The sequence below is a fragment of the Equus przewalskii genome, chromosome 13, assembly GCF_037783145.1.
Source record: "Equus przewalskii isolate Varuska chromosome 13, EquPr2, whole genome shotgun sequence".
Lineage (NCBI taxonomy): Eukaryota > Metazoa > Chordata > Mammalia > Perissodactyla > Equidae > Equus > Equus przewalskii.
The window spans coordinates 85596997-85877104 of record NC_091843.1 but is presented as its reverse complement, the minus strand read 5'-3'; the positions used below and the strand labels follow the sequence as shown (position 1 = coordinate 85877104).

Below are 280108 nucleotides of genomic sequence, written 5' to 3'. Positions count from 1 at the left end.
AAATGGCCACGAGTTAAGGTGACAATATTCCTTGTGATTTAAATGTTGGCATATGGCACGTAGCCAAGTAAACCCTTCTTGTCTTTTTTTCTTGTCAGATTTGCTCCTGTCCCCCCAGCTTCTCAGCCTCTTGTCTGGGATGCCTGTATCCATCAGTGGCCTGAACTCAGACCCTAGCAGTCAAGTTGGGGCCTCTCCCCTCCCTCGCCAATAGGGGCTCCCATTGATTTTTCACTTTCAAGGTCTGTTCCGTTGCCGGCTCCTTTCCAGGCCCACTGCCACCTTTCTGGTTCTTGCTGTCGGCGACTTCATGGCTTCGGTGGCCTCCTCCCCTGTTCCCTGCTCTGGCCTTCTTTGCCCTGGCATCCGTCTGCACAGGCCTACAGGTTAATGGTTCTAGAACATTGCTTCAGCAGGCCACTTCCTGTTCCAGAAGCTCTCGGAGGCACTTTGCCACAGAAAATTCTGAATTACTTAAAACTCTTCTGTTCAAAACCTGCCCACTCCTAGGAGCCTGGCACCCTTGCCAGTCGGGGCTCCCAGCCCTCCAGCCCCACAAGGTTCCATACTGTATCTACATGGGAGTTGCTCATGCTCTTGCCAGAACTGGAATGCTCTCTGTCATCATCTGGCACAGCCAAATCCCATTTTCATTTCATTGAAAATGAAGTTTGTAGTAGAGTATTTCTTCTATAAAAGTATGGCTGCGTTCTTCCCATTTTGTGAAATCACACACTAGAAATGACGAGGCTTATGGGGAAATAGGCTTAGGAAAAATGACTCAAAACCTATGGAACATTGCAGCCAGAGCACTAACGAAACCAGTGGCCACTCCAAAACATCCTAGCAGAGCTTATGAGCCATGTTAAATTCCTCATAAGTGTTACAGTAAATATAGAGAACTGCGCCTGTATGAAAAGATGGAGGTAACTGATGAAGAGATTGTAAGGAGAGTTGTTTGAGGCTGCTGTGTTAAGAAGAAAAGCACAAAATGTACAATATAGGGCGAACTCCCTCATCCCAATAAACCCTTCCAAGTTTGAGCTCATGGCCCAACCAACGCAAGAGCGAGAGCACAGTGTGAACCAGCCTTGGGAACAACACTGTGTGTTCTCCTCAGCTTGCGTCTTGCTGTGTTTTCCTGAAACTGCTGTTACTTGGTGCTGCAAGTTATTAAGGTGCTGGGAACAACTGCGTGTGAACCAGCACAACTCCTCCATTTTACTAATACTTTTCCCCAACATATAAATCATGGATGAGTTAATTTGTGTTCAATATGCGCTCATTACAGAAACACGCTGAGTCGACCGTACTTCCTTCCATACATCTGTTGAGCTCTGATTATATGCCAGGGACTGTTCTAGGCGCTGGGGATGCATCAGTGAACAAAGAGGAGCACAGAAATGCCTGCCTTCATAGACTGTGCGTCCTTGAACGTGGCATCACAGGATGGTCTGTATTATCTGGCACTATTGCCTGTTTCATATGTCTGTAGTTTGGATTGATGCCTCGTCTGCATTTTAATCTCTTTGAGGGCTAGAGTTGAGCCTTACGTCTTTGTATCTTTCACGACATCTAACATGGTAAATACCTACTGGGACATGCAAATTAGGGAGTTTACGCCCATTTTACACTTTGTGTCATTGAATTCACAGGAGAACCACCTGGGAAACCTAAAACTAAAGTTTGTTTGCTCTTTGGGCTAAAATCGAAGCAAGTATCCCCAGACAGTATAATTTGGATCTGAAGGGTAGATAAATTACACTTAAGAGGAAGCAAGAAATTAGGGATGGGAAGGGGAGGGAGAATAGAGAAGGAGAGAGATGCTAAGAGGTATAGTTCAAGAAGAACATACCTGCTAAGTTCTCTGGAAAGGCAAGGCTGGAGAAAGAAGGACAATTACAGAACTCTGGGATATTGTGAATGCTGCTTCTATCGTGTGCTTCAGCCCAATTTTCAAGAAACACTTACTATGAAGCATAAGCATAAGTGAGGAGGAAATTATAAGAAATTAGAGGGTACCTGCAAAGTTTGGTCAAATGACAAGGAGGCCTTGGAAGAAAATAATTATGAGCTGCTGGATAGGTCATAAGATAACACTACAGTGGTGCCTGCTAGCATGTGGGGTTCTGAACTTACCTGCCTGTGCAGATCACTCATTTCTCTCAACAGTCTACCCCACCTAGTGTTACCTGCATCAGCAGGGCTAGATACTTTTCATGTGGGAACACTTTGTATCCTATTCTGAGTGTGAATATGACTGGAATTTAAACAAAATATGCATTTATAACAGACACATTTGATATATTTTCATGATTGTCAGCATACTGAATACTGATTAACTTTAAATTTGCCTATTCGTCTTCATAAAGACCCACCTCTCCCCCAACCCTTTTCACCTCCCCATTTTGAGAGATTGATATTTTCTGAAACTGTGATCCATAGAATTTCAGCTCTGGACACAAACTTGGAAATCAATGTCTTTTGAAGATCACATAAAAAATTAAATGATTTAATCTCTTTCAAGGAAACTGGCAAAATTGTAGTTCACCAACTTAGGGTCCTGTGAAAAATCAGTCTCTTAAAAATTATCATTCTGCCTTTTTATTCCATGGATCTAATTATACAAAAAAGCCGTCTGAAATTCTAAGAATGCATTTTCCTTGACAAGTATGGGTTGAGGAAAGGCAATTTTGAGCCTAAAGATTTGAAGAGCTCTGCTGATTAAAATCAGTGCTCTGATCTATGTGAGACAGACGTCATCTTTTTGGCCACAGAAATGGCCTGGCCAGAGTCTCCAATGGGCTTAGTAATGGCATTTTCAATTTCTACTTCCAACTGGCGGTTTTTAAGTCAAGGGTGAAAATGAAGCCTGTAAATACAAAAGAAATTTCCCGATTTTTATTGAAATCCCATTACCAAGGTGTTGGCTGTCTGTTGAACGAGGATAGCAAAATGTTTGCAACTGAGAACAAACATCACAAGGGCACGGGCACATAGGGTTTTCCAGTAACCAAAGAACAGGAGGGCAGGAGGACCGAGTCAGGCATTAAAGGTCCATGGGCTCCTGATACAGAAAATCTCCATGAGCTGTAGAAAAGAATTCCTTTTTCCTCATGGATCTGTTAGGGACACTGTTCACATTTGAGCCAAGGAGAGACATGGCGCTCAAAATATACTCTGGCTGAGTCTTGAAAGAAATAAGCACACAGAACTTTGGGCATTCTTTCTCTTCTGGTAAAAACTGAGGACTGTTGACCACCTTTATCTTCCGGCCACAGACTCTACCACCAGGCCTTCCTTTCTCCTATAAATGAAGCAATAGTCTTAATTTGCCACTGACTTCTAAAGAAGTAGTCTGCTTTCCTGCCCCTAGTTCCAAAACTGGACTCCATGTGACTCTGGCAAAACTCAACTCAAGAAGGTGCCCCATTCATTTCCTCCTATTATGTCACCACTACCATAAACAAAGCCACCTGGCCCTCATCCAACGGAGCTTATCCCTGAAGTGGGGTGGAAATTTCCATACAGTGAGAATGCTTTACTGCAATGTTCCTTTATAAGTTGCGTGCAAATTTTGCAACAGTCTTAGCTGCTCAATAACATGTAACTGGCAAGTTCAATTCACTAAATCTTTATTCTTTTCAAATCTTCACCTGCAGACATTTTCCTAGATTACAGATCTTTCTCAGAAGAGGTACGAAATACAAAGAAGCATGGGGGATTAGCTGTTTTCCAATATTCACGACAGGCATCAAACCACCCAGTTGTTTTTGGTAACAACAGTGCTGTGCGTCTGGTCCCTGACTAGTGCTTTCCGGAGCTTTATCTTTTCTATTATGAATTATGTGTGGCTCTCAATACCCCTAAGAGGTAAAGTTTTCCTCTTACCCTCTCTAAGACCTACAATGAAATTTGGAAAATGCTCACTCAGCGTGATTCAGTCGCAATGCAAAGATGGGAATTTGAGGAAACTACTGCTGTTCTTTGCATTGTGAAGAGGATCTTTGTCCCTAATCTGGCTCAGACTGAAAAACCTAATCTGAAAGTCTGTCCTGTAAGAAACTTTTTTTCTTTTACTTTCTCTTCCAATCCTCTTCTTGGAAACAAGAAGCACAAACACGTCTCTGTGAAATTAGCAATTGTTGGGCAGCCTATCTTCATGTAGCACTCGAGTTAGAAGATATAGTATTTTCTACTGATAATAACAGTATTGTGTATTCTGCCTACTTCCTATTCTGAGTGACTTGTTATTAATATAACAGAAGAGGGGCTGGCTCTGTGGCTGAGTGCTTAAGTTCATGTGCTCCGCTTGGGTGGCCCAGGGTTTCTCAGGTTTGGATCCTGGTCACAAACCTAGCACAGATCATCAAGCCGTGCTGAGGCAGCATCCCACACAGCACAATCAGAAGAACCTACAACTAGAATATACAACTATGTACTGAGGGGCTTTGGGGAGAAGAAGAAAAAAAAAGATTGGCAACAGATGTTAGCTCAGGTGCCGATCTTAGAAAAAATGAAAAATAACACAGGAAGGTAAGAGATCCTCTTTCTGGGGTCCTGGTTTACCATAGCTGAGCATTAAATCTAGCTCTGTGCTTCCCAGAGCCAAGCAAGAATGATGTACAATGAATATGTAGTTCTCACGGTCTGGTAAAAGAATCATAGTGGTTCCTCAAGTTAGGAAAACTTTTTCCTGGCACAAATTTCTAAGAGGAGTTGAATTATGAGAATCCTTACATAAGAGACACTGGACAATCTAAATATCTAGGTGCAACATCTTCACCGAGAAAAAGCAATAGACTCTTGCCCTGCAGGGTAGAGAGGCTAAAAAGTTAACAAGAGATGACAGAATTGTCTAGACTGTGTTTCTGTCGTCGCTGGAACTGCATTATCTAAGCTTAACCTCTATCCAGACTCTGGGACCCAGAGGGTACTCTCTGTGTCCTCAATTAAGAAAAGAAAAAAACGGAGCCTTGTATTAACCAAATTATGCAAAAAATAACACCATTTCTTCGTTTAACTTCACAAATCTTTCTCACTTCTAAATCTTCTTTTATTTCACATAGAACTCATTCAACAACTGTGACCTATATTCATTTCAGAACAACCTTGGGAAGGTTTTCAATGGAAACAAGAATTAAGGACAAGGCCAATCCATGCAACTGAGATTAGTTCTAACTTTTCTTCCAACAAAATGCATTGTACTATGCGAATTATACAAAATAATGTTCAATCACTTTTGAGGTCATATAAATGAGAATAACATAAGCTCTGAAATTAAAATGAACTATAAAACTCATTTTTTACAGTTGAAGAGTGATTTCTTTAAATATCTTGTGAAATATTCTGTTAGACAACTGTCTCAAAATAGTTGTAAGTGCCTCTTTAATATTCTAGAGTGTCATGAGAAAAATGATGTTAATGAATTCAAGTCCCTCCACTGCCCTCAGATGCGGTTTGTGTTCACTAGATCTGCCTAGGAAAAGCTCTTTGTTATGAAAAGACCATGGGCTATGGGTTCCTAGGGACTGCGCACAAATCCCACTTCCTCCACCAGTTACTAAATGGCTTTAGGCAAGTTAACCTCGCCAACCTTTGGTTTCATTGCCTTGAAATGAGTATAATATGACCTAAGGCGTGAAGTTATTATGGCCATGACATGATTATTGTTACAATGTATGTGAAGGTGTCTACTATGATGCCTAACATATAACAGATGCTCAATAGTTGTTTATTGCCTGCCCTTGACATCCATATTCCTGCAAACAAAATTGTCTCCCAGTTCCAGGAGACCACTCTCCCCAACTTGCCAATTACATAGCTTTCCTATACTGTTCTTTAAAAGTTATATGAGCAGGCCTGCCCCATGGCCTTGTCATCAAGTCTGGCATGCTCTGCTTCGGCAGCCCAGGTTCGTGGGTTCAGAGCCTGAGTGCAGACTTACATCACTTGTCAGTCATGCTGTGGTGGTGACCCATATATAAAATAGAAGAAGATTGGCATAGATGTTAGCTCAGGCCTAATCTTCCTCAAAAAAAAAAAGGAAGTTTGGTCGCAGATGTTATGTCAGGGCGAATCTTTCTCAGGAAAAAAATAAAATAAAAATGATGTGAGACTTAAAACACTGTGGTACTGGCATAAAGACAGACATATATACTGGTGGAGTAAAATTGAAAGTCCAGAAATAAACTCTGACATTTACGGTCAATTGATTTTCAACAATGGTGTCAAGACAGTTCAATGTTGAAAGAATAGTCTTTGCAACAAATGGTGCCGAGACAACTAGATATACACATGCAAAAGAATGAATATGAACTCCTACCTTTCACCATATTAAAAAATTCAAAATGGTTCATAAACCTAAATGTAAGAGCTAAAATTATAAAACTCATAGAAGAACACTTAGGAGTAAATCTTCATGACCTTGGGTGAGGCAATACTTTTTTAGATAAGCCACCAAAATCACAAGTAACAAAAGAAAAAATACATAAATTGTACGTCATAAAAACTAAAAACTTCTGTGTGACAAGAGGACAACATCAAGAAAGTGAAAAAAGAAGACAGAATGAGTTAAAATATTTGCAAAACATGTATCTGACAAGGGACTTGTATCCAGAATATACAAAGAACTCTTGCAAGTCAGTAATAAAAAGACAACCCAATTAAAAATGGGCAAAGGATCTGAATAAATATTTTTCCAATGAATATATACAAATAGCCAATAAGCACCTGAAAAGATGCTCAAAATCATTAGTAATCAGGAAAATGCAAATGAAAACCACACTACACATACCAGTATGACTAAAATAAAGAAGACAGGTAATAATCACCAGTGTTGGTAAGGATGTGGAGAAAGTGGAACCCTTATACACTGAGGGGGGAATTAAAATGGTGCAGCTTATTTGCAAAACAGCCTGGCAGTTCCTCCAAAGGTTAAACATAGACTTACCATATGATCCGGAAATTCCTCTCCGATATATACCAAAGAGGAGAAAAACATCCACACAAAAGCCTATCCACAAGGGTTTAAGGAGTACTATTCATAGTAGCCAAAAAGTGGAAACCCAAATATCTGTCAACTGATGAAGGGACAAACAAAAAGTGGTATATTTTGCAAGATGCATTCGTTTCATGATTCAGCCATAAAAATATATGAAGTACTGACACATGCTACAACATGGATGAACTTTAAAAACATTAGGCTAAATGAAAAAAGCCAGTCACAAAAGACTGCATATTGTATGATTCTATTTATATGAAATATATAAAATGTGCAAATCTGTAGAGACAACAAATAGATGAGTGGTTGCCTGGGGCTGGGGTGGAGGACGGGGGCAGAGGGAAGTGAGCGGCGACTGCTAACCGGCAGGGATTTCTTTTTGGGGCAACAAAAATGTTCTAAAATTAGATTGTGGTGATGGTTAGACAACTGCGTGAATATACCAAAAACCACTGAATTATACGCTTGAAATGAATGAATTTTATGGTATGTGAAATATATCTCAATTTAAAAAAAGAAATTAAGAAAAAAAATGGTGGGAGAAATGGTTATGCTGTCAACAACCAGGGATAATTTTGGTAAATATTTGCTAAACAATTGCTCTGTGTAAGGGGGATACAAAGATGACTAAGCGTGGACTCCATCCTCAAAGAGCCTAAAATCTAGGGAGGGGATGCTGTTCAATGATGATCAATGCATATCTTGATTGCCAATGGGACAAGAATAAATGAATGCCTGTAATACCCAGTATTCGCCCAGTACACAATGCTGAGCTCTGGGCTAAGCCCCGGGATCAAGTTTGCTTGTCCCAGTCCTCTAGAGGCACCCAGGCTTTTGGGGTGAGAAAGAAGGATTTGGGTAAAAGCGCTGTGCTACAGGTGAGTGTAGGGCCAAGGGAGGCCGTCACCTCTGAAGACAGGTAGTGGGAGGGGAAGGTGTTAGATGAGGTTCTCTGGGGGTTGTGACATTGTTTTCAGGGTGAGCAGGAATTCACAGTGTGAAAGGTAGAGGGGTTGGTTCAGACAAAGGAGACTGAATGCACAGAGGTCCTGAGGCCGCGGAGAGTGCGTGACAGGAGAACATAGACAGAGGAAAAAGGAGAGAGGAGAGGAAATTAACCTGGGGGGAAAGGGGATGGATGTTCGTGGGACCACCAACGGTCCTATGAGTCATTGAGAAGTTCATCTGGGGTCCCTGGGAAACCACTGAAGACTTTAAATCCTGGGAATGATTAGATCTTGCTTTAGAAAGATTGCTCTGGTTGCCATGTGAGGAGATGGATTGGATGAGAGCAAGACCAGGAATAGAGAGACCTATCTTCCAGGAGAGTGGGGATGAGGACCTAGATGGGTGGTGGCAGTGGGCTTGCACCAACAATTGTGTGGTTGGTGAGGGGAAAGGAAGTCAAGGATGACGTCCAGGTTTCCAGGCTGGTGATTCCAGGTGACGCGTGGCAAGTTGCACCAGCCACGGAGGCAGCAAACATGGGACAAATAGCCAGATTCCGGTGGGGGCATGGTGAATGTGACCTCCCCTTCATGTGAGTGGAAAGGGTCATGGGCAAAACTGATATGCAAAACTGGAGCTTCCCACCTGGAAACTTTAAAGATCAGTGTCAAATGCTTCCCCTTGCCACTAGATTGTGGAGTTGGGCCCAGCTATACTTTCCTTAGTACCCAAGCCAAGGACAGGTCTTCAGGCACTAGAAGATACCAACTTCTGCGTCAATTACTCAGACTACACCAACATTAGACAGTGCTGATAAATCTTGGCATACTGAACGCTTTCCAGCCAAATGAAAAGTGTCAGCTGACAGGCTACGAGAAAGGCTCTCCCAGGGGATTTCATGATCCAGGTTCTGATGGAGGCTGGGAGACTCTGTCTTCAGAAGTTTATCCAGGTTGGGTTCAATTAAATATCGTTGTCATTTATTATGGGGACATGTGAAATGCACCAGAGGTGTAAATCAATGTTCCTCATGGGCATCACCTCATCGATTAGTTCAACATCTTAACAACAAGTATAAGAAATTTTCCCGTCTTTTGAGTTGTTCTTTTGCAGTTATACAAAATGCTACTCTAGAAACCTTCAGAACTTTGTAAACCAGATAAGGCCCTCAGATCCTGATGGAATTATTGATTCTCAAGTCAAAATAAGGTTTCAGTGTAACCCTTAATGCATTTATTGATTGCTGATGCAATCAAAATTAACATGAAAAAATAATCAATAAACACCTCCTAAAAATAAAGTCACATCAGAAGCCATCTCTGTGTCTTCTAATGTGGGATTCTATCTGTCAGTGCAAAGTTCCCTTAGAAACCTGAACTTTCTTTGACCTGATAGAAAGTAGCCACTTCAGAGTGGGATGAAAGACAATATGATATGCCTGTTCAAAAATAAACAATTTCTTAAAGTGCATTTTAACCTCAGAGACCTCAAAAGAGAAAGCAACTACAGTGTTTACTGATAACACAAAAGGAATTCAGGAGAAACATTTCAAACTTAGAAAACAAATTGTTAAATCTTTCTTATTCTTTGTCTGAAACTGGCTGTGGTCCAGAGGCATAGCTTCCCTTTCTCTCAGCCCAGAACACTTCTGAGGCTTCCAGACTCAGGACATCGTAAGTAAGGAAATTTGTCAATGCCCCAGGGTAGCAATGCCAGCAGCCTGCAGACATTTTCATGTAAGAGATTGTGCATTTGCTGTGCTCTTCAAGGAGCTAGCTTGTGAAATCACCTTGAGAAAATGTATTAAGTTCCCTCATTTCTCAACATGGTAAAATAAAGCCGTTTTATAATGCTTCTTTATATGCATAAATTGAATTTTAATGAATTCACAGTTATATTTCTTAAACCCCAAATCTCACAGATCTTCGTGGAAATTGTTAGCAATAGTTTATAGCGTGTTACAAGGTACAAATAGCAGCCCTGGTGGTTCCCTTATCATCTTGGGCCACTCCAGGTAGTAGTGGAGTGGGAGAACCCAACGTTGGTTTCTTGTCTCAGTTTACTGTCCAAGCTCTAGGCAGGACCATGATTTAATTATAGGTCATTTTTCTAATAAAATAACCTACCCCAGCATTCTGTATGGCAGTCAGATCGTAAGAAAATTATTTTAAAAGACTCATTTCTAGGTTTCATTTTTATTTATTTATATCTTGAGAGAACTTATGTTAGAATATCTCCCCCACTGAGACAAACTCATGATGAAATAATTTGCTGAGTGGGAAGTTCCAGCAGAGACCAAGTGTCTATTGGCCCATGTCTTTCTCTTCAGTAACTAGCTCATGACAAATTTATAGGAACTTCTCAAGTGCAAGGGTAATGTGGACCCTTACTTCACACTATATAAAACAATGAACTCAAAATGAATCAAAGGCCTAAATGTAAGAGCTAAAACTGAAAAACATGGGAGCAAATCTTCATGAGCTCGGATTTGGCAATGGATTCTTGGGTATGACGCTCAAAACACGAGAAACAAAAGAAAAATAGATTCATTGCACTTCATCAAAATTTAAAACTTCTGTGCATCAAAGGACACTATCAAGAAAGTAAAAAGACAACCCACAGGATAGGAGAAAATATTTTCAAATTGTGCATCTGTTAAGGTTCCAGTATCCAGAAGACACAAAGAGTTCTTATAACTCAATAACAGAAAGACAAACAACCCAATTAAAAATGAGCAAAGGATCTGAATAGACATTTCTCCAAAGAAGATATACAAATGGTTAAGTGCATAAAATGATTCCCAACATTATTAGTCATTAGGAAAATGCAAATCAAAACCATAATGAGATACCACTTCACACCCACTAGGAGGGCTATAATAATAATAAAAAAAAGAGAGCCAGCCCTAATGGCCTAGTGGTTAAAGATGGGCATGCTCCACTTTGATGGCCTGTTCCCAGGTCCAGAACCACCCACTGCTGGTAGCCGTGCTGCAGTGGCAGCTCACAGAGAAGAACTAGAAGGACCTACAACTAGAATATACAACTATGTACTGGGGCTTTGGGGAGGAAAAATAAAAGAGAGGAAGATTGGCAGCAGATGTTAGCTCAGGGTGACTCTTTCCCAGCCAAAAATAAAGTGGGGGGGGGGGGGGGAATAACAAGTGTTCATGAGGATATGGAGAAACTGGAACCCTCACACATTGCTGGTAGGAATGTAAAATGACTCAGTTGCTTGGGAAGACAGTTTGGCACTTCCTTAAAAAGTTAAACACAGGGTTAAAACATGAGTCAACAATTCCACTCCCATGTCTCTACCCAAGAGAACTGAAAACAGGTGTTTAAAAAAACCTTGTATCTGAATGTTTATAGCAGCTTTATTTATTACTCAAAAAGTGGAAACAGAGGGCTGGCCCCGGGGCCGAGTGGTTAAGTTCACACGCTCTGCTTGGGTGGCCCAGGGTTTCACAGGTTTGGATCCTGGGTGCGGACACGGCACCACTCATCAAGCCATGCTGAGGCGGCGTCCCACATGCTACAACTAGAAGGACCCACAACTAAAAAAATACACAACTATGTACTGGGGGTCTTTGGGAGAAAAAGGAAAAAGTAAAATCTTTAAAAAAAAAAAATTGGAAACAAACCAAACAAACCAAATGTCCAAGCCAAATGTGGTATATCCATACAATAGAATATTATCAAGCCATAGAAAGGAATGAAGTACTGATACATGCTACACTATAGATGTTGAAAACATTATACTAAGTGAAAGAAGCCAGACACAAAAGGCCACATATTATGTGAGTCCATTTATATGAGATATCCAGAATAGGTAAATCTACAGAGATAGAAAAAAGCAGATAAGCGGTCACCAGAGGCCAGGGTCGGGGAAAAGGTGAGTGACTGCTAATGGGTTTGGGGTTTCTTTTTGCAATGATGAGAAAGTGTTCTGAAATTAGATAGCAGTGATGGTTGTACAACCTTGTGAATGTTCTGGAAGCCATGGAATTATACACTTTAAAATAGCTAAAATGAATTTTGTTATGTGAATTATTAATTTCTCAATCAAAAAAACGTTTTCCAAAACCAAAAAGGAATTAGTGAGAAGAAAGGCATTGTTTTCTGTTTTTGCAAATCTCCTCTACATATGACTTAGTAGAAGAGAGTTGGTTGCTGATACTTGCTTGTGCCTTCAAACTGTTGCAGTGTTGTTTGGTTGAAGTAGATGAAGAAAATCCATCCTCATACAGAGATGTAGTTGGGAAAAGTAGATTTAATAGCTTGTCTAGATAATTGTAGATATTATTCTTTGATACGACACCAAAACTCAAATGGTAGTTTTTTAGAGCTCACTTGCAATGTGGAATCTGAAGCCGAATCAATTAGCATTTCATGTTCTATTATATTAAAATCCATTGGTTTATCTTCCAAGAGTAGAAGAGTGACAGATGAGATGGAAAGGTGGTACATACGTACCTTTGTACACATGTAACACTGATTTAATTCCTATAATGAAAACATGGAAAAGAGTAAACATTGTGTTCAAGGTTCTTAGGTAATGACTAGCAATGGAGTTGTTTGACTTTAAGAAACCTTTCTGTTGAGTGACAGAGTGAGATGTACTTTTAGTCCAGAAATATTAAGCCCCTTCTATAGGCCAGGAGCTTGGCTGGGTGATAGGAGCCGGATGCAGAAAGGAGATGGTAGGAAGGACACAACACAAACCTTTGCCTACTTCAAAAGGGTGCTGCCTTCCTGGGACCTGGGCGGTGGCGCAGAGAAGATGTCACAGGCCAGCCAGCCTGCAGCACAATGCAGACTTCTCAGGGTAAGGCTGAGTCACCTGTGACATTGAGCCACCCGCATAGTAGGTGCTTGAAAATCCTTGTTGAACTATACTGAATTAGGAAAAACATACACCAGTGGAAAGATTTTTCTTTATTGTTGCTCGACTTAAAAAATTGGAAAGTCCTTTTTAAAGAAATCCTAAGTTTGTTTCTGTCATCAATTTGATGCATCTTTTTATATCACTGAGATTGTAACTTTCTTTTTTCACTTAATACCATCACCTGAGCATTTCCCCATGTTGGTAAAAATTCTGTCTGCTCCAATTCTGAACCCCTCCCTCTAAGCAAGGCCTGTTTCTGACCCACCCAGCGTGCAGGTGCCCCTGGAGAATCCTCTTGTTTTTCATACATCTCTGTTAAGACCCCAAATATTTCAATAATCATTTTTTTTAAAAACCTCAGTTTTCTATCACACCGCAAGTCCTGCGTTGCTGTTTCACGGTAGCTTCTATCACCGGCCTGAGAAGGTCAAGGCAGGCCAAGCAGAGTAAGGAAGACGTGGGACGCCTGTGGTGAAGCCCCCAGACCACTCGTCTGGGTCCCAAGCCAGCCACGCCACATAATGTGTGCCCTGAGACAAGTTACTTAACCTCTCTGTGCTTCAGTTTCCTCATAAATAAAAGGAAGAAAATGATAACGATAGTTCCTACCTTGCAGGTTTGTTGTGAGGGGGTACACATAGAGTGCTTATAACAAGGCTTGGTACGTAAAAAATGCTGACAGCATGTTGGCTGTTACCATTATGACTAATTAGAATCAGGTGGCCTGGGGTTGGAAGCCCCTATTTTCCACTTTCCCCAAACATCAGTGGCACCCAGTTTGACCTCTCGGTGCTTTGGTTCGGTGTTATGACACTGTCTCCCAGGGGTGTTGGAAGGACTGACATGTCAATGAGCTCAGTGAAGAGCAGCTAAACGGCTGGCTCACAGCAGACACACAGGAAATGCTTGTTATGTCTCAGGTGCCTTTTATAAGCCCCTACCCCCAACACCACAGAGCAGGTGTTGAGAGACCAGAGCAAGGAGGTTTGGGGACAGAGGATTTTCAGGGCAGGAAGGAGGCATTTGGGTGGTTTTTGGGTGATTTCCTTCATAGGGCCCACAGACCACTGAGCGGAGAGGCCGCAGGAGTCCCCACTACCCCAATTCCCACCCATCAGGGCGAGAGGGACCCCTGGGCCAGCAGACTGAGTTTTCTTAACTTGTTTCCAGTCAAATGTTTTGGCTGGAGGACTTTTGCAGCTGTGGTAGGGTGGGGATGTTTCAATGAAAGTGTTATCAGAAGGATCTAGTTCCCCTGTTTAAAAAATATCTGTCCTTGTGGAATCACAGAAATGGAAGGGTTTGTGATGAAACAGGCACCCCAGGCAGTTCCCACACAGAAGGCCGCTTTGTCAAGTTTTCTTTGGGGGACTTTTCAAAGGCTCCTGCCTGGCTGGCCTGCCCCAGGCTGGTCCTCAGAGTGTGGGACTCTGGCTGGAGAATAGGTTCCCAACACACAGGGCCCCTGGCAGTGGGTCCTTTTCTTTGCCCCTTTTTCTGCAGCGCATGTTGGGCCATTTTAAAGTGCCTAAATACCTTGGGAATTAGGTCAGGGAATACAAGGAATCAATCAATATGTAAGTCTGGTACTCAAATAATTCATGAATGACTCAAGAAGTTTATCTGTCTCTCTGAGGAGGACCTGCTTCCTTCCCCTCCAACCTGCCAACTCCTCCTCCACCTCCGTCTTGGAGCAGCTCCTTTTCTGTATTTACCTTGGGTCCTGCCCCCTATCCAAGTCTGGGATTTCTCCTTTAATACCCTTGGACCTTGGAGACTTGAGTTATCTGCTTGGGCCAGAGGGCAGCCTCTCTCTGGATGAAAACTGTCTCAAAACCCCTGAGATGCAGCTCGTAGCCGCTCTGCATCATCACGGACTTTCCCTCTACCCCGCCCCACTTCTGACGACCGTGCTCTCCTGGACCGTCTGAGCTCCTTGGCAGTTCTGCTCCCTGCTCATGCAGCTTGCCCTTGCCTGTGGACGTAAGGTGTTAGAGAATTCACTGTTGTCCCCACATCCCACCCTGGATCCCCAGCGTGGGTTTTCTTCCATCGCATGCTCCATATCTATTTCTGGTCACACCTGTCCCTCAGCCTGGGGCCAATAATTGGTAAATACTTATGAAGATTGCTGTGGGCAAGGCTCTGTGCTGGCGGCCTGAGAATAGAAAGTCCTAAGGCTTGGCTTCCTTGTCAAAGAGCTTCTGAGCTACCTGAGGGCCACGTAAGGCTGTAAGTGTCAGGTGCCATTAAGTGCACTCACAATGACAAGCAGGAAGGACTCTCTCCCCCGGCATGGTCAGGGTCCAGAAGAGGTGGAATTTGAACTGAGTATTAAAAGATTAGGCAGGCCGGTGGTTCTCAATGCATTTTAAAGAAATACATGTGCTGGGCTCTACCCCCAGAAATGTGGTACTTAGGCCTGGAGTGGAGTCTGGTTGCTGAATTCTTCTTCCTTTTTTTAAGTTTCACAGGTGACTGAGTTAAGTGATCAGTGTCGAGAATTGTTGGTTTGGGCCAGTCAGAGAGAAGAAGGAAGGCATGTCACATGGAGGAAACAGCTGTAATCAAAGAGGAGCTGCGGGAAAGTACAGAGCTTGTATCTGGGGAGGACAGGCAAGAAATAGACTAAATTAGCTGGTATATGTTAGTGCTTGAAAGGAAGTTTAGATTCTATACTCTATGCCTTTGGGAACCTTTGATGGTTTTCGAGGAGGGGTGAGGTTCTAAGAGATATGAAAGTGTTTCTATAGCAGGCACTTGCTCCCTAGTCTCTTCTCAGACTTGGAGAAGCTACACTGCTCTCCTGGGTCCAAAAGTGTGAGTCCTAGTCTCTTTTGCAAACTGCAGGTGAAGCTGAAACTAGATGTCTCATTGAATCCTGCCCCAGAGTGACTGACAGTGATGATAACCACTGTTTTATTTCCATGTCCTCCAAAGGACAATCATAAAAATGAGTCTGATGCACTCACACAGCTTAACAACAAAAAAACAAACAACCCGATCAAAAAATGGGCAGAGGACATGAACAGATGTTTCTCCAAAGAAGATATAAGTATGGCCAAGAGACACATGAAAAGATGTTCATCATCCCTAATCATCAGGGAAATGCAAATCAAAACTACACTAAGATATCACCTTACACCCATTAGATGGGCAAAAATGTCCAAAACCAAAAGTGACAAATGTTGGAGAGGTTGTGGAGAAAAAGGAACCCTCATACACTGTTGGTGGGAATGCAAACTAGTGCAGCCACTATGGAAAACAGTATGGAGATTTCTCAAAAAGTTAAAAATAGAAATACCCTATGACCCAGCCATCCCACTACTGGGTATCTATCCTAAGAATCTGAAATCAGCAATTCCAAGAATCCCATGCACCCCTATGTTCATCGCAGCACTATTTACAATAGCCAAGACATGGAACCAACCTAAGTGCCCAGAACCTGACGACTGGATAAAGAAGATATGGTATATATACACAATGGAATACTACTCAGCCATAAAAAAGGACCAAATTGTTCCATTCGCATCAACATGGATGGACCTGGAGGGTATTATGTTAAGCGAAATAAGTCAGACAGAGAAAGACGAACTCTATATGACCCCACTTATACGTGGAAGTTAACATATAGACATGGAGAACCGATCGGTGGTTACCAGGGAAAAGGGGGGGGAGGTGGGGGAGGGCAGAAAGGGTGAAGTGATGTGCCCACAACATTACTAACAATAATGTACAACTGAAATCTCACAAGGTTGTAATCTATCATAATCTTAATTAATAATAAAAAAAATGAGTCTGATGTTAGTCCATTTCCCAAGATTTTGACCATCTGATCACATCTGTGGAGAGGTAGTTTTCGTGTAAATGTGATACCGGTTAACAGAAGGTTGACATAAGGGAAGCCATATTGTAGAAAAGAAACCATATTGTAACTTTGAATGACCTCTGATTAACAAACCCTGACAAGCTCTGTAGATTTTCTGGACCCTCCCAGCTGCTATAAGAACCAGGTTGTTCTTCTGAGCTCCTTAGGAGTGTGATGACCCCGGGCAGAGAGTCTGTGCTGATAGCCATCATCAATGACAACTGAAAGATCAGGGTATAGGCCGTTGCTCTGGTCTCTGATGCATATGCAGTAAAACAAAGGACCTTCAGGAACTGGGACCAGAATTCTGCCCCCACCTGGAGATCAGATAGTGGCCCCATGGGAGTAGGTCTATTTTTTCAGGGACTGTTAAAATTTGGGTTTTCTATACTTCTTATCCTTCTGGTTGTACACATGATTATAAAATGTGCTTTTTAGATGTTTTAGGTGTTGAGCAAGATACAAAATCCTAATAATACAAAAAGTCAACATGAAGCCAGGAACAAGAGAATATTTCCAAATGAATGTTAAACAGTTTCATTCCTCTAACCCAGATCTAGGCCCCAATTCAGCAGGAAGTATCTAGATAGGTTGTCACCCCGAATCCCTCAAGATGAGGAATACCAAAGAATAGGAGGATTGAAACCGGGCAGAGTTCGCCATTGATGATTAAGTAGCTAGGAACTGAAGTTTTTTTTTTTTCCTTTTTGCAACTATTGATTATAGCTTTTAGCTGTTTAACTCACCCATTGTTAACTGTGCTGTTTAGGCAATATGCTGTCTGACTTCCACTAGACTCCTATAGATAACATCTCCCTGGAGCCCAGGTCACCATGGTAATGGGTGTGTGAACTATTTTTCAGGAATTAGAACTCCTTGTCCACCTCAGGCTGGTGGAGACCACCAACTCATCAACTGGAAACCCCCTAGGGACAAGTTAATGCTTGAGGACATTCATGAGCTCTGCAAGAACTCCTGACCAATAGGATCTTCAAGAGATAAATGGTATAATAGGAAAGCAGGAGAGGGCAGCTTGATAGCTACTCTACAAATATATGTAGAGTTCTCATTAGAAGAATGCTGAGAAAAAGGTCTCCATCATTGCTGAGAATAAGAAGATATACTCAAATTTAACAATAATGTCAAGAATGAACTGCAGGAGGATGTAATAAAATATTTTCTATGTAAATCTCTGAATAATGCAGTCCTCTTCTTTGAGGCTGGTGTTAAACTGGGCCCCTAGGGGTTGCACCTTGGCCCTATAAATTGCTCTCTTAATGATACATGTGCTAGACCGTGAGCACCGTGAGAGCAGGTGCGCTGTTGTCACTGTTTCTATGATTGTCATCACAGCACTCCCAGGATCAAGCACAGTGCCTGGCTCATGGTAGGCACTCACTGAGCATTTGATTAAAGAAAAGATGGATAGATCTGATTACCCACTGCCTGAGAGTATTGCATAGCTTATTTTCTATTGATGAAAGTAAAGATGTAGCCAAAAACAAAACCAGCAACACCACCAATCTCCCCACATAATATATAGTTTGGCAAGCAAAGAAGAACCATGGATCACAGTGAGAGCTATGAGGAGGCAATCACTGGAAATTGTGCAGACTTGGAAAAGGACCAGAAATGTTCAGGCAGATCCTGAGTTCAGCCTGTACAAGATTAGAGCAATAAATTGAGTATATTTATCATTTAAATGAACAACAAATGGGAATTTGAGATAAGCTGATATTCAAACTCACTTAAACTTTGTACTTACAGAATGAACACCATGGAAATGGCCTCAGGGTTACAGATCTTTTCACGTTATTACTCTAAGATGTGGTGGGCCTGACATACCACAATGATGTGATGTAGTGTCAAAAAGCAAGCAATGTAGAGACACGGGAAAGGAGAAGATTACCTTCTTTCTCCCTGGTTGCAGGTTTCAGAGGACCAGCTACTTTTTATAATGGAAAAAAATCTAAAAAGGAAATTTTTTAAGAAGCAAAATGGAGGTTGGTAGAAAGACAAGTAGAAGTGAAAAAACAACGTAATACATGGAAAAAGAAGAAAAAAAGATTAAGGACAAGTAAAGGAAAAGAAAGTGTGAGTATGAATAAGGATTCTAGGACCTTATGAGTATGAGAGGAGGACCTCTGAAGCTCTGTCTGCAAAAATGGTAAAAACGTGACCATAGAGCAGAGGTCTTCAGAAGGGCTTGAAATCTCATGCTATGTCATCCCCAAGTCTTGTAAGTAGGACACAGTGTTTTGTGTTTACATGGTGACAGGGGTCCACGTTTCCTATGAATCTCTCCTTCTCTTGAGGAGAAATACTATCTCCAAACAGGCACAGCCCAGTTATGAATAGGACCTAGAAAGCTGTCCGTGGGTGACACGGTCACAGCCAACTCACCCCTGGCCCCATCAAAATCTTGCTTCCCACCAACTCCAGACGGCAGCCTAACTAAATGGCACAGACGACAAGCTCAGGTAATAACTTTTCCTCTGGTCCTTTCTCACCTCAGTTTTAATCTTGCCCATGAGTCCTTTTTTCCTCCATTTTCCACCGTTCACAGGACATTGACATTTACCTCAGGCATTTTATTTTTCACAAAAACTTACTAAACACAATAAGATGCCAGCATTGTCACTCTCTAAAGAACTTGAGGGGCCGGTCCCATGGCCAAGTGGTTAAGTTCGCCCGCTCCACTTCGGTGGCCCAGGGTTTCACTGGTTCGGATCCTGGGCGCAGACACGGCGCCACTCATCAAGCCATGCTGAGGCGGCATCCCACATGCCACAACTTGAAGGACTCACAACTAAAAATACACAACTATGTACCGGGGGGCCTTGGGAGAAAAAGGAAAAATAAAATCTTTAGAAAAAAAAAAGAGAACTTGAACTAATGCAGAAAGTCCCTCCAGAATTTCCAAAAAAATCTCTGTTGGTTCCATGTTGCGTGCTCCAGCATTTACCATAAATGAACACCACTACTTTTGCTATTTATTTTTTTCTGTCTTGTTTAAATACAGGTCTGTTACTTTCCAATTCTCTTGAGTCCTGTTACATTTCATCTACCTTTTAAGTGAAATACCCTTTCCGAGAGTTGACCATGGCATAGTGAAGACCATGCCTGGTGAAATGGCGGGTTGCGGCCGCGGCACCTCACTGGGCTCTCTTTGCTGCGGTGTGCACCGGGTGCTTCAAGCCTGGCCCACCATGGCCCCCCTCTTTCTCAGTGTCTGTTCAAACTCTTGACACTGCAAATGGCACAGCCCTGTCATGGCTTTACTTCTTTGAGGTGAGAAGGCTTGAACTACAGCTCTCCATCCCTGTCCAAACAGCTGTGGACAGACAGGGCTGGGAGGGGAGGCAGGTTCTCTAAGGAGGGGACGTGAGTGGGGAGGAAGCGATTGGCATCTCCTCTCAAATTCCTTACCATCTCTCGCTTTAGCCTGGTCCTCAGATGGTTAATGAGTAAATTCCTATTTCTTTTTGCCTCAGGCTCTTAACCTTAATAATTAATGCAATTATCCACCAATCTAGTTATCAAATAGATTCTTTGAGAATTATGTCTGATTTTCTAGCCTCTGGTTATTCTACAAAAAGACAAACTCTGGGAACATCTTTGGGGTTAAGTCCTTTCAGGTTTACGCAGGGCAAAGGATCTCGGTATAAAGCAGAGTCCTGTGTGCAGTGACTTCTAACTGTAATCAGAACTGGCCCCAGGAAAACATTCAGAGTGGGAAGGTTTGTGTGTCCCTCTTTGGGGGCTTCTCTCCCATCTCCTGACAAGTTATTATAATGGCTTCCATTTGCACAATTCTTCACAGTTTGCAAGATTTTGACATGGATTATCTCATAGCATACTCTCAAACATGCTGCATCGTCATCCCTATTTTAAAGTTGAAGATCCTGGGGCTCATTTTGCTACTATTTATAGAGTAAAGACTATGTGTCAGGCCCAGTGGAGACACAACGATGAACAACACACAGTTCCCACCTTCACAAAGGCCGGTGGAGACACAAACCACCAACAGGGAGTGACCACTCAGCGCTAGAGTATGAGGGTCCATAGAATGGCCACTGACCCAGGAATGGAAAAGCTTTCTCCAGGAGGTGTTACCTGATTTTAATAGGACCAGGTTAGTAAGGGAGCAAGAGCTACAGGGAGATTCATTCTTATTTCACCTTGTAAAGAGGAGGACTGTCAACTCAAGGGAATTTCCAACAGTTGCATTTCAGACCTTATAAGAAAGTCAGAAGAGGAGCAGGCAATGTGTGGTGAAGTTTGGGCTCAGAGCTATCATTCTGGAGTCCCCAGATAGGATGTTCCTCCTTCCGGGGAGCCCAGATCTGCTCCCTGGACACTTTCCTGAACAGGCCTATCTGCAAACTGTAGCCTCCTCTCCAGAGGCAAGGCACAGAGTCACTTTTCCTTACTCCTCTCCTCAGTAGGAAAATATATACATAGACCACATATTCCACGTAGAGAGGGGCCTCCGGAAGCGACAACCAGGAAAACGATGTCAGGGCTTTCCAACCACAAAGATGGAGTCTAATGAATTCAAGCACCAGGAAGTGTTACTATCAATTTTTGGTGGCCAGAGGTTCAATCAACAATGACTTTTCCCACTTATTCGATCTCCCTGGAAAAGAAGAGGTAGAGTCTGAGTCCCCCTAACAGAGGCAGGACGGCAGCTGATCCCCCAAGGCGGCATGCAGAGCTCCAGAATGTCACCCCAAGAGACAAGTCCAGCGTCTCCCGGGACTGTCAGGCATCCTCACCACGGCACACCTTTAATTTTTCTCGCAGTTGTACACAATAGAAGATTTAAATTATTTTGTGGACAACTAAAACATCGCTTTTGGCCATGCTAACCCCCCTTTTTAAAAACATCTGGGATAGCAAAATGGGTGAGATCAGTGTAAAATAATTTTAAAAGACGCCATTCCTGGAAATAGTACAGAACTGCTTCCTTATGTGGCCTGTGTGGTGGCCAGGGGTCTGCAGGCATCCAGGCCCAGGAAGTGACTCAGACGTGGCGAAGAAGCCATGCTGTTGAAGGAGATCCTGGGGCTGGATTTGGGAATGGCATGTATTCGATGATGATATAAATGCTGGTCTTGTGCACATATTGTTCTGCAAAATCCAGGCATGAGATCATTTGGCCTGAATGTTTTCTCTGAGGGTTTCTCACAGACAAACACAGTTATCTGAATTGAGTTAGACCAGGGGAAAGGCATTCTGGGGATTATCTGATTGCACATGTGGACATTTAAACACTTCCCAGGCAGAGCAAAACCCGGAGCTTTTCTATTTGTTTGCTAGAGGGTCCGTCGAGGAGGAGCCCACAGACCTCCAATCTTATCATCTTTTTCTACTGCTTTATGGACAACTAAAACACGTTCTCCAAATCGTGGACAAGAAGATAGAACAGCTGTTGCTATTTTTTCAGGCAGCGTTTTTTTAATTAGATGGGTGGATGTTTTTGTTTGTTTTGTTTTAGACTATTCAAGAGAAGAGCCTCTAAGATCGCTCACAGTGTTACGTAGGATCTTCTATCACAAGGGAGAGGTCACCAACAACATCAGCTTTAGATCAGTGGCCCTGCATCTTTCCGGAGGAGAATGGTTTATCATATAATTGCAGTGTTTCTGACCACTTGCCTCAGAGTCATCCTGGGGAAGCCAGTTAAATCAAAGATTCCTGGACTCCACGCCAGAGAGCCTCATTCACTGGGTCTGGGTTGAGCCCAGGAATCTGCCGGTGTTTCTGATGCCCACTACACTTGTGACCACAGAATATAATTACCAAATAAAGTGGTCATTTTCTCACTCTCCCACATCCTTTGCTTGATTTTTCTCAGGATTTTCTTTAATATGACAACTTTCTAAGACTAAAATGTTAGCGCTCATCAGAAAGGTGGGGCGTATTTTGACCTATTAACAGTGTGAAATCCCGAAGGGCAAGAAAGAATCTGAAGTCTAGTTGGTCATCAGTTTCTTGAGTGGGAAGAGAGAGAGGAGCAGGTGTCGTCAGGCAGACCTGCAGGGCAGAGGGGAGGCGACCATGTCCAACAAGGGTGTGGCCTGAAGCAGAGCCCAGGCAGAGTGGGGTTTATCTTTTCTTTGATCTGCAGAAGGTCCAGAGTCAACTTCTGCAGTGAAGAGGCCTGCAGAATGTACGCGGGCAGACTCACACGGACTCAGAAATTGAGTATTTTCAATTAAGGAGGAAGATATGACCAAATTTTATGAAATTCTGAAAGTATGGACGGGAAAAGAATGTGCGCCCCAAAATTCAGAATACTAGAAATGAAGAACACCCATTGAAGTTTGAAAAATGTTCTAGGTGTATGTGAAAGCAATATTGACATCACAACTTGGAGTCAACTTAGGGTACTTGTTATTCCAAGAGCTATCACAGGTTGGAACTGTAAATAAACTTAAGAAATATCGAGAAATTTAGGGATTACTGACCCATATCAGGTTATCAAGGAAATTGGTGATATTTGAGATGCATGCCCCACTTTTGAGGTTGATTTCCTTGGAGAAAATTGAACAATTTTCCTTGGGGTCACACGTCAAAATATGACATTTCTAGAATTTTCACGTCCTTGGTTCTTTGGGGGTATACATCTATTATTTGGCAGCAGCCATATAGTGGAACCTAAATTTCAATTCTATTTCTCCTGCTTGCTAGCTGTGAGAAGTGGGGTAAATTATTTTACCTTTCTGATCTTCAGTTTCCTCATCTGCAAAATTAAATATATATGTATATAGAACACTTATGACAGAATTATCATGAGAATAATGTTTGTGAAAGTGACTGTCATAAGATGGATGGGTGCCCGATGAATGCTTCTGGTACATGACATTGCAGGCTGCCTTCTGAGGAAACCACGTGTTCTATATGTCTGACCACACACAATAATTTCAGTCCACAGTAAATATTAGAATGTCCACATGAAAAACAGTTGGAAAAAATAATAGATGAATACATTTATCCATTAGCAAATTAAAAACACAACTTCATTTGTTTCTGAGTTTTAAAAACAATTTATGATAAATGCTCTGACTTTCTTTAGTAGAAAAGTGACTTATTAAGTGAGAAATGCTACGTATCTACATTTGAGAATCCACATCAACTAGACGCATCTGGGCGGCAGCTGTTTCGAAGCTTTCCTTGTCCACCTCCTCTTCCTGTTGGGTTGTTGAGGTGGACTTGGACTTCCTTCACAGGACAAGTAGGAGCAAACCCTGAGGGTCCAGGTCCTGAGGAAAAGAACATGCATGACCTAGAAGCTTAGGCTGCCTGCCCGGCAGTGTTCATAAATTATGGAAGGCACAGTTAATTCTTTTCCATGCTGAATACACATCACTTCTCTGCTCCCAAATGCAACACTGCAGTTTATATTTTGTTCCCCAACATGGTTCCAATGGAGAGTTAAATAATTTATATTTCTATTAAAACTTTCCTGTGCTGTGAAAAATTCCATTGCGTAAACAGCTTTTTTCATACAATTAATAGGGTCCCCAAAAGGATTTCAAGTGGCTTGTTCAAACTCATGCATCGTCTAAGTAAGCAACTGAAAGCAGCTGTTGGGATGCGTACACTGACAAGCCGCTCTCCTGTAGCTACTAAAATACTGCGGTGGAGTCTACATGTTGACTTCCCATAGTGGGTGAAAGGTGCCCAGTGTGTGGCTTTTTACTCTGGATGTACGATAGTGCTCGTTTGGGACCTAGATGGTAGCTTCGTCTTCTTGGTGCCAATTTCTTACATTTTTTTATTTGAATAGCATTTTGTTGCAATTTTCCCCAACTATCAGTTTATTTTTCCCTACATAACATTAGGAAAAGGAAGTTTTTAAAAGGACAGCATTATCTGATAATTTCTAACTAAAACATTTCTTATGAACATGGCAAATATTTACGTAACACCTCACAGTTTCTAGCATTCATTTTTTCCTTTGATCTTCACATCAAACCTGTGAAAGGAGAGGCCAAGAATTATCAGCCCTGTTTTACAGATTAGGAAACTGAGGTCAGAAAGTTTAGAGAGGACGTGAAAAGACCCCTGGTTGTTCATTCCAAATAACCACAGATATCTTCTGTCAATGACGAAGCGTCCTTTCCAGCTTCCTCTGGCTCTCTTGCATTCTAGATTATTACCCAAAAGAATCCCCACTGAAGGCAAGTCCATGGTACATCTTCTCATATGGTTAAAACCTACGGCAACATGCTGTTCCAAAGAAGCTGTTTAGAATAATAAGAGTAATTTATATTAATTGTTTATTACATACGAGGTTCTGTATTGAGTGATTTATATATTTTATCTCATTTAATCCACACAACATCCCTAAGCAGAGAGGCACCATTATTACTGCCATTTTACGAAGGAGAGAAATAGGCTTCGAGAGATCTAGAGAGTTTTCCAGAATTACAGAAGCGACATTGACGAACCCAGTGATAAACCCAGCTGACCCTGACTCCAGGTCCAGCACTCTCAGGCAATGCTTTATATAAGGCTAATTCTCTGTCCCAGCTGATGACACAAAATAAAGGTGTTTGTAGATCTGAGAAGAATTGTCATTGTCAAAAAAAATCTATTACCACATTGCTGGTGCAGATGCAAAATGGGACAGCTGCTTTGAAAAATAGTTGGTCAACTTCTTATAAAGGTAAACATATACTCAGCATATGAGGCAACAACCCCACTCCTAGGTATTTACCCCAAAGAAATGAAAATATGTGTTTGCACCAAGACCTGAATGGGAATATTCGTGGCAGCATCATTTATAATAGCCCCAAACTAGAAACAACCCAAATGTCTATTGACTGGTGAACAGATAAACTGTGGTACATCCATACACTGGAATGCTACTCAGCAATAGAAAGGAAAACCTGCTGATAGATTCAACAGCATTAAATAAATCTTAGGAGCGTTGTGCAAAGTAAAAGAAGCCAGACACAAAAGCTACATTCCGCGTAATTCCATTTGCATGGAATTCTAGAAAATTCAAAACTGTACTGACAGAAATCAGATCAGTGGTTGCTGGGGGCTGGGAATGGCAGAGGGAATAGACTAGAAAGGGGTTCAGGGAACTTTTGAGGTAGTGGAAATATTCTGCATCTGGATCGTTGTAGTGATTATGTGAGTTCATACGTTCATCAAAATTCATCCAATGTTCTACTTAAAAAGGGTGGTTTTATTGCATGTAAATTACACTTCAGTTAGTCTGACTTCAACACAAATCTAGTATGAAAGACAGCGGGCTGGCCCGATGGCATAGTTTGGTTGAGTTTGCTCTCTCTGCTTCAGTGGCCTGGGGTTTGCAGGTTCGGATCCCGGGCATGGACCTAGCACTGCTCATCAAACCATGCTGTGGCGGCATCCCACATAAAATAGAGGAAGATTGGCACCAATGTTAGCTCAGCGACAGTCTTCCTCAAGCAAAAGGAGGATGATTGGCAACAGATGTTAGCTCAGGGCCAACTTTCCTCATCAAAAAAAAAAAGGGGGGGGCTCAGTTTCTGCCCCTGCTGCTTTCCTAAAGTGTGTGATTATGGGCTGTTGTCACATCAAGGTCACAGCAAGGTTGTCACAGCACTTTTGTTTACTCATAAAGCAGCAATTGCCTTTCAACTCTCCTCATCCCTTCAGAAGGATACAACAACTCTCTTCATTTCTTCTCTTCTCAAATATTCTGTCCACTCCCCTCAAAGAAAAGCCAATGATGTAGTTCAAGTCCAAAGGCCATCTGCTGCAGAATTCCTTGTTGCCCAGGGGAGGTCAACCTTTTTGTTCTATTCAGGACTTCAACTGATTGGATGAGGCTCACCAACCTTGTTCAGGGCAATCTGCGTTACTAAGTCCACTAATTTAGATGTTAACTTCATCCAAAAACACTCTCACAGAAACATCCAGAATAATGTGGGGCTACATATCTGGGCACTGTGACCCAGACAAGTTGACACATAAAAATTAACCATCACCATCCTCATTCAGCTCTGTTTCTCCTCTAATTTTTGAAGACATGAAATGGAATTTCAGGCAATGAACTCCCCAAAACAGTGTTTTCCAAACTTGAGTGATGATGGGAATCCCTTGGAGAGGCTTATTAAAACTGTAGGTCCCTCCCCTGCAGATTCTGACTTTGCAGGTCTGGGGTGGGGTCCAGGGCTCTGCAGTTTAAGTCAGTTCCCCAAGGGATTATGATCGGGCAAATTTGGGCAATCGCACCACAAAACAAACCTTCCTGCCACCCAGGCACCAGGCTATCTGATGGAATTTCTGTGGCTTTTGCTCAATGTGAATCCTATCATTTGAAGCCGCTCTAATGGCACACAACAAAGTCTATTTAAGAACCCACCTGTTAAGCAATTAATCCCGCCCAGGATTCAGCTGGGTCTCCTCCTGAACGAATTCCATTAAGAGTGCTGTAACCTCAGAGGCTGAAATACCAGTTGCTCCCAGCTTATACAGCCCGTCCCGGCCCTTCACAAAGGTGGGTTTGGGGCAGAGTCGTAGCTGGTCTCTGGGCAGCAGCTTCTGGCCTCACACTGGAGAGATCCAGTATATGGCTCCTTATGAGGCTGAACCAGGGGTCCTACGGTGCCTCAGGTAGGAAAAGAACCTAGAAACCGACAGAGAAGTACAGTTCATACCTTTAAAACAGATAGTGATCTTTTTTTTAAAGAAAGCTTTAGCCTGGAGTGCAAAGGACATCGGATGAATATCTTGACATAGCTCAGGTGGAAGAGCAGTTTGGCTTTTCCCTCTATGATCCCTAGAGACAGAAATAGCCACAGTGGGTGGAAGCTCCAGAGAGGGGCAATGATGGGCTTGACAAGAGGAAGAACGAGCAGAAAAAACGAGGAGTCACAACAGATAGAAGGCTCTTGCCTGCTGGCCCCGCCACTCGCTAGCCGTGGGATCTCGGGCAAGCAGTTAATCCCTCTGAGTTTTCTGAATTGCAAAATGGGAATAATAACACTTGCAGGGCTGTGGGAGGATTAAACAAGAGACATTTGTAAGCTCTTAGCAGGGAGCTGGGCCCAGAATTGGTGCCCAATAAGCTGTAGATCATAAAAACAAGAACAGTTAAGGCTAAAGAGGTTGCTAAAGAAGGAGCAAATTCCATCACCAGAGGTGTCAAGCACAGTCTGATGCTCCTTTCTGGGGGGCTCTATGCATTTGTGAGTGGCCGGCTTGGGCACTTTTGAAGTCCTTTTCACCCTGAACAATTTTATGGCCTTAGAAGAGGTAGGACACACAGATTTGTGCTTGCAAAAGACTGTTCTTTTGCTTTCAGTGAAAACATTTACTCTCTCCAGGCAGCCAACCCTTAGCCTTTGTGTGTAAAAATCTGAGAGCTGATGACTTAGATTTCTACTGCGAAGTTATGACATTACACAATACTCACTCTGATTCCACCCTTAATACCAAAACTTGCAAAGTGAGTCACAAAACAGAGTGACGACAGAGTACATTCCACATGAGCAAGAAAAATAACTGAACCAGAGTCTTTTTAAAAATTAATTAATTAATTCTTGTGTATCTTGTAACATATTTTGAATTCTGTGTAGATTACATCATGTTCACCACCCAAAGACTAATTGTAACCCATCACCACACATGTGTGCTTACTCACCCCTTTTGCCCTCCTCCCTCCGCACTTCCCCTCTGGTAAGCACCAATCCAATCTCTGTTGCTATGTGTGTGTTTGTCATTGTTTTTATCTTCTACTTATGAGTGAAATCATCTGGTATTTGACTTTCTCCCTCTGATTTATTTCACTTAGCATAATACCCTCAAGATCCATCCATGTTGTCACAAATGCCTGTATTTCATCATTTCTTATGGCTGAGTAGTATTCCATTGTGTATATATACCACATCTTCTTTATCCATTTGCCCCTTAATGGGCACCTAGGTTGCTTCCAAGTCTTGGTTATTGTGAATAAGGTTGCAGTGAACATAGGGGTGCATGTATCTTTATGCATTTGTGTTTTCAAGTTCTTTGGATAAATACCCAGCAGTGGAATTGCTGGGTCATATGGTAGATCTATTCTTAATTTTCTCAGGAAACTCCATACTGCTTTCCATAGTGGCTGCACCAGTTTGCACTCCCACCAGCAGGGTACAAGGTGAACTAGAGTCTTGATTGACATGCACACTGCATAAAGAACAGTGTTACATCCAGGATAATTAAGAAAACAGCATTATCAGAGAGTCATGGGATGCTGGGATGCCTATTAAAAATAGGAACCTGAAGTGCAATTTTCCCTAAATGTGTCACAAGGATACCCAAATGTTTGCAAGAATTGGAATGAAGGGAAAGGGAAATTACTATGATCTTCCTGTAAACCCACCGGAAATTCATATCAGGGATTTCCAGTTAAACATGGTACATTAAAAACATGCATTTTTCTCTCTTCTGTCTGAAAGAGGACCAGGAATGTTAAAATATGTATACACAGTCCAAAGAAAAAGGGGACAATAGCCACTTAGAGGTATAAAAGTTCCGGAAGAAGCGGATGCAGGAGCAGTGACTGGTATAGCAGAGCTGAGAAAGCTGATGTCTAAGGACTGGCAGAGAGAAGCACCAGTGAGTGAGAAGAAAGACAGTCCACAGCAACCAACCCTGGGAAGTACTGGGAATTGGAGTGTTAGGTGTTACGGAAGACAAAGGTTAATTACAGAAATGACAACAGAGGACTAGTTGAAAGTTGTATAAAGAGAGCTTAAAATCTCGTATCTTTCCCCCTCCCCCACTCAGCAGGCAACTATCTCCTACCCCCATCACCCAGTTTGCAACTTCGATGTTTATTCTCCAGGAAATTTGAACATAAAACAAATTCCCCATTCTGGGATATCAGCACGTCCTAGATCTTAGGCGACAGAGGGAGATGCCCTGTTGAAAACAGGAAGGCTGAGTACACATCTGTGTACTAAACGGACAGTCCCTCAGCCCCTTCCCTCCCAGCTTTCAGAACAATGGAAGCCAAGACTGCAGCACACAGACAGAATACTGGAGTTTTCTTCTTGGAAAGAAACTTAAAGATCCCAAAGAAAAAGTGAAGCCAGGTACCTGAGGGTTACTGTAGATATTAAACCAATTTACTGTTTTCCTGTTTAACTTGAGGGGTGACTCAGGGGTCTTAAGGATTTGTGAACTTGTTTTGCAGAAGAAAGAAAGTGCCTTCCAGAAGGTTGGGCCGATCACCAGATGCCTGGCCCTCAGCAGCCATTGAAGCCCAGAAGTCAGATTGCCCAGGGGCTCATCAAGAGTGATCCCTTTGTTTCCCCAGAGCTCCTCCTGCCAAGCCCCTTAGCTCCACAAAGCCCTCGTGCTTTCTGTTCTTGGGGAGATGGATTCGAGAGAACCTATCATCCCACCTTCTCGCTTTGGCCAATTCAAATAAACCTTTCTCCATCTCAAGCACAATGTCTCAGTGTTTGGCTTGCTGTGCATCAGGCACATGAACTTGAGATTAAGAGCTTTGGTATCAAAGGTCCACAGATCCTGACCTCTTAGGACCCCCAACTAAAAGGCCAGCTTACCACCCCACCTCCCTAAAGTAGAGCCTACCATTTAACAAGCCCCACCTGCAATACCTCCCTCTTAAATTTGATCAGACAACTAAAGATCACCAGATATTTGAGGAAAACCTCCAACCTGAAAGACAGAGAACAAAACACACAAGAAAAGAAAAGAAAAATCAAGATAATACAGGGAACAGAAATACAGAGAAGAAAAAAACCACAAAAAACTTCTAATATCCTCAAAGAAATGGGAGACGATATTGTGCCAATGAAATTAGAACCAGATGTCGTGAAGGAACAATTAGAAAATAGAAAAAAGTGCCCTTGGAAATTTAAGCCAAAACATTTAAGCCAAAGTTTCCAGAGAGAGAAAAAAAGTAGAGAAAAAAGTGAGAATACAAGAAATAGGAAGCAGAGTGGCATCAGATTTATCAACAGCAACATCAGAATCCAGAAGACAATAGAGTAGAGCCATCAAAATTGTAAGTCAACAGGATGTGGAATTCTATACCCAAACTATCAAGTATGTGGGTAGAATAATGACATTTTAAGACATTCTAGGTCTCAAAAACTTTACATTCTAAGTGGTCTAAGGAACTACTGAGAATGTGTTCCACCAAAATGAAGGAGTAAATCAAGAAAGAAGAAGACAGGGGATTCAGAAAACGGGGTCTGTGCAGACCTAGAAATGTGCTGCTCGGACCCCCTTTGAAAAATGACGTTGCCCAACTGAAAGGAGTGTGGTAGCTCCTTTGGGATATGCCTCAGCTTTTGAGCCAAAGTCACATTCTTCTTGGAGTAACCCATAGTCAACAAGTGAGCAAGGCAGTAATTTAAAAAATCTAGTAATTTCTATCATCATGGGGCCTCTTGAAAGGACACAGTTTGCACTGGCACTCCTCATTGGGCTGGCGGAGTGGCTGTCAGGTTTGCAACACAGTCTGACAACTCTCTTGTCCAATCCTGCTCTTCCCTTTCCTTGCATAGGTAATACTCCTCAACGAATCTCTGCCACTCTTAACTCCATCTTAGTGTCTCCTCCTCAAAGAATCCACCGGCCCAGGACCTCACATAGGAGAGCAGTAAAGAGGAGCCTGGACGGATGGTTGCTCTGCAGGCTTGAGGGTAACCAGCCCTGATGAGGACAGAAAGCCTTCAGGCTGCCAGAGGGGAACTTCCAGGCTTAAAAAAACCAAACTGATTAGATAACCTGATAGAATTTACCATGTGGAAAATTGTTTTAAGAAGCATTTTACAGTTCTGTGGGAAACTCTAGAAAGACTCAGGGACAAGTATGTATAAGACCAAGAGAAAGGAAAGTCAAATAACTACAGATAAGACAAAAGCTGTAAAAGAGATAGAATAGATAGAATAGAGAGTCCTAGATACCCTTCATCCAGGTTCTCTCCATGAAATGTCATCACCCTACCCTACTTGGCTCGGCTGAGAACATAAAAATATAAAAACTAAATACAACTTAGTTTTAAAAACTTATGATTCTGTGTTGGGGGAGTGGATGTAGGGATGGCAGTGAAAGAAAGTTAAATCCCCATTCTACATTGGTTAGAAAGTTAACAGATAATGTTGATAGGTCTAAAATGGATACATCTGTAATAGCAGTGTAAGTGTGGCAAATATCAGGAAACCACTGAAAGTTTAAAAATGTTGCCTCTGGGGAATGCGACTGAAGTGGAAGGTGGAGGAGCGCTGGTTTCCTTCACAGGTCTTGGAACACAATCTGACTTCCACTTTGCTCATGAACAGAAAAAATAAATGAATTTACAAAAAGAAAGAAAATTCATATGCAGGAAGTGGAAACGTCATAAGCAGGCACTGGTTCCCAGCAGGAATCTGTAGAAATACGAGGGAAGAACGGAGGGAGAAGTGTCAGCCTGAAATTGCCCTTGTCACAGGAGCCAGCCCTAGCGTAGTGTGACGGCTGCAAGGTGCTCTCCACTAAGCGTCTGTGATTCTAGTTATAAGGTGAGAGTCCCTGATCAGTGAGTCCTTCCTCCATTTACTCCACCCCCTGGTTTATTGAAGGTGGAACTTCCTGGCCTCTTCAGGGTGTGTTACTGATCCTGGCCGGAATTTGCTTATTGGAAGAGAAGAGAAAAACACAGAATTATTATTGAGCAGCTGGCTAGAGAAAATCCAAATGTGATAATAAAAAGAGAGGAAATACATAACATTTAGTGGGCTGATGTTGTCAGGAAATGTTTTTAACCTGCTGCCCAATGGTCAGTGTCTGTGCTAGAGAGCGGCAAGGCAGGCTTGGACAGAGATTTAAAGGCAGGTTGAAGAGGAGGAAAGTTCCAGCAGGTCGGGATAAGGAAGAAATGCCGTGCTTGCTCCCCATACTGATGAACAGATTGTCACAGGAAGATTAGGTGGATGCTTGCTCAAGATAAGGCAGGATGAAGGGAGCCAGATAGAGGTTACGTAAACACAGCAGACGGGGAGAAAGGAGGGAAAGACATCTGAAATGATGGCTCTCAGAAGAAATAGATTACACAGGGCGGTGGGGTGCGTGGTGAGGATGCTGAACAACTGCGAGCGCTCTGATTTGGAACTTACTCTATTTTCAAGGGTGATTTGCAGAAAACAAAAGAGACAATAGCACAGAAATTAGGTTTTGTGCTGAGTTTGTGGGAGAAAGTAAAAGCAGTTGGCAGCTTTTCATTTATTTTTTCTTTTGAAAATTTGAACTTTCTTTTGCCTTTAATTTTTGTGACTATAATTATAGGTTCATAGGAAGTTGCAAAGATAGACTAGAGGGGTCCTGTGTACCCTTCACCTATGACCCCCCAATAGCTACATCTTACGTAACGATAGTATAATATCAGAACCCTGAAAATTACATTGCTACAATGTGTGTATATAGTTCTATTTCATTTTATCACATGCACGGATTCATGAAACCACCACCAAGATCAAGCCACCAATATCGCCTCACCACAAAGACTTCCTTCTTGCTACCTGTTTATAGTCACACCTACCACCCCTCTTCCCCCCACCATCCCTAAGCCTTCACAAACACTAATATGTTCTCCATCTCTACAATTTTGTCATTTTGAGAATATGATATAAACAGATTCATAAAACGTGACCTTTTACGATTGGCTTTTTTCACTCAGCATGATGCCTTTGGGGTCCATCTAACTCTTTGTGTGTATCAATAATTCAGTGAGTTCAAATCATAATATTAAGACTGCTGCCTTCCCTTTTTTCTTTTTAAATAAAAAAATTCAATATTCTATAAGGGGTGTGTGTGTGTGTAATCTATTTAAGTTCAAATCATATCATAAAACAAACATCTGTTAACACACCACCCAATTTAAAAACTAGAGCATGACCTGCCCAATTTCACCCCTCTGCCCCCCTAATCATGAGAGTAACCACACTCCTAACAGTGTCAGCCCGTTTTCCAGGGAAAGAAGCTCTGATTTACAGTGCCTGTCAATTTCTGTGGTGTGAAGACTCCCACATGACTGATTTGAGGATACCAACCTCAAGTCACCAAGTGTAGAGCTGTGAGAGATGTGCAGAATCGCCTCTTGCAAGGCTGTACGAGCCGGTGCCATCACCACTTACCCTGAATTGAGTATTTATCATTCAAGGAAGAATATACATGTACAGCGGTAGGCTGAATAACAGACCCACAAGATGTCCTAAGCTCTGGCACCTTTGAATGCTACCTTACATGGCAAAGACTTTACAGATGGGATTCAGTTAAGGATCTTGAGACGGGGAGATCATCTTGGATTGCTCAGATGGGCCATAACTACAATCACAAGTGTCCTTATAAAATGGAAGCAGAGAGAGGTTTGACTACAGAAGAGGAGAAAGCAGCATGAGCATGGAGGCAGACATTGGGGTGACGTGGCCAAGGAATGTCGGCAGCCACAAGAAGCTGGAAGAATCAAGGGACGAATTCTTCCCTGGGGCCTCCGGAGGAAGCACAGCCCTGCCTATACCTTGATTTTCACCCAGTGAGACTGACTTCAGACACTGCCTCCAGAACTGTGAGAGAAGGGTAATATGCTATTTTAAGCCAACAAGTTTGTGGTAATTTGTTACAACAAATTGCAGGATTTGTAATCTGTAAATTTGTTACAGGAAATGAATCCATATACACAATGTTTGACACATGCATACTACTGAAGTATCTATCTACCTAGTTCTTTTAGGTAGATGTTGTCTTTATAAAATTGCTATAATATTATATATATATAGATAGATTCTGGGAATCACTTTTTTCACTCAACATTGTTTCTAAGACTTATCCATTTTCCTGCAGCACTGTAATTCATGTATTTTCACTGCTGGGTAATATTCCATTATGTACTTCATTCTCAGTAGGATTTTGGTAGGTATCCTTTAACAGATTCCAGATAACTGGTTTTTTCCCTGAACTGAGTTTATAGCCAGGACAAGTGAGATAACAATCGTGGAAGATGACGAGCTGAAATCAATGTTCTAAGATTATGGGATTGCAGATACTCCACCAAGAGTAAATGTGAGTCACATGCCTCACCCATAGGGAAGGGCAGCTGGGTAAGGTGAACTCGGGTGTGGTGTGGGCAGGTCTCTCCTCAGTCACCTGCAGATGAGCTCAACCACGCAAGAGAGAATGCCTGCTCTGCCCCATGCCCTACCCCACCCCTCGCTCCCCACTACCATGATTAGCGAGGAGTCAGGGCCGCTCTGGCTAAGGAAAAGGCTGGGCGGAGACACAGTGACTCACCAACATGAGAATGACCCATTAGATGAAAATCGATAGATGACCTCAAAATGATTTCTGACGTCTAGCTGGACACAGAACCCCTGCTTCCCCTGAATATCCAGGAAGATAAAAGGCTTGAAGGAATCTGAACAAACCAAGGATGACTCAGCCTGGGATGAAATGGGGGAGTGTCCAGGAGACATTTCTTCATTCTCCCATCGAAGGTTTGCCCTGAACAGAGTCTTGCTTGACTGGCAGGTGAGTCAGCTCACAAACCTTTGAGTCCTCATCCCAGCTCTCACTATTCAGCCAACTGTTTCTTCACCCTTTCATCATCTATATGAGCTCTTTCCTCAGTCACCATAAAAATTACCCCCGTCATGAGAATCATAAAATTTATTGATGATTTCAGAGGGACATATTTTGCACCACAGCCCAAGTGACCAAAAATTCCATGTTTCAAATTAATCCTCTCTCAGATTTTTACCTAGGAATTGCTGAGTCGAAGGGCAGGTGCATTTCTTATTTTGATATAGCCCCTTTTCCTTGGAGCATCACTGTACTTTATTTAGCCCATGAGTCCTTAAGCACTTTAAATGGAGGAGCAGATCCTAACTTCTCCAGAGGCAGAGCCACTGAGAGGGATAACCTCAGTAATGGGGGACACTTGTCTGGGCAAGTCAGCCTGGCAGGATCCAGATGGGTCAATAGCAAGCACCTTAGACAGCTCCTGGGCAAAGGCTTTCTGATGGTCATCCTCATGGCACCATCTCTGGCCTAGGGAGCTGGCTGAGCGTCTCCCACCACCATCCTTCCTATATCTCTATGGGCAGTGCTCAACTGTTCAGCATCTAAGTCCTCCAGCCACTTTTTTGTTTCCTCTTCCACTGCTTGCCGTTTGGCCATTAATTTCTCATGTGTTATATCCTAGAGACTGGGTGAAAATCTGGGGGATGATTTGTGAAGAAGAAAGGTAAAAAGATAAGGTAGCCTTCATGATCCACGTTACCCCCAGCCCTTATCATTTAGGGACCATCTAGAATAGTCTGTATGCTATAACCTCCTCTGCATAAGTCATTCAGCAGCTTTTCTCTCCAGAGCCTGGTGAGGAATACCACCCAGCCAGAGCACATCGAGGTTATATTCAGATCTCCTGATTCTCCACCCATGGCTCTCTTTCCATGACACCATATCGTACTCTTTAGTGCTGAAGCCGAAGACACATTTGCCATCAGTGGTTCAGTAGGACATTCAACAGGTCACTCCTGGCTCTTGATGTCACGACTAGGCAGGTGATAACTTTACAGGTCTTTGCCTACAGCTGTCAGCAGTCTCTATTTCCATAATCACGGACTGACACAATAAACTCTCTTGCAAGTCAAAGTCTATTGCCTTTAGGAGCAACACTAAGATTGGCTATGTCACCAAAAACTCCCAACATTTCTAGATCTATTCAAAATCAATGGCTCTCTTTGCAAAGCACAAAGGCAAACACCAAACCATCCAAAATCAATAGAGAAGAGTGATAGACAGGGAAATAGGACTGGGTAGCATGAAGCATAAAGAAATAACAAAGCCAAAGGTTACAGAGTGATTGCTTCCTAATTGTCTTTACAAAAGGGAAAAAGAATCATGAAAATTGGCAAGTCACAGAGTGAAAATGTCAGGAACGTTTGACGTTCTAAGTCTTTGCCACACACTGTCTTGCACAACATTAGAGGAAGTGAGGTTGAAATTGAGAATATTTTCACAAGTCTGAGCCAGCCAGGAAGCCAGGGGAAAATATTCTTAAATTTAGGAAAATTACAGGCCTGCTATTTGACATTAGTTGGAGGAAAACATCAAACCTCAGAACTTATTCTGAGAACTTGGACAAGAGAAGTACTTCAAGCCCTGTGTTTGATCCAGGGGAGGGTGGATCCCTCTAGCACTTGGGAACACTACTGGTGGAGGCCTTTAGGGGAGCCCCTGCCACAGGGGGATGGATAATGGGGACTCACATTTCTGCCAAACTGTCTTCCAAATGCGACAGAGAACAACAGCAGGGAGAACCTGACTCAGGTGTGGGGCCTGGGACGAGGATAGAGCTGGGCTGCAGAGCTGGGTTCCCCTAGGGACGGGCCCAGCATCAGTTAAATCAAAAATAAACAAACTTACTATTTTGAAAAAGACAAGTGATGAGGGCACAAGCTTTGTCTGATAGTAAAACATGTTATCAAAATATAATAAGCATAACTTTATGGTACGGACACACGCATAGTCATAATCTTCAGTGAAGCAGACCTGAAGGTCGATAAATAGACCCAAATACAAACAAATTTTTAGAGTCAGTTGGCATTTCGAGTCAGCAGAGGAAAATAGATCACTTAAAAAATGATATTGAAATAACTGGGTGGTCATCCAAACAAAGACAAAGTACATAACTGAAGGATGTAAAAGGACCATACAGTTACCAGGAGAAACATGGGAGGCTTTTGCTCTTTGTCACCTAGGAGAACCGAAGGCCTAAGTGTGACACAAGGCTTTGAAACCACAGAAGAGAAGATTCACAAACTCAACTACATGAAAAGAAAAAATGTCTGCATGGCAACTCCTCTCCGTGAACAAAGTCAAAAAAGAAACAAAAAGGCAAACTGGGAAAAAAATTACAGTTTAAATTACAAACAGAAGGATAAAATCCTTTTATATATAAAAGCTCCTACAAATCATTAAAAAAAAAAAAAAGACCAGCAAACCACGCTCACTTTTATTCATAACATGAGAAAGGCAAGTCAAAGCTATAATAAAATACTGTTTTATTAGATTGGCAAGGATAAAAAATTCTGATAAGAGTCTGGAAAATCAGGCACTCTCCTACTGTTGGTGGTAGTGTAAATTTGTCCAGCTTGCTGAAAGGCAGTTTGGAAAATACTGTTACCGCGCCAGGTTCATTTCTGCCCACCACCTGGAAAGCCAAACACCGAGATGATGAGATTGTAGTAGAGAGAGAGTTTGATCACAAGACAGCCACGTGAGGAAGTGAGAGCATGAGTCTCAAATACGCCTCCCTGAAAATGGGGACTCAGGGATACTTATGGGGTAGGGAGGCAAGGTGGTCTGAAATGTGGAGAGAGGTGGTTGGAGGTGAGGAGAGGTGAGGTAATTGATGATCTGTGCAAGTGTAGTCAGACTCCACGCCTCTTCATAGCACCCACGTTCACAAAATGGCAGCCTTAGCACGATCTGAAGGCGGAGTTTTTAGCCTCTTGACTCAAAAAGTCGCTTATCAGACATCTGCGCGGCCCAGTTGATGGGTTGGTCTCAACTGGCCTGAAGTAGACAAGGGAGTTCTAATTCCTGAAAAACAGCTCAAACACCCATTGCCATGGTGACCCAGGCCCCAGGGAGATGTTATCTATAGGAGCCTAGTGGGAGTCAGATAGCATATTGTCTAAACAGCACAGTTAACAATGGTTGGGTTAAACAGATAAAGGCTATAATCAGTAATTGCAAAAAGGAAAAAAAACCTTAGTTCCTAGCTACTTAATCATCAATGGCTAACCATTTGCTGGTTTCAACACCTGTCCAAATTATAATTGTACAAACTCTTAGATACAGAAATTTCACTCTTAGGAACCTAATGTACAGATATTCTTGCACATATGTGAAATAAAGTACATGTAAAGATGTTCTTTATAGCATTATTTGTAATAGGAAAAAACAGAAAACCTTAACGGCTATCAATGGGGGGCAGGTTAAATAAATTTTATTACACTCAGTCAATGGAAAGCAATGTAGGCGTTAAATAAGGCAGCTGTATAAATGCTAATATGGAATAGCCTCTAACATGTATTTTTAAGTAAAAAAATCAAGGTGCAGAATAGCATGTGTGTGTGTGTGTAGACTATACACACACAGACACTTGTAATTCCGTAGTTTATTTTTAGAAGGCACATAAGAGACTGGCGACAGTGGGATGGGGTGGGATGGAGACTTGCTCTTCACTGTGCACTCTTGTACTTTTGACCTTTGTACCGTGAACATGAATTACCTGTTCAAAAATACATAAAGTAATTTTGTTTTCTTTTTTTTGTTTTGTTAAAAGTTTTTTTTTAAAGGTTAGTCCTGAGCTAACATCTGTTGCCAAACGTCCTCTTTTTTTTTCTCCTCCCCAAAGCCCCCCAGTACACAGTTGTCTATTCCAGTTGTGAGTCCTTCTAACTGAGCTGTGTGGGACACCACCTCAGCTATGTGGCCTGATGAACAGTGCCATGTCCGTGCCCAGGATCCCAAGCCGTAAAACCCTGGGCTGCTGAAGCAGAGCGCATGAACTTAACCACTCGGTCACAGGCCAGCCCCCTATAAAGTAATTTTGAAATCAAACTATTTTGAATGATATAAGATTTGAACGCCAAGGCTGGCCCAGTGGCATAGTGGTTAAGTTTGCACACTCTGCTTTCGCAGCCCGGGGTTTGCGGGTTTGAATCCCGAATGTGGACCTACCTACTGCTTGTCAAGCCATGCTATGGCGGCATCCCACATACAAAATAGAGGAAGATTGGCACAGATGTTAGCTCAGGGCCAGTCTTCCTCACCAAAATAAATGAATAAATAAATAAATATTTTTTTAAAAAAGACTTGAATGCCATGATCACGCATAGGAAGAGTAAATGACAGTAAAAGATAGTTAACTTTTTTCAAATTAATTTATACATTTGAGGATATACAACCAAAATATCAAATACACTTTTGTCTATTCAGAACATGACTGTATGATTTTGTTAGTTGAACTAGAAGAATAAACAAGTGAAATAAATGTTCTTTTTTTAAAGAAGAGACAGAATGTTACAGTAGTTGAAAGAACAGCCTTTGGAATCCTACAGATCTGGTTTTGAATCCTGATTCTGCCACTTACTGGCTTGTGATTCTGAGTAGGTGCCCAATTTCTCTGAATCTCTCACTCCTCATCTGTAAAATGGGAATAATAATAGAACCTACTTCATATGAGTATTAGGAGGACTAAGTGACATAACCCATGTCAAGATCTTAGCCCTCTGTCTGAGTCTAAGGACTCAGAAAACACTGGTTTCTTCTACCCTCCTCCACCTCTTTATTATTATTAAGAGCAATAGAGAATCACCAGTGTTATCAGTTATTGAAGCACGTTATAAAGTGATAACAATTAAATTAGTGTGACACTGGCACAAGATCAAGAATAGACAGAACAATCGAGCCAGGTAACCTAGACAGAGATCCCAGAATTTTTGAGAGTGTAATGAACACCACAGGAAATTCCACAAATTAGAGGGGGCAGGGAAGTGTTAGTCAAACTATAACACTGGGGTCTTGGCTAACCATGTGGATATAAATCAATTCAGATTCCACCTCGTACTATATACAAAATAAACTTCAGCTTAATCGAAGAGTTAAATGTTTTTTAAAACCTTTTATTTGGAAATGATTATAGAATCACAGGAAGTTACAAAAGTAATGGAGTCCTGTGTGACCTTCACCCAGCTTCCCCCAATGATGACATCTTCCACAGCTGTAGTACAAAACCAGGAAACTGACAACGAAAAGTCACTGCTATACTAGACTACAAACCCTACTCAGTTTCCGCCATTTTTAGCCTGCATTTGTGTGTATGTGTATGTAGTTCTACGTAATTGTATCCCATGAATAGATTTGTGTAAAACAAGGTACAGAACTGTTCCACCACCACAAAAGAACTCCTTTGTGCTGCCTCTGTCTGTTCTTACTCCTCCCCAACCGTTCTGCTCCTCCATGCTGCTCAGCCCTCTCTACCCCCCACCATCATTCCTGACCCTGACAGCCACTAATCTCTTCTCCATATTATGTTTTGTCATTTTGGAAATGTTGCGTATAATTGGGATCACACAGTACGAAATCCCCTGAGATTGTCCTTTTCCACCAAGAATGACGCCCTTGAGGTCCACCTCGTTGTACGCATCAATAGTTTGTTCCTTTTTATGGCTGAGTCGTCGTTGTTCTGTTGCGTGGATGTACCCTAATTTGTTCAGCTATCCACCAAGTGAATGGCATTTGAGCTGTTTTTGCTATTTTGCTATCATGAATAAATCTGCTATGCACGTTTGCATATAGGTTTTTGTGTTAATGTAGATTTTCCTTTCTCTGGGATAAAGCCTAAGAGTGCAATGGCTGGGTTGTATGGTAATGTTTAGTTATGTAAGAAACTACCAAACTGTCTTCCAGAGTGGCTGTACCATTTTTCATTCCCACCAGCAATGTGTGAGAGATCCAGTTTCTCCACGTCTTCTCCAGTACTTGGTATTATGATATTTTTTATGTTAGTGGTTCTGTAGGTGTGTAGGAGTTAAATGTTTTAAAATAGCAAATCTTTGGGAAAAAACTAGAAGAAAATATGGGTGAAAATTTTCTGACTTTTGGTGGGGAGTGACTTTCTAAAGTCAGCAGGTTTCACCAAACATAAGCTTAAAATTTCTAATGCCCTGAAACATCATTAACAATAACAACAACAACAACAACAACAAACAACAAATTGGGGGAAGTGGCCATGAAAAGTCAATCCTGCGTTACCCAGACTCCAGGCCAGGCTCCCTGAAACCTGCCGTGTTCCAGCGCCGCAGGTCCAGCAGGGATTTCAGTAAGTGAAAACATGTTTAAAGTTCTGGATACACACCACAAAAGCTTTCCAGAAATGTTGTACCGATGTTTAGCTCGCCAGTAATGTACACAAGTGACTATGAAAATGGTTGGTTGAAGATATTTTTTAAAAATCAACCCCAGATCTTAACACATTAATGAGGTGAGGACAGAAAGAAAAAAATCGCAAACAGAATAATGACTTAAAAACATAGAAAAAGATTGCAACCTAATTAAAAATAAAAATTCAAAATTACCCAGAAAGGACATACTTAGAATATTAAAACATAGCCAGTGCATGACACTCAGTGTCAGTAGGAGTGGAGGCAGCAGCCTTTGTGAAACATTGTATCCTTCTATTGGCTTCGTCGGTGTCTCTTTTATCGCTCTGGGTCCTCACTCCTGCTCCTGGAGAGCACTCCCAAGTAAACCAGCTGACACAGTCTTTGTCTCAGATTCTGCTTTCAGAGAACCAAGGCTAGGGGAGCGGGTGGCGGTGGTCCTAGAAAGCAGGCTCTCTGGATGGGCCTTTCCAGTGTGGTGGGGATAACCCCCCGCATGCAGTAGCATCACACTTACTAAGACTCTCACCCTTCCAGGTACAAGTAGAAGGTGAGACACTGGGTTATGTGGCATCTATGACCCTGGAATGGAATGGAGGGTAACGGCAATTACAAAGATTGGGGAGCTGATCCGATTTTAACTCTCTGAAAGCTTTGAAAAACAAATGATTCGGGGTAGCTGACTCTCATCTGACGGCATGGTATGGCAGCCAGAAGGCCTCCAGCAGTTGCAGGGTAGAACGTGCTCAAAACTGGTCCCAGGATCTAATTGTGAGGGTGGCAGAGCTGCAAAGGAAATTAATTCATGGCTTCAATAAATCTCTAATGTCAAAGTCAGGGTGAAAAAGAAGGTAAGACCCTGAGATTTGTTTTGGGGATATTTGGACTGATGAGAAAAGCAGCGCCCCTCATGCTCTTCTGAATCCTCTCCCCTGCTGGAGGAGAGCAGACGCCCCTCGCCTGGAGATTGTGCTAAGCCTCACTTGATGTCGGTGTTCCTCAAGATTACCCCACCTCCATTTATTGTCTCCAGATAGCAACAAAGATTAGGTACCAGCACAGCCCAAGTAGAGAAACATAGCTGCTTCTCCAGGAGTAAAACTCTTACACACCTGGGGGTGGCCCCGTGGCCGAGTGATTAAGTCCAGTGATTAAGTCCGCGCGCTCCACTTCCACCGCCCAGAGTTTCGCTAGTTTGGATCCCGGGCACAGACATGGCACCACTCATCAGGCCATGCTGAGGCGGCGTCCCACATAGCACAACCAGAGGCACTCACAACTAGAATATACAACTATGTACTGGGGGACTTTGGGGGGAAGAATAAAAAAAAAGAGATTGGCAACAGTTGTTAGGTAAGGTGCCAATCTTTAAAAAAAAAATAAAATCTTACACACCAAAGACATCGTGGAACTTGGTTAGTAAGTACCAGTAGGAATGAAAGCTATCACGAGGGTGTAGATCTTAAAGGAATCAAGTGAGGGGGAGGTGGAATTGCTGGAAAGAGCAGAACATAAGTCTAGTGGGGAGAAGCTATTGATATAGAAGCCCTCTCCCATGATTTGAACATCAGGGAAAGGACACCTGGGACTGGTCTTAATGTGCTGCTGGGATGGCTTCTTGAAATTTGGATCAAATAATGGCCACAGGAAGTGAGTTGGAAAAGTATCAAGTTGATGAAGGGGTCAGAAATCTCAGATATGCGGGAGACCATAGGAGCCCCCAATGTACTCTATTCCTCAGATAGGCAGAGAGAATGTTCCCTTCACTAAGGTGATGAGGGGTAAAGGTGAGGGAGGCACCGACATCCTAGAGAAGTTTGATGGTGGTTGTCCTTGGTAGGGACCAGGGTTGACAGTAGAAGATGTTGTCATGAAAACAGGCTCCCTGCTATCAATGGAAATGACAGAATCCTGAGATGACAGAGACTAGATGGCAGCAGTTCGCCATCAGAGTAGAGGAGGCAGACTCACCGTAATGGGCAGCAAGGTCAGGGCAGCAGTCAAGGTCTCTTGACCAATAGGGAGGGATCTATGGTGGGATGGCTAATAGAGCATAGCATTCCTAGGAGCAAGATATATGGAGAGTCTGCCAGGATGTTGTCAAGAATCATGAAGGATCTGAGATTTTGCCCTAATTGCAGACTAACAAGGCAGCCTGCCATAGTTTCATGGATGTTGGCAGAAGGCATGAGACCCCTGAGTCAGAGACAAGAATGTTATTGTTCACGGCATAGCAAGCAGCATGAATTTCATATCTGCAGTGGTGCCCTTTGCCCCCCAAGTCACATAGGGGCAATGCTGAAGGACACAGATGAATGTTGCACATACAGTGGCTTTGTGTCACCACGGAGAAATCTGGAACTCGGGGAATTTGAATATTTCATGATGGGCAGTAAGCAAACCTGCCTGACTTCTGCTCTGGAGGACGACACCTGCTCTCTGTCCTCTGCTCCACAGGGAGCCACTGTCTCTATCGTCCAAGGCTATTTGCTACACAAACAAATATACACGAAAATACAATTAGGAACAAATGGCAGTTAGTGCCTCTGCTCACGAGACACGAAGAAACAGAAGAGACCCCTGAGAATTATCTCCCAACACTTGCCTAAAAAAACAAAAACAAAGAAAAAACATTCTGGTAAACGCTTTTTGTTATAAACACTCCAACAAACAGATCTTTCTCTAGGTCATTCCTGGGGACAAAGATTTGTCTTTGTTAGTTGTATCTCATCACTATGTTGGGGTTGCCATCAGGGAGTTTAGCTTCTCTATGGAGTGAGCCCAGCACCAGCTGGGACCAGGATGAGGGTGGTATTTGCAATGCTCCCTGTATCCAACATCCTTTGCCATGTCACTCTGTGGTTCCTCTCACTGAAGAATCAGTCTATTTCCCTGCTCCTTGAATCAGGGCTTGGCTATGGGACTTACTTTGGCCAACGGGATGGTAGTTAGCAACATCTCACACTTGGAAGGTTGAATAGCCTGCATGATTCCACTTCCTCTGTAGTGTCTCTCCACCGTGCCATGAGAACATGCCTGGGCTAGCCTGCTGAGGGATGAGAGACGTGGACCTGAGCTGAGTCACCTCCATCACCCAGCCAACAGTCAGCCAACCCACAGAGGTGTGAGGCACCCCAGCAGAGCTGCCTAGCTGATCACCCCAGACACCCAAGCAAAAAAATAAAATGGTTACCATTGTATGTCACTGAAGTTTTGTGGTTATTTATTATGCAGGATTATTACAGTAAGGGATAAATGGTACCGTGAGGCTGACATATGAGGATGAAAACGGCTTTTAATAGGAAGGAAGAAAGTGTGATTACCTTAAGGAGTCTGTTGTTCTTGTCTTTTCTAGAATAGCACAGTCGGAACCTGGACAGAAAGAAGAGAGGTGGAGTTTAACAATGACAATAAGAACAATGTGTACTGACGCCATAGGTCTACCCTAGGAGGACCAGGCTGGAACAGAGCTGCGTCTCATCTACTGCCTGAGGGTTGACTGTACTGATAGGAAGGGAGTGGTGGTATGGAGCCCCGATAACAGGGAACCAGGAAGCAGGATGACACCAGCTTTATTCGGGGCTGTTCTAGGAAGAACCTGGCCTGAGGTGGGCATTCTGGGGGCCAAAGGCTTCTCCAGCCCTGGGTGAGACTTCTCAGGGGGCTGGGCCTGAGCCCTGTGGCCTCCTTCCCTCCTGCCTAGTGGAAAATGCCCACTCTTTCCTTGGAGTTGCTGCTTCTGGCTGGTGGGCGAGTGCCTCATCTGGTTCTTCCTGACCCAGAAACTTCTACACACTGGACGCAAGTCCTGTGGCCGGGGGCCTGCTGGGTTTGTCATGACCCCTCTCCAGGTCTCTTTGTTGAGGTTCTGCATCATCAAGCAGCTTCCAATGATTAATTCAGCCTCAGGCACCCCACCCCACCCCACCCCCCAACTAGGAAAGAGATCCCTGGTTGGAGACACAAGTTTGCTGGCACCCCGAGTGGCAATTATTCCACAGGAATAGCTTTAGACGGGGAGCATTTCATACAGGGTGGGGCTTAGACCCTCAAGGGGGCGGGGGAGGGGAGTAGAAAACTTTAAGCCCCTGCAGAACTGCTCCTATCTGTGACTAGAGTCACACTACAGTAGGAACAGGTTATGACCCCCTCCAGACCCTGGTGGACACTGAAGGGATTTGGCAAAGGCCAGATATCCTGTAAACACTATTAGAATGGACAGGAGGTACAGACAAATCTATCTGGCAGCCACAATCGTGGGAACTCAGTCCTCGGTTTTGATCCCTTGGCCTGGGGACCTAGAAGAGGGTGCCTTTTCTTCTTCCAGCGCCAAGACCCCGTGGGGCTCATGCAGCCCTGCTGGGAGCCTGACATGGGTGCACACTTCTCCATTGCAGCACCAAATCCATCTCCCGCTCTAGCTGGATGCTTTCTCACACTTTCTGGCAGAGACATGGCAGCTATGCAAGCACTTGCTTTTAGGTCTCTGTCGCAGATCCTCTTGGGTCCCACTTGGAGCCTTCAGCAAAGCTCAGGAGCTGCCCGCACCAGCAGTTCAGCCCGGCTGTGCCCTATGTATAAACAGCAACGCTCAAGGTTCCAGGAGGCACTTCTTCAAGCAATAAAGGCTCTTAACAAGCTCTGCAGTAAAAGACGCTGAACCAGAAAAGTAAACGGTCACAGAGGGGAGACGGCCTTAATGGAGTTGACCAGTCGTTAGTACCAACCTTTAACTTTAATGACTTGCACAGATGACCTGGACAGGAAAAATAAAAGCAGGCCTTCGAAGAGGGGCAGAGCGTCAGCATTTGGGAAGTGTCGTCGCCACGTAGGAAACTCCAAGTAGTTCTGGAAGGGAGGGAAAGAGAAGAGAATCTCCTAAAACTCTAGGAGTTGAGGGAAACCAAATTTGGAAGGAAAAGTGAAGAGAATAAAAGGAAAGTAAACAAAAGAAAAGAGAAATAAGTTCATCTCTGATAGGGAAGCTGAAGGGGTGTCATCAGTGGGTGGTTCCCAGTGCCACACGGACTGACAGCTGCAGGGGGGAGCAAACCGGGCGCTGGCATGAACTGGAGGATGGTAAAATGTTACAGGAAGTGCTGTTACCCTGTAGAAGGTTTAGATTAAAGTCATGTTTATGTTCACCGTTTTATTATCTTGAAAAAAGCTGACACATTCTCAGTCTTTCTCCCATGTAGAGAATTCATAAAATGCCCCTTTAAAAAAGTCACATCTGTGACATTTGAAAATGAACCACAAAAAAGAAGAAGATACCTACATGGAAACAAATATCGTTACGATTTGGAAATATGGAGTTGCATTCTCTCCAATGCCAGGTTTTCTGTTTGATGATAAATTGGAAACTTCGGGAGGAATATTCATTCTTTTAGGCTACAACAATAACAGACACAATGGTAACAGTGGTTATTCTTATTTTTTCATACATCTTAGAAGGAGAGAAAACCCAAAAATAACACAGAGAGGAGTTTTTAGGTGGCATTTCCCGTCTGCTGAGCACTATTCTTGGTGGTTTATGCCCATTGACTGTTTTAATCCTAACACCAGTGGTAGGAGGCAGCTACTAGTGTTACTTCCTCTTTACAGATGTGGAAAACCAAAGCAGAGAGAGGGTAAGTGATTTGCTCAAGGTCACACAAGTAGTCAGTAGTGAAGTGGGATTTGAACCCGGGTAGTCTGGTTCCAGAGTCTGGTGTTTTGGATGCTGACCTGCGCTGCTAGGAACAACGCCCCTGAAACATCCAGAAGAATTTGTGTCCAGTGTAGAGAATTGACTTTAAGTGACTGTTTGGGTGAACTACAAGGTCACAGGCTGGAATGTAACGGTATGTTCATATAAAGTTAACTTCAGAGGATCCCAAACGTTTCTACCGAAAGGCTCAAGGCTCAAGGCTCAACCTTTCCAAGTTTCATTTTCTCTGAAGTCGTCTTCCTTCTGAGGTGAGAGGGATCCCCAGCGCCTCCTTCCTGCTGGGAACAAGAGTCACCTCAAAGTGTGTGCACTTCAGTCAGTTATTTCTGTAGCAACGGTAAAAGGGCCATCATTATATAAGACTAAGTAAGAGTTTTGGGGGAAAAAAAACTGGATCAGAAAATCGTATCTTGGGCAATAATTTTAATCCTTTCAATCCTCCCCTCTTCACTTTGGTTTTAAAATATTTATTTTGGTTACACTAAAGAGCACTTTCCAGACCAAAGACTGTCACTGAACTGCCAACGAGTCAAATTTACTCCTGACCCTGTTTTGTGGATCTTCCTTGATGCCTCGGTCTCCAAGGAGACCCGTCCCACCCCGGGCCCATCTGGAAACATGTGTCTCAAGGGAGCCAGTCTTCAAACCGGGTAAGGGGGAGCATTTTCACCCTGTAACCTTAAACCCAGTGGTGAAATAGAAAACAGCATGTTTGTATGATTTCCATCATGTTAGAAAGAAACAAAATCTGGTGACCACCCAGCCAACAGAGCTAAGGAAAATGGAATTTACAGTTTTGAAAACATTAAGACGCTTACTGGAAATCTTGTCTCATGCATTAAATAATCACTGGTCACGAAATATAAGTTAGTTACTATTTCCCTTAGTCCTGTAAGTACGACCCGAGTTCTCTCCGTGGCCATTTTGACGTGTGTGAAAGTCTTTGACCAGTTTTGTAAATCTCTTAAACATCTGAAAAGCAATTTTAGCTGAACGTGATTGTGTGTTAGGAAGCAGTGCTTAACTGCTCCAGAAATTTCGCCCTAACGCCCTTGTGTCCGGCCTTCTCTGAGAGATCCTTTGCAGTCTTTTAGGGGAAATGGATTTCTATTGGTGGTTACTTTTATTTTTTCAAAGTATACAGATGCTAATGAAGATTTTCTGGTTGCTTGTTTAAAGAAAGTCATACGTCATTTTCCAGTGTCTTTATGGGCTTGGTGCCAGTGCTTTTCTTTCAAACACTGGAGAGAGAGGGGGCTGATACCAACAAATAACTCGGGAATTATTCTGTAATGCATATTTCCGCCTATTAACAGCGTTTTCTAAATGCTGTTTATTATGTAAGCAAGTGCCTTTGTTCTACAGTGAAAAGGAGCAGATAAGTCAATCCCTCTGGAAAATTAGTTTCTAAGTAATTTTTAAAATAAAATTTTATTCTATTAACATGTTTTATACATTCATTGTTGAAAATATTAAAAACACAAAAAAGTATAAAGCATTAAAATCACTCATAACCCCCCCCTCAGAAAAAAAAAAAAATCAACATTTTCTCTCGCTCCTTTTCCATACATATACACACACACGTATTTTTAAAATCTGTTTTGGGACTCAGAGCTCAGCTCAGGTTTGTCCCTCTCTCCAACGATCAAGGCTTGGCAAAGGGTCAAGCTGGTCACCTCCGTCTTCCTCTCCCTGGATGAATTCATTCCTAACAGGATCTTCAGTCTCATGCAGACAGACCTCTGGGGGATACGCGCCAGCAGTTTCCAGAGAAGCCCAGGCACTTCTGCACTTTAGCTTGGACTCCCTCTGGGCCATCCTCCCACACCTTTGTCCCTACATTTAGTGTGAAGAACAACAGAAACATGGCACTGCCTGCAGTGTTGGAAGAGTGACCGTGGGGAAGAAAGAGCGTGGAGGTTCTGTGTAGTTCTGGGGACAAAGCAGGGCCTGATGGGAAGAACAGTCTTACTGGAGAAGCAGTGAGTTCTCCACCATCAGCCATATTCATTTGTGAGGATGGTTGTGGGATGGAGAGTGGAGGGAAGACACGGTGATGACAGTGTCCTTGCCATAAGGTTCTGAGACTCTATCTTTCTCTCCAGGGTTGACCTTGAATCTCTACGGTATGATTTATGGATGTCCTGAACCTTGTACCTCCACATCAATGTCTTGACCATGGCTGTAGCCACAGGGCTTAGAACAGCGTTTGGCACATGGTAAGTACTCAGTAATTGTTTGCTGGAATGAATGAATGAATGAATGAATGAACTTGGCTGCTGTGGTTGCTCCTTTGTCCTCCACTTCTAGAGACTATGGAAAAGCAAACATGTGGGAATTTGAGCAGGCTTTGGCGGGAAGGATGAAGCACTGCTGGCTTCTTGGCTCAGAGAATTATCCATCTTCTGTTGTTTCTCGGGAGGACCCTTGGTCTTGGCTTTCACACGGTGGTATGTAGAATGGACTGGGAGACAGCCAAATTGGGCTTTTTCATCTACCAAACAAAACAAACCCAAACATTGGACTTGATGGATGTAATCCCCAAGTGGATGATTCCACTCAGTCCTTTAAACAATGGAATGAATCCGCTGGCCTCCTGCAGGCTCTCTCTTGGTTGGGGGTGAGGGAGGAGTGGTGGGCTGGAACGGGGAGATAATGAGTGTTAAAGGATGAAAAAGGCAGAGCATTGCTTTAAACTAGCAAACACCCTTTTCAGGGATCAAATGCCGCCTATGACCCGAAGTTACAATATAGAGACCTAAAATCAAGTATTGCTATATTTTTGTAGCATGAGGAAACAATATCTTTTTAACTTTTCTTGCAAATGACATTTTAGGAGTTTATAATATTAAAATCTTCTGGCCTGCTTAAATGAAGACAAGCGGCAGTTCCATGAGCAGAGACCAACGCACATATAGAGAGGGCAGATTTGAAGCAATAGCTTTAGAATATTACGTGCCTGAGTTAATCTTATGTCTGAGATCTGGAGGTGAAACCACCAGGCTGGGAGTGAATGTCTGTTTTTCGCTTTGTCATGTTCGAGTGGGCTGTGCCTGGGCATCTCCCCAGAGCCGAGGTCAGCTGAGGTTTCAGTTTGAAAGAGTGGTAGCAGATGGTGGCGTTCCTCAGAGAGGTGGCCTCAGAGGTGAACCAGGTTGCTGGAAATACCTTTCCCCACCCTACACAAGAACGCCAAACATCAGCCATGGCATCCCCCTTCATTCACACCAGTGTCGTCTAGGGAAACCGAACAACGTCAGGGTTTTTAGGGGACATATTGTATCTTGAGGCATTTCATCTGCAGAACCTGTCTAGGTGGGACACTGTTGGACACTTTCTTAGGACAAATGAAAACTTCTGTGTGCTACTTGAAAGAGAAAGTACGCCCAGCGTTCCTTTCCAGAACTGGCAGTTACCACCACTCGCACTTTGGCTTCCGACCAGCTTTGACTGCAGGTGAGTTCAACCAGACAAACTCACAGCCCACCAACTACAGTGATATAGAGACAGCGCTATCTAGACTAAAATGTCAATAACTAGTGTTTATTGACTTGGAAAATAAAGTTATACCCATCAGCAAAATGTCCAGGAATGTAACAGGGCAGGAATTTTGAATCTGGTTAGGGTTAAAGCTCAAAGCTATCCAGGCAGGAGGAATACAAATTGTGTGACTTTAGCCCAGGGACTCTCAGGGTCTTATCTGCTGTCAGCCACGAAGGGGCCTGAGGCTTCGATACTCTTCCCTGACTCCTCTCTGGCCTCCAGAACTAAACCGCCAGCAGTCCTGCACCCCTCCTCCAGCCCCAGTCACTGGACCCACCCCAACCAGACTGTGCCTACCAACCTTTTTGTCTTTTTCTCATGATTTTTCCAGGCTAAAGGACTAAATGAAAATGCACAACTGTTGTCACCATGATTTTTCTGAGGCTGCTTAGCTCAGCTACCTCCTTCATTTTAGTGAGTTCTGCGGAAGCTTACTTCTTCCCCGTTTCAACAAGGCTGAGAGATGCTAACCCTGCCCCCATCCTCTGCTCTAACACTTGACTAAACACTTCTCTTCATCCCCCTCAGAGGAAGTTCCCTCCACATATTCCCGAGAAATGGTTCTTTGGCCAAAGCTTTGCTGGGGTGACGGGTGGGAGGGGGTGGGGGGGCACATCACCCATACACAGAATTTCACTTAGAAAGGTCCTCTAGACGTTTCTCTTTTCCCTGAAGTCTCTGCCCTTGGACCCTTCTCCTGTAAGCTCCCTCAGCATCAGTACCCTAACCATCCCCCTCACCCCAAGTTCCCGGATCCCAGCCCCCTCACCCCTTTGCTTATGCAAAGTAATTTAGCTCCTCGGCCTGCAGAGGCAAGATGACTTCAGAGTCCCAAAACAAGAGTCCCCCAGGCCACCAGGAGGCGTCCTGGTGGAGGAATTTTAAATACCTGTCATTTTTCTCTCACCTACACCAGCTCACCTGGGCGGGCTGGGTGTCAGCTCCCTTGAAGTCCCCTGACAAGCCCAGACCTTTGACGGTGGCAGCTTTTCTTTGTGCCACACTGATTTCTGGATCAAGATCAAGTCCACAAATAGACACTCATTGACCCAAGTTAACACAGCTCCTCAGTTCCAACTCAAAGCTTTTGGCAACCCCCACAAGGGCCAGCTTCACGGGTATGCAACATTTGCGGTGGCACAGCGCCCCAAGTTTAGAAGGGCCTGGCAAGGTTTCAGGCTCTGCTGTCGCCATCATGGAATTCTTAATAAGTTTGAACAAGGCGCCCCACATTTTCATTTTGTACTGGGCCCTGAAAATTATGTAGCCAGTTCTGCCTCCATATGACCCTCGTAGATATTCTCCCTTCCTTCAAAGCAGTTTCTCCACAGCTCCCGCCTGGTCCCCACTCATTGCAGGGCGCTGGGCCTGGAAAGGGCAGGTGTGCAGATGGAGAGGGTGGGGTCCTGCCTTTGCGCTAATGAAGCCATGGAAATCAGGGCCCAGGGGAAGAGGTGAGGGGGAGAAGGCAGGAGGTTTGAGGGTGGGGGAAGAGCCCCTGCAAAATTCCCCACCCTACCCACACGCCAATTCCAGAGAGACCACCAGCAGAGAGAATTCCTTTGTGGTAAAGCCCTTTCCAACTGTTTCGAAAATAAGAATATTCCTGTCAGGGTCAACACCCCACGTTATTGGTCTCCACCATGCTGTGAACAAGTTCGTAAGATGCTGTAAGCTGATCGCTGGTGGAGGTCTTGGCGCAGGGGGAAATGTGAAGCTGGAATGAGGATACTTTCAGAGCTGAGAGGAGAGTGAGTCACAAAGGAGAAATCCGAGTGTGGCACCGCGGAGTGGGCGCTGGGGCGAGGGAGGGAGGAAGGAAGCCACTGAAGCAGTGTTTCTTCTAGGTCACAATTTTGCTGGACTCACAGAACAAAAGCTTTCTGCTCAGCCTCTCTCGATGGCTAAAGGGCCTGTCTAAGTTCCCTGTGGCTGCCTTTTTCAAGGTGTCGGCAGGGCTGGTCCTTTCTGGAGGTTCTGATGGGGAAGCCATTCCATGCCTAGCTCTTGCTTTTGGTCAATGCCTGGCAAGCTTTAGTGTTCCTTGGCTTGTAAACACACCATTCTAGACTCTGCCTCCATCTTCACAACGTCTTCTCCCCTGTGTCTCTGTGTGTCAAATCTCCCTCTCCTTTCTCTTATAAGGACAGCAGTCATTAGATTTAGTGCCCACTCTAAATGCAAGATGATCTTATCTCGAGAACCTTAACTACATCTGCAAAGACCCTATTTCCAATAGTTCACGATACTGAATTATATACTTAACGATTGCTAAGAGGCTAGATCTTAAATGTTCTCACCACTAAAAAGAAATGATAATTATGTGAGGTGATGGAGGTGTTAGCTAAAGCAACTGTGGTAATCATATTGCATATATAAATGTATCAAATCAACACGTTGTACACCTTAAACTTACACAATGTTATGTGTCAATTATATCTCATTTTAAAAAATAACTTAAAAAAAAGACCTTATTTTCCAATGTGGTCACAGTCACAGGTACAAAGGTTAGGACTTGGCATATCTTTTTGGAGCCACAGTTGAAAATACTACAGGGTCTTCACATTTTTAGTTTCTGTTTGCTGTCTATTCATGCTCTCCTTGAACTTTTGAGCTTTGGTTTTTTTCCCCTTGATAGAAATCTTGAAATCCTGAGACCCATTATTAAATAATAATAGCAAAACCTCTGCAAATCCAAGGCATTTTACAATATGTACCACCAGAGACTCCAGATCTCCCAGTATCCCCGGAGAATGGGAAGGAACAATAGCAAAATGCTTTTGATCCCCTCAATAGGAAAGTTTCCACGAGAGCCAAGTCCTATGCTTTAAACATTGTCGTACATTAGTCAGAGGACAGAAATGTGTGTTTATAGCCCTGAAACCGAAATGGAAAAGTAACAAAAATGTGCTTCTCGAACATTTTCATTAGATTCATTGGTTTGCTGAAAAATGTGGAAAAGCCTAACACAATATTTGTGAATAAAACCTCTCATGACAGAATCCCATCCACCACTCCCTTACCACGCTTTTAGGAAAAATTCGCCTTTGGGCAAATTGTACCCAAACAGTACCACAGATGAGCAACCAGGAACTATGCGTGATTCCTGCTCATTAAGGAAAGACTCAATTACCGTGAGAGATTAGGCATACTAAAATTGTTAAAAGAGGAAAATGATCTTATAACAAGTTAGGGGTTGTTTTTTCCCTCATTAATCTTCACCACTCTGGGTCATTTCTATTCAAGTGTCATCATGGCTTGGATCAAGGCCACAGAATATTCTGCAGATCTGAGATTGAAATTTGTCCCTCCAAGGGCCAGCTTTCTTTCTAGGATGTCAGGTTACCTCCCATTTCCTTCTTTTATGTGCAGAAAAATCCCAAACACCCCACTGAGGCTCACTCATCCTAATCACGTTTCATGACCAGTAACACCACCATGCAGTTAACTTAAGAAATTGTTTCCATGGAAAAATAAACTAGAAAGAATAGCCCAGAAAATTATGAAAATGATAAATAAGGGGAAGTAGACCTAGCAGATCGTAAAATATGTTGTGTGGCTGATATACTTAAAACAGTGTGGAGCTATCACATAAAGACCCATGTGAGCAAGTGGGACAGAAGAAGGAGATGTGTAGACCTCATGACTGTGATGCAGGCAACATTTCAAGTCCTTGGATAGCCATGGGAGAAAAGGACATCTGAATCCATATGTCACCTCTTATAGTAAAAATACTAAATGCGTTGAAGGTAAAAATGTAAAATACCAAACCAAACACACACACACAGTGGAAGAAAACGTGGAAAAACTTCTACAGTTTCAGGGGGACAAAGGCCTTTCCAAGTATGACAAAAAATCCAAAAGGCCAAAAGAAAAGAGAAATTTAATACACAAAATTAAAAAAAAAATTTTAAGGCAAAGCCACCACAAGTAAAGTCAAAAGGTAAACAGTAAACTGGAAAAAATGTTTATAACTCACAGCACAGGCAAAAGACTAATGCTTTCTTTCCCCTCACACACATATGTCGGTTTAATCAATAGAAAAATGGGCAAAGGCTGTAAAGACAGTTAGCCAAAGACGAAGCAAACACTCAAAAGATATTTGCCTCACTCATAATAAGCGAAATGCAAATTTAAAGGTACAACTCAATTATGTTCAGAAACAAGTTTATTTTATGAAACAAACAGCTGTGTTCCACTCATCAGCGGGGAGAGGTACAAAGCTGGAGCATATATCCAGTGCGGTCTTTGCACAATGTGACTGACGCTATTCCCATCTGGATGGCATTGCCTTCTCTGAGTTCCCTCCCCTTGCTTCTGGGTGGCTTGTAACTCCTCTGCAGAACCGAGTGTGTGGAAGGGATGCTATGTGACAGATAAGCAGGGCCGGGACAAAGGTGAGGCAAGAGTGGTGCCAGGACACAAAACGTGAGAAAGCACTCTTTCTCGGGGGTCAAGCAAGTGCAGGGTCAGCCTTGAAAAAGAATGCCTCCTTAAACTGTGTGCCCTGGGCCCCTCTCTTGCGTCTCGCTTCCAACAAAGTCTGGCTACCTTGATGCCACCAGGCTGGAGAAACTATGTGGAGAGAAAGACAGAAAGAGACACCTGAGTGGTCCCAGAGATTCCATCGCCTGGCGATCCGGCTCTTCCCAGTCCTGCACCAGACACGTGAGGGAGGGAGTCTTCAAAAGGAGCCCAGCCCCAGCCGCCATGTGAATGCAGCCTCCTGAGAGATCCCAAACCAGAGCAACCCAGCCACAGCACTCCTCATCGGACTCGCAGAAACGATGAAAGATAAGAAATGAATATTGTTATTTGAAGCCACTAAGTTTTGGGGTGATTTGTCATGCAGCAATAGTTACAGATTTTATAGCTAACTAATATAGGCACTCTCCTACCTAGCTGGTGGTAGATTAAATTGGTGCATCCTCCTTGGAGTGCGCAGTTTACTAATGCCTAACTGAAATAATACCTACACAGGCCCTTTGCCCAGATAGTCCACTTTTAGAAGTTTCCCAACAAATATACCCACACCTATGCAAAGTGATATATGTATATATATTTATCACGGTATTGTTTAAATAGAAACAATCAGAAATAACCTAAAAGGCAATTCATATTATAAATTATATATTATAAATTATAACATTCAATGGAATATTGTTCAGTCCAACAAAGAATGAGGGTATTCTTCACACGATGCCATGAAAAAAAATCTCCAACATAATTTCCAAGCAAAACAATAATAGAAAAGGACGTGCAAGGCAGCGTGGACAGTGCAGTGGCAGCTATGTAGGAGGAGGAGAAGCCTGTCCTTGTTCCTAACTGCGTGAATATGCATAGATTATCTTTGCAATGTACGCGAGGAACCTTCACGTCCATTGCCTGGAGAAGAGAACTAATGGCTGACAGACAAGAGGGCGACGGTGGGGCTTTACACTTCAAGACTTCTTAATTTTATACCAAGTGAATATATTACCTAATCAGGAATAAAAAAATAAAAATTAACTTAAAAAAAAAGAAATTTCTATCAGCTGTTTTTGCTTTAACTTAACACTGTCTGGACTTTTAGATCTTAGAGCTGGGTCTTCAAACCAAGGCAATTCTGAGGGTCAAGCAGAGTTTCTTCCAGGGTGTACATCCTGGAGGGTAAGGGAACCAGTTTCTAGACAGAGAATGAATACCAGTGCTCTTGCTTACAGTTCAGCTGTCTGGGAAAGTACCTTGCTGGGCTGGTTCTCCCTGCTTCTCTCCCAGGTTTCTTTCTCTCACTTGACAAAAGACAGGCAGACCTCTCGCCTGTCCTGCTTTTCACTCTGGGTGTTGCCTCAGAATGGAAAGACCCCTTGGAGGCCAAACAAAGGAACAATTCAAGATATTGGCATTGGTTTTGAGAAAGTGAACAACTTTAAAGGTTGAGAAATAAATCCTTTTGCAGATCTAATTCTTGCAAAAGGTAGTTTCCAAGATTTTGCTTTCAAAATAATTGAAAGAGGACCTATTGAGTTGTCAGCTGATAGAACATTAAAAATTACGTTTGATAATGGATCACAGGGCAGTTTTTTACATATAACTCAGAACTTCAAAGAAATGAGTGATGTTGCTATAAGAAAACTCCTTCCATGGCCATCTGCTTATTTATATAAAGAACGTTCCTCAGCACTATTTTTAAAAACAAAAAAGAATAAAATTGATGCTATAAATTATACTCAGCCCTAAAAACTGAACTTGCTTAAAAACTAAAGCAGCTCTTTTCATCTTACTAAGAGATACATTTCCAATAAAATTTCACTTTTATGTTTAATGATTATAGGTGGTCAAACCATTAGAGTGATAACACCGTCAAAAGTTGTTTTTTTTTACCCTTAGAGAATAACAGTCACAGGAAATCTTCTAAAATTTAAATTTGTTCCCATACTTTTATTGCCTTGAAGTATGATAGAATGATTTTTAAAAAAAGACTTTCAAGCATACAGATAGATTACATCAAGAGTAAAATTCTTTGGGGGAAGCAGAATGAAATGAGCTGAAATTGAAAAGGGAACAATGTAAAATTTCCTTGTGTTAAACACTATTTTTTTGATATATTTTTTAAACGACGATGGCAGGTATAAAATGGCTGTGATATTTGGATACATTTTAAAGAATAATATAACAAGGCTTCAAAAGTGTCCATATTTATTATGATGGAAATTACATCTTTTGTTGAAGAAACATTTTAAATAACGTAAAACTGCATAAGGGAGAAAGTTCTTCGAATTCTTTAAGCAAAACACAGACAAATAATTCGAACCATTGCCTTAGGGACCATCTGATCCAGCTCTCTTTACTTTGCAGATGAAAAACTTGTCCATCAAAGTGAAGTAACTTCCTCAAGGTCAAGTGACAAATAAGACCAGATCCTGGTCTCCTGCCTCCTGGTCCAGGCAGCCAGATCTAATCCAGGCAGCCTGCCTGGTAGGGGTGAGTTTTCTGTGGTCCTTGCAGGAACCCCTGAGTCGTAAGGGGCAAAGGAAATCAGCCCCATCCCAGTGTTGTGCGTTCCACCAGCCCCTCGGGAATGGAGATACAACCTAAGCAACGAAGTACCCTCTTCCCACATCCTCAAGGGATGTGTGCAACCTTTTGATGTCTTCTTAAGACCGTCCTTCATTGTCTTTCCCATCTTTTTCACCTCTAATTTCTGTGAATCTCTTGCTTTCAGTTTGCTCATCAGGCACATCTGCCAGGAACCAGCCTCATCCCCACTGCCTGCGACACCAGCAAGTGCTTGGCTGGGCTCAGGGAGTGGGCGAACAGGGCTGCAGGAGAGACAAAGTCGGTGCCTTCTTCACTTTGCTGTGACGGCGCTGCTTTTTCCCTTTTCTCACCCTAGAGCTGCTCAAATTCTCTCAGCTACAGGTAGGGTTACCATACAATTTATTGTCCAAATTAGCACACCTTTGAAAGGGGGTAAATATATTAATAATTACGCTAAAAACACAGGTAGACACCAGGACCATCCTGGGATAGAAGGTCACCTTAGCTATTGGGCTCCTGGTGAGGGAGGAAGGAGGGAGAAAACCACTCAAAACATTGGATTAGGCATGGGGAGTGTTAGAGCAGCAGAGAAATCAAGGCAATCTGGCCTGGAATTGGGTGATAATAACCAAATGAGGGGGGAAATGTCCAGACAATGAATGTATTGTTGTTTTTCACTAACATTCTGGTGAAAGCCAACACTACCGATGGGCAGAATCGACAGCTATGCACAGAATTTGCAAGTCCAGAAAAGTCCAGAATTTTATATAAATATACACATATGTACATATATATATATTAAGTTACCTCTATGATGCCTAGTATTGCCCAAATTAGAGTTATTGCTCAGGTCTTCTAGAAACTAATGCCTTTTACCTGGGTGGTATAACTTGGAGGGAATACCATAAATGCATCCTTCTCTACCTTACAGGGAAGAGTCGTGAGAACATGGCTCACAAGACAGGCAAGTTTTGGAGGGGGGACCAGAGATGACACAGTAAATGATCAGAACAGAAGGTGCTGAACCAAGCTCACTGGGAGGAGGAGACCCCGCCCAGGCCACAGCCTGTGGGACAGGCATTCTGTGTGGCATGTTCACACACGAAGCCCCATCTAACCCTTCCTACAACCATGCAGGTTGACTTGCTTTACCCACATGTAAGGCCCAGATGGCGGGTTACTCCTCTGAAATGCCTTTGAAAGATCATTACAGGAGATAGACTGTGCCAGAAGTCAAAAGAATGACGGATTGGACTCGTGCAATTCTCCTTGTTGACAAGTGCTTGACCCATTATTTCATCCAGAATGGATAAGAGCCCTGTGGAACTGGGCAGGTGTCATTAATGACCCCTTTAGGATGAGCACCACTGAGGCCCATACTCCAAGCGTCCTGCCTTTGGGGTTAGTGATTTGGTGCATTTCTACAGGTTATAGACCTCCATGCAGTTTATGAGAGGTCAATCCTGACAAATGTCCCTTGACCTAATAGGGAGGATAATTGTGACACTCCAGTCATGCACATTGAGGAAATATTCGTTTACAATTAGATTCCCATGCAACCTCTGCCAAGGTCTCTAGGTCCCTAAAAACTTGATTCCTGCCCACCTTTCCAACCTCTCATTTTTTCCTGTTCTCTTTTTATTCTAGAGTGGCCTCCTTTCTGGTCCTAGACTATAGCAAATCATTTCCCATTGGTTGTTCCCTCTGCCTGGACTTCTTTCCCCCAGATCTTTATGTGGCTGGCTTATTCTCAGGCCTCAGACCAAGGTTGACTTCCTTAGTTTCTCCCTTACTGCCTTATCTAAAGCAGCCTCCCTGGTTACTCTCACGTCATCCTGCTTATTTCCTTGATAACACAGCCCATCTGCAATTCTCTTGGTTATCTGTTATAAACTTTTATTATGTTTTCTCCATTAGAACAGAAGTCCCATGAGGCAAGGACCAAGTCTGAGTTTTTATTGCTCTATTTCCAGTGCCGGTACATAGGAGGTACTCAATATGTGCTTTTTACAAATAAAATGAATAAGCAACTTCAACTGGGAATGCTTGATCTGGGTCTATGGCCAGCTAGCATTTCTACCACAGATGGCTATCTCTATCTGTAATTCCAACAAGAGTTCATCCAGGAAGCTACAGTCAGTCCATCACTCGCTCACCTCACTAGAGGTACCCACTGTGATGGAAGGAAACCACCATCTACTTGAAAGTGTCCTCTGCTCTGCATGCCTCAGGATGGGAGCATCAAGCTCGTGCTGGGCAAACCTCTCAGGGCTAAGTCCTCCAATCTGTATATAAACTGCTTGCTTTTTTTTTTTTTTTTTAAAGCAAATCCCATGTGCTCTAATCCAATTTTAATGGTGCAGTTATGAGGAAGCATACTATACAGAGTTACTTAATTGGAAAATACGTCAAGGAAAAAACACTCTTCAATCTGCTTTGACAAGATGCTTCAGGCATTATTCAATCCCAAGAGATTTCAGAGGCTCCAGCACATGTTAATCTCAGAACAATTTCATTGGCCTCTGGCCATCTTAAACTCAGATAGTGTTGCCTGTTTTATTTATTTATTTATTTATTTATTTTTTTTAAAGATTTTATTTTTTTCCTTTTTCTCCCCAAAGTCCCCCCAGTACATAGTTGTATATTCTTCATTGTGGGTCCTTCTAGTTGTGGCATGTGGGACGCTGCCTCAGCATGGTTTGATGAGCAGTGCCATGTCCGCGCCCAGGATTAGAACCAACGAAACACTGGGCAGCCTGCAACGGAGCACGCGAACTTAACCACTCGGTCACGGGGCCAGCCCCTATTTATTTGTTTTTTTAATTCCACTTTTACTGCTGTCTTATGACCATGATGCTGCTTCCTTTAAAGTGAGAACCCTGGGATTCTGGTAGGAGACAGCAATCAAAGTGAAAGGAGTTACAAACTCTATGGGAAGGTAGAGGAGAAATTTTAGAAATAGAGAATAGGAAAAAAAAAAATGCGAAGGGCTGGCCCAGTGGCGTAGTGGTTAAGTTCATGTGCTCTGCTTCAGCAGCCTGGGGTTTGCAGGTTCGGATCCTGGGCATGGACCTACACACTGCTCATCAAACCATGCTGTCGTGGCATCCCTTATACAAAATAGAGGAAGATGAGCACAAATGTTAGCTCAGGGACAATCTTCCTCAAGCAAAAAGAAGAAAATTGGCAACAGATATTAGCTCAGGGCCCATCTTCCTCACCAAAATAAATAAATAAAGCCTACTGAAGGCAGACAAGAGCTTATTATGATAGTAAAGAATTCCCAGGCTGGATGATAGAGGTCCAGGGAGGTGGCCCAGCACGTGGAGATGTTTTGTTCATGGGGATTTTTGCCAACTCTGAAGGAAGTAGCTGAGAGGCTGAAAGGCTGAAGGGTACTTTGGACAGCCATATTGGGCTAGGGGGCCCAAGCTAGTGCCCACCAAGAGTACCTCTAGTGAACAGTTAGTTGAGACCCCAAAGGGATCACCCTAGGAATAAGCGTGAACTAGAGTTAGAAAATCCTTGTAAAGATTAAAGCTCAACCTCAAATGATCTCATCTCTGAACTTGGATTGAAGTAATCCAGATTGGTGGTGTTTCTCTCTGGAGGAAAATGTCACCTTAGATCTAAAATTAATTCTACACACAATGTTGCAAATACAACATTGGGCACGTGATAAAAAATAACCAAGTACATGATGAGATAAGGCAACATGAAAAACAAACAAAGAAACAAAACCAGAAACAACCATCCACAGAAACAGACCCATGGGAGCTTCAGCTATAAGAATTATCAGTAAAGTCTTATATTAACTGTTTCCTATGTTCAAGAAGATAAATGAAAAGACTGGAAATTTTGACAAGAACTGGAAATTATAAGAAAGAAACAAGTGGAAATTTTAAAGATTTTATTTTTTCTTTTTCTTCCCAAAGCCCCCTGGTACATAGTTGTGTATTTTTAGTTGTGGATCCTTCTAATTGTGGCATGTGGGATGCCACCTCAGCATGGCTTGATGAGCGGTGCCATGTCTGTGCCCAGGATTTGAACCGGTGAAACCCTGGGCCACCAAAGCAGAGTGCACAAACTTAACCACTCAGGCACGGGGCTGGCCCCACAAATGGAAATTTTAGAACTGAAAAACATAACAACTGAAATTAAGTACTCAATGGATGAGTTTAACACAGATGAAGGGAGAACTGGCAAAATGGCAGAAAGTCCAGAGGAAATAATTCGGAATGAATCATGAAGAGATAAATTAATGGACAATATATAGGCAAGGATAAGTAAAAGAGAATACGATAAGAAGATATCACCTACTTGAGAGAGAGAGAGAATGAGGAAAAAGTAATATCTGAAGAAATAATGGTGAGAATATTCCAAAGCTGATGAAAAGATATTAAGCCATATATTCAACAAATCTTTCCAATCCCAAACAGATTTTTAATAAGGAGAAAACCACATCTAGTCACATTATAGTAAAACTTCTAAAACTAGGGGGCTGGCCCCGTGGCCGAGTGGTTAAGTTCGCGTGCTCCGTTGCAGGCAGTCCAGTGTTTCGTCAGTTCGAATCCTGGGCGCGGACATGGCACTGCTCATCAGACCACGCTGAGGCAGCGTCCCACATGCCACAACTAGAAGAACCCACAACGAAGAATACACAACTATGTACCGGGGGGCTTTGGGGAGAAAAAGGAAAAAATAAAATCTTTAAAAAAAAAAAAAAAACAAACTTCTAAAACTAAAGACAAAGAGAGAAAAATCTGAAACATATCCTGATTATAACACAAACAACATTCAACGAAGCAACAGACAGACAGCCTACTTCAACAGAAGCACTGTAAAACACAAGACAACGTGACTGTAAATGCATCAGAATGAGTGGGAAATACATCTTTAGGTAAACAAAAGCTGGTAGAGTTTGTTACTAGCAGATCTGAACCAAAGGATACTATTCAGGCAGAAGGGAAATGAGTCCAGATGAAAGCTTGAAGATGCAGGAAGGAATCCGAAAAAATAAAAAAAGGTTAATTTAACTCGATATTGACATCAAACAATAACAGGAATTAGAATACACAAGTACAATGGCATATAAGGGAGGGGGGAGTAAATGGAATTAAAGTACTCTAAGACCCTTACTTAGTTCAGGAAGAAGATAACAACAACAATCAAATTAGACTTGTGAAGAATGCAGTTGTTGTCTATATGCAAAAGAGGCTATAGCTTCCAAGCTACAAGAAAGAAATAAAATAGTAATAATTTTAAAAATTCAAAATAAAAACAAAGGTGAGAAAAAAAGAATGTAGACCAAAACAGAGTAACAATAAGTTACATAATTAAATAAGATTATAAACCTGATTATAGCAGTAATTATACATAATGCATTGAGACAGTCAAAGATCTTCAAACTGATATAAAAGACTATGTTTATGAGAATTATCTGTATCTATATGAATACAGTAATGTTAAAAGTAACAAGAGAGATAAAGAAATAACAATATAAATAGCAATGAAAGGAAAGTGAGTATAGCTATATTAATATCAGATACAGTAACCTGTATCTGTAAAGAGGAACACAATAATGGTAAAAATATACATTTTATCAGGAAGATATGAAAATTTAAAATTTGTATCCACCTAAAAAATATGGCTTCAAAATAATATAAAGCAGAAAAAGAACAGAACTAAATAGGAAAATAGACAAAAATATTCGAGTAGAAGTTTTGGGGGTTTTTTTGTTGGTTTTTCTTTCTTTCTTTCTTTTAGTGAGGAAGATTGGCCCTGAGCTAACATCTGTGACCATCTTCCTCCATTTTGTAAGTGGGATGCCGCCACAGCATGGCTTGATGAGCAGCGTGTAGGTCTGCCCCTGGGATCCGAACCCGGGAACCCTGGTCTGCTGAAGTAGAGTGCACAAACTTAACCACTACACCACCGGACCAGCCCCAGAGTGGAAGTTTTTTAAACATACTTTGTAACTGATAGAACGAGCAAACAAAGATCAGAAGAACGTGGAGGACTGGAGCAACATGATTAAGAAATCACCTGATTCATAACATGGAGTGTTCAACGGCAGGGTACATACTCTTTTAAAGCATATATGGAAAAACTGACCATATACTGTGTCATAAAGCAAGTCTCAACACATTCCCGAGGACTGAAGTCATACAGCGTAGGCTCTCTGACCACACTGCAGCCGAAAAGAAATCAGTAACAAAGAGATACCAGGAAACCCTCATTTATAGGGAAATTAAGAAATACGCCTCTAAGTAATCCCTGTGTCAAAAAAGAAAACACAATGCAAATTAGAAAATATTTTGGGTGGCATGAAATGAATGAAAATGTTATATATTAAAATAGGGAGAAATTTCTTGATGTTAAAATGTTGGACATCATATATCAACTTTTGACCATAGAAAAGCTGGATTTAACTCTTTGAAACCTCCTCATGCCCCCCCCCCCCAAATATTTCCCTTCTCCCCACTCCCCACCCTCTCAAATGGTTATAGCACATATTGGTTAAATTAATATTCACTATTTATATTATTTTGGTTATGTAAGTATTTTTCAGAAAATATATATGGACTAGATGTTGCCTTCAAGGCAGACCAGTCTTCCCCTCCTATCTATCCTATTTACTTTCTTATGCCTTTGCCATCTCTGAACCTCCTCACCCAGCTGTCAATGACATCAGCTAACAGTTAAGCAGCTAACAACCTCCAGAATCCAGACTGCCAGGGCCGAAGCTTCCCCGGAGCTGATGGCAACTCAAGATGGAAAGAGACGCGTTTGCAGATTCCAAGATGGCCAGAGCAAAGCTGAGGATGCACAAGGGAAATAGTGCTAAAAAAAAATAAAGTAGATGCTTTCACAGCAGATGGGAATAGCTGTTTCTTTTTGGCTAACTGTGAGAGCACAGAGCGAGAATAGACTGAGAGTTGAGCATGCTTAATGATTTTATTACAGGGGAAAAACAAAAGTTCAAACTTTTTAATTTTCCTTTTCAATACCAAAAAAAAAAAAAAAAAAGGGAAAGAAAGAGAGGAAGGAGAAAGAGGCTGTTCCCAGGATACAAATCTATTGCTTAAGGAATGTTCCCCAGGATACAAGCATGTGCTTATGAATGAGAGCAGGTGGCGTTCTTCTGCTGTGACCCCCTAGGAGGCAGCCTCTTTATCCACTAAGTGCAGGGGGTGGTGTATAAAGAAAAGAAAGGGAGGGGAGCTTCTCTCACAGCCAGAGCAGGTGGGGAGGCAGAAAGCAAGTGTCTTCATTACGGGCAGTGAAGCAGGATGAACAGTTTGTTGTCCCAGCTTCCTGGTTAGAAGCCAAAGTGCATTTTCAACTGAAGCAGGAAATCTCTAGCACTATCAGGAATGGTTAGGTATGGGGTATACTCTTGTATCAGCATGGAAGAAGACAACAACAAATATTATCTATAAAAAAAGAGCTGGGGTTTTATTTTTCTCCTATTGAAATATAAAGATTCCTACAGAAGAGCTGGAAACTTCACCACCATTCATTTTTTTCATTCGTCCGACAGGTATTTCTGGAACACTTACTGAGTACCCTGCACTGAGCTAAAGCTAGACTTTTCTCAGAATGAACTGAGAGTCTGTGAGGGGATGCAGATACCAAAAGGCAGTCACGACAGCGTAATAAGGTGAAACGAGGTGGATTCAGGTGCTACCTGCGCCCAGGAGAGGTCGTGCTCCGTGCAGGCTGGGTGGAGGACGGGCTGCTTTTACGGAAACTGTCATCTAAGGTGACACCTGAAACATAAGGATCTGTGGCACTGCAACTATGGGAAAATGTTATAAATCCAAGCTTAGGCCTTACGACAGACCTAACAGGCATGGAAATTTAAGTTTGCTCGTATATAATTTCTTTCTAAAGCAAAGAAAGAAGTCACTCATACTCGTTGCTAAGACTTCTGATTTTTACCAATTATCTTGAGGCTGAAACCCTTTCTGTTGTTTCGCTTTCCACACGACCACCTAAAAAGGTCCCAGTCCACTCATGTGCTTTGCTCCACTGCTTTCTGACCCGTTATGCAGGGTTGCCTCAAAATATTTCTTGGGAATTCAGGGAGAGTTCACGATGGGGAAGGCTGGCGACTGCGTCTCAGAACTCGCTCTCAGCAAGCCCTCCAAAGGTAACCGGCCGAGCCCTGCTTTTGATCAAATTTTAATGATCACGCTGATATAAACTACTTTCTGTTCCTGATCTATTTCCCAGGATCTTTCCTGCAGTTAATCACCAGCTGAATGGATCCTGGGGCTCCAGGCCAAAGTGAAAATGCTGCTCAGCTTGCAAGCATCATTACAGAGCACTTTGATTAGCTCTGACTCACCCTGCGCCGTCTCCACAGCCTGCAAGAAGGCTGCCTGTTACCTTTGTTTCCTCCAGTTCCCATGGATACCACCTGAAGGGGCTTCGAAAGCTTCTAATACCGGCTTCCTCTGTCTTTTGGTACTTCCCTTGGAAATCCATGGTGGGGCCCATCTGGCTCTTAGTTTGCAGATGACTCAGCATTCTCTTGGTCACCTCCCCTAGTGTGGCACCAATTCCCCTCAGTTATCGGGAAGGTGACACCGGGCTGACCAGAACACTGGGGCTACCTCCAGAAGCAGCCTCTTGGACGGGGGATTTGAACCTTGTCCGAAGCAAGGCAATTAACCGAGTTCCCTGAAGGTTGGTGGGACAAGTGAAGTCAAGCAGAAAGCTGAGATAATTCTTTGGGAAAGGCAGGTTAGAAATAAATAAATAAAAGCAAACTAGCTTCAAATTTCCAGACCTTTCAGTAAAAGAATTTTAGCCCAAAGGATCAGGAGAATTGCCTCCGCTTCACGCTGTCCTTGTGGACACGGCCTTGGGCAGTCCATCCCCGGTCGCCCCACCTCGCCCCCACCCAGACATCTCCACCCTGCACACACTTTCTTTTTTTTTTTTTTTTAAAGATTTTATTTTTTTCCTTTTTCTCCCCAAAGCCCCCGGGTACATAGTTGTGTATTCTTCGTTGTGGGTTCTTCTAGTTGTGGCATGTGGGACGCTGCCTCAGCGTGGTCTGACGAGCAGTGCCATGTCCGTGCCCAGAATTCGAACCAACGAAACACTGGGCCGCCTGCAGTGGAGCGCGCGAACTTAACCAGTCGGCCACGGGGCCAGCCCCCCTACACACACTGTCTTAAGAGCCCTTTACTGCCGAAGTGCTTCTTGGTTCCCCCGTTCTTCTTTATAGTCCGTGTAGGGGAGAGAATCATTTCTACTCTTTCTCTTCCAAGCAATGCTTGCGCTTGGTCACAGCTGGAAACTAACAAGCAGGCTGGAAGAAATGAGGTCCTATTCACAGCTGATAGGGGAACCTGCAAATTAGTTACTCATGGAGATACTCAAAACAAGTTGCCAGGAGCCGGGTAACATTTGTGGAGTTGCTTAGTGCGGGTGGGCTGTCCTAGGCAAGGGGACCCAATTCCTCCCGCGGGTCAGGGCAGTCCAGAGGATGGAGCAAGGGGCAGGGAAGACAGCAGTGGGGAACTGTGTTTCCATGTCAGGCCCTCTGCTGAGGTCATGAACAAGCCGCACTCCCGCCTCCCTGCCATCCCAGCCTTGTTGGGTGGTCTGTCATGCTCACACCCGGCCGGCAACACAACACAATATAAGCCCTGCTTATAGCCTCTGCCAGAGTCTTTATTAGGAACGCTCCTCCTTCGAAGACTAAACAGCTAGGACTTTGTAATTAAAGACTTCATTAGTTTTCTACTGCAAATTTCCACGGCTAATGGGATTTAGGCCTGCATTATTTATGGCATTGGAAGGCGCACCATCAATCAATCTTAGCTATCCTCTTACACCCAGGTGCCCACCACACTCCTTCCCCCGTGAGTCTGCCAGCAGAGCGAGAGGTGGTCAGTGCCAGAGTTAACAAGTAAAAGACTCCCAGGGTCTCCACACTGGTCTGCATGAATTTACAGTGTGGCCAAAACTAGGCTGGGAAATGTAGCAAGTCTAACACCCATTTGTCATCTTTTAATTGTCTTCTGTTCTGAGCTCATCCCATAAGTAAGTGGGGCATTCCAGCAGACGATGCTGGACTTTCTCCATGGCTTGTCTTTCACGATTGTCACTAGGGAGTATTTTAGAAGCTCTTTGGGGCAGAGGAATGGAGGCCCTTAGAGAAAAGGGGCTGAGAGATGTGCTCAGAGCTGCCAAGGGAACCTGGCAGAATATGACCATGAGATCAGTACATTTTTCCTAGAAAGAGTCATTCTGTGGCCTGCTTTGATGAAAAGCTTTCTTTCCTAATTCCTTTTGCATGAGAGAATTAATGATACTGAAACAGCTAATATTTGAGCACTGCCTTGTGTCAGGGAATATTCTAAGCACTTTATATGCATTATCTCATCTACTCCTTGTGCAGTGACTCTCCACCGAAATTTCTTCTTCCCCTCATCCCCGGCAAGAGTTGTAGCCAGAACATGCTGTCCAGCCTGGGACTACGTTTCTCAGCCTCCCTTGAGCCACTTGAGGTTATGTGTCTACACCTTCACCAATGGAACTTGAGCAAGAGGGTGCCACACTCAAGCTGGAGCCCACTGCCTCCATGATCTTTTCCTATTCCCTTTTGGTCTTGTTGGTGAAAACATGTAATGGTCTTAAAATCCATGAGTTGCTATCAGACTTGGTGCCTAAGCCACGCATCAACCCAGAGCCCTTGTCTGGATGGCTTCACGACAGAGAAAGAAACAGCTTGTTCCTCAGCTCACCACATTTTAGAGATCTTTATTAGAAAGCTTATGTTGCCCTAGCAAACTTGGCCACAACGCTCCAAGGTAAGTTTTTTTTTTTACTAACCCCATTTTACTAATGATAAAAATGCAGCTCAGAGAAGTCAGGTAATTTGTCTAAAGTCATACCTTTAGTAATTAGCAGGTTTGGGATCCAAATCTAGGTTTCCTGCCAATTAGTGATGCTAGAGGTCGGAGGAGTGGGTCCCTAGGGTGGAGGAGTGACGGCAAGGGTGCATGAGGGGGACTCCCTTTGTCTTCTTAGGAGAAACGGGATTCGGTTGGTAATTATCTTTAACATTTAGACAACATGTTGTCATTATACAAAGCTCTGTCACACAATTAACTCATTTAAGCCTCACGAATACCTTGAACAGATGAGGAGACCGAGGTTTGCACAAGTTAGATATCTTGAACACAGTTAATAAAAACTGGCTCTAGGCTCTGAACACAGATCTTCCCTTTACATCCCGTACCCAGTGCGTTCCAGTATGCTGAAGCAACTCTCTCAGGTGTAAGTTACAACGACCAACTCTTACTAGCTTAAACAACAAACAAACCAACCCCACCCCCACCCCATACACCCCTATCCGCACAACTAGGCTGGGGACAAAGTAGAACTAGCCAAAGTAGCATGGCTGTCATCAGATTTCTAGTTCTCTCACTCTGCCACTAATCTTCCTCCATGGAGAGGAAAATGGGGCCAGAGTCAGCTGCAACTTACAGCTTCCAAGCTTAGCAACCACGTAGGAAAAACTGAGCTCTGGCCAACCGGTTTACTATTTACAAGTCCTAGGCAAAGACCCTGACTGGCCCAGCTTGGATCTGTTGCCTTCTCCATGGACCAATCATTGAAGCCAGGGGATGGGGCCAGACACTTATTGGTAGTCCCCTAGAACCACACGGCATGGGTGGCAGGACAGGAACAGTTATCTATAGGAAGTGGAGGAAGGTGGATGCTGATGTCAGAATAGGAAAGGGAAGTTGGACAGACGAAAACAGATCCATTATACGTACCCTGCATTGTAGAAAGGTTTCGCCATAGAAATTGCGGCAGCATCCATTCCTTTTGAAAACACTGCATGTGCGTGTGTGTCTATATAAATGTATGTATTATATATATAATTGTCTCTTGGTCTTACTATAGACATCCTCTCGCATAGTGTGGTCCAAAAAGTTGCACTCCGTGACTTGCCTGTTCCTTCAGAACCCTCTCTAGAACTTCTTAGCAGCTCCCTTTTAATTACAGGCCCCAGGGGAGTCTGACCAGTGTATGTGCACAGCGTCCTGTCCCAGGGAGACCAAAGCCCCTGATTTAAGGGATGAGGGAGGAAATAATTGCACGGAGGTGTGGATATCTGTGCTCTGTGTGAGGAGTGGGAGAGAAAAGTTTACATATACCCTTAGTTTTCTGTCTCCAGGGTTACTCTGAGGATCAAAATTCATTTTCACCACAGTCCCTCAGTGTGAAGAGAAGACTTTAACAAAAAGTCAGGTACACCGTTCTGCCTGCCCCTCACGTGTGCAGAGGTTTTGGCTGCTCCCAGCCAAGTCGCTGCACTTGGTTACCCCATGAGTCCAACTGCTGGCCACAGGAGCTCCACGTGTACTGGGCCAAGAAAGCAGGCAGTCAGAGCTGCCAGAGCCGGTGGAGACATCTCTCTGTTCTGGCACGTGAATCTCCCTACTCTGGTATGTGACCTCTCTAACAACTTGTCACACATTTCTAAGACTCCAGACATTTTTTTTTCAAACTTTGTCTTAAATAGTGGCTTTTAAACTTTTAAATTAAAAAATTAAACCCACAGTAAAATATAAATTTAACATTGACCTGTACACACACTAACACACACACATACACACACACAATATAAGCAAAAATATTTCTTGAGAAACATGTAATATTTACCCTTACCCTGTGTGTTGCACTCTGATACATCCTATTCAATTTTATTTCATTTTTGAAAAATTGCGAGACATAAATGACTACCTTGTTTTCACGACAGGTCGTGACCTACAGTTTGGGGAGCACATTGTCCAATTGTTCTAAGCACTGCCCCGAGCACATCATCCCCTTAGACTGGGGCTCCAACCCATCAAATGCTTCGAAAGCCCTCGGTTTCAGGACCCCAGCCCAGGAGTGCGTGAGCTGTGCTAGGTTGGGGAGGCAGGTCCCGGGCCCCAGTCCCTCAGGAGGTGTCTTGGAGTTAGAAGGGACACCTTCTCAGCTGCATAAATCTCTTCCACATCACCCCAGAACAGGTGGCCCAGGCTCTGCTCCACGTCCCCGGCTGTCAGGAGCTCACTGCCTGCTGCTTTAACTGACTGAGATATTAAAGAGTTCTTCAACGTTCCCAGTAGAAATAACCATGCTGCCACGTGCATCCTCCATGCTGGTCCTGCCCTTGGAAGCCAGGTGAGTTGACTCTCTTTTCCACACTACACTTTAAAACCTTCAAAGACAACACCTTAACTGTCCTGAATCCTCCGTCACTAATTCCTTCTGTCTATAAGGGACACAGGTCCCAGGTCCCTCACCATCCTGTCTGCTGTTTGCCGACATCCTTCCAAAAGTGTGGCTCCCCAAACAAGCAACTGAGTTCTTGGTGAACATATATATATATTTTTTAAATCATATTTTAAGAAATCAGCTGGCATAAGGGACAGAGCCCTTGATTCCAAGATTGTAGACTCATGTCCTAGTTGCACAACACTGGGCCAGCCCCTCTCCTCTTCGGCTGATTTCTTCCTTGTTAAAAAGAGAGGGCTGTGCTGTTTAATGGGTACCAAGTGTCAGTTTGGGATGGTGAACAAGTTCTGAAAGTGGGGAGTAGTGATGGGTGTACAACAATGCAAATGTACTCAATGGGACTAAATCGTACACTTAAAAATGGTGAAAATGATGTTATGTATATTTTACCGCAATTTAAAAAAAGAGAGAGAGGGTTGGACGTGAAGATCTCTAAGATTCCTTCCAACATTTCCAAAGCCTTTACCGTCTGACCTTGCGTTACTTTGACTTTGAAGGCCCCAGGAGCCAGGCCCAGCCCTGGGCCTTCCATGGAAGAGGGTGGGGAGGTGCTGACAGAGGTTCCCAGTCCACTGTGAGGGAGGCTGGCATTCCGCCCCCGGTGCACACCCCCTCACCCCCACTGTCCTGGAATCGTGTGGTCTAGTAAAGCCTAAACACTAAACACATCCCCAGCGAAATTAGAACAGATCCTGGCCAGAACCCCCAGGTTCAGAGTCTCAGCAAATGCTCCCCCTGAGAGCCCGACCTCCGGGTTATCTGAGGGCCAACTGGAAGAAGACCCAGAGGCCCAGCCTGAGGAATTCTTTCCCTGCTCCCTGGCTCTGGTTTTTAAAATCGTTTTTTCTCCTGCTTTCCATCCCAGGGCAGTGGTGGGCTCAGAGACTGTTGGGGCGCAGTTGGGGGCCAACCGGCTGGGAGTTAATTCCTTCCCTCTAGTTTTGGGGAGCAGCCTCCCTGCTTCCGTTTAAAAGGTAGAGGGAAGGGGAAATAAACAGAAACCCCGAACGAGCCAAATCTGAGGACTACACAGATGGCCTGCGTGGGCTGGCCCAGGGCCATCGTGGAGCTGTTTGACACGAGCCTCCGCGCCTTGACCATCTTGATGAGCAGCTCCCATGGGCTGCCCCCACCTGGGCGGCGTTGGATTCCAGGCCCTCCTGAGAAAGAACTCCAGGTCCCACAGCCAAGATCCCTGGGATGCTGTGAAAGGCTCCGAACCTCAATCAAGAGATATTTAGGGTCGTTAAAGTAGGAAAGGAGGGGTTAGAATACTTGATTTTCGATGATTTTTTTATTCACTTTTTACAAACTATGGGAGAAAGCCCAGGTGTCTGAAAACTATCTCAAGGAGCTGATTTTGGGAATGTTATCATATTTCATATATTCAGCAAATAGCTGGAAGCAACTTCACGGGGACTATAGGGGGCAAAATGAGACGAAACTCATTCACGGCGGATGTGTACCTCTTTGGAGAAGTAGCCGCTGAGGAGACCCTGGCACTTGCCGTGGCTGAGAAACAGCCAAGGAAGGAGTGGAGCCTGAGAAGACACTGAGGTTAACCTGAAGGTGGCAGGGGAGGCTGGTTCTGTGGTGAGTTTAAGATGAAGAGGCATTTGGCTACCCCCTGGTAAACAAATGGAAGCCTGTTTGTAAACAACAGCATTTGTCAATGTGGCAGATCAGATTCCCATTTAACGGGCAGCCAATCAATGAAACAGACACACCTACATGGGCGGAAATGGAGGATGGAATTACAGGTGATGTGCTCCAGCCACAGACAGGAGAGGCCCACTACAAAGGAGCCTGCTACCTTACTCCAGAACCCTGTTCCAACACACCACAAGCACATTCTCAACTGAAAAACCGCATGTGGTTCCACCACAGCCTGACGCCTACAGTATAGTTTTCTCTGTTCTTTCATTTTCTCCTTCCCCATCCCTTTATCGTACATCGTGTAACTGGGGTACGTGCACAAATATGCTGCATTTTAAAAAAAATGAAATAGCCAGTCGTATGCTTTGATTGACATCAAGTGGAGCTGGGACGTGAGAAATGACTGGTTTGTCAAAAGCCCCCTCTCTCCACTGGTGGCTTCCTCGCGCAGTGCCTGTCTTTACATTCAGGGCGTTATTTTACTCTCACGGTTTAACAGCAACAACAAAACAACACTAAAAAATCTTTACATACCTTGTTTCATTGTAGAATTTTAGTGTTTTTCATTTATCATTGAGAAACCAAGGACAATTTTATCACTTTTTTGTACGTAGCCGTTACAGTAAGGAAAATTTGTCTTTAAGTAGGGATAAATTACCCTAGAAGGAATGAGCCCTAGACAGTTTTCCCTTCAAGTCAAGCATCTTGTTGTTTAAATAAACTTCTTTTTTTAAATGAAAAAATAAAAAAAGAGAAATGAAACCAGACCAAAACCCCCAGCTTGTGGTCTGAGTGTCTGTCTATTAACAATTAAAGAACCAAACCCTCGGAAACCGGTTAGTGGAGGCGGGAAGGGCTAGCATGCGGCCAGCCCTCCCACTTTCCGCCACACAGCAAATGCTTCCCACCCAACACCAGGCACCAGGCCAGGCGTCCACAGCTGGGTTCCAACTGCGATGCATTAGCCATGGCCTCAGGCTCTGGAGCCAGTCAGACGTGGGTTCAAATCCTGAATCTGACACTTAACCGCCTGTGTGACTCTGGGCAAACATTTCATGCTCTCTGTGCCTCAGTAGTCCCATCTACAAAGTGAGGATGATGGGACTTACTCCATAGGTGGTTGTGAGAGTAAATGAGATAGTACATAAAAAGTGCTTAGTGAGCAGAGAGAACTCAATAAACCCACGTGATTATATTCTGTGGTATTCCAAGTCTGTGAAAGCTCAAAGCTGTTTGCTCTCTTCAACAGTCAGAGCTACATGGATTTTTCTCCCCAACATTTTATTGTAAAAAATTTCAAACATACAGAAAGTTGAAAATTGTACAGTGAACACATACATATGCCTACCACCTATATTCTATAATTAGCGTTATGGTGTATGTTTTATCACATACCTATTTATCTCTTATCCAGTCATCAATTCGTCTGTTTTTTAAAATGCACGTTAAAGTAAGTTGGAGACATCAGTACTTTCCACACTGCATATCATTATCTAGTTTTTTCAAGGGTAAAATTTACTTTCAGCGAATTACACAAACTTTGTGTGCCATGAATGCACACATCTTGGATCCTTAGCTCTGTGTCCCCGGCCTCAGTTGTCACGGAGACTGCTTTGCTCTCCCTGGGAACAGGTAGTGGGTGGTGGGTGTTATGGGAACACAGGGGAGGGGAGGGTCCGCCTATCTAGAGGCCATTCATCCTTTGAGGCCCAGCACAGCTCCTGCTCCCCTGGGAGAGCCACGTTGAGTTTATGCTCCAGCCAATATTTCATTTGTCCAAGACAATCTTAGAGGTCATTGAATTTATTCAGTGTAGAAAATCCTTTTGCAGCATCCCTAAGAGCTGATCATTCAATCTCTGTACGCCTCTGGCAACCTCGCTAGCTTGGCTTTCCCAACTTAGTTCTTTTTGTTGATGAGCTGAAATTCTTCTTCCTGTAACTTCCAAGTTCTTCCTTCTGGAGACAGATTCAATATCCCTGTAAAAACAGGAAGCCTGGTCTCTCATGTGTCTTTCATTTTCTTTCCATTTCTCCAGTTCTTTCCATCCTTCCTTATTTGGCACTTTATCACATCCTGCTTTGAATTGTTCATTACATTTCACTCAGTTCTGTGTCTGCTTAATGAAGTTTCCTGAGGGTGCGGACCATATAGAAGGCTTCCATATGCCAGCCTGAAAGACACTGCCCTCCCTCAGGATGCTCAAGGCATATGTGTTGACTGACTTAGGTGGAGAAAAATAAGGATATTACATGTGTTCGATATAAATGTCTTTGAGTCCAAACACCTTAATGAGCTTTAGTCTTTTGTGACACACTTTGGGCCGTGTATCATGAGTAGGATAGTTTGTGTGTCACTCAGGCTATATTCTGTAGAGGAAATAGCCATAGAATATAACACCTTAATGAAGAGCCCTGATTAATAAAGTGATAAATAAAAACAGTGTTCTGCTAACTCCAGGTTGTCCAGGTGGGGCTCCCTGAGCCGCCATGGCTGTCTACTTTGGATTATCAGCATCACAGTTTTGGAGAAGAAAACTTTGCTGTCCAAGAACCTTCTCTGAAATGTCAGCCCAGTCTTAATGTCCACCCCAAGGCGGAGGGCTGGGGAAATCATATTTCAATCCAGGGCACATCAAAGAGCTTTCCGGTGTGAGGGTTCTTCCAAGCCCCCAGACCCACTTTCCATACGAAGCCCCCCATTTTCCAGAAGGGGCAGTGGTTTCTAGTGGACGGTGTGAATGAGGAAGGTCCATTTCCACCCAGGCCCTAGCCATTCACTTTCCTGCCCATTCGTTCACAGGAAACCCCAGCTGAAATGTCCCTAAGTAAACTTTCTTTGGTACCATAAACTCCTCCATTTGGGGCAGGCAAAGACTCTGCCGACTCAGCTGGTTTACATTTTTTCAGGTTGTGTTTACAGAAAGGAAAAACTACTTCTTACCAAGGCTTCTCCTCTCTGCTTCCCATGAGACCAAGAGTTAGCAGAAGCCAAATAATCACTCTGACAACGTAATTGTGTCCTTACCCTGCGTGTTTTCCTTTTCTTCCAAAATTAAGGAAAAACCCTATGGTCATGTATGGTTTTCAAGAGAGGAAAGAGTTGTTGACTCCATCCAGATGGGGACTGCGAGGGACTGGTCTGCCCTGGAGCCGGGGAAGGCTTCCAGTGGGTGCAGAGAACCAGAGCAGGAGCCTCTGATAGACTTGCGATGATGCATGTCCACTGGGAGCTCAGGAAGCATAAAAGGAGCATGTGCAGGTTTCTCCTGCAAAAGCCCGGGTCAGAGGCACATCTCCAGCAGGACTGGCATTCAGAAGGGCTACTTTGGGGAGACAGCTTCTTAAAAAAGGAGCAATTTACGATCTCAACATTTTTGGAGAGAACGTGTTTTATTCATTCCCTGCCACAACCCACCTGTTGCATATGGCGCTGTGGGCAGCGCAGGAGTTACAGACTTACAGTTACTGGTTGTTCTTCAGACAGGCTGTGCCTTGTCTGGGGGAGGCGCGGAGAGATGTTTCCTCAAACAGCCAAGAGCAAGAAGGCTAGAGGGAGTGTATCCGTCATGCTGGGGGTGCACCAAGGGTCAAGCGTAGGCAAACACATTTCTGTGCACTCAATGTGGCATATGGAACATGTACAGAGAACCCGCCAGGATGGCCGCCAAAATGGATGGAAAATGGGAGAATGGAGAGGAGACGATGGGGAGAGGCCAGGACAATTTCCTGCACCAATTGTCCTGGGTAATCAGGACAGTCTCCCTGAGCAGACTGCTGTCCCGGCTTATGTTTTATTGCTTGGCCAGTGCACGGCAAGTCTGCTAGGTTTACATTAAGGCGCAACACTCAGGAAAACAGCTGCCTTCAAAACAGTGATTTTTGCTTTCTGGAGCTGCCCTATCCTTTAGCAGTCTCACCTTCACTCTGCCGTCAAGAAGATCTGCCTTTTGAATGTACAAGTCAGAGTAAAACTGTGTCAAAGTTTTTAAACCTATAACGTTTAACCACACTGTGGATTCACAATGGCGAAAAGCCTCAATCGTCTTCCAAACTGGAAAGTTTAAAGATACTTAGCACAAAGTTGGATCATGGATCCACTTTTGAAAAAGAAACTTTCCATTTCAGCTAGAAGAGCATCACTTTAAGTAGGAGCACTGCCTGAAAGACTGTGTAAACTATGACCACGAAATAAGGAACTTTTTAAACAAACACATTAGAATGTCTAACCCAAATAAGTGTCAGTCTTGGGAGCATCTTTTTCGTCAAATGATGCCATTATTGCTCAAAGCTTTTTCAAAATTCTTCTTTCCGAGGAGCCTTCAAAACGACTTGCACAAAAGCAGAAGGATGTCACCTGACTTGATAGTCACAGGTTTGCTTTCTTGATGCAATGCAATTTTCTTCTTTTCACACTTTTTGCAACTTTAACCCTGCCCTGCTTCCCTCTTTCACGTCATGAACTAATAACCAAGGGATCCCAAGAGACGTGTTGTAATGGTGCTACCTGAGAAAGGAAAGGTCTGGGAGAAAGAGCATGGGGCTAGTTATAGCTCAGAATAGGAGAGACCAAAGGAGCATGGCCACTGCCTCAATCCCTTTGGATATTGAGTGACTATAAGAAATGTAATTGGATAACTGGCCAAGTGTCCTCAACACAAATCATCTCAAGTTGAACCCCCATTAAGTCAGGGGATATTCCTTGGCTATAGCCAAGAGGTAGCATCATGCATCTAACAGAGATCTGGATTTGGTCAAAGTCTTTTTTTGCAACAGACCAGAACATGACCGGCCAGCCATGCTGGAGCTGGTTGCCACTGGATGGCAGGGAATTTTGAGGCAGAGATAATGTAGCAAAGAACCAGTTGTTGTTTGGATTCCCTCAATGGCAGCAGCTGTAAGAGAGTCTTCTAAGTGTTGGCTTGGACCAATGTTTGGGGAAAGATTAGTTTGAGAGAGTTCTAGTTGTGTGGAGCTACAAGAGGAGAAAGAACCAGCTCAGGGTAGGCAAGAATAACAGAGAACCTGAGGTGTGTACCCAGATTTGGAAGACCTAGTTGGCTTGCTGTAAGGATTAAATGAGATATTTATGCAAATACTTTGAAACTATAAAATGCTTTTGTTGATGTGTTATTCGCCACCTCTATTTACCTCCCAGGAAAGCAAACGAATTTCAACCTTCCTGCCCCTCCAGTTATCACTTATCTACATCCACCTCCATCTCCTTTGCTCTTCCTATAGCTAGTGAAAGACACTTCCTGTTTTTATCCAATGCTAATTCCTACACCTGTGCAATGCCTGTGCTCTTCTGATCCATCCCTTCCTGCTTCCTGACTTCTTGTTCCATCAGTTATGCTTCATTTGTTCACCTCGTCAACCTCTCCCTCCCTCTTCCCCATCATAATTCAAACATGATCTAAGATCTCCCAACTTAAAAAAGGAGAAAAATCCTTCCTCACACCATGATTTTCCTCCCCCTAGGGCACCTCTTGTTTCTCATACTGTTGCCTTTTCTTCATAGTCAGCCTTCTGGCAAGGGCAATCTCTACTCATTACCTCCAGCTGCTTATGTCCCATCCATATGTGACCTCCCTGCAGAGGGCTCCTGGATCTGTCACTGCACTGGACCTGGTTTTGTCAAGGTGACCAGTGACCACCCTCCACCAAATCCAATGGCCACGTGTTTGTTCTATTAATTAACTTTCTAAACCCTCTTCCCTCCGCTGCTATGGGAACACACTCTCCTGCGGTTTCTCTCACTTTTCCAACTGTTCTGTCCCATTCTTCTTCCTCCATCTGTTCCTTAAACAGTGGGGATCCCTCTTGGACTCTAGGGGCACTGATGGTTCTTCAGCTCTTAGGAGGAAACTGGTTGGCACATCGTTGGTTCACAGTCAATGCCTTTTCTTGAACCAAAGGGTTTGGAGTCGGTGCTTTCTCCCTCTGGGACCCTTCTTTGGGTTCTTATCTTCCCAGAGGTCTGGTGTAGTGAGTCAGCCTGTGGCCACCTGCTGCTGGGAAAGCACATGACCTAAAGGTGAGGCTTCCATCAGCAACGCTCCGGGCTCCAGAACAAACCCGTCTTTGTTCCTTCTGCTTTTTTGCTGTGCCTTTTCTAGGGTTCACCTTGCCTCTCTGTAAAAGGGGTAAGGCACAGCGGAGACTTGCATCTGGGCTTATGAGGACAGGTGGCCACTCGGTCCATTGTATCTAAGTCTTGGATCTGCTTCCCGCAAGCCAGAGAGAGATCCTGTGTGGCTCCATTAGCCACACCCGGCACACCAGCCTAGGGCTCCTCGCTGAGGTCGGCGGCTAAGGCCCTCATATATCTACTTCTTGGGGGCTTCCTCTGCCTGGCTACCTTCTTTATGAACTTATCTGCCCCAGGGTCCTAGAACAGGATGTAGGTGTTGAGGTCTCCGGGGCGGGTATTCTCCACTGCGTCGCAATCTGACCAACTTGTATCCATAGCCTCTTTCTTCTCTATGTGCAATTGTTCTGAGAGATCTGGTCCACCCACAGGGCTCCAAAAACTGTGTGTGGGTGGTGGTGCCAATCATGTTCTCTGGCACACAGACAGGGCTCCTGACTGCCAGGCCCATCTCTACATACATGATCAACACATCTAAAAGTCAGTTCACCAACGCTCCATGTCCTCTCCCTTCTTTCCCCCTCCTCATCTATCTTTGCCCTACCTCCCACCTCCCCTGTTGTCTGATCAGCTCTTACTTCTCCATAAAAATCTGGCTAGATGTCACCTCATTGCAAGCCTTCCCAGCCCCCAAGATTGGGCTGATGGCCCTCTTCTGTGTCTGCATAGTACTTCCCCCAAATGACACTGTATTATAATCACCACCCCCTTTCCAGTTTCCCCACAAGACTGTGCATCCTTCCAGGGCAGCAGCACTGTCTTGGGTATGAAAGTCTAAGAATAAGTGCACGGGTAAAATGGAAAAACTCTCCTGTTGCAAATTGGGTTAGTACTCTTCCTCAAACACACGTCAGTGTGTGAGCGCAAGCTGCGCTTGGTAAGATTCCACTTATTTTTGTTCTCCCACCATTACCTTCAAATCGGCTCTCTCTGCACCTCCTTTCTTGCTCTTTGGTGATTTCGCCAGACAGATCTCAAGACTTTGATCACTTTCAGATGTCAGAACAGTCCTGTTTTGGGATAGTTAAAGCTACAAACTAAACTCAAACTTGAATCTCACATCCAATTTAAAGTTTCTTCCTTCTGTCCAGCTCAGGTCTGACACCAGGTTTAGGAACCTTCAGTGAGGAAGGGGGCGTGGTTTGTTCTTGCATTCTTCTTGATGCGCCTTCTACATTCCTCCCCGTCTCTCCTCTCTAGCCTTCTTCAGGGGTCTCTAGGGCTGAGCAGATGAAGAAAAATGAGAGGAAATGGTCAGAGGCCATTATGTTCAACATGCGGAGTTTGTGGCCTTTGCCTGAGTGTCTGGAGTCCTCCGCATTCTAAGTCCAGCCCTTCAGCGGGGCAATGGGACTGTTAAGATACCCCCTCCTACTCCCACTACAGGGACTTCCCACACTGCACCCTGTGCGATGCTCTCTCCAGCTGATCTCTCAGTCTCTCTTTGCTGGGACCCCCTGCTCCAGAAGGTAGCCCTCTGGTCACCACTTGGCACATGGGAATCTATTTACTCTTAGCCTTTCAAATGGCAAAAGTGCATCTTGCTATTCCTGCTGCCCTTGCTCCCCTTACCCCGCCATCCAGCTCCAGCTAGCCTCCTGCTTTCAGAAATCCCAGTCTTCATGCCTCCGTACTCCAGGAGACACATGCTGAGCTCTCCCAAGACCCCTGGTATTCTCACTCTGGCAGCAGCGCTATGCAGGCAGAAGTGCTTTCCCCACTCAGCACACTTCTATCTACGAAATGAGAGACCAGTTTGTGTCCCCTTCTTGCAAGACCCCTCCAAACTTGAGGTTCTGTTGTCCCCCTCTTTGCTGGTCGTAGGTGGCTGGATCCCTTTCCCCATGGGGAGGGAAGGAAAAAGCAAAGCTTTCTCCTTTTACAAATTCCCTTCAAAGAAGCCTCTCATGAACCTCTAGCCTGTCCTAGCAAGTCCTGTGGGATTTCTCTAGCACCTCTCTTTAGAATGCGGGGTCCTTATCACCCATTGACTTCAGTGTTGAAGCTTCAGCCAACACCTGAGACAACAAGGAAAGTTCCATTCACATCCTGTTAGCTGTTGCTTCTGCTTAAAATATTCTTTCTCCTTCCTTACACCTGCCTTCAACCTCACGTCACTGCCCCCACCGACTTTAGCTAACACACCACAGTAAAAAGTGAGGAAAAACGGGGCCTGATTGGAACTTTATCTTCAACGGAACTAAAAATCATAAAAATATATTTTATCTATTTTATAAAATGGATTTGTAAGCCTGATTGTGCACTACTTCTTACACTAAAAAAAAAAAGACTGGGTGGATGTTTTTTGGCATTAGCTGTTCGATAAATTTCTATGATAGCACAGTGTGTCTGCCTTCATTTTACACTCAAGGACAGGAAGATAAAGAGGAATATCTTTGCAAAAATATTCCAGAGTTTCATCAGTTTCCTGAGGGCCTCTCCTCCACATTTGATATTCAAATCACCTTCTTTTGAAGGGCCTGTGTCAGTGTCTTTGTCAGTTTTCTCTTCTTCCCTGTTATCTAATTCTGCCAAATCCTTCTTTGTTAATGAGTTCATCTGTGAATGAGCAGTTCTCCAGTTTCACTGCCCACTTCATGAAAGTGCATTTGATTTTCATCTTATTTCTGCATATGTACAACATTGGGGAAATCAGCTGGGGGATGGCTGACACGGAGGGCGAGGCGGGTGGCTAGGAAGGAGGCCGGCTTCATTAGGATGGCGGTACTTGCATATGGGCGCCTTTCATGAGAGGTGAGTAAGTTCATCAGTCACCATTGTGGTATGACCACTTTTGCTTCCCCAGGCCACCTTATAAGTTGGGGTCTTAGATACTGAACCCTGGATAACCAGGGGCTTCTGTCAGCCCCTGGGAACGAGTTGTTCTATAAGTGCTTCTCCACTAGGATGGAGGCAAGGACTGACTGGAGCCAGCAGAGAGCTGACAGGAGACAAGGATGACAGGAGGCTGAGGGTGACTATGCTGAGTCACCGAGCCAGGAAGGTGGGGGAGGTCCAAGACCAGTTTGGTATCTGTGACCATATGGGCAAGGCTGAGCCCTGAGGTGGCTCAGAAACTGTCCTCTTCTGCAAGACAGCTATTCAGCTCTGTGCCTTCAAGCACAGGGGACTATAAGCATCTTTAAAGCATGGTGGACCACGTCGCTGCATCAAGGGAGGGGCCAGAGCTTCAAGTCGTATTTTGCAAAATGGCTCCCCTCTAGTCAAACACTTCCAGAAACGACCTCATCCTAAAACCACCTCCTCCTACCGGTACTTGGCCTCTTTAGAGGGAGGTTCTGCCAGTGCCGCCAAGGCCTTTTGCCTCTCCTACCTGTGTAAGCAGAACATCCAACTTAATGTCCTGTTATGAATTAAGGCCATTCCCACTCTTGGTGACACAGGAAAGAGGGAAGCAATCACCAGTCATTTTCATAAGCACATCCTGAACTAGAGAGGAAGCAATGAGATAGAGACAAGAGTGGGACCAGAGTGGGGCACAGGGACAGCCCCTAAGATGGCCCAGGAGCCCCTGCCCCCTGGTATCCACACCCTTGAGTGATCCCCTCCCCTTGAGTAGGGGCTGGATTTGGTGACTGGCTTCTAACAAATAGAACATGACAAAAATAATGGCTGTCATTTCTGAGAGGTTAGGTTATAAATGACTGTGGCTTCCATCAGGGGTACTCCTGCTCTCTCTTGAATTCCCCCCCCCACTAAGTCAAGCCTTCAGTTAAGATGGCCACCCCATGAGAGCCCTTAGCTAGAATCACCCGGCTAAGATGCACTTGGCTTCTTGACCTCAGAGACTGGAGGAGATAATAAACATTGTTTGTCTCCAGACATGATTTTGTGATAATTTGTTACACAGCAACAGATAATTAATATACAAGGCAGGGGGTATGGTGTGGGGGTCGTTTTCCTGGTTTCTGAGTCCAGCAGAGAGAGAAATATCAGAATCTCCAAACAATCTTGATGATCATGGGAGACTTTTGTGATCTGGGGCCCCAGGGTTTGAGGCTTTTGGAAAAAAATTGCTTTCTAGGCCTCACTGCCGCAGTCAGTACCAGCACTGCCAGGCCAGGGGACATGCGTGTGACCCAAATGGTTCTGCTCTCCCTGTCCCCGGCCCCCACCCTCCCACGCGTACGTGCGTTCACCATTCTACTGTGTCATTGTCCTAACAGACCATGAGCTCCTGGAGGGTAAAAGCCATGTCTTATTTATCATTGTTACCTGCCATGCCAGATACCAGTGTACATTGCAGGTGCTCAACAAATGCACATGTGTGTGGTCTTACATACACTTCGGCCTTGCACTTTCCACCAAGCTTCATGCTATCCTAGCCTGCATCTAGGTGACTTGGCTTGTATCTCTATTAACTCCAACCCCCACCTTTAAAAAAATTTCCAACTCCAGTTTCCTTAGGGAAACCACTAGATTATCTCCACTGTATCTACACAAAAAAACCCACCCACTCCCACCCTGTGGAAGGAGAAAAGCCTCTGTAAATATAGATTGATAACTAAAGAGCGTCAGGAGGCATGCCACGTGCCCTTTGCACTAGTCCTTGGCATCTGCAAGATTTATCTCAGCACTAGGTGTAAGCTATGAGGCCAGTTTTGTGCAGGGAAAGTTGCACATGGAAAAGCATTCTGTAACAAGGCTTGAACAAACGAAGAGGGAACAAATCTTAGGGAAGGATTGGAAGATGAAGGGGGAAAATCTGAGTCTGTCCAAGTCTGAGGCCATAAAAAGCGTTTGAAGCCATCAGCTGATATCTTGGAGGAGATCCCAGGGTAAACAAACCTGCCTGAAAAGTCTGGAGAGTGTAACGTTCACCCTGACTTGGCAAAGGCACTGAAGTCCTTCCAGCTGATCCAGACAAAGCCCTTTGAAGATGGCCAGAGCTCCAGACACACACTTCCCCAGAGCAGGCAACAGGGTGGGGCTGCCATCAGGCTGAGTAGACATGCTTTGCAGGTAAGATGGAAGAGTCGAGAACAAGGGCCAGACTTTGAAATCAGGGACTACAATGTCATCCTGAAATCAGAAGGTGGGTAGGTCCTTTGAATTCAACAAATGGAACGTTCATTCAACTAGTGTTGTCTAAGTGCCAAGCACTGCTCTATGAGACAGAGACCTTCCGCTAAACAAACAGACATGAGACTTCCGCCTGGTGGGAAAGATGGACATTTATACACGAATAAGCAGACAGTGTGATGTCCACTCTCATAGGAGACGTGCAAGTCAGGAGCACCATTGCAGTTCAGCAGGCCCAGGGGAAGGGACCTGAGACCTGAAGGATGAGCTAGTCCAGCAAAGAGGGAAGAGAAGAAGGAACTACACGGCCTGTGTTAAGGGCCGGCATCACCAGGGTGCTGGCAGATCGGAAGAGCTGGAAGAAGCGCAGGAAGTCAGATGAAAGGCACTGGGATTATTCATACTGGAAAAGGAAAGGCTAAAAGTTGGATGCAAGTTTATGGTCATAGTAAGTTGTTTATAAGGAGGGCAAGGAGCCCCTCCACGGAGGCTTGCTCAGAGGAAAAGGGCCCGGCCCACATCAGAGTAAATCCAGACTCAGGATGGGCCAGCCACTATCTGAGGGCCTCAGAGTGGGAAAGCCCTGTCACCAGGGAGAGACAGTTGTTGTTGTCAGAACTCCTCTCACGCAGGTGGGGTTGGGTGGGATGCGGCCCTGGGGGTGAGATCCCCCAGGGGTATACTTGGTAAGAAACAAATGGTTGTTGACCTGCGTCTAAGAAAGGTGAGTCAGCTACCTGAAAGGCTTTTGTTTGCCAAGTGGGGTGTGCCGGTTGGGACCAGACTTGCTGAGTTTGGGATCTTGGGGCAGTGACTGGGCAGCTGCCAGAGGCCTTCCCTCTCCAGCTTTCCCCCTGCCCTGAGTGCTCCTATTGCAACATTAATATCCCAATATTAAAAGAACATCACTTTGAAGGAGCACCGAATTATTAGCCTTCCCAGAGGCCTCACAAGTGTCAATTTGGCTCTGTCCATAAGAAAGGAAAAGCATTGTGCCCATTCCCTCCCCACCTCTTTACTTTTCTGCTTCCTGACATGGTTCCAAAGACTGGATATAAAGCAGAGGCCGTTGACCACTCCAAATGCACCACCTGGACTCTGAGGACGAGCAGCCCCAGCTGAGAGGATGGTTCAGGGCCAAACAAAGCCTGGCTTCTCCTGGCACCACCCTCTCAGCTGCGGCTCCGTTCCATTCCCTCCCACTCCCTCTAGACGGCCGGTGAGACTGGGGAGGGCTGATCAGGCCACTCAAAAAAGAGCCATAGGGGCCAGTAACTATGGAAATGTCCACTCTCCTGGCGCTGAAAGAAATGCAAATAATGGAACATTTCAAAGCCTGTCAACCAGCGAGAATTTTTAAACTGTATGATAATAAGTTCTGGTAAAAGTGAGGTCAAGTTCTGTTCACTGATGGCGTTATGCATAAAACCTGGTGGTAAGAGGGGAGAGGCTAGTGGCCCCACCTGCTCACTTCTTTCTGCCATCCCTGCCCCGAGAGACCGGCTATTTCTCCCCGTCTGGGGATGGATTAGCTCGACCTTGGCATGACTCTGCTTGGTAACTAGGGATAATCACTGCGATGACTTCATCTAAAAGCCAGCCCCACAGCAGCTCAGCCCTCCTGCGGCACCAGATACCCCTAGACTGTTGCGTGAAAAGCAGGAAATTACCCCTCATGGATGTTTTTCCTTCTCAACCAGTTAGAGGAGTTGTGGGTGTAATTACTATGGCTCAGCCACTTAACTTTTTACTTAAGGCAACAACATTTAGCTAACATAGAAATCAAAGCTTTTCTCTAACCAGGTCCTGTCGACCAACACAGAGCGCTGTAATTTATATAACATTTTAAACCAAAACATACTATCTGAACCTAAGCATAGTCATTAATTATTCCTTTTCAAGGAGTGACCCTCACAAAGCAATACTCCTTATAAGAAAGTCCACATACACAGGCTAGCCTCTGCATTACCTTCTTTCATCCCAATCCCCAAAGATCGATCACTACAAACAGAAATTTAAGAAATCCCTGTGTAGGGGGCCGGTCCCAAGGCCGAGTGGTTAAGTTCGCGCGCTCCGCTTCAGCGGCCCCGGGTTTCGCTGGTTCGGATCCTGGGCGCGGACATGGCACCGCTCGTCAGGCCATGTTGAGGTGGCATCCCACATGCCACAATTGGAAGGACCCACAACTAAAATATACAACTATGTACTGGGGGCATTTGGGGGGAAAAAGCAGAAAAAAAAAGGAAATATCTGTGTGTCCGAAGTGTCTGATATTCTTTATCTCAGAGGGGGACTGAGGTCGGATTGACCTTGTCTAAGAGAGTAGTCGAGGTTGCGAGGAGGAACCGTCTCCCTCTCCTCCAGTTCAGCAAGAGGGTAACTGATTGTAACTGAAGGTTAAAGACTGGCTGATGCCAATTGGTGACAGAGCAAGATAGGACGTGAAAGGCCATTTTGGAGCCAGTCCGTGGGCAGAAGCTGCAGTGAGCTCTAAGATCCCACCTGTCAGTCTCCCTGCCCTCCTGCTTTCAGCATTGTGCTGTCGGGTTTGTCCCTGGGATGACGGTCACGGGTCTCTGTGACCTCTCTGTGGGAAGGCAATTTTCCTGTGAAATATATGAAAAACATTCATAAACTTCCTTTCCAGGCTGAGTAATTCCAACTCCTTTCGAATGTTTCTTTTTGGTTTGTTTTCTAAGCCTCCAATTAGCTTTTGATCCTCCTACTTTCATTCCGTGCTAGTTGTCATACTTCTCGGCTAAACCCTTGCCCTGGTCTCCTCCCTGGCTCCCTGCACCCCACCCACCCCAGGCCCTCTGCCAGGCGATGTTCTTAACTCGCGCTTTGAACATCACTCTCCAGAGGCTCCCTGAGTCCTCAGATGTAAGAACAGGACTTCCTACAAATGATCCTCTGTGCTTAAAGGCACAGGACAAAGGGAAGGGAAGGAAGCTGAAGACTGGAGGTTGCGGGGGAGCACAGCAGAGAGTGGGGCTTTTTAAGAGCAATCTGGGCTCCAACTCCAACTCTACTGGCTGTGTGACTTTATGCGAGATAATCTCTAAAATGCTAAAACCATTCACCTAACGATTAGATATTATTGGGAGGAGTTTGGTAGCCATTGTAAAAGGCAAATGGTGTCTGGCATATAGCATGTCTTCAATAAAGGTTAATTCCTTGCCTTGCCCCTATGATTGGCAAAATATGGCATATCTGATGGGCTAACTTACAGCATCCAAAGAGGGTGTGGTGAATGTGGGCCAGAGGGGGCCAGGTGGGCACCTAGCAGGTGTGAGCTGGCTGCTGAGGCCGAGCAGGAGCAATTTCGAGGCCTTAGTGACACTGAGCCTGAGAGGGCAGCTTTATGATCTGGGGGACCAGAGATTACGTTCCTGGAAAATAAGGCTCAGGGAACTTCTTAACCCAAGAAACTTCCCTATTGTTTCTTTTCTCCTCCTTTCATTTTATTTCTTCCAAACATTTCATCTCTGTATGTCGCCTTCTCCACTAACTTGTTTATTGACTTTCCTGGCTTCTGCCTTTGGTTGGGCCCTCTGTGATTTCTCTGCTGTACTGCAGAGGATGTGTGTGTTGGTTTCTTCTTGTGTTTATACATTTAACGCATTTCGAATGCTCCCCTTCCTTGGGGTCTCCAGGCACACGAGCAAAGCAAACTGTTAGAGGAAAAGCGCAGCTGTGACTCTTCGAGGAAACGGCAGATGGAGGGGACAGGAGTGAAATCACCAGCCAGCATGGAGTCCCTCCCAGAACCGCTGTGGGGCCTGGGCACACCCCAAAGACGGGCAGGCCTGGCCTCAGGGAGTTTACGTGTTGCCAAGTCATAGCCCTGGCATTGGTGACGTTGAATCATTTAGTGAAAAAGTTATTCACTCGTCAATACTCTTTCTTTCCTTCCAGGCCAGAAACAGTCTCTAGCTCAAATTTAAAAGCAATTTGTATTGATTATCTGTATGTTTATGATTACCAGTGACATTAGTTTTCCCTTTACCATGGTGATAAAAAGGCATCTCTTTAAATTACTTATTCTAGTAAAGAGTGTAAATTCAATGAAAAGGACCGTGTTAAGACTCCAGCAGTGAAAGGGCCTCTATGAGCCATAGAGGTCTGGTGGGGCCACAAGGTGCTGCCGTGGCCCCTCCTGGCCCTGGCTGCCTGGGGCGCTCGAGCTGCTTTTTTGGTGGGAAGGAGTATCTGTGGACCTCAGGGACAGAACACATGCAGGTCCCATTGGGAAGGGCATTCCTCCTCGTCCCGGAGTCCCGGATGTGGGGACCTCGTATTTCCACCACCTGTATGTGTTAAACCCAACACTTTCATTCAAGCTCTGACTTTAGAACCAAGAAAAGCCAGCCGCCCTCTTGTGAAGCCACAACAAGTAACATTTCATGCCAACCCAGCTGCTTCCCTAACAGATTCAGAGGATCCTCTAGTCGAATTTAAAAACAGTTCACACAGAAAGGACTCACTGCTCTCAGGGGTGTAAAAAGACAGGAGGCAAACATTAAGGTGAAATGAATTTCCTTGCCAGCGTAGGGAAGGAAGACATTTCCTCTATCCAAAGTAGGTTTGTCTGGCCAGAGAACGAATTAAATTCACATGAGACAGAATAGCAGGAGAAAATTAAACAAAGCTTTATGAGGAACCATGGCCTGGGGCCTTTCTTCCGGAAGGAAGAAAGGGCACCGAAGAAGTGGGGTGCACAGAGTGGTTATATACCCCCAAACAGGATATTTCACATATGATTGAAATGTCCCTCCCACAGTAGTCACAAGATTGCCCTGTTGGCACAGCACTTGATGGACACAGCAGGTAGTGGGTCTGCTATCTCGGAGGGCGTAGCAGGAGGCAAGTCTGCTGTGTCTAGCTGGGTGGTCACAGGTGAGCACAGCAATCAGTTCCTAGCCTAAGGAAAGGTGCTTAATCCTTAAAGAAAGGCCAACATTGGGAGGGGGAGGGAAGTCAGTTACAGGAGGTTGCCAGACAAGCACAATAAAATGCAGATTTAAGTCCTTGCCTTTGGCATTGATTAAGAGTTTCTAGAGAGAAGGTCGTCTCCTTTCTTCTTCTTGGTACAGAGAGGGAGGCAACTTTTACAGATAGAGATTTACCTTACAAATGTAAATGTTTGCTAACAAAGGGCAAGTTCCATTCCTCAGAGCCTCCTTCCCTGTCCCAGTTTATCAAAAGCAATCAGCCTCAAATACTCCTGATGCCAAAGAGACATATCATGGGGTGGCCAATTTCAGGTCCCCACACAAGACATTAAGCTGCATTTCCTCTGACTCCGAGCCCCCTGGACCTCACCTCTCTTCTGTCCCGGGACCTCCTCCTCCTGTCTGCTGGGCCTCCCGTTTGTGTTCCGTGCTGGGTGAGCTTCCTGGGAGCAGGTCTGATCCGATGTGCCCTCCTGCCTTGCTGCCATCAGCTGCCCCTGTCCTCGCCCCAATGCGTATCAGAGTGTGCACCTGAATGATCCCAGCTACAAGATGCTGGCACAAAGGGCAAGCCAAGCTTTGATTCATTTAATGTAAATAAAACTCGTGTTTACCTGAGGAGGGAGCAGTGTGTGTGTTTATCCCACTGCCCGCCTCTGGTGTGAAGCAGGGCCGGCGCCTGCTTGCTGGTTTGATTGATCACACGCTGGGTCCTCTGTGCCCAGGTCCCCGCTTGAGGCCCGTGGGGCAGATGGTGAGAGAATGCGTGTGTGAAATCACGCCCCTTTGGGGCAAAAATCCTGGGAACATCTACACTTCATTAATGGGATTAAAATGAAGATTTCCAAAAGAGGTAACATTTTATTTATCTACCACCTTGAGTCTCCAATGAGGGCTCAGCCAGGCACAGCAGGATTTGAAAACCAATGTGGGGAGTGGGCCACTTAATTACTCTTAAAGGGGTATAAAAGAAGGTGAGTGGTGGCTCTCTCTGGGTGGGTGGCTTATGGATTGCTTAATTTTCTATGTATTTTCTATATTTTCTAAAATTGTTATAGTGATATCTATTATCTCCATTGTCAGAAAAGTAGTACAAGTTATCAAATGAATAGCTTAAGCTCAACATTGGTTACTTGGGTGAATTAGTTTGAGAATAGAATTGTCTCTCCAGCTTCCTAAAGGTCACAAAGCCCTGAGGCTAGGCCCAGGGCAGCGGGAGTCTCCGCCTTCCTCCTCTGTTTTGTGCCACCTGGTGGGTGGCTCCCATGGCAACAGGGCAAAGGTGAAAGAGATGTGGCGGGTACCTCTCAGCAGGTCAAATCTACCTATTCTGGGAGGGGAGGAGTGGTGGCCAGGGTGCGCAGGCTGGTCTTTCTACAGCCGGAAAATGAACAATTGACACAAGCCATGACTGTTCTCTGCTTGGACAAAAAATAGATTTTCAAGTTGCAGTGGCGACTGGGAAGGAACATTACTACTTCAACATATTTAGTATTGGCTGCAATATTCTGAAAACCTGTTAAGCTGGAAAGAACTTGGTACCTAAGCCTCTGAGGGGCAGAGGCCAGCCCCTCGGTTTTGTTTGTATCACTTTCTGGTCTCTACACCCCTCCCCCAGCACCCATACCTGGGTGTAAATCCTACAGGAAAACCGGGGTAAAAAATCTTAGCGTAAGAAACCTAACTCGATGTATTCAGCTTTTGTAAATAAAAAAACCCTAAATTTGTGTTTACAAAGGGATTCAATGAAAGGTTTCTTCAAACAGTGAATTTCCTGGCAGCATTTAAAATGTTTTATTTACAAATGTTTGCTTGTGTGTTTCCAAGCACGTTTTGGGAACATAAGAGATAAATATGTAATGCTTTTTGCTCTAAGCACAGGTGTTTTCTTGTTTTAACATACTTTTTAAATTAGGTGTGACATACAAACCGTAAAGTGCATAACTTAAGTGTACCTCTCTGTGAATTTTTACACATGGATACATCCATGTAAATACCACCCAGATCAAGATATAGAGCATTTTCTGAACCCCCAAGGGTTTCATCCTACCCCTCCCCAGACGGTACCTCTCCCCCCAAGGAAAGCACTAGGTCAGCTTCTGTCACCATCAGTTAGTTGTCTTCCATGGAAGGCCAATCTATAAAATGAGCTCCTTTGGTTGAAGTAGGTTGGGGGACTAGACCCCACCTAGCTAGTCCTCTGCTGGCTCCTACGTTTCCCCCCACTTCCCAATTCAGAATGTCTCAGACGCACTTGCCCCTCATTTGTTTGTTTATTTATATTGTGGTAAAATACATATGTACTGTATATATAGAACATAAAATTTACCATTTTAACCAGCTGTAAGTGTACCACATAGTGGCACTGAGCACATTCACAGTGTTACGCAGCCATCACCACTATCTATTTCCGAAGCTTTCTCATCACCCTGAAAGGAACTCTACCCGTTGAGTATACTCCCCATTCTCACCTCCCCTCAGCCCTCACAGCCTCTAATCTACTTTCTGTCTCTAGAATCTGCCTATTTGTGATATTTCATATAACTGGAATTACATAATATTTGTCCTTTCATGTCTAGCTTCTTTCACTTAGCATAATGTCCTCAAGGTTCACTCACGTTACAGGATGTGTCAGAATCTCTTTCCCTTTGACGGCTGAGTAACATTCCATCGTGTGGATATACCACATTTTGTTTATTCATTTGTTTGTTCTTGGACACTTGGGCTATTTCTCCGATGCGCTTTTTAAAAAAGATGTAATTCTTCCTTTTTACTTTCTTGATTTAGGTAATTTTATGTTTGGACAAAGACTGCATTTTTTAAAAATGGAAGGGGTTGAAACCAAGTAAGCCTTTAACAATTAGCATTGAATAGATTTAATAATACTGTTAAAAATGATTTTTCTCAAGATTGAGCACAGTCTCAGGCTATTTTTAGCATGGTATTATTTCACATCCTTACGTTGGAGTTCAGTCAGTTAAGAGTCAATCAACCAACATTTATTGAACATCGACTATGTACCAGGCATTGTTCTGGACACTAGGCATATAAGAGACTTTAGAGTTTAACTAATTCAACCCATCACTTCACAGGAAAAAAACTGAGGCACAGAGAGGGTTAAAAGATTCTTCTATGGTCATTCTACCACTAAATAGTAAAGCTGGATGCTTTCTAATCTCTCTCTTCGAATAGCAGCATTTGATAAATGCAAGTAGACTTGAATGGACATTCTATTCCCCAGGAGGCCACATCTGCCCTTTCTCCTCTGTTGTCTGTGGTGGTGTCAAACACGTCCACAAATCTGACACTTCCTTCAAAAGGTGGAGCCTAATTCGCCTCCCCTTGTATGGGCCGGACCTAATAACTCCTCCTTAAGGAAGTGAAAAAAGTTGGAGGTGACAGTGTATGATTTTGGAGACCAGGTCACAAAAGGCACTGTAGCTCCCTCTTGCTCTCTTTCTCTAGATTACTTGCTCTGCTGGAAGGTAACTGTCACCTGTGAGGATGCAAGCAGCTCATGGAGAGGCCCTCAGGGCAAGCAACTGAGGCCACTAGCCAAGAGCCTTATGAGTGAATCATCTTGGATGTGGGTCCTCCAACCCCAGGCAAGCCTTCAGATGACTCAGCTCAGGCCCACTGCTTGACTACAACCTCATGAGAGTCAGAACCACCCAACTAAACCAGTCCTAGAGTCCTGAGCCTCATATAATGGGTGAAATAACAAATGTTTGTTTTAAGATGCTGAATTTTGGGGCAATTTGTTATGTAGCAATAGAGAACTAATACACTCTCTTATTATCACTTTATATTCACTGCTACCCTCTCTGGACCTCCCTCCAGTATCCTATATTATAGTTTGTATTCTTGGGGCAATGACTGGCACATTTTTTTTAGCTCTGAAACTTTTGCTATGTTTATTCATTTAATAGCTTTATTGAGATATAATTCACATACCGTAAAATGAGCTGACACATTTTAAAAATTGCGGTAAAAACTTAAAGTTTATCATTTTAACCATTTTAAAGTGTACAATTCAGAGGCATTAAGCACATTCATGATGTTATGCAACCATCACCACTATCTAGTTCCAGAACTTTTTCACCACCCAAATGGAAACCCCATGCTCATGGCTGACACATTTTTAAAAGATAAATTTTTTTGTCCCCCAAATGTGGAACAATTATATAGTAACAATGAAAAACAATTGAGTAAACGAAACCCTTCTTTAAAGGTAATCAAATTTGGAAAGAGAGAACATTAAAACTCCTAACAACAACATATGAATCTGTTCATATTCTTGTACAGAATAAGACAATCTAATGAGATACCTTCTATGATGGATAAAAATCCCAAAAGTTTTACAAAAAGTTAGTCTAAAATTCCTTTTAAATCCATTGAGTGCAGAACATCCACAGTGAATGCAGCAATCAAGGGACTGGAATTGGGGACAGCTGCTGGGAGCACAGCAGGAAGCACAAATAGGCGTCATGGACTGATGGCCTCCAATCTTACAGCGTTAATGGTTACCTACAGCCCTGGCATTAGAAGGATCCAGAAGGAGCATGTGGGCTCAGTCCATAATATCTGCCACAAGCTTGGGAGTGAGAGGTAACAGCATTTTGGCCAGCTGTTTGCCAACCCAGGAGTAGGGTACAGGTTAGTAACAGGTGTCATTAGTTCTAGCACCACTTCCTACCAATCACCATAACTTCATACCAGTTAGTAGTGAACAGAAAATCCTGCTCTTGAACTGCAGGATGGCTCTACCAGAACCTATATCCTATTATCTGGTGGGTTTAGTTTTTAGTGTCCCATGAAGAATACAATTGAGGATTATTGGCAAAAGAATACCTTTGGTAGGCATATCCCCTCTCCCCCCGCCAAGAGGACGTTATGACTTTACTATGGCACATCCTATGACTGCCCAGATACACAGACCATGCTCCCACCCCAGGAGGGCAGCTCAGGACAGAAAAGCAGTGGTTGGAAGATATTTATATTACCCCTGAATCCAGCTCATTGGAGTAGCACCTTTCATGGTGTGAGACTTTCTTATTTACCCATTTGTCCATTCATTCACTTATGTTTAAAAAGTATATTGAGTGCCTTCTATGTACCAGGCACTAGTGATAAGCAGTGAATGAACAAGTGGAGCTAGTGCAAAAAAAGTTAAGTTTTTGCACATATTTCTCTGAGTTTGACACTCTTTGGAGCTAGTTTGGACTGATCTGCATTAGCAGGACGTTAGTGGGACTGAGAAAGGGCTGGCAGGTCCTTCTGTGCATCTTCTTTCCCCAACCCCAGAACCTCAACACAAGCAGTAAAACTGAGAGAATAAGAGAAATGTGCATGTGCCTCCTTTGCTTCACCCGGGCCCAGTATCCCAGATGCAGGCCACTTTATTTTTCAAACTGCCACTTTCATGATCCCAGGACAAGGTCATCCTTCCCAGGGCTTCTCCCCACTGCCAGGGAACAGCAGTGCAACTCAGTACATTATGAGACAAAGGTCGTGATAACAAACTCCACGCAACTAGAAAACACCTCCCCAAACAGACGACACAGATGCACGCATCGCCACCCAGGCCTCTTCATGTCCACCGTGAGCACGCTCACAGAGTCACCCTCCTCCACCTTCTCTGGGCAGGGCTCCAGCTTCAGCGTTAGGGGCAAAGGGCAGGCAGGGCTCAGCAGTGTCCCAAAAATTAGTGGTGCTCATGGCGGAGAGCAAAGCAGCGTTCCCAGGCACAGGACGCCTGAGTCAAAAGGAAGGGAAGGAAAAGAGCCACGGGGGTGGGGGGAGCAGGAGGGCTAGCCAAAATGAGCAATGGCTGGGAAGAAACTTGGGGATAAAATCACATTTCTTTATTTTAAAAACCAAAACCAAGAAGTAGGCATATTGCCATGCTGACCTTAACAATGAAATGGGCCTTATGCTCCGTGATGGGATGAGTGACGAGGTGAGGATGAAATGAGTGAGTGAGGGGTGAACCAAGGCGGGTTATTCACATGGAATGCCTGAACACGATCTCTCACAGACAGGGAGAACCCGTGGCCAACAGAACCATTAACAATTGTCTGCTCCCTTCATTGTTACAAAAAATGTGAGTGAGTCACTCCAATAAAACCCGGCTATTGGCAGAGGGAAATCTAACATCTGACTTGTGAGGCAAAAAGAGCCAGCTGCTCCAGCCTCCCGGACTCAATAACTTCCTATTTCAAGTCAAGTTCCAGCTGTCCCACAGCTCAGGAAAAAGGGGATGAACCCAGTCACCCTGTCCTCTAGACACATGCCCCAGCCAAGAGCAGGAGCGTTCCAGATTTTATCAGCTTCTTACATGCACTAGGGGCTGAAATTAGACACCCCGTGTGGTTTAGGAGCGAGAGAAGGGCCAGGTGAACCCAGGTTGGGAGAAGAAATATGACAAGAGTCACACAAGGAAAGGCCTGATGTCCAGCTTGCAACAGAGAGGTTTTCTCCTCCTGCAGGCTGCCTGAAATCCTACATCCAAGGGCCCCAGGCCCCAGTGCTCTTGGGGTCACAGCGGGGGTCCTGTGCCGGGAAGTACACGGGCACCGAGTGTTTGTGGTAGAACTGCAGACGGGAGAGGAGCTGCCGGACGACATGAGGATGTTCTCTTGACACGTCATGTCTTTCTTCTGGGTCCCGATCAATGTCAAAGAGCCATAAGGTCTTGGTCGGTGGGTCTGATGGGGGAATTGCAGAACCATTGTACTGAGATGGTGGAGGGAACCAGTAACCACACCCTGGCAAAGAGATACAACAGTTTACTGGGGGAGAAGCATTGTAGGCAGGTTCTGACTTTGAGGAAGGAGTCCGGGAGACAAGGCTGAGCCGGGTTGCGGGCAAAGACACATAAGAAAGATGCGGCCCTTGATGCCATGTCTAGATCTGTCTCAGACTCCGACTTCTGGAGCTTTAACTAGACTTGTCTCACTGCTTTCAACTGGGGGCATCCAGGAATGTGCATGCATGTATGCGGGGGTAAGGATTTTTAGCTGTCACAATGACTTGGGGGGTGCTACTAGCATTCAGTGGTCATGGGCCAGGGATGCTAAAATGTCTTGCAACACATGGGACAGCCCCAACCAACAAAGAATTGTCTTGCTGCAGATGCCAAGAACGTCCTCATTATAAACATTAACTGCATTGTAGTCTTAACCGTCATACAACATACTTAAAAAGTATTTAAAAGATGTTACTTTTAGAGAATGTGTTCAGAGGAAGCAACTCCTCCCCCAGTGGCACCATTGGTTGAGGACGTAGCTTTCACAGATTCTCTTCACTAGCTAGACGTGCCGTGCTGATAGCCACACATATCTGAAATCCTTAGTTTCCATGAAGCATTAGAGTGGCATTGCTTCCGGTCACCCCTCCCTACCATTAATTCTCAATTTTTGTTTGGTCAGGACCAGTAGATTACACGACTCCTCCTCATTCAGCTGCCTCAATCCGCAGCCCTGGGGATACGCTTTGCAAAAGGTAGCTGGTGTTTGCTATGTTCTCCTTGCTGTTCTGTAGGAAATGCTAGGCAGCCTACCTGGGTAGCCAGTGAGGAGTTTCCAGTTCTTGTGTCTGATTGCAGCATGGATAGATGTGTTGAAGGTCGAATATTCTGGAAGAAAAGAATCATGCTTTGCCGGAGCCATGCTTCTCCCAGGACCTGGGAAGAAATGGTTTGGAAGAATTAGATCACTATTATTGGCATGTGTTGTTATAAATTAATATCTTATATCCTTCTTGCAGAATAGTAGCTTTTATTCAATGCTGGAGAGTAAATGTGTATCCTGCCACAGAAATGAATCTTCTATTAAATATTAATCGTAAGCTACAGTTACACTAAAGGTCAGCCATAAACCACCACAAATATACAGGAAATCCCAGAGAAATTGGAACATTAATTTATCCTTAAAAATCACTATGTTCTGCCAACGTACAGCTGGCCACATACAGATCAGTGTTGTGTCACAGCACAGTGGGTTGTTTTTTGTGTGTTTTGTTTTTGCTGTTAAATGATTTAATTAAATAAGTACATATTCTGTGTATATGTACACCTATGTAGATAATATAATACATTATAAAATGTCTGTTTTAATGGAGTCTATCTCTAGCTATGAGAGTTCAAGCATGCCATGATAAATAGTACATATATTTATTTTTTTTAACTATACTTATGAAATCTAAAAGTAAGTGAACAATGCTCACTTAACTATTCAGACAGGATAATTATGGGTGTAAGAATGAATTTGCTATACAAATTATGGGTTGGTATCATGGATTACATTAATTTATCACCTTGAGGTCTTATATTAATTGATCATCAGGTTTTTGATGGCAGCAATTAATAAAACCTGCCCCTCTTCCCCTCTTGAGTCTGGAACCAGTTGAGAGGTGAGGCCAGACAGATGGAGCTGAAAATATTGCTTCTGTTACTGATAAAGTTGATTGGAGAGAGCATAGCTTCAGATCTAAGGCAGAGGCCTTGCTCATAACCGACCCTTGACTTAGAAAGACTAAGCCACCGATCCCTGACCTTGCTGGACACCCCCTGGGCTCCCTCAGAGCGCATAGCTGAGAGCAGACCAGAGGCTTACACATATCCTGAGGACAGGCTGGCTCCGAAATCAGACAGACGAAAGGGTCTGAGTATGCTCATTTCTGTCTTTTGGATGCCTTCCTCCCTCGCCTGCTCATGGGGAGGAGTGAATAAGGCGCAGCGAGAGAGACCTGAGTTCTGCTCTAGATGAAGACCCTGGGGGATCCATGAGGGCAAGGAATGGAGGTCCCCCACCACACTCCTCCCTGTGCCAGTTTAAAAGCCTCAACTTTCGGCCTAACTGTATGATATTTAGTCTAAGTCCACATTTTTCAAGTATGGTCACAGCAACCACCTTGCGTGCACTCCCAAAGGCTGCCAGACTCCCTGCCCAATAACCAACAGCCATAGCGAGCGACAGTCTGTAAAAGTGTTCTCCACCACGTGCTTAGCCCATCCGCTGTCTTCTCTTTACAAAGGACTCGCAGAATGCCCTTTCCCCGCCAGAGGGGACTTCCGTGCTGCTTAGGGATTAATGCAGGAAGCACTGTCAGTGGTGGAAAAGGCAGCGTCCCATTCTTTTGTCACTCTTGTGGAAATGACCCTGGAGAGACAGACTGGAGACTGAGCCAATAAACACTGATGGTTTCAGACTTTCGGTCTTAACAATCATGTACCAACAAATCATTAGCACCAAAGAGGAAATCTTTTCGGTTCTTGTTTTTCTGTTTGCTGGTGGCCATTTTGGCTCCAGTACAAACGGACGCTCCTAGTGATTGACGGACAGGAGGACGTCTCTCACAGGACGTACGTGCTCCATCTACAGCCTGGTAGGACTGTCACTTAATCCTCACAAGTCTGTAGAAAGGCCACGTTTTGATACCAAACAATGTTACACAAAACAAGGATGCTTTGTGAACATAAAAAATGGAAATTTAGCTATCTCAACTAAACTTATATTTACATAAATTTTTTCTTAAAACAAACAGGAACATAAAATACCTAAATAATAAATAGGTTGAAGACTAAAGGATGATACTGTTATCTCAACACTCTTTTTTTCATGTTGAGGAATTAAACAAAGAGAAATTTACAGAGAATAACGACTGACACTCTGTGAACTGTCACCCAGAATGAACAGATGGTAACGTTTTGTCCTATTCACTTTCTTAAAAAAATAAAAGAAACAGGACAATGAGGATGAAGTGACAGTCTCCTTTGTCCCCATCCTCAATCCAGTCCCTTCACCCACTTCCCCTCGAGGCTGCCACCATCATGGCTTCAGTGTACGGAGTTTCCTTCAGCCATTTTAAAATACAGTAACATATATATGTGTCAAGGAATAATACACAGTACTGTTTTATACTTTAAAAATGTGCACGTGTGTGTTATGCTACACATATTCTGCAAGCTGCTTTTCCATCCACTACAGTATTTTTAGAGCTCTGTGATAATAAATGTATAGATGTTTCTTTTAAGCGTTTAATATTTCACTACATAAAAATACCTCATTATATTTATCCATTCCCCTACTGATGGGCATTTAGGCTGTTTTAATGTTTTTTTGCTATTATAAGCTATGCTGCAGTGAACGTGGTTGTGCGCATCTCCTTGTGCACACGTGCAAGAGTTTCTCTAGGGTATGTGTCTGGAAGTAGAACCGTCCAGCTGCAAGGTGCACACACTTCCAACTTTACAACACATACTCATTGGCCCACCTACCAATAATCTCCCTATTTCTCCATATCCTATACCTGATACTTTCAGACATAACAAGCTTTGAAACAATTAACAATTTAACACTTTTTTTTTCCTGAGGCAGATTGGCCCTGAGCTAACATCTGTGCCCATCTTCCTCTATTTTGTACGTGGGACACTGCCACCACATGGCTGCTGACAAGTGGTGTAGGTCCATGATTGGGAAATGAACCTGGGCCGCCAAGGTGGAGCACACTGAACTTAACCACTAGGCCATGGGGCTGGCCCAAATTTAACAATTTTTAAATAACATCCTTAGAGAAAAGTGTGTAAATCACCCTTGATGAACAGTGGACTCTCCCCTGTAAACACCAGCCCACTCAAGAATAATATTACTAGGACTTCAGAAACCCATGTCGGCAGCCTCCAGTTACCCGCCTCCCCTCGCAGACGTAACTGCCATCCTAACTTTAAACAGGAGAGATTTTTTTGCCTGCTTCTTAACTTTGTATCAATGGAAACCACACAGCACGTCCTTTTATTTCTGGCTAATTCTGATCAACATAATGTTTGTGAGATTCACCCTTGGTGTTGAGGTTCAGTCTGTTACCAGCATGTCTTTCATTTTCATCGCTAAATAGTATTCCATTGTATGAAAATTCTCACATTTAGATTTAGAACCTACCAGCAATTGATTTCTGTGTATGAAGTGAGGTAGAAATCAAGATTCATTTTTAAAATATGTCTATTAACTGACCAGGCACCATTTATTGACAAGACTGTTCTTTTCCACTCATCTGCAGTGACACCTTTGTCAAAAATCCTATTTCCGTATGTGGAGAGTCTGTCTCTAGAGCAGCACGTTCCAACAGAACTTTCCGCAGTGATGAAAATGTTGTAATCTGCGCTGTCCAATGCAGCAGCCACCAGCCACATGTGGCTACTGAACACGTGAAATGTGGCTAGTGCAACTGCAGAACTGAGTTTTTAATTTAATTTAATTTTAATTAATTTTAAACTTAAATTGCCACACGCGGCTAATGGCTACTACACTGGCCAGCCTGGCTCTAGAGTTTCTATTCTGTTCACTGGTCTACTTGTCTATCCTTGTACTAATACCACACTGTCTTAATTACTGTAGATTTATAGTAACTTTTTCTATCTAATTGTGTAAGTCCTCAATTTTGTTGTTCTTCAGGATTTATTTAATCATTATTGGCCTTTTGCACTTTCAATACACATTTTCAGATCAGCTTGTCAAGGTTCAAAAAATAGCTGCTGGGATACTGATTAGGATAGTAGTGACTCCTGGGATCAATTTGGGAGTACTGGTGCCTTAAAATATTGAGGCTCACCAGTCATGAGTATGGTGGATCCCAACATTTATTCAGGTTTTTAAAATTTTTTTCTTAACAACGTTTTATGATTTTCTGTGTAGAGGTCTTACACCTTTTCTTAGGTTTATTCTTAGTTGGTTGATCTTTTTTGAAGCTATTATAAATGAGATTTTAAAATCTATTTCATATTCTGAATGTTTGTTGCTAGTATAGAAAAATGTAATTGACTTTTTGACATATTGACCTTTCATCCTGTAACTTTGCTAAATTGCTAAATGTTCCATTCTCACCTGAAAAGAGCACATATTCTTAAGTTGTTGGGTGCAGTGACCTCTGTATCATGTATGTCACAGTGTGCTCACAGTGAAAACCCCCTCTTCATCTCTGATAATGTTTTTCCCCGTTAAGTGTACTTTGTCTGATGTGCAAGCCCCTCAGTAGTAGCTGTCATCGTTGTTGCTAGTGTTTGCACAGTACATCTTTTTCCATCTATCGTCAACACAGTATGAGGCTCATATGCTGTAATACGAAGAAGTATATAAAACAGGGTGTGGTGGGCACGGTAACACTCCCTAAAGATGGCCATGCCTAATCACCCTGGAACCTAGGACTACGTTACCATACGTGGCAAAACAGACTCTGCAGATACGATTGGGGTAAGGACGTTGAGATGTGGAGATTACCCCACATTATCTGGGTGGGCCCAATCTAATCACATGAGTCCATAAAAGCACAGACTATTACGTGACTGTGGCCAGAGGGAGATGTGGCCACAGAAGAAGAGTCAGAGAGATGCAAAGTTGCTGGGTTTGAAGATGGAAGAAGGCGGCCTGAGCTAAGGAATGAGGGCAGTCACTAGAAGCTGGGAAAGGCAAGGAAATGGGTTCTCTCTTAGACCTCCAGAGGGGAACACAGCACTGCTGGCACCTTAGGCTTAGCCCTGTGAGACTGTGTCGGACTTTTGACCTATAGAACTAGAAGATAATACATCTGTGTCATTTTAAGCCACTAAGTTTACGGTAATTTGTTATAGCAGCAACTGAAAGCTAATAAACAGGGGCTCTGTGCATTTGCAATCTTACAAATTAAGTAGGAAGATACTACATATGAAACGGTTAAGTAACAACATGAGGCAGAACATGATTAAGGTCAAACAGTAAATATTATAAAAGGTCATGGTAGGAAGAGGTTGATAAAGGCTGAAGCACAGAGGAAAGACTTATGAAGAAGCAGGACTTCAGGTAAGACTTAAAAGATGCATTTCTTCGTTATTCACCACTCCACCCCACCCCTCTTCTAGTGTAAAAAAATTTAGGGTATGGCCTAACTTCGACTCATCTCTATAACCCAAAGCCTAACCCAGTGCCTTGGCACATAATGATAAGCACTTGACAATGCTTACTGAAACAATGGATGACTAAACATTGGATAAACAAAAGGTGAAGAAGGGAATTTTAAACTGAAGATTGAGAGAAGCAGTCTCAATAATCTAGTGCATTTGAAGGACGGTGATGTAACTGCTGTTGGAGGGTTAGGTGAGATCATTGGATATATGGGGTGAAACAACTTGGAGTGCTAAATACTAGGCTGAGGAATTGCCGCTTTTCCTTGTCATCAATAGGGAGACACAAGGGGAATTTAATATGTTTTTTAAGATTGAAGTATTTTTTCTAACAGCTTTATTAAGATATAATCACACATGATACAATTCACTCCTTTAGAGTGTAAAATTTAATGGTTTTTAGCATATTCATAGAGTTGTGCAATCATCACAATAAATTTTATGCCATTTCTTTACATCATTTTACACCTGCACCATTAGCAGTCATTTCCCATTTCATCCTACACTCTCTAGCCCTAGGCAACCCTTAAGCTACTTTCTGTTTCTTTGGATTTACCTATTCTGGACATTTCCTATAAATGGAATCATACAATATGTGGCATCTTTAACTCAGCATAATGTTTTCAAAGTTCATCCATACTGTAACATGTGGCAGTACTTCATTCCTTTTATGGCTGACTAATATTCCATTGTATAGATATATCAATTTTATTTACCCATTCAGCAGTTGATGGACATTTGGTGTTTCCACTTTTTGGCTATTATGTATAATGCTGCTTTGAACATAGTGTCTTATTCTTATGCCAGTATCACATTATCTTGATTACTATAGCTTTCTAGTTAGTTTTGAAATCAGGAAGTATTGAGTCTTTCATGTAGTTTTTTTTCCCTCCAAGATTGCTTTGGCTACTCTTGGTCTCTCGAATTTCCTTACGAATTTGAAGATCAGCTTATCAATTTCTGCAAAGAAGCCAGCTGCAATTTTGTTAGGGATTGCATTAAACCTTTGGATAAATTTGGGGAGTACTGCCATTTTATCAGTATTCAGTCTTACTACAAACATGGGATGTCTCTCCATTTATTTAGGTCTTCTTTAAGTTCTCTGAACAATGTTTTGTAGTTTTCAAAATATAGCTTTTGCAAATGGGACTGTTTTCTTAATTCCGCATTTGGCTGGTTCACTGCTACTGTGTAGAAATAAAACTGATTTTGGTATATTGCTCTTATACAAACTTGCTGAACTTGTTTATTAGTTCTAATAGTTTTTTAGTTGCCTCTAGGTTTTTTAATATACAAGGTCACGTCATCTACAAATAGAGATAGTTTTACTTCTGTCATGCCAATTTGGATGTCTTTTATTTCCTTTTCTTGCCTAACTGCCTTGTTAGAATCTCCAATATAATGCTGAAACAAATGCTGAGAGCAGACATCCTTGTCTTTTTCTGATCTTTGGGGGAAAGAATTCAATCTTTCAGCATTAGGCATGACGCTAGCTGTGGGTTTTGTAGATACCCTTTATCAGGCCGAGGAAGTCCTCTTCCGTTCCTAGTTTGAGTGCTTTCATGATGAAGATGTGTTGAATTTTGTCAAAAGCTTTTTCTACATCTCTTGTGATTACCATGTCCTTTCTTCTATTGATATGTGTGTATTACATTAATTGATTTTTGGATGTTAAACCAACCTTACATTTCTGGGATAAATTCCACTTGGTCATGGTGTATAACCCTTTTTTATAGTTTGCTGAATTCATTTGCTAGTACTGTGTTGAGGATTTTTGTGTCTATATACATAACAGGTATTGAATTATTAAATTGGTGTTTTCATTATTAAACTGACAGTGTATTAGACAGACTGCTGAGATGAGAGACAGGTGGTGGAGATTACTTAGAATGTTAACAACTTTCAGAATTTCTCTGACAGAGTTGGACTAGATCGAGATTTAAAGAATATTTATTGTTTAACAACTATGTGGTAAGAAAGCACTGTGTTCTGAAATTCTGTGACATGAAATGATAAGCAAAGAGATATCTAAGAGAAGTTCTGAAGGTACAGATCTAAGCTATTTAGTGACTAAAAGTTATAAAAAATAAAATTCCATGGTTTCAAGTTTGTTGATTGGGAGAATATTATTGATGTTGGCAGAATAGAGATGTTGGAGCAGGAAATAGGGGTGATAATATGATTCTGGAGTCAGGCATACTGACTTTGAAGAATTAATATGAACTTAAGGTACAAATATCCACTACATGTGAAAGCTAAGGTATGGGACCCTATGTGAGAGACTGAAGGCACCCAGTGATTTGGGCACCATCTGCAATGCAATGATCACTGAGCTCTAGAAATGGGTTAGTTGTGTGGACAGTGAAGCAAGGGAAAAGCAGAAGCCCATGGACAGAATACTGAGCACCAAAGGAAAACTGTGACCAGACGAGGCAGAAAAGAAGAAAACCATATGAGGAAGAAAACGAGTCCAACAGGACATCACAAAAGTCAAGAGAGCAGAAGGTTTCAGACTGTGAATCAAAAGTGCCAAATATTCCATCCGTCAGCTTAATGAATGAGAAAAGGGCAGTGGATTTGTTAACCTCTGGGCAGAAACTAGGGGGTTCAGAGAGACACATAAACAAATCAATCTTTCTCTTTTCCTTCTGAGCTAAAAGCCACCTCTGAGATAATAAAGCTTTCTGGTGAGACAGAAATACTCAGTTATAAGATAGATTAGTCAGGTATCTTGATTTTGGATGTAGAAAAGGAGATTAGCAAAAAATTTTAGGGCAAATGAAGGAAATCACTATCTTACATAATGTGTAGCAAACGTACAGAGCTCCTTATCTGAGCAACCTCTGGAAATCTGAAGGAGTTGGAGCTTCCAGAAGGAGGTGGACCAATGGTTTCAGTGGAGAACTGTGTGTTCCAGAGCCAGAGGGGTACGAGGAATACCTTGGGAGACGTCTTTAGATGAGACGGTGAGCTAGTGGGCAGCGATCCAGGTTCCCCATCTCCATTTCAATCAGCTCAGTTTAACAGAATAATCAGTAGTATTTGCTAAATATATTGTATTTCTCTACACTTTTATTTGAAAAAAGGGTCTGTGGCTAAAATGTAATTTAAAAGACACTAATTAGTGATAGTGATGGATTCACCAAATGGGGAAGGGACTGTGGGATGCCCAGGGATACTTCTGATCTTCTGGTGTTCATGAAACGCAATCTTGCCCTTTCTGTACAATGTATCCTCCTGACCCTTTGGAAACTACTATCTAACACAATCTATGATTGTATTTTATAAAATACATTAATTTCCCTATGTAATTTATATGTTTATTGTATATAAGTTGGAAAACACAAAAATGTATGAAAAGGAAAATTAGAATTTCCTGTAAATTTATTAGCTGCTGTTAACATTCTGGTGTATAATCCTTGAGACTTTTAACCACACAAGGCTTAAACAAAATAAACACATTAGCTGACTTGCAAATAAGAAGAGGAAAGTTCATAGAAAACACAGTTTTCGTGCCTAGAGAAAACTGAGCAGGGCAGTGAGGAGTCCCCAGCATCAGTGCAGGGGTGAACGGATGCTCTGGGTCACTTCCTCTCTGGAACGTTGTTCAAGCAGGATGAGTGAGGTGTGGCTGGAGAACGGGCCCATAAAGAGTTTATGCTGTGACCCTGAAGGAAAGCACTGCTAGAGATGGTAATGAGGACCAGGAGGATGAGGAAAGGGCTCTGTGATTGAAGTGGAGCCCTGCCTCCCCTCTCCCAGAAGCCCACAGTGCACAGTAGTACAGAGCAGGCACTCACGGAGCCAGACTGCTTAGGTTCAAATCTTAGCCCCAGCATTCACTGGCTGTGTGACTCAGATGTTAGCTGACCTCCCCAGGCCTAGATTTCCTCATCTGTAAAATGAAGATAATATTATTTATTTCACAGGATGGCTGTGGGGCCTAAATGTGATGACACATTGAAAATGTTTATTAGCACTAGTTCCAGCCTATAGTAAGTGCACAATAAACGTTTTTATGACCAATTGTGCAACTTTGGGCAACTTTCTAAAGGTCCCATGCCTCAATATACTATCTATAAGGTTAGTATAACTATAGCAAGTGAGAAAAGATATATATAGTGCTTAGCACAGTGTCTGGTATACTGTGAGACTACTGGCAAAATTGTCAATATTAAAGTCAACACCAGCTAATACTTATAAGCACTTACTACATGCTTATAAACATACAACACTGTTAAGTGTTCTATGTAATCGTTGCTCATGCAGTCCTTGCAAGAGCTCCATGAAATAGGTAATAACGTCTGCCAGTAACTGTCACTGAATGCTAGCCATTATCAGGGTTATACAGGTTTTTTTGTTTTATATCATTTTAATGAAGACCTTACAAAGAGGAGAAAAGTAGGCAGAGGTCATTATTATATCAGAAAACAAAACAGAACAAAACAGACCACGTCTCTGGTCTAGGTTTGGAGAGGACCTATATTTGCTCCCCCAGTCATGTCCCAGAGTTTGAACAGGGTTAGGGGGAGAAAGCATTAATGTAGTGGAAGCTTTAATTTGCTGCTTTTAGGGTTTAGTCCCTTTTCTGCCCTATTAGTGGTCTGACATTCATTTCCACTAGGCCCTTTTTGGTTTTCATCACTTTCATAATTTATAAAGATCAGTTTAAAATTTTATTCTACCTCAAATGACCCATTTATTCTTCCTGCTGGTGTGAGGCCATCTTCATATTCAATGGCGTATGGATATTTGCTTACAGCAAAACTTTCTCACTTGGGTTAAGTGGGGAAACCCCCCGGCTTTTCCAGATATTTGTTGGTCAAGGTATTTCCTAATATGGAATCCTGTCAGACATGTTTTTTAATGAACAGGTAAGACTTAGGTTTAATTAGCAGAACTACCTTCAACTTTTGTGCCTAAGCTACAAGTTCTTCAAAGTAGCTCGTTCGTTAGTTTATTATGTGAGTCAAATGTGCCTCTTACAGTTTATTTAAACTAAAGTTTTATTTACACTAAACATTTGATTGGCTGACCATTTCTTCATGGCTCAACCCCAAAAAAGTTCAAAGGATCCCAAATTCAAAGTGAAGTTCAAGTCACTAAGGTTGTTATTGTGCCAGCTAGTCTGAGCCCCACTGCCCACAGCCTGCGCGGCCCCCAGATCAGAGCGCATTTGGGCTACATCTGGACAGATGCGCTTGGTGCACATGTGGATCAAATCTCTAGTCTGCTCAGGGTTTTACGTGTTCTGGAAACTGTGGGCTCAGGGTATGGCTGCCTCTCATCTTGCTGTGTGGCAAGGACTACACACTCTGATGCAAATGTGTTCACTGTCGTCTCGAGTCTTGTTTTTAAAAATCATTCTGGATCTAAGAAGTTTTTAGTTAAAATTAGTTCCCCCCAAAACACTAGCTGAAACCCCCACACTCTGAACTGATGCTTTACTGACTCTCTTTGCTTAATTTTCAGAGATGAAAAAGCCCCTAGCAGAACTGGATTTACAGGACTGTTAGGAATTTCACAGAAGCATTCACTATGCACTACTCTCAAGTTCTGAAAAGGAACTCAGAGAAACCACTGTGCATTTTAGTAGCCTTTCCAACAATCTTTCTATTATCTTATTAAGTCATTTAACCACTCTGAATTTCTGTTTCCTTTTATGTAAAACAAGGATAAAAATAATGCCTACTTCACAGGATGACTGTCAGGATGAAATGAAATCCTACAGGTGGTGACTGTTCTGTGCATCATAAGTATGAAAATCTCAGTTATAGGTCTCTTGAATTGCCACAGCAGTTGCCATAGGACTGGGTACACACATAAACTGACTGACCAACTGAAAGGGATCATTTCAGTTTAGGTTGAACCTACGGCCTTTGATTGATAGCCATCAAAATCAAGGTGTGATCAGCTGCCCGACCCTGTTAACAACTGTGAGATCTGAACCAGTTGCCAAGGGAACAAGGTATTATTAGAAAATTATAGGAAACGGGGAGATATTAGTCAAAGGGACAAAATTTCAGTTATGCAAGATGGGTAAGTTCTAGAGATCTACTTTACAGCATGGTGCCCATGGTTAACAATACTGTATTGTGTCCTTAAAAATTTGCTAAGAGGGTAGATCTTATGTTAAGGGTTCTTATCACACACAAACACACACAAGAAAATAATAATAAATAAATGGGACAGGAGGAAACTTTGGGAGGTAATAGATAGGTTTACAGTTTGGTGATGGTTTCACAGATGTATACTTGTCTCAAAACTCATCAAGTTGTATATATTAAATATGTATAGCCTTTTTATGTCAATCATACCTTAACAGAGAGTGATGTCAGCATCATGGTGGAGTGAGTTGTTCCCTTTGTCTTTCCCCTCTAAGTTACAGTAAATGGACATTCATTAACCAGCAGAGGATTCCCTGCACAGCACAAAAGGATGTCTTAGAGATCCATGCAGCTGTGCATCTGAAAGTGAGTGCAGATGGATCCCCAGGAGGCAGTGGAACTAGGTGAGCGCACCCCCTCACTCATGGCAGTGAGTCAGGTCATGGATCCTCATACAGCAGCTGGTATGACTGTAAGAGGAGGTAGGGACAGCTAGGACCATGCGAATGCTTTTGGAGTCGTAGCCCAGCCAGTGGGAGTGCCCACTGGGCCACAGCAGCCCCACCTATGGGAATGCTCCCCACTGGATGGTGGCTCAGCCCCTGCAAAGGCGCCCCCCCACCAAGCACATAGCAGATAAGAACGTGCCCTGCCCACTTAGAAGGTGCCCTGCTCATGGAGCACAGCAGCCCATGGGACCCAGCAAGCGGTGACTCAGCCCTCGTGTAGGCACTCCTTCCACCTAGTGCAGTGCAAACAATAAGGTGCTCCACTCACTCAGAAGGCACCCTGCCCATGGAGCACAGCAGCCTGTGGAACCCACTGAGTGGCAGCTCAGCCCCCACACAGGCACCTCTCCCACCTAGTGCAGCATCTCAGCTGGTCCCCTGCCATGCAGAGTGGACTCACCTGTGTGAGAGTGACTCACTTGCCAAGCACAGAGGCCCTGCCTATGGCACACAACCCACCCGCCCAGCACAGTAGCCCTGTCCATGTGAGCACAACTGGCAGAGTGGCTGCAGCCAGCCTGCACAAACACAGAGCAGCCCTACCTGCACAAGTTCCAGCAGATGGGTCAGGATCAGAAAACACAGCCCCTGCTCGTCCCCAGTGGTGACAGGTGGAATCTGTGACCTGATACTACCACAAATGCAATGGCAAAGGATCAATTCATCAAACACCATGAAGAACTACATTAACACTTCAGAGCAGAAGGAAAATGACAAGTCTCCAGAAACCAATCTGGAAGTCACAATAATTTACAATCTAAATGACAGAGAATTCAAAATAGTTGTCATAAAGAAACTCAATGAGTTACAAGAAAACTCAGAAAGACAGTTCAATGAACTCAGGAATAAAATTAATGAGCAGAAGGAATACTTCACCAAAGAGATTGAAGCTCAAAAAAAAAAAAAAAAACCCAAACAGAAATTCTAGAGATAAAGAACACAACTAAAGAGATAAAAAATAATCTAGAAACCATAAAAAACAAAACAAAACAAAAAACAGAGCTGATGTTATGGAGGACAGAATTAGTGATTTAGAGGACAGAGATATAGAAATGCTTTAGGTGGAGGAGGGGAGGGAACTAAGATTTTTAAAAAATGAAGAAATTCTTTGAGAACTATCCAACTCAATTAGGAAAAGCAACATAAGGATTATGGGTATTCCAGAGGGAAAAAAGAGGGAGGAAGGAGAAGAGAGCTTGTTCAAAGAAATAATAGCTGAGAACTTCCCAAATCTGGGGAAGGAACTGGACTTACAAGGACATGAAGCTAATAGAATGGCTAATTACATCAATGGAAAAAGACCTTTTCCAAGGCATATAATATTAAAATGGGCAAAAGTCAATGACAAATAAAAAATATTAAGGGCAGCAAGGCAGAAGAAAATAACCTACAAAAGAACTCCTATCAGGCTTTCAGTGGATTTCTCAGCAGAAACTTTACAGGCTAGGAGAGAATGGAATGATATATTCAAAATACTGAAAGACAAAAACTTTCAGCAAAGAATTCTCTATCCAGTGAAACTATCCTTCAGATACAATGGAGAAATAAAAGCTTTCCCAGATAAACAAAAGCTGAGGGAGTTCATCACCACTAGGTCTCCCTTACAAGAAATGTTGAAAGGAGCCCTCCCCTATAAACTAAAAAGCAAAGGTTTACAAAACCTTGAGCAAGGAGATAAATAGACAGATGGAATCAGAAAATTACAGGTCTTTATCAGAATAGGCTAGTAAACAATTATAATATAAAAGATAATCAAAAAATAACTATAAGCATCAAAAATAACTATAAACACTTCAGTTTAGTCACAAACTCACAACACAAACAGGAATAATTTGTGACAACAATAACTCAGAAGGGGAAGAGGCAAGGGATGGAACCTGCTTAGGCTAATGGAGATAAGAGGCTATCGAAAAGGGACTGTCTCATCTATGAGATCTTTTATACAAACTTCATTGTAACCACCAAACGAAAAATCAGAGCAAAGCCACAAATCATAAATAAATAGAAAACCAAGAAAACCATCACAGAAAACCACCAAACCAAAATGGTAGTCAGAAATACAAGGGAAAAGAAACAATGGAAATATAGAACAACTGGAAAGCAAGAGGTAAAATGGCAGCATTAAGCCCTCAAAAATCAATAATTACTCTAAATGGATTGAATTCTCCAATTAAAAGACACAGAGTGGCTGGATGGACTAAAAAACAAGACCCAACAATATGCTGCCTCCAGGAAACACATCTCAGCTCTAAAGACAAACATAGGCTCAGAGTGAAGGGATGGAAGAAGATAATCCAAGCTAATGGCAAGCAAAAGAAAGCAGGTGTTGCCATACTTATATCAGACAAAGCAGACTTCAAGATAAAAAAGATAATAAGAGACAAAGGGGGCAGTATAGAATGGTAAAAGGGACATTCCACCAAGAGGACATAACACTTATAAATATATATGCACCCAAAACAGGAGCACCAAAGTATATAAAGCAACTATTAATAGACCTAAAGGGAGAAACTGACAGCAACATAACAATAGTAGGGGATCTCAACATGCCACTTACATCAATGGATAGATCATCCAGACAGAAAGTCAACAGGGAAACAGTGGCCTTAAATGAAATGCCAGACCAGATGGACTTAACAGATATATATAGAACATTCTGTCCCAAAACAGAATACACATTCTTCTCTAGTACACATGGAACATTCTCAAAGATAGACCATATGTTGGGAAACAAAGCAAGCCTCAATAAATTTAAGAAGATTGAAATATTATCAAGCATCTTTTCTGACCACAATGCTATGAAACTAGAAGTCAACTACAAGAAAAAGGCTGGAAAAGTCAAAAATATGTGGAAACTAAACAACATGCTACTGAACAACCATTGGATCACTGAAGAAATCAAAGGAGAAATAAAAAAATACCAGGAGACAAGTGAAAATGAAAACATAGCACACCGACTTTTATGGGATGCAGCAAGAGAGGTGATAAGAGGGAAATTCATAGCAATACAAGCTTACTTCAACAAACAAGAAAAATCTCAAATATGTAATCTTAAATTACACCTAACAGAACTAGAAAAAGAAGAACAAACAAAGCCCAAAGTCAGCAGAAGGAGGGAAATAATAAAAATTAGAGCAGAAATAAATGAAATAGAGACTTAAAAATAGTAGAAAGGATCAAAGAAGCTAAGAGCTGCGTCTTCAAGAAGATAAACAAAACTGACAAATCCTTACCCACACTCAATAAGAAAAATAGAGAGAAGGCCCAAAAAAAATTAAAAAATGAAAGTGGAGAAATTACAACAGATACCACAGAAATACAAAGGATCTTAAGAGAATACTATGAAAAAGTATATGCCAACAAATTGGATAACCTAGAAGAAATGGATAAATTCTTAGACTCATACATCGTCCTAAATTGAATCAAGAAGAAATAGAGAATCTGAACAGATCAATCACAAGAGATTGAAACAGAAATCAAAAACCTCCCAAAAAACAAAGTCCAGGCTTCTCTAGAGAATTCTACCATTCATAAAAGATTTAATATCTATCTTCTCAAACTATTCAAAAAAAGCTGAAATGCTTCCTAACTCATTCTATGAGACCAACATTACCCTGATACCAAAAGCAGACAAGGAGAACACAAGGAAGGAAAATTACAGGCCAATATCACCAATGAACACAGATGCAAAAATTCTCAACAACATATTGGCAAATCGAATGTAGCAATACATTAAAAGGATCATACACCATGATCAAGTGGGATTTATACCAGGGATGCAGGGATGGTTCAATATCCACAAATCAATCAATGTGATGCACTACATTAACAAAATGAGGAAGAAAAACCACATATCATCTCCATAGATGCAGAGAGAGCATTTGACAAGATCCAACCTCCATTTATGATAAAAATTCTCAATAAAATGGGTATGGAAGGAAACTACCTTAACACAATAAAGGCCGCATATGGCAAACCCACACCCAACATCATACTCAATGGGGAAAAACTGAAAGCTCAACCCTCTGAGAAGAGGAACAAGACAAGCGTGCCCACTCTTGTTACTCCTATTCAACATAGTCCTGTTGGCTTTGGCTAGAGCAATTAGGAAAGAAAAAGAAATAAAAGGTATCCAAATTGGAAAGGGAGAAGTGAAACTCCTGTTGTTTGTGGATGACATGATTCTATATACCGAAAACCCTAAATAATCTACCGAAAACTATTAGAAATAATCAACAGTTACAGCAAAGTTGCAGGGTAAAAAATTAACTTACAAAAGTCAGTTGCATTTCTATACATTAATAATGAACTAGCAGAAAGAGAAGTCAAGAATACGATCCCATTTACAATTGCAACAAAAAGAACAAATTATCTAGGAATAGACTTAATCAATGAGGTGAAAGACCTATACAATGAAAACTATAAGACATTATTGAAAGAAACCAAAGAAGACATAAAGAAATGGAAAGATATTCCATGCTTGTGGATTGGAAGAATAAACATGGCTAAAATTTCCATATTACCTAAAGCAATCTAAAGATTAAATAAAATCCCAATCAGAATCCCAATGACATTCCTCATGGAAATAGAACAAAGAATACTAAAATTTATATGGAACAACAAAAGACCCAAAATAGACAAAGCAATCCTGAGAAAAAAAGAACAAAGCTGGAGGCATCACAATCCCTGACTTCAAAACATACTACAAAGCTGTAGTAATCAAAACAGCATGGTACTGGCACAAAAATGGACACACAGATCAATGGAACAGAATTGAAAGCCCAGAAATAAAACCATACATCTACAGGCAACTAGTCTTAGACAAGGGAACCAAGAACATATAGTGAAGAAAGGAAAGTCTCTTCAATAAATGGTGTTGGGAAAACTGGATAACCACAGGCAAAAGAATGAAAGCAGACCCTTATTACACCATACCCAAACATTAACTCAAAATGGAGGTGATATCTCACTGTAATTTTGAAAGACTCGAAGGTAAGACATGAAACCATAAAACTCCTAGAAGAAAATAGAGGTAGCATACTCTTTGACATTGGTCTTAGCATTAGCAGCATCTTTTCATATACCATGTCTACTTAGGCAAGGGAAACAAAAGAAAAAAATAAACAAATGGGACTACATCAGATTAAAGAGCTTCTGCAAGGCAAAGGAAACCATGAATAGAACAAAAAGACCACCCACCAATTGGGAGAAAATATTTGCAAATCATATATCCAACAAGGGGTTAATTTCCAAAATACATGAAGAACTCATACAACTCAACAACAAAAAAACAAAGAGCCTGATGGAAAAATGGGAAGAGGATATGAAAAGACATTTTTCCAAAGATAATATACAGATGGCCAACAGGCACATGAAAAGATGTTCAACATCACTAATTATGAGGGAAATGGAAATCAAAACTACAATGAGATATCACCTTACACCTGTCAGAATGGCCGTAATTAAGAAGATAAAAATAACAAATGTTGGAGAGGACATGGAGAAGAAGGAATTCTCATACACTGCTGGTGGGAATGCAACCTAGTGCAGTCACTGTGGAAAACAGTATGGAGATTTCTCAGAAAATTAAAAATAGAAATACCAGGGGTCAGCTGGTGGTGTAGCGGTTCAGTTTGCACTCCACTTTGGCAGCCTGGGGTGTGCAGGTTCAGATCCTGGGTGTGGACCTAGCACCACTTGTCAAGCCATGCTGCAGCGGCATCCCACATAAATTTGAGGAAGATTGGCACAGATGTCAGCTCAGCGATAATCTTCCTCAAGCAATAAGAGGAAGATTGGCAACACATGTTAGCTCAGGGCCAATCTTCCTCACACACCCAAACAAATACCATATGATCCAGCTATTCCACTACTGGGTATTTAGCCAGAGAAAATTAAATCAACAATATGAAGAGATTTACGCACCCCTATGTTCATTGCAGCATTATTCACAATAACCAAGATGTGGAAGCAACCCAAGTGCCCATTGACTGATGATTGGATAAAGAAGATATGGTATATATACACACAATGGAATACTACTCAGCCATAAAAAATGATGAAATTGTCCCATTTGCAACAACACGGATGGACCTTGAGGGTATTATGTTAAGCGAAATAAGCCAGACAGAGAAAGACAAACACCATATGATCTCATTCATATGTGGAAGATAAACAAACACATGGATAAAAAGAACAGATTAATGGTTACCAGAGGGGAAGGGAGTTGGGGGGTGGGTACAAGAGGCCAAGGGGGTGGGGGATGTAGGCGAAAGGGGTAAAGGGGCACATATCTATGGCGACGGATAAAAACTAGACTATTGGTGGTGAGCACGATGCAGTCTCTACAGAAATTGATATATAATAATGTACACCTGAAATTATACAACGTTATAAACCAATATGACCTCAAAAAACTTTTTTTAAATCATACTTTAATAAAGAGGTTTAAAAATGAATGAACGAATAAGAAAAGAAAACTGTATGGAAAAAAATATGGTAACACTCCCTAAATTCTATATGCTAAACCAAAGTTCTGGCCAAAATTGTAAAAATAGAGTGAAACAGAACAGGGATTCCCAATTCTCATTGTACATCAGGATCACCAGACCCCCACACTCACTTTAGTACTTAACTCTGGCTCCCTGAGCCCAGCACAGCTCCCTGGCCTCTTGTCTGGCCCAGCCTGGCCCCACACGGGCTGCCTGGTTTTCTGTCACCCTCAATGACGTGAAATCACCATTGTCAGCAGCAGCCTCTACTACTCTTGTAAAAGTCTTAACCCAGCTTTTCCCTCCAAACAAACTCTATGCAGCTCCCAGTACATCAAACAGCTAAAAGCAGAGCTAACCAACCTCCAGCTGGGTTCACCATCAGCAGTCCCCAGAGGACCCCTTGGGTTGCAAGGACCCCAGCATTCTGCTGGATGGACCCATGAGGCACAGGTGCGGGGAGAGAGGGGTCTGGGGAGCCACGTCAGCACTGGGGGACAGTGGAGCTGGTGTGAGGGTCTGGGCTACAGGGGGCCACATACCCTTTGGCTTTCAGGGCCAGCCCTACCCCTTGGGGCCTGTGCAGCTCTGCTGGTAGGCACTCTGGAGAAGGGTGAACAGGGAGGCCTCAACACCACTACAAAGTCTCCACCCAACTCACCTGCCCCTTATTTCTGGACTTAACCCTGACCGCTGCAAGTTCTGTGTTACTCCCTTGCTACTTATTTAGAACCCTGTCTCTCCCTGGCAGAATCCTCACAATACGAAATGGGAGTGTCGGGAAAAAGATGCCAGACATAAAGCTAATCAGAAAAAGGTGAGGAGGAATGTTACAGACTTTATTTATGACCTACAAGGGAAGAATCAAAATGCTCATAATTTTTTTACGTGCACTCCACATGACATTTCAAATCAATCTTGGTCTACGATTTTCAGTTACAACATTTCTCTGGCACCTACTCATTCAGTCCACATTTGATATTTTAAAAGTCCTAGTGAAAAAAGAGCTTTGATGTGGCTTGCTCAGCCTAGACAGAGTTCAAGTGTTAATCATTATTGAATTGTGCATAATCAGTATTCAGAGAACATGCCTGTGTTACAGGAAAACGTCAACAGTTGGTTAATGTCTGACATTAGCCAACAGCATCCACCGAGCAGTGTAAACTAAAACAGAAAACAGCCATTCAGAGAATCCTCAACTCATGAACATCCTAGTAAACTAAGTAATTTATGTCTGAAATGGGTTGATGAGAGATCTTCTCATACTTTGGTTCAGACTGAATCTTGAATAATATCGTATTTTATATTACTCCTTCATTTGCCTATTAAGCAAATAATTATTTTGTTGATCACTCTACATGCTTAGATACTAAATCTTCAGAATGAATATTATTACCTGGAGTATAGCAGGTAATAATAAAATAATTTCATTAAAACACCATAAACTTGGGGTCGGCCCCGTGGCTGAGTGGTTAAGTTCGCGTGCTCTGCTTCAGCGGCCTGGGGTTTTGTCAGTTCGGATCCTGGGTGCAGACATGGCACTGCTCATCAGGCCATGCTGGGGCGGCATCCCACATAGCACAGCCAGAGGCACTCACAACTAGAATATACAACTATGGACTGGGGGGCTTTGGGGAGAAGAAGAAGAAGAAAAAAAAGACTGGCAACAGATGTGAGCCCAGGTGCCAATCTTTAAAAAAAAAAAACACCACCATAAACTCTAAAATAGTGGAATAAACATTTGTTGACTGAGAGACTAAAATGCACAAAGTGCTAGGCGACTCCAGAGGAGCTCCTAACTGCCTCGGAGGATCCAGGAAGGTGGTGCTCATTGAGCCAGGCCCTAAGGGACCGGATGCACGTGACGGGTAAAGATAGCATGACACTTGCCTGGCACAGAGAAAATGCTCCAACAGGGTTAGTTATTATTTCTGCCTGATACTGTTTTTCAGCCTCCTTTGCTTTTTTTTCTTTCTATGTTCATCTCTTAAATGTTTTTATTCCCCAAGGTTCAATGCTTAACATTCCCCTGTGTATTCCATACTTCAAACTTTTATCTCCTACCCAGACTGCTCTGCCTGTCCAGTCCCCAGGCCTCTAACCCAGCTAAACTGTGGCCAGCACCCAGCCTTCTTGCCTCATCACACTTTGTTCCTCCCGTCATGCTTCAATCCTGCATTTGCAGATAGGGAATCTGACATCCATCCCTTGTTTCTGGCCTTGACCATCAACACAGGTTCAACTGCTTCAGCTTGCCTCTCCCCTCGCCTCCATCGACAATAGTTGAAGAACTCGCTCTGGCTCCATCACTTTTCTGCTGCCCCCATGAGCCACCTTGCTTTTTTTCAGCCTGTGCCCAGGGTGAAGAGCAGGAACATAAGTCAGAGAAATCCTGTATATGTGACTGCCCCTGAGATGGCTTCTACAGGCAGCTATCTCTGATGTCCAATGCGCACAGGCAAGTGGACACAGGCAATCTAGACTCCCAAGCCGGTGCCTTATCTCCACATCTTCCTGTGACAGTTAAAGTAACAGAAACACATGGACTGAGAAGAGAAAGGGGCAGAGGCTGGAACTCCAGAGAGAACCAACATGTGAAAGGCAAAGCAGAGGGGAAGGAGCTTCCAAAGGATGGAGGAGGAGGAGTTAGACTAGCAGAATGCCTCAGGAGCCAGGGGAAATAGTGCATGGAGAAAATGGTTACTGCCAAAGACAGAAAGCACGAGAAACCAGGGAAGGTGAGTGCTGGCTTTGGCAAACAGGTCGTCACTGATGGCTGTGGGGAAAGCAATTTCACTGGGCTTGTAACATATCATGTCCCCAATAAACAAGAACCAGGGGTCCAGTGGATTTGTGATAACAAAGATAAGACCGACAGAAGAGTGTGTATTTTCTTCAATCATCCTCCAATTAAAGTCGAACAGTGACCATTTCCAGTTCTGATATCATCGTTCACGTGCCAACCACTGTCTCCATTTTGATCCTGCCACACAACAGGCTAATCTAATGCAGAACCGTGGCTCTCCACTGAATTCACATTTTCAGTCTGTCTCTCTCTAAATACAAGTTTTTCAAGTAATTGGTAGAGTCCGTCAGCAAATAGTTATAAATAGGCATTGTGTACATAAAAAAAAGGGAAACTAACCCAAAATATTCATCTTCAGCCTGTGATTAAGATGATGAGCATGAACCAGGCTGAGTCGTCTGTTCTCTGGCTAGGGATGAAAGAAGAAAGACTCGCCGCCCCCCAACATGGCATTTAGTGAAATCCCAACCACAAAGCGTCATGGTCCAAAACGCCTTGCTGAAGGCCGTGCTCTTCCTGAGTCGCGCATTCATATTCCAGTGTGCAGGAAAGACGTGGCTGGGCTCTGAGCACATTTTTGGATAAGGATGAAATAATGCTAATTTCATACTTAATTTGGAAAGGGGGCCCTGCCTGCAGAGTCAGTCAGTGACGGCTGTTGGGCAGGCCTGGCCTCTCTGGGAAGGTGGGTGATGCGCCCTTCCTGACCCCAGGGTCTCACACCGGGGCAGCAGTGGCAACAATTACAATGCAGGAAACTGCAGCTGGCGGGCTCTCTCCCAAGGACAGCCCTCCACAGCAGTGCTATGCCATGGCCCAAACCCTGCATGTCACACCAACCCTATAATCACTGAACTGAGGGCCACGAGGGGCTTGTTGCCAAAGATAAAAAAGCAAAAATTTGAGACAATGCTTTCTAGCCTATCCTAGTTCTTGGCAGTAGCCAAGATGAAACTAAGGATGTTTCAAATTTTGAGACTATCAGGGTCTCACATGAACCAGAATTTGGAACACAGTCTCTTTCCAAGGAAAACTGGAACACATCTGAGACAGTGAGCAAAGATGGTGTCTGCTCTACAACAGACTGAGAGAAAACGACATGTTACAGAGGTGCCACCAACTCTTCAGAGCGACTTGAAAAGGTTCAGTTCCAGAGAGCCCCCACCTTAAATGGTCTTGGATTTGTAGATGCTGGTTTGAATTTGGCAGCTTGATTATGACATCCAGCAGACAGACATCCCTAGATTCCTGAAGTCTTGGTCCTCTCCCTAAAAGCCCTGTGTTAACTGTCACATCCATAATCCCAAAAGGGCTTCCTGGGGAATGCCGGCTGTCAGGTGCCCCACACACATTCACGAAATGACTCACAGAAGGGGTGGCCTCAGAATCTGTGCTGGCCATCCCAGTCTGGAGAGACCCTCTCTCCCTAGCAGTCATTTTGCCCTGTCGTTTTGAAGCCCAACGCAGGTGGGAGGCACTTCACTCCAAACATCACTCCCCAGCTCTTCTCCTCCCCCGAAGGCAGTGGGAGCCTGCTCGCATTAAGGGATGATGTGTAAGCTAAACCCCACTTCTGAGACCTGCATATGGAAAACCAATTAAGATGGGGAGAAAAACAAGAAAGAACTGAATTTTCCATCTGACTCAAAGAAGAATGTTGAGAATCAGGCAGATTTGGAAACGGAATGGAGGGGCCTCCTCTCATCTTGGAGGCTCATCTCACTAGAGGATGGTGCTCTCGGTGACCAAAATCCCAGAGTCAGGGTAAATTCTGAAAATATGCTCGTTTGCTCTGATGCTCTGGCTCTAGTTCATTTGTCACGTGTAAACTCTTGATCACATGGAAAATTTAAAAGACAGACCCCGCAGGGCAACACGCCTATCACCAGCAACCTTTTTCTGGGTAAAGGAGCATTGTAAACAGGAAGGTGGGAGTCTCTAACTGAACACTCCATGACAAACCCAGAGTTGGTCTCCTGAACGGGCAGAAGATGCAAAGTAGGAAGCTGCCTACAGAGAGCTGGAGAGTGACTTACAGGCTGGGCTCCCCATCAAATATTTTGCTCAAGGGTCTCCCTTTGGGGCTGGAACTCCCAGAAAAAGCACTTCTCCCTTAACTGACTGACTAAAGCCTTGCATTTCAGAAGGGATCATATATTGAAACAATAACAACTACAAGAAATCAAAAGGAATGTTTTGAGTATCTCCTATGTTGAAGGAACTGTACACAACGTGTCACAGGAATTACAGAAAAGCATTAATTAATTAATTCCTTTTTTTGAGGATGTGCATTGACTCTGGGGGACAGTGGTGCACCCTGTCTGGCTGGAAGGGGAAAGGGCAAGGACAGTTGGAAAGGAGGCTTTGAGTCAGTTCCCCTGAACTACAGAAGCTTGGACTTTTTTCAGTACATAATTGGAAACCAGTAACATTTTTCTGAGCAGGGATGAAAGGCACATCTTAGAAAGATTTATCTCCATGCTCACTAGGATCTAATTATTAAGCTTCCAAGATGACTTGACACTGCGAGAACCTCACAGCTAGGAATAACTGTCACCAGGAGGGGGTGTCCTCTGTTGCAAACATGTAAATCAGCGTTCTATATCAGAGACCAAGAAACCAATCAGAGAGCCTCACTGGTCACATATTGAAGCAGTCTAGGCCTGGGAGGTAGAAGTTGAGTCTAGATGACCAATGGAACAGGGAAGAACAATTGTGAGGTCTGGAATGGCATCACTGAAAGAAGAAAACACTGAAGGGAGATGTTGCTCTTCGAAGGGGATGATGAAATTGGTTTAGACACACTGTGTGACACGAGCAATAGAACATGCAGGTCTGGACGTGATGATGCACCCTCACTGCACCAAGAATAAAGCCTGAACTCTGCAACGTGGCCCACAGGGCCTGCACCCTCTGTCCTGTCTCCTTCCTGGAATCACCATCGGACCACATTTCCTGGCCTCCCTTGCAGTAAGGATGTGCCAGTGGAATGTGAATGGACTGGGAGCACAACTCCCAGGTGGGCCTGGGCCCGGAAAACCCTCTGATGCACGGCCTTCCACACAGACCAGCATGCCGGCCTCAGCAGTTCATTGAAAACAGCAGAGCTGCAAGACGGAAGAAGCTGTGGTCCTCAAGACACCATTTGGAAGAGAGCCATCTGTTGCTCAGGAATATCCATTTTGTACTTTACATGAACAAGAAATGTCCATATTGTTTGGATGATCACACAGTTCTTGTTTGTTCCAGCAGCCAGCATTATCTTAATGAATCCATCCCCCATCCAGTCTCATCTCACACCACTCCCCTCACTTAGTATGTGCCAGCCTCATGGGTTTCTTTCAGTTCTCTGGACACACTACACTCTTTTCGTCCCAATGGCCCTTCCCTGCTGCAGCGGTCTTTGCATTTGCTCTGCCTTCCCTGTCAAGCACTTTCTACAGTTCTTGGCCTGACTCACCTGTTTTCCAGGTCTCAGGTCAAATAACACTTCCTCAGAGCAGGCTTTTTTGACCTCCCAAGTGAAAATAAGTTCACCCCTGTTAACCTTTCACAACCCGTACAATTTGTAATCATATATTTCTTTCTTTCTTTACTATGTCTCCCTATAAAAGTGCATGATGCAAAAAAGGCTGAGGTCATGACTATTTTGTCCACCAGTGTACTGTACACCCAGCACCTAGCACTATGTAGCTGTCTGATAAACATTATTGAATGAGTGAATGAACTAGATCAAGGCTTGGTTAGCCTTGAGAGTGACCTAAGCAGGGACAGATGGAGAGAGGAGAGCCTGAGACACGACCATGGGAAACGCACTTGAGTGTAGCACCGACATCTGAATTTCACACCCACAGACAGGGTCATCGTGGAAGAATAAGGTTTAGAGAAAGGACACTGGGATAATCAAGGAGATAGTTATTACAGGATGAAGAATGCTAGAGCCCCCGAGGGGCCTTAGACATCTGTAGCCTGAGCTCCCCTTTGCACAGATGAGGAAATTGAAGTTAGGTTCCCTGACCCAGCTGGTTGGCGTCCAAGGCAGAGTTTCTGGTCAGATATCTGGCTCTGTGTTAGGTCATACTGAAAAGTGTGTCTCCTCTGTTTGCATTGATAGCTGAGAGGGAATATAATTTTAAGTCTGTGGCCAGATAAACCTCTGGTCCTATTGCTGGATGCAAGGGTGTCTCATGAAGTTCTTGTGATGGACTTAAATGAACTGATGTCTCCTAAGATCTTAGCACAGCATCTTCTCTCCTGAACGGTCCAAGAGAAGGAGGACTGTTTGCAAGCATGAGGAAGGGACGGCTGGGTCCTTATTTGGTGGTATTTGCTCTCCTGAGACTGAAACACTTATCTGGAGCAGGTAAAGAGGCTTCCTCTGAGAAGTCCGGAGCAGGCATCCTGGGACCTGAGAGAAGTGTTTTTCCTCCCTGCTGTGTGACTCTCCTGCTCTCAGGGAGAGTGTTCTCACTTGCACGTTGGAGCTGGGGCTCCTGCTCTGAAACTGACAATTCACCACAATCTATTTCCCTCTGCACTGGGGACACTCGTGTTAATACGATTACATTAGCCTGTCAGTCCTCTGGCATCCTTTGAACACTTGAGAGAAAGCCGGCAGCTTACTGGGGCTTTTCCAAAACAATTATTTGCTACTAAAAAGTGATTTTCACACACATCCCTGCTTCCCTTGATCAGGAGATAATTACTGGGCTGTTAAAGCCACTGAGGCTGGGGCCTGGCACAGCAAAGTGTGAGCTGCTGCACGAGTGCCAAAGGGAGCAGAGAAAGCCCTGGATTTGCACCACCCTACTCCACTCTTGCAAGCTTCCATGAGGTCCGAGCATCCAAGTTCCCACAGAAACAGTCTGGTCTCCTCGACTGGAGGGCTCGGACCAGCCCTCTGCTTCCCTGCGATGGCTGTCTCTGACTTTATCCAGCCTGAATCCCTTCCAGAGGTTCCAATGATGCGAGCTCTATGAAGACTGGAATCCTTCCCCGATAGAATACAGTAATTTACTCGTGATTTCAACAAATATTTATTGGGCATCTACTCTGTGCCCGGTGCCATACTAGGAACTGGTTCTAGTCCCTTCAGTGATTATTTCTTGAGCACCTACTATGCGCTGGGAACCATGCTGCAGCGCTAGTTCCTGCAGGCAAGGAGCTCTGGGTCTCATGAAGGGCCTGTTCAGTGTTTCAGAGCCCTTGCTCTGAGGGCAACGGGCAGAACCAGACAGGGCACCTGGCAGTCCTGGTGAGTCAGGAGTAGAAGCAGCGGGCCCGAGCGGCTCTCAGACTCTTTAGCCATTAATGTTCTGAGATAGAAAAGAAATGCCCTTTAGTTTCAAGGAGCTCATACAAGATACACACAGAGTTAGACTCCTGTGAAAAGAAACCGAAAATACCAGGGGAGAGATTCTCTCTAAGGATTAGTAATTGCTGATGCAGATGTAACCAAAATGTGGAATGAAAAGAAAAAGAGTGTTTCACTCCAGCTCAGGGAGAATTTTTTTTCTTTTATTTGAACTCATTTTATTTAATGAGTTATGATCCATTATGATATGATAGGATTTTTTTTTTTTCAGGGAGAATTTTTAAAATCAAAACGAGTTCATTCTTCCTTCCTTGCTTTGCCACCCCCACCAAACCCACCTACCACTGGGGTTAGAGGACTTGGTCAATGTAATTACATAAGCTTCTCTTAAGGAAGAAAGTAGAGGGTAAGTTAGAGAGGAAGGTTGGCAACTGCCCAGTTATCATATGACACAGAAGAAATGGAAACCATGGAACTATTCTGACTTATCAGGCAGGGTAACAGAGCCACTGGGAGGAAGAGGGCAAGAGCACAGAGGGACGGGGAAATCTGTTGACATGGCAGACAATTAATAGACTAAAACTAATAGCCAAAGGCAGGTATAGAAGCTGTAATTACCCAAATGCTTTCAAAGAGTGAATCCTGGAGAGGAGACAAGAGTGGGTAGCTCCAACTTTCACAGATGCCAAGGGCCCAGGAGGGACAGCCCTTCTGGTCCCCAAGGACTGGCTAGAGCTGCCTGCCTGTCTCCCATCTCCCAGCTCGCTCACAAGTCCCCGTCTCAGGCCAGCAGCTCTCGCAGTTGTGCACCGAGGCAACCAGGACAGTCCTGCCGGGTGTTCCATGTGTCCTCAAAGTTCTAGGTCAAGCTTCCCATAAAGTCAAGGCCGCTTGAGGGCAGGGACTACACTTTCAAGTTCCTTTCAAATTGCTTAGTATTTAGCTCAGTAAGAGCCCCATAATTATCTGTCGAGTGACTGGTTTTTGTCCTCATCTGCCGACTGGGACCATTGCTGGAGTCTCAGCATCGGCGTCCAGGGTTTTGTGAGAACGACACACAGACAGTTTCTCAGAAACAGGAAGCTCCTCGTACGTTTACTGAAAGGAAGCACGCTGGAGAGTGAGAGAACCCCGACCGAACGATAAATTGCCTTACAAATGGACAGCTGAAAATACCGCAGCCTTTCCCTGATAACTGCCAAGTCACGAACCAGCACCAGACGCAATCCTCCAGTCGCATCAAGTCTGCCTGTGTCCTGAGCTACCTCCTGCACTCACCACTTACCCGTGGGGAGAATCCCACACATCAGTGACACGTCCCAACAGAACTAAGTCAGCAAAGCCCACAGGCAGCGAATGTTGCATGACTGGAAGCTACATTTTAATCGGTGATTTTATACCAGGTATGTGATGAAGATTTAATAAAATTAGAAGGAGAACAAAATGAGGTTATTAAGAAGAAAAATGTCTTCTTGTTTCTATTCATTAATTACCTTTCTAATTATTTTCCCTCTATCCATCTTCACCCTGGAAGGAAGAAGCTGATGCAAACTTTTCCTCTGCTTCCCATGGCAGCAAGAACTACTTTTGAGAAAGCAAAATTCACTCCTCTTAGCAGATTTTTCTGGTTCTCTCTGACCTTGACCAGAAGAGGAAACAGGAAAGAGAAGGAATGATAATATATGAGGATAAACGTATGGTCAACATGTCTCTGTCCTCTGGTCAGGAAAACAGCTGGGTGAGCTGGAATGTCCATTTGAAACGAATTATAAACTTTTGGTCACCACTGATGGAGCACCGCCCGGCTCTACGGCTCTGGCACCTGTTCATGCCCTGACCTGATGCCTGCAGTACTGGCCGCTGGGCTGAGCCCCACAAAGAGCATGTCAAGAGAACAGTTCTCCACTGTTGTGGAAGGGTGGCACTGGATGGGCACGAAGAGCCTGGATTGGCGAGACAGGAACCTGAATCCCAGAAAGTGGCAGCATTTTCTAGCTATGTGGCCTTGAGCAAATTACTTAATTTTCTAAGACTTACTTTACTGATCTATAAAATAGGAGTAATACTACCACCTACCTTCCTGGGGTTTCTGTGAAGATTAAATGGGCCAACGAATGCACAGTGCTGGGCCAGCGCTTGGCACAAAAGATGGTGGCCTTTATTGTTATTGTTAGTAGAAAATCTGCCTGGGGGCTGGCCTGGTGGCGCAGCAGTTAAGTGTGCACATTCCACTTCAGCAGCTTGGGGTTCGCAGGTTGGGACCCCGGGTGCACACATGGCACCGCTTGGCAAGCCATGCCACATATAAAGTGGAGGAAGATGGGCACGGGTATTAGCTCAGGGCCAGCCTTCCTCAGCAAAAAGAGGAGGATTGGCAGCAGATGTTAGCTCAGGGCTAATCTTCCTCAAAAAAAAAAAAAAAAAGAAAAAAGAAAATCGACTCTGGCCTTGTCCTCCTCTCTCCCACCCTACTGTGTAACTGAGGAACTTCAAGGGGATGATAACAGCAGAACTCACAGGAAATAAACAACAGTGACAGAGTCACAGTGTCCCCTGCATACACCACAACTTTGTATCTGAAGGATGTCATGAGACTGTTAATAAGCAAGATCACTAGAGATCATCTTCTGCAGGCAACACAGAGCATCAAGCACTATCAGAGAAATAATAATACCTTCACACTAACTGTGATCGTTTATTAGATGGTCCTCTTCAGAAGCTCAGAGGAAACAAAATAGCAGCCCTCCTCCTCTGGAAACATCACAGTATTGATGCTTTCAATCTCTTTTATGCATGCAACCGGACTTTTAAAAATTTGTTTGTAGGTCTGTGCAGCCCCATCACACTGATGCCTCATATTAAGCTCCCAGGCAGCCATTCCTCCTTCCCCTGCTCTGTGGATAGCCCCAAGCACAGCTCTCCATTATCCCCCACTACATCCCAACCTGCTAGATTCGCCTCATTATTCTCAGCCATCGACTTCTCCTGCATCCTGACCTAGTCGTCCAGGTATTCACCATCACCCACAGCTCTACAGCATCTGGAATGTGATATGGATGGCTTTGCAAGCTTCCTCCAAGTCACACCACTAAAAAAAATGGAAGATGGATAGAAAGCTAGACGAGACGCCAACTCAGAGAGGCATCCCCCGAAACTCTGTCTTAATCGTTCCCTTGAAGACTTCACCAGCTGGCGCACACAGCCACGCTCACGCCTCCACTCCTTGTCACCCCCAAATAGCTATTCTTTCTCTTCCCTTGCAACCATGGCTGTGGTCAGCACAGGCAGGAAGCTGGGCCACGAAGATGGGAGGTGGCTGAGGACAGGAAAGTGAACACAGAGCATTCCATGGTGGAGTGTGGCGGGGTGGGGGCATGTTTTGGAAACGAGAGGGAGGGGGAAATGAGGCCAATGAAAATCTACTCTGGCAAACATTAAGCTAATGGACTTCAGAGCATCCAGTCTGTGGAGAAGGTAAAACAGAAAGATCTGAGAGATCAAATATTGCAGTGCTGAGCCCACCCTCCACCCTGTGTGTTCCTCATTGGCTGGTGGTCCCCAGGCTCTAGCAGCTAACACATCCTCATCAATTGGCTTCCAAATAGTCCCACGAGACTGTCTTTCTTTTAAAATGTGCCTCTGCCAGCTCCCCTGGGAAACAGGCACAGTGAAATGGCACGTTTCTCTTCTATAACCTATCATCAAGAAGGCAGTGACTCCTCCCTGGGGTGAGGCGACCTCCAGGAGCTGAAGCCCAGGGTTGGGAGGGCAGACCTGCCTTCCAGGACTCCAAGCTGTCCCCCACCCTGCCTGAACCCCTGGAGGAGGCACCCCTTATTTTCAAAGCCCTTTAAACATATGTGAGGAGCCTGAAGGGAAGCCTCTTAAGGAGGTGCTGAGAGCCCGGAGATGCCCGTGATTTGGACCCTTTTCCCTAACTCGGAGATCCTCAGGGGAGACCTGAGGGGGGCAAGGAAAGGTAACAAAGCAAATCTAAGAATTGAGAGGATAAGAACAAAAGAACCTTATTTCCACCTGCATTCTAACATACTTAAAAAAACACCTTATTAAGAAAAATTTCAAGCATACAAAAAAATAGACTGAACAGTATAATGAACACGAAGGAACCCAACACCCAAGTCCAGCAATTACCCACTGGGGCCGATCTTCTCTAGCTTTACCTGCCTGTCCCTCCTCCACACATTGTTTCAGAGCAAATCCCAGGCACCAGAAGATTTCACCTGCAAATATTTCAGTGTGCATCTCTAAAAGACAAGAAGTCTTTAACAAACCCATAGTTATAGTACTGTTATCACATTCACAGTGATTTAATGAGCAGAGATGAAGAGTGTCTCCTACAACACTAACAATAATTCCCTAATAGCTTCTCATACCCATGCTGTGGCCTGAATGCTTGTGCCCCCAAATCCATATGTTGAAATCCCAACCCCAAAAGGTAAGTTTTAGCAGGGGGGGCCTTTGGGAGGTGCTGAAGTCATGAGGTGGAGCCCTGGTGAACGGGACAGGACTTCACAAAAGAGGCTCCAGAGAGCTCCCTTGCCCTCCCGCCATGTGAAGACACAGCTGGAAGAGGCCAGCTGTGAACCAGGAAGCGGCCCTCACCAGGCCCTGAGCGCGCTGGTGCCCTGATCTTGGACTTCCAGCTTCCAGAACTGAGAAATAAATTTCCGTTGTTATTATAAGCCACCCAGATTGTAGTATTTTGTTACAGCAGCCTGAACAGACTAGAACATCCAGTTAGTGTTCAAATGTCTGCCTCCTCACAGTTTTTAAGACACCTTCCTGACAAGGCCTGATCACCTCCTGAATGGCTGGGAGGATGCCGTCCCAGGGCACGTAGCTGGCTCAGGGCAGCCCAGCATGCTTGCAGAGCACATCCTGTCCTGGGTGGAGTGAGATTCATTTCATGTTGCCTTTACAACGCCCAGCACGGAGAAGCACTCCCATTAAAGCATTTCCCTGATTTCCGCAGCCACAGGCAGCTTCAGAAAGCCAAATACTTCTGAAGGCCACGAGGGACCAATCTTACCCCTGGCCTTCAGGACAGGAGAGCACTCAGATCCATCGGCTGTCTGCAGTGTCACTGGAGGGAACGGGGATGGCCCCCTCGGCCCTCCTGCTCGGGCCCACAGTGTCCTGGCGAACGGTTCTGTTGGATGTGGATGAGGTGGGCAGCACACAGACAGCCATCAATAAGCCAGAGCGAGTCCTTTTGCCTGCTGCTGAATTTCTCAATTAGTCAGAGCTACCATCTTAGTTAGCGTTGACAGCTCCCATCTTAGCAACGGGGCTGCAGTACAGACACGCTTAAATTACAAACCAGGTTCCAAGCACTGTGCTGGGAGGGCTGCGAAGTTAAGCGGACAGATGTCCAGGTCCCTGTCTTTGAAAGGTTGAGAATCTAACAAAGAATGTGCATGAATAAGCCTGTCATAATAGCAGGCTAGAGGTGTATGTAAAATGCTGAGTGGGCACCAATTAGTACTTAATTCCGTCTGGAGAGGTGGTGGTGGTGCCGGCTGGGAAGGCCTTACCAAGGAAGGTGACGTTTGAACTGGACTTCAAAGGCCAGATTTTACCAGGAAGAAAAAGGCAAGAAAGGGCAGTCAAGGTATAAGGAACAGCATGAGGAAAAGCATGGAGGCAGGAAAATGTGGCATATTTGGGGGAACAGGAAGAATACAGCATTGCAGAGCATGAGAGCCAGTGAGAGGGAGGTTCAGGAAATGGGCTGGACCCCGTAGCTGGGCCTGGCCTGGATAGGGTCTCTATGGTATGTCCTGGAGTCCACCTCTATTCTGGAGCTCACTGGGGGCCCAATGAGGGATGCTAAGCAGGCAAGTGGCTCTCGCGGCGAGGATTCAGGCCCCACTCCAGCCAGCAGGGAAAGGATCTGGTGACAGACCTTTCGGCACACATTGCAGGTGACTCTCTCCCATGTCCACACCAAGGGCCAGTCCCATGGAGGAGCTGGGAGGAGTGAGGAACAAACAAGGAGGCAGATGGTCCAGAGCATGTTTGGGGAGAAGGACAGAGGCTGTCAGGTCTGGCTCAGCTCCCAGAGCCAACAGCACTTCTTGCCCTGCCGCTGGAGCTGGGACATCCCTGCCGCGGTCGGCTGAGTGTGGCAGGAGCCCGGGACCCAGCCTGACACCAGGCGGAAGCAACTCTGAAGCTGTCTGGGACACGGTATCTGGCCACACTCGCTACCTGTCACCACCCCCACCCCGCCATGCTCCTGCTCTGATAACCAGTCCTGGCAACCTCCCCTTTAGACCCGGGGACTGCCATGCTCTCCCCACAGCAGGCCTGCAGGCCTGGCCCTGGACCCCATCCCATTGATGCACTTCTCAAGCTACATGTCTGCTGGCCTGGCTCTGTGACTCTGGCTGACCCTGGGACCCCACCAGCCGCAGAGAGGAATCGGTGGCAGCTGAATGTTGGCAGAAGGTGTAGACTAAATAAGCAGGACCCATCGCTGGGCCCTCTGGTTCCGTGAACCTCAGTCTGGTGGCCCAGCGTGGTGAGCACCTCACTGGGCCCCTTGATGCAGCAGCACGTGGCCCATCTGCTGTCCCAGAAGAAAAGGCGCCGCTCCCAGCTCATCCTCAGTGAGCTTCGCTCTTCTAATGTCTAGTCACTCCTCAAACTTCTGTCACCCGCGGTGTGCCTCCCTGCCCCCCTCAGGTCTCCCCACCAAGCAGAATGTTAATTTGTCTTTTCCTCAGGTGCTCAGATTAGGACCGTCCTTTCTCTTTTGGGAACAGACAGGGACAGAGCCTGCTAGGCAGAGAGGACAGGACAGGAAATACGAATGGGAGCGATTAAATTCATGTCCCAAACCAGCTCTCTGATGCCATGAATTTCTGGGACCGCTGGCACCAGCAGTCCAGGGAGAACTCAGGTGCGAGCAGACAGGGAGAAGCAGCGGAGTGAAACCTCCTCCTGCTTTACGGGAAAGCGAGGCGGGGCCCAGGAGCTGTTTGTTTCTCATTTGCTCTGGAGAGAGATGGTGGAGGGAACTTGGAGAGCTCCATCCCGTGTCAGGAAGCAGAGCACGTTCTGCTGACAGGCAGTTTGGCCGGGGGGTGGCTTGTGTCTCTTTCTGCCAGGAGAGCTCATTTTCTGGGGACACACTACACAGTTCTCATTCTAGACACCAGCAGGGCCGCCCCTCCAATCACGAAACTGTAGTCAGCATTGAATGGCTTTTGAGTTTGTACTTGGGCTGCGTTTTCAGAAAATACAAGGCCCTCCTTCTACCGATGGGGAGTGCCACTGGGGACGAGCTTAAACCTCTGCCACCAGCCTCCGCGCTCGTCTCTCCGGCGCTTTGGGAGTTTCAGGAACGTTTCAACCACCGACTCCCGTTCAGCTGTGTCAGAAAACGACGGTGGTCGGATTTCTGCAAACTCTCAAAGGCCCTGACTCTGTGACCTGGTATTGTTAACAGAGTTGAACTTCTTGCTACACAGCCGGCTTTACACAACGTAACAACTTAGCTATACAAGAAAAGTTAGCGGAACTTCTGTGGAAAATCCAGGTCTTAAAGTGTTGGATTAAATTTAAAATTTGAAAAAGATGTCTGGAGCCATGGGTGTGATGGCTGAGGGCTCTCCCTTCTTGTGGGGGCAGCAAGAGCAGAGGCACCATTTGATGCCACACACTGCCATCCTATTGTTATTTTGGGCTCCATCTGTCCAACCAAACTGCCCATTTTCGGGGGTTAGCAGCCATATATTATTCTTACCTTGCTCACATTTCCTAGCAGAGTGAAACAACGGGTGCTCAGAAATATTTGTTGATTAAATAGTTGAGGGCACATACTGATAGGCTGGAACTTTTGGGGGGGTGCTGTTCGTTTCGGTTAGTGAGATTCTGTTTTGGGTAGAGAAACTGCTCCTTCATTCCCCCCGAGAACCTAAAATCCATCAAGATTTTGACACAATCAAACTAGCAATAAAACTAGTAGGATGCTGAAATTCATCCTAGGAGCCCACTAAAGAGTTAATTCAGTTCTGATATGAGAATTATGATGCAAGGCTATAAGGATTATACACAATGGATTTATAACACAATAAGATTCTTTTTTTTTTTTTTAAAGGAAGAAAGTAGTGGCTGGGGACGTTTCAGATGAAGAAATAACCATGTTAACCTCACTGCTTTTTAAACATTTGCATCTGTGAATTGCAGAGGTTCAACATAAAGCAGATTGCCTATATCCACTGAAAGCCATTCTGGCATGAGAAATTTCTCTTGCATAAAGCAAAACAGATGTGTGAGAGGGAAAAGCAAACTCCCTTATGGGTGTATCAACATTCAGAATTATATAGTTATCTCAGGAACCATAGATTGTGTGAAGCAATGAATACAGAATCTTGACTGTACTTTGTCCCTAAAAACTCAATAAAAAAAAGCAGAAATGTACTATGTGGAAAATACTAATTATGAATGCAGATGAGAAACTTAACAGAGTGCACATTTCATCCACATTTTTTTTTTTTAAACTGGAAGGATAATCTGCCAACTGAAGTAACCCTGCACCAGAGATTAAATATCCAGAATTTTTGGCAAATTGCTGCCTGGAAGATGTGAATTCAGAACAGCTTGACTGTTCAAGTAATTAGAAAAAGCGCCCTGTCCTGTAAGCAGAAAGAGTATACCAGGGTCAGATGGACGCGTCTGCATAGTGGGACCCATAAGCAAACCAACCTGGAAATAGGAAATGCTCAAAGGTGGCCCCACTCGTGACACGGGTCAGTACTTACAGAGCAGCAGGCCAGCGCTCGGCTGTCTGCTATGACCTGGGAAGCTCACCAGAAGCTCAAGCAGCATGTAGGCACTGAGGCAGGAGGGAACACAGTGTCCCTCAGAGGGACAGCCTGAGAGAAGCGGGTTTACGGTAGGGAGGGGAGGAGAAGAATGACCGAAGTCCTTGACGAGCAATGAGTCTGAACCAGACCAGGAAAGCTGTTCAAGGAAACTTCAAATCTGATCCATGTGAAAAACACATATATACGTAATTGACTGGGAATGGCGATGCAACAGTCAAGATCGATATGGTAGAAATGAATGCTAATATGATTGAAATAACCCCAAATATTTGATATGGTCACATTACAGAAACCAAGTCACAGAAACATTCTGTTCAAATACACACACACACACATACACACATTAGATGCAGATTAGAGGGCTCAGAACTGTCCTGGGCACACACCAGTATCATAATAATTGATGATGGTGATCAAAAAGTTCACAAATCATGAGTGTACACAGAAGGAATAAATAAATATATTTCCATGGACAGTGTTTCTATTCATGCAGTTATACAAATCAAACTTTAGATACAGTCTCCACCGGAAGCCACACCATGTTTATTTATCACTTAAAAACCACGGCAGTAATTTGTACTGTGAATAACAGAGTCACGCAGTACTATACAAATCTCTACTTTTCTCATTTTGTATTTATTATGAGTATCAGCAAAAGAGAGCGTTTCTCTTCGTTTTCTTCTGATTTTACTAAATGTATTTTCTGAAACTGTATTCTCATATTCAAAATTGCTCGAGTGGGGAAAAAAAGAATTATAAAACACAAGTATCAAACACTCTCCAATAAAAACACTCAGATAGTAACCCATTTAAAAAGAACGAGCTCCAAATATGGGTTATACAAATAAACAAAGGCTTCACATTGCACAACGTTGATAGAGTGTCTTCACTTTTAATTTTGTGACCACTTCCTTGATCTCAATGATTGGCAGTATAGTTTGAGATGTCTGAAGGCCTGCCATGTCTGAGGGAAAATATACAGAGCAAAAAAGTATGCTGAAAAGGAAAATGTTCGTTGCTAATGAAAGGCTCCGGCATCTGAATTTAATCACCAGAGGCCACTTGGAGTCTATATAGTTTTTCAACAGTATACACACTTAAACAAACCAGGCTGAAATTATACATAACTCAGTGCATAGATTTTAACGGTGATCAACCTCTTTTTACCTGTACATGTGCAATCTCTTATGAAATATTCTTAAAAGCAACATAATAAGGAAGAAGAACAAGGTTGTGGGCCGAGAGGGATCATCCATGAAGCAATGAGGAGATACCAGTTATGTCCCCCGAAGTTGCTTTGAGCTGTCTACCATCACCTGAGGCCCCCGTGCCTTCATTCACACATTCTCCCCCACCTGAAATGCCCTCTCCCTTCTTTGAAAAGCCCAGTTAAAAGCCAATCTCTTTCTGAAATCTTGTGAGACCTCTATTTAGGAATACTCTTCCTCTCTCCACGTAGATCTCATCTATTCTTTATTTTCTCGACTACTCATTTAGCTCTTCAGCATCCACTGTCGTGTATTATCAATTATTTTGAAATATGTCTAGATTTTACTTCCCCGATTCATTCATACATTCTTTGAGGACAAGGATCTCTGAGTTATATGCTTTCTGTCCCTACAGCAACCTTCCTCAAAGTGTGACCTCGGATCATTAGAACTGCCCGGCAGTTTGATCAAAATCCAGCAGCAGAGACTGAGAACCACGATATACAAGGACTATACACAAGACCTACGGGGGCTGTGAACAGTCAGCATCAAGAGTACCTGTTGAATACATACAGGCACACAAAAACACCCAACCCAAACCAAAGCAAAATAACAACAGACAAAACAAAAAACCACGTGCAAAGTTAAAGGTGTTAGACTCACTTACTCTTACGTCTACAAGTTTAATCACGACCCGATTATCTTCTCATGAAGTCAACTGTACACGAAGTGTTACTTCAAAGAGGATGCTTATTTTCTAGTCTCCTGGCTGCTGAATAGGGCCCACCACCTCCCCTGAACTCCTAATCAGAAGTCCCACGGCCATCTCCTCCCCCCTCTGCCCTTCCCTATTGGCTTTCCCCAAGAATCCTTTTCTTGGCTTTCCTTGTCTCTGTTGCTCCTTCTCCACTTTTTATCTAAGAGATGGATTGCTTTTCAACCATTGCATTTTGACTCACAGGTTCAAGAAAAGGAGAGAGCAGGCACAAAGAGCAGGGCCCCACAAGGTTACAGAGTACCTTATTCAAATTAGAACAAGACACTCTTTCTGTGCCAGGAAGCATGACTTTGGCAAATGGAGGACAGGCTGTGGCCTTGTGTAGTTAGCAACCTGCAAAACTGTACGGCAGCCTGACAGAAAAGGTGGAAAGAAGCATCTGAGCCTACTATCCTTGCTCCCGTATTTTCCCGAAGATGCCTTTTCCAGATCTCTGATGTTACTCTTTTTTTCCTTAGGCCCAGATGCTACTGAGAAATAAAAAAAGTTCCAAACATCATTCATTTGAATGCTCAGAAGAAAGCTGCATGCGAAGTATTATTGTGAGATGAGTGTGAAGGACTTGCCTTTTATTTCCACAAAGGAATAAACAAAGGGAAAAGGATTTACATTTGGGCAAAAGGTAAAATAAAGAACTCTGGACTATGAGGGAGACTGAGGAATTCTCGTCTCTGGAGATGTTTTGAAACTATATAAGGGATGATCCATCGTTGGGTTAGTGGTTGGTCTGAGCAAGGTGGCCTCCTGAGGCCCCTTCTTTCTCCATGAAGGCACTTTTCCTATAATGTGAGGTTCCTGGTCCCTGCCCTTGCTGCCATTCCTGCTGGACCCCCAGAGGCCTTGAGGGCCCCTTTCAGAACTGCAACCCTGGTTCTGAAGTCCTTGCTTCTATGGCTTGAGTCACCTTCTTCAGTAGAAAGCTGGTGGCAGCTGCAATGACAGCAGGCACTCCAGCCAGTCTGTAAAATACATACAATTATTTTCTGGAAGATACACAGATTTCTCAGGGTACAAATTCAATCAGGAGAGTATTTGCAATCCAGGAAATACCATCTCACCAGACTGAACTGCGAAAGGGCAGGAACCTCCTTGTTCTCCTTTGTTATTCTAATGCTTACTCGGCCTAGCAAAGAAGCTTCTCACAGAATGCTTATTGATGAAAGGAACTTAATTCCTTAGCTCCCTCATCTGACTCTGCCTCCAAAGGTCCTTCTCTGTTTTGCTTGGGGAGAACATTTCCCTTCCTTGTGTCACTCTCCATCCCCACCACCCCCACCCTCAGTCAGTTTTCTGGACCATAGGCCTTGGATCTCTAGGTGTCATTTCAAGGTCAGATGGAACCACACCCTGGGCAGCTGTGGCTGGCCAAAATCTAGGTCCAATGGCCTTTGCCTCCTAGAGTTACTTCCGTGACTGTGCGACTTACGTGGCAAAAGGGACTCTGCAGATGTGACGAAGGTTACTAATCAGTGACCTCAAGATAGGGAGGGTATCTGGATGGCTCAACCTAATCATGAGCTTTTTAAAAACAGAGTTGTCTCCAGCTCATAGCAGAAGAGAAGTCAGAGAGATTCCAGGCGTGAGAGGGATTCGACAGGAGGAAGGCTCTCCTGTTGCAGGCTTTGAGATGGAGGGCATCACAGGACAAGCACCTGAGAACAGCCTCTAGCAGCTGGGAGCGGTCCCTCAGACACAACAGGGATCTCAGTCCTACAGCCACAAGCGACTGAATCCTGCCAACCACCCGAACAAGGCGGGAAGCAGATTATTCCCCAGTACTGCCAGGTGAGAGCTGGGCCTGGCTGACACCTTGACTGCAGCCTCGGAGAGCCCGTGTGGAGAATGCAGCGGGCCCACCCAGACCTTCAGCCTCGAGAACTGTGATAAGAAATGGGTGTTACTTCCAGCTGCAAAGTTTGCGGTAATTTGTTTCACAGCAATAGGAAATGAACCCAGCGGCCCTCTGGGAACGTGTGCAGCAGCACTTTACCTGCCTCCCGACTCTAGTTCACTCAGTTCTCCACTTGGAGAGAGAAAGAATGGGCATTAGCAGACCAAAAAGAAACAAGAGCTACAGTTAGTATTATTGTTATCCTTGCTCGCTGACCCATTCAACCAACTGCTTCATTCTCCCCGACTTGTGCTGCCCTTCCCAACCCCACACACCCGTCAGAGCCTCCTCTCTGCCATCTGTCTGGCACGGCTTGTATTTTATGGTAAAAGCCTCTGTGGTCCCAGGACCCCACCTGGCTTCAACATAGGCAATTAGAAATATAAATATAGGCCCTACTGAACATCTACACACAGATCCGGAGCAATCAGTGGGTGTGCCTTTAAGAAACCGATAATGAGGGGACCCAGCCCGGTGGCAAATTTAAGTTTGCAGTTTCCACTTCAGGGGCCCAGGGTTCACCAATTTCGATCCCAAGCATGGACCTACACACCGATTATCAAGCCATGCTGTGGCAGGTGTCTTACACATAGAGGAAGATGGGCACAGATGTTAGCTCAGGGCCAATCTTCCTCAGCAAAAAAGACGAGGATTGGCAGCGGATGTTAGCTCAGGGCTAATCTTCCTCAAAAATAAATAAATAAATAGATAATGGGACTTGCATAAAATGGACTTGAACAGAAAGGAGTCAAATTAAGATCCTTGACATACAACCAAGCTGCTCAGACTCTGAGCATTTGGGATGGAGACAGCCACAGTGCTGGATGCTTTTTATTGAGACCTGAGATAAATGTCTGAGATGAAACTCCCACATCTACGGTTCGGAGCCTTGCCCAAACTCCACGGCGCTCAGTAGAACGGCACTGCAGAATCTGGTTCTCTCAACACTTCGTTCTTCCTTTCAGAAATCCCACTTCCCTTGCATTTAAATTGAAAGAACCCATCACACAAAGCTGCTCTTATTTCTAAGAGAGATGGGAAATGGTTTTCAAGTGCCTTCCTGATCCCCTATCTTAACTAATCCCCTCTTTCTCCTTAAGCAACTTTGCTCAAGCCTCTTTTTAGGGCTCACCTTATTCTGCTTCGCATTCTCAGTGACAGTTACTATGAGCCCCCTGCCCCGCAGCTCCCTCCAGCTCCTTGGGGCAGGGGACACATCCTCTTCATCTCTGTGTCTTCCCAGGGCCTGCCCAAGAGCCCTCAGTGCATGTTTAAGGAGTTTAATCTGAGCTTGAGTTGGATTTATCGTTGAGCTTTTCTTTGCTGTCAGGTTTCAGGGAGGGCCTTAAGGTTCCTTGATCCTGGGAAACCGGGGCCAGGAGCACCTGCACGCAGCCCACTCCTGGAGGCCCCTCACAGGGGGAGGGGCTGCAGGGAGGTGAGCATCCCAGGAGGCTGAAAAGAAGGGGGAGGGGAAGGAAGCCCCAGATGGAGAGCAGGGAGGGCCCTCCTTGTGTCTGCCCTCGATGCTGGCAGGTTGCTTCTCTAACCAGATCTTTTCTCTCCCTCACCGAGGCCAAGTGCACTCCCTGTGGAGCAAACGGGAAACAACGCAGTTGCTGTTTCAAAGCAGAAAAAAAGAGTGGTGGTGGGAAAATGTGAGGAAAGCATTTTTCTGGATTTATTTTTTTAAATGTATGTTGTGGGAAGTAGTCAGGAAGAGAAAATAGGCAGCAAATTTTGAACCATGAAGGAAAAACATTTCCTATTGTCCTTTAAAATCTTCTATACTCTAATCATTCACTCAGTCCCTCTGCAAACTTCGCATACACCCTTGCCGGAGCGTGCTTCATTTTGTGCAATTCACGTATGCACACGTCTGCTAGACCAGAGGGTCTCCAGGACAGGACCTTCATCATCGCAGTCCATCTGCATATCCCCAGTGCCCAGCAGAGTGCCTGGAGGACAGCAGGAGCCAGGGACATGGTGGTGGCCAGCCTTGGAGAGTGGAAAGGGGCCACAGAACTAGAGAGGTAAGGGCAGAGGCTTGGCGCCGGGGGCCAAGCACTTCTAGGAGAAGGGGTGACAGCACGGACAAGCATCACAGAGAGGCCAAGTCGGCTCATCCTGAAAAGGAGCCAAGGGATTTGGAAATTAGGAGGCCACTGGTAACCTAGGGGAAGATTGGGGAAGAAGGCAAATGGCAGTTGGGTGGAAAGTAAATGTGAGGAAACACTCACTGATGGGCACAAACAGACAGGTTTTAAAAAGTTCATTCCAACGTACATTGTTACATGACTGGCAGGATAAAACACAGAACACTACACAGCAGTAAAAGGGATAAAGTAGGTCCATATCGTGGTTTCTCAACCTCAGCATTATTGACATTTTAGGTAGATAATTCTTTGTCATGGGGGCTGTCCTGTATACCGGAGGGTGTTTAGCAGCATCCCTGGCCTCTACCTACTATTGCCAGTAGCACCCCCACCCAGGTTGTGACCACCAAATATGTCTTTAGAAATTGCCAAATGTCCCCTGGGGTTGCAAAACGGGCCCCAGTTGAGAATAACTGCTCTATATGTATTGACTTAGAAAAATCTCCAAGGCAGATCATTGAGTAAAAAAAGAATGTGGAAAGAAAGTACACTTTATATGATGCCAGTTACGTGAAAAATGTATTATAGACACACATACAGCTCCATAAATCCACGTTATATAAGTAAGTACCTCTACAGCGGTCTAGAAGGGCAAAGCAGTGAGCAGTGGTCCTCTCTGGGAGGGGAGTGGGGCTGGGGTTCACAGTGAATTTTGGCTTTATTTGTACTACTTGTGTTTAAAAAAAATGAAAATGGAAATGTCCTTGGTGTTAAAATTAAATAGTTTGTAAATGAATGGAAATTGAAGACATGGAGAAAGCACACGTAAATTACTCCTTGACAAAGTTTAGAGATGAAGAGAAAGTGGCCAGAACTAAAGGAAGGAATTTTTAGGATGTGGGAAAACTGAACACTGCTGAACTCAGTCAAGCTAGAATTTTGTACAAAAGCCTTATGAAGAGGAGGATGAATAGCTTCTAGAACGCTTCTACTTACTAGCTCAAGATTTCAATGACGCTTTGCCAGCAATGACTTTCCCACTACAGTTAAATATGCATGAAATGATAGAATTTCTGTTTTTCCACCACATGTTTCTTTAATTTGTGTTTCTTTGGTACGTGGACAGCCTTCTGGAACTAAGGTGCTGATGCCATTATGGAAAGTGTCACTCTTCAGAGTTCGAAAGACCTGAGATTAAAAGCGGACTCTGACTTGTGTTTGGTCTGGCATGGCTGGCAGACTGCGCAAGTGTATTTGTTTTCTATTAATTTGTTTGTCATTTTTCTCCATGATCTATGGAACATTTATTTCCCCTGAAGCAAAAGGATCTGAAATGTCAGAGGTTTCTCTTGGTTCTGCAAGGGTAATGAATTGTTGAGAAAAAGAAATTTTTCTTATATGCTATTTGATTGTGACCTTTTGCTATTTTACAGTGATAATGGATTTCCTGACAAATCTGGAAACTTTGGGCTTCTTTATTAAAATAATAAGGTTTGAGAAATAACTTTGACCTGGACCTTTGCAGAATTAATCAAATACAGACTTTGGAAAAATTGATGAGTTTGGTCTTTACCAAGACACTCTAATTTATTTCTGTCACCGAGGCAGTACACAGATCTATCCCACATAACAACATCAAACAGTTAACCACAGACCCAAGTTCCTGAACAGAGATTTAGACACGTTTGGTGGGAGGGCATACAGGCTCAGGGACTTTCACAGCGTTACTACGTTTTCTTTTTCTTTGTTCTTTTTTTTTTTTTTTAATACATTGCAAAAGTAACACAAACTTGTAAAAAATCTGGCCTATACAGAACAGAATAAAAAAGATAATAAAAACCATCCATAATCTCACTCTCCAAAGCTAATGGCCCATCATAACATTTTGGTATATTCCTTCTAATCCTATTTTGATGACTATATTTTTTTATACAACTGAGATGATATTGAATATAAAATTTTATATTCTGTGTTTTTTTCTCTTAAATACTGGATACAATGTTTTCTTTATAATCTCTAAATACTTTAAAGGAAAACTATACTGAGTCCTCTTAGGATGTTCCAAACAAAGGCACCAGTTCATAGAGAAAAAAGAAGTAATAGGTTTTCTTCTTTGCAATAAAGGAACATCAAATCCTACCATTTTCCCTCTGAATATGGTAAGCGACTAGATCTGTTTTTCAGATTCTCTAAAATTGTAGTCATACTTATGCTTTTATTTTTGAGAAGGGAGAATGCTCTGTGTCCCTCAGGGACAGTGACTGACCAATGGGTGTCCTAGCTACTGCTCTGACCAGCCAAGTGGATTCTTGGAGTCAAACCCATGCCAGAGTAACCTCTCAGCCATTGACATAAGCATGAGCACGGGGAATGTTCCTCCTTTCCACACAGAAGTAGCGCTGTTAGTCACCTAGTTTCTCTGGTTAGTCTTTCTGCGGGTTCTTTGAGGTTTGCCTATACCCATCCCCAGTACTCTGCCAGATCAGAGGAAGCACTGGAAAGAAGTCAGACCCCATAACCTAAGCAGGGTCTCAGAGAATTTGGGTGGGAGAAGAAGTGGCTCATTCTTGACTTGGGAACCACTTCCTGGGAGGTAGGTGCTCAGTTCACTGCCATCTTTTGGAAGCTTGGGTTTTCTTTCTGAATGTTGACAGAATGAGAACACCAGAAACCAAAGGAAAAAGGAAACAAGCTTCCAAGATGAGCTCTAAACTCTTCACGCCTTGCTGGCTTGAATATATTTCGAATTTTTTTCATCAATCACCAGATTACTTTAGGATCAGAAAACAATTTGGCATTTGGATGATGAGAAAGATAATGTAAATTGTCATCCAACTAGCCTAAATAGGAACTTGGGGGAAAATTATAAACACTTATAAAACAGTTCTGAAATTTAAGATCTTGTGTCTCTAACTGCATATCTCACAAAAATATTTAGTCTTCAATAGAATATTCATGCAAATATTTTAAAGTATAAATCTTGAGCTTCAAATTGGGTGAAAGTCCTTTCTACTCAACGTGTGGTCAGAGAATCAGCAGCACTGGGACCACCTGGGAGCCTGTTAGAAATGCTGAATTCAGACCCCAGCCCAGCCTAACCGAATGACGTGATCCACATGCTCACTGAAGTTTGAGAAGCATTGCTTAGAGTAGGGGGGTGGACCAGACTCTGGGAATGCAACTGTTTTCACCTGCTGGTCCCAGGTGAGCTCCCAGCTGATGCAGGAAGGTTGTTAGTACTGTTCACAGACCGCTTTTTTTTTTTCTGATTAACAGCCTGATTTCTAGTATGATCTTTTCATCACCACCTTATTGACGGTCAGAATCTGCCCCTGACTGTGAGAGAGGCTAGAGCTCAGGTAACTATCTGCAATTTTTCTGAAGTGGGGAAATAATGCCAAGATTCTTATCCGCTTGATTTGGGGTCGAGTTAAGACAGAGAAAAGAGGATGTGAAGGCACGTGCACAGCTGCAGTCCTGCACTGAAAACAGCGTGCATTTGGACAGCTATGGTTAGCACCTCTAGAGTGCATTTTTCTCTCACTTGCTTCCTTCTGCTTCTAGAAATAAAGCATCCTACGGGCAATATAAGTTTTCAGGAGTGCTGAAAAGCAGGCCTGAGGTCAGGAATGTGTTTGGTTCAGCTGTTAGACCCAGTTGGTTTTTAATTCAACTTAATCACCAAAACTCGATGAAGAGCCATTGAGTTATCTAAAACAAAGCAGATATGCACAACGGAAGAGCTGATGTCATCCTTGGGGCTGCCAAACCATCAACAGCTTGGAAAGTGAGCTTTTTAAAGGGAAAATGTCAAATTATGAAAAACATGGAGTTCTTAGATTTGCTCACATGTTCGTCCAAGTGTCTGGTGATGTGTGAGCCTCTCTTTCCATACTTGTCAATATTTTCATGTTAGAAGAATGTGTATTCATTTGAGCTTAATGCAGAAGAAATGCTGCTTTTTATAATTTGTGGAAAGATTGAGAAAAAACAACCTTATATAAATTTGAAAATATGGTTGAAATTAGAAAAGGGTAAAGGTTTAGATTTTTCTCAGTCTCTAACATTAAAATTTTTAACATTAGTTTTTACCAGTTAGAAATCAGGTACTATATTCTAACTTGTCCAAGAAAGGAGCAAAATCCAACCGTCAACTTTCTGTAAATAAAATGTATGTATTACGCATCACTCTCCTATCTCAGGCGAACGGTTAGAAGGGGGGGCGGGACTAGAGCTGAGTCTCTGCCCTCTTTTATTCTTATTTTCTTGTTTGAGAAAGGAGCTAAAAGTCAGATAAGTACCAAATTATTTTCTGGAAGGAGTTTTTACAAAATGAAATAAAAGAAAGGCTCTGAAATGAATTTTTTTAAGTAGTCAAAATAATCACTCTATAACATTAAATATATTATACATCATATATATGTCACTATACATTACACAGTGTCACATTCACATAAACTTAACTCTTTGAAACTTGCCACCAATTAAGCCAAATCTAAGTTTTCTGTCTTACTTTATGAACAAACATCGGCTATTACAAATCAAGTACCTCTGACATCCATCTAACCTCTTTTTAAAAGATCTGTTAAAGTCTTTCCCTTTTTCATTTTTCTTTCAACACAGGAGGACATTTATTCAACAGCTGCTCTCTGCTGTGCTGTTGTTCTGGATGTTTGGGTTCAGTAACAAATACAAAAGACAAAAGGTCTGCCCTCACCGAGCTTTTATTTTAATGGGAGAGGAAGATGATAAACAAATAAATATTTAAAATAGAATTATGCCAGATGGTGATATGTACTCTAAGGTAAGTTGCAGGGATGGGGGATGGAGGGGGGGTGGGAGGGGGCCTGGACATTGCTAGAACACAGTGCATTGTCAACACTGGTTTCTTTTCTTTGTTTCTCTCCATGTGATTTCTCTCGACTCGCTTACTCAATCATGTATGCACCCTGTTGAAAACTGCCTACGTTGACACATTTAGGAAACAGGGCAACGAGCACAGGTATCTAACACCCCTCACATTTAAAGGGAGGAGCTAGAGCTGACTGAAAGCCCCTTCCTGAGAAAATGGGATGGTGCCCTAGAAGATAAGGAAGAGACACACTTTACAAGAGACTCTTACAAACATTCCTAACTTGGAAATCAGAAGAGGTCACAGGACAGAAAGGAAGCCTCCGAATGAGAACTCACTGCTATGCATCAAGAGCATTGGGAATCACCTACTCCAGGAAGCCCAAGAGCATCTCAGCACACTGGACAGAAAGACTGCATGCAGGGGGTCCATCCTAATACAGAGTACAGTGGCAGTGGAAGGGAGCTGGGCATAGTCACCTGCATACCTGGAACAGAGTCTGGGCCGATGAGACGAGACCATACCACTGGCCCCGCATCAATGGCTCCATCAAATACAAAGAGACCACCTGGAGATTACTTCCCTCATTAGGATGGCCCGCTGTACCAGACCACTTCTCCTCATCCACAGGCTACTAGGTCACTGAACTAGTTTTCTGTGTCTTATAGAAACTAGTCCTCCTGCTTTTATATCTGAGATTATTCTAACAGCATGCAGAGGTAGAACCCAAAGATAATCCATCCACGCCATTTTTACCAAAAACTAGCTAATTTATGCTCAGTAACAAAATAACACCAACATGGACATATGAAAATATACAGAAATATGAAAATATTTCACCATATAAAAAAGGAAGGTGAACATATCACTGTAGAGGCAGGGCACAGCGTACCTGAGGACTATTTACTGAAGAAAAAGAGTAAACTGTTAGCATCAACTTTGTGTACCTAATGCAATCAAGGGAAATATCAACCCTGTGGAAGAGCCAAAAGACGCAATGATAAAATTGGTACTTTTTTAATAAAAAGAGCTGGAAAGCCTATACAAAGGCAGTGAAGAAAGAGATGTGCCATACTACATTCTGAAATGCCATTGGAAGAATTAAAGAGAAGCAGAATGAGATCTGTAAAAAAAAAAAAAAAACAACAGAAAACAAAATCAGCAAAGTAGAACTCACTCCAGCACGTAGGGGAAAAGGGCAAAGAGACAAAAATGAGAAGTGAAAGAACATATATACGAAGGAAAAAGGATACGCAACTTACATGTAAGTGGCGTTACCGCCAAAAAGACCAGAGAGTACATTTAACAGAGAGAAAATCCAAAGATAAAAACTTGAATTGTGCAGCACTCACTGTGTACCAGGAAAACGTGATGGAATTAATCCAAAATACATGGGGGAGATACAGATATGTATTTAACTATTAGCATCAAAGACAGAACACTATAATTATCCAGGCAGGGGGGAAATAACTGGATACCTCCAATGCAAGGCCATCAGGCTGTATTGAGATTATGTTTCACCAACAAGAGATGCCAGAGACCACAAGCAATGTCTACAGAATTCTGGAGGAAAAAATTGTGACCTTGGGATTATTTACACAACAAAGTTATCATTATGTGCAAAAGTAACAGAAGACATATTCTCAAATATCTCAAATATGCAAGGCCTCAGGAAGCATAGCACCCATGAAATGTCCATGGAAAGAAGATACTAACTCAAAAATATATCCAAACCAACCAAAAAAAAAAAAAAGAATCAAAATAAAATTTTTATCTCAAGGTAAAATTAGTTACAGTAAAAGGAAGTAGCAATGAAATCTATACGGAATTTATATAAAGTTAAATCTGCTCCTCACTCCTGCACCCTGGGATCACTTCCCAAGGAAACTGACTACATGCAAGTCCTTGTCTCATACTCGACTTTTTCTGAACTAAGACTAAGACAGTGAAAAAGAATGAATATTCTAAACATGATGCTGAAAATATTAAGTACATAAAAAACTTTAGTTCTCTAACTGATACCACATAGTAAATATTCATTTCTGGCAATATGGTGAACTAGAAATCTCAATAGACCTTCCCTCCAAAAACAGCAAAACAAGCTATATAAGTTTATTTTTAAAAGAAAAAATGTTCAAATGCATTGGTGATACCTTAAGAAATTAACCTTGAAAATTATGCGGTGAGGACTGCTCCTTCCAACCAAATAAGCAGCAGAGGCTGGGTTTACCCTTCTGCCATAAACAAGCAGGAAGTGGGGCAAAATATAAGAAGCGACTGTTTTCAAGCATTTAACAAAAAGCAACGTAGAGCCACAATGATCTATCACTACATAGCTATTAACATGGCTAAAATTAAAAAGACGGCCAGTCCTAAATGTTAGTGAGGAAGTGGAGTAACTGAAAATCTTATATACTTTTATACAAAGCTAAAGTTTGTTAGACTGGATTAAAGAAAAGAAAACAGGTACATGCCCCTTACAAGACACATACTTAAAACACTGAAGATGCAGAAGGGTTGAAAGTAAAGAGACTGAAAAAGATATACCGCGAGAATATTAACCAAAAGAGAAAAAGAGAGCTGGTATACCTAGATTTGGATCAGATAAAATGGACTTTCAGATTAAAAAACAAAAAAATCCTAAGAAAAGATCATTTTTCTATGGTAAAATGTTTATAAAGATTGATAAAAAATTAAACAAAACATCTTGCAAGCAGATTACATTCTCAAATAATAATGCAATTAAGACAAAACCAAAAAAGATGACAATGAAAAGCCATATGTTTGCAAGTTTTAAAACACAATCTTAACATATCACGCATCTAAGATGAAATAAAACATTTACAATGATAATAAATGTATGATAAATAAAAATAAAATGAATGATAAAAATACAATATATGACTAAGTATAGAATGTAGTTAATACAGTATATAATGATAATTTTAGAGGTTTAAATACTTATTTAAAAAAAGAAGCACTGAAAATAAATGAATTTTCAACTTAGAAAGGAACAACAGAAAAGAAAAAACAAAGAAAGGAAATAGTTGCTGGCATAAGAACAGACATAAAGACCAATGGACAGAATAAAGAGCCCAGAAATAAACCCTAAGAACGCACAATGGGGAAAATGACAGTCTCTCTAACAAATGGCATTGAGAAAACTGGATGTCCACATGCAAAAGAATGAAATTGGACCCTATCTTATACCATACACAAAAATCAACTCAAAATGGATTAAAGACTTAAATGTAAGACTTCAAACTGTAAAACTCCTAGAAAAACTCCTTGACACTAGTCTTGCCAATGATTTTTTTGGATACGACACCAAAAACACAAGCAACAAAAGAAAAAATAGTCAAGCCGGACTACATCAAACTAAAAGCTTCTGCACAGCAAGGGAAAAAGTCAACAGAGTGAAAAGGCAACATATGAAATGGGAGAAAATATTTGCAAACCGTATATCTGATAAGGGGTAATACATGAACTATATAAGGAACTCATACAATTCAACTGCAAGAAACAATCTGATTAAAAAATGAGCTGAGGATCTGAATAGAGATTTTTCCAAAGAAGACAAGCAAACGGCCAACAGGCACATATAAAGATGTTGAACATCACTAATCATCAAGGAAATGCAAATCAAAACCACAAAGAAACATTACCTCACACCTGTTAGAATGGCTATTATCAAAAAGAAAAGAGATAAGTGTTAGTGAGGATGTGGAGGAAAGGGAACCCTTGTGCACTGTTGGTGTGAATGTAAACTAGTGCAGCCACTCTGGAAAACAGTATGGAGGTTCTCAAAAAATTAAAAATAGAACCACCATATGATCCAGCAATTCTACTTCTGGGTACATATCCAAAGGAAATGAAAACAGAATCTCAGAGATATCTGTACTCTCATGTTCACTGCAGCATTATTTACAGTAGCCAAGATATGGAACAACCTGAGTGTCCATCAAGGGATGAATGGATAAGGTAGATGTGGTATTTATATATACAATGGACTATTATTCAGTCACGAGAAAGAAGGAAATCCTGCCATTTGTGACAACATGGATGGACTATGAGGGCATTATGCTAAGTGAAATAAACCCGACAGAGAAAGACAAAGACTGCATGGTATCACTTAATACATAGAATCTAGAAAAAACAAAACAAAAGTCAAACTCTTAGAGACAGAGTAATAGAACGGTGGTCACCGGGGGCTAGGGTCTGGGGTAAATAGGGAGAAGGTGGTAGAAGTAGATGTGGTAGGTGGTAGGTGGTAGAAACTTTCAGCTATTAGGTGAATAAGGTCTGAGGATCTAATGTAACACATGGTGACCAGAGGCGATAACACTGTATTATATAACTGAAATTTGCCTAGAGAGTAGAACTTAAATACTCTCCCCCTCCCCCAAAAGAGATAAATATGTGAGGTGATGATGTGTTAATTAAAATTAACTACATGGTGGGGATCCTTTCACAATGTATGTGTATATCAAATCACCACAACGTATACTTTAAATATCTTATAATTTTATTTGTCAGTTACACCTCTAATGCTGGAAAAAAAAGAAAATATATATATTTACAATGGGATATTACTCAGCTATAAAAAAGGAAATCCTGCCATTTGCAACAACATGATGGACTTGGAGGGCATTATGCTAAGTGAAATAACTCAGACAGAGACAAATACTGTATGATCCCACTTACATGTAGTACCCCAAAAAACTGAACTCATAGTAACAGAATAGATTGATGGTTGCTGGGGGCTGGAGGGTAGGGGAACTGGGAGATGGTGGTCAAAAGGTACAAATTTTCAATTATAAGATGAAAAAGTTCTGGGGACCTAAAGTACAGCATGGTGACTATAGTAACAATACTGTAATATATACTCGAAAGTTACTAAAAGAGGGATCATAAATGTTCTCACCATCAAAAAAAAGGGTAACTGTGAGATAATGGATGTGTTAACTAACTTTATTGCGATAATCATTTTGCAATATAAACATGCATCAAATCATCACACTGTACCCTCTAAACTTATACAACGTTATATGTCAACTATATCTCAATAATGCTGGAGGGAAAAAGACAAAGATCTCCAGTTCACAGAAACTCTTCCAGAGGACACAAAAAGAGAGAACACTATTCAAGTTATTCTATGAAAGCAGCATAACTTTGACCAAAACCTTACCAAGACAGTATAAGAAATCATAATGACAGGATACTCTTATACATAAATCCGAGTTAAAAATGCTGAATAAAATATTAGTTAGTAGGTTCTAGCAATGTATAAATTGAGTGTATCTCAAAATCAGAAACCTAACAAGTCAAAGGAGAAAACTACATGATCATATCAATAGAGGCAGAAAAAGTTTTTTAAAAATCAAGCACCTATTCACGATTTAAAAAATCTTAGAAACTAGGAATAGAAAGGGGTTTTCTTACTCTGATTACAAGTATAAAATATCTACAACAAACATTACATACTTAATGGTAAAACTTCGAAAACTTTCTCTCTGAGATTGGGAATGAAATAAAGATGCCCAATATCTCCACTTTTATTCAATAGCAGATAAGAACAGTACAATAAGTCAAGAAAAAGTTAAAGGTATAGGACTGGAAATGAACAAATTGTCAGTATTCCCAGATAATTTCCTTATTATATATAGACCCAACAAATTATTAGACTTGATAAAAGGGTGACAATGTCATTAACTGGGTATAAGATCAAATATCAACTGACTATCCAAAAGTCAACTGCATTCCTATATAATAACAAACAAAATCCAAAAAGAAGAAGGGACCATTTACAATAGCAACAAAAACATAAGGCACCTCAAAATAAATCTAATAAAAAATCTTGAAAGTTGTAATACTTTACAGGAAGTCATTAGAGAAGATTCCATCAAAGGAGAGACATACAGTGCTCATGGAGAGGAAGACTTGATGTTGGTACAAACAACACTCTCCAAGCTGATCCACAGATTCAGTGCAATTTCAATCAAATATCAACTGGTTTTTTTCAAGATGATGGGCATAACAATATTGATTTTGCTATTTTTAAACTCTAAACCTACTTGGCATTCATTCCATTACACCTAAGACACATTTTTAAAGAGCCAAATGTAAAAGATCAAACCTTTGTAGGACTAGAAGAAAATATAAGTGAATATTTGAACTCAGGATGAAGTATTTTTAAAAATATAAACACAATGGAAGAAATCCACAAAATGAAAATTTTAAATTTTTAAATTTAAAAGATACCATAAAATAAAATTAAAAGAAAAATATTTGCTACATAATAAAGAATGACAATTTTGATATTAAAAAAGTTCTTACAAATTGATAAGGAAAATATTTTTTTCTTAACAAGAGGAAAAGACAGGAACTAGTAATTACAGTCCCCAAATAGCCAACAAACACGAAAAATAAGACTAGCCTTAGCAGTAATCAAAGAAGTCCAAATAATAAAATACAATACTTTATTTACAAAATTGGCAAGTATTCAAAAAGATGCTAATATATCCTCTAGCCAAGATTCCAAGAAATACGAATTCTCATATACTATCAACTCAACCAATATTTCACAGAAGCAACTGGGCCATATATATCAAGGGATCTTCAAAATGTTCACGCCTTTTGACCCAGGAATTTTGCTTTTAAACATTATCCTCCCACAACAATGGATGGTCACTGCAGCTTTATTCATATTAATGAAAAATTGAAAATATCCTGAGAAATGCAAAAATAGGGTAATGGATTTCCCTATTTCCACACATTAGAACGGTAGAGCCATGTCATACAATACCATGCCATGCAGCCACTAATAAAATTGTTGCATGAAAATTTTAAACATGAAAAATTTCTACACTTAATTATGCTAAAAAATTAGGTAGTAAAATAATATATCATATGATCCAAATTCTGTTAGAATGTGTGCATTTGTGTGTGTCAGTCAGTGAGTGGAGGAGGTAGGGAGAGAAACAGACAGAGAGAATAGAAAAAGCACACCAAAATATTAACGATGCTTACTTTGGGGTGGCAGGATAGTGGGATTAGGGGGATTTTTACCTTTCTCTCTGAACTTTTCTATATTTTTCAAAATGTCTACACAAAAACTCTCTCACGTACTACTTGTACAAAAAACAAACAGGGAGCTTCCCCTTGCGTAGAGGGTCAACTCTAATCTCAACAGTCTGACACATTATCCTAGTTTATCTTTCCCACCTTCTCTTTCTGGCCTTCCCTGCACCCCCGGAACAGGCTTACACACACCCCCTCTCACTCACATGTCCCAGGATTGCCTTGGCCGCCTCAGGAATTCAAGCTTCCAGGTTCCGAGCAAGGATCCCTCCGCTCCATGAACTAGCCTGTGTGGCTGGCCCTCCTCCCCTCGCACAGCAGCTCTCCGTCAGACTCTACGGCAATGAACTGGCAATTACTCAAGAACAACTGGTAACGTCTCTACCACTGTTGCCTCAAACTGTGCTTGATTTTCTTTTAACTTTTTGTGTGTTTTTGTTCTTTTCTCCAACCGGGTTAAAAGCTACCCTTTGTATTTTTCACAAAGTCTAGCACAACAGAGCAGATGTCTGTGGTAGACAGAATAATGACCCCCCCCCCCCCCCAAAGACATCCATGCCCTTATCCCCAGAAACTGTGAATGTGTCAGGTCACACGGCAAAGGGGAATTAAGGTTGCTAATCAGATGACCTGGAGATAGGGAGATTATCCTGGATTATCCAGGGTGGCCTAACGTAATCACAAGAGTCCTTCAAAAGTGGAAGAGAGAACTGGAGGAAGTCAGAGGAGGTGATGTGATGACAGAAGTGAGGCTGGAGTGATGTGCTATGAGCAGGACTCAAGCCTCCATTGCTGGCTTTGCAGGTGGGGACGGAGGCCACAGACCAAGCGATGTGGGCAGCCTCTCTAGGCTGGAAAAGGCAAGGAAATGGACTCTCCCCTTGAGCTTGCAAAAAGGAACACAGCCCTGTCGACATCTGGATTTCTGTCCAGTGAGACCTGTGTCAGACTTTCATCCCACGGAATTGTAAGATAAATTTGTGTTATTTTAAGTCATTAAGTTTATGGCAATTTGCTCCAGGAGCGATAGAAAATTAATAACAGTGTTAAATATTATTTTCCTTAATTCATATTAAAATCAAGAAAGATAAAACCAAAGTTGTTGAAATAATAGACAAATTTAAAATTAGAGGAAGTCTATCCTAATCACCCCCAAATGCCTCTCATTATTTCTTTATTTCTCCTTAGGGCTTATGTATTCAATTTATATCACTTATCGTTTGTTGCCGTTTTATTTTATAACCATGTTGACATCATTTCCTGGGCATATATTTTTTCCTCTGATTCAGAAGGCTCTTCGGAAGCAGGGCCATATATTCATTCCCTAGGTATGGCTGCCAGAGGTAACAGACTTCAGTCTATAAACGTCTGATTGCTAACATCTTACATGACGGGGGATGAGAGGCAGACCATGGACTCAGCTTTCTACAGCTTGCTTCTCAGAAATGCTTTTAGAAGTTTTACTTCAGTCTTACACGTAAGCACCCTAAAACCCCTAAAATATCTGGCCATATTAGTAAATATTTAGAAAGTGGACTTACTACACTTTAATTCCATTGGCTATGTCCCATAAAATTTAGTGAGGTTTTGTGTTTTTCCGGAATTTTACGGGTGACTATTTCAAGACAGGTGTATATATTTACCCTTACAGATTGTGAGACTGGGGAATTGCCTCAGGAAGAGATCCGGTCTAGACCGGGAGAGAACGGAGGGAGTCTGGACATCCCCACATCTCGAACAGAGCTGGGAATGGAGTAGGCTCCAGTGTGGGGGGGCACAGCTTCTGGGTCTGAAAGGGACTATTTGGAGGGTCATCTCCTTTTGTGTTGAGTATCAAAATCAGCACAGACCTTTTAATCAACTAGAATTGCTAGACTACTCTTGGAAACCACAGCTAAAGTTTCTAGGCTCCACCAGAATTAAAGAAAAGTAAGCAAATAAATAAGTGGTCACTTGGAAATGAGAGGATTTGGCACCATTGTGACCCGGGGGGAAAAAATAAAAGCTTATGTGTAAATGGGATTCTGGGCAAGTAACCACATGGTGTTGTGCAGAAGGGAATTCGGCAAGGCAGCTGGCCCTGGCCAGACGCCCTTCTCCCAGAGGCAGGGCCAGCCCAGGCCCTTCAAGTCAGCTTCTGTTATCTGGCCCTGGAAAGCCTTAAAAAAGCTGCTTACCCTGATTTCTCCAAACATAAAACTGGGGCAGTGGGATTTGCCATTTCTGTGTAGCCTAGGCCTGTGGTGAGGATTAATTAGTGTTTTTCAAGTGCTGTGGGTTCGGTTTGGTTTATTTATTTTCTCAGGATGAAAGCCAGTACACCAGCACCGAGTGTTAACAGTGAAGGTTTGATGTGTGTTACTCGAGATGCACTATGTGAAGTGGAGTGGATGGGATACGAGGCTTGTGGGACTGCCTTCAGCATCAAAAAGGCCACATTTCCAAACACGTTTTAGTACGCCTCAAAGTGAGGGAGGCAGAATAAAAGCCTTTGAAAATTAAAAGGGAGAACAGTTATCTGTGTTTAGGCTCTGTGATTGAGGGCATGCACCAACCAACACCAAGGAAAATTTGATGAGCCGCTCAAGACAAATATTGGCAGCTAGAGAAGATGCAAAGTTCAGCTAACCTTAGTGACTGGCTGTAAAATGAGCTCCTATATTTGATAAAGAGAAAGAACTGCAACTCAGGCAGTGGGGCATCAGGGCTGGCAGGTGTGGAGAAAGCTGTCGTGCCGGCGTCTCTGGCCCAGGACAGGTGGGCAGAAGGAATGAGAACTCTGGGACGGCCCCACTCCTACTCACTAAGAACCCAGCAGCTTTCCGGATAGGACAGTCTCACAGGAACCCTCTGAACTGATTTTTAAAAATAAATCTTTTTTTTTTTTTCACTTATGTGCAGGTTCCAGGTCTCTTGTTTATTAGCAGTGTGTGACCTAGTGCCTCAGTTTCTCCATCTGGATTATAAAGTGGGTGGATGGACTGACTGCCAAGGTGCCTTCCAGCCTCTGGTATTCCATGCAATGATGAGCAACCTCATGGAGAGCCGGTGGACCTTGTGCATCTCACCTAACATTTTGTATTCTATTCAATATCTCATTTCAGGATGAAAGACAGAAAGTCGCCCCCATGTTACTACTTCTCAAATATGCCCAGAAAGAAATAAAAATGCTTTGAAAATAATGTATAATATTATTGCTCTTGCTAGGTTTATTCTAATTAAATGACTGGATGATAATCAACTTAAATGACTAATTTATTAGCACGCATTCTTTCAGTAGGTGTAAATCTCCTATCCATAAGGCACTGAGAGAGCTAGACAGATGAAATCTTGCCCTCTTCGGGGCTATGGCTCTGGACGGGGAAAAGACATGAACATAAATAACTGCAACATGAGGTCGCAAGAGCTCTGCGTCCCAGGATGCTCCCGAGAAACTCAAGGGACTCAGGTTTGGAGGGACCAGGGAGGGCTGCATGGAGGAGTAGGGATGTGAACTGGTCCCTAAAGAAGGAAGCAAAGGAAGATGAGGGTGACTGAAAGAGGACATTGCAACGGTGCCCAGGGGTCGTTTCAGCTACTGCGAGGATTGCAGGAGGCAGCTAAGGAGCCTGCACATGGCTGTGGGCAGTTGGGAACCACGGACAGCCGTCCAGCAGGAAAGTGAGAGGCTGTGTGCGCGCCCTCTTCCAGACCAGTTTCTCACAAAGCTTAAAGCCTATCTATCTCCAGCACCCACGAGAGTACCAGCATGTGGTGGGCAGTCACTGTCTACTGAAGAAGAAATCTCAGAAATGGCAGCCAAACGTCTGGAAGTGGATTTGAATGTTGTTCTAAAGAGGAAACAGGGAGCAGCTCCAAGCATGCCAATCTGGACGGCTCTGGGACCTTGAGTACAGATTTGGCAATTTTACCCCAGAAAATGCATGTGCGAGAGAGGAGAGGGAGGGAAGACTGTTCCTTCACCCTGTAATCAAGAGCAGAAATAACATCTCATTATAACCTTTAAAGAGAAGAGGCCCTTTAAGTGAAACAGTAAGAGAGCCGTACAGAATCACTTTGAAGACTGGGCCTTTGGTGGGGTGGAAAACGCTAACATCTGTCAGTGCCCTTCATCTATAATTAAGCTTCCACCAGCAGAATCCAAGTGCTCTCTATGCGTGCACGTGTGGCAGGTACGCACGATCTGTTACACAACTGGACATACATGAGAATTCTAACGATGCACGGAATGCCACCTCTGGCTTCCGAGGTGAGTTGTGGTCATAGACCAAGCAGGGTCATCACCTCAGAACAGATCAAGCCGGGGGCCTGCAGGATGGGTGTGTGTATTGTCTCTGTGGCAGACTAATGCCTTTGAAAGGATCTCTCCTCCTGGCCTGAGGCACGCTGGGTAGAACCAAGGGGAGGCAGTGGGGTTGGGGCTGAAGCTTCTCGGAACCACGGAGGGCTGAACTCACACCTGCAGGATCTGGGGCCTCGCCTGAGATCCCAGTGGCTCCCCACCCTCTTGGATGTTTCTAGGCTTCCCCACAATCAGCTTAAAAGGCACCATCTCCTCCCCTGGGCTCTCTGATGGCCTCCTCCACGGCCCACCCTGTACTACAGGAGAGAGCCATGGAGTTTAGGTCAGCCGGCTAGAAAGAAATACTTTAAAGACATGGGGGAATAAGTAATTCCCAGGATCTATTCTTAGAAAGAAGGACGGAAGAGAAAAAGGTACTATCTGAACAGAGACCAAAACATGTCCGTCCAAGGTTACCCCAGAACAAAGGCTCTGAAGATGAATCAAGTTTCCTCAAAGGGCCCAGGAAGGCAATTCTAGCCCACACGTCTGACACTGGTCATGCAGGCCGGGGCAGGAGATAAAGGTGGAGCCAGACCTGGGGCACTGAGAGGAGAAGTGACCAAGGAAACAAAGAATGGAACTTGCCAGGAAGGCCGGAGTGGGCGCAGAGCAGGGAGAAGAGCAAGAGGCGGCGCCCTGGACTCAGGGGAAGTCAGGCTGGGCTGAGCCCAGAGGCAGGGGCTTTATAAATGTCAGTTTGTCTATCCAGGAGGTCTGGGGAAAAGAATGAGGAAGGCCGGGGAAAATCCCACAACCTCTCTTCTGGCTGAAATTTTCAATGCAGAGGAAGGGTGACAGTGGGCATTTATAAGCTGGAGAAGTAGTTTCAAATATCTGTATATGATAATATCCATTAAAGTTAAGAAGTGGCTTGTGACCATTAAGTTATTTTTTAGATAGGCACCAAAGGTAGGATGCAGTTTCAGGGTTTAAGAGGAGAATGTAAACTGCCACCTGGAGGTACTTTTAGGTTCAGGAAAGGACAAAAGACAATGAGATAAGGACTTTAACCTGTTGATCTATTCATCATTCATTAAAAAATATTTATTGAGAACTTGGTATGATGGTAGGTTCTGTGCTATGCTGGGGATATGGCAATAAATGAAAAAGAAAAAGCTACAGACCTTGTCTTTATGAGTTTCTATGCTTCTTTTTTTGGAGGGTTTTACATTTTTATTTATATCTTATTTTTTAAATTGTGCTAAAATACATATAACACAAAATTTACCATTTTAACCAGTTTTAAGTACACGGTTCAGTGGCCTTAAATACGTTCATAATGTCGTGCTACCATTCCCACTACCCATCTCCAGAACTCTTTTCATCTTGCAAAACTGAAACTCTATCACCACTAAACACTGACCTCCCCTTCCCCCCTCCTCCAGCCCCTCACAACCACTATTCTACTGTCTGTCTCTATGAATCTGACTACTCTGGGTACCTCCTATAAGGGGAACCATACAACATTTGTCTTTTTGTGACTGGCTCATTTCACGTAGTATAATGTCCTTAAATTTCATCCATGTTGTAGCATGTGTCAGAATTTCCGACCTTTTTAAGGATGAATAATATTCCCTTGTATGTATGCACCCCATTTTGTTTATCCATTCATCTGTTGATGTACCATTTTATGTTCCCACCAATAGTGCACAGGGGTTCCAGTTTCTCCACATCCTCACCAATACTTGTTACCTACCTTCCTTCCTTCCATTCTTCCCTTTCTTCATTCTTTATTTCTTTTGATAGTAGCCATCCTAATGGGTGTGATCGATGGTTCTTTGAGACATCTTTATGCTTTACTGTAGGATTTCCTGATCTATGGGTGATCCTGTGTCTCTGGTGTGTGTACCAGTCTTTTGGGAGTATTTTTCCTATTAGTACCCAAGCCACAACCTATCAAGAGTATGTAGCCATGAAAAATACCCTAACTGCACCAACAGAAAGGGCCTCTAGGGGTGTCCTATACTCTTGGAATAAAAGGAAGGAGGTATAGCTGCTAGAACCCAAGAGGCCAGCTTCTGAGGGGATCTGGTACTACTGAGAAGGCAGGGCTTCCCTGGGAAACATCTAATGCCTGTTCCTACGGCTCGTGATAGGAGGAGACATTGGTCCACAAGCCCCAACAAGACCCGCGAAAAGAGAGCGGGCAGAGGGAAAGCGATGTTTTAGAACAGGGATCAGAAAGGTGGGCAGAATGTAGTAATAACAAAATCATATCACAATTCAAATTACTCTTGTGCCTATAACGTTTCTAACATTTTCACTTGTAGTCATCTATTTACAACCGTGCCTTTGGCTGCATCACTGCTTATAGATGAGTGCACCCCTTTCTAGTGAAGTAAAAAAGGAGAGGCACTGAGTAAGCAGCTTTGCTCCTCTGAGGTTCTATTTATACAGAGACCCACAGAACAGTGAAACTGGAAGGGATTTTAGAAATCATTTAATTCAACCTTCACAGAGGAGGAAACGGATGAAGTGGCTTTTGGGAAGGTGGAGGTGGAACAGTACCCACTTCTGCTGTGAGTAAGTACAAATAACCCGGGAAGTGCTGGAGCCAGAAACCAGAGAAACGTTTCTGTGATAACCTTGACTCAACAGTCAATCCTTAATTTTCACCCTGGGTTGGCTGTTCTCTGATTTTATTCCACAAAAGCCTCTAGAACATATTCATAAAACATATTATATGAGTATGATTTGCAGACTTGGTTGTTCTATAAACACATTTTCTTATAGCTGGATTTGACTTTTTCCCCACAAATTAATTGCACAGAAAAGGAAATGGGCTTGTATCATCATCCTACAAAGAAGCAGGCCCCCAAAGATAGCTCTCCTTTTTTCAACTTCTCCCGCACAGTGGATTGAAATGAATATAAAAACTGGGTAGAAAAGGCCCAGTGTTGCCACGTATGTGGAGGAGGGGGCACTTGGCTACCCTTAGGCACAGACAGGAGAGAATGCCCTGTTTTTTTTTTTTTTTTTTTTTTTTTTTTTTTTAAGATTTTATTTTTTCCTTTTCCTCCCCAACGCCCCCCGGTACATAGTTGTGTATTCTTCGTTGTGGGTCCTTCTAGTTGTGGCATGTGGGACGCTGCCTCAGCGTGGTCTGATGAGCAGTGCTGTGTCCGCGCCCAGGATTCGAACTAACGAAACACTGGGCCGCCTGCAGCGGAGCGCGCGAACTTAACCACTCGGCCACGGGGCCAGCCCCCGAGAATGCCCTGTTTTTGTGGACCAACAGTGAAATTGGTTCTGTGTCAATGCCAGGGCCTGACAATGTCCCTCACTAAACACAGAGTCAGAGCAAGAGTCCCAAGCAGGCCAGGAAGGCCAATAGGAAGGCTGGGAGAGGGCTTCGAGGATGCGGGGAGGCGCGGCAGAAGGCCAGAAGGCGTCCCTGAATTTGTGACAGAAGTAAAGGGGCTTAGTAAGTCCATCACTTAATATGTGGGAAACTGAGTCCAAGAAAAGTGAAGGGACTTGTTCAAGCCCTTACAATCTACGGGTGGCAAAACTAAGATGAATCTCTATTCTGATTGCCGTACCCTAACTTTCATGCTGGAGACCCCTTTTGCCTGTGCTGTTCTTTTGCTAGGAGCAGTTCAGGGAAGACAGCAAGTCACAGCAGGTTATACTGAGAGCCCTGCAGCAAGCAGTGCTACGGCCGGTTACACAGGAATATAGCTCTCGAGCTCCCATCTCTGATCCAAGACAAAGTACAGCTCAGTGAGTGAAGGGGTTAAAGGCTTTTCATCTATAGATGGAACACAGCAGGTAAAGACAGTTTACAACCTTTATAATGTGGACAGCATATTTAGCACATTCCTGGCTGCTATACTGAGTTTTGCAGTGCATTATGTTACTCAGATGTTTTAAAAACCATTCCTGCTTTCCCTCAATTCCCTTCTGGTCACCCTGAGAGATTCTGATATGAGTGACCCCTTGTTAAGAGTCACTGCTCTAGAGCCAGCCCTGATTGCCTAGTGGTTAAGGTTTGGTGCACTCTACCCTGGCAGCCCGAGTTCAGTTCCCAGGTGTAGAAGCACACTGCTTGTCTGTCAGTAGCCATGCTGTGGCGGGGGCTCACAGAGAAGAACTAGAAGGACTTATAACCAGAATATACAACTATGCACTGGGGCTTTGGGGAAGAAAAAAACACAGAGAGGAAGATTGGCAACAGATGTTAGCTCAGGGCAAAGCTTTCCCAGCAAAAAACAAAGAATCAGTGCTCTAGTGAGCCACAGACTGGAATGTGTCATATCCTATAGGTGTGCTGGGGCAGGGTGGACAAAAGTGTAAAAACCATTGATATAGCTCCACAGTAACTAGTCACAAGTCTGTGATCCTCTTACACAGCTGATCAAATCATTTCCTAGCACCTTCTAGAACAATCCTTCTAGACTAATAGAAATGCAATGTAAATTACATATGTAAATTAAAATTTTCTATTAGTCACATTTAAAAAGGAAAAAGAAGCAAATTAATATTAATTTATTTAACCCAATATTTCCAAAGTATTGCCATTTCAAAAAAAAAAAATATATATATATATATATATTTTATATTTTTCATGCTAAGTCTTCAAAATCTGTTTTTTTTTTTAAAGATTTTATTTTTCCTTTTTCTCCCCAAAGCACCCCTGGTACATAGTTGTATATTTTTAGTTTTGGGTCCTTCTAGTTGTAGCATGTGGGACACCTCCTCAGCATGGCCTGATGAGCGGTGCCATGTCTGCACCTAGGATCCGAACTTAACCACTCAGCCACGGGGCTGGCTCCTCTGATGTGTATTTTACACTGACAGCACATCTCAATCCACAATCAGCCACATTTCAAGTGCTCAACAGCCACATATAGCTAGTGGCTACCATACTGGACATGTTACTACCCTCGCCTCTCCCACTGACATAAGTTTGCTCCAATAGAAATAGAAATTTCTCCATATTGTAGCCATTCCTACCCATGTGAGGCCCCTTTCTTTCCAGGTCTAATGCTTCTACTTCGGTCTTTATTCCATCTCAACTCTCCTCCAACCGTCCATTCAGTCATCAAGTTATCACTACTGAGTGCCTACCAAGTGCTGGGTATTTGTGTTAACTGATGAGGCTGAAAAGATAAATCAGACACAGACCCTGACTTCCAAGAGCTTTCAGCTTAGTGGGAAAGGAAGGCACGTACAAGAGAGTTTGATGAATGCTACACACAAAGGGATGCACAGAGCAGGAATGACTGCTTCTCTGGGGCTTGGGCTTCTGGGAAGCATTTGCAAAGATAGGAAATTTGGGCTGGGTTTTAAGGGCTGTGAAAAAATTGTGGAGAGGCAGAGAAAGGTGTTTCAGGCATAGGGAACAGCATATTCAAGACCTAAGTATGAAGATCTGCATGCTTGGAAGTGGAAGGGTCCAGGAGGACGAGAAGATGGCAAGGAGTGAGGCTGGCCAGGTGAGTGGGGCCTCGACTGCCTGATGACACACTCACAATTACTGTGGGGTCATTCTCTGAGCAGGGAAATCTTGTGGCGGGTTATAGCACAGATTGGAGAGGACCAAGAAGCAAGGAGAGCCTGAACAAAGAGGGTCTCGGTACGTCTAGAAAGGAGGGGATATGAGCACTCAAGTGAGTGAAAGGAATGTCTGAGCACTCTTGTCTGAAGACAGTCTCAAGATGAGGCATTATGATGGAAGCTGGGCAAACAGTTAAGGCTTTCCAGACCCAAACTCACTATGCTAGTAGCTGTAGGACCACTAGCATTGAATTTATACAGGACTACTACAACCTGTGGTAATCTAAATGCCCTCTTTCCCTGCAGGAATTAATAGGGCTCCCTATGAGTTAATTTAGGCAGCAGGTAGAATCAAGCTAAATTATTTCCAGGATTGCTAAGTGAGTCACGCCTGTGAAATGCAGCAGGTGCTGGGGAGCACCTGGGCAGCTTGATATGATGGCTCATTTGACCTTGAGTTTTCTTTTTTTTTTTTTAAAGATTTTATTTTTTCCTTTTTCTCCCCAAAGCCCCCCAGTACATAGTTGTGTATTCTTCGTTGTGGGTTCTTCTAGTTGTGGCATGTGGGACGCTGCCTCAGCGTGGTCTGACGAGCAGTGCCATGTCCGCGCCCAGGATTCGAACCGACGAAGCACTGGGCCGCCTGCAGCGGAGCGCGCGAACTTAACCACTAGGCCACGGGGCCAGCCCCTGACCTTGAGTTTTCTGAAGATAGTTGTGGAGCTCTCAGGTAAGAAGAGAGCAACAAGAACATGACATTTACAGCTGGAAGGAGCCTCTGAGATCCCACGGGTTCTCCTTTTATAGATGGGAAAGCTGAGACATGGAGAGTGAAATGGCTTCAAGGTCATATAGCCTGTAAGTGGCAAAGCCAAGAAGAGAATTCACCCTTTGTGGCACCAAAGCCACAGTGAGAATGGTACAACAGATGCCACGGAGAACTATTTACCTTTATAGCAAACTCAAGTAGAAAAAGAGAAAGTTAGGCTGGAGACACAGTAAGTAATAAAACTGTCTTTGTGAGCCCAAGAGATTTAGTTCAGTAGCAATAAACGAGGTACTCACATGGTGAATCATCTACAAAGTTTGGGTCGATGTTATGTAGCAGCTCCACTCTGGGGGATGGGCTTCCTTCACTAGAAAAGAATTTTTTAGGAAATGTTAATTTCCTCTCTAAAACGGGTAAGAATTATTTTAATACTTCCTTTCCTCGTGCTTACAGGAAATAAACCCGCCAGTTAAAAACTTTATCATGAATTCAGAGGTCTCCAAAATTTGTGGTTGGTGCATCTTCAAGTAGCCATCATTTGTCTACATAACAATGACTAAACACTTACATAAGAACTTCAGTGTCAAGCATATGACCATTTAAAAAAATGACTCCTCTGACCCCTTGGAATAAATAATGTGGCTGCTGTATTTAAACATGACCATTGTCTACAGCAGGGAAATGAGAACTCAAGTCATCCTGTGTAGACTCCATACTGAACACCCACAGGGAAATGAAGAAAGAGCCTCTGTCAAGATGGCCGCACCAATATTACAGGTACAACATGCCTTTTAAATATTAGCCTACATGAGAAAAATTAATGCCTTCCATATCCAAATTTGCAACATGGAACTTCTATTTAATACAAATACATGTGAAATAACTACACCTCTTTAAGATTTTTGTAAAGCATACACGCAAATACAATCACAACCTACATTAGTGCTGAAAAGAAACGGGGAGATCACTTAGTCCAACCCTCACATTACAAATGAGGAAGGCACATGGTAACTTATTGGCCAAATGCTGAGTTGTGTGATTCTCAAAATACGTGTTCTTAAAAAATCGGGAGCATAAACACCATCAGATGTGTGTGGGCGTCCACGAAGTACCAGGTCATTTTGCCGGTACAGACTCAGCCTTATGGAAGAAGTCGTTAGACATAATTCTAATTGTTGGGAGAATCCTGAGGATTACTTGATAAGCCAATAAAAGGTTGCAAAGTACTCTTAACACCATTAGAGTTGTACACATCTGAATAAGCAATAAGGTCCCTGATGTAATCAAGAGGCCATGTTTTCAGTGACCCAATATCAACAGCCCAAACTCACAGCAAGTTGTCTACAGCAGTGGTTTGGGACTTTAAGGACTAAAAAATTTCAAAAACTCTGGGCTGTGACTGGCAACGTTGTATTTGCCAAGTAAGGAAATGTTAAAATAAAATAAAATTAATTTATTAAAAACAAAACCAAAGGGGCCAGCCTGGTGGCTCAATGGTTAAGTGTGCACATTCCACTTTGGGGGCCTGGGGTTCACCGGTTTGGATCCCAGGTGTGCAACTACGCACTGCTTCGCAAGCCATGCTGTGGTAGGCATCCCACATATAAAGTAGAGGAAGATGGGCATGGATGTTGGCTCAGGGCCAGTCTTCCTCAGCAAAAAGAGGAGGACTGGTGGCAGATGTTAGCTCAGAGCTAATCTTCCTCAAAACAAAACAAAACTTCAACCACCATCACCATTATTTTATAAATAAAGGTAACTTTAAAGCCAAAAAAGTACAAAGAACACAATCTCAGAATGAGAGTCCTTTAAATTGAATATATTTAACTTTAGTTATTCTATAACATTTCCTTGTTCCTCTGTACTCCATAAAATAAATTAACTGGAGAGTGGGAGGGAAATACACAGGGATACCTGTAGTCTTGAGGTCAGCATTGTGGGGGCAGGGAACAGATTTCCCAGGACTCTTCTCATTTTCTTCCTGAGGCACTTAACTAACTACCTGAATATCCTGGAGACTGTCAACCAGTCCAAAATGACAGGAACTAGAGTTTGATCCCAGAAGCTCTGAATGCAAGTAGGGGTGATGAGCAAAGAGAATGGTGAGAAAATCCGAACAGAATGATGATGATGATGTCTAATTTGGGGGGTTGAAAACAAGCAAATACAGGGGCTGGCCCAGTGGTGTAGTGGTTAAGTTTGCGTGCTCCACTTCAGCGGCCCAGGGTTTGTGGGTTTGGATCCTGGGCGTATGTGGACCTACATAGCACTCATCAAGCCATGCTGTGGCAGTGTCCCATATACAAAGTAAAGGAAGATTGGCATGGATGTTAGCTTGGGGTCAATCTTCCTCACAAAAAATAAACAACAAATAGAGTCAAAATCTGGATAATAATAGCAGGTAAGTCAGGAGGGCAAATCAGAATGAAAGGATTTTAAAATCTTTGTATTGTTCAGAAGAAGGTAAAGCTGTTGCTTAAATTTAGATTTAGCTAAGTAAAATTTGCATGTTAAATTTTTAAGATAATTGAAAAGCAAACATAGAATTTTTTTGGACTATAGAAAAACAAAACAAAATTCATTCAACTCAAAACAAGAAAGAAGGTGGGGGAACCCAAAAATTTCAAGGTGAAGATATTAATACCTAACTACTCATCTTTAAAAGAAGAGTTCACTGGAATACCCCAAAGCATTAGGCAGAGCTAAATAAAAGATATTTTTCTCATAATGTTGAGACAGAGTTTATCTGTATATTATGCATTCATTTCATTTTTCCATTATTCAGAAGAGCCACAGATATTTCAAAATAAGGAAACTTAATAAGATGAGATGGCATTTTGAACACCAAAGGTTGTGAGTAATCCCAGTGATGAATTATTTGCTGGGAAGAAATCTTCACAGGCAGAATCATCATGATGCAAAGAGCAGCAAACCAAACCAAACCCAACCCAACCCATCCTCTTAAGTCAAGTATGTTGTAACGCTGCTTTAAAAAATGTCCTAGTCAGAATATTTTGATAATGATGTGGTTAGAGATATGAGACAAGAAAACACAATACGTGACAAGTGACTAAAACAATGACCAAACATGCTTAGGGACTTCAAGTTATTAAATAAACCAAGAAAACCAAATGTACATTTAAGTGAACTGAATAAAATACCATAAATCTTGGGTTACCCCACCTCAAAATATAAAAAGTTGTTAAAATCTCTAGACAAGCTCATGTGCCAATTCCCTGGGCCTAGTCCTTTAGAAAATGATGGACTTTAGAAATATCTCTGGGTGGATTTTTTAAAAAGATGCACACATACATGGGAAGGAAAGATGGTAATAGTGAAAATATGGAAAAATATGCGCCAAATTGTTAACTAGTTGGGTGAAGCTATAGAGATCTTTCACTTTCTATAACAGGCATGTATTATTATTGCAATCAGGAAAAATTTAAATTTTTTTGAGTAGTTTATAATTTATGGAAATTTCTAAGCTCCCACAAACACAATATTGAAAAGTATAACAAGGAGAAAACTCAGATATTTTACAGTTTAAGAGTTTAAAGACAGGAAAACTACCTATAACTACAATGTACATGCAGTATTTCAATGCATTAGTTAATTTTTGGAATTTAATCATATTATACCCTATGATAAGCTATCACAATAACTGATCATGTAATTTCTCTCTCCAGAGTCTAGAAATTTCCCTGTATGTCAAAGAACAGGATTGCCTTTACCAAAATGTAGAAAACACAGTAATGGGTTTAAGGTCACTAGGTCCTGAAGGCTCACCACTGAAGTCATTTCTTTCCATTTCAGCAGAGGGTGCAGGCTCTCAGTGCCTGGGATGGAGGGGAGGAGAGGACGGTGAGGGGACAGGAGGGGAGGAAGACATGCAATCCCTATTAAAATTCCAATGGTGGTTTTCACAGAAATATAACAAACAACCCTAAAATTTGTATGGAACCACAAAAGACCCCAAATAGCCAAAACAGTCTTGAGAAAGAAGAGCAAAGCTGGAGGCATCATGCTCCCTGATTTCAAACTATATCACAAAGCTGAAGTCATCAAAACAGCACGGTACTGGCATAAAAACAGATACACAGCTCAATGGAACACAATAAGGAGCCCAGAAATAAACCCACACATATATGGCCAATTAATGTATGACAAAGGAGCCAAGAATATACAATGGGGAAAGGACAGTCTCTTCAATAAATGGTGTTGGAAAACTGGGCAGTCACACGCAAAAGAATGAAACTGGACACTATCTTACACCATACACAAAAATCAACTGAAAATGAATTAAAGATTTGAATGTAAGACCCAAAAACATAAAACCCCTAGAAGAAAACACAGGCAGTAAGCTTCTTGACATCAGTCTTGGTAATGATTTTTCGGATCTGACACCAAAATCCAAGGCAACAAAAGCAAAAATAAACAAGTGAGGCTACATCAAACTAAAAAGCCTCTGCACAGTAAAGGAAACCACCAACAAAATGAAAAAGCAACCTACCAAATGAGAGAAAATATTTGCAAATCATTTATCTGATAAGGGGCTAATATCCAAAATATATAAAGAACACATACAACTCAATAGCAAAAAAAAATCTGATTAAAAAAATGGGCAAAGGATCTGAATAGACATTTTTCCAAAGAAGACATGCAAACAGACAACAGGTATAAGAAACGGTGCTCAACATCACTAATCATCAGGGAAATGCAAATCAAAACCACAATGAGATATCACCTCATACCTGTTAGAACGACTATTATAAAAAAGTCAAGAAATAACAAGTGCTAATTGAGGATGTAGAGAAAAGGGGACCCTTGTGCACTGTTGGTAGGAATGTAAATTAGTGCAGTCACTATGGAAAATAGTATGGCACTTCCTCAAAAGGTTAAAAATAGAAATACCATGTGATCCAGCAATTCCACTTCTGGGTATTTACTCAAAGAAAATGAAAACACTAACTTGAAAAGATATATATACTCTCATGTTCATTGCAGCATTATTTACAATAGCCAAGATATGGAAACAATCTAAGTGTTCATTGATGGATGAATGGATAAAGAACATGTGTTCTCTCTCTGTATATACAAGGGAATATTATTCAGCCAGAAAAAAGAATGAAATCTTGCCATTTGCGACAATATGGATGGACTTTGACAGCATTATGCTAAGTGAAATAAGTCAGGCAGAGCAAGACAAATACCATATGATCTCACTTTTGTGTACAATCTAAAAAAACAAACAAGCCCCTCCCCCCCCCAAAGAAAACATGAGCTCATAGATACAGAGAACAGATTGGTGGTTGACAGAGGTGAAGGGTCGGGGTCGAAATGGGTGAAGAGGGTCGAAAGGTACAAACTTCCACCTATAAAATAAATACGGCCTGGGGATGTAACGTACAGCATGGTGACTATCATTAACAACACTGTATTGCGTAATTGAAAGTTGCTAAGAGAGTAGCTCTTAAAAGTTTCATCACAAGAAGAAAAACCTTTTTGTAACTGATGATAGCGGATGTTAACTAGACTTACTGTGGTGATCATTTCACAATATATACAAACGTCGGATCATTACGCATGTTCCTCTATCCTTATGTTAAAAACAAAATAAATTTTATTTTTAACCATCTTTTCTTCCCTTCACCATTAAATGTCGCCAAACAGTATTTTTACACTAATTATTCTCACTTTGCCTCACATTAGAATCACCTGGGGAGCTTTTAAAATCCAGATGCTCAGGCTGCACCTCATACCAGAAGATTACCAGGGATGGACCCAGGCACCAGCACTTTTTTGAATTCCTAGGTGATTCCAATGTGCAGCCAAGACTGCAAACCACCGCTCCAGCGCAGCACTTCTTCAACTTTAACATACATATAGATCACTTAGGATCTTGTTAAACTCTGGATTCTGATTTTTTAGAACTCGTGGGGCCCAGGAATCGGCATTTCTAACAGGTTCCCAGGTGATACTGTTGCTACTGGTCTGAGAACCACACTTTGAGTGGCAAGATTCGAGGAAGTCTCCTGGAGTCCTCTCACGTGGGATCTGAACTCTTTTGGAGTTTCCTAAATTAGAATCTCACTTAGATTAGAGATGATTCTAGAGCAATGATTCTCAGCCTTGGCTACTCAATGCAATCACTCGGGGAAACTTAAAAAATAATGATGCTTGGGTTTCACCACAAGAGAGTGATCTTGTTGATCTGGAGTTCAGCCTGGACATAAAGATTTATAAAAGTATGCAAGCTGATTTTTTAAAAATTAGTTTTATTGAAATATAATTTACAAACCATACAATTCACCCATTTAAAGTGTACAGTTAAATTTTTTGGTATATTCACTAGTATAGTACTAGTATACTTAGTATATTCAGAGTTGCACAACACAGTCTAATTTTAAAATATTTTGTCCCCCACTAAAAGAAATCCTGTACCCATTAGCAGTTACTGCTGATTCTCTACCCCCTCTCCCAGCCCTAGGCCGTCACTATTCTGTCTCTATAGATTTGCCTATTCTGGACACTTCATATAAATAGAATCATACACTATGAAGCCTTTGTTACTATCTTCTTTCACTTAGCATAATGTTTTCAAGATTCATCTATGTTGTAGCATGTATCTTCGTGTGGCCGAATAATATTTAATTGTAGGATATACCACATTTTCTTTATCCAGTCATCAGTTGACAGACATTTGAGTTGTTTCCATTTTTCGGCTATTATAAATAACGCTTTTATGAATTTCACGTACAAGTTTTTGTGCAGACATTTGTTTTCATTTCTCTTGGGTACACACGTAGGCGTGGACTTGCTAGGTCATATGGTAACTCTATATTTCACCTTTTAAGGACCTGCTAAATTGTTTTCCAAAGCAGCTGCACCATTTTACAAACTCACCAGCAATGTATGAGCATTCCAATTTCTCCACATCCTCATTATCACTTATTAATGTCTGTCTTTTTTGTTATAGCCATCCTAGTTGATATGAAGTGGTATCTCATTGCGGTTTTTCGGGTTTCCTTTTTTGTGAGGAATATTGGCCCTGAGCTAACATCCATTGCTAATCCTCCTATCTTTGCTTGAGGAAGAACATCTCTGAGCTAACATCTGTGTCAATCTTTCTCTATTTTGTATGTGGGACACCACACAGCATGGCTTGATGAGCACTGTGTACATTTGTACCCAGGATCCAAACCTGCAAACCCCAGGATGCCAAAGCCGAACACTCGAACTTAATCACTGCACCACCGGGCCGGCCCCCTCACTGGGGTTTTGATTTTTTTTTCCTTTTTCTCCCCAAAGCCCCCCAGTACATAGTTGTATATTCTTCGTTGTGGGTCCTTCTAGTTGTGGCATGTGGGACGCTGCCTCAGCATGGCTTGATGAGCAGTGCCACGTCCGCACCCAGGATTCGAACCAACAAAACACTGGGCCGCCTGCAGCAGAGCGCGCGAACTTAACCACTCGGCCACGGGGCCAGCACCTGGGGTTTTGATTTACATTTTCCAAATGACTAATGATGTTGAGCATCTTTTCACGTGCATATTGATCATTTGTATATTTTCTTTGGAGAAATGTCTATTCAGATCCTTTGCTCATTTTTTAAATTGGGTTATTTGTCATTTTATGATTGAGTTGCAAGAGTTCTTTATATATGTTGGATGCAAATGCCTTATCAAATACATTGTTAACATTTTCTCCAATTCTGTGGGTTGTGTTTTTGCTTTCTTGATGGTATCATCTGCAGAACAAAAGTTTAAAATTTTGATGTAGTTCAACTTACCTATTTTTTCTTTCACGGCTTTTGGTATTTTAGCTAAGAAATCGCTGCCTAACCCAAGGTCACAAAGATTTACTCCTATGTTTTCTTCTAAGACTGTTATAGTTTTAGCTCTTACATTTAGGTCTATGGTCCATTTTAAGTGAATTTTTGTGTATGCTTCTTAAAGTAGGCACCTATGGGTTTGTTCAAGGATCCTTACTGCACAATGTTCACCACATTTGATTATAAGTTCAAAATTCTTGATTTTTTTTCTTGTAGAGCAAAAGATGGGTGTCTAGCTTTAGGGCACTTATGTAACAAGCCCATATGTAATAACAAAGGCTTCCCCGTAAAAGGAAGTCCCAGCACAGGGATGGTTCAACATCTGCAAGTCAATCAACGTGATACACTACATCAACAAAATGAAAAACAAAAACCACATGATCATCTCAATAGATGCAGAGAAAGCATTCGACAAGATCCAACACCCATTTATGATAAAAACCCTCAATAAAATGGGTATAGAAGGAAAGTACCTCAACATAATAAAGGCCATATATGACAGACCCACAGCCAACATCATACTCAATGGACAAAAACTGAAAGCCATCCCTCTGAGAACAGGAACAAGACAAGGGTGCCCACTTTCACCACTCCTATTCAACATAGTACTGGAGGTGCTGGCCAGAGCAATTCGGCAGGAAAAAGAAATAAAAGGAATCCAAATAGGTAACGAAGAAGTAAAACTCTCGCTGTTTGCAGACGACATGATCTTATATATAGAAAACCCCAAAGAATCCATAGAAAAACTATTAGAAATAATCAACAACTACAGCAAAGTAGCAGGGTATAAAATTAATGTGCATAAATCAGTAGCATTTCTATACACTAACAATGAACTAACAGAAAAAGAACTCAAGAATTCAATCCCATTCACAATCGCAACGAAAAGAATAAAATACCTTGGGATAAACTTAACCAAGGAAGTGAAGGACCTATACAATGAAAACTACAAGACTTTCTTGAAAGAAATTGACGATGACATAAAGAGATGGAAAGACATTCCATGCACATGGATTGGAAGAATAAACATAGTTAAAATGTCCATACTACCTAAAGCAATATACAGATTCAATGCTATCCCAATCAGAATCCCAAGAACATTCTTCACAGAAATTGAACAAACAATCCTAAAATTCATATGGGGCAACAAAAGACCGCGAATTGCTAAAGCAATCCTGAGCAAGAAAAACAAAGCCGGCGGAATCACAATCCCCGATTTCAAAACATACTACAAAGCTGCAGTGATCAAAACAGCATGGTACTGGTACAAAAACAGGTCCACAGATCAATGGAACAGAATTGAAAGCCCAGAGATAAAACCACACATCTATGGACAGCTAATCTTCGACAAAGGAGCAGAGGGCCTACAATGGAGAAAAGAAAGTCTCTTCAACAAATGGTGCTGGGAAAACTGGACAGCCACATGCAAAAGATTGAAAATTGACCATTCTTTTTCACCACACACCAAAATAAACTCAAAATGGATCAAAGACCTAAAGATTAGGCCTGAGACAATAAGTCTTTTGGAAGAGAATATAGGCAGTACACTCTTTGACATCAGTTTCAAAAGAATCTTTTCGGACACTATAACTCCTCAGTTGAGGGAAACAATAGAAAGAATAAACAAATGGGACTTCATCAGACTAAAGAGCTTCTTCAAGGCAAGGGAAAGCAGGATTGAAACAAAAAAACAGCTCACAAATTGGGAAAAAATATTTACAAGCCACTTATCCGACAAAGGGTTAATCTCCATAATATACAAAGAACTCACACTGCTTAACAACAAAAAAACAAACAACCCGATCAAAAAATGGGCAGAGGACATGAACAGACATTTCTCAAAAGAAGATATGAATATGGCCAATAGACACATGAAAAGATGTTCATCATCGCTAATCATCAGGGAAATGCAAATCAAAACTACACTAAGATATCACCTTACACACGTTAGATTGGCAAAAACATCCAAAACCAAGAGCGACAAATGTTGGAGAGGTTGTGGAGCAAAAGGAACCCTCATACACTGTTGGTGGGAATGCAAACTGGTACAGCCACTATGGAAAACAGTACGGAGATTTCTCAAAAAGTTAAAAATAGAAATACCTTATGACCCAGCCATCCCATTACTGGGTATCTATCCTAAGAACCTGAAATCAGAAATCCCAAGAGTCCCTTGCACCCCTATGTTCATCACAGCATTATTTACAATAGCCAAGACGTGGAACCAACCTACATGCCCAGAAATGATGATTGGATAAAGAAGATATGGTATATATACACAATGGAATACTACTCAGCCATAAAAAAAGACAAAATTGGCCCATTCGCAGCAACGTGGATGGACCTCGAGGGTATTATGTTAAGCGAAATAAGCCAGTCAGAGAAAGACGAACTCTATATGACTCCACTCATAGGTGGAAGTTAGTATATTGATAAGGAGATCAGATCGGTGGTTACCAGGGAAAAGGGGGGGTGAGGGGAGGGCACAAAGGGGGAAGTGGTGTAGCCACAACATGACTAACAAAAATGTACAACTGAAATCTCACAAGGTTGTAATCTATCATAAGATTAATAAAAAAAAAAAAAATGGCAGAACAAAAAAAAAAAAAAAAAAAAGGAAGTCCCAGTTGCTCAGAAAGTACCTTAAGAAATCTATTGATAACTTCCTACAATCAGTCCCTTTAATTGTCCCTGTATAGGGATATAACTATCTCGAACACAAATTTTTGGCATATGATACAATTTCTTCCTCAAAAATATGTGTACCAAAGTGGGCTGGAGGAAAAAAAGTGTGTTTTGTACGTTCGTGACACAGTTTTCAGCAATATCAACTGTGTGATACCACTATCTTGTAGAATAAATCACGGCCTCATCAAACTCATAAAATGGTTACAAGATTGATTATTGCTATATTGCCACATGTGTTAGCTTCTATCTTCTCTATGGATCTGTATGTAAGTAATATCACAAATATTGTAGTATTTCATGATTCTTTTGTATATTATACTGTTCCAAAGTTTCATTTCCATGCAGCCAAAGCACTAGAAAGGGGACAGTGTCAATTGCTTCCCTAGTTTATGGTCTTACTTCCAAACACTTCTGAGGGCCCCACTCCCATGCAGCACAGCATGGTCTTCAAGAGCATAGACTTTCAGGGTTTGCTTCTCAACTCCACAAATCACTGGCTCTATAAACTTAAGCCTTGTTTTTCTCACTAGCAGAATGTGGATAAAAGCATCAAATAAGAGGGTTGTTATAAGAATTAAATGAGGCAACACATGTAAAGCACTTGCAAGGTGCCTGAGATATGTTAAGCGCTGAATAAGCTGGATGCTCAAAAACAACACCACCTTTCATTGCAAAATGTGGATCCTGCCTCTGCAGAGAGAGGAAGAATATCACCACAGATACGAGACTATAACCTGAGACACAAACAAAAGAACAATATAGAAATCAACGGAACATTAATATTTCCATCCATTCTTCTTGCTGGCAGGAATCCCCCTTATGAAAGACCCTGGGGTGCCTGTAACTTTAATCTCTAAGATATGTTGTGATATTCTCTCCCATGTGAGAGTTTGTTTTTAGAAAAGTATCAGTGTCAAATATCGCTACGCCACACAGTCTACTCATTATGAATCGCATATAAAAACAATATGTTGCAATCTGTTATCTACAAGTTTTCCTTATTTTTTGGTTTAGGCAGATGGTATGGTTTAGCTGTATAAGCAACACTATCTTCACTAGACTGTTGATTCCATTTGTGGAATGAAAATCTCTGAATAATGACTGATGACGTTCATGGGAAATGATTTTTCAGTAATCACATAACTTCATGAAGTGCGCTGGTTTTAGGTGAACCAAGGTAATGGGTGTCTTTATTATGGCAAATGGTTGGGCTCCAGGCAGACAGGAACAAAGCGAGCTCTCTAGTTAGCTTCTTTAAGGTCGGCACCAATGGGACGGTTCAAGAATCCTGCCTGCACAATGCTCATTGCCTTCCCCAGCATACATTAATGGCCATGGCAGTAAGTAGACAAAGAACTATGTAAAGAACAAGAACTGAACAATGTTGTTCACGTTGACCACTTAATGACAGAGACTTACCTCTAAACCAGTGAAAAGGGCATGTGTCACGCATGCCTATGACAATCACACTGGAGTTATTTTGGGGGCTGGCTTATTTTGGCCAGGCTGGGTAAAATAGTGGCTACCAATTACAGAGCACTTATTACACACCACATAACCTTTAAACGCTTTACATATGTTATCTCATTTATCCCTGGACACTATGATGTAGATTCAACCTCGACACAGACATACAAGGTTAAGTGACACATAAGATCATATGGTTGAGCAGGTAACAGAACTGGATTTGGAACTTGGGCAGACTCACTCCGAAGTCCCCACTCCTAACCACTATGCAATTGTCTCCTTAGTGAAATGTAGACATGGCCTCAGAATCTCCTTGAATATATTATATTTTCACTCATTTAGCTTATTTCTAAGGCTCCATTAATACCTCTATTGACTTCAAATGCCTCTATTAACAAAAGAGTTAATTGTTCTTCTCCATCCTCTTAAAGACGGATATAAAATGGTATACAGTTCATTGGGTCTGATCACATTTCAGTATTCAATTTTAATTTACCCCAAATTTCATATTTTCTAGATTAGTTAAAAACAAACAAACAAACATACAGGGCAAGGAGACCCTGATCAGTGACCAGTTTCCAACATGTTGTAAATATTTTCTAAGAGTCTACAGTTTCAGACACTGAGATCACAACACTGTCCATGTATAAATAGAGTTTCCAGTTTTTGACTTTCATTTTCCAACTAGTTGAAGGGTGGGGCAGTAAAACATTTCCCATAAATAAATGAAATGCTATTACATTCCATACTCCTTTTACCATGAGCTGCTGACCATCTATTATTAAAAAGACACACCCTGGAGGGCAGTATCCAATCTTTAGAAATAGAAATAGCCATGGCATTATTTTCTGAGATGAAATTTTGAAAAAAAAATAGTTACTGATTAAAAAATTCAAGGAACACCCACAGAGTAACGTCCATCCTGTTAAACCTTTTTGTAAGCTTCGTCATCTTTGTTATTGTCCTCACTTCAAGCTACTGAGTTGTTACTATGTGCCAGGCACTGTGCTAAATCTTTCAACATATTCCTTCCCTAAACCCCCACACAAGTGCTTCTGAGGTTGGTACCACTAATGTTACATTTCACACATGAGGAAACTGATACTTTGAGATGTTAAGTAACTTGCCAAGATCACACAAACAATAAATGGAAGGGACAGGATTTGACCACAGAGTTTACATTTTTAACCATTATACTAGTGAAATTCCTTACCGGACTTATTTTTTTATGTGGGTGTGGGTAATACTGAGTTTGCATAAATCCCATGCTCCCCAAAAAGCCATTTGAACATGCAAACATTACCATGAATAAAGAGTTTAGGCATGGAACCTATAAGATTTTGACTAAATCTGGAGAGGAAATATGTAACTTAAATTCACTTGATATAGAAATATATGAGAGAATTTTTTCATGTACATTTTTATTAAGGAATCTTATTAAATTTTTAAAGTAGGCAACTTAAGAAATCAGCAATATTATAAAAAGTAACTGAATCATACCCTTAATATAATCTTTTCCTGTTCATTACCGTAAAATAATTGGTAGGACTTCTGGGTTGGTATCTGGGCAAACCAGCAGGGCTTAATATGCCTTTCTTATTTCCTTTTCAATTTCCATTAAAATGCCCATGAAGAATCACAAAAAGATGAAAACTGGCAACAGTGTCGGAAACTCAAGACGAGACCAGATGCCAAAGTCCTGAAGGGCTTCTCACCAACGCCAGTGCTGAGGAGATTAACAACATATTCCTGGATTCCACCACAAGAATCAAAACCTGATCCCAAAGAAAACAGGAAAAGATGGATTCACTTTGTTCACCTCTGGCTAGAGGACTCAGGGGCTGCACCAAACAAAAAGTGGGCAACGATCTCCCGTTAGCCGTCTTCAGAGCTAGCCCATCGCGCCTTTGTGCCCTCACCCCAGGCAGCAGGGCTCTCTGTGTGCACCCAGGCAGCAAACAGCAGACCACATGGGAGCAAACAGAAGAAACTAGGTGTGACGTGTAGCATCCTAGAAGCCACCTAACAAAAATGTCAGAAACGACCCGCAGAGCACTATACTCTGTGTACATAAGGTAGGAGCTCTTGTGTCAAAAAGAGTAAAGTAGGGAACCAAAAAATAACACACCATTCCTTCAACATGTTGCTGCAACTTAAAAACATATCTACACTCACTTGGCAGCCTTTGAACGCAGGGTTAATACAGGCCTGATGCCTGGTGGATCAGAGCACTGGCTCCTGGACAGGCACCAATTCTGGGAGAAGCAGATAAAGAACAGGTGTCTTTTGGGAGGTGGATGGTAAAGGAAAAGGAGGAAGAGGCAAGAGATCAGGGTCCTACTGAAACGACACAGTATCAGAGTCGTAAGCAGGCAGATCAGAAAGACAGGGGAAACGCTGATGGAAGAAACTGCTCTTCGCTGTACAATGGAAGAAGGTGCTTGTGAACTAAGATAAGTTAAACTACCCAAATCCCAGCCCCACAGATCGTCGCTCTTGAGGGCCCAGGAAGAGCTAACACATGTAAACATGAACATCAACAACGACAAAAACCAGCATCCAAACGAAGTTACCGTGGGAGTTAAAAAAATAGCGAATGAGAATTCAAAACTTTTGGCAAATGAAAACATTCCCCTACTATGGAAAAAAAAAAGCCACAAAGCAGAAGAAAACTCTTACACAATATTTCAACATGAATTAAATATAATTAAATCAGCAACTGCCAATACAAAAAATACCACAAATCAAAAACTTAAAAACTCAGAACTAAGAGAAGAAACTAAAAGACAAAATCTCAGAAATGAAGGGATGCTATACAAAAATAAAAGTCTATGAAAGCATATAAAGAACACAAGTAAAATGAGAAAAGATAATTAATTCAAAATAAGGAAAAAATAGAGAAAAAGGATCAGAGAGAAATTGATAGAAACAGAAGATAAGTAAATAAGATTCAATGATATCTGTAATTGGAGTCCCTGAAGAAGAAACATAAAACAATGGAACATAATATTTAAAACTATAATTCAAAAACCTCTAAAATAAAAGACCTGAATGTACAGATTGAAAGAACCCACTGTGTATCTGAGAAAACCACCCCAGCCTGGTCACCTCTGAGACATATCTAGCAAAAGTCTTAGACTTTAAATAATAATAATAGTGATGATAAAAATCTTCTGGGCCTCCAGGCAAAAGGACCAAGTCACTTGCAAAGGAAATCAAATCAGGTTGACATTAAACTTATCAACAGGAACATAAAAAACAAATAGAGAGTGGGATAACATTTTCAAGGAACTCAAGGAAAGAAAGTATAAGAATTTTATATCAGTTGAACGGTTTTTCAGTTATCAAGGTTGTAGAAAATGTTTTAATAGGCATGCAAGAATTCAAAGAATCCTGAGAAATCTATTAAAGAATGAATTCCTCCAACTAAGAGATAATTGGGAACACTTTAGAAATGGACAAGTGGTTAGCATGGAACATGTTATTGTAGATCTAAGACTAAAACAAAATTGTGGAGAAGAATAGAAGAGCAGTATTATATATGTTATATGCTCTGACAAAATAGAAATAACACAACTAAAAAAATTGGAAGAGAAAGGCAAGAGAGAGTAAAGTTGAATAAGCTAGTTGATTTCCTTATATATAGTAAGTGAGAGTCAAAGATGCCATTTAAAGCTTACAAACCAAATAGCAGAATCTAAGAAAAAGAGGGGCTAAGAGCATTACATAGAGATACTAGTATAATGGTGAACACTCGAATAAAATAGAAATCATTCTAAATATTAAAAGAACAAATAAAAGGTCAAAGATAAAAGCAAATACAGCATAAAACAACACAACAAAGCTAAGAATGAAAATGCCAGTCATAGCAATATATATTAACTTTACTAAAATGAAATATTTTCTGACTGGATCACAAAGAAAAACCTAACAACTACAAAATACACATTCTTTCCAAGTCCACGTGGCATAGACACCAAGAAAGACCATATGCGCAGCCAAATCTCAAATTTAAAAGGATGGAAATAATAAAAAGTACGTCCTCTGACCACAAAAGAATTAAACTAGGGATCGATAATACAACTAGAGAAAACCTGAAATATTTGGAAATTAAACAAAACACTTCTAAATACATGGCTCAAAGAAGAAGTCACCATTTGCCCCATTCTCAACATTACACTTAGCAATAATTTTGACACAAATTCTACCATATCAGACACCAAGATGGCAGTCTCAGGTTTCTTTTTGTTTGCAGGTAAACCTGGTACACTTTGCTGTGGTGGTACTTACCAGAAGTAAATAAAGCAATGTCTACAGAATCTTGAGGAGAAAAGACTGGCAAGAATTCTTTGTCAAATTATTGTTTATGTTTGAAGGTATCGGAAAGATATTTTCATATGAAAAGATTTTAAAAACTCATCATTTATGTACCTCTACTAAAAATTACTTTAAAATATTAACCATCCAATCAAAAGAGTAATTAAAATTAGGAACTGAAGAATGGGAAAGTTAGGTAATAAAAGGAGTGTTGGTAACATTAAAGGTAATTAAACATACAGATTAATATGAATAATTTCTCTATATGTGATTACAGATTGAACGCAGAAGAAAAAACTCTTTTTGAAAAGAAGATTTATAATATTATAGTTCAGAAAGCTGGGTCTACGATCCCAGATTGAATTAACAAACATTTGAAAGCAGAAAATAAGCAGGAAAATATTATCAGGAAATAAAGACACAATGACATTTTCTTTCTTTCTTTTAATTTTTGGTGAGGAAGATTGGCCCTGAGCTAACATCTGTTGCCAATCTTTCTCTTTTTTTCTTTTCTCCTCAATGCCCCAGTACGTATCTGTATATCCTAGTTGTAAGTTCTCCTACATGCTGCCACAGCATGGCTTGATGAGCAGTGTGTAGGTCCATGCCGAGGATCTGAACTGGTGAACCCCAGGCCACCTAAGGGGAGCGTGTGAACTTTAACTGCTACACCACCAGGCCGGCCCCCACAATGACATTTTCTTTGGGTACTTTTGCTTCCAGCCAAGATAGAGTAACAGGCAGACTGGACTTACCCTTAAAAAAACCCAAAGAAAAACAGACAGAGTATATGAAACAGTTTTCAAAAGATGGAATATAGGCAAAGAAGAGTGATCTCTGAGCAATAGGAAACAAGGCGGATGAGTCTTGGCGTTGCCCTAGCTGACTGTCTTGAGAGAGTTTCTAAGCCATGGTGCAGGGAAGGGGAACTGAGGCACAGCCCAGTGGACTCCCTGAGTTGAGGAGACAGAGCTGAGGCTGCAGGAAGATGAAGGGAGCTGAAGTTCATAGGACAGAGGACCAGAGAAGAAAAGGCTGCATACAAAGAGATTTGCAGAGGGCCCCCTCAGACAATTTAGCTGAGTAATGATCAGATGTATTTAAGGGAACTACCCAAAACTGGGAAAGAACCATCCAAAAGGATGAAAAGGAACAGTGCCCAGCATTCACACAGGGTTGGGAAGAGCACCAGTTCCCATGGCCAGAATGGAAAAACTCATAACTCAGAGGGCGCTGGGTAGGTGACCAGAGAGGGTTTTGACTCAGTAGTGGGGAACAGTTGGCAAACACTGAGTGCTGCTCTGGACCTGCCTAATGAATCATCAAAGCAAGCCCAGAAGACTCAAACTGTCTCCAAGTAACTGCATCTCAGAACGAAGCAAGATTTATAACAACACATAAATACCTAGCACCCAACAAGGTAAAATGCACAACATCTGCCACCAAATCAAAGATCAAAAGTCATGGAAACATGCCCCATAATGAGGACAATAATCATTCAGTCACAACCAACCAGAAGTGACATAGCTGTTGGAATTAGCCGAAGACTTTAAAACACTTATTCTAAGCGTACTCGGTATATTCAGGAAGTTGAGTAGAGACATAGACAATATAAAAAAGACCCAACTTGAGCTTCTAGAAGTGAAAACCTACAAAGCATGAGATGAAAAATATACTGGATGGAATATACTGGATTAGACACTAAGAAAAAAATCAATACACTTGAAGGCATAGCAACAGAATCTATCTAAAATGAAGTACAGAGAAAAAATTATTTTTTAAAAAAATGAAAAAAGTATCAGCTAGCTGAGGGCAACTTTAAATGTCCATGTTAGAAGACTGAATAGGTCCATTCTTCTCAAATTATGTTCAGTTTTAATCTCATTCAATCTAATTTATAAGAAGCTTTTCTTTGAATATAACAAAATAATTGCAGACTTCAACAGAAAAAATAAAAAAGTGAGGCCTGCTAAGAAAATTTTGTAAAGGAAATATAATGGAAATGTGAATGACTATTTCTACCAGGTATTTAAATAGACTCTAAAAAGACAAGGATTACAACAGTGAGGTGCTAACATGACAACAGCTAAGTCAGTGGACTAAAACAGCGGGCACCAAGACAGATCAGAGGACTAATAAGAACCTAAAACATAATTAAAGGGTAGCACAAAGTTTTCACTAAAAAGGAAATTTTATTCAATAATAATAAAAATGCTACTCAATAATAATTATTCAATAATTAGTCCGGGTTGTTTTGCTAACACTTGAATTAAAGCACCATTTTAGCTCAGTGGTTCTTAACCTTTGGCTCATTGACTGTCACGCTTCATTAGGTTTCATGGGATCTGTGAAAGTGGGGTGAAAAGTGACTTAGTTTTCCTTCAGCTTTCTTCTTGAAACTAAATCCGTAGGGGGGAAGAAGTCTTTATAAACCCATATTAAGTCTTTAAGGTATTTTACATCATCAGATAATATGTCATTGTCACCACTGTCATGTTATAACATCTACAAGGGTTTCCCATTGATGAGAAAGAAAAACATTCCTACCATTGTGATTAGGAGGTCCGCTCTTGTTTATATTAAGTTTAATTTTTAAAAAAAGAACCATTATAAAGTATGAATCATTGGAAACGTCTTGAAGCAAGGTATAGGCTGCTTATCAAGTTGAAAAGCAGAAAAAACATTCAGAATGGGAAAGAGCTTGGAGAAGCCACGTACCCTAGAAATGACAAACACGGTCTGTGGCTGGGAACAGAAGAAAAACTGAGGCAGTTTTCTATTGAAAATAACGTCACCCACTCCAAAATTGCTATTTTGAAGCAGGTCTAGGAAGAATCGATAACTAGGAAACAGCTAGTGAACCTCTGACGCTCTCGGCACGCCAACTCTGGTTTTCATCCATTACTGCCATTCCTATTTCATGAGACCCCTGTAAGACTTTCAAAAACTACCATCTTGAAAATGGTATTTCCAAGTAAATATCTGACTGGAAAAAACGTTTCAGAACTCTGGGCACAGAATAAGTGTCTCTGACATTTGGCTGTCCATTTGTTTTTGCTGCTTTGGAAAAGAAACTCCAGTTTTCCACTTTTGGAAAAGTGACTGGTGGCTTTCTCTATCAGCAGGCACGGGTGCCAAATGTTCTGCCACTGCTACTGAATGAAGGCTTGTCTCATGCTGCAAGGAGCATCCACTTTATCAGGCTCAGGGGTCTGGATCATTTTTTCAGGATCTTTTATCAAGAAGAATAGTTCTTTCTTTACTAAACAGAAATTTGCTGGATTTCCACAGGAAAGTCTTGAAACGCTTGATTAAACTTTGGTTAGAAATTTTACTTTTTTTTAAATAGAAAAGGAAAGTCTACTCTCAAATGGTTTCGCATACTTGGACAATATTTTTGGCCTCATCTATTGGTTAGAGCCCTGCCATCAACATTATGTATGCCGTTCCACAATGGGGAGCTCCTGTTCTGTAAGGGATTGGTCATTAGGAGTTCAGTGCTCTCCTAACACCAAAGAAAGACCTCCTGCAATCTGGAGTTAAGGGTGACCAAACTTTTTCCAATTTTTCTGCAGGCAGGAGACATGTGCCAAACTCTTAAAGGTTACTTCTGATCAAGATAATCTGAAGATTGAAATACAGATTTATAATCCAAAATTTGGTGATACGGACGAACATCAATGACTTGGACTTTGCCAAAGATAATAACCTCAGCGAACTGGGGGCAGAGGAAATTATTCAAAACGAATTCAACTGTTTCTCAACTCAAGCCTACCCTCACTTGGCAAAGTGCGCTATAGAATTTTATTCCATTTGCTATTGAGTGCCTTTACAAGCCAGGGTTTGCAATGCTTTTGCCCCCAAAATAAAACAAAACAAAAATCAAAAGTGACTGGATGTCAAGCATGACACATATGCTGTCAAATTAAAACCACTCAAAACTTTCTCCTCCTTCGAGTCAAATCTCAACAGCCTTCACGCTGACAGCTGGTGACAAGCTGAATTGAAGTTCAAATTTTGCTTTGCTTGGAAATTTTTGTTTTATTTATTTTTTATCGTGAAGTGGGTGTTAATTTTTGCATTAAAAATTAGTGAGAAAGGCATAGATTTGTAAAGAATGTTTTTCATACTTTTCTATTTCTAATCACATAGAAAAGAATGTGTAATCAATGTTTAATATCATAAAAAATTCTATTTAAATTTTTCTGCGTGTGTTTAGGTACTTTTTCTCTGTAAAAAAAAAATACTTTATTTTAGGGAATTTCACAGATTTCAGAGTCTCAAAGAGGTCTATGATTCAAAAACCTGGGGAAAAAACACTCCTCTTTAGATATTGACCTCACATAACACACACATCATCTCACAATTATTTAAGAATTATAAGGAAGAAAATCAAACCACAACAGTTGGAAGAAAATATAGATAAACATTTAGCACATTTCAGGCTGAGAAAAAGCTTTCTAAATAGAAAACCACAAGAAAAATAAATAAAAAGTAAAACGGTCCTTCTCTAGCTCAATAATTTAATTTCAAATCATTTATATCTAAGGGAAAAATCCAAAATGTAGACAGAGGTTTCACGAAGAAATTATTCATTACAGTGTTATTAATAAAAAATGAAAATCAGCCTAAGTTAAGGCAATGGTTAAGTATATCAAGATACACACATACAGTAGAATGTGCATAGATGTGTGACGGGGGCCTGGTTGGGAGTTGGGAGCAATGGAGACTGGTGGTTTGAAGGGTGAGTACTTCATCTAAGGAAGACAGCAACTACGTGACTTCCGCTGTCGTTGGCTTTGTGGAAATGTGGGCCCTGTGTTGCCAGGCTTTCCCATTTTATAAAACTTTTTAATTGGAAATAATTTCAAATTTACAGAAAGTTGCAAAAATGAGAAACAGTAAAAGAACACCTATGCCCTTTACTCAGATTATTATTAATATTTGCCTCCATTGTCTTCTCTCTTTTTTCTGAACCATTTGAGGGTATTTACACATATCATGGCCTTCTACTCCTAAATACTCCATTGTCTATTTCCTCAGAACAGACACTATACTCCTTTGAGGTAGGGCATCAGGAGTGGGATGAAGAAGGGAGAGCACGAGGAGGTCATGTCCTCGTGGCCGCCAGTCAATGAGCCACTACCCCTTGCTTTAATACCCAGCAGGGATTGAAAACTGTTACACTAGACAATTGTCATTCTGTCAGTAAAAACAACACCTCCAATATATGTACACTTGTATTTATTTATAAATTGGATATATATAGTAATTTACTAATTTTATAAGGTCCTAAAGGACCTTACAAAACATTTACTTAAAAGAGGATGAGATCAAATTAAATACAAACACAGGTTTTAAAGTTTCCTTCCTGTACCCTCGCAGGTGTGTGTGTCCCACGTTGGGGGCCACTGTTCTACACCGTGGTGGCGGGACAAGAAGGAACTGCGACCTTTTCCAAAGCTGAGTCTGGGTTCTGCTCCCCAGGTCACACCTCCTTCGTGTCTACCAGCTGTCTCTATCACAACACACTGTTTCATCGCCTTCATAGCGTTCATCACTCCTGGAAGTCATCTGCTTATTTGTGTTTGTTGCCCCACCACACACACTAGCATAGAAGCTCCATGAGATCCAGGATCTTGCCTGTCTTGTTCCTTCCTAATTCCTCCACACGAGAACAGGGCTGGGTGCACAGCAGGTGCTCATTAGACACGTATGCACAGCTGCTCCCTGGCTCACATCCAGCTCTCTGCCCCTGCTTGGTGCTCCATTCTCCTAGCAGGCAACAGGGCAGGTCCCCTGACCCCCTGCAGGAAGCAAACAACACCCTATCCTTCTTAGCCCAGCTTCTCCACTTTAAAGACCTCCTGGAGAAGGCGAGTGGCTGAGGACAATCTTGCTCTTCAAGTAAACACAGGCCTGCAATCTCAAATCCAGAAGCTAACATATATATCAGATTACAGAATTTCTAAAGGCATTTCTTTTCAAAAAAATCATTTATTTGTAAGCTGAACTATCACTTCCGTACAAAAGCTATCATTCTCACTCAATGGCATCAAGCTGTTCTCGGAGCTTCTGTCCTTGGAGGAAAGAGAGACAGATGTGCAGGTACCTGATGGTTTTCCACACGTTGAAGCCGTCCAGAGGCTTGGTGCCATTTGTGCTTCCCCCGGCCAGCTTCACCAGAGTGGGCAGCCAGTCGGAAATGTGGATGAGCTCCCGGTTCTTCACACCCTTCTGTTTCAGCAGGGGGCTCGCCACGAAGCCCACGCCTCGAACGCCTCCCTCCCAAAGGCTCCATTTTCTTCCTCGAAGGGGCCAGTTGTTGCCGCCCGCCAAAGTCTGCCCTCCATTATCTGAAACACAATTAGGTCTTGGCATGAGCACAATGTTAACTATTACATACTACACTGAAGGACAGAAGACTTCGACGCATGTTTCAAATGGTGCTTAGGAACTAAAAAACAAAGCTCCTACTTAGCCCCTTCCAACGACCCCCCTCCCATCCTCCACTACCCTCCACTACAGAGACATAAGCAGAGGGCAGCATGGCACATATCTGACACAAAACCCTTCACTCCTCCATGGGCAGGGCCACTGAAAAGCAAGGAGGTCCCCTGAAGGTAAGTGCGTGGGAAAGAGCCCTGTGCTAATCAATGACCAGGCTTCAAATGCATGCGTGCAACTGGAGTGAATCCAGGTGAGCTGAGCCCCTCCTGGTACACAAAAAGCGACCTCTGAGTGGGTATCATTTAGTGACCCAAAGCTCCTGACAACTGGGGACAGCGGACCTTTTTATTTCCCTCCTGGAAAAATTTTCTAACATCTAAACTGGTAACTGAATTAACATTCTACTCTCTGGTGATTTGAACTCTTTCTTAAGTGTGAAAGTTGAAGATTTCGCCAGTGGGCTAAACGTCTCTGTAAACAGAGCAGTTGGGTGGAAAAAGTAATTGCAAGAAGAATTCCTCCCTTCTTGAAGGGACAGCAAGACAGAGTTTCATCACGCGCTGTGTGCCAGGGAAGAGAAGGTTTCACTTCCAAGACAACCGAGGGAATGGAGGACACTGGAGAAGCCAAAGGAGAAGTTATAAGAGTGATTTAAGCTAAGTATCTTACCAGCTGGTGGGGCTTAGAGGTAGACATTAAGTTGGACTGTAGAAAGTAAAAAAGTGATATTTCTTGTGAACTGAGGTTGTAGAATCATATCATCTCCAAAAGTATGCATACATTTAGGTGACTTCAGAGACACCTTTTAAACGACACTCATTGGCATTTACATTATACTTCAATTAGGTTTTTAAAAGCCATGTTATCCAAATGAACCACAGGAGGGCAGTATGGCAGACCTGCTCTATAGAACATTACATATAAAAACCTAACACAGAAATCAAGATCTATCAAAGCCACAGGATACATGTGGAAAGAAAGAGAACTAGCATTTGTTACACACTCCCATGCACCGGACACCACTTTAATTTCACACTGTCTCTCACATAATCTGGAGTCTGACAGACCTGGAATTGAAGCCTGATGCCAGCCACTCACTAGCTGTATGATCTGGGGCAAGACACTGCCTCAGTTTCCTCATGTTTAATGTGGAGATAATAACTCCAACCTCATGTATGATGGGAGAATTAAATGACCCCATTTATGATAATTGTTTGGCTGGTTCCCTGGCACAATCTAATGCTCAATAAATGGTAGCTAATACTCACAATAACCCAAATTGTCTAGTATTATAACCGTTTTTTACCCCCCCCCCCCCCCATGAGATTTGAAAAGGCCAAACAGCTAATAAGTAGCAAAGCCAGGATTCAAACAAGGTCTGTGTGACTCCCCAGGTACCTTCCACCCCCACTGTGCCATGCTCCTGATGTCCTTGGTGTAGAGTGGGTTTTATACCTCTAGGCCACATAAAGCTTCACTTTCCTATGAAAACCATAAGCACGGTCAATCTCAGCAAAGTGCACACTCGTCCTATGACACAGCAGAAGGAGAGCTCCTTCAGGGTGATGATAATTCCCTTTAGAGGACCCCCTGTTGCTGGTAGGTAAGAAATTCAAGGCTCTACTGCCCAAGAGGCTTCTGATCAAGCTCTTAACACACCAGTTCCTGGGTTCTTCTCTGTGCCTTGTGAAGGGGGGGAGGAGAGCCTTGAGCTAGATCAGATGAAGGTAACAATTCTTCAGCACATGGGTGGGTGACTATCCATCTCATCATTTGCTGTTGCAGACTGACAAGAACCTTTCCTTAAACTTCACATCTTTTCTTGACAAAAACCCAAGGCCCAAATAATCACCCAAGCCAGTTTATTAAATACACATTCTATTTCACACAAGCAGACCTGCATATTGAAAACAACGGACACCATCTTAGACAGAGGGAATTCCCCCATGCTCCTCATACTTCACCAACTATCAGCCACCCATAGCCAACGTATCAAAACTTAAAGCAGGCGCCATTCATGTGATACAAAAACACACTGGAAAGAAATGTTTACACTCTATCTATGAGGTCAAGAATAGCTGAGACAGCGATATTATTTTGCTCCGTTATCTGGATTGCTATAAACGATGCTAACTCAATCCTTGTAGAAGATGCCTGCTGTCTGCATTTTAAATAGATACACTCCCTTGAAATATTATATAACGTCTCCTTCAGTTCCACGTATTTGTTACTGCTCAATATAAAAATGTTGGATGATGATGGTGGTAGAAATAAGAGTGGGAGATGATGAGGATAAGGGTGGCCAGGTCTGGAATCTGATTCTAGGAGCAGACCTTCAGGTATGACTCAGAAAGGAAAATACTCTGGGCTGTAAAGAGAATTTGGCCATTGCTGCTACTGTAGGAGCTGGAAGATGTTTCTACACCTTATTATGGGAGGGCACCGATGCAGAGAGCATGGCTGTTTTTGCCATTAGCTCATGTGATGTTTTTGCCATTAGCAATGATAAGCGATTCTACCATCCGTTATCCATGTGGCTTCCTCCACTATTTTTTTGAGAGCACTCCAGAGAGAAAGCACTGTTAATTGACACACCTGCAACTTGTCCCCCGGGGCTCCCCTGTCACAGAGCCAGCTGCAGACTTGGCTGCATGAAGAGGGCAATTCAGCCTTGCTGGGGGCTTGTATATCCACAGGTGGTGCCCGGCTGACAGTTGCGACTTATCAGCAAACGGGCAGAATCACAGACTTAGGCCTTTGAGAAATAGGGCGCCATCCATCAGTTCTAGTACAGTCTTGCTGGTATTTCAAAGAGTTGGACATAAAACTGATGAGAGTAACAGCAAGAACAAAATCAGCTCATTTGAAACAAGGTAGAAAAGGGGTTTCTTATATTGCTCACTTAAGTCTGACATAAAATTCACAAAGACAATAGAACCACCACCATTTCAAATATGTTTCTTTTCATTTTCCCTCCTAATTTTCTTTTGGGTAAAAGTTAATTTTTGTTCTTGTTAAGAATTAATTTTCGAGAGGAATTTTTCTTGTTTCATTTCCTAACTTATAAAAAAACTTACAAATCAAAATAAGATGATTCCAATGAGTAAAGGAAGCTATGGAACATTTTTTTTTCCAGGGAAATAGTTTTTCAGCAATGTTTTTGGCAGAGGAAAAAACCTAATTATAAAACCTTTGCTGTCTAGAAAAGAAATGTCAAACTAAAACAAATGTTGTCATATACAGATGGTAAAGCTCACTTTATTATTCATTACTGAACAAAAATAACTGTCAAAAAGTCATGGAAAAACATCAGTTAGCCAAAGATCTGAGCAAAAGCATAAAGTATATGACAATGAAGCCTCATCCACATCCAGCTGATAGAAATTAAGATGGAACCATGACAACAACATTAGCTTTTAGGACTACTCCCCGAACACTGTCCTGTTGCAGCTTGTGGACGGCTGCCCTCAATCATCAGCCTACACCTCCACCTCACGGCCCCTGTGGATCTTTCGCCCCGGCCTTACCCAAGACATTCTCCTCACTCTGACTCGGGGAGCCTGGAAAGAAAAGCAAGAAAGGCTCCAGCAGCCCTGCACCAGGGCCTGGACTTCCCTCTGCACAGGGCCAGCAATGTAAGTGTGACACATGAGCAGACAACATGATTTCAAATCCCCAGAAGCCTCTTTGTCCAAAAGAAGGACCTGCTTGCTGATGGTTTGTTCTTTTAGATTAATTTTTTAAATTACTACAATGCAAACTGGAGAGTTAATACGTGTCTTAGTACTCACTTAAAGGATTAGGTAAATGCAATCTTCTACTAAAATGTTTTGAAGAAACTATCTACACAGATACTCCATTTACAACCTGATGTTTTTCTCTTTCCCTCTTGCTCGACATTTAATCATTTCTAATTGAATGTACATTCACTCCTGCCAAGTCTATCTTTCAGATGGGTTCCAATCCCTCCCCCTTCTTCAGCCCCACTGCCTTGAGTCTGACACGCCCCTCACCTGGTCTCCTGGGCTAACGCACCGATTGCTTCACGTTGCCATCAGAGGCATCTTTGTAAAGCCCGAAAGCAACCAGGCCACATCTGTGTTTAAAGACCTCTGACTGCTTTCCAATCAGGAAAAAGTTCAAACTTCTGCCCAACAAACATACAGAATCCTTCACATCTGGCCCCAACCTACTTTTTGGGCATCAACTCCTGCCCTTCCCCATAAAAGCGCCCTGGGCTCCAGTCACACAGAGCTAACTTCTCCCTGTTATGTCCTGTCATGCTGACGTTGCCTTTGTACATGGTGGCTCCTCGGCCTAAAATGTCTTCCTCTTCTTTCCTGCCTGACTTAAATTTTAAGTTCCAGGTTAAATGTCACATCTACTGTGAGCCTTTTACTTATTCCCCCAGACAGTCTGTATCTCTCCTCTGTAATTCTGCTCTTTAGAGACACCTTTTCTATTGCACTCATCTCTGAATATTGTTAATTAGTCATTCATGGGTTTGTTTTCCTCATAAACTTTGCCTCTCAAGGACAAGCGCAACGTCTCATTCTTCTTTGCATTCCCAGGGCCTAGCAAAGGAAAAGCCAAAGAGAAGGGCTCAAAAATTGGGGGGAGAACAGGACAAATAAGTGAATAGAGAAAAGGCCACCAAAAATAGAGGTTGAAGGCACTTAAAAATTAACTTTGATTCTTACATAGTTTTTTCCGAGCCTTCATCCAGCCCCTCCACAACCTTGACTTTTAGGAAGCTGTTTTAGACACAGATGCTGCTTATTCTACAGGATGTTGGTAAGTAGGGCTCATGGACCCCTGTGAGGCTTTAAGTAAATCAAACCCACAGATACCAGAATCATTTGTCCAATCTGGCAGCCAGTCAGTTACCTTGAAGTCAAAGGGGTTGTTTGAGAGCGTTTGAGAAAGCACGGTCCTGGCTTGGAACAGAGTCCTCACTCACTCCTTTAACAAATCTTTCTGGAGTGCCACCGTGTACCAGGGACCACTCTAGCTCTGGGAAAATGGCAGTGAACAAGACAGACAAGGTCCTCTTCTCACAGAGTGAACAGAGAAGGAAGTCAGCTCTCTCTCCATTTGTGGTCGGTGGTGACCAGGCCTCTTGGAGGAGCTGAAACCAGAAGACGGGACAGAGCCAGCCATCAAATAGAGAAGAGCCCAGCAGAGGGGGGAGATGGCTCAGGGCCTTCTTCAGTCGCACGCAGAGAGCGGGGATTCTGCGTTAGGGCTGCTTCTTAATTTAAGACCAAACTAACTATACTCTTAAGAACATTCTCTTGGCAGAACTTAAGGAAAACTCGAGCTGAATAATGACTAGATATAAACAAAAAGATGTTTAGCTGTTTTATGACTATCATCATTTTTCTCTATCATCCCTAGTCCACATTTCTAATTTCACTGAAATGTATTCAAGGAAGAGGAGTTAAGTGCTGTGAGTTGGGGCAAGTTACTCTATCTCTGAGTCCAAGTTTTCTCATTTGAAAAATGAAGATAACAACAATACCCAACCTTAATATAGTGCATGGCACAGAAGTAGTAGTCAATGAATATTAGTTATTTTTATTGATGATAATCACCAGCAGCAGCAGCATGAACGTATGCAGAGCAGACCAGGCTCCTGTCTGGGTATTATTAAATACATGCTAGTTTTAGGTATTATAACCACACTCTAAAACACCACACTTTCATAAGAAAAAAGCATTCTGAGCATAGTGCATTCTACAGGTTGTATTCTCTTCTCTGTAGGTAATTTCTTGAGAGTCACAAAAATATAATGAATTGTGGGGCATTTGTTGTTATTATTGGGGCAGAACCAGGGTGACTCCTTTCTGTTTTCATGAGTTTAAATGAAGTATACCAGTTATCAAAAAAGGAGGCACAATAACCAGAGCCTACGGTTCAACTGAAATGTCAGAAAACAAATCTTTATTCGGATTTCATTCGAATATTTGAAGGGGTTTTCCATGGTTTGCAGCATTGAGGGCAGATAAATGCTCTGACCCCCAACTCCGAGTCAGACACCAATCAGCCTTCCCATCTTCATTAAAGGCACCATGAGGGGAGCGTTCTGCTGTGCCAGCATTAGGAGGACTCTGGTGGAACGGAATTGGCAGCCAGACCCCAAATAACTAATGTAGCCACCAAAAGAGCTGAAGATAAAGAAGATGGATGCCGGGAGGGAAAGGGCAAAATAAGGAATGAATGGGGATTAAAAAGAAAAAGATGACGCAGGATTGTAGTAAAAGATTTCCTTATTTTAATGGGGCTAATGTCACTGCTTATAATGATGAGATACTGATGAGATTTTATCTCTCCTTTAAAATTTATTAAGGATGAAAAGGCTCGAAAGTCTGTTGAAAGATTGAAAACATTTGGTCTCTGAAAGTTAAAATGGAACTGGAAACTGGAAAACAGTCTCCTGATTTATTACATATAGGTAGGCAAACAACCGAACTTTTTCTCTAATTTCTAGGTAGTCACAGATCTTGGAGATCCTTAAATGAAAGTTGTAAGATAAATACAAGATGTTGTAAGTTACTCTCACCTAGCAGGCCTGGGTAATACTGGATCCCCCAAGAAGTAGCACAGAAGCCCCATGTGTGGAATATTTAGGGCCAGCAAAAGTAGCAAATGTTTGTTCTACACTTTTTTATTTTACAGCTAAAGCCCTCCTTGTTTTCCACGCAGTTTGATCTTGAAAGAATGCTTGATATTTTTTCACTAATGAAGTTAGGAATTTCAAGGCAAACTAAAATTGTTTGGCCCCTTGAGGGAGTATCACAGTTTACTCACAAATTATTTGGCTCCCCTTCCAGACCCAAAACCCCTTTAAGGTGGCCAGATAAGTTTTTACTAGACAGCTGTTTATCTGTCAGTAATGCCAGTCGAGAAGCAATAGATGAAAAGTATCACAGAAGAGTCTGGCAGGTTCAAGGGTAGAAAGAGAGAAGTGAAAATACCACCAACAGATGGATAAAAGTCGAGTGGTGGTTTCAAAATCACAAGTGTACTAACTACCTGTATGGTGAGAAAGATGGGAATTGAGGTCAATGATTTTTCAGAGAATTAAACCAGAGAAAGCTCACATTTTCTATTTGGGCACCAGTATCAACTATTTTAATTTCTTTTTGTTTCCAAACATATAATACAAGTTAAATGTTTTGAATTTACCCTTCAAACAAAATTAACATTTTACTGGATCTCTACTTTATATGCTTTCAGGGTTACTCAGAAAAACCAAGAAACCTGAGTGGACAGCAGTTTTGTCTCCCCAGAGCCCTGCTCTGAAGTTTACTAAATGCTCAGGATCTCCCCAGTGTGTGGGTGTCTAACTGTGGCAGGAGAGACAACGAAAGTCCTGAGAACACAGATCAGCATGATTCTCTTTGAAGAACAACAGAAAAGTGAAACATTCAATGGCAAAAACAAAAATAATACACCTAAATATTAAGAAGTTTGTTCAAAGAATTTCAAATATTGAATGCATACTTAATAAAGGTATAAGAAAGAGATTTCCTTCAGATCTGCAGATGACACTTGCTCCAAAACCAAAGTAAAATAAACTCCGAGTCCTCAGATTCCAGGTCCTCTTGACCATGCTGGACATCAGGACCCCTTCTGACCAGAGTGCGCAGTGAGAGCGAAGAGAAGTCCTGGTGACAAGGGACATCCCAAGCAGGTGACGGCTGGCTGTTGGGAGTGAAGGCAGCTGGAGGAGAAGAGAGCATGTGGGAAGGAGCCTGGGTCTCTGTGCCTAAGGAGAGGCAAGTGGCTAACCAAAGGCATTTGCAGAAGACAAAGGGATGTTGAGAGACAGAGAGGGGCCCAATATCTGGGAAACTCAGCATCTCCTGAACAGCCATGAACTAGGACAAAGATTAAACAATCAAACAAATCACAACAAATGCCCCTGAGTAACCACCATGGGCATCAACAAGTCCCTACAACCAGATCCTAACACAGGGCCCATTTAGTCTTAGACACAGTGCTAACACTATGTATGGTGTTTCGGTTCCTAACTTCACAGCAGGCTAGAATCTGCAAATTGGGAAGGCAGACTGCTGGAGATGGTCTCCACAGATACCATCCTAAGAGTAAGGGAACAAGAACAAAAAATACGAATTTTAAAAGTAGACCACAAACTAAAAATGTATTTGCCTGTTTTTCCAAAGTTCAGTGATCCACACTGGTGGATATTAAGGACACCACTGTATGAAGCATAACACAATAACTAAAAAATTAAAATGATGACCCTATGCCATCAAGACAGTAAGAGGCCTGTGGCATAGTTACAGCTATCTTAGACCTAGAAGATTTATACTCCATACTCATGTCACTGATCCTATCTACATCAAGAGAATGTGACCACCTTCACTCCCATCTTCTAGCAGAGGCCACATCTACAAGCACACGGAACTTCTCCTATCCTGGCATAGGGTTAAGCCTATACACTGAAAAGAGAGGAAATGATTACAGGTCAAGCAGGGTGCCTCATGTGCCTTACAAGAGGATGCTTTGAAATAGTAAATCAGGGCTTTCCTCATGCCTGGTAATTCCGGTCACCCTGTGACCTTGTTCCACTCGGGAAGTAGGCATGGCGATGGTGAATGGCCTCAGGGAAGGGAGAATCAGCAGATGGATGAGCCACTAGATTTAGCTTAATGATTCCTCAGAGCCAGTTAGGGGAAGAGAGAAGACCAGAAGCAGAGCAAGAGGACAAGTCTGTGCCCATAAGAAGGCGCTCTGGGCCCTGCCCCATGTCTGCGCCCCAGGGTAGAGGGATGGATAGATGTGGGGATGCAAGAGCGGAAACAACAGGCTTCATCCTCTAGTGTAGCCTGGTGGCAGGAGACGGGACAGCAGGGCTCCATGCATTTCCCTGTGCCCACGGTGGTGTGGCAGCAGCAGACGGCAAAAGCTGCAGGCTCAGAGGCCTCACACTTCAGTGCGGAAGAGGCTGCAGCCCCACTGATGAACAGTTCTCTTTTGCTGTTAAGAAGAACAGAGATGTGGTAAGAGACGGTCCCAGTCTCTGCAGGCAAGGAGGTTGCAGCCTAATCTAGACGGATGACACAAAATGGGCAGACAGGAATGGGAAGGTTTCTGTAGAGAGGAAGCAGGGATGATGACTGTGGACCACACGCTCCCCTCAGCTCCAAAGCTTTGGCTCCCTGGAGGCGAGCCAGGGACGGGACAAGAAGACCGTGAATTAACCAAGATGATCTAACAGACTGAGACCAGGCTTCCTCCACCCAGCAGAGCTGGGACCCCAGCAGAGCTGAGTTCAGTTACAGGGAGGAAAAAACAGGCCAGTTACGCTTCTTGCACATCTACCTTTGTGGACTGAAACCTGAGATTACTAGGCATATGTGTGAGCATTATGGCTGGATGCCCTGTGTTTGATGGATATAATATTTATGTGAGGTTATTTTGCACGTGAAACAGAAGGCGAATCTGTTTTTACTGTTGTGGATGTTTTGTTTTTATTATGGATGTGGGCACATGCGACCCACCTGTAGATTCACTCACAGATTTTACCTTTTTATAGAATAGCAACTATAATAACTAGGAACATTCTGAAATAGGAAAAAAAGCTTGTTTCTGTATCATGTTTCTCAAGCCCTTCAAGCCTAAAACCCCCTTTTCGTAACAAATATTTTCTTATGCTGCTTTTACTGTCCTGTAAGGAAATTCATACACAATATTATACTTACACACCTAACTTTTAAGTAACTCTAAATGTAACATACAGGAGAAAAGGCAATTGATAATAAAATAACGTGTATTTCCTATGAAAATGCGTACTATATAAAATAAATTTGGACTTAAAGGAGCCATTCTACACACTAGAAGAGCAGAAAAATGACAGAGCAGGGATGAATGCTAGAATAAAAATTACAATATTAAGTGTATATAAAAGCATGCAAAAATTACATTGTGTTTGTATCAAACAAGACTAGGTTCTAGACTCAGAAAATTGTAAACATGTTTTTCAATCTTCATGACTAACCAGCAGGAGATCTGTAAGTTGGACAAGACTCGGGACAGCCCCTCCGTGCGTAGGGCTATTGGAGCACTGCAGCCTGGGCTTCTGCCCACTAAGTGGTAGGAGCAGCCAACCAAATTTCCCAAATGCTCCTAGTCAGAACCACTGCCCCACACAATATAGCAAGCTGGGACACACAGTCAGGGATGGGCTGTGGCCTCTCTTTCAAGAGGCTTCGCAGGCTGGCACTCATTCCTTTGTGAATTTACCAGTTTGCGGTCTGGTCTGAAGCCCTGCAAGCTCATCAATAATCCTACCAGCGCACGGGAAGAGACTCCACCTCATAGGAGCAGAACCACTATAAATGATATATGTAATCAGAACGTCAACTAACTGACTGACAGTGTAAATTTACCTATCACAATGGCTGGCATCTTCATGGCCCCATGTGAGTCACGTAAGTACCTGAGAAGCTAAACCATAATCAGGCTTCCTGGTGAGGAAGGACTCGGAGACTATGACTTATTGCCAATACATTTGTATTTTTGTTTATGCAATCTGATAATAAAATAATTACTTTTCCAATTTAAAATATATTACATTAAATTACACTATAAATATTCAAAAACATAGTAAAAGAAGGCTTCTTTCTATAAAAAGGAAACTAACCTAGTTTTAACCATTTTTTTCAGCAACTAAGTTCTCAAAAATCTAATAAAGTGCACTCCAGACAAATAGATAACCTAAGTAACTCTTTGTCTATTCAAGAAATTGAAATTTGTAGTTAAAAACTTCCCATAAAGAATACTTCAGGCCCAAATGGCTTCACTGGTAAATTCTAGCAAACATTTAATGAGAGAGAACACCAGGTCTATCCAAACTCTTCCAGAAAACAGAGAGATGCCTAAACTTTCCAACTCATTCTATGAGGGCAGCATTACTCAGATTCCATAACCAAAGACATTACAAAAGAGGAAAATTACAATGAACAGACGTGCAAAAATCCCTAACAAAATTCTAGTAAGTCAAATGCAGCGATACATGAAAACAGTAATACATCACTGCATTAGTTTTCCATTGCTCCTATAACAAATTACCGTAAACTGAGCAGCTTAAACAGCACAAGTTATCATCTTATAGTTCCACAGGCCAGAAGTCTGAAGTGAGGCTCACTGGGCCAAATCCAGGTGTCGGGAGGGCTGCACTCCTTCTGGAGACTCCAGGGAGAAGCTGTTTCTTCATCATTTCCAGCTTCTAGATCCTGCAGGAACTCCTTGGCTCAAGACTCTCTTCCTCCATCTTCAAAACTAGCAACGGCAGGTTGAGTCTTTCTCACTTCGTATTACTTTGACCTCCTCTTTGTCTCTCTCTCCCACTTTTAAAGATCCCTGTGATTACGTTAGGCCCAAATGGATAATCTCTCCATTTTGAGGTCAGCTGATTAGCAACCTTCATTCAGTCTGAAGCCTTATTTCCCCTTTGCCATATAACATAATGTATTCACAGGTTCAGGGCTTTAGGACATGAACGTCTTGAGAGGGAGGGAGGGGAAGAACATTACTCTGCCTATCACAATCATGATGACCAAATGAGGCTTATCCCAGGATTACAAGCAATTTTCAAACAGATCAAAGTTGGAAGAATTACACTACCCACCTTCAAGACCTACTATAAAGCTATGGTAATCTAGACAGGATGGTACTGAAATAGCAAGTGGAGAAAAGAAGCACACTTAAATGATCCCTCGATAGTTAGCAAAGATGGCAAAAATAAATCAGCCAAGAAAAGTCTTCACGACAAATGATTCTAGAGTAACTGGATATCGATAGGAACAAAAAAGAACACTGACCAATCCCTACTTCACAATGTACTACGTAAAAATTAACTGAAGATGGACCATATTACAACTCAATAGTAAAAAAAATAAAATAAAATATGGGCAAAGGATTTGAATAGATATCTCTCCAAAGAAGATCTACAGATGAAAAAATCTTCAATATCATCATTAGTCATCAGGGAGATGCAACTCAAAACCACAATGAGATACCACTTCACACCTATTAGGATGGTTATAATAAAAAAGACAGACGATGACAAGTGTTAGAGAGGATGTGGAGAAACTGGAACCCTCACACATTGCTGGTGGGAATGTAACACGGTGTAGCTGCCTTGGAAATATTTGGCAGCTCCTCAAAAAGTTAAACATAGAGTTACCGTACAACCCAGAAATCCCACTCCTAGGTATATACCCCAGAGAAATGAAAACATCTGCCACACAAAAACTTGTGTATGAATGCTCATAGCAGCATTACTCATAATGGCCCAAAAAAGTGGAAACATCCAAAGTCCATTAATTGATGAATGGATAAAGCAAATGTGATATATTTTCGGCAATATATAGCAAAATAGGAATATTATTCAACAATGTAAAAGAATGAAGTACTGACACATGCTACAATATGGATGAACTTTGAAAACATTGTGCTTATGAAAGAAGCCAGACACAAAAGGACACATATTGTATTATTTCATTTATATCAAATGTCCAGAACAGGCAAATCTATAGAAAGTAGATTAGTGGTTGCCAGGGGCTGGGAGGAAGGGGTAATGCTAATGGATACAGGATTTTTTTTGTGGGGGTGATAAGAAATTAGATAATGGTGATGATTATACAACTTTGTGAACATACTAAAAGCCACTGAATTGTACACTTTAAAAGGGTGAATTTGGAGGCAATGTAAATTATATCTTAACAAAACAAAATTGTATGACGAAAAAAAAGATGGATCAAAGACCTAAACGTAAAAGCTAAAACCATAAAACTTTTATAGAAAAACATAAGAGAATATCTTTGTGACTTAGGGATAGGCAAAGGTTTCTTAAAACCAACAGCTTTTTTTATACATTTGTGTATAAAAATCGATAAGCCCCACAATGGCGTAAGAGCAAGCAGAGGGATGATATAACTTCAAAGGTAGAATAAGCCATGGGAGGAAGTGCATCTCTGGTCAGCTGGTGGGCTCTCACTGCAGTTAATTATCCACCCTCCACGTTTTTGCCCTTGGATGAGCAGTGGGTTCAAGAAGAAATCCTACATTCAGGAAAAGTCTCTCTGGTGTCACAGGAATGTACACACTCTGCCTCATGGAAACAGTCCAAGCCTGCCCACTCCATGTATATTTCAGAACACAGACAAGGATAAAGCTCAGCACACAGATGTGCTTCTTCTAGACAGGACATTCTGAATACCACCCTAATTATCAAAACCCAGCGCTTCCAGGACACGTCAGATTCTTTGTTCTTGTTTTCATCAGTCCCTCAAATTGACTTGGCTTCTTTTAAAAACAGTAGATCTTTTCTGGAGTCAATGTGCCTTTCTCTTACAGACCTCTACTTTTATACCTCAGTATTTCATCAGGGACTTTGTGGTAAGCTGACCGCACAAAACATCTGCCTGGCATGTGAGACACAAAATTCTCTTTTGGAAAGCTTTCTGTATGTACCCAAAGAGACTGCTTCATTGTTTATTCCATTTTTGGCTTCCTGCAAGTTTAAATGTGGAATCAAGTGGAAAATGACTTCAAAACAGATAAGAGATTACATGAATCTTTTCCATACTCCATGTAGTAATGAAGACATATTAACCCCATCACACATGAAACTGTTTGCCAGTGATTTCTTTAACTTTTAATTCTATGATTTACAGACAGTAAAATTCACTTGTTTTGGTATGCAGTTCTATGAATTTTGATCAACAGTCACATAGCCAGCGCCACAATCAAGATACAGGGCAACTCCATCACCCCAGAATTACTCCCTTGTGAGGCCCCTTTGTAGTCAAACCCTCCACTCCACCGTTATCCCCTGGCAACCACTGATGTTTTCTCCATCTTCAAAGTTTGCCTTTTCCAGAACGTCTCACAAGAAGAATCATACGGTGTGTAACCTTTTGAGGCTGGCTTCTTTCACTCAGCATAATGCATCCAAGATCCATGCATGTCAGGGTGCCTATCGACAGGTCACCAGACTGCTGAGTAGCGGTCCACTGCAGAGACGTACCACAGTTTCCTTTAACCATTCACTAGTTGAAGGACATTTGAGTTTTTTCCAGTTTTTAGCAGTTACCAATAAAGCTACTATAAACACGTGGGTATAGGTTTTTGTATAAACATGTTTTCATTTCTCTTCGCTAAATCCCACAATTGGGATTGCTGCTGTCAAGATATTTTTTCTTCATCTTTGGTTTCAGCAGTTTGATTACAATGTGGGTGTAGTTTTCTTCGGGTTTACCCTGATTGGATTTTACTGAGCTTCCTGAATATATACACATATCTTCTGCCAAGACTGTCAAGTTTTAAGATGTTATTTCTTCATAAATTTTTTTCTGCACCAATATCTTTCCTCTCCTTCTGAGGCTCTAATGACATAAATGTTAGACCTTTTGATATGGTTCCATAGGTCCCTGCAGATCAGTTCAACTTTTTTTCTGCCTGTAATTATTCTTCCAAAGTTAGTTTTGTACCTTTTTACTACACACTGAATTCATTTTCCCCCAAAGAAACTAAGAGGCAGTTTCTAAGGGCATTTTATGACTCCTGACCCTGTTCTTCTCTCAACTTGGCAGAAAGAGTTTCCAGGACTTCGGTTCAGAGTGGAGACCGGAGGCCCAGTCATGCTGGAGTGAGTCATGGGATCCTTCCTGGGGAGTCTTGAATTACCACAGACAAAATTCTCAATAATCGTTGTAACTCAGCTGGTTGCTGGCATTTTTCGTATGCTTCAGCTGAGTCAAAGCATTCGGAAGTTTATTTTTCATATTTTATTTGGGTTTATTCCTGTAATCACAAAGGCTGTACCTTCATTCTAGGACAGTATCTATTATATTTGAAAATATTTGTGAAGCATTCAGAAGGGGTTTGCATGGAGAGCCCCTGTGAGCAGACAAGCACAAAGGAGGAGAGGCTGCGGGCAGAGCAATTGCACAGATCGCCTGCACAAGCAAAGAGGGCCGAGTCCATTGTGAATTTTCAGTTGCAGCTGTGTGGAAAATACCCATGCTGGTGACTCAACGTCTTCGGATTCCTAGCTTTAAATTCTAGCCGGGAAGAGAACGTTTTCAAATGCTGAGTGCAAAGGGAGACTGGTGAGCTTCAGCCAGTTTTGAGCCCATCAGCTACCATGCATTGCCATATGAAAGGACAATTTTAAAAAAATAAAACGGATCCCTGTCTCAATCAGAGCATCCAGGATGGTACCCGGACAGCAGGCACAGCGACCAGAGCTGTGGGTGACAGAGATGCTGCACCTATTTCCAATAAGAGAGATTTAGCTTCCTTTTAGTGGGACTTTGTGCCGGGCTCCTGAGTTTCTCTTCTGGGGGAGGTGTGCTCAGATCCAAACTTATTGCTTGGCCAGCCCATCAGGGTCACATGTAAACGGCAGGACCAGTGATTGCATCACATTTGTGTCTTTTCACAGTTTTATCTGGGAACTCTATCTTCTGTAAAAGACTGTGCCTGTGTCCCCTGATCCTCAGCCCCCCACTTCTACCCTCCTCCTGCCGGGCTGCTGGGACTGTATTTTGTTGCTTATCTAACACAAAATAAACAGAACAATCTGGAGCTAATTTAAGTGGTTTACCATATCAGGATACAGCTGGGAAAGATTTTAAGAAAAAGGCTCCACAGGAACAATAGTGCTGTGAAGCTGAGCGGCGGTGGAGAGCCCAGGAAGGCAGTTGCAGACAGCCTGGCAGGCAGCTGTCAGCCACTCCAATAACAATCCCCGCAGCCAATGAAAACGGGCAGGGTCTGTGCGGGCAGCTCAGCCGGAACACCAACAATGAAAACAAGGAATTAGAAGGCCTTCTGAGTTAATGGCTCAAGTGTCAGGGCCACCAGTCTCCCGGGAGCCCCTCTGCAATGCTCCCAGGCAGCGAGGACTGAAGAGGAATTGCAGATGAGGAGACAACGCTTCATTTCTTCATAACACTGGCCAAGACTTTTTTTTTTGACGTGCATGCACACATGCTGGCTTTATCCTGACTTATGAATCCAGCAAGGCCCGCAGAGAAACATCTGTTTTTGACATCAGTTTCTTCTACTCTGCAGGCTGGTTGTCTTTTTAACTCTTTGGGGGCCTCTGGCTAGACCGTGAATTTCCTGGTGCAACTCGACAGAGGTGAGAGGGCTGGAGGGAGTTAAATAAAGCTCTGTGCTGCCCTTGAAAGAACCTGCAAACGCTTTATATATTAAAACAAAAAACCCCACTTGGATCAAGCTCTTGACAAAAATCCAACCAATTAAGTAGACAGGATAGGCCTAAAGGCAGTGACGTTTCGTGCAGAGAATACTGAATTGGAAGCGTGGAGACCTGGACTCTAAATTGGCTTCTGCACTGCAAAAGGTTTCTGGGTCAAAGTTTCCTCACTTTGGGACCAAATGACCTTATCCTCTTCTTCATGATTTAATTCATGACATTAGCTTTTGCTCACATCTTCTTCCAGAGAGCGCTCAACTTAGTAAAAATTACCCCCTGACAAGAGCAATCTTTAGGTCTATTATAGAACAATTCCATTTGCTTGCGGATAAGTTTAAAGGTAATCCATCTACGTTGTAAAGTAAGAAGAATGCCATTAGGAAAGTTCAATAAAAAAATAAACAAATGAAAAAGTAGAAATGAAATGTTTTATTAGTAACTGTTCCATTTATTGTCACGTCATATGTCACAATAGATCATTTGAATAGTATTGAGTATCAAAGTTTCCACGATAATAGAACTAACAAGAATAAATTTCAGTGTGCAAAAAGGCAGAGTATAGATAGGTTTTCTAAGAGCAGAAAAAAATGTGGAAGGCAGGGAACTAGCCCCTTTAGAAAATATAATATCCCTTCTATTTCTAGAGCATGTACATTTGGACAATGATTACTTCAAAAATATCTAAGCACTCTTATGGGGAAAAAACCCCCAACTATCTGAAAATATAAACTCTCTCTAGGACAGCTCTCAAAGAACAGGGTGTATCAGAACCACCAAGAAGGCTTGTTAATGCACAGGTTGCTGGGTCCCACCTCCAGAGTTCCTGGTCCAAGGGGGGCCTGAGAGTTTGCATTTCTAACAAGTTCCCAGGTGATGATGCTCCTTGGACCATACTGTGAAAATCATCTCTCCAGAGAGAGACATTTAATGGCTGATACATTAAAGTCAATCGGTTTTACTCGGTATCTTTTTTGTCGTCCTTTTGAATCACCAATCACACGTTGAACAGTGAGAGTGAAAAAATAAGCAGGAAGAAAAATGGGTGCTGAATCAATGTGGAATATTCAGAAAAGTCACGCAAAGAGAAAATGGCTGGACCTTAACTTCTGTGAAGATTAAATGATAAAAGAATTATGAAAGTCATTATTTTCTGAAGGGTAAAACTGTCCTTGACTTAAGGATAAAAAATGTGGCAAAGGAGGAATGTTTATAACAACAAGTCCCTGGGTCCAGAATCTATTCCAGGGGTTCTCATCCTGGCCAAACTACAGAATCACTTGAGAAATCAGAATCTTTGGAGGGGGTTTTCAAGGTGATTTGGAAATATAGAGAAGATTGTGAATCTGCCTAGAAGGTTCTCTGTCCTGGAGAAAAGGGTGTTGGAATTTCCATGATTGGACCACAGAATCTCAAATGGTATCTTAAGACATCAACATGAAGATGACGAGGTCAAAAAAGATTAAACGGCAAGCAAGAAGCTGCACAGCCAGTTAGAAGCAAAGCCACAATTAAACCTCTTTTCCTGAAGTCCATCCAAATCTCTATCATATTGTTTGACTGCAATGGCAATAATAATTAAAAAGACAGAAAAAGGAGGTAATTGGGGAGAATCTAAAATAGAGCCCTCAGTACACAACAGTAAGGTCAATTATCATCTTGGAGATGCCAGCGGTTTCATTCAAAGTCTCCATTTTAAGAAACTGAGGAGTCAATGCAGGCTTTCATCAATTCCGAAACTATACTTCTAATGAGTGGTTATGTAGCCAGGTCTTCACTATCTACAGCCTAAGTGGTTGCGGTGGGGTTGGTTACTAACATTATTGTGGTACATCAAGACCATATGAATTTGAAGAATAAGGAAAAACAGAGAAGATGGACTGGAGTGATGCTGTCTGGCAGCCTTAAGGGCTCACAGGCAAGCTCCTCTCAAGCAAGCTCTTTTGGAGACTCCATCAGCACTCTCACCATATTGCACTGCGAGAGGTTTGCCAGAGGCAAAGTGAGGTCATGGAGCGATCTGGTGAGGCCCCAGTTCATCTGTGACTCAGCCTACTTTATGGGACTCAAAATGAATTAAAACTACATTTTAAAACTCCTATCTTCCACCTGGTTCCCATCACTGATTTTGGCTCGTAGGAAAAGGACTGTCAGTTTTTATCTTCAGGAGGTAAAAAATCATATCATATTTCAGGGAAAAGCAAATAAACATATTTGCCATGATGGTTTCAGGTTTACCAACACAGCAGGTGGGTCAGGAAGCACTGCAGGATCCAAGCAATTACAACAGCAACATTTCCCTCAACCAGGAAACATGACGTCACACGGCCAATGAGAAGGTATGTTTTGAGTACATAATATGGAACAGAGGTCAGACAGGAGCTTCTCCAACTATCTGACTAAGGCACTACATTTTATGGAAACTTTTTCTCTGGAGATCAATTCACAATATCCCTATCCTTTCCCATTTCATGATAAAAACCACACATACAGTCAGCAATTACTCTTAAAGCAGCTTTGCTGAAAGAATAGTCGAGGCATTAGGAAGAAGAATCAATGCATCATGTTGATCACTTAAAAGCTTTTTTCCTGGTTCCTGACAACTTGCTGAGAGCTAGGGGACAGGACTCAGTGAGTCAGTGGGATCCCCCAAGAAGGCTTCCTGCTCAGCCAGCAGTGCTCCCTCTCCAGTCCTTTTCCAGCCAGCCAAAATCATGATGGAACCAGGCTTTTAAAACGTAGCTTTAATTCACCCTGAGTATCAAAAAGCAGGCTGAATGGCAGACAAAAGCAACAGTTCGGGGTGGACTTAGTATTTTTCCTGCTCTGTTGTATGATGGAACCTATTTATTTCATTTGATTCTCAAGTTTCTCATGCTATAATCAAACACAAATGTAGTGGTTCCTATCAGTTTATTTTACAAACGTGAGTTAGAGCCTCTGATCCACATTTCAACATAGGTTCAGTGTTGCGTATCTGTGTTTGGAGCTGAAATTTCCAGACTTGCCATTTTAGACACATCACAATGATTTTCTGTCACTATGTATGTTTATGCCAAGATATCAAATTAAAGTACCCAAAATTTTAGCCAAAAAAATCTGTCTTTTTGACCTGTAGTCACCCAAATCATGATTTCTTAAAACGACTGCCATTATTAAAAATTGTTTTTAAAGAATTTTTAACGTCAGAGAAATTTTTACTACAGAAAGTTAAGTATTTACCTTGGGTGGAAGGATAACGAATAATTTACCTTTTTCTCTTTATACCTTTCAATAGTTTTCTACTTAATGTCTTAATTTTTTTATCAGAAGCACAATTAAAGTAATTTAAATAAATTAATGAAGACAGTAAGGATTTCTTTCAAAAGTTGATACTAAATCTAAAGTAAGTGTGGCTTATTGTGTAATAAAGTCTACTCTCATAATCCAAAGGTTAGAAAGTATTATTTTATTTAATTTTATTTTTTAATATTGTTTTATGATTTATTCTTTTATTGTGGTAACATTGCTTTATAACATTATATAAATTTCAGGTGTACATCATTATATATTTCGATTTCTGTGTAGATTACATCATGTTCACCACTTATCACCAGACATATGTGCCTAATCACCCCTTTCGCCCTCCTCCCTCCCTGCTTCTCCTCTGGTAACCACCAATCCAATCTGTTTCTATGCGTTTGTTCGTTGTTGTTTTTATCTCCTATAGAAAGTATTATTTCAAATGTGAATTTACAAAGAAGAACAAAATGAACTAGGAAGTATCTTTTTTTAGAAAGAAAAGTAACATTTTAGAGCCAAATTACTTAAAAATATAAAATGAAACAAGCCCTCATGTCTCCACCCACCATTCTCAATGCCACACCTTGTTGGAACAGGGTGGCCCCCAGATCGGAATGGAGTGGCCCACAAACACTCAGAACCACATGATGGTGCCAAGATACTTCATACTCATTATATTTCATGAAAGTTGTCTTACGGATATTAAACCTTCCTGTTCATTGTCCAGGTAATTTGCTAATCAATAGACTACTTTCTTCACCATTTGGGCTTGCTCTTCATTCCTTGTGTATTTTTGACTAGAAGAGGAATAGCTCAATTCTGACAGAAACATTCTCTTTTGTCAAATAAATCTAGTCCTCGCTAACAATGCGCAATAAGTTTGGCTTCTGTTTTCCATTCATTGCCTGGATATCTTGTTGAGTTATCCGATAACTATCTGACCAACGAACTACTGCTGCCACTTCAATCAAAATTGACACAGTTTATCTAGTTGACCCATCTGGGTCCTTGACTTCTTTGTTTGAGCTTCATCAGCCATGGCGTAAAGGACTTTTCTGAGCCGCATTGATAGTGTAACTAAAAGGAAACCAGTGATCCCAAGAAAAGATCCTCTACACTGTGGATTGTGATTAACGAAATACTTCTTTCAAGTCCATCTGAGGTGAGCTAACTCTACACACTAAGGGAAAAGATGCCCTAGAGGCAGTAATGGGGGAAGGTCAAATAGGCTTTCAGTTAAACACAAGACTACACTGATTCAGGGGAAAAAAAAGAAAAGGAGGGATAGAAGTGAAAAAGAAGGTAAAATGGAATCTGATACCTGTCAGATCTAAGTAGCTGTTTACTTGTTTACCAATGCCCTTATGGAATCTTAGTCTGTCGCTTCATTTACACTCTGAGATTTGCCTTTATTACAAATATCCTCTCAGATGAATGATTCATTATAAAATTACTGAAGTTTTGGATGAGGATAACACATGGAAAGTGAGGGATGACTTCCATAAAATTCAAAATATCCCAGACATGTATGTACATCTCATGTGTGAACGTGAGATAATCACACGTCTACCCTCCATTTCTTTTAAGGCTCTCAGCAGGCCCAGGAAGGCTTCCCACGCAAGCTCTGAGGCCAAGCTCCATCAAGGTGCTCTGACTATTGGGAGAAAGAGAAAGATCCTCCTCAGCCTCTTCTACTCCAGAGCAAAGAAAACTGGGCCTGGGCACATGGATGAGCTTTCTTAAGTCTAAAGCCAAGAGCAGACTTGATCAAATTTCTGGGGTATTATAGTAAAACACTAAACTCGCCTGTCTTCCGGGAATATTCAGGTAGAACAAGAGGTCACTGAGATAACGACCCCAGGGAATCCTACCCCAAGATCACCTATGTTTCTGTCCCATCCCCAAAGTCATCCTCCTCTTACTGACGAAACCAAAAGATAAGAAGGGAGCTAAAACATCCATTTGTTCTTCAGATAAAATGTTACCTCAATGCCAAGTTTTCTCCTTGAGATTTATCATTTTCCTATAAAACTGTATCATTTATCATGCCCTAAAAGCAATATAAGTGTCTAAGAAATCAGAAACAGAGTAAAAAATAAGAAAAGGATTTAGTAACTGCAGGTTGTTATTCATTCACGGGCAGATCTTTCTGGTCTGTTTTCTACTAGGAATTATAAACGTATATATGCCTATACATTTGTGTTACAATGTCAAACAAAGCATCAACCTATGGTGTGCCAGTGTTCCAGGCACAGGGGATATAGTGATGAACGAGACAGACACGTCCTTGCACCCTTGGCGTTTAATTCTGGTGAAGGAGACAGGTGATAAACAAGTAAAGCAAAAAATAAGCAGACAAGATAATGCCCACTGTGATAAGTGCCATGAAGAAAACAAAATGCTGTGATGTGACAGACAATGAGGGGCATGGAGGGGCAGCATCAGACAAAGAGCTGACTTGTGAGCTGAGACTTAAAACGACACGGCATCAGCCCTGTGAAGGTGCAGATGAAGAGAGTTCTAGAAAGAGGGAACTCAAGTGGAAAGGCTCTCTCTAATACAATATCAGGGTACTGGGATGCATTGTGCCAAAGTTTCTTCTAAATTAGAGATTATATAAATTATATTTCTGATAATTTTCTACTGTCAAGAAAAACATAAGCTAAATAATGCCTAGCAATCAACCATAAAGAAAGTTCAAATCAAATTATGCCATTATCATCACTTTTCTTCCATGATCGGTACCACCCACCTACTCAATTTCATTGAAATTTATTTATATGATAGAACACATGTCTATTTGAAATCTTTTTTGAGTGCAATTGTGTTTGAAGGTGGCAAATTAAATCACAGGTTCAAGAGGAACCAAAGAAAACTGAATACTCTTCAATCAAATTTGGCCAAAATCAGTTAGTTACTTAGAAACTTACCACGGAACAGACGGAGAGAAAGTTACAACTCAAACTGTCCACACTTCCTCGTGTTGGCCCATCAGCATCATGAGACACCCTTTCAGCCCTCAAGACAATTAATTCAGTTTTTTTTTTTTAAAGATTTTATTTTTTCCTTTTTCTCCCCAAAGCCCCCCGGTGCACAGTTGTATATCCTTCGCTGTGGGTCCCTCCAGCTGTGGCATGCGGGACGCCGCCCCAGCGTGGCCCAATGAGCAGTGCCATCTCCGTGCCCAGGACCCGAACCAACGAAACACTGGGCCGCCTGCTGTGGAGCGCATGAACTCAACCACTCGGCCACAGGGCCGGCCCCCCAATTAATTCAGTTTTTAACTATAAGTTTGACTCATGTCTGGAGTAGATTTATTAGTAAACAGTAGATTTATTGATTCTCTTAGGAAAGGTATCTTCTATATAGCAATGAAATTCTACATGCAATTCCATGGTTAATATATTTTACATCGGGGATTTCCGATGGTATTATTAGGTACTAAAACTACCACTCCTCATACTTCTGTTAGATGCAGTAAAAAGCCTTAAGAAGGCAACACATTGTCATTTTTTATAAAGTTTTTTTTTTTAAGTGGAATTACACTTGTGGAAATTTTTCAGGGATGTTCCCATTCAGTTTATTGTACAAGGTTTCTAATTTGATTTTTAAGGGCTTTCCATATACCTATCTATATATTTTTAAATCTTTTATTTTAGAATAGTTTTAGAGTACAGAAAAGTTGGAAATATAGTACAGAGAGTTCCCATACACCCACAACCAGTTTCCCTACTGTTAACATCTTACATGAATTAGTCCTACACATTTTGGATAATAAAAATCTCAATTTCATCTGCACACATACACATGCACACACACACACACATACATACACTCTTCAAGAACTTTCAACGCTATATGGTACTTCTTGCAAGGTTTAGTACAAAAATTGTAATCTTTCAAGACCTTTTCTTAATGTCTGACTTTTTTAAATGTTAGAATAAAACTGATTTATTAAATTAAGTAATTCTTCTCTAGACATTTTTAGAGTCAAAGCAATTTTTTTTATCAAAAGGTCACTACCAAATAATTATCTAATTAGCGAAAACATTTTTTTCTGAATTCAAAAAGTAATCAGAAATTACAACCATAAAAGGGTGCTAACTGGGTTTTCACAGAAGTGTGAAGTGCCAGGAGCACTTTTTTGGGTTGTTTCGTTCCTCTGCTGACGAAGGTTACCCCATTTAACTCTTTATCTTCCGCATGACAAGACCCATACCAAATGCTACAGTTCAGTAGCGGTAGAGGAGGAACAAAACACAGTCAAATAGGGCCGGCCCCGGAGCCCAGTGGTTAAGTTTGCACGCTCTGCTTGGGTGGCCCAGGGTTTCGCCAGTTCGGATCCTGGGTGCGGACCTAGCACCACTCATCAAGCCATGCTGAGGCGGCATCCTACATGCCACAACTAGAAGGACCTACAACTAGCATATACAACTATGTACCAGGGGGCTCTGGGGAGAAGAAGAAGAAGGAAAAAAAAAAAAAAACAGAGTCAGGTAAGCTCTAAGATTTTTCTTAAGTGTGAGATTTCCTATAGATGGGCACAACCTCATTACAGGAAACTAGGAATCCCATTCTCCAGTCTGGGAGAAGGACGTGGAAGTGGGGCAGGGACAATGGCGCTCCATATGCCCTCATGGGAATGCCTGTTGTAATTACAGCAAGTCAGAGTGACCCTAGATGTGCCCATGAGCCTCTGACAGCCCACACTGGAGAGGAGTTGGGACAGGATGCACTGTGGGCTTCACACAGTCCTTACTCTTTACAGTGTCTACTCACCACAAATATTGGCACATTTCAACAACTGATAGTTCCTGAACAAGGAGAGGCTGCCATTGCTGGTAGCTAGCCTGGATGGGACTTCAGGCAGGGTCCATGTACAGTCCAAATGCCCAAGAGAGTTTGGTCAAGTTGGATTCACTTTTGCATGCTTAGCATGGAGCCTTGTACAGAAGAACCAGTGAAAGAATATTTGTTGGACAGATGAGGAAATGAAGAGTTTACTCACCCCTAAAAGAATTGCAGAGATTTGGGGTTACACGTAGCTGTTGGGGGCCAGAAATTAAGAGCTTTCCAGTAAGGCAACCGTAAGCCTGCATTTGAATTCGGAGCATTGGCTGATCCAGCGGCGTGTTTTTTAGTGCCTGGACTCCTGCTGAGCAGCCATTGTCGTGGAAATCATGAATACATTTTCAGAGGAAAAAGGTTCCTTCACATCCCTGCCATCACCAGGCAGGAGGAGGGACTAGGGGCAGAGGAGGCAACCATTACAAATGAATTCCACAACTGGTGACAGTAGTTTTCTCTTGGAAAAGAAACTGGGAGGCTGGAGGACAGTGGTAGGCAGATGGACTTATTTTTCACTCAAACACTTTTGTATATTTTAAAATTTTGGACTTCATGCATTATGTGTTCAAAAGATAAAATAAATTATTATTTTAAAATGAACTCTGGATGAAGCCGTTTATCTGGAACAAGATTACTGCACAGTTATCAAAGGAATGTCTCAGACAGCAGGCAAGATGGAAGTGAAGGGTGAAAAAGATACATGGTAGACTTAGGTCTCAGAGGGCCCTCCACTCTGCTGGCCATGGGCAGTACCTGAGTGGGTACTTGAGCAGGCAGCTCAGTGGGGGACCAGGCTGGGTGAGCAGCAGGGACCCACACCTCCAACAGCAGGTTGGGGAGGATCATCATTCAGCACCTGGACTCTCATTTCCATAGAGCTCCGCATGTCTGGTGATCTGATTCCAAATCCTAACCCTTCCCACCTCCTGAAACCCTTCCTCCTGCTTCTCCTCCTTACAGACCACTATCAGCAAAAGTTCTTATATCCCAAACCTTGGCTCTCACTGAAGTCTAGCTCTGCCCAGAGGACACTGCTTCCTCTGCAGCCTCCTTGCTCATTACTGCACTTCCTAACTTTTCCCCACCCTTCTCTCTAATCGCCATAGATTTGAAGCTCATGCTATCAGCCTATACTACTGACTAAATTATTTAATTGCAGGTGTTTATAGATGCGTGGATCACACCCACCACATTCCTTGAAGATTTCAACACCTAGCATCCTATCACTCTCTACAATACCATTCCTGTCATAATCCTAAATGATTTCAATATTGATATAAATGATCGTTCCAAAAACCTGGACTCTCAATGACCTGATTGCCTCTCTTTCAATGATCTTATCCTCCACCTTGCTACAGCAACTCACTCCCAGGTTCATACTCTAGACTTTGCTGTTAAAAATATTTGCAAACCCTCCACAATCTCAATTTCAAGCATTAAACTCTCCAGTGAACACCAACCATGTTACCAGCTCCCTTGCTATAGAATTGAGCTGTTCAAAATGGTAGCCACTAGAAAACCAGATATTCACATGAAAAGAATGAAATTAGACCCCTATCCTACACCACTCACAAAAATTAACTTGAAATGGATTAAAGACTTAAATGTAAGACCTGAAACCATAAAACTCCTAGAAGAAAACAAAGGGAAAAAGCTCCTTGACACTGGTCTTGGTAATGATTTTCTGGATATGACACCAAAAGCATAAGCAACAAAAGCAAAAAGAAACAAGTGGATCTACATCAAACTAAAAAGCTTCTGCACAGCAAAAGAAATCATCAACAAAATGAAAAGGCAACTTACAGAATGGGAGAAAATATCTGCAAACCATATATCTGATAAGGGGTTAATATCAAATACACATAAGGAGCTCATATAACTCCATAGCAAAAAAGCAATCCAGCTTAAAAATGGGCAAAGGACCTGAATAGACGTTTTTCCAAGAAAGACATACAAATGACCAACATGGACATGAAAAGGTGCTCAACATTCCTAATCATCAAGGAAATGCAAATCAAAATCACAATGAGCTATCACTTCACACGTGTTAGAATGGCTATTACCAAAAAAACAAGAAATAACAATTGTTGGCAAGGATGTGGAGAAAAGAAAACCTTTGTGCACTCTTGGTGGGAATGTAAATTGGTACAGCCACTATGGAAGACAGTATGGAGGCTCCTCAAAAACTAAAAAGTAGAACTACCATACGATCCAGCAATCCCATTTCTGGGTATATATCCAAAGGAAACGAAATCACTATCTCAAAGAGATATCTGCACTCCTCAGGTCACTGCAGCATTATTTACAACAGCCAAGGCATGGAAACAACCTAAGTGTCCACTGATGAATAAATAAAGAAAATGTGATATATACATATAATGAAATATCAGTCAGCCATAAAAAAGAAGGAAATCCTGCCATTTGCAACAACACAGATGAACCTTGAGGGCATTATGCTAAGTGAAATAAGTCAGAGAAAGACAAATACTGTATGATCTAAAAATAAACGAACTCATAGTAATAGAGAGTAGATTGGTGGCTGCCAAGGGCTTGGGTGTGGGAGGAAATAAGCAATGGTGATCAAAGGGTACAAACTTCCAGTTATAGGATGAATAAGTTCTGGGGACCTAATGGACAGCATGATGACAATAGTAAACAATACAGTATTGCATACATGAAAATTGCTAACTGAGTAAATCTTAAGTGTTCTCACCACACACACACAAAAGGTAACTATATGAGCTAATAGATGTGTTAACTAACCTTATTAGGGTAATCAGTTCACAATATATACATGGTATATCAAATCATCACGTTGTACACCTTACACTTACACAATGTAATATGTCAATTATCTCTCAACAAAGTTGGAAAAAACAAACAAACAGTAGCCACTAGGCACTTGTGGCTATTGAGCACTTCAAACATGGCTAGTCTGAATTGAGATGTACTGCAAGTATAAAATGCACACCAGACTTAGTATATTATTTTTTAAAAAAAGATTGTAAAATATCTCATTGATGGCTTTTTATATCGATTACTTGTTGAATGATAATATTTTGGATATATTGGGTTGAATAAAACATTACTAAAATTAATTTCACCTGTTTCATTTTAGTTTTTTTAAAATGTAGCTATTTAAAATTACATACGTGGCTCACATTTGTGGTTTGCATTACATTTCTATTGGACAGCATCACTTTAGAACCTCACTTCAATAATTCTTCAACCACACTCAGGACATACAATCCTTTAATCACATCACCTTTTTACCATATCTTAACCCTCCACCAAGTCCTAATTTCCCTCCTTAGCCAGCTCACATTCCATGGCCCTCCTCATAATCTCTTCTTTATACCACCTGCCCTTCTCGCTTTTCATGGTACTCACCTGGGCAAACTCAACCTCATTAAATTCAACTTTCCATGGCCCATTGGAAACCAAGGGGTATCCAGAAACCAAGTATCATCAGCACTTCCTTGGCCAAATTTTATCATCACTAATGCTCTTCGTAATGGAAGCCCAAATGGCTTGAGAGCCAGCACATGGCCAGTAAGAAACAGAATGAGTGACAGTTTTAAAGAAAAGACTATTAGTCAAAAAAACTTGAACAGGGTCCTACTCCCAAATCTGTCTCAACCAAGCTGTGTGACTGTAGAAAGAAACTTACCTCTTTGGGGCTCAATTTCCTAACATATAATATGAGGCTCTTAGCCTTTCTAGCTCCAACATGCTATGACTGGTGAAGACAATGGGAGTCAGTCTGAAACACGAGGATATGAGTAAATGCTTTTTGACACTGTCTTTGCCTGAGCCAAAAGCAGCAGCTTGCATGCAGGTAGTTTATTTTGGAAGTGATCGCAGGGAGCAGGAGTGAGAGGATGGGCTTGTGGACAGGGAAGAAGGGAGAAGTCATGTACAGATGTGCTATCAAGCCGGCCACTGCCAAGAGGTGACTCATGCTCAATCTCACTGGTATCCTTTGAGGATCCTAAAAAATTCACCTCAGAACTTTCACTCTGGGGGCATATGGGGGATTTTATACACTGGCTCCCAACGAGTAAGGTAGCTCTATAGGCATCAACTCCCAGCACCTGTGGGTTGTGCAGACGTGAATTCCTCGGTGTCAAAGAACATGTGGGCCCAGGGCAAGGTGCAGTAGTTGCCCTGTGAGAAGCTGACCAAAGCCTGCTCTGAACTGGTCACCAGAGCGGCAGATGGAACAAGACATGGGGCTACGAGGATCTGTGGTGATGCACGGAGGTGTCGACGACAGATAATGTTTTAATAAGTGGGGTCCCTAAATGAAAGCCTAGAGCCAAAGGATGCAATTGTGGCTTTGCTTTTAACCGTGGATCGCCGTCACTTAAGCCCATCTCTTCATCTGAAAAGTGGAGAATGACACACCGACACATTCTTGGAAAGGCTTAAAACCAGAGTGTTGCCATTCAATGGCTTTAAGAATGTCAGTAATGTTTAAAGATAGAAATTGACTATCGGGTCATCAGCTTCTGCCTGCCCTAGCCCTGACTAGCTGCTGATTCTGAGGCCTTCAACATACAGCTTCAGCTCTGCTCAGCCCTGGAGACTGAGAGCTCCATACTGGGGTCTGCAGCTCTCCCTGTAACCCCCACTCCCACCCAACCCCAACTGCAGTGTCACGTGTGGGCTTCTGCCTGGTTTCCAAACGTGCACTCCAGTTCCCTGTGAGCAAGGTCCCAACAGCCTGCCCAGCCCTTAGGAACCTCCTCTTCTAGCAGGTGCTGGCTCTGTCCCTGTAGCACGGCCGAATGGGGTCCTGCTTCAACCTAGACGTTCAGAACCTAAACATGGATACAATATTTCTACAACAACAGATTTCCCAGAGGTTATTCCTATGGTGTCCTCACCAACCAGTGCAGAGGCAAAAGCCCAGATGGTGATGAAAATAATAATGATAGCTATAATTATTAAATTCCTACCTTAGGCCAGGCTGGTATCAGGTGCTTTACATGAATTACCTCATTTAATTCTCACAATAGTGTTATAAGATTTATCCCCCTTTTGCAGATAAGAAAATGATGATCAAAAAAGTAATTTACCCAAAGTCACCCAATTAGTGAGTGGTAGAATGAAGATCTGAGCTCAGGTCTGTCTGATTACACAGCCCCTGCTCCCTCTTAACCATGTGCTACACTGTCTCCCCAAGATGGCCCTCAAATTTGCCATGTCTCCTGGGCCGCTATAAACCAGACCCTTCAACAACCTGCTGGAGCCAGTCCTATAGCCAGCTCAGCTGTCCATTCCTGGCTTTGCCCAGACGTGGCTTCCCACCTTTTCCCTGTTCCCAACATGACAAGTAGTTGATCTTCCAGGGAATTCTATATCGACTGAAGCTGGAACCTTTTGGGCATATTATATTGCTCTATCAGGCATTTGACTTGGGCAGCCTTTTGAAGTTAAAAATATCAATTTCTGGTGTGTTCTTTGAGTTAGGACAAAATCTAGGTCCATTACCAAGCCCCTAGGACGAGTATTGTGTACCTGATGCCAAGAACAGCAAACGAGAGCAAGGGGAAGAGAAGATGGTGCTTCAGGGAACAGACTCAAGTAGAGTTGAAGATAACAGCGTATAACTTTAAAAGCAAAGTATTGTCCTGAAATACCAACGTTTAAAATCATTTTTTCTTTTCCAAAATGTGTTTCTTACTTCTTACTCTTCACACATTGTATATACACATACGACAAGGACAAAGATCCACTGACCATTATTTTTGCACGTGCAAATGTACGCTGAGGGTTCTACACATTTTTTCAAGTCCTGAATGACTAAGGAAAGAATATTAGCTGACTGGCTGGGTGTCTCCAAGGAAGAGACTGTTTATGTCTGCTCCTTTGTGAATCCTCAGACTTGGAGCGCCTTATTATCATGACCCATCATTTCTTTCTCATTTACAAGGCTCCCTGGTTGCCGGTTACACAGACTGTGCACTAATCCCCAGGAACACGGTTTCTGCATTCAGTCTAACAAGTGGTCTTGCTGAAGCTCCAAAATCAATTAACGCTTGAAGACTTGAGAAAATATTATCAACAAAGGGATAGTTATCTAAGAAAATGTAAATAAATTCCTGCAGAGAAAATAAATGCCATTGGTTTTACTCATACACAGCAGTAAGACTGATTAAATTCCTCCAGGATATGAGCTGACAAAGCAGTGGGAATTCGATAACGAAGGTCTCAGAGCTTCACAGAAACTTTGCCTCCAGCAAGTCAGAGAGGGTGCCGAAATCCTTTTCATCACTATTGGGAGGAAAGGAAAGTACCAGGATGGAGAATTCAACTCACCTCTCTTAACTTTCTCAACATTTCATAAATAACTACATTATTAAACAAAGCACAGTGTAGAAGTGGATAAAAAGAAGTGCACCTAAAAAGGAAACACACCTCCTCACTTTTCAGAACAGCAAGCTCTACTGTGAACAAAAGACACTTTAGCACTCACGTAGCTGTGTGATACTACGAATGTAGTTGCTGCAATGGAGAGCAAAAGATCTAAATTTTCAAACCTTTTGTTCCTGGCCACCTGTGCTTTTCAACACATAACCACCCTGCGATTGTTTCCCTATTTACAAAAAGGTGACAATTATTTCTCATCTTACCCCAGAGAATTAGAAGACAAAGCTGCTCTACACAAAGGGTATTTTGTGTGTGTGTTTGTTTCCCCCACACACCCATAGCCTCCCTCATTCTCAACATCCTCCACCACAGCGCTGTTGCTTTTTTTAAGGTATTTAAAAACTACCCTTTGTTGTAGGGGACAGGGAGGGTATGAGAAATCTCCGTACTGTCCTCTTAATTCTGCTGGGAATCTAGAACTGCTCCTAAAAAGCAAAATCTTTTTTAAAAAAAATAGCTTTCTTTTTGGGAGAAGATTATTTCTATTTTATGGAGGAATACTTTACTAGTAGTGAACCTGTCCAAAAAACGATTTTATAATCCTAAAAAAGAAAAAGACTGCGGAAAATGGATACAGTAATCTTGATAGTATCTCCTACCTATATAAGGATTAACGATTAAAATTTCAAAGAAAATATGTTACACAATATGGTCATTTAATAATACGCTGATCCAGGATCCCCTAATCCTATTTGTTACATGTTGTAACAATATTTCTCCTGGCACTGACGAGGAAGTGCTCACACAGCATAACAAACGACTTAAATATTTTGAGTTTTCTTTAGAGCAGTTGGAAAAGGCCTTCTTTCTCCCTTTGGCCTCCATCATGTGCATTCTGCATCGATAAAATAACAGGCGTGATCACGGTTCTCGCCACAGAGCCTTTCTACGTGGTACCTACTGGAGGTACGGACTTCAAGTAACGAGACTGGCTGCTTCTTTCTTTTTCTTTCTTTTTTTTTTTTTTAACACTCCGACCCCAGACTGATGCAACCAAATGAATGACATCTTTCAGTGGAGTCACTGGGAGGCAATACCCTTATTTCAATGATGCTGTCAATGCTCAAAAGTGTTTCTGGAATTGCCTTCGAAGCCAGTTGATGAGCCTCCTAAGCAAAATGACCTCACCTCTCACGGCTCCAAAGAAGTACAATCAACAGACAAATCTTGCCTTGTAGAACCTCACAGCCCACCACGTGCTACTCGCCTCTTAGCCTGATCATTAAGAGAGAAAATCTTCAGTAAACAATCCCCGGGGAGCTCCCAGGAGGTAGGCATTACAAAGTAATGATGAAGCTACAATCTAGAGCAGCACCGTCCAAGAGAAATATAATCCAAGCCACAGATGTAATGTAAAATTTTCTAGTGGCCACATCTTCAAAAGATAAAAAGAAAAGGTTAAAAAGATATTTTAATAATAGGCTCTATTCAACCCAATATATCGAAAAATTATCATTTCAACACATAATCAATATAAAAAATTATTGAGAGATTATTTTACAATCTTTTTTCATACCAAGTCTTTGAAATTCAGTGTTTTACACTTACAGCACATCTCAATTCAAATTAGCCACGTTTCAAACGCTCAACATCTGCCTGTGGCTAGTGGCCACCTATCGGACAGCAGAGCTGGATTCTTCTCTCTCCCGAACAGTGAAGGCCGGTGCATTACTTAATATTGGATTAACTGAGTTCTTCTTGGCTTTTCTCAAAGCCTTTAACTCATGAGCAGATGACCATAACACGAGAAAGCCATCTATGACACTGGGCAGTTTGGTATCACAAAGAAAACCTTATTATAACAAGGTCCATCTGACACATGCCAGAAAACATGGAAATTAAAATCGAAATGGTATACAAAGGTTTATAGGCTCTTTCCGCCAACAGTGCTGCCCCTGCTTGGCCCTCGGATGCCACTCTAGCTCGGAGAGACCACATGTGGTCTTTTCTCAAAGCTGAGAAAAGTCAGAGACAGCTTTGAAAGGGTTTGCCCTTGCCGAGGAAAAATAGAAGCTGTGATCTAAGTTGCCTAATGATTCACACTCCAAACACACTGAAAACAAAGGACCAGTATGGGGGCCAGGACCTGGGGAGAGCAGGGAGCCAGAGGGGCTGGAGAAGCTGAGACAGGAATTTAGGGTTTAGGACCAGCAGGCAAGAAAGGAAAGGAAAGGAAATTGAAGACCTAGGAAGTGCCTCTGAAGACCCTTCATTCCATTACCCTGGGAGACCACGGCGGCCAGGGCCCACGCGTTCTTAGCAAGAGTGCAGACTCCACGGCCTAGACCTAAGCACAGAGACACTCCGTGACTGTGGTGTGAAACAGAGGCACCTCCCTTAGGGGGAGCCACACTAACCACCACCCAGAGCTGCCCTCCAGGATATGCAGTGTCAAAGAGCCTGGGCCTCCCACTGGGGTTCTCTAACAGCTAAGCAAAATCCTCGTCAAGTGGCCCGGAGCTTGCCCCATCTCCCACAGACTCTTAGGAGGCTCCATAGCTCCCGAGTGGCCTCAAGCTCTAAGTAAGAGGAACATGCATTTTTTTGTGAATGAATGAAGTTGATCTCCTTTAAAGAATTTTTAATTCTTCCATCAAAGGATGAAAAGAAAAAGAGTGGAAACCTGACAGTTTGAACTTTAAAAAAAAATCCATGAAATTCACTGTATTCTGTTCTAAAACTTGCCCTTATTTGTTTTAATTTAAAAATGTTTTAAATTATTAACCAGTTAAATTACTTAAATTTTTCTCCTATAGATTCAAGCAAAATTAACATTCCAGGAAGATGTATCCTGTTTATACCATGGTTTGTATGTCCCTTTTGACACCCATGCTGAGGCTGCAGTGGCCTAGTCACCAGGCCCAGAACGTACCTGTGCTTCCCTCTTCCTGCATGTCTGCTGGCGCCTCCCTCTGTGCCCAGAGTGGCCTGCCCCCTCTTTCCACTCCCCTACCCACAACTCATTCATCATTCAAGCACAGTTTAATTTGTCTCCCCTCTCCTCTATGAAGCCTCCCCTGATGACTCCTGTCCAGACGCTCTCTCCTGCAAACTTCATCTTTCTATTCCACCCACTTGACCCTGAATTACAGCCTGAGCATGTGTGTTGCCGCGTCTAGAATGCATGCACAGTCCTCGCCCTGCAAACATTTCTGGAGTTCTGTGCTAGACACTGTGCTGGACTCGTGGCTCAACATACTTTTTGTCTTCCTCCCGGCCATTCACACCGCCATCAGCAGCATTTCTCTTTACACTAGGTGATTTTCAGGGAATAAACACAAGTCCTTCGAGGGCTTGTGTCAGAGCCCCAGAAACGGGAAAGGACTTCTGCAAACCATACACTTGGCTGCCGCCCTCTGAGGGGGAATCTGATCTTTATGGCTCACACTGAATTAAAGACCACTACCACTACACTGGGTGTTCCTTGAGAGAGACCATATCTTATTTAGCTTTGGGTCTCCTCAGGACCAGCACATTGTCTTAAATATAAGACAGAGTTATCATGCTTATTAACTGACTAATTCTTGTTACCAAGAAGAAAAATGATTATCTCACCTGGTCAGGTGACCCTACCTGGTGACAGCCTGATGACCAGGACCTGCCATGGACACCAATCATGTCACCCCCTTTAGGACTCACGATCTGAACTGTATGCACCGTACACAGGCCACTTTGGGGCACTGGATTTTCAGCGGATCTCATCATTCAGCCTGCTCTATCACCTTCGGACTTGAGAACGACCTTCTGACATCAAATGTGACACCACAGGGCAATTTTCAAGCGGCTCCATAAAGCCAGCATTCTCAGTCCAGACACAGCACGTCCTTCTCCCCTCACCCCACTTCTTTTACACTTTGGACTAATTTGCGTACGCCTGTGTATGTCCGCATACATCACCAGATTCCAGGCTGCCTTGAGGACAGAGATAGAGCTTGCTCTTTTTGGTGGTCTCCACAGCAGTCGATGTCATTTTTAATGTTTGTTACATTTTTTGAAACAATCATTATTGTTTTTAAAAATCCACACAATAAAAAAGTGCTCTGAGATGGAAATGATAAAAAACCCAATTACTGTACTTGGAACCGTCATCCTAGAGGAGGTTGACTAGCTGTGGCCCATACTGTGAAAGAAAAATAGACACGAGATCATAGAGATTACAGACGGGTAAGAGAGAAACCGCCAGAAAGGACTAAACCTGTGGTGCCAATAATCTCTGAAATATTTTCTCATTAAGAAAACATGAAAAAAGAGCCCTGCAAGGTTAAGGATTGTTCTGAAAGAAGGGAACAAGCCCGGAAGGCAGAATTTCTGTATACAACGTTTTGTTGATGCTTCATACCTAACTGCCAAAGTCAGCAAGAGAAACGATGGGGATTTTTTCAAATACATTTTTATTATTGTTTTTAGGCCTGGCGGGGGCATCTCATGCTTCTGAAAGCAAAGGACGGGCAGCCAGTTTGAGGCCAAGCACAGCAGGGCTATCTCCCACAACGGGCTTCGGCACTGGTTCCCAGGCCCTCTGCGGAACAGCAAGTCTCCATGACCAAGAGAGGGCTGCAGATAAGTCAGAAAGCCACAGCCATCGTTGCAGGAACCCACAGCAATTGTAAGCCCCTGAGCCTAGCGACCAGCCATGCTGGAGGCCTACTCACTTAACAGAAAAACTGCAATAGGAATGAGCCATTAGACGTAGGCCCAATCGTACTGGGCCCCCTCATGCTCAAAGGGTCCATAGCAGCCACATGAACCAGACAAGGATGCCCACTTTCACCCCTCTTATTTAACATAGTATTGGAACTCCTAGCCAGAGCAATCAGGCAAGATCCTATCAAAGTTCCAATGACATTTTTCAGAGAAATAGAACAAAGAATCCTAAAATTTATACGAAACAACAAAAGACCCCAAATAGCCAAAGGAATCCTGAGAAAAAAGAACAAAGCTGGAGGTATCACACTCCCTGATTTCAAAATATACTACAAAGCTATCGTAATCAAAACAGCATGGTACTGGTACAAAAACAGACACACAGACCAATGGAATAGAATCGAGAGCTCAGAAATAAACCCACACATCTACGGACAGCTAATTTTCAATGAGGGAGCCAAGAAAATACAATGGAGAAAGGAGTCTCTTCAATAAATGGTGCTGGGAAAACTGGACAGCCACGTGCAAAAGAATGAAAGTAGACCATTATCTTACACCATATGCAAAAATTAACTCAAAATGGATTAAAGACTTGAATGTAAGACCTGAAACCATGAAACTTCTAGAAGAAAACACAGGCAGTATGCTCTTCGACATCGTCTTAGCAGCATATTTTCAAGTACCAGGTCTGACTGTGCAAGGGAAACAATAGAAAAATAAACAAATGGGACTGCATCAAACTAAAAATCTTCTGCACAGCAAAGGAAACCATCAAGAAAATGAAAAGACAACCTAACAATGGAGAGGAGATATTTGCAAACCATATATCTGATAAGGGGTTAATATCCAAAACATATAAAGAATTCATACATCTCAACAACAAAAAAACTAACAAGCCAATTAAAAAATGGGCAACAGATCTGAACAGATATTTCTCCAAAGAAGATATACAGATGGCCAACAGGCACATGAAAAGATGTTCAACATCACTAATTATTATTGAAATGCAAACCAAAACTACAATGAGATATCACTTCACGCCCGTCAGAATGGCTATAATTAACAAGACAGGAAATAAGTGTTGGAGAGGACATGGAGAGAAGGGAACTCTCATACACTGCTGGTGCGAGTGTAAACTGGTACAGCCACTATGGAAAACAGTATGGAGATTCCTCAAAAAATTAAGAATAGAACTAGCACATGATCCAGCTATTCCACTGCTGGGTATTTATCCAAAGAACATGAAAACACAAATGTGTAAAGATATATGCACCCCTATGTTCACTGCAGCATTATTCACAGTACACTTGGAACCAACTAAGTGCCCATCAGTGGAAGGATGGATAAAGAAGATGTGGTATATATACACAATGGAATAGTAATCAGCCATAATAAAGGATGAAAGCTGCCCATTTGTGACAACCTGGATGGACCCTCAGGGTATTATGCTAAGTGAAATAAGTCAGAAGGAGAAAGTCAAATACCATAAGATCTCACTCACAAATAGAAGATAAAAACAACAGCAAACAAACACATAGAGACAGAGATTGGATTGATGGTTACTAGAGGGTAAGGGGGGAGGGAGGAGGGCAAAAAGGGTGATTAGGCACATGTGTGCAGTGATGTAATTAGTAAGAGTGTAATTAGGCTTTGGGTGGCAGACATGATGTAATCTACACAAAAATTGAAATATAATGATGTGCACCTGAAATTTATATGATGTTATAAACCAATTTTACCACAATAAAAAATATTAAATTAAAAAAAATATACAGCTTTTGTTTTTCAACTGAAGTACTGGTCCCTCCTTTAAAATCTAAATTTGGGGGCCAGCCCCATGGTGTAGCAGTTAATTTCAGGGGACTCAGCTTCAGTGGCCTGGGTTTGCAGGTTCGGATCCCAGGTGTGGACCCACACCACTCATCAGCCATGCTGTGGCGGTGACCCACGTATACAGTGGAGGAAGATTTGCACAGATGTCAGCTCAGGGCTAATCTTCTTCAACAAATAAATAAATAAATAAATAAAAATCTAAATTTGTTTCTTATGTCTATTATTAATGATATTGATTTTAAAAAAAATCCAGACCAGGGCCTGGCCCCATGGCCAAGAGGTTAAAGTTGTACACATTCTGCTTTGGCAGCCCGGGTTTGTAGGTTCAGATCCTGGGTGCAGACCTACTCCATTCACTGGCCGTGGTGTACAAAAAAATAGAGAGGATTGGCACAGATGTTAGCTCAGGGCTAACCTTCTGGAAAAAAAAAAAAAAATTCCAGACCAAAAACACCTGAAATAAAATCTACTTTCTGCTAATTCATGAACTAATAATTCCTAGGCCATTTAGTCCTCTCTTTCATCCTCTAGCTGCCTACTGTTTATTTGCATCTACAGCTTGTGACAACCCGACTTTATTCCAGCCCCTTCTCCTTGCTGTGGATCTGGTTCCCACATGATTATTTCCATAGCATCTACTTTTCATCGCGGCTCATCGTCTGGTGCAGCCATCAACCTAACACTCCTCTCATCTTCATGGGGAGTTTTGGCTCCAATGAGTTCTGAGAGGAATGTACCATATAAGAAAAGGATCCTCTTTCATGTGACCTTTAAAATGGAATGCAAAACGAGGAGAAAGTAAACCCAAACCAATTGGAAAGCTTTTTGCAATTTAGTCAATAAATACGCTCAGTTCAATACATATCTTCCATCAATTATAAAGAGAAAGGCCACTTCTCATAGGAGTATGAAAACAAAGATTATTTCATGTTTCTCATGCTAAAAACTTCATAATATCAATAATACAATATTATAACATAAGCAATTAATAAGCAATTTAATAAAACATGGAAGATCTGATACCATGGACTGAGAGGCATCACCTGCCTTAGACCCTACGTTTGTAGATTCAATGGTTTGTCCCAGAGAATACAAATAGAAGACTTTGTTCTGGGGGCCTTCAAAATGTACTGGTTATTATTTTCTCTCAATAAAAGAATCAACAAATCTGTATATATTACTACCTATTACTAATAAAATTTTAAAGTGATCCAGCATACTTTCAGCATGGACATTAACATGTAAAGTCTACAGAAGTGGAATGGATTAACGACTTCTGGCTAGGGGAAAGATCATTCTAGTCTCGCAGTTTTGAGCCACTTGTTATTTCCCTCTATGGTAGATGTGTTAAATAAAGAGGGAATTGCAAAGAGAAAGACAGCATGGACACACTATATGACTTACTCACTTAACAGGCTTTCCTTAGCTTTGTCAGAAATGCATATAAGTGTTTGAAGAACCCAGGGAGAATGGTTTACTAGAAGTTAGATTCCTTTGTTCCTGGCAAAGAACTTCTGTAATAGTTACACATCTGTCAGTCGCATAAGGACATTTCAATTGTGAAAGATTTCTCCATTTGCCACACCAGTTTTGAAGGGAATTCAATATATGAGGGAGAAAGGAGAGTCTGAGATTTTGGAGAATTAGTTAAGATTCTTTATTGCTCTGTTTAAGATATTAAATTACATATAATTTTGTGAACACTCAGGTCATAAATGTTAAAAGCTTAGGCTCTGTAATAAATTACTCTGTTTGTTCAAGTAGAAATGTACCACCACACGGGATCTGGTCAGCGTTCTCCGTCAGGACATTTCTCCATTGTGCGGGCCGACCTGAGCACTGCAGGCGCCTGTCCTTCAAAGGCGACTTCACTCTCAAGTCACTGCGACAACCAAAACCATTTCCGCACATTTCTAAACACGGTCGCAGACCCTCACCCCCACCCCAGTTGGACTGCGGATCCACTGCCATCTGGGCTCTCCGGCCAAGGGTGGCACTCTTTCCAGCTCTCTGCAAATGCACCCCATTGCCAAGAGAAGAGATGGCTCCACCCAAGGCTGTCACCAGCACTGACAAAAGTACTGAAAACACAGAATTACAGAACCATCAACTTCCCGAGTAACAAGAACTCTTTGACACCAACTGGTCCAAGCTCTCTTAGGTATTTCTTAAATCTCTCCTTTCATCTCCATCAATTTTCCCTCTGCCTTTATTCAGCCCCTCCTTATCTTCCTACCGCTCTTTACTGTCACAGCCTCTTAAAAGGTCTGCTTGCCTCCAATCATCCTCCACATCAAACCTGAAATGAAAATGTGACCCTGCTTAAAGCTTTGCAACTCCTCCCACGGCCTTCAGAGTACCTTTGAGATTCCCTCCAGCACGTACACAGGCCCTTTCTGAGCTGGCTCTTAGGTCATGCCCTCTACCCTCACATCTCACCATCCCCACCTTGCACTCCAGGCGCCAGGCCCATGAACCTCCTACAGAACTGCTCACACAGCTGAGAAAGCTGCCCGGTCTCCTCCCCACCTGCGCACTGTGTATCTGGCCAATTCATTCCCAGCCTGTAGATCTCAGGGGGCTGGCCCAGAGGCGCAGCGGTTAAGTTTGCACATTCCGCTTCAGCAGCCTGGGGTTCACCAGTTCAGATCCTGGGTGTGGACCTAGGCACTGCTTATCAAGTCGTGCTGTGGCAGGCGTCCCACATATAAAATAGAGGAAGATGGGCACGGATGTTAGCTCAGGGCCAGTCTTCCTCAGCAAAAAGAGGAGGATTACAGCAGATGCTAGCTCAGAGCTGATCTTCCTCAAAAAAAAGAAAATTTAAATCTCAGGAAGCTTCACCAGACCCCTGGCCCTGGGAGGTGTTCCCATACGTGCATGCAGCATCCTGGGCTGCATCTGAATATTCTTCCTCTGAATCATAATAATACAACTGCTTGTCTGCCTCACTAGACTGTCAGTTTCCTAAGGGCTGGATCTATGTCTTATTTATCTTTCTATCTGCAGTGACAGACTGAGCGAATGAATGAATGATCAGCCAACCTGCACGTAATAGATACTGAAACTGAGGCTAGAGTCTACTGATTAATTGGAAGGAAAGCTGTCACTTGAACCCTGATCACATCCTATCCGAGAGGGATTACAAAGGTCATCTTTGTAAAAGAACAGAACATTATGTTTCTAATGAGACAAGCAATATTTGTTAACAGCACTAATAATCCCGAATCATAAAAAAAGTGGCATTAATCTATCGAGGTCATAATTTATATGCAGTAAGGGCATGGAGAGCAGAATAAATACAAATTTTTCTTAGTTTTTTTCAAGAGTCTATTTCTAGAAGTGGGTGCATTTTCCTGAAATGAAAACACCTAGGAGAGATTGAACTGCAAACCCAGCTGGTTTCTAGCAACTATATATATATATGTATATGCATATATGTATGTATATTCCTGTATGTATGTATGATATATACACAAACTACTTGAATAATCATATATATAAAATAATATATTTATATATATTATTTTATATATTTTTATACTTTTTATATTATATTAATATATTATATATATGTATGTGTGTGTGTGTATATATATATATATATATATAATAACATATATACATTCCTTGTTAGGTAAATTCCCTAAGGTTTGAGTAAGTTACCTTAGATCAGAGGTTCTCAAATTTCTACACACAAAAGAATCACCTGGATTATTGCTAAAAATGGAGATTCCTGGGCCCAGACCCCAGGGTTCCTGATTCAGTAAGTCTGTAATAGAGTCTGAGAAAGTGCATTTTAAAAATTGAGATGAAATTCACATAACACAAAATCAACCATTTTTAAGTGTCCAATTGAGTGACGTTCAGTACATTCACAGTGTTGTGCCGCCATCACCTCAGAAATTGCATTTTTTAACAAGCGCTCCACTGCTGCGGGTGGTCCACAGGTGGTCCACTGAGAATAAGCACCTCAAGTGCTCAGAGGATGATGACAAGGAAGGAGAAGCCTCAGGGATCTCCCTCAGATTATAAAAGGAGATTTTAAAAAAGCAGCTTCCCCAAACACCTAAACCTGAAAAAAAAAAATGCCTTTGCCTCTCCCTTTCGTTCAAGATAAGCGTGAGTCCCAGAAGCTACTTTATTTTAGGGTTTCCTATACTAACGGATTCAACTCTTGTTTGGAGGCACCTGGCATTTTTACGTCTATAAAGAAGAGCAGCGCCAAGTAAAGCAAGAAACTGGGAAAAACGCATCACCACTCTCCAACCAGCCAGATCCAGGTCCTGTGTCCTTGGGTTTTTATCACATTATTCTAGCACATTATTAAATTATACTCCAGCCAATGAAACTTTCAATAAACATAGAATAAGTCTCCAGAGGAAGACTTTTTAGGTTTCTCCTTAGAGTCAAACTCTGATGTAGATGTCAGTGAAATTGGTTGTTCTGATAAGAGTTGATATAAACACAACAGCTACATAAAGATGTTGAGATCAATTGCTGTTTTCTCTTCAAGGTTTCAGCATCGGTTTTCCTAGTTTTAATTCATGATCTAGTAGCTCCAGAGCTGGCTCTAATTTTACTCAGGGTCAGGTTCCTGTGAGGATTCCTGGAGTTTAGCGACTACAAAGATCAGCCGTGGTGATAGGAACCCAGGCTAAGATGGTATCTTCCTCATTAAACCCGCTGGTGCTGTTTCTCTTAACCAACAACCTGCTAAAACAACAAAGACGCAGAATAAGATGAAAACTCACCACCAGGGGAAAACGAGACTGACACAACCTATAATGCCAGAACCTTGGAGAAATTTCCATAGGCTGTAAGGCTGAAGAAGCTGAGCTAGGAAACAAGGGCTGGCCTGCCCTGTTTACCTCATGACACACAGCCAGCCCTCCCATCTGAAAGGAGGGAGGAAGGCAGCCTTGGAGGGGGAGTGCCCATTTTTGACATGGCCAGACAAGTATGACCTCCTCAATTTCCTCTACACGGTTAGAGATCACAACTCCCAGGAAAAAACGGGCAGGAGAAGAAAAGAGTCTGACACTGGGGCACACTGTATCTTGGAAAATACCCCCAAAAGTAAAGCTCTGAGGGATGGAGATGGGAAGTCTGGTAGCTGTGCAAGCTGGGGTTATTTCAGCACGTCAAACAACCAGGCAGCCAAGAGGAGAAAATGTCAAGCAGGTCCATCAGGTTCAAAGACTGGAGGAGGCTCGGTGCCTACAGGTCACTGGGAACTGAGGGAGCTGTGGGCATCAGTGTGACCCCAAGCTGCAGATCTGAGAAGGAATTACCAGCGAACAGTGACCAGAAGCCAGGAGACTACAGAGCCTTCACTGCTTATACTCAGAGGAAGAGTCTATACCGGGTAACGATTTACCATGGAAATGAAGATTTTAGAAAAGTTCTATTCAGAAAGATTCAGGAAAAGCATGGGTTCCATGAACAGAAGTGTAGAAAGCCAAAAGCAGAGAGAAGGGACAATGGGGTGAGGTAAAAGGAGAAGAAGATGAGATGCAAAAGCACAACTGAATGTGGTTAACAGGTATTGACCTCAAGGTCTGGGTTTGAATTCTGGCTCTTCTGTTTGTTAGATGCTTGGCTCTCTAAGTCCATTCAAGCTGCTATAACAAAATACCAGAGACTGGGTGCCTTACGAACAACAGAATTTTATTTCTCACAGTCCTGGAGGCTGGGAAATCCAAGATCAAGGCCCCAGCATGGTCGCCTTTTGGTGAGGACCCTCTTCCTGGTTCATAGCTGGTGAGTTCTCACTGTGTCCTCACACGGAGGAAGGGCTAGGGCCTCCCTGGGGTCTCTTTTATAAAAGCACTAATCTCATTCATGAGGGCTCCACCCTCATGACCGAATCACCCCACAAATGCCCCACCATATAACACCATCACAGTGGGGATGAGGATTCCAACATGTGAATTTTGTGTGGACACAAACATTCAGACCATAGCAGTGGCCTTGGGCCACTTAACCTTAACCTTCACTTAATCTCTTTAAGTTTTGATTTCTTCACTTATAAAATGAGGATAAAGGAAACTATTTCACAAAGTTACTTTGAGCTTTTAATGCTTACAACATGACCAATAATGAGGAAGTATAGGAAAAGCTCTAGAACAGGGCCTGGGCATTCAGCAAATACTTAATAAACAGTAGTCATTATTATTACTAACAAGCCTAGAAGAAAAAGGAACTGATTGATGCAAAGAAAGGCTTGCAGAGGAAGTAAAAACACAATCAATAATAATCTATGTTGGAGATATTAAAGAGCAGAATTAATATTGCAAAAATGTCTAACAGGTGATGCTCCAGAAGACTGAGAAAAAAACCAAAAACCTGAGAATGAGAGAAAAGCTGAGTCAGTGATTCAACCAACTAATTAAAGATATTCTTGAGAAACAAATCAAGCAGAACAAAAGCAATAAGCTAAAATATGAACGAGGGAAATTTCCTGGAGTGAAAAATAATCTTAGCATGCAGATCAAATGGCTTACTGTAGTTCAGGCAAAATTAATTTTAAAGTATTTTAAAGACCCACACCTAGATATAATTCAGCAAAAAATTTAAACTATGGAGATAATAAAAAAAAGCCTCCGAAAACAGTTCCAGGGACCAGCTTAACCAGAGAGATCTTTCAAACAACCTGTAAACTATTCCAGAGCACAGAAAAAGGTGGGAAACCATCCAAACTGTTGTCTGAAGTGAGCACAATGAAGACAGCAAAGCCTGACAGAGAGAAAAGAAACCACCAACCCCACGTGTACTTCTGAAACGATGCAAAAATCCTAAATAAAACCCTAGCAAACTGAATTCAGCAGTATAATCAAAATACATACACAAGACAAAGTTGGATTTAGCCCAATAAAGTCAAGATGGTGCGAGACTAATACATCCATTAATCTATCATAGTGTTGGAATACAAGACGACCCTTGAATAAAGTAATCCCCATCTTCTCACTGAGAAGCTCCAAAAGCTATTTTGGCAACTTGCATTAATAATATGTTATCAATGTTTACAAAAGAGCTCTATCGATGTCAAAATACTGCTTTTCTTTGCACTCTCACATAGCATGAAAAAATTTTATTCCACTTCTTCCCATGCATACCGGACATCATTATCTGTTGTCACAGGAGCCACTCCGAGATACTTAACAGTTTTCCAGAGCTACCATCTTCCCTGCTGTCTGAGCACCTTTCAGTCTATATATGACACATTAATCCACATACGCTCTCATTTCAGGAATCCATTTATCCTTAAATTGTATAACTATGATCTCCACAACAAAGTTATAAGTTATATAAACTTACAACTTCCAATTCTTGCAACCGTGCGGTCATTTCCCAGGAATAATTACTAAATCAGTATTAAATGTCTTGGCCTCCCGTTTTATTGATTCTTTTCAGTGACCTCTACAAGCATTCAATACCAGCACTGATCAAAGTGCTTTACCAGGGCTGTTCAAGGCAAAGGAAACTGAGAAACACTGTCAGAAGATGAGATCTTGTAAGGTAAGTATAAGATGCCTCTTTCTTTTCTGAAGGGTAAGTTTTGGGGGGGAACACAAATGTTATCTTATATTCAACCCTTCTCGCAGACGGCATACTTAGAAAATGACAGTGTTTGTAAAGCACTCAAGCAACGGAACAGGCTGCTCAGGGTGAACACCACCCCCGGCCCTGCGCAGGCTCCTCAGTAGATGGTATTGCAGCACACCACGGGGAGAGCTCTGCTGTATCATGAGGTCTAACGAGAACGTTCAGATCATCATCTCAGAGGCAGGAGACCAGCAGGGCCCAAAAGGTGGAGGCCCGGCTCCGTCTGGCTGTGTGACGCTCGGCAAGGTACTTAGCCTCTGTGCTTCCATTCTCACATCTGCAAGATGGGCTCATAGTAGTCCCCAGAGAATTACTGTGAGGATTAACTGCGCTAATTCTTGGAAAGTGCTTAGAACTATGTCCTATACATAGTAAGCACTCAATAAATGCTAGATTCAATAACTATGACTAATTAAAAGGAAAACAGAACAACTCTGAAGAAAAACAAACTATGAGTAGAATACCCAGATTAATTCCTTAACATGCCACCTCCCATCCCATACACAGTCACTTTACAGTAAAACTCACCAGCTGACAAGCCCTGACCTCACCCTTGGAATTTCTAATAAAATTCTTAGGTTTTAGCCAAGGATGTCTAGGGATTTGAAAAAGCCTCCTTTTTGAAAGATAAACCAAAACAAAGATGCAAATGACCTTAGAAGGAAGAGACACAATGTGGGAGTCCAAGCAAACTTAAAAGTATATGTATGTGTATACATACATATAAGTATATGTATGCACATGCCTACATACACACTCACACATATATAAAATTAATGGTTAAGAGCACAGGCCTTGGAGAAACAAATTATTGCATCTATAAAAACAGAACTTTACAAAAAGGAATTATCAGAAAACAAGAAAGAGTTCTTGATTACTAAAAAACATGGTGGTTGCAATGAATTCAATAGAATGGTTACAAAATAATGATAAGAAAATTTCCCAAATAGTAGAAGAAAAATAAAGAAAAGAGAGAGTGAAAAAACTAAGAAAATTAGAGGATTGATCTAACATCCAAATAACAGGAATTTTGTAAAGACAGAATAGGAGAAAGATGAGATGGGGGACCAAACAATTGTGAAATAAATAATACAAGAATATTTCCCCTAACAAAAGAATCTGTATTTTCAGATAGAAAGTTCTGAGTATTCAGCATACTGCATAAACCAAGATCTACACCCAAAGCACATCACAGGGAAATTTTAGAAAACTATGTTTAATGAGGGGGGGAAAATCACATATATAACAGATTAGGAATCAGAATGACATTGTCATAACGAAAATGATTTTCAAAAATTTTCCTTATTCCTTTTTTTCTATAATCAACAAGTATGACTTTTATTGTCAGAAAATTTTAATATTAAAAAATCTATACTTGGAGACTCTAGCCTAGATTTAAGTGGCTCCATTTCCTATATGTCTTCATAATGTCTCAATCTGCCTCTTTGCTCTGATACAGAGACACTGCTAGTCAGTGGAAGTCCTATTCATAGAGGATGCCTGGGCTGTAGAGATTGCTGAGAACAAGCCACCTGGGGGTTCACTGCCCAGCTACCCTGCATATGCATGATGTCCACTCACATTTACTCAGTGAGCACTTGTTTTTAAGCATACTCCCAGAATACTTTCATATTTGAAGGAAGGGAAGGAAAGCCCATAATTCTTTTTCCTTAGACACATCTATCTAGCCATTATTATCATGTCTCTACTCTTGCAGTTAGCATTTATTTCAATAAAGAACTGCTAAATGTTCCAATTTGTCTTCATTCCATTTATCGAATACCATGTCCCAGGCTTTGCCAAGAGATGATTTTCCTATTGACAGGCTTACCTGTAGAGAAGATGAACACCGTGTTGTTCCAGAGCCCACGGCTTTTTAAGGCTGCGGTGACATTTCCCACTGCTTCATCCAAAAGGGACACCATTCCTGCATAGTGATACCTGTTCTTATCTTGGATAAAGTCGTATGGCTTCAGGTATTCTTCAGGGACCTGAAGGGGCTGGTGGACAGACTGGAGAGCAAGGTAGAGAAATAGAGGCTGGAAAGAGAGTTTGTGCAAATCAGTTAAGAGGGCATGTAAGCATTAAATAGAGAGAGAGAAGTCCAGATTTATCAGGTAATAAAAGTAATATCAGGTAATACGAAGACAACAGAATGGGTTAAAATATTTGTAAATCACATATCTGAGAAGGGACTTGTATCTGGAATATATAAAGAATTCTTACAACTCAATAATAAAAGACAATTAACTCAATTACAAAATGGGCAAAGAATTTGAATAGAATTTCTCCAAAGAAGATATACAAACGGACTAATAAGCACGTGAAAAGATGTCATTAGTCGTTAGGGAAATGGAAATCAAAACCACTCTGAGGGGCCGGCCCGGTGGCCGAGTGGTTAAGTTCTCTCATTCTGCTTTGGTGGCCTGGGGTTTTGCTGGTTTGAATCCTGGGCACAGACATGGCACCACTCATCAGGCCACAATGAGGCAGCATTCCACATGCCACAACTAGAAGGACTCACAACTAGAAACTATACAACTATGTACTGGGGGGGGTTTGGGGAGAAAAAAGAGAAAAAATAACCCACTTTGAGATACCACTTCACACCCACTGGGATGGTCATAATACAAAACCCAGAAAATAACAAGCGTTGCTGAGGATGTGGAGAAATTGAAACCCTCACGCACTGCTAACAGGCATGGAAAATGGTGTAGCCAGTTTGAAAAACAATTTGGCAGTTCTTGAAATTGTTAAACACACAGTTACCACACGACCCAACATTTCCATTCCTAGAGAAACAAAAGCATATATCCACACAAAAACTTGTACATGGATGTTCACAGAAGCATTATCCATAATAGCCAAAAGGAGGAAACAACCCAAACGTCCACCAATTGATGAATGGAGAAACAAAATGGGGTATTATTTTCAACAATATACAGCAATAAAAGGAATACTACGCAGCCAGAAGAAGGAGTGAGGGACTGACACAGCTACAGCATAGATGAACCTTGAAAGCATCAGGCTAAGTGAAAGAAGCCCATCACAGAAGACCACATTCTGTACGACTCCACTTGTATGAAATGTCCAGAAGAGGCAAATCTACGGAGACAGAAAGTAAATGAGCGGGTGCCAGGAGCTGCAGGGAGTTGGCGGGTGGAGAGGAATGGTGAGTGTTAATATGTACTGCTAATGGCTAATGAAAATGTCTTAAACTTAGATCATGGTGATGGCTGCACAATTTACTATTTAATTGAACTTACTATTGAATTGTATACTTGAAATGGGTGAATTTTATGGTATGTGAATTACGTCTCAATAAAGATATTAGAAAAATGTAACAAGGCACAAGACAAAAAAAATAAAAAATAAAACCTTGAGTTCTAAAATGGCCTGGAAGTCTCTGATCCAAACAAATGATAATATCAATAATAACGACCACACATTAAATGTTGTCTATGTGCTACATACTATCAAGATTTACATATTCTACCTCTTTTAATACTCAAAACCACCCTATGTTACATCCATTTTACAGATAAGTTAACTGAGGCTTGGAAAGGTTATATGACTTGCTCAAGTTCATACTAATTGCAGAGCAATTTCCTATTGGAAACTGCACTATTACAGGGTGGATATGTACCAAGAGACGCTTTAACTTTTTGTTTTAGCTGAAAAATAAGTTCACATCTTTTAGAAGAGGGTTAAGGATTTTTGATGTTTTAATGAAAAAAATAAGGAAAGACTATGTCTTGTTAGTCTTTGATCTAGTACCAAACGTAGGGCCAGTTTAATTCCTGGAAACTAAAGAGTGTGATAGATTGATTCTATTTTACCTCTTCCACCAGTTTACAGCATCTAACATCAGTGGTATTCCAAGTCAGCCTCTCCTTTCTGATGAGCTTTTCTGAAAGCACTCTCTTCATTGTGCTTGTACAGAATTCTTTTTTTTTTTCTTGAGGAAGACTGGCCCTGAGCTAACATCTGTGCCCATCCTCCTCCACTTTATACGTGGGATGCCTGCCACAGTGTGGCTTAGTAAGCGGTGCGTAGGTCCGAACCTGGGATCCAAACTGGCAAACCCCAGGCTACTGAGGCAGAGGGCGTGACCTTAACCACCATGCCACTGGGCCGGCCCCGTAGTACAGAATTCTTTAATGAGTTGAAAACCCCCAAAAAGACAACAACCAGTTCAACCCAAGAATAAATACATATTTCTGTTAAAGTATTCGAGACACTTAAATCTCCTAAGTGAATGAGGAGAAGTTAAAAGCAGACTGTGGGTGGGGGGCTCATATTTTATTCTTCATTGTTATACACTGTTTTAAAATTATCTATTATACCTCCCTGTGATAGAGTAAGGAGCATTCATAGAAAGACCTCCAAAAGACTATTTTTGGTTCAGATCTTCGGAATTAGAAACGCCTTTTCCCCTCAAATCAAAATGTTAAAAATGGCTGTTAAATATCAAAGTCACACTTTAAAATCCATTTAAATAAGGAAGTAGGTGACAGAATGAAAACCACGATAATGCAGAACCTATGCTTCATTTGTACATTATTTCCAGAGGAAAACATCCCAAATTCCAACTCCAAACTCGAGACTAAAAGCTTTGACACTATTCTAGCTCTGCCTCTGCTCGCCCTCGACACACACTTTCTACTCTAGACACACAGGTCACATCGAATCTTCCACGTTCCCCCAGACCATAGGGAAGGGAATCGAGCAGATGCTCTGCCCGGTGGCGAGGAAGGACCCTGGGCTGAGACAGTCGGAGGGGAAAGGAAGCGCGGGGGCATCCGGGACCAACAGTGCAGTGAGGGTCTGTGCTGGGAGCAGCTGTCTGGGTCCTTCAACACTGTACTGAGCCAACCCCAGCCACCAGCTGAGGTCTAGTTGGAAACAGCATTAAAAAATGAAAGGCCTCAACAATTTGTAGCCCACATGAAGTTTTAAAAATCAGGAAATAGCACATAAAAATCTGGTTTTGTTTTAATTTGCTTGAAAAACCAGACCTTCTGACAACTCTACGCCCACACTCCATCTGGTAACAAATGGCTGGAGTTTGAGAAAGAGAGACCCCACTCCCAAATGCTGTCCAATTTTCTAGCGTCTCCCCCCTGTTCTACTGAGCAGCTTCACTTACTTAGGTCAGCAGCCTAATCCTTACACACATGAGTTTGTGACCCTGGTCTGGGTTCTCTGCTGTGGGCAGGGGTGGAGCAAGGAGAGGGAGCTCTCTGCTCAAGGAGGAGATGTGTTCATCAGGTCATTAGCAGCAACATGGCAACCGACACCGTGAAGGAGAGAAAGGGCAGGTTATTTCCAACCAGCCAGTGACTCCTAGAGGGGATGGCCAGGAGGGTGGCAGGGGCGAGTCCTTCTAACCATGCCAGGGAAAAAGACAGTGATTCTGGGACCATCATTAAAGGATCTTATAAATACTCAGTATGGAAATCATTCTACTCACTTTGCCAAATATAGTAAAAAATTACCTGAAAATCTTTCCAATAATTATTCCTTAGTGGCTAAAAGAATGACCACCATTCTGAAGGGTTTAAAATGATAAAACTACACAATTCCTCCATTTTTCCAGTGGTCAGGCTTCCGTTAGTTCAAACCAAAGGGGCCTAACTGAGAAGAGGAAGTGAAAACAGCCTCTGAGGATGACACGCAGCCTGTCCTGTGACTGTCACAGGCCATGCAAAGGCCTCACATGACCTGTGGACTGGATCCTAATAACTAGCAAGTATGGATGAAGCTATTCCTTGAACAAAACAAGTTATCTCTTTTCCTCTTCCATCAGCAGTAATCTAGGGCCATCAAGTGTAGGGGCAAACAGCCTAATGCACATCAGGATGGCTCCAGGTGATGAGAAGGAGGCACAATGATGGACAGTGCAGTCCATTCAAAGAGGTGAGGACCAGTGTAACACATTTTAGAGCATTTCCATTCAATATTGTAAAAATAAAGTTTCAGCACCCGCGAGGTGAACTGTATTTGTGAAACAACTAATTCCTCAACAGTGCTAGATGTGAAGCATTTCTATACTATTTTTAAATTGGAAAAAAAGTAATAGAGTGTTGTTCTTAGTACTACATGGTGGCCCAGTGGACAAAAGAATTAACTAGGGCCCTAAGGTTCTCCAGCCACACTCAGGACCCCCCTGCAGCCACGTGTCCTATGACCATCCCAGTGCACAGCAGCAGCCAATTTCCCCACACCTGCCCACCAGGGCCTCAGCTCACTGTCGGCCTGCGCAAGCAGCCGCCATCCTGGGGACAGCTCACTATTCTTATATTGTCTACTGACCTTACTCACATCAGATTCGAAACATGGGAGTCCCAGACCTGACTTGGATCTCCAAGGATCTCCAGGTTTTATGCTGCGCCCTGATCTCTCCCTTGCTCTTTCTTGGGTCCCCATTCCTGCTCTGACCAACCCAATTACAGCTACTGCCTTTACACCAACCCTAACTGTAACCCTTTCAGGTTTCTTAAGAATATGAAATGGAATCCTAGATGTAAATCATGACCAAATGTTTAAGTATTACATAAAAGTATGACATTATTGGGTGCCGGCCCTGTAGAGTAGTGGTTAAGTTTGGTGTGCTCTGCTTCGGCAGCCCAGGTTCACAGGTTCAGATCCCTGGCATGGACCTATATACTACTCTCAGCCATGGCATGGAGGCAACCTGCATATAAAGTGGAGGAAAATTGGCACAGACTTTAGCTCAGGGCTAACCTTCCTCAGCAAAAAAAAAAAAAAAAAAAAAAGTATGACATTATTACCTGAAGTTATTAGCATATTAATAAGATGCTAAGGGATCATTTCCCTTTCTTATTATACCATTCGACTCCTAAGATATATACTCTAAATATCCTCACCATGCTAAGAAATCTAATTTCAGCGAAGAAGAAAGCCTTATTTTCACTTCTTTAGTATATACCCCTAATTAAAAGTATAAATTTTTTTAAGAGCACATGACACGTTTTTAAATTGTTATTCTATCTTTGACTTCAAATTAAGACATTTCTTTCCAAATTGTGTCGGGGAAAAGCAAGAGTCTACCACTGAAAATCCACATTTGCTTCTAGTAGGTCAGGTGTGTGAGAAAACATTTATTTTTTTTCTGCAGTGCTGAGGGGGCTATTTTTAACCAAAAGATATTTTACGAATATGCTCCTTTCACACTGCAGTGTCAGTACTAAGGGAACCATCCTGGAGAACGAGAGAAAGACATTCCTTCCCGACACATGTGCAATGGTTATTAGCAGCATCTGCCCGAGTCCAGCACCAACTGTGTTTCTGTGACAGAATAGCTCCATGTGCTTTTTTCCCCTCCAATGCTCTTTAAAATAAGCACATTTCTAAGCTTTCTTGTGGATACTTTGTGTGAACTTCTTTAATGATCTCCATCTTAGAACAAGCTGCCTTTGTTACAGGCTATTTATAGCACCTGAGAAATTAGCACAGAATTAGACTCAACATTGGGATAAAACGATGAAAAAAAGGGCAGTTCCCGGAACTGTGTGACACATCATTTTACTGAGAATTGAAAATGTAAAGATCCGCACTTGCTGTATTAAATTTTCTGGCGCTATTACTTGGCTATTAATGATTTCATTCATTTATGTCTCTGCTTGAAACTTTACTGTGAGAATGTTGGGAATGCTGGATACTGCTTAGGAGTATTTTAGACATCGTGGGAAAATGACCACCTCTCATCTGGCAGCTTCCAGAATGTTACCTATGAGCCGCACCCTACCATAACTCTAGTTTGGATGGCTTGCGAGCTCTTAGGGCCTACCATTTTCCTCAGTTCCTGTGCTTTCCCTACTACACTAATTAAGACAGCCCACCCACAGAGAATGATTTCACCCCAGCTGCTTCCTCTTATCCGCTTCATGTTCTGGGCACTGCGAGAGAATACTCTATTATTCCATAATGGGAACTAATTTTTATTGCAGGCACATTACAGTTGTTGCATGGTTAAGGGAGTGAAACCCTTGAGGAGTTTCTTTAAAATGTAGATGTATGGATTTCCCCCGGACCCAAGCTGTGAAAGGCAGCTGGCTTCTGCTTGCCGCCTGTGTTTGAGGGGTGTCAACAGTGGTTGCACATCAGAATCACTGCTGAGAGGTGAGGGCAGAGGGGTAATTAAACACCAGTGACAAGGTCCCACCTCAGACCGATAAATCACAATATTGGAATTGGTACGTCTTACAAGCTTTCCAGATGATCCCAGAATACTGTCAGGATTGGAACCATCACACTGAATCATACACTGGGCCTCACAATCTCTGGTCTCGGATGTTAACTGTAACTAGGGAGGCTTGTTAAGTGCATTGAGCTCTGGAGTCAAACAGCATGGGTTTAAATTCTGATTCTGACTTTCAATAGCTCTGTGACCTTGAACAAGTTACTTAACTTCTCTAAGCCAGTTTGCTTGTCTGTAAAATGGTGCCTACCTCAAAGGGCCGGACAACGACCGCAGTTCCCTTAGATTTTATCTTGTTCTTGGGTTTTTAGCTGTATTTATAAGATATCAAGCATACAGAAGACACCTGAACGTAAGCCAATTACCAAGCAGTTATCTTTCCGACTATCTGAGTATTGGCTTAGATCTAGATTTAAAATCTGCGTATGTCTACGTATTTGAGAGAATGTTCAATTTCTTCCATGATCTACAGCAAGCATGGCTACTCCAAGATGTCAGCATGTAAGAGTGATAGAAAGCCAAAAGTGGAGCAAAGCTGAGGACAGACACCAGACACCCCAATCCTGAGTTGGAGAGGCAAAGACAAAGCCAGGAAGAAACCACCTCAGAAAGAGAGTCACCGGCCAGGTACCAAGTCAGGACAGCACTATAAACCAGAATCCAATTGTGATCTGCACTGAGGACCTTCAGCAACTTTCAAAGAGGCCAAGTGCAGGGAACTGGAAGAACCACGCAACTCTGCACGTTCTGTAATTTGCTATGTCAGGTCCTGTTGAAAGATTAATTTCCTAGGTGGACTGATGCAGTTCTTAATGCGGCCATATTGTGAACCCAATATCTGACAACACAAATATCTGACCCAATTTTAAAGGCATTTATAAGCTAAACCCAGAGAATTTAGCTTAAACTTTAGCTTATGAGGTTAACTCTAGGTTAAGAAAAAAATGTTTAAGGCTATTTGGACTCTTTTCTATTTTTACCTATAGATAAGTCAAAAGATTTCAGCACATGACATACACAACAGCTTCAGCATGGTAAACGTGAAAAACAGACTCATCAGTACACCACATTTATGGATCGGAACACTTAATTCTGTTAAGATGTCCATTCTCCCAAAGTTGGTCTACAGATTCAACAAAACCTAAATCTAAGCAATTTTTTTTTTTGGTAGAAATTGACCGGCTGATTCTAAAATTAACGTGGGAATATAAAACACCTAGAATAGCCAAAATAATCTTGGGGGGGAAACCACAAAGTTAGAGGTCTTACCCTGAACCTAAAGTTTGTTGATCTCCTAACAGAAAGTTTGCCATAATAAAGCCTCATCTTGTGCATAAGCCTATCATTAAAAAAAAGTCAATTTACTAATTACTTACAGCACATGCACATAATACACCAAAATAATAAGACTACATCTCTGCTAAAAGACTATAGACACAGTACTCCTCAAAGTGTGACCTGGGAATGACTTGGAGCAGAACCACCCTTGAGGAGTTTCTTTAAAATGCAGATGTATGGATTTCCCTCAGACCCAATGAATCAGACTCTTAGAGGTGGGCTCCAGGAATTTCTATTTTTAACAAGCTTCCCAGGCTGATACTGATGTACTCTAAAATTTTAAAACTACTCCCCTGGAACTCATTAGATTTTTCCCTAAATGACAGCAGCTTTTTCTTCTATTTATCTGAAGAGATGCTATCTTAACACAATTTTGATATCAATACAGAAGCAAGACTTACCTTCTCTGGTGGATGGTTAGTTATGAGGGCTGTCGCCCTTTCGGTAAATACACTTGTTGAATACATATTTTTATATCCTGTGGCAACTTCTTCACCATCTCGAAAATCGAGAGCACATCGTGTGACGTTCAGAGCGTCGATGAATGTACAGCGCTCATGGGAATAGTAATCTTCACTACCTAGGAGATACCCTACAACGAGAAGGGGAGATAAAGTAGCATAGCATAAAACTTGTTAAGCAAACTCATGTTTCAGCATTTAATTGCCTAATGCAATTGATTACCCATGACAAGGCAAATCAAATGACAAGGCTCATGAGAGCACCATTTCTTAACATCTCTATATTTGCTAGCAGAAGGCACTCAAATGCCATTGTAAAAATATCCCAATCCATTCCTCACCAAGTCTTACAACACAATCTCTATCATGTAACTCTCAAAGTGGGTGATTCCAAAGAAATATGTTTAAAAAAATCAGAGTTCAAAGTCAATAAAGGGGATAACATTGTAATCTCTTAAAGCTATCTAATGGCCAAAACAGTACATAGTTAATGTGATTTGTTGCAAGATTTTACTCTGAGGTGATCACATAAATGAACGCAGGATTCAAATAATGTTAACATTGACCTTGAGAGACTGGCTTCAAGGTTATTTATAGAAGCAGCTCTAGGAGAAATCATCTTCAGTCAGATGCTGACACCCACTGGCGAAAGACACAAACCTTTTCAAACAGAGGATCTCTCGACATAACCTAACAGAGCCAAAAGATCGAAACAACATGAGGCACTGAAATTAGATTTTTCCACCAATGGTGATCTCAATCTCACCCCAAATTTAAAGGGCATCAATTGCCTATCCCACAATTTAAACATATAAGGAAATGGGTTTTCACAACTAAGTTGTTTCTGCAAATGTTCCATATATTCCTAGAATATTAAAATAAGCTGTGCTGTATATTATATGATTCCATTTATATGAAATGTCTACAGTTGGCAAATCTATAGAGACAACAGGTACATTAGTGGTTGCCTAGGGCCGGTGGGGTTGGGTGAACATGGGGAGTGGCAGCTAATGGTGATGGGGTTTCTCTTTTGGGGTGATGGAATGTTCTACAACTGGATTGTGATGACAGTGGCACAACCCTGTGAATTTATTAACTCGTTGAATTGTACACTTTATTCGTTAATTGCATGGTATGTGAATTACTCCTCGATATAGCTATTAAAAAAAATAAGCTGTGCTGGACTCTGAGCTCTCTCGTGACAAATAGTGCTTATTAACCTTAAAATGAGGATGATAAAAATGGCCTGGCCCTTTCCCCAGTCCTGAACATTCCCTGTAATCACAACTAAAAGCCCTACACAGCTTACATAATAAATGAATTCATTTTTAATTAATTTTCTCCTTTTCCATGATTCACTAAATTCAAGGTCCTGAATATGATGAATACCTTGGTCTTAAGATAACTTTTTAAACACTAATCTTTTCTCCTATATAAAGGAAAGGGAAATCCAATGTGTTTCCTAATTAATATGTAACAGAGAAAGAAATGTATCCATAAAAGTAACTTCAGCCCTTATATGGGTGATCAGAGGGAAGGACCCTGGGGTTCTATTTGGGGTTTTTAATAACACCTGGGTATTAGAGCTTGAGGAAATCACTCAGGTTCTCTATCTGTAAATGTAAACTGTTTTCTATCATTGGGGAGAATATATACATAGGATATACTTGATTAAAAGGTATATGAACCACTAATATTAAAAAGATATTACAAATAGGAGGATTCCACAAATAGAACTATATATTGACACACTTGGCCAAACTGATACCAAGGAACCATGTGACAATCACACAGAGCTTTTTATAACAGTAATCCACAAATCCAAACTTACATTCTAAGTCTAAAGAAGATGGCAGGCTATGCTTTTTCGGGGAAAATAAGAAAATAATTTTTGAACAACTAAATCTCTGACTGCCTTATTTAACAGCTTTGAGATTTAATTCACATACCATACAAGTCACTTATTTAAAACATACAACTCAATGGTTTTTAGTGTATTCACAGAGTTGTGCAACCAGCCCCACAATCATCTGACTGCTTTTTACCAGAACGTCTAAGTCAGAACAGTGATAACAGCTGATGGTCATTATCCCCTCCTTGTCTGCAAGTCTCCATTCCACAGGAATGTGGAGTGTCTGTTCATCTAAGCCCCGGTTAGGCTTCTTAATTCTCATAAAAGGATATCATTGACTTCCTGTCCAGCTGAATTTTTAAATATATAACTTGGTTTTTAACAAAAAAATTTAAAATATCCATAGTCCTTCTTTCCTCTTGTGAGAGTTAGGTATCAATCCATCTTTTAGCAAAGGCCTGACTGAAACTTTTCAAAGGACGTATAGGACTGTGCAGCCCTCTAGACTCCAAAATAACAAAGAGGTCTTACACCCAAGTCCAACTTTTTTTTTTTATTTTATTTTTTGAGAAAGATTGGCCCTGAGCTAACATCCGTGCCCATCTTCCTCTGCTTTATATGTGGGATGCCTGCCACAGCATGGCTTACCAAGCAGTGCCACGTCCACACCTGGGATCCGAACCGTGAACCCTGGGCCGAGAAGCGGAAAGTGCGCACTTAACCACTGCGCCACCGGGCCAGCCCCCCAAGTCCAACTTTTAACAGCTATCTGAGCATACTGAGGATCTATCCAGGTTCATCAGGAAAGAACGCCATGATTGCTTAGCGAGGTCTGCCAGAGAACACGGTCTCACGTCTGATGTCCTTGTATCTCCATTCTTAAGCAGGATCCAACAAGGCACTACAGAGCTGTGTGCCTCCACTGCACTGTTTGGGCCCAGTATAATCACGTTTCCTGAAATGTACTTTGGAGCTCGGCCCTAGCGTGAATAAAAGGGGATGCCTCAAGAAACATCTACAAGAAACCCACCACTTTATTACTAAATGATGTTTTTGAGGACACTGCCCACCTCACCTTCTCCCAAAGGAGACATTTCTCTCAGGTCTAAGAGCCAGAAAATGCCTTACTCTTCCTGAACATCTGGTTTCCATTCACCTTATAAATAATGTGACTCTTACAGCCTTTTCCTTTTTTTTTTTTAATTTGAACATAAGAAATCTCGAATCTCAGAGCTGAATGTGAAGCCCGCCAAGAGCCATGCAGTTTTTTTGTAATTTGGTGTCATGTAACTATTCTCTTTTTCTACTCATCCTGATTTTTCACTTTATTTATTTTTAAACTTCTTATATTTGATGTGTGTTCCCTTTTGGATATGGCAGTTTGTAAATAAATGAAGAGACAAATGGGAAGCAGATAGGTAGCTAAATAACTAGACAGAAAGATACCTCAACGTGAAAAGAACTTGACTGAAAGATATACAGCCACTGGCAAGATAAATAGGTCGTTAAGTAAGACACGGTTTGTAACAGGTTAAAAGAGGGCACGTTCTAAAACAAACTTTAGGTTCCACATTTATTTTTATAGGGCTGTCAAGTCCATAAAATACTTCTTATTATTTCTTATTCTCCTTCCTATTACCATTTGCTATTTACTCTCTGATTTTAATTTTTGATTTATCTTCTCCAATCTAGTGATTCCAAAAACAGATTTCAGAAGGGGAGAAGGATGCCAATGGAAAAGAGTCTTCTCCACCATCTCCAGAAAAAAAAATCTTTGAACCCAGTCCATGGGGAAAAAAATATTCTGAACCTTTGTGAAGTGAATATTCTTGTATTGGGTTTTGCCTGGAATTTAAAAAAAAAACAATCCATATCCCCTATTGGTAATAAGGCTCTCTAAGAGTACAATGGTCTCGGATGTGCAAGCAGCAAACTCCCCAAAGTCCCCAACATGGCATTTAGGACCCTGGCAAAGGTATGTGCCTCCTGGTGGGCTCATGCCCCCCATGAGCTGAGCACAGAGCCATGTATATGGAAGTGGCGTTAGAAAGCGGCCCCACGGCGGTGCTGACTGATCTACCCTGTGTTCAAGTTTCCACTTATTTAATTTGCTCACACTTGGGTGTGTTTTATGAGACCGCTGCACTTAGACTGAGTCGTTAAAGAAACATGTGTATTTCCATTACCAAAGTAGGTATCAAATCCTCGGCGGGTTGGAAGGCATTCTTTCCGGTACATTCCCAGGTGCCATTTTCCGACCATGTGGGTAGTGTAGCCTGCTTCTTTTAGAAGCTGGGGCAGGAGTTTTTCATCCAGAGGAAGGCAGCTGGGCTGACAGGGCCAGATTATTTGGTGCTGTAAACCTGTGTGGATCTTAAAGATAGAAACATGAAATTCTGGATTAATGATGTTGAAACATTCTGAACGAGCAGATAAAGTGGTTCCCTAATTTACTGGACATATCTGTCGACTTGAATGTTTAATTCTATTCCTGGACGGACTTAAGGACATTTCTGAAAGGCAATTTTCTCTCTTATTCAAATAAGGTAATGGACACAAACAGGACTTGAAAAAATGAATAAAAGCACTCCAACAAACATTAGATATTTTCAACAGATATATCAAGGCTCTATGTTAGAAACCATCAACGTAACTTTTCACTTCCTACCTCAAAAAAGTAGCCATAACATGAAGTGTACATCTACAAAAAAAAGTGCTCCAATTTTTGTGCACACAAGAAGTTGATGTTTGATTAGAAGGAGCTTCTGTAATCTTTTAAGACTTGGTGATTTTTTTTTAACGGTTATTCAACAGTATAATGAAAGTGATGATTTGTATTTCTTATTCCACTTTACATAAACCATAATTTCAAAAGACAGTGACGAACTTTTCCTTAAAAAAAAGCAGCCATCTGACCCACAGGTTGGGAGTGGCTCACACAAGTATGTCCAGGGTGCAAGGACCACACAACAACTAGCCTTTAAGAAATGATCGCTTGTTGAGTCTTGGTGTCATATTAAAATAGAATATCCACAACTATATGAAAAGGCTGTTAAAATAGCCCTCCCTTCTCCAACTACATATCTGTTTGAGGCTGGGTATTCTTCATCAACTTCTACCAAAACAGTGTCTCGCAACAGACCGAATGCAGCAGCAGATGTAACAAACGCCTTCTGTTCACAGACATGTACAAGCCACAAAACGATGTCACTCTTCCCACATAATTCTCTGGTTTTGGAAAATATGGTTATTTTTCATGTTATTTATGCTAACATGTAATAGATTTATCATTGCTATTTTTCAATGAACAAAAAGTATTTTTAAATTTCTATTTTAATTTCTGATACAGTAAATTTTAAAAGGTATAACCTACATAAACATAAGTTCTTTGGGGTCCTCAATAATTTTTAAGCATGTGCAGAGATCCTAAGACCAAAAAGTCTGACAACTGATGATATAATGTCTGATAGTGATCACTGCTACAAGGAAAATAAAGTAGAAGGAGATCACGACAGAGGTGATTCTTTAGAGAGGGTGGCAAAAGAAAGCTTCTCTGAGGAGGAGATATTTGGGCAGAAATCTAAGCAGAGAGAGAGAGAGAGAGAGAGAGAGAGTCTTGCAAAAATCTGGGGCAGAGCACTCTAGGCATAAGAAATAAACAGTGCAAAGGCCCTGGACCTGAACTTGCCAGGCGAGTTTGAAGGCCAGCATGCAAGCTGTGTGGCCCTTGTCACAGCTCCTGTACTAATGGATGCCACTGCACCCCTGCTGGGGCACAACGGGGTCCCCAGAGGCTTCCCTCCTCGCCTGCCAGGCCCTTCCTTCCCTGAAACTTCACAGCCCACCCTTTGTCCCGGCTTTGCCAGGGAGGTGCTCTTCTTCGTATGAAGTGGGGCTGGGGTCTCACATTCCACTCTCCACTGGACACCAGCTTTCGTGGCGCCGGGCACTCCTGATTTCTCTAGAATAAATGGGACTCCGGGGACACCCAAGGTTGACAGTGCCCATTCTCAACCCAGGCCATGACTCTCCGGTACCTCCATAAGCTGTCAGGGGGGTACCAAGCAATTATTAATAAATGGTAAAAAATGTGTTTGCAAATGATTTACTAGCTTTTATAATTTAAAGCAGAATAGCATAAAGCTCAGAGAAGTAAATCCTATCCCGGCTCTGTCACTAAGTACATACTAAAACCTCATCAATCGTCATGTTAATAACTGTAGGCGTTGTTACCAACAACACATCACAGAGATGGGGTGGCATTACAGAGAACACCCACCTAAGGCTGGACCTGCCCCCAGGAGCGCGTTGTATGATATGAACATCAGATAAAATGCATATTGGAACAACCGATCTACAGTTTTCTTGGAGATTCTAATAAATACTGACTTATCACTGATTTTGTCAGATTCAAATACTGACTACCCAGGCTGGAAAGACTCACAGATTTTTGTCTCGTTTTGTTTTCAATACGTGGCAATAAACAGATACAAAGTAGAGACAAAAAAAAAATACCCTTTCAAACTCACAATTTCTTTTCTAATTTCTTATAAGCTACTTGCTATTAGTGTTCTCACAGGCTTTGACATTGCCTTGACTTTCATTTTTTTGTGTGTCTTTCCAGATCCAACACTTCTGGAATTGCAACTGCCATTCCTTCACTTCATGATACCCTTCCACGCCTCCCTAAAAGAACCATATGGAACATTTTCAATGTTAAATTAAAGTGGGTTTATTCTGAAGGTGAATATGTTCGCTCTCTTGATTGTGGTGACGGTTTCACAGGTGTACACATATCAAAACTCATCAAATTTTATACTTTAAATATGTGCAGTTTATTGTATATCAATCAAACCTCAATAAAACTGTTTAAAAATAAAAGTGAGTTTAAGTTTTCTATTGAGATTTTTATGCCCACCCCTCCCTGAAATAATTGGACACCTACACTGGGATCTATGCGTGATGCCTCCCTGCTGCCCTCCACATCCACGCTCTGCTCTCCACCCTGGGAAGCTGACCTGTGGGGACCAAATCAAAGGGCTCCTGTGCCTTCTGGCTTCTGATTGTGTCAGCCAGTGGGGAGCCCTGGTAGGAGACTGGAGGAAGCGGGGAGGTGAGTGGCCTGGATTGCCAAGCTGTCTCTACTGCAGGCCCCTGAGGAGACAGCCTTCTCTAGACAGCTCTCTCTCTCTAGCTTCTGGTAATGCCCCTCTCCTTTCCTCCCTTCTGGTCTAGGGGGAGTAACAGCTCTGCTGGGTTATACACTATCTCCCGTGTCTCCCCTACACATTCTCACCTTTTTAAGTAGTCCCTTTGTAAAAAAAAAAAAACTTCCCTAAATTATCCTAATTTGAATGTTCCATCTCTTTCGAGCTGGGATCCTTAATAATAAGGACGTTACAATATCCAGGCTGGGAAAGGGAAACATTGCCCTGAAAACATACACACCCCCCAAATCATAGAAAGATTCTGTCCCTGGTTGACACTAGAAGTTTACTCAACAGAGAATTAATCCTGGGTTCAAAAACTTCAGAATATATACTAATCAGCGACAGTACAGGATAAGGAAAGATAACATTTAATGAAATTCAAAAGACTCAGTGGAGATAAATGCTATGTGCAAACTTCTTTTAACAGAAAGCTCATCCATCACAAGCAGAGAATTAACTCTGATCGCTACAAAGCACTGCCAAGGGATGTGGTGCAATTCGGTTTTCCTAGGCCGCAGGCGGCAAGCCAAGTGGTCAGCTGAAGCCCGCCTCTATTATCTACAATCGTATGGAGCAGGGAATTGCTTCTTTTCAGTTCCCAAGGATTTATTTGACAGAGCATTTTTATGGCATTGCTGCGGAAGCGGAAGCCAAGCTCTGGAGGACAGCCAAACATGTTTTTGGTCTCTTCAAACACTATTTGAAGGAAGCAAGCTGTAATGTGTAGAGAAGCAGTAAACAGGCCAACGCGGAGCTGGTTCCAACCCAGCACTTTAGTTTACGCACTCAGAGTACAGCGCAGAGCTATCCAGAGTCACACTGCTGTCGGGGCAGTGTGATCACAGGGCACCAAGAGGAATCACAAGAAAAATAAGCGTCCCTTGAAAACACAGGAGCATCCAAACAATTCCATCCTAACAGCCATCTTCAACGTTCAGAGGGATGAGTGAACGGAGTAGGTCCTATAGACAATCAGTGAGGGTCCAAAGGGGTCACACTGTCTCCACCGTGTGCAGCTGTCTCTTCTTCACTCAAGTCCTCTCTCAAAATACAGCTTCTCCTAAGATTTTACTTGACCAGCAAGGATTCCCTCCACAAAAGCAGAGGGTCTGCAAATCCAGTGAAGCGCTTGGCTTGTCCCTGGGCTCTTTCCATGAGAGAACTGATGAGGAATCCTTGTTTACATGCTTTGTTGCATGTAAAAATTTACTTGATCCCGTGAGTTATTCTGTCCTCTGTAGACCTAGAATATGCCATCGGTGTAATCACATGAGCTTAAAAGAAAGAAAAGCAATCTCCTGGAGGGGAGGGATGAAGGGCACTCTCCCATCAGAACCTCTCACGATCCGCCTTTGAGAGGCCCAGGCGGTCCACTGGTTAATTATCTACGTGAAAGCTCAGAGCACAATGTTTCAGCTACATTCATAATAAACTCTCTCAGGATCTAGATGAACCACAGCTACACATATGGCAATGAACGCTACCTCTCTCCTAACCTCACTAGTGTTGAGATAATATCCAGGTGAACAGAAGGAAGGTTCTGTCCCATCAGTCAGCCCTGTGCAAGATGAACTCATATCCTCACTGCACCCACGTATTTGAGCAATGCCTCCTGCTACAGTACTTGAAAATTCAGAAACACGGGCAGTTCGCTCCCTCTAGCTTACACACCAGTGAGCCTAGAGGAAAGCTTCATGACTGGAACACAATCACAGAACATGCAGGAGGCCAGCCAGGAGTTCAGAATTTCCAGCCTGTGCCTTGGCCGGTACACTGCAGGTTTTAACCACGGTCAAGTACCACTCATGTGACCTTAGGGTTTATTCCTGGAGATGCCCCACAGAACAAATGGATAGTGGAGAATCTGCTCCCTCCCCCCGAAGCCTTCTAAAAAGCAGTCAGCTGCCCAAGCTGCTGAAGCCAAGAGCTACAGAACACACATTATGTGTGTCAGGGGCCTGGCTTTGCCATCTGGCCTGGTCCTTCAGAACTCAGGCTGCAGAACTGGCCAGTGTCACTGACAGTTTTAAAGGTCTATTTATTTTGGTGTTGATTAGCAAAGAGTGTAAATCTCTGACTAAACCCACAAAGGAATGTTGTTTGTAAAAAGGATAAACAAGGCAAAAACTGTTTCGGTGCCTTCCTCTGTTTAAATTATAAATCCAACAGCAAGCCCAGAATGAAAAGGAAGGAAAATATGGAGGAAAAGGAATTTTTAGTAAAGTGATATGATTATGGAAACAAAAACAAAGAGAGTTACCAGACAGTAACAGCTTATGCTCAGAGTGAGACTTGAAATAACAAATCTCAAAAATCAATCAACGAAAAAATCCCAGAAGTCAACGGGTCATATTCCACTCAGCGCCAAACTTATTTCCTTATTTCCTCACTTCAATTACTTGGGAACTAAAATACGTAAAAGAAAAATATAATTGTTTCTTTAAAATATCTTTAATACTTTCAGAATAAGGCGTCCTGAGGCCCCTTGCCTTCTGGGAAAATGCTTCTTGGCTCTGGCTAGCTCAGGAAGGACACTTGGCTTTAGCAAAAACAAAAGACCCATCAGAGCCAGCCAGACTCCCTGCTTGGAGCCCTGATGAGTTTCAGTAGGTGGCCATCCTGCTTATCACTACAGAGGGAGCTGCTGCATCCTTTGTCCCTCCCCTAAAGGAGCACAGGAATAACAAGTGCTTTGTCTTCATGGGCAGGCCCCTCTGGCCTCTGGACTACATGCTCCTCTTATCTCTCACTCTCTGGATGCCTCGGCCAAGGGGTCCTGTGAACATTCCCAATTTGTGACAACATCCTTCCCCAAGCACTCCATCCATTTCTTCCAGCTCTTCACTCCTCTTTGCCCCTTCTAATCTTAGAGTCCAGGGAGAGGCGACCAGGGACAGGAGCTCCCTGAGAGGCAAGCATGTGTGTGGATGGTAAAGGATGGGCGAGCAGGATACTGAGGGCAATGAGAATAAGCGGGGCGGTGAGGGCATCCCCAGGCAGAAGTCCTTCCTCTTCCCACGCCACAGCACACAATGCCCTATCCTGCCTGCAGCCATGGGCCTCACCGGCTCACATTCGTAAAGCAGACTTGAAGTCAAAAACTACCCGAGAGCTCCTGCACAGCCTCCTTCCTGTATTTCCTGTCCAAGTTCGGCTTCAGGGGTGAGTGGAAAGCTGTGAAAATGTCTTATCTGTTTATCAATGTGATGAAGAAAAATGTGGCTTGGGACCCTTAAGAAAGAAACCTTGGAGTCATCTTTCATTGCTTCTATCCTTGCCAAGCTTTACAGAGTTCTGGCGGAGTGGCCCCCTCAGTTCCCAAGGTAAGAACGGTCCCAGGTGAGGACCGAAGTTATTTCTTCCCAGAAGAAAGTGTTCCCACGAAGGCCTACCACTTTATTGTCACTCTTTAATCTTTTCAATTTCTTAAAAAGGAAGCAAGGGCACTAGAAATGACATGTCACCTCTAAGCAGTTAAGATGGTGAGCTCTTTCAGGAAACGTTCCTGTGTGAAAGTGCTCAGTACATTCTTTCAGTTAGTTGTTCAGTGTGAGTGTTTCTCTGGTCCAGAGGCCAGCCAGGCAATCTAATGCAGAAGTCAGAACTGAGAACAACCACACTTCAAATGTGTAGACCAGGAGTGCAGAGGTATAACAGGTTGTGTAGGGGGTTTTTCTGGGGTTTTTTTGGTGAGGAAGATTGACCCTGAGCTAACATCTGTTGCCAATCTTCCTCTATTTTATGTGGGATGCTGTCGCAGCACGGCTTGATAAGCGGTGGTAGGTCTGCACCTGGGATCTGAACCCACGAACCCTTAGCTGCCGAAGCAAAGCATGCAAACTTAACCACTATGCCACCGGGCTGGCCCCAGATATTTTGTATTGAATAAAGTCAGTTTGTAAGAATATGAAAATTTAGTATTTCAAGTCTTCCATTTGAACTAAAAGCAGTAGACAAATTCTATTAGAAAAGCTGAAGGATTTTATTTATTTATCACTTTTATAAACATCTTTATTATATTTTTTATTGAAATATATTTGACATATAACATCGTGCAAATTTATGTGACATATAACATTGTGCAAATTTAAGATGCACCATTTGCTAATTTGATACATTCAGACATTGTGCTATAATTGCCATTGTAGTGATAATTAGCACCTCTAGCACATTATACAATTATTCTTTCTTTTTAGTGGTTAGAATAAAGTTCTAATCTCTTGGCAAGTTTGATGATTATAAGACAATACTGTTGTCTATGTTCACTATACTGGGCATTAGATCTCTAGGCTTTATTTACTACTCATTGCAAGTTTGTACCCTTAAACAACACGTGTCCCATCTCGGGAGTACACCCCCGAGAGGATTTTTAAATTAATATTTTTAATCTTGAGATTTTAAACAAGGGGAAAGTGAACATAAAATCTATTTAATTATGTGCATAACACGCCTCCAAAGGATACCAAGAAACTAATAACAGGGGCCACCTAGGGGAAGGAGTTGGGGGACGAGGTGAAAAGACTTTTTTTTTACATACATCTCTTTTTAAATCCCTTATATTTGAAACTTTTAAATGTATTCCCTAAAGACAATTTTAAAAATAAACTTACTTTTGGGGCCGGCCCCATGGCGGAGTGGTTAAGTTTGCGTGCTCCACCTTTGGCGGCCCAGGGTTTCACTGGTTCGAATCCTGGGCGCAGACATGGCACGCTCGTCCGGCCATGCTGAGGCAGCGCTCCACATGCAACAACTAGAAGGACCCACAACTAAAAATATACAACTATGTACTGGGGGAATTGAGGGAGAAAAAGCAGGGGAAAAAAAAAAGGAAGATTGATAACAGTTGTTGGCTCAGGTGCCAATCTTTAAAAAAATAAACTTACTTTTTTCCTTAAAAAAGAAGAAAATACAAAATTGAATTCTAAGCAGAATTACATTTATACAAAGAATGCCACATGGTACTTTATCGCGGTTCCTTAAAATCTATTTATTTAGAATACCCTTAGTAGCCTTCGGTGTAACATTCCTATGAAACCAGAAGCAAGCGGAGCTGAGGTTCAGTATTCTCCCATGGGAGGCAGCGTTAGGAGCAGGGAGCCACCGCCTCCCTCTCGGAGCTCTCACGCGCTTCCACACCCGCCTTCACGCAGCTCCGCCACGGTGGCCTTCTCCCCATTGGAGCTCCTTCCAGCCTCAGGGCCTTGACTCGGTTGTCCCTCCCACTATGTCAAACTCTCCTCCACAGGATCTGTGCACACTGACTCCTCTTCACTCAGGCCTCTGCCCACATCACCTTCTTGGAGACACCCTCCTGAGTCACTATCACTTTACCTACTTTATTTTCTTCCCCACACTTACTGCCATACCATTTAAATTCATCTTACTTACTCATTTGTTCATGTATTTATTTCATCACCTTCTTGGTCACTCCTTCCACTCCCCTCACCCCCACCTGACTACAAGCACCAGGAGATCCCCAGAGTACAGCACAATGCCTGGCATAAATAGTTGCTCAAGAAATATTTGTTGAATGAATGAATGCATTAGAGCATTAGACTTAATGGTGAAAGACTGAAAGCTTTCCCTCAAGATCAGGAATAAAAGAAGGATGCCCACTCTTGCCACTTCTGTTCAACATTGTACTGGAGGTTCTAGTCAGGGCAATGAGGCAAGAAAATGAAATGAAAGGCATACAGATTGAAAAGGAAGAAGTAAAGCTATTTCTATTTGCAGATGACAGCATCTTGTATATAGAAAATCCTAAAGATCACACACACACACACACACTATTAGAACTAATAGTTCAGACTGCTGGGAAGACAGCGGTATAGGACTCTGAACCCACCTCCTCCCATGGACACAACAAATCTACAACTACCTGTGGAACAATTACCACTGAGAGAGAACTGGAAACCAGATAAAAAGAACCCCCACAACAAAGGACAACACTGACAGAAATGGAAGACGCAGAAATAACCCTCTGCTGAGGAAAAAACCACATTCAAGCTGCAGGACTTCACGGCTGGGAACAAATCAAAGTACGAAGCTGTTCCAGGAGGAGCGGGGGACCTGAGCGGGAGAGCTACACCACAATAAGCAGCCTTTGAAGTCAGCACAACTGAGATGGCTGCCATAATACCTGGGCTTTGCTGGCAATTAAAACCAACAGGGAATACACCCTCAGAAAAGCTATCAAACATAAGAGAAAGCAAAGCCTGTTCTCAAAGGGCCCATGCACAGATTCACTCATTCCGGAAATCAACACAAAGTCATCAGAAAGAAAGGTGCAGAGTCCTTTGGTAAAAGAGACTGACTCGATAAGCTCTGAGCACATCTCAGGGAGTCAGGAGGCGGCTGGGCCCATCTCCCCAGGGACTGAGACACTGGCGGCAGCTATTATTGTGACCTAGTACAGGCGTGTTCACACAGAGGCTGGCAGATGCCATTGGAGTTCTTCCTCTAGCCTGTTGGCACAGGGGTTTGCCCCGCCAACTAGAGCATTTAATCCAGCTCAGCCAGGGCAGGCAGCCTGCCCTTGGGATTGGCCCCACCCACCAGCAAGCCTGCAGAAAACTTGTGGGCCCACCTTGTGGGGACTTGCGGGTAGGCAGGATGTGTGGGATCTCTGCAGCAGGGTGAGTGGGTCTGCCCTGGCGGGGTGGGGAGTGCACGAGGGGAAGGACCGCATTGGTGGGGTATGTGGCCCCATGGGCAGTAGGGCATGTTGGCTGAAGCCAACTTGTACCACTGGCCATCTCAAACAGCTACACAAGGGATCTGCCCCACCACCCAAGATCTGAAATGATTGTGTGCTGCCCTGCCTGGGGCTGGCCCCACCCAGCTGCACTCCTCAGAGAACTGACAACAGCTTTGCAGGCCTGAGGCCTACAGCAACTGTGAGCCCCTGAGCCTAACAACTAGCCACCCTGGGGGCCTGACTCACTTACCAGCAAAACAGCAGCAGGTGTGTAGTATTAGACTTTGCAGCCAGCGGTGCTGGGGCTTGCTCCACCCAACAGAGTGACTAAAGTGACCATAGCAGCCACACACAGCTGAGCCCCACAACCAGCCAGCCCCAAAGCCAGCTTAGCCTACCTGTGTGCCTGCAGCAAGAGCAGCCCCACCACAACAGAAGGACATACAGAGCCCATATAGGGTATACTCCTTGGACATTTGGAACTGGTGACAAGAGGGAAAAACATTGATGGGCCCCGTAAGGCCACATCTCCAAGATCAGGAGATGTAGCTGATCTACCTAATATACAAATATAAGCACAGAGAAGTAGACAAAATGAGGAGACAAAGGAATATGGTCCAAATAAGGGAACAGGACAAATCCTGAGAAAAATAACTAAAAGCAACAGAGATAAGCTACCTGATAAAGAGTACAGACAAACAAATAAGGATGCTCACTAATCTTGGGAGAAGAACAGATGAACAGAGTGAGAACTTCAACAAAGAACTGGAAAAGATAAAAAAGAACCAATCAGCAATGAAGAATACAACAATGGAAATAAAAATTCACTAGAGGGAACTAACAGCAGAATAGATAACACAGAAGAGTGGGTCTGTGAACTGGATGAAAGAGTAGAAGAAATCACCCAAGCTGAACAGATAAAAGAATTTAAAAGAACAAGGATAGTCTAAGGGACCTCTGGGACAACATCATGCACACTAACATCCTCATATACTGCTGGTAGGAAAGCAAACTGATGAAGCTACTACAAAGAACAGTCTGGAGATTTCTCAAAAAATTAAAAATAGGAATACCATACTACCCAGCTATCCCATTACTGGGTATTTATCCAAAGAACTTGAAACCAACAATTCAAAGAGACTTATGCACCCCTATGTTCATCGCAGCATTATTCACAATAGCCAAGTAGAAGCAATCCAAGTGCCCATGGACTGATGATTGGATAAAGAAGATGCGGTATATATACATATACAATGGAATACTACTTAGTCATTAAAAAAGACAAAATCATCCCATTCGCAACAATACAGATGGACCTTGAGGGTATTATGTTAAGTGAAATAAACCAGACAGAGAAAGACAAACACCGTATAACTCCACTCATATGTGGAAGACAAACTAACACATGGACAAAGAGAACAGTTTAGTGGTTACCAGAGGGGAAGGGAGCTGGGGGGTGGGCCTAAGGGGTGAAGGGGCACATTTATATGATGACTGACAAATAATAATGTACAACTGAAATTTCACAATGTTGTAAACTACGATGACCTCAATAAAACTTAAAAAAAAAAACTGAATCAAGAAGAAATAAAGAATTTGAATAGAGGGGCTGGCCCCGAGGCCGAGTGGTTAAGTTCGCATGCTCCGCTGCAGGCGGCCCAGTGTTTCGTTGGTTCGAATCCTGGGCGCGGACGTGGCACTGCTTGTCAAACCACGCTGAGGCAGCATCCCACATGCCACAACTAGAAGGACCCACAATGAAGAATATACAACTATGTACCGGGGGGCTTTGGGGAGAAAAAGAAAAGAAATAAAATCTTTAAAAAAAAAAAAAGAATTTGAATAGACCAATCACCAGTAAGGAGCTCGAAACAGCAATCAAAACCTCCCAAAGAACAAAAGTCCAGGACCAGATAGCTGCCCTGGTGAATTCTACAAAACATTCAAAGAAGATTTAATACCTATCCTTCTCCAACTATTCCAAAAAATTGAAGAGGGGAAGCGTCCTAACTCATTCTATAAGGCCAACATTACCCTAATACCAAAACCAGACAGAAACAACACCAAAAAAAGAAAATTACAGGCTAATATCACTGATGAAGATCAATGCAAAAATCCTCAACAAAATACTAGCAAATCGAATACAACAATACATAAAAAGATCATACACCATGATCAAGTGGGATTTATTCCAAGGATACAGGGATGGTTCAACATCCACAAATCAATCAACGTGATACACCATATCAACAAAATGAAGAATAAAAATCACATAATCATCTCAACAGATGCAGAGAAAGCATTGAACAAGATATAGTATCCATTTATGATAAGATATTTATACTCCCCAAATGGATGAATAAATCAACACAATTCTTATCGAAATTCCAACTGCCATTTTTACAGAAATGGACAAGTTGATCCTAAAATTGGAATATGGAAAACGGAATATGGAAAATAGGGAAATGCAAAGGGCCCAGAATAGCCAAAACAATCTTGAAAAAGAACAAAACTGGACGACTCAGGCTTTCTGATTCTGAAACCTACGACAAAGCTCCAGTAATGAAGACAGTGTGGTGCTGGTATAAGGACTGACACATAAATCAATGAAATAGAAATGTGAGTCCAGAAATAAACCCATATATATGGTCAACTGATTTTTGACAAGGGTGCAAAGACCATTCAATGGGGAAAGAACAGTCTTTCCAACAAGTGGTGCTAGAACAACTGGGCATCCACACACCTCAAAAAATATGCAAAAATTAATTAAAAGTGGATCAAGGACCTAAATGTAAGAGCTGAAACTATAAAACTCTTCAAAGAGTATAAAACTCTTCACAGAGGCAAATCTTTGTAATCTTGGATTAGACAGTGGTTTCTTAGATAGGACACAAAAAGCACAAACAACTAAAGAAAAGTAAATACACTGAACGTCAATTTAAAGCTTTTGTGCATTAAAGGACACCATCAAAAAAGTAAAAAACCCACAGAAGAGGATAAAATATTTGCAAATCATATACCTGAAAAGGGTTTAGTATCCAGCACATATAAAGAACTCTTACAACTCAACAATAAAAAGGCAAATAACCCAGTTAAAAGTAGCAAAGGATCTGAGTAGAAATTTCTCCAAAGAAATATACAAATGACCAATAAGGCATGAAAAGATGCTCAATATCCTTAGTCATTAGGGAAATCCAAATCAAAAGTACAGTGAGACATCACTTAATACCCACTAGCATGACTAGAAGGCTATAATCAAAAAGACAGATAATAAGTGTTAGCAAGGATGTGGAAAAATTGGAACCCTCATGCATTGTTGGTGAGAACGTAAGATGGTGCAGCTGCTGTGGAAACAGTTTGGCAGCTCCTCAAAAAGTTAAACATAGAAAGATCTAGCCTTCCACTCCTAGGTATACACCCAAGAGAACTGAAAAAAATATGTTCACACAAAAATTTGTACATAGATGTTCACAGTGGCACTATTCATAATAGTCTAAAAGTGGAACAACCCCAATGGCCATCAACTGATAAGTGGTTAAATAAAATGTTGGTATATCCACACATTGGGGTATTACTTGGCCATAAAAAGGAACAAACATGCCACAAAATGGATGAAGGGACATCTACTGCATGAGTCCATTTCTACGAAATGTCCCAAATAGGCAAATCCATAGAGATATAAAGTAGATTCGTGGTTGCCAGAGGCTGAGAGAAGAGGAGAATGGGGAGTGACTGCTGATGGTTATGGGTTTCTTTTTGGGGTGACGGAAATGTTCTGGAACTAGATAGTGGTGATAGTTGCCCTATCTCATGGATATATGAAAACCCAACAAATTATACACTTAAAACAGTGAATTTTATGCTATGTGAAATATAACTTTAAAAATATAGTATAGGTAGGGCTGGCCCAGTGGCGTAGTGATTAAGTTCGCATGCTATGCTTCAGCAGCCTGGGGTTCACGGGTTCGGATCCTGGGTGCTAACCTACACATCGCTGATCAAGCCATGCTGTGGTGGTATCCCAAATACAAAACAGAGGAAGACTGGCACGAATGTTAGCTCAGGACCAATCTTCCTCATCAAGACAAAAAAAGTATAGGAAAATAATATCATATGTTGCTGGTGGGAATGTAGATTGATACAACCTACTGAAGTGAAATTTTGCAATATTTATCAAAATTACAAAAGCATCTACCCTTAAATCCAGAAAACTTCTTTTCTAAGAATTTATCCTACAGACATATTCCAACATGGGCAAAATGACATATGGACAAGATATTGACTTCAGCATTCTTTGATATATCAAAAGGCTGGAAACAACCGACATGTCCACCATTATGTGACTGGTTAAATAAACTATGACATATCCATTTAACAAAATATTATACAGCCATAAAAATTGAGGATGCTTTTTATGGAACAATATGGAATTATTTCAAATGTTAAGGGAAAAAAGCATGTGTAAAGCAGTGTGAAGAGTATGCTAATATTCATACAAAAAGAGAGGAGGGGAATATCTCCTTATATATTTGCTTGTACATGCATAAAATACTTTCGGAAGGATATACACAATTCAGATAGCACTGTTGGCCTCCAAAGATGGGGAATTGGATGCCTAAGGAACAGAATGTATGAGCGTGTGTATATAGGGAGAGATTTTCAGTGTAAGCCCTTCCGTAACTTTTTAATTTTTAAACCATGTGAATGTATTTTCTATTCAAAAAATAAATAAAATGTAGATTTTTTTAAAAAGATTTTTAAAATAATGAGTGAATGAGTCATAGGGCTGTGGGAGGAACACCAGCATAAGTGTACAGAGATCTGAATTCTAGTTCCCTGATTTGCCATTTTCCCCAAAGCACACAAGTTTAAAAAGGTTCATATGTGAGGATTCTGAACAATCAAATGTCTCAACATAAAAAGTTGAATTCACATTCCTGTAAAACAAGTTCCCAGCCGCAGAATAAGCGGCTCCTGCAACTTGTGAGGCACATAGCACTGGGCAAGAGTAATCTCCTTCTCTACCAGCAGATGGAGATGGTGGGTCTCATAACGTGCTTCTGCCAAGTTAGAAACTTGCTTTAACCGACACAAGAGCCTTAAAGTCAAAGAAATTGAGAGCTAGAAAGAGGTCAGCCTTCGAGTTCAGCCAACTCCTGTATTTTCCAGCTGTGGAAAATGATGTCCAGCGAGGTCCCAGTCTGAAGACAGGATGAAGACTGACACCCACGTCTCATAATTCCTAACTGGTTGTCTTCACTAAATACTTTTATGAACTAAAAAACAAAAACGCAGAATTTCTTAGGAATACAAACTTCAATCAGTCAGTCTAGGTGTGTTTATCACTTCACACTTTTCTTTCCCAACCTAAAGTTAGATGATGACAGGAGGGAGGTCTCTGTTAGAGTGTGATTGCTAAATTCACAGATTAGGAGTTTTTTCAAGAACCTAATTTTGAAATAGTCAACAAATTTCCTCCTTTTATTGTGTAAAATTATGCAGAACACATGACTCTCTATTCTCACTTTACATTTAACACAGGCAATTCCTAACTTGAAATGTAGGGGGTTAATTGATAAAAAATCCTTGTGGAACTAACAGGCAATTACGGCAAATTTGCAGGATATGAGATTGATATACAAAGATAAATTGTTTTCATATACACCAACACCAAACAATTGGAACTTGAAATTAAAAACAACACCATTTATATTAGCACTCCCCCTAAAAATACTTAGATATAGGGGCCGGCACAGTGGTGCAGCAGTTAACTGTGCTTTTTTAATTGAAGTGTTTAGGAATTACCTAAACACGCAAAAATAACAGAGAGACTATTTAGTAAATCTGAAGCAGCTCTTGTGATGATATTTTTAATAATTGCGAGTAGGCAACATAGTGCGGTGGTTATGGAGCCACACCGACCAGTTCAAATCCTGGTCCCCCACTTACTAGCCCTGTGACCCTGGGCAAGTTTCTCAACCTTTTCCAGCCTAGATTTCCTTGCTGAGGAATAAGGATGACAACAGTAGCACCTACCACATCGGGTTGCGGTGAGAATTAAGGGAGTTAGTACATGTAAAATGCTCAGAATAGTACCCGTATATAGTATCTGAAGGCAACGAGGCTCCCTAGCTCTCCCAGAAATACCGGCTTCTTTAAAAAAGGATGCTCGCTAACCCAAAGTGATTTCTAATTGAGTCTCCCAAACTCGAACAGAATAAAACAGGGGAGGAAAGTCATGCAGGATGTTTGGGGAGGCTGGCTGGCTATGCCAACTGGTCTCTAAACTGTTTGGGAGTACCCAGCTTCTACCTTGCCTTCACATCTTAACCACCAGCTACTCGAAATACTCAGGTTTTCCCAAGACAGAATGTTGGTGACCGGTGGAAGAGGACAATAGGGGACAAAAGCAGACAATTGCACGAACAACATTCTGAAGTGTGGTATTTGCTCTCCTGCTCAAGTCTGTTGGAAGGGAGGAAGTTAGAGAAATGAATGCCCCCCCCATTCTTCTGCAATTCGAGTTCTCTTATTTCAGAGCAAATGCAGAACCACTGGGCAGGACTTGCCTGCCCGCCTTCCCCTGCTTCACTCCAACATCCCTTTAGTCCCACACACTGTCCAGGGTGAGATCTGTATCGGAGTAGGGATTCCTGGTTACCCTGAGCAGCCAAAGTTCAGAGTGTGGAAGGTACTCAGGGTGATGGCAAGGGGAACCATCCTTCATCTCCACTGCAAACCTTGGCTACAGCTACTTCTCAGGCCCCTTATAAAACTCCATCTTTTCTGTTTCCAAAAGTCCCAGCCCACAGTGGAAATCTTTACTGCAAGGGAATCCTCCCTTCTCTTGATCTCAGGACAACACGAGGCTAAGGTTGATCTGAAAGGCTCCATGAACACAGATTCAGGAGGGCCGGGGTCAAGCACATCCCCTGTGACTTGCACAGTAAGATGTCAAAGTATGCTTGTTGAATAAACAGCACACACATACAGAGGTCCACGTGTGTTCTCACACTGCACCTGCTGATTGCATTTCATATGCTCATAAGCACGCCAGGATCTTATAAAAATGTCAATGTTATTCAGATTAAGAAAAAAAAAAGGAGTCCAGTTTTAGAGGCCTGAGATGGCTAGGGGATGCAGGAGGCACAACACCCAGCTGTACCACTTTCTAGCTGTGTGATTCTCAACAAATCAAACCTCCACAGGTTTATTTCCTCATCTGTAAAAGGGGATTAAAAATAACAGCTACCTTTACGCTATTTCAAGAATTAACTTTAAAAACAGTAAAGAACTATGCAAATATTCTTGCTATTCTTAGTTATCTAACATACGCACACGCTCTCTACAAATATACTTTTCTCTGTTAACTAGAGATTAGTTTTTAAAGATAACGAAGATGCTCAGAGGCATTGAATACACGTTAAATCTGAAAGGAACGTCAGCAGCCCAGGAAAAATCAATCTGGATGGGTTTCATTCCAGGGCCGCTGAGAACTTGGAAAAATTACTTTCAGCTCTGGTTGGACAGTCCTAACCTAGGATCCCTGTGTTCACAGGGAACCAAAGTCGCAGTCCCTGCGGGCACTCTCATCTTAGCTCTCAGCCCTGCCTTCCTGCCTCCCCACCGCTCACGGCTCCCCCCGGGGCGCCCGGCCCGCTCTCGCTCCATCCTCCCACCTCAGGACGCTCGGCACAGTCCCTTCGGACCCTTCGGCCCACCCGATCGCAGAGCCCAGCACCGGGCATTCCCCCACAAATCCTTCACCCCAACCTTCAGAAAATGAAAGACAGAAAACGCCCCCGAAACGCAGGGGCGCCCTGGAGCCGGGCATGCGCAGAGGCCGCGGCGGGCCTGGGAGGAGCAAGGGCGGTGCTGCCCCGCCGAGAAGGCGCCCGCTCGGCCCCGGGTCGGGGTGCTGTCGCCGGCTCGCCAGCGCCCGCCCCGGCCTCCGGGCCCCCCTCCAAGCGGCCGGCGGGCGGGGCGCTCGTACCTGGTAGCGGCCGGAGAGCAGCTGGCTCCGCGACGGGGTGCAGAGCGGCTGCGTGTAGTAGTTGTCGAGCAGCACCCCGCCGGCCGCCAGCGCGTCCAGGCGCGGCGTGCGGATGCGCGAGCCGTGGAAGCCCACGTCGTGCCAGCCCAGGTCGTCCGCCAGCACGAAGACGAGGTGCGGCGGCCGGCCGGCCCCGGCGCCCGCGCCCTGCAGCAGCAGCAGGAGCAGCAGCAACGGGAGCCGCAGGCCGGGGCCTCGGGGCAGGCTCGGCGCGCGGCGCGGGCCCATCCTTCGCCGCCCGCGTCCCCGCGCCTGTGGCGCCCCCAGCCCCGGCCCCGCTCAGAGAATCAGGAACTGGGCGGCCGCGCCTGCCCCGCCCCGGCACGGGACTGCACCCCAGCGGGCCGCGGGCCGCACAGGCCCGGCGCCCCAGCCCCCGCTGCCTCTCGCCGGCCGGCCGAGTGCCGGGGGAGGAGCCAGCTGCGCGCCCGGGGAGCTCCTGCGCCCGGCTCCGTGGCCGCTCCGTTCATGCTTGACGGGAGCCGAGACCTCTTAGCTTTCCGGCGATGAACTTTGCATCGTGGCATCCTAAAAGAGGGGCAGATTTGTTTTAATAACTTCACAGTTTACCAGCATTTTTCACAGTCCTCGTGTCTTTAAATCTCCCAACAACCCTGGCAGCTAGAAATTATAATTAATATCCTTTTTCTTTTGTTTTTTCAGAATAAACAGCTTGTAGTAGGTTGAGCCTAACGCAAACCCAGTTCTGACTCCAGATCCTGAGCTATGATGTTTTAAGGGTTGTGGGAGAACCATTTCCAGCAGAATTATTTCTAGCGAAAGAACCCAGCCTCGTGCAGGTGAGAGGACAATGAAGAGGCAGAGGTCTCGGTGGCGTTTCAGATTCGTTTATGAATAGTGTGCGCCTGTGAAGCCGCTTCTTCCCCACTAGCGAAAAGGGGGCCAAATACACACTGCGTGGCGCCCTTTTGAAGGTGCAGGTGTATTTCGACTACTCTGGGAGTTTGGGGCGTTGTGTGGCCATTGAGTAGCTCATTAGCTTGTCCAGGTCCGACATTTCATTTCAGAGCTGGTCCTCTGACAATCAAGTACTGAACCAAAGAAGTATAATATCTCATTTACCTGAAATAATCTGTGGATGGAAGGAAAAAGTCCCTTAACCACATGCTCCCCGAACTGGGAAGTTAACCTCATGACCAGTATTCCCATTGCCACCCAAGACTTTCTGCCAATTCTATGTCTGGAGATAGAAGGGGAAAAAATTATGCACCCCATCCTTTCGGGTCCTCTGAGTCTGATTCCGTGGGAATTATTTTACAGCTTTATAAGTTGTAAACTTCTAGCAACTGATAGCAATGGAAATTAACTTTTGTTTATACATCTGCAAATGAATTTTATCCAGTAGAGTGACATCCCTCCCCATCATGAAAAAAACAGTTTTGCCTCCACTTGCACATTTATTTTAATATATCTGTAAGTGAGGGGCCAGCCTGGTGGCGCAGCGGTTAAGTTGGCACATTCCGCAGCCCGGGGTTCACTGGTTCAGATCCTGGGTGCAGACATGTCACCGCTTGGCACACCATGCTGTGGTAGGCGTCCCACATATAAAGTAGAGGAAGATGGGCAGGATGTTAGCTCAGGGCCAGGCTTCCTCAGCAAAAAGAGGAGGACTGGCAGTAGTTAGCTGAGGGCTAATCTTCCTCAAAAAAAAAAAAAAAAATATATATATATATATATATATACACATAAGTGAAACTGGGGTCCCTCTCCCTGGTCTAAAGGCAAATCTAGCAAGCAAGCTGCATAGGCTTAAAGTCGGTACAAAAATCCATGTTGTGCTGTGGAGCAGCCACGCAGGCCTCATAACCCGGTGTCTAAATGACCTTTAAGCAACCCCTCACCTCGTGACTGAAGACACCAGCAGGATGAGTCAGCAACAGGAAGAGATATGGGTACCTCGCTCTCACATTTCCCAACTACATTTCTTAGAGATTGAGGGGAAAAGTAACCACCCTGGTCCTTGCCTCCCTTCACACGTGGATAACACCATTGCAAGCCTTATTTGACATGTGACCAAAAAGTTCTTGTTATCCTTGAAGTATATGACTATTAAATGTATAAGCCCTTTCTTGCACATACACTGCTTTGTTAAAAGGTGTAAAAACTGCACTCAGATCTGTAGACCTCAGAGCACTTCCTCAGAATACTCTGTTGGCCTGTTTTCCTGGACTCGGGTTCCTCACCTCAATTATCAAATAAACTCCTTTAATCAACCTTCAACCAGATTCTTTATGTCAGTTCACAAATTGGTGACCGTGAAGGGACCCAGAGAGACTGCCTGAGACCCCCTGGAGCATCAAGAGGCCTCAGTGCCATGGTACCAGCAGGGACCTTTGAGCCCAACTGGCTCCCCGAAGTTCCAGCTGCAGCATGGTGAGTCTTTTCCTGGGTCTCGGATCTTCTGATCCATGGTTGAACGTCCTTGAGTTTATTTGATAATTTTTTGTGTTTGTCTTAGTGAGACAGGTTATCCTCGGTGTTCACAGAGAAGGGAATTCCAAACTTGGTACTCAGGGTTTCTGGCTTTTTGAGCCAAGAAAAATTAGGAAAATAACTGGTGGCTTGAGTTGGAGTTTTCCCCTATATGCCTCCTTAAAAACTGACAACTGATTCAGCTAGTGCTAAACCAGAGTGGGAAATAAGACTTCAAAACCTGGAAACTATGGGACATCCAACAGCCAGCTGCCTGCTAGTACTCTGACAAATTTTATGGAGCACGTGCTTGCAAGTGGCTCGCTAAATGGGAGGATATCACTAAAGGAGATCTCACTGTAAAATGGCAAAATGGAGCAGTTTCAACTTACCCAAACTGGTGTATTTGCGTACGCAATTGGAGAAAGCCAGCTATAAAATTAAACAACCAATGGGAAGCTTATTTTAATTTTTGAGGCTTCTAAACAAAATCGAGAATCCCTTATTCCCTCTTTAAAAGAAAATAATTAAATGAGAGACATGCCAAATTGGAGAATGACAGCTGCACTAGCAAAAATGAAAACAAATCTGCTGTTTCTGTCTCGTCTCTCGCTGAGCTCCTCTACTTCAACTCCCCTGAAATTCCAGGTCTAAGACTAAGCAAGTGGAAATAGGTAAACTTTCAAGATAATTTGAAATTATAATGCCCACTCTGGGGAACTTTTTCAGATAAGTACACCTTAAGGGTCACCCTTAAAAGAGAGGATTCAGAATCTCTCAGAGACAATACAATGCATCCTTTGATTGATATGCAGAGCTTCTAAAAGACAAAGTGGCTTCAAAAACAGCTCTGGGGCCAGCCAGGTGGTGCAGCGGTTAAGTGCACACATTCTGCTCCGGCAGGCAGCCCTGGGTTCGCTGGTTCTGGATTCCAGGTGCGGACATGGCACCACTTGGCAAGCCATGCTGTGGTCAGCATCCCACATATAAAACGTAGAGGAAGATGGGCTCGGGTATTAGCTCAGGGCCAGTCTTTGTCAGCAAAAAGAGGAGGATTGACAGCAGATGTTAGCTCAGGGCTAATCATCTTCTTCAAAAAAAAAAGGCAGCTCTAAAAAGAATCCTTACAAGAAAAAAAAAAAAGAATCTTTAGTAAAAATCTTTAGCCCTCTGAGCAGATAACATTAATTTAGTCCATCTGTCAGAAGCACACTTTGAATCCAACTGTTCTTTTGAGTTTCGTACCTGAGACATGGCTAAAATTTTTAAAGATCTCTGTTTATGTCTATCTGAATGTCTGTATGTCTCTCTCTCTATATATTTGTCTGCCTCCAGTTGGTATAATTTCTAAAAGAGCTCTATTTAATTGGCTTAAAGTGAGTGCTTATATAAATTATTTCTAAATGTAATAGGAACTAACCTAAATGTTTTTCAAGTTAACATGATATAAAATAATCTTTGGTAAATAAAAGCTTATTTAAGTTTGTTGGTTCTCAGAGAAAAATAAAAGAAATGCCTGATTGGTCATAAATGCAACCATGGGTTGATGATGACCAAAGGAGGAGTGTAAATGAAAGTGAGACCGCCTCTCCCTGTTCTAACAGGCGAATCTAGCAAGCAGGCTTCATAGACTTAAAGTCAATAGGAAAATCCAAGCTGTAGTGTGAGGCAGCCATGCAGGCCTCATAAGCCTGTGTCTAAATGACCTTGCAACCCCTCACCTCGTGACTGAAGACACCAGCAGGATGAATCAGCAACAGGAAGAGAGATGGGTACCTCACTCTCACATTTCCCAACTACATTTCTTAGAGATTGAGGGGAAAAGTAATGACCCTGGTCCTTGCCTCCCTCCGCACAAGGATAACACCGACATGACAAGCCTTGTTTGACATGTAACCAGCAAGTTCTTGTTATTCTTGAAGTATATGCCTATTAGATGTGTGAGCCCTTTCTTGCACATACACTGCTTTGTTAAAAGGTGTAAAAACTGCGCTCAGATCTGCAGACCTCAGAGCAGTTCCTCAGAATACTCTGTTGGCCTGTTTTCCTGGACTCGAGTTCCTCACTTTGATTATCAAATAAACTCCTTTAATCAACCTTTGCCCAGATTCTTTGTTTCAGTCCACATTCCTGATCTGTTCCTTGGATTGTTCTTGGAACTGGTTTTAACACCTTACCAGTTTCCTCATTAATGTGTTAAACAAAATCTTTAACATGTATTCGTTTTTATATCTGCATAAGAGTCATGATTTTATCTTTTTTTGAAAAGTATCCTTTAACACATAGACTGTTTCCCTCTTACATACATATAATTTTTTTTTCCTTTGGGCGAAGTAGATTAATTTATGTTACATCTGCTTTTCATCTCTGGTGGAGTCAATGAAATTCAGCAAGAAAAATTAAAAATTTAGCATTAAATCAAAAAGAATAATTTTGAGGAGCTCTTTGACTATCATTATGGTAAGGCTTGAAAATTTCATTTAAAGACCTTGTAAGAGACCTTCAAGGCCTGAGAATTTTCCAAGGTGGCCCTTGCATGTCCTTCTCTCATAACTATTTCTCTCTAGTCTTCTTGATTGATAGAAATCAAATTATCTAAATGATAGCTGCTAACCTGCAGGAACAGTTCCTTCTTTGGCCAACTGCTCCAGAAACTGGCTAAACTTGCACAGTCTTCTCACGTCCTGCATTTTCAAATAAAAGCTTATGCTAGTCGTGCTCTGGAAATGTGCAAGTGAGTTAATTAAAGAGTTAATTCTATTTTTCATCTATGTATTGAACACCTGTGATGTGCAGTACAGGCTAATTATTGTAAAATCTCTCCATTGGAGTTTGTCTGATGTTTCCTAATGATTAGACTTGGGTTATGGTTTTGTGCAGAAATACCATAAAAGTGATGTTTTATCCTTCTCAATGCTTCATATTAAGAGGCATATGCTGTTGTTTGCTTTATTATTGATCACCTTGTTAAGGCAGCCATTTCTTCACTGCAAAGTTACTATTTTCCCCTTGTAATTAGTAATTATTTTATGAGGAGATACTTCGAGAATATGTATATATTGTTACTCCTAAAACTTTTGCTTATTAGTTTTAGTGCCTACTGATGCTTCTTGCTTTAATCCATTATTATTCGGATGGTTGCCAAATGGTGATTTTCTAATTCCATCATTCCTTCTATATTTATTAGTTGTCTTTCTACTGTAAGGAAGAACTTTGCCTTCTTCCCCATTTATTTGTCTGTTTATTTATATCACTATGAACTCATGGATTCTTGTTTAATCAATATGCTATAGTAGTTTACGATAATTATTTAAGTGCTCAGTTTCCTCTGATTTGGCCAGCGGGAGCCCCTTCAGTCTGGCTCTTGTTTCTTTTGGCATGACCCCTTCAATCTTTGAGCACTCCCTTACCTTTTGGTACAAGAAGACATTCTAGGTTTATCTTGTACTTTTCCTTCCCCAACCCTGGAATCAGCCATTTCTCCAAGGAGCCCTGATTTCTCTTAGTGGAGGATGGCATCTAGAAACCAAAATCTGTGCTTTTGGTGTGCTTATTGCTTCTGGGCTGTCATTGTTTCTAGGATCGCTCACTAGACAAAGATAGGAACTAAATGTATGTATACAGATGCACACATTTGTAAGTATGTATATATACACACCCACATACTATATTGATGCATATGTATAGATATCAAACCATGAAATCACAGTAAATACTTCCAATTCTGTTTCCCCCATTTCCATATGCAAATGGGTTGTACCAATTTTCATTATCATCAGATACTAAAAAGTACTATATTTTTTAACTTTGAGCAATCTGATATGACAAATGGTACCTCAAGATTGGTTTTGTTTTTGCATTTCTCTTATTATGAGTAAGGTTAAGCATATTTTCATATATTGAAGGGACATTTTTACATCATTTTTGTTAATTGTGTCATTTTTGATTGGGTTTTTGGCCTTTTTCCCCCTCAATTTTAAGAGTTCTTTATATACTAAAGATAACCTTTTTAACTGTGATATGTATCCCAAATATTTTCTCCCAGTTTGTCAATTGTCAAATATTTCATTGTGGTGTTTTTTGACGTGTGAAAGTTATTTCCTTTATGTTGTCAAATTTATCAAGATTTTCTTGTATTGCATGTGGATTTTGAGTCATACTTAGGCTTTCATTATACCAAAGTTAAAGTAAAATTCACCATGTTTTCTTCTAGTACTTCTATGGTTTCAGTTTTCACGTTTAGATCTCTGACCCATTGGCATTTATTTTTGTGTAGGACGTGAGATATGGACCCAACTTTATCTTTTTCTAAATGGTTACTCAGTTATCTCAGCACCATTCATAAAGAAAATAAAGAAGTCTATCTTTGCCCAGTGATATGAAATGCCACCTTTATCATGTGCTTAATTTCTGTATATGTTTGGGTCTATTTTGGGGTTTTCTGTTCTATGTCACTGGTCTCTCTGTTGACTCATGCAGCAGTACCACAGTGTTTCAGTTGTCAAAGCTTTACAAGATGTTTTAATATATGATAAGGATAGTGACTCCTCATAATGTTTAATTTTTAATGTTTTCCTGGCTATTCCTGCATGTTTATTTTTTTATATGAACTTTAATATCAACATGTCCAGTTCTATAAAAATGTGTGTTGGTATTTTTTTTGGAATTCCATTAACTTTATAAATTAATTCAGGGACAACTGAAGTCTTTATGCTACTAAGTTGTCCTATCTAAAAACAAAAGTTATCTTCCATTTATTAAGGTCTACTTTGGTGTCTTTTAGAGGTGTTTTAAAATTTTCCTCCTGTTGGTTTTGCATTTTCTTGTTAAATTTGTTCTTAAGTATTTTATCTTCTCTGTCACTATTGAAATGGGGCTTTCTCTATCATTTCTCTATGATGGGTTATTATTTGTGGACGTGAAGGCTACTGATCTCTGTATGTTAATTTCTGTTTGCCAAATACTGAATTATTTTATTGTTTGAGTTAATCATTGATTTTTTTAGGGTTTTCCCAGTACATAATCATTTTAATAAAAACCATTCCAATCAGTTAGAAGATGAAAAAATTAGGACTGAAATAAAGGCAGCTCCCAACTTACAAATAGGTTTAAAAGTTAATTCTTTGGTAGATGGGGTGCTTAGAACATGGGACAAAATTTTTCCGTAGAAAAGATGTTATATATCATCACCTGGTTTGCATTCTAATCCCCACAAAACCTATTTAACCCATAGTTAAAATCTATCAACTCCTAAAGTCAATAAGAAAAAGACCAGCAATCCATTTTTAAATGGGCAAAATATAGGAACATAATATTTTACAGAAAAGGAAATACGTGTTTATCAAATATATGAATAGATGTTCAACCTCACTCAAAAGGAGAAATACAAATTGAAACTTCAATAACATACCACTGATACTAGTTATCACAGTATTGTTAAAAAAAAACTCAACTGAGTAAATTTCAAAGATCTTGTTGGCTTTATTCAATGATTCATGAGTCAGGCGGCATCTCTTCTAGCAGATAGAAAGGAGCTCCGAGGAGCTGTACAAAATGAAAGATGTTATAGGCACAAGGGGATGGGACAAGGAAATTATATTGGCAAAGAGAGGATTGTTTGTGGCAAGGTCACCTTCCTTTCGGGGACAGCAGGGGTCTTTCAGGCAGATGACCCCACTAGTGCTGACCAGGTAATTTCAGGTTGACTGGTGTAAGATTCTATTTCTGGGAGAGGTTGAAACTGTAAGTTAGGCATTGAGTCTTGGTTTTCGTGACATGGGGCTTAGCACAAGTGACTCCATTTTGGGACCTGTTGTCTCTTTTGTTAACAATTCACCCCTTTTGATCAAACTCTCAGCCTAACTGAAAGATGTAATCAAAATTTAAGGCATTAGCACAACTCCTAGCTACCACTCTGAAGTTCTTGCAGTTTTTGTTGATCTTCTGTGTGGTATTCACAGGTCACAACTTCAGCTTCACATTTTTTAAGTCAGTCATTCTCTTCATTCCTTTTCTGAAGTTCCAATCTTAGGGAGATCATTTGCATGGTGGTTAGTGGCTGCGAACATGCATTTAAAGCTTTGAGACAATACATTGCACCAGAGAGACTATTATGATGTTATAAGCAAGATAATTCCCAATATCTGGAGGGCGCTTCAGAGTCATAGTCCACAAGACCCAAATCAATCAACATCAAATAAGCCAGAGAAAGACCTTGTTGAAGGAATCACTTTCTTAAGCCAAGTGGCTCGTTCAATGATCTTATGTAGCTGAGTTTCAACTTCCCCAGAAGTGTTAATCCAGGTGCAACAAGTGGTGTTGGCCACAGCATAGACACCTCCTTGTGCAGCTAAAAGATAATCAAGGGCTATACTATTATCAAGAACAACCTTGGCCAGAGAGTCTAAGGATTTTTGTCAGGCATCTATTGCTTTAGCAGCAGATTCTGCAATATCCTCAAGAGTTAAGGACAAGTTCCTGATCATAGCCTCATTTGTACTCACTCCTACCCAGGGAGGTAGGGACCTGCCAAAGGAAGCAAATCTTGAATCATGAATGCCTCCTAGTAGGTCCTTTCTAACTCAGTGATGTAAATTCAAGTTAACCAATGAGGTGTCTCAGTTTGTGAACAGTTAGGGACACAGTTAGGTAACCTAAGAGGCATTGCCTAGTTATGCAACAGCCAACTAGGCATTCATAGGCCCAAGGAGAATGATAACCACCACAGACAAAGATAAATCCTGTCGGGAACAAACCACTCCTGCTAAGGTAGCACTGTTAATGGATTCATTTCCAGGGATTGTTGCTTTTGTCCATTCAAGCCAGGAGTCAGTTAGTTTTTTAGTGAATTCTGGAAGTAAATCTTCTAGCCTGAAATAAAAAGTTGTTCTAAATTCCTTGCAAAGATGCATGCTGCTGATGAGATCTTTTCGTGATTGGGGGCAGATCTGATTTAGATAATCATAAGAACTTGGGGGTGCAAATGTTCTATAATTTGCCTTGGCATTTGTGTCTAATTGAGCAAGTACAATTATAATTGGAGAAAGGTGAAAACAAGGCATTGGATGTTCCGGGTGTAAAAGTTGGACTCTGTAAGTGACTTCTAAGGTGGGTCAATTGTAGTTTATGAGGACATTGGGAATAGAAGAGAAGTTGGTCACAAGGAGGACCAGGGGTCTCTAGCACTATGGACACATCAGAGTTTTTGATGACAAATCCAGCAGCAGATTACCCCCTTTAGCAATGGTCTGGGAGATACGAATGATGGTGTTATCTTTCCAGGTCAGTGCCAGAGTAAAGGAAAGAAAAAGAAGAAAGGATTTCCTGTTTAGTTAAAGTATGAAGTCTTGAGCTGGCATCTTGGGTGAAAGCAGTCTATCTTAACGTCAGCGGCTTCTCTTCCTGGTCAATGTGGTGTGGAGGTCTCCAGCATTTGCGTAGGACCAGATGTCAGGTGGAACCTTCCTCAGCTGTGAGATGTGTACCCAGGGTTCAGTGCCTTCTAGTTTCATAGCAGTGTCAGTGTCAGGAGCACTTGGTAAGTTCCTCTCTCTGAGTCTCACTTCTCCAAAAACATCAGAGTAAAACAGTAACTGTCTGTAAATGACGAAAGACTTAAGAATGTCCATTGTTAGAGATCTGATGAGAGTTAATTTGATAAAGAAATTTAGTTATTTCTGTGATATACAACATTTTAAGATAATAACTGGAATTATGACTGATGACATTATACCAGAACATGTTAGATTTCCAGGAATTTGATACAATTTTTGGAACTCTTAAATACCTATCCAAATACAACATAAAGAAGGTTTAGTATTCTTATTCACAATACTTCTCATGTAATCTAACATATCAAATAAGCCTGATTAGTTCAATACATCTCTTTTTTTATAAGGAGAGAGAACAAATCTTTTGAGATGTTACAGGGGTCTCTGAAAAATCCCAAAGTTAGTTCAAGATCCAAAAGACTTCATTTAGAATTTGATTTTTGGGAAGTTTGTCAAAAATATCCATTTAAGGGGACAGCCTGGTGGCGTAGTGGTTGAATCTGTGTGCTCTGCTTCGGCAGCCCATGGTTTGCTGGTTCAGATCCCAGGTGTGCCCCTATGTACCACTCATCAAGCCATGCTGTGGCAGCATCCCACATACAAAGTGGAGGAGGATTGGCACAGATGTTAGCTCAGCGACGATCTTCCTCACCAAAAGATAAAAAAATAAATCCATTTAACCAAAGTGACAATAGAAGGTGTAAAAGATAAAATACAGAAGGTTACATGGTTGTAAGCTAAACTTAGCTCCTTTAATATTGATAAGATTGGATTTTCTTGAGTAATCAAAGACCTGATAAAGACAATGTGAAGCACAGTAAATTATTTTGGTAAGACACAAAATCTTTACTGTCCAGGCAGATTATTTAAAAGGTAAAGAAATGTTTGCAATCTGTTATCAAAAGTAGACCAAAAATCTACTAGACCAAAAAGAGAACTTTATCCTTTTAACAAAGAGAAAACCGATTATAATTTTGCACCAATGTACTTATTGTATTAAAACTTATATTTTTAAAAACTTAAATAAATTCATTCCAACCTTAACCAGCTTGGTCACAAGTAAAATTCTTTTACCAAAATTGCTTTTCCACAAACCTACAATTTTGTCCTGTGTTTTTTTTTCCCTCTTTCTCATTTTGGAACATTCAATCATTTTACTTTCCTTATCTATTTCTCATACACAATTGTTTCCTTTCACCTTTATTACTTCTAAGTAGTTTTAATTGTTTATATTGATTAGAATTCTTAAGGTTTAGAATTCTTAATTCCTAGCAAAAACTAAGTAAGCGGTTGTGGACTGTCTCTTACACTGGCAGTCTATGGACTGGCAGACTTACGAATACATTTCATAATTTCTAGAAACACACATTTCCTCAAAGCTCACTTTTTCAATATGGCTCAAGATGGGTTTTCTAACAGACCCAAATATCTTTAGTTCCTCTATAATAAGAGTTCAAAAGTAGATAAAGACTGATTTAGCAATTAATGTTTCAGTATTTTATTTTATTTGAAAGTCATCCAAACATTAAATGAATTTCCATCACTTAATTTAACTTAGTAAAATTCTCAGAGTAGAAGTTACCAGAGATTTGGGATACTTTTTTAAGTAGACATACCCATTTATATCTATTTAATTTACTTGTTCTCAACAATTATGTTTAGACTGCTCATAAAAACTTTGTGAGACATGCTGACATAAACAGTCCATAATCAATCTATAAATCAAAATTTGGGTGAGCTTATTATGAGCCAATTTGAGGACTAACGCAGGAGAACTTTTCCACCAAGGAAGGGAGCTCTCCAAAGAAGTGGGATGTACAGAGTGGTTAGACACTGTCTTGGAACAAAGAGCATCCATCACAAAGGACAGGAATATCTCTTTTTCTACTGTCGCAAGATGCTTTGCTAGCACAGCAGGTCAGTGGTCACAAGGTGAGTCCAGCAGGTCAGTGGTCAGTGGGTCAGTGGTCACAAGGTGAGTTAAAACAGGTCAGTAATTAATCCTTAGGTTCTGGGAAGACAGGCTGATCCTTAAAGAAATGCTGATATGAGGGGAGGCATATATGTCTCTCTTTAAGGACATCATTCTTGCCTTTGGGACATTGTAAATGTTTAAAGTAGAGGTACCCAGCGTGCTCAACAGACCACATCAGGCCCTTCTGGAAAAGCAAGGTCAGGCCAAATTATGGCTTCCTTGTATACTCCAGTATATCCTATTGCTTTTCATTTATTCATCAGACATTAAAGTAGCCATCATCCCAAGCTACTTTTCTTGCTGAGAAGTTTTGTAACAGAGTTAAAATATCTTACTTGACTAGTAAGCCCCAGTAGAATAAGCGTTGTATGTCTGTGTTATATTTAATACTAATTTTAAAGATATGTCTATTTTAATTAAGCCAACAAGCTTAAACTAGCTTTTATTTATCGAAGATTATCCCAGATCATGTGAACATGAAAAATATTTGGGTTAGTTTATATATTTCTGAGTTTTAGGAATATTTAATACATAAGGACTTTTTTTTTTTTTTTTTTTGATGAGGAAGATTGGCCCTGAGCTAACGTCTGTTGCCAATCTTCCTCTTTTTGGTTGACAGGTCTCCTCGGGCTGGCAGTAGACCCTAGCCACAAACACAGTTCAACCCACATTTCTGTCCAGCCATATTTTGGGGCTCCCAAACCTGATGATTACCAAGCCAAGTTCTCGGGATACAAAAGAAGACAAACAAGAAAGTAACAGCTGTCCCTGGGAGAGAAAGGATCAATAACCAATGGCTCTGGCTTTGGAAAGGAAGGGACAACGTGAAATTTTATTTTCCTCTTGTGACTGGGCACTGTAGATAGAGATTTGGGAGAGCTGACAGTAGTAAGAATTCTCACCCTTTGCCAGTTTTCCCAGGGTCCCATCTGCAGGCTCTGGTATCTACCAGAACTTGGTAAGGTTTTCCATTAATTTTAATTTTAAGGGAATACCATAGCAGTTTACCTGAAAAATCCCTGAGTGTAACCAAAAGTTCGGTCTCTGAACCCAGTGCCAATCCAAATAATGAGAACAGAGTCTTGGGTAAAAAGGAAAACAGCTTTACTTTCTCTGTCAGGCAGAGGGAGCAAAGCAACGGCTAATGCCTTAAGAATTGCTAGCTCTGCATTAAGAAATAGGTGAAGGGTTTTAAAGGCTTGTGAGGGATGTGGGGAGCAGGAAGCCTGTGACCTTGTTGGCTGGCGCAGGGAGATAAAGGATTCCGGGATGTCCTTGGCTGTCTGTCTCCGTGGTGGACCCTGGCGCCAGGAAGCTAAGGAGTTGGCCCTGTGAAACTTCAGTGTCTTGATATTCTCTGGACATGGGCTTCCCTGTAATAAACTTGGAGGCCCATGATTAGCCACAACTTTCGTGTGACCGTGAGGCCATTGGCTTTAACAATTTGTAACTTCTGTTTGGTTGTAAAGCTCAGGGAGTCAAAGGTTAAAGAAACAGATATTTACCTATGAGTGTAACTAAAGAAGCCGGGAAGAGGATGAATGCTTCTAGTTTTAACCCTATACATGCTGGGTTCAGTGCAGGGGAATGGATATCAGGGCCAGTATTAAGTAACAGCCTGTAACAAGAGCCCCATCAACTCTGGGAGGGGCTTATACAGGGTCCCTCCTTTGAAGGTAGGTATGGGGGTGTCTGGATTGATATTAAAGAATTTGCATAAAACCTTTGAGAACAATCTTTTTTTCCCCATATCCCACTTGATTACGAATGAGACACTGATTGCTGAGCCAGCACTTTGATGATGGACCCCCAGGAGGGTGGAATGGGGGAGACCCAGGTATTATTTTAGGTTTTTGGCCTCAGAGCTGTTGCAGCTGTGAGGCTAATAGCTTGATGGACTCTTGTTTACGGTCTTGTTCCAAAGTCCATGCCAAGTGCTAGTTATGGTTACGAACGAGTTCAGTCAGACTGGTGACTTCCCCTCCTATTTTTTGCCTTTTACTCAATCCACTGCTCTCAAGAGATAATCCATTTACATATAGGGTAGCTAGAGCAGGTTGCGTGACATCATTTATTGTATGAAACCCAGAATGCTGTAGGAAGAGAGCTTCCAGACGGGCTTCAAAGTTGACCACAGATTCATCTTTCTTTTGTTTCTGTGGTTTTTGGGGGTTTTTTTGAGGAAGATTAGCCCTGAGCTAACTGCTGCCAATCCTGTTTTTGCTGAGAAAGACTGGCCCTGAGCTCACATCCGTGCCCATCTTCCTCTCCTTTATATGTGGGACGCCTGCCACAGCATGACTTGCCAAGCAGTGCCATGTCCGCACCTGAGATCCAAACCAGCGAACCCCAGGCCGTGGAAGCGGAACGTGCGCACTTAACTGCTGCGCCACCAGGCCGGCCCCTATTTCTGTGTTTGAATAATAGACCAGTCAGTGTGGGCAGGGAAGACTGTAGGAATAGCTTTTAAAATATCGGTTGCTATTTTGCAAACTTTTCCTGGTCCATAAGGGGACTATGTTGAAGACTGAGATCTCAAATATCCTTAGGGTTAAGCCATTCTGCTTCCTGCATCCATCTTGGGGTTCACCAGGTCCTACCAGCTTGTACACCAGGTGATAAAGATCTGGCAGTCAGGGATCATAGGGCCCACAGGACTCTAAATTTTTCAGAAAACTTTTGGGGATGCTCCCTGAATTTAGGACATTCTTTAACTACGGCCCTTAGTTTGGTCTTTGACCAAGGAGTGAAGATACCTGAAGAGAATCGCCTGCAGTCTTGAGTGTCTTATTTTAAAAGGTAGCTGTTTACGTGTCTTCAGAGTGGAAAGGCAATTCAGTCAGAGAATTAGCACAATGTGAGTACTCAGGTAAAGGAGGAGAGGGGAGCAGTCAGAGTCACGTCAGTCTTATCGTCTTCTGTTTTAGGTAACTCTTATGTCTTTAATTTTTCATTAGCCTTTTGTAATGAATTTTTCAATGAAGCCAGTGAAAACAGGTATCCATTCTGTTTGATCCGAGAGCCCTTGCTTTGAAGTCACTTCTTAAATGATCTTACATAATTGGAACGGTCCCCACAGTGGCCGCTGTGATTCTTGATTGTCTCTAGCAAGATTGCGCCATTTTTCTAGACACCTAGAGCTTCCAGGACCGTGGTTCTTAGACATATAATAAGCAGGTGTGCCGGAAGGTGGCACACTCAACTCTTTGGAACTTAAGGACCCCATTTCTTTAAAGCCTTGGGTCTCTCGGAGCCCAATTAATGCCTAAGAGGGAAGTGCCACTGGTTTGGAGGTTGTGTGGTGTTTTATAGTCTACCTTGTTGCACAGAAATTTTCTTGATGTTGACAGGTGACCTAGAGTCAATCTAACCCATTCCATGACCAACTTATCCTGTGCAGAAATCTGAAATTTAAGTGGCGAGCACTCTGATGGTTTTTCAGGGTTCCACCCTAGCCCGCCAATTTTTCAGCTTAGGTTTCCAAGATTCCCATTAGCAATAGATCTATTATTCCTTAGCTCATGTGCACATTAACAGGAACCAACAGCAACCAAGGGGATGAGACTGTGGACACCAGCAGTAATGAAAGAGATGCTACTGCAGCCCGGCCAAGAAGGATTTAGGTACGCACCACCAGCACTCTGTGACATGGAACTATGGACTGAACCAGCAGACCCTGACAAATGGGGACTGTGGACTAACCAAGAGCTAAGAACTTGGGGTCCGGGCGGAACCATCTGCCAGCTCAGGCTGACCCACTAAGCCCTGGACTGGGGACCTCGGACTAACCAAGGGCTAGGGACTGGTATTCTCTTAAAGACTCCTCTCAGTCTAGACTCACCCGTTAACCCTGGACTGGAAAGCCAGTTAGGTCAGGAGCTTGATGCAAAGACAGCAGAGCTCAGAACTGAGAGGAACTTACCCACAGCCCTCGGAAATGGCGAGACAGAGAACTCCAAGGGTACCAGCGCCTGTGTTTCTCATTGTCCCTGAAGCCATCAGAAGTTTCCTTCAGATCCCATCGCTGCCATCAATTCTGTTAAAAAGAAATTCAACTGAGTAAATTTCAAAGATCTTATTGGCTTTATTCAATGATTCATGAGTCAGGCGGCATCTCTTCTAGCAGATAGAAAGGAGCTCCGAGGAGCTGTACAAAATGAAAGACTTTTATAGGCAGAAGGTGGCGGGATAACAAAGTTATACTGGCAAAGAGAGGATTGTTTGTGGCAAGGTCACCTTCCTTTAGGGGACAGCAGGGGTCTATCAGGCAGATGACCCCACCTGTGCTGCCCAGGAGATTTCAGATTGACTGGCTTGAGTTTGCATTCCTGGGTGAGGTTGAAGCTGCAATTAAGTTAGGGATTCAGTCTTGGTTTGGTGACATGGGCCTTAGAACAAGTGACTCCATTTTGGGCCTTTTGTCTTTGTTTTTAATAGTATAAAGAAACAAGCCTTCTCATACATTAATCACAGAAGTGAAATTTGGTACAACCCTAAGGGGAACGATTGTGCATATCTGTCAAAATCCACATAGGCTTTAATCCAGCAATTCCAGTTGTAGGAATTTATCCTTCAGAAATATTCTGTCTGAGAAATATCATAAGCCTCAAGATATTCACTTTAGCCTTATTTTTATTAGAAAAAAGTGAACAATAGGGCCTGGTCAAATTAATTATGGAAACTAAGTTAATTAATACTAATTAACTATGGAGTCATTTAAAAGGATATGAAATAATCTCCAAGATATACCATTAGTTTTTAAAAGGCAAATAACATTATGCTTGGTATGCTTTCATTTGCTTAAAAGTATATGTATATATGTGCATATATATATTTATATTCATATTTGAGAGACAGATGCTTACATATTTATAGAGTATCTCAAGAGGGGCACAGAAGAAATGATAGCACTGGTGGTCTCCGGATAGCCTGGTTGACTGTGGACAGGGATGGGAGAGAGACTAACTTTTCACCTTATATCTTTTATGTCTTCTAAATTGTAAACTCTGTGCATAGAGTATCTATTTCTAAGGGTATTATTATTAATAATAATTGTAATAACATAACATAATAATTATTAATAATAATAGTAATAAAATAAGCGTTTAAACAAAAAGTGAAATTCATCATAAGTGAGGGCAGAGTGCCGAGAATAAATACCCCCAATGACCATGTTTGTAAAGCCCAAAGGCCGTGCACTAAGAAAGTCACATAGATGCTCTGGCCTATGATTTCTCTGGTTTGCAGAGCCCCTGGTTCTGGGCATGATGCTAGCTGGCTATAAACTATGCTCAGGAGTCAGACTACCTGTGTTTCAATGCTTCTCTCTACCTGTTTTGTTTCAATGCCTTTGGATATAATAAATAATGCACATAAAGGCTAAGCAGTTTTGAACACTTTATCTCACAGTTTAACCGTTGGGATAGAGATAAGAGTGGCCAGAGGTCTTTCTTCAGAGAGGAAACCTGAAGTTCACTCACTAAATGTGGTAAGCTGTGGTTGGTGTTACTCATTGCCCCGTTACTACCGTGAATAGTCCAGAAGGAGATAGACTTGAACATCAGAAAGAATATCCAAACTTTGTTACTTTAGATGTCAGCTATTAAATTATTTTCACAAATATTTAGTCCTGGAAATTGATCTGGGATGGATTTGTTTCTGCCATGTCTAAGTGAGGGAGGGGGTCTTCTAAAGGCCTGGGAGTTCCTGTATGGACTTACAGGTGGTGGTCCTAAGGTTCTTTCACCCTGCTTCTATTGCCAGTGGTTACATGCACAAGTTACATGCATTAACTTCTTTCAGGGCTGACTACTCTCACTGCATTAAGAATCATCAAGGGGGGCTGGCCCCGTGGCCGAGTGGTTAAGTTCGCGCGCTCCGCTGCAGGCGGCCCAGTGTTTCGTTGGTTCGAATCCTGGGCGCGGACATGGCACTGCTCATCAAACCACGCTGAGGCAGCGTCCCACATGCCACAACTAGAAGGACCCACAACGAAGAGTATACAACTATGTATTGTGGGGCTTTAGGGAGAAAAAGGAAAAAAATAAAATCTTTAGAATCATCAAGTTTCCAAGCATATAGGAAGGGAATTCTTTATAAGAACTATCTTCAGTTTATTGTTGATTTGTTTTGTGTGTTATTTACGTGTGTGTATTGAGAGGAAAATGATCAGATTAAAAAAAGAGGAAGAAAGATTTCTCTCAGCTCTAAAACTCTCCAAACTTCTGAAATTGGTAATCTGGATAAGAACGGCTATAGCCAACTCAAAATGAAACTCCCTCGATCCCCTCATCCTTCCCACTACCACCTCCTACCTCCTCAAAACCAACTGGATGAGAGTACAGAGTGGAAAATAGTACCATTCATGTACAAAGATTTTTGCATAGCATTTTTTGTGCATAAGATAGCAGACAAAGTGTACACAGGTCAGGGAATTCTTACAAAGTGAACAACACCCATGTAACCACCACCCACGTAAAGAAACAGGATGTTGTTATTGCCTTTTGTCTCATTTCTTCTTTCCTTTCTCTTGCCTTTCACACAGCCTGAGCCTTAGTGTTCACACAATATTCATTATATACAACAACTGAATTGCATTCGCTTTTTCTGTACTGAACTTTTTACATTGTATACCAATTTCTTTTTTTTTAATTACTTAGTGCATATTGATTTATTATTATTTTTTAAAGATTTTATTTTTTTCCTTTTTCTCCCCAAAGCCCCCCAGTACATAGTTGTATATTCTTCGTTGTGGGTCCTTCTAGTTGTGGCATGTGGGACGCTGCCTCAGCGTGGTTTGATGAGCAGTGCCATGTCCGCGCCCAGGATTCGAACCAACGAAACACTGGGCCACCTGCAGCGGAGCAGGTGACCTTAACCACTCGGCCACGGGGCCAGCCCCGTATACCAATTTCTTAAGCAGTTCTAAGCCAACTCTTTCCAACCTTGCTTAAATATCTGAAATCAAGGTGAACATCATGTTAAAAAATAAAAATAGTCATATTGTATGACAAAAAATAAGAACCTACTCTTATAAGAAAGTTCAATATATATATTAGCATACATATACATATATACATGTATATTTATTAGTCTTTTAAAAAGTGAAACATGTATATAGTTTAAAAAAAATAAAGTTAAGTTAAAAAGGCACACTGTGAGAAGTAATGTCAACCTCTCTCCAGAAATACAAATGTTACTTTTCCAGAGATAGTCTATTCATATATAAATACAATTTAAATATTTAAATTGTCCTATTTGAACCTAAATCATAGCACACTGCATATTGTAATACACCATAATTTTTTAAAATAATAATGTAATTAGTCCTTCTAAATGTGTTAGCCCATCCCACAGCCTCCCTCCATCCTAGTAGCTGTGTCTGCATCTCTTGACCCGGCCCCTTTTACCAGGTCTGGACAGATTACATTGGTGTTGTATGCCATTCATTGTCTATTACAATGCGATCTATTTCATGATCTTCCTCTGCTCTGCTCTGTTACACAGGGAGGCCAAACCCTACAAACTACATATCCCAGGCTCCTTTACCTACTTGGCTCCCAGCTAGGGTCAGCCAATGGAGCCACTGGTGAGATACCGGAGGGTGGGAAGAAGAGAGAAGCTAGGTGTTTCTTCCCTTCTCTCTGCTTTGGGTAGCATCTTCAGCAGCATGGCTGTATCTCCTGTGGGGTTCCAGCTCCCACTGGCAGCCCCTCCTTGTATTGTCCTAGTGTTAGCTTGGCAGCCCCCTCAGGGCATCCCTCACTGGTTCTCCATGTTAAGTTTCCTCTTTTGAACTACCTAGCAAGTTAGTCACATGGAGAAGCCACCTGGAGAAGGATCCCCTGCCAGCCCCAGCCATTACAGTCATCCTCGGTGAGGTGCCAAACATGTGAGTGAAGAAGCCATCTTGGATGACCAACCAGTGAGAGTCATTTTTTTAAAAAAACCCTGACTATTTTATATGACAAAATTACTTTTTAGTAGTAATCATGAGATAAAATGAATAATAATGACTTTGCATATATAATCATGCCAGCTAGAAACAAATAAGAAAAATAGAAG

At 42.3% G+C, this 280108-nt stretch overlaps 1 protein-coding gene and 1 long non-coding RNA gene across 2 annotated transcripts; both read right to left on the bottom strand.

The window, feature by feature from the left end:
* Window positions 1-92940: 92940 nt before the first annotated feature.
* Window positions 92941-260508, bottom strand: ARSB (arylsulfatase B). Its single transcript, XM_070571551.1, has 8 exons — window positions 260027-260508; window positions 242313-242499; window positions 238215-238405; window positions 230083-230290; window positions 183006-183249; window positions 160887-160957; window positions 96618-96740; window positions 92941-95823 (listed from the first exon to the last, which is right to left on the bottom strand). The coding sequence occupies exons 1-8, from the start codon at window positions 260312-260314 to the stop codon at window positions 95558-95560; spliced, it is 1578 nt and encodes a 525-aa protein (XP_070427652.1). The 5' UTR covers window positions 260315-260508; the 3' UTR covers window positions 92941-95557.
* Window positions 260509-267980: 7472 nt separating this feature from the next.
* On the bottom strand, window positions 267981-276085 carry LOC139075359 (uncharacterized). The gene is made up of 2 exons (XR_011525708.1): window positions 275967-276085; window positions 267981-270712 (listed from the first exon to the last, which is right to left on the bottom strand). It is a non-coding gene; the product is annotated as an uncharacterized lncRNA (long non-coding RNA).
* Between the last annotated feature and the right edge of the window lie 4023 nt (window positions 276086-280108).

Bases quoted from the DNA above. Each gene is read 5' to 3' on its own strand.
- ARSB (XM_070571551.1), bottom strand. From the start codon at position 260,314: ATGGGCCCGCGCCGCGCGCCGAGCCTGCCCCGAGGCCCCGGCCTGCGG. The intron at 96,741-160,886 runs GTGAGTACCTCG...ATTTCTTCCCAG, and splicing joins CTTTGTAGATGATTCACCAT to GTCCTGGGAGAAGCATGGCT. The intron at 95,824-96,617 runs GTAGGCTGCCTA...TCTCTTTGCCAG, and splicing joins ACTCCTCACTGGCTACCCAG to GGTGTGGTTACTGGTTCCCT.